Genomic DNA, 288,358 nt, shown 5'->3' with positions numbered 1-288,358 from the left:
GCAAAAATATAAACAACAGAAAATATAAACAACAGAAATTTCAGAAGGATCCACACAGTCAAGGAGGGAGAGATCACTGAAGAGATAACATGAACGCCCCAAATTTGTTTATTCTGGCATAAGTTGTTTCTATTGGAAGGAAAAGGGAAGGAAGGGAGAGGGAGAGGAAAGGAGACAGGGAGGGAGGGAAAGAGACAAGGAACAACTAAAAGTAGAAAAATTCCTCAAACACTCACAAGTGTTTGCCTCTGGATAATAATGATGAGTGCTGAGTATGAATGGGAAAAATAAAACTGGTTTAACATCTGATATATTACTATTTAGTATTTAAATCTATATGTACATCTTATTTCATATTTTAAGTTAAAAATATGCATGTCAAGATAAATCCCTGAAGTCAAAGGATGACATCTGACATAGTTTACTTTCCTATATTCAGAGTTTCAATTTAATCCATGAAGCACATTAGCGGAAGTTAAAAACAACAAAGATTAGACAAAAAAGGAACCAAGTTACCCAGAATCCAACAGCTGCATTCCTCCATCCCGACTGTTCTACTCATTTCCTTCCAGTGTCTCTCGTGTGGTTTTACAGCTGCTGTCATGGCTTGCTTCTGCTCACTTGGCTAGTGACCAGCTAGCTGGCTGAATCACTTTTCAGCAGTTTTTCTCAATGGTTTGGTAAAGCTTTATATGTTCCATTCAACAAGTTAGATCAGCTCCGCATTCATCAGAGAAACAGAACCAATCTGAGGGTGGGAGATAATAATAACTGTATCAGTGTTTATAGCTATCATTGCTATTGCTGTCTTGTATGTGTGTATGCACCCCCCCTCGCCCACACACACAGGAAGATTTCTTTTGAGAATTGGCTCCTGCATTTTTGGGGTGCCCTGAAGCCCTGTGAGCCACCATCTGTAAGCTAGGACCACAGTTGAGCCTGAGGTCCTCAGAGCCAGGGACTGGGTGCATGGCCTGGCGCAAGCAGGCAGCTAAGGAGCGCTGTACCGCCATCTGTGCCTTCTTGTTCTGGCCAGGCTCTCTCTCAGTAGGCTGCGGGATACCAGACACATCACGAGGTCTGTCCACCTGGCCTGCGCACTGATCCAGGTATGGATTTCTTGCTTGCACACCCTCACAGATACACCCAGAATCCGGGTGACAAGCAACACGGATTGTCGGAATGAACCATCCCGTCACTTCTCCCGCACGCTGTCCTTCTGAAATGTTTCTGAGCTGCTCCAGGGGCCTCCTGCACGCACGCTCTCCCCAGCCGCCAACTCCCATCACCACTCAGCTCCCAGAGCCATCCTGGGCCCCAGGCTGCACTAAATGTTTTTCCTTCCTGTCTACCTCCTGGCAGCTTTTGTTCTAATTGTTTATTTCTTGGTTTGCTTATTATGGTCTGTCTGAATTCAGGAAGCACATCTGCCCTCTGGGGTACTCTATACCCAAAAGAGAACAAAGCCTGGCACAGAGAAAGCATCAGTAAACATTTTGGGGTGAATGAATGAACGAATGAATGAGTGACTTACCACCACCTGAAAGAAAGGCCACTGAGGGCAACCCAGAGCTGAGCTGGAAGAGTGGAGAGCTCTTTACAAAGTGGCTTGGGATACCTGTCCTAGTCCCTAGTCCCTCTGCTGACCAGGCATACCATTACCTTAGCTCCTTCTCTACCTGAGAAATGAGAGTGTCGGGTGCCTCCATCTCCTCTTTCCCCAAGTGACGCTGTGTTTTTGCCACAGCTTTTTGTTGAGACTTTTAGAGAATAACATTGGCTTCATTTCCCAGGATGATGGATGAATAGAAATTCCTATCAGATGCATTCTTTCCCTCCATGCATGCCAAGGAGCAATTAGTGTCAGCATCCTTTGCCTCTGCTTTTTCTCTGGGGAGAAAGGGAGATGGACTTGTTGATCAGGTAAACTGCCTGAAACTGGAGGATGCCTGTCTCTCAGAAATGTCCTTGAGAGTTGCTGTGGTTGCGATGGTTTGGCTCTCGAATGTTCTCAGAGGCCTGCATTAAAGGCTTGCCCCTGGTTGATGCTCTTTTAAAAGGTGGGAACTAAGCTGGGTGTGGTGGCACACACCTGTAATCCCAGAACACAGGAGGCAGAGGCAGGAGGATCTCTGTGAGTTTAAAGCCAGCCCGGTCTACAAGGCGAGTTCAGGACAGCCAGAGAAACCCTGCTTCGAGCCCACCCCCCACAAAAAGAAGTGGGAGGGAGCTGGTGGGAATGCCTAAGCCTTCCACTGTTAGGGGAATGCACGTCAGGTCCCATGATATGGGACTGAAGTTTCTGCCTCCTTCTCTTCCTCACTGTTTTCCTCCAGGCTGCTGGGAGGTGAGTGGCTGACCCACCCTACAAGCAAACCCAAGAGCCATGAGACTAATTAATTATGGACTGAAGCCTCTCAAGCTGAACCGCAGTAAACCTTCCTCCTTCTTCTCTTAAAATTACCTTTTATTTATTTATTTTGTATGTGTGGAGTCAGGGGAGCATTTGCCACACGTCTATCAGGCTTTGTGGCAGGACCTTGTCCACTGAGCTGTCTCAGCCAGCTCCCCGGACCACCTATTTCTTTTATCAGCTGACTGCCTCAAGTGTTAACAGACAGCCTGCTAACACATCCAGTGGGAACCGCTATACCGCAGTGCTTGAAAGCACACAGTCTAATGCCATGTTTGTTTCAAATGTCTTTGTATATGAAGTCACCAGGGTGCTCACACAGAAATAGTAGTGTATGCAGCAATGTTAAATCTAAAGCTTCTGTCTTGGGTCTGCCGTGTACAAACTCTGAAACCTTAGGCCACCACCTGAAGCAGAGACAAGGAAGCATTCACTCAGAAGTTGGAATAAGGATGGAGAAATTCCAAAACCACTACTCTGGGCAGTAGCCCCAAGAACCCGCACAGCCACCACTGACTGGGTCCCACTGCTATGGCTGGACAGTGCTTTTGAAATATTTCTCCATCTGTTTCCTCTTTCATTCAATAATGGGGATATTTACCAAGTGAGCTGGCGATCAGAGGGGTCCTGGATGGTGGCTGCTGGATGGAGAACACAGCAACCCCAAAATCAGGGCTTTGCTTCTCTGCAGAATGGCTGGAGTGCTTTAGGGCGGTGCCCGTGTGCTAGGCTGGGGTGTGAAAAGAGTTTTCCACGTAGTGCTACTGTAAGCTCTTTTACAGTGCCGGGGGCAGTGGCAACTCGGGCATTCCACAGATGATGGTGCCACCAAAGTGTTACAGCTCTTGCTTAGGCTGCTGTGCCGAGCTCGGCAGAAGATGTAGGTGAAAGCCTGTGGTCAGCTTGCAGTCGAGACGCAGGCCTGGCGAGGCCCAGGTTCAGTGGCCGAAAGTTAGGTCTAGTGAGGTACAGCCCAGCAGGATCTTTTCTGGAGGTACTGCCGGGAGTCCGGTGGTGAATTTCTGGAGAGAAGGGGAGCCCTCCCTTCCCCAAAATATATGAGGAGGCCCAGGCAGCCGTGGTGGAAGGCTAATGGTATCATGCCGCAGGCACACGCAGCCTCAGACAACAGAAGGGGTTCTAGGGTGAATGTGTTTGATTTGCCGGTTCGGGGGTGCCGGGGATGCTTGATGCATGTGTAGTGGTACCGTGCCTCATTTTACATGCAGTAGCATGATCCCATCGCAAGAAGGAGAACACAGTACCTAATTATCCTATGGTGGAGAAAAATCTCCAAGTCAAAGGTCATTGGAAACCTAAGACACAAAGACATCTTAGGGTGGATAGGTGCACAGGGTGGGCACCTCCAGGAGTCCCCAGGTGCTTGTTTATCAAGAAAGGGTCGGGCCGTGGTCTTCTCTGAGGGCTGTGTGCCACTTCTTACAAGATCCGGGGTCAGCAGATCGGGGGAAAGAGAATTCCGCTGAGAAAAGGGAGTCCACCATCTTAGACAGAGCTGGAGGCTACCTGGAAATGTCAGGCTTCACCCTCATCCAGCAGAATTCCACAAAGAGACAATACGTCACTTCATTACCTTATGGTGGAGCTTCTGAGGCATGGTTGTGATGTTAGTCTCTGACTGGGAGGGTGTAGGCATATCGTTACTGTGTAATTCAAAGGCTGACTTCTGTACCCCCATAACTGGTTATAATCCTTGTTCTAAGTCTCTCCTGCCTCAGCGTTGTGTAAACATTGCTCCCTAATTGTCCCCTGATATGCCAGTAAAGCAGCTTATAGCTGGTCACTGAGCAGGGGAGAGAACAGGGCTGGACTTCCTGCCAGCCAGGGCAGGAGGACTTAGAGGAGGAAGTAGGGGATTCAGCCATGGACAGATATCCAGGAGGGACCAGGAGAGAGGGCCAGGAGACATCAGGAAAGAGGACCTAGAGCAGAAAAGCTACAAAGTGCAAATATCTGTGGGATATATGCTGAAAGGAAGACAAATTAGCTTAGAAAGTTAAGATTATAATAATAACTGTTCAGTAATTGTCACTAAACAGATATAAAAGAGTATTTGTGTGCTAGCAGGGTTAAGATTGCAAACTAAGAAACAAACACAGTCCCATAAAAATAGCTTTAATAGGAGGGGTGTCTGAGTATCTCTTGCTCTGATTCTCAGATATACTTGGCATAGCTTTGGGGGGTGTTGCCTTCCGCATGTGTGCTCATTGACAACACCCCCCCGTCGTGCTATGAGAAGTGAAAGGTGCACCTCACTTCTCAGTGTCCACCTCTGCTGAGTCCCTGTAACAGCAGGGATTGGCAAGAAGATTAACTCAAAGGTGGAAATCGTGGGGGCCTGAGAAAAAAATTATTAGAAGTTGCCTCATCCCAATAGAAAAGGCAATGGGCAGAGATGAATTTGGGATCTGATGGTTCTCTGACTCTGTCATTTCCCTTACTTGCTCTCCTGAGACTATTTTTAAAGTAAGAATTTGGACCAAGGAGAGTAGGCAGAATATGAAGATGTTTTGAAATAAATAATGGCAGCTTGAAGATATTGTCAAAGCTGAGAAGAGCTTATTTATGCACCTATGCTTCTCATTGAAAATTTTAATCTGTGATTAAATGAAGGCAAATCTTGAGGCTATCGCTATTCATTCTTAGACTGATACATGAAGCCTGTTGATGCCTTTGTTCAGCCTGGGTCCTGGAATCCTGAGGAGGGGCACCAAGGGAAGGAAGAAACAGACATGCACACAGAGAAACAGAAAATCTGGGATGGGGTAGTCTGGGCTGTTTATATGGAGAACCTATAATCTCTCAGCAGCCCAGGGAGGCTCAGTTATTGCATATAGCTGAACAAGCAAATGGTGTTATTATATAAACAAGCAGGCAGCTAACTTATAGCGGAACAAAGAGGCAGGTGTAGTTAATAATGTTGGCAGGAGCAGTCTCTGCAGGAAAGCGGCACTATCTAGGAGAAGAAAGCTATAGTGGACATTTTCTCCAAGCTGTTGACATTTGCACTCAGATCTGAGGAAAGCTCTGAGCCTCACCCAGAACAGGCTTTCCCACTCCCATGAGCTGAGGCATCAGGGTTCTTAACATGGCCACGCCCACCAACCTATGCATTCACTCAAGAATTCCTCCCTACAGCCTGTCCTTATAATAGGAAACAGCTCTCTGTTGATCTATACTAAGAATTGTTACAAATGGACAGGCTGTATCCAGTTGCCTCAGCTAGAATTCAGCAGAACTCACAACTTCTCCTTCAAGTACAATCAGCCTCCATATCCCCCATCCCCATCCAAATAAACCATAAAATCTTAAGAGCTGCTCTCATCCCTGTTTCCTCAGTGTCTCTACTTAACCACTTTTAATACACAAATATCTCTCAAGTTGATGACTTGTCTTAGCCAAAATAGTTGTTGAGCATGTTCAAAGAGGTACTAAGAATAAAAGAGAAATAATTAAACAAAAGTAGATAATGCTCCACAAAGAATTAAGAAAATAGGAAAAAGAACCAATTACAAAGATCATAAACAAAAGAATTATTAAAACAAAAGAGTCAGTATATGCAATAAAATCTAGATTGGATGTAGTCACAAGGATAATTAATGAACTGGAGGATAGTATTAACTATGAAAGCCGAGCCAAGGGGCACAGCTTTCTCAAACAATGAACCTCTATTTCTTGTATCCTTTGACACATGTTGCTCCTTGGTCAACAGGTGGCTCTTCCATCTCCCTCGGAATCTGTCCTGGCTTCAGTACTGTGCTTGGTCATGGGATGTGGTAAAGGTGATGTCTTCCATGGCTGTATCTGAAAAGTTCTCAGCAGATTCTGACTGGGTCCCTTCAAGCATTCAGTAGCAGAGCCCAGTAAAGTACTGTGAGAAGCTTGGCCATAGGGAAAGACCATGAAGGCAGGGACCAATGTAACATGCAGAGCCCATATGCAGCTGTGTCCACTTACTGGCCCTGCTGAGCTCCTGCTCTGTCGAGCAGCAACTGTCTGATACTTGGGGCAAGTCTGAATCAGCTTGGATGTCCAAACCAAGGAATTCTCAGATAATTGTGGCTGACCTCCAGCCTCAGCCACACAAGACCAAGCAAGTCCCATCCACCTGTAGAACCATGAGAAAAGACAGTAACACGTCACTGTCACAACATGTTGGCGCTCTACGACACGCAGCACTAGATAATTGGAGCTTATAGAGAATGCACTGAGGAGTTCGGGAGGAAATCTAGAAGTAATTGTAACAGAAAAACAGTAGTTAACAAAGTAATATATAAGAATTTCCCATAACTCAGAAAAGATGTGAGATGCTGAAAGGGTTAGACTAACTTTGTAATCTATATGTCTTCTAAAGCCTATAGTTTTGAGTTTTAGGTTCAGGTTAAGCTAAAGTCTCTTAGTACCTTTCCAGAGAATGGAGAAATGTGACCCTATCTATGAGGACAGATAGAAAAAAAGCAAGCAAGCAATGGCCTTCACTCAGCAAAAAGGACCAGACCCTTGTCTCTGAGATAGTGTTTCTTAGCAATGAACCTAGACTTCTTCTGAGTAGCTTTTGACCTCCAGCCAAAAGTCTGCAGCCCCTAAGCTTCAAGGATGAGCTAACCACCCCTTTAATTGCAGCTGCATCCACACTTGGCAGGACTGGCCAAGCTTGAGCACCTAAGACTAACCAATTATCTTACTTTATAGCTTCCTCATCCAATCCTAAATTGCCAAGACTGCAACTTCAAATCTCCAGCAATTTTTCTTTTAAAAACCTAAGGCCTTTGTCTCCCGGTGCCACTCTTTGCTGACTGGCAGGGGTGACCCCGTTGTGCAATGGTTAATAAACCTCTTGCTTTTGCAATGAGTTTTGTGGTCTGTGAGAGTTTCTGGGAAGGGCGTGATCTTGAACTCCTGAGCTGTGAGACCTCAGGTCTTACGATGTCAGTATGAAAATGTACTCACGGATTCATACAAGAAAGTGGAAGAGCCAGAAATACCCAACAGCATCTTCACATGAAGAGATGATGTTCAACGACATACCAGCAGCTTTTTTTCTATTTTGTGTGTGTGTGCGTGTGTGTGTGTGTGTGCATGCGTGCATGGAAGGGTACATGAATGAATGTGTACATGTTAATGTGTGCATGTGTTCCTCCAAGGAGGTGAGCAACTGAAGTTCACAGAAGCCACCCAGGAATTTCCCCCTCGTATGCATTTTCAAGTTCCCACATCAGTTATTCAGTCAGACAAGCATCACTGCAGCACAAATAGGAAGTAGGGAATGAGAGAGTTTAGTTATAACTGGTTTGTTTTATTATTTACTGTTCTTAATCCTTTACTTGCCTAAAGTAATCAAACTGTAACATAGATAGGCATGGGTAGACAAAACGGTGTATGTAAGAATCAGGCTTCCAGACAGCTGGTGGGCTCGGCACACCTTCCCCAAGGCTAAGGAGACCATTACCTTATGTTTTCCTTGTTCTTGCTCAAGCTGTATCCTAAAATCCAGCCATTGTGCCCTGCAGAGCCCCAGTCTATTTTGTAGACTGAAGCTGCCTGCTTCATGAATCATCAATAAAAGCCCATTAGATCTTAAAGCTCAGTTTGCTGAAATTCTGTTCTTTGACACCCACACACAATATACTTTTTTCTGTAATGCGATGTCTTGGAAATGAGGAGACTTATGGTGGATGATAAAGATGTGACCAGAAACCACTGTGTCACCTGAATGCTTGTGTAAACTCTAGGTAAAAGTGAGAACACACAGATCGGGCCCAGAACCAACCCCCCCCCCCCCCAGCCTCAGGACCTCTGAGCTCAGAAGCCTTCAGGAAGCAAGATGGTCAGATGGAATGTGGAAGGTTTGGTTTCAACAAGCTGAAAGAATCTCTGAGCTGAGTTTGGAGTAAGCAGTGTTGACCAGGGCAAAGGGTTCCAAAATGGGCTGTTGCAGAAGTAGAGGGAAGAACACTCATACACACACACACACACACACATGCCCCCCCACCAGGAGATTTCACCAACACAATCCTTACTTAAAATCTCTTCCTTGTCTGTGGGATTTGGTTTGGCACTTGCCTCTCTGAAGACCGTTTGCCTTTTGTCCAAGCCCAACGAGAGACTGCATTCACCTCCACCCTCATCCTCTTTCTCCCTTTCCATTCTTCTCAGCCTTCCACCTTCCCAAAGTGATTTCATGTGCTTCAGCTCACCAATGCAGATCCAGGTGTGGTGTCTTAAGCCTGCAACCCCAGCACTTAGGACACACAGCAGGAGGATCTGAAATTCAAGGTCTTTCTTAGTTTCATAGCAGTTTTGAGGTCAGTCTGAGCTGTGTGAGATCATGCCTTAGAGAGGAGGTAGACACACACTCGGAGTTGGGGAGAGGCAGGGAGAGAGGGAAGGAAGAAAGGGAAAGGGAGGGAGGAAAATAAATGACCAATACATCCTCTCTCACTTATAGTGGAAACCTGGTGTATTGGTTAGTTTTAAGATTTTGACACAATCTAAAATTAGGAAGAGAATCTTAATGAGGAATTATCTAGATTGGGTTGAGGTGTCCGTAGGAGATGGCTGTAGTTGATCTAGGTCGCTGTGGGCAGCACCATTCCCTATGCCAGGCCCTGAACTGTATGACTGACAAAAGCCAGCAAAGAAAGCAAGTAGACCATTTTTTTGTTTCTCTCTGCCCTTAACCATGAGTGTGCTGAGGCTGTGACTCCCTGCAAAAATGGACTGTAACCTAAATAAACCCTTTTTCCCCAACTGTTTTTTTGTTAGAATATTTATCACAACAACAAAAATAAAACCAGGATACCTAGGTTGAGTTCCAGGTGCTCTTTCCATTCTCATGCTCAGACGACTCACAATGTTTATTTATGAGCCTCTTCCAGGCAGAGCTGGGAGCAGGAGACCACAAGTGAAATACAGAATGATTTTGAAATACTGGTTGCTTCAGTCTCCCTGTCTACATGCATACAGATTCCCCTCACAGACAGCTTGGTCCCTAGTTGGAGATTAGAAGGGCCAGCAGCTATCACAAGGAGGCGGGCTTGCCCGACCTCCAGAGTACGCTACGCCCATCTTGTAGGGAGCTTTAAGGCCTTCCCCCAGGAAGCCATCCCATTACCCTGGAGGAAGAGCATAGAGAGTAGAAATGGCCACTGCCTCGATTTTCATTTCCAAAAGTGAAATGAGCTTGGTTCCAAACTTTACAAGACAATGAAGACCCTCCTATGCACAGATGGACTTGGAGAACCATTTCCTGCTCTCTCTCTCTCTCTCTCTCTCTCTCTCTCTCTCTCTCCATGCCTTAATTCACTGATCTTCACTGTTCCAAGGGCTGAACTGCAGGGCTCAAGCATGCTAAGTGTGCACCTAGCCAGGGCGCTATGCCCCATCCCGGGGTGATCTTCTGACCTGGGAGGGGTGACCCTGATGAAGACAGAGAAATAGATTCAGGTTTGGGATTGGTAGACAAGCAACAAAACCAAGTGATTCCTTGTCTTAGACTGGAACCACAGAGAATTTCATGAGCAGACACACCACTGTCTCCAGCAGCCTGCCTTTCCTGAGCATTTTGTCTCTGTTGCTGTATCTCTGAGCTCTGGCTAGGGAGAGGGCAATAGACTGGCTAGCCCTCACCAGCCCTACCCTGCTCGGAGGACACAAGCAAGCTGCTGCCCCAGGGCCCGGCACTGTTTGCCTCTGGAAATGACAAACCAGTCTACATCACTTTCAGGTCTCAGTCAAGTTTATAATCCCATGGAACTGAGATGCAAACTGGCTTCTGTTCTTAATCCAAGTCCGTTAGCGATCATTAGATCCTGAGCATCAGTATCCACGAGGACAGCAGCCGTTGGTGGCTCCAGGCACAGCACACTTTTATTTAAGGAAAACAGTTGGTCCAGCAAGGTGGGTAAGCAGGAAAAAACTGTGCTGAGCAAGCCAGGCAACCCAAGGTCCGGCTCTAGAACACACGTGGAAAACCTGGATGTGGCTGAAGAGCAGCCCAATCCTGTAACCTAGACATGTGGAGGCTGGGATAGGAGGGGCCAACCTCAGTTCCAGGCCAACCTGAGCTGCAAAGCGAGAGGACTGGAGGTCCCCGTGTGCACCTGTTACTGTAGCAAACTAAGGGGAAGAGAGGAAGAACCGGCTAACAGCTCACGCCTGGCGCACAGCACACGGCCTGGGAGGGACACAAGAGACCCTGCCTTCTGGCCATGGCCACGCATCAATCCTGCCTCAAAGGCAATTTGAAGAGGAGCTTAAGACACGATAAATGAGTAAAGACGCTGCCTTAACGAGGTGGAAGAAGAAACACGGCTCCGGGAGAGAAATAGGTTCCAAAAGTATGTCTGTGGTCTCCACGCACAAGCACACTGTGGCATGCGTGCACCAGCATGAGCATACACTCACGCACATACACACACACACACACACACACACACACACATGCATGCACACTCACACACACTCATACTCACACTCACATGTACTTACACTCCCGCGTACACACACACACACACACACACACACACACACACACACACACACACGCCATGAATAATTTACATTTAAAGAAAGAAAATCCCTGAGACGGACACACAAGCAGTCACGTGACTGTGTGACCGTGTGACTGCAGCGTGGCTGATTCCACACACGGAGCATCCCTGGCTGGTCAGTGTCTTGCTCCTGCCAGTTCTGGGCGGGGCATCGATTAACCATAACAATAACCAGCTGTGACTCTACAGCTAACCTGCCTTCAGCTGCGTCACTTGGCCTTTCACAAACAGTGCACGCCTGCAGTGCAGGGAACAAAGGGAGCAGGGGAGCGGCTTCAGGGTGCCCACGCGGTCGTCGCCACACAGAGGGAGAGGCTGTCAGACACAAGAGGGTTGTGCAGGAGCACAGATGGAAGGGGAAGAGACTTAGCACGTGGCGGCTGTGGTGTGATCCTCCTCCCGCTCACTGGGCATTCCTGCCTCCCCTCAGAAACTCACCTGTCAGTGGGAAAGGACGGCAATTAGACATCATCAACACACCTACACGGACACACATAGCACACACATGCACACAACGAAGTCACAGGAGTCACCAAACGCGCAGCTTCCCTTGGGGAAAAGCAGGTGTGCAGGGCTTCCCACACCAAGCAAACTCACACAAACACCAGAAGCTCCTGGAAACACATGAACCAACCGAGCGTTGAGAGCTGGACAGGAGCCTCGCAGGGAGGAGGAAAGCCGTACAGGCTCCACGTGAACTGTCCACGGTCTCGGGTGCTGAGGGCTTGGTCTCCAGGATTAGAGCCCATCACTGGCAGAGTTTGGACCCTGACGATTCTGACCTAATTAATGGACTTATCGCTTGGTGGATTCACAACGTGATGGCATTGTTGGGAAGTGAGGAGAAAGTAAGTTAGGAGTGGCTTTCCATGGAGAGATATGCCTTGTCCTCTGCCCCTCTTTGTCTTCCTGTTTCCTGGCCACAGTGAAATAAGATGAGCAGCCCTGAGCCACACGGCTTTACCGAGGGCCCCAGCAACGAAGCCAAGTTACCATGAGCTAAAACACTGGAGCCAGGAAGCTGGCATAAGCCCTCCCTCCTTGAAAGCTGTTTCTCTCTGATGTCTGTCACAGTAATGGAAAGCGACCAATACATCAGTCCTCTAATTCAGACTACCTCATTCTCACCCGTCTATGCTACGTCACTCTTGTTTGGAGAGATGTCCCTGTCCCCAGCAATGAGTTAGTTCCACCTAAGTGAACGCTGGGACTCGGTTCATCACTGGGAAGAGATGAGATCTTTGCTGCCTTGATCTGAAGCCTGGGCCTGCCGCAGCCTTTTCACTGCTACGAGCGAAGCCCAGCTGCCTTCCAAGCTAGTGCAAGGGAGGTGGCCAAGTCTGGAAGGCCATGGACACACAGGACCCAAACCCTGATAAAACTGCCTCTAAATCCAAGCCAGGTCTGGCTAGCCAGGAAATCTCCTTTCTTTGACATGGCTAGGGCTCTGTGGGCAATTAATTTGCAACCAAATGTACTCTACACCAGTAGGACCAACAGTCATTAATTTCTCCAACTTCAATTTTCTCTTTTGTAAAGTAGGATTTTTAAAAATTATCTCACCTGGCAGGATTATATGTCATAGCTTACATAAAGTACCTCCCTCTGCTTAACTCCTGATAAACAAGCCCTTGGTAGATGGCTTTCTTCCCCATTTATCTTCTGCCCGAAAGGTTTAGCCTTATGTAAGGAGACAAGAGACACTTATGGACCCAAACACACAGAGAAGGAAGAGGAAGAGAAGGAAATGTGTGTTTCATGTGCACCTCACTGGCAGTGGTGCACTTTCATACGCAGACAGCATGCTCATGCATATAAAAGGCCAGTGAATGAGTATCTTTAAAAGAAAAGACTGTAGAGATGATACAGGCTAGAAAGATGGCAGATAAAGGAACTTCCCTGCCAAAGCTGATGCCTGATGCCCAGGTCCCACATGACAGATTGTGGGGAACTGACTCCCACAGTTCTGAAGTCCAGACACATGCTCTGGCATGTACCTACACTCCCCTCCCAACCACCTGCAGCCACAAGTGCATAAACAGTAAATAAAAAAAGAAGAGCCTCTGTGTATGTGTGTGTGTGTGTGTATGAGAGAGACAGAGATCCTGTATGTGTATGAGCCTGTTTGTGTGTGTGTAAGCATGTGTGTGTGTGAGCCTGTGTGTGTGAGCCTGTGTGGGTGAGCATGTGTGTGTGTGAGCCTGTGTGGGTGAGCATGTGTGTGTGTGAGCCTGTGTGGGTGAGCATGTGTGTGTGTGAGCCTGTTTGTGTGTGTAAGCATGTGTGCGTGTGAGCCTGTGTGGGTGAGCCTGTGTGTGTGTGTGTGTGTGTGTGTGTGTGTGTGTAAGCATGTGTGTGTGTGAGCCTGTGTGAGTGAGCCTGTGTGTGTGTGTGTGTGTGTGAGCATGTGTGTGTGTGAGCCTGTGTGAGTGAGCCTGTGTGTGTGTGTGTGTGAGCATGTATGCGTGTGAGCCTGTGTGAGTGAGCCTGTGTGTGTGTGTGTGTATATGAGCCTGTGTGTGTGTGTGAGCATGTGTGAGCCTGTGTGTGTGTGTAAGCATGTGTGCGTATGAGCCTGTGTGTGTGAGCATGTGTGTGTGAGCTTGTGTGTCTGAGCATGTGTGTGTCTGAGCCTGTGTGTGTGAGCATGTGTGTGTGAGCCTATGTTTGTGAGCGTGTGCGAGCCTGTGTGTACAGACGCACATGTACATACCCAGCGTCACTCCTCAGGTACCATGCACTATGGTGAACATTCTCTCACTCACCTTCAACTCCCGGGTCAGGATAGGACGGCCGACCAGGGATCCACCTGAGCCCTCCTCCTCATGCTAGGATCACACACACATACCACCGCACCCGACTTTTCCCTGGGGTTCTGGGGACTGGACCCAAGTCCTCCTGACAGCACTTCAAGCTCTTCACAGCTGGCTGAGCCCTGCCTCTGTCCCAGAAGGAGACCAGCTTAGCAAACTGGGTGTCCTCGGCCACTTCCCACAGTGGGACCTCAGGGCTGCTCACTGCCCACGCTGTGACCTCAGGGCTGCTCACCTGCCCACACTGTGCTGACCCTTGCAGCAGATGGAAAGCATTGTGCACAGATGAGTGAGTCTCAATGTGTCTCTGAAGAGCTGTGGAGAGCTTCTTGTCTGTCAGGCTGCTTTGTTATCGAGTACTCAGGGAAAACATATCTCACCCTGGCCTTCACCTGGGGACAGGTTAAGCAGGACGTTTAGTCCAGTTCCTTAAACTTGTTTGTGTGGCCTTGGACCATATCTGCTATAGGGAAGTGGTTTAAGAAAACAAGCTTGGCAGTTCCGTGAGCTTCTTTTTTGTATTACTGAGACTTGTTTTGCTTTGCCTGTAGAAAGGAATGAACTTGTGGCTGCAACCTTACTGACAGTCCTCTTGAGCTGATCTGTCTTGTGTTATTTATTTCAATTCTCACTCCCCACTCAGGTACTGTTAGACTGGGCCAGCAGGCTCTGGCAAGACACCTGCTCTTTTTTGATGTATAACTGCATTATCATTATCAAATCTAAAAACTAACAGTCTGAGGAGATAATTTCTATGCTTCAAACAGAGGTTGTTATTCTGTCCACCTGGTCTCCCTGTCCTGCTTTTATAAAGGCCTCATTGTTATTTTAATGTTCATTTCTTAGTCACCTAATGAGTAGGCAATACTGAAAGGGCAGCATAGAATTTTATTAGAAGAAAATAAAGAGAATTCACACACCAAAATGAAGATTATCTCAGTAAATTTACTGCTTCTGAAATAAAATCTTTATGAAAATCTATTATCAAGCTTCATTTTCCCATACTGTGTTTCATATTGCACCAGACTGTTATATTTGGTGTTGGGGATGGAGCTTGGGGCTTACAAGAGCTTCATATACATCATAGCACAGCTGTGTCCCCTGCCCTCGCCACCGAGCTGTAAAATGCAGGAAGTGATGTGTTCAGAGTGTACCTAATGCAGAAGTGGTGGGGGCTGTTGGATGAACTGGCTTTTAAAAAATGGAGTGGGGGAAAATGGCTCAGTGGTTTGCCATGCAAGTGTGAAGGCCAGAGTTCAGATCCCCACAACTTAAATGCTAAGTCGGCATGGCGCTCTTGCCTATAATTCTAGCCTCAAAAGGCAGACCAGGACAGAGGCAGAATCTGCTCAGCAAGCTAGCGAGCATAGCGGTGAGGTCTGGTTTTCACTGACAGACTAACTAGCTCAATGACTATGGTGGACAAGCCTTGGATGGAAGATGATTCCTTGACATCAACCTCAAGCCTGTACATGAGTGCATACACACGTGCAAACAGGCACACAGAGAGACACAGGTGCATACACACACACGCACACACACACACGCACACACGAAAGGGGGCATGGGGAGGAAGAACATATACATATTAAAATGTCCACGTAAGTGCCACCCCCAGTTTTCTCTGGGTACCGTGAGATGTGGCGACAGCTCCTGCGCTCCGTGCATGGCTCCCCCTCATGATGCAGAACTGGGCTTGGGACTGTGCGAACGGTGCATGTTCCCTCCGGGCTCCTAGCCCTGGGCACCTGTGCTCCGAGGTCCATGGGACCACAGTTACACCACCACTCTCCAGGATGAGTCCTTCTTTTAGGGGAAATAATGTTTGCTTTCTTGTGCCTTTTTAAAATATAAAGTTGAAGAGCTGTTCATCTTTATTTCCTATTCCCAGAAAGCCCACTTGATAAACTGGAGGAGGGGTTACATTCATTTCTATTTAAAAATGCATTACTTTGCCTCGGAATAATTTTCTGAAGACATCACTTGGGATTTGGAAACAGCTATGATGTACTGTTCATTTCTTAATTTCCTTCTCCAACATGCACCTGTTTTGATCTCTGATTTTCCTTAAACGTACAGTGAAGCAAATGTATTCTCTCACCATCACCTTTAATGCAACCCAAATTATACCCCTTGGAATTGTTTCAGTATTATTCATTTCAAAATGGTTTCTCAACATTTCTTGAATTTCATTTATCCAGGTAAAGTCTTTAAGCAAAAGGTTATTTGGGGGCCAGCATGCACAGGTTCCAAGCTTGCTCATCCTCCTGAGATTATTTTCTTTGGAACCAGCCCAGGAAAGAATTCAGGTTAAAAGCTACAAAACTCAGCAAAATGGCAGAGAATTAAACACATATCTGAATGTATTTGCACTTAGCAGGAAAACCAGAGTAGAATACTTAGATTTTTTTTTTCAAAGACCTATTAGATGGATATGTTTGTTTATTTCATAATCTAATCTTTCAATTGCAAACTTAATATCCAATTAAATCACCTCTTTAAAACAACACTGGTTTCAGAGACTAATTAGCATGTTAAGAAAAGAAGTGTGCTCATTATTTGAGGTCTGTATAGAGCTGAAGCCACAGCAGTCGACCTCACTAAAAAGATGATTTCCAGGAGCCGAGTAGATGATTGGTGGAGTAATTGTGTTATCAAGGCCCTTCTCCAGCACTGAAAGATGAATCACATTTGCATAGGTGAAAACAAAGACTCAAATGGGAGAAAACAAAGCAAAGTTGTTTCCCAGAAACAGAGAAAAACAATGCCGCCGTGGCTTTCCTCCTCGAGAGAAGCTTCCCAGGGTCTGCCAGTGTGGGCAGCCTGGAAACCAACCCGGGGTGCAGCCTCGCTGCAGCACTGAGCTTGGTAATGTCGGAACCTAGCTAAGGAGACAATGGACTGTCCACCTGCACTCACAGCGGCACAACTCACCATGGGACAAACAGGAAAGCACCCGAATGCCATCCACACAGGAACAGTGTGCAGGAGGGGAGATGAGTATGCAGTTATTAGCCAGCCTCTGAAATGGCGGAGACGTGATCCACGTTAGAACCTTGAGCATGCGTCGCTAAGTGAAATAAGCTCGCTGTAAAAGGGCAAACGTACAGCTGCCCTTAAAGGAGGGTCCTAGAGCAGTCAGGTTCCCAGGGACAGAAAGCAGAAAGGCAGCTGCTGGGGGCAGAAGGGGAAAATAGGATATTGCTGGTTCGTGGGGACAGCTTCAGCTTTATAGGACATGAAGGCTTTTGGAGACGGATGAAGGTCATGGCTAGATGACAGTATGGATTATTTAATAGCATAGAACTGTACCATGAGAGGCAGGACAGAGTCTGAGTCTACATTGTGTGTATTTCCACAATAAAAAGGTGTGTGAGAAGATGACAAAAACCTTCCGGCTTAAACAGATGGAAGGCCAGCTAAGGTGCCACCACACCCTTGCAGGAATCCCCCGGATTCCTCACTCCCCCATCATTTCCCTGAGAGCTGCGGGGTTGAGAGCCGCTTTCAGCACTGCCAACCTTGGTTGAGGTCAGGACGCATGGTAGGCAGTGGCCCAGGGCTCCAGCCTGAAGGTCTTAGGCTGTGACTTGTGACTGGTGTTTGGTGTGACCTCCGACTAGACAACAGCGTATGTTGAGGTGTTAGAACCTCAGTTACAGCAGCTCTGCTGCCTCCTCTGCTGGACATTCTGGCTTGCATCCTGTCTCAGGTATGTAGCTGAACTGGCACAGCGCCTACAACTTCTCTGAAGGCACGTGTGCTTGCATGCTGGCTCGGCGTAACTTTCCTGCCCTGGCCTGGAAAGGCTGCGCTTGTTCGGTGTCTGTGGACTGTTCTCGTTTCATGCCCTGGGCTATGCAGAGGGCTTTGGCCGTCTCTGGAAGTGTGTGCCTGTCCCGGATGTGTCCCTGTCCTTGCGGTGTCGTGCCTTGGGCTGGGGACTGCCCTTCCTTCCCACTGTCCCCGTCCGGCTGTGCTGCTCTCTTTCAAGCAGCTGCACCTACCACACAGAATATGAGTTGTGCGATTGCAGTGATTCTGTATACAAATTAAGTGCTAATATTTACATTTAAAGAGGTTTTGTACAATGCAAGATGAAAGGTAAAATCATGTTAATGGGTGGATTTTAAAATTTTTTCTCTTTATTTCAATGGCACTGAGTGGCCAATTTGAAAAAAGAAAAGAAAAAGAACTGTGACAAACAGAAAGGCATAGAGCAAAGGAGGGAGCTTCTGTATTAGTCCCTTCATTAGTACTACCCTCCCTGGATTTCAAACAGAGCTCAGAGGATGCGCACTGGCTGGCCTGTGGCGTTCTCTCTAGAACATGTTTCAGCGTCCGCGTGTTACAGGAAGGTGAGTAACAACTTCGCTCTGTGAAGGGTCGGAGACAGTACTGGAATAGTTCAGCGTTCAAGCACCTTCACCACAACGACTCTCCCATTACGCCATGAAAGCAGCTGTGGACAACACATAAACACTTGAGCATAACCATAGTTCAATAAAGATTTATTTGCAAATAAATGTGACTGCAGACCACAGGTTACCAATCCCAGCCTTAAGAAGAAGCGAGGTACTGCCTTGGGAAGTTGGTGTAAGACCCTAGGACGAGACAGAAATCCTCATTCAAAGGATTCATAGCAAGAACGGTCTAGAAGACATGCAAAGAGAAAGGTGTGTTTTGGAGCTTCTGTAGTCCCCACAACATGATGTTAGTGATGGTTAGACAGCAACGGTGCAGAGCTGAGCCACTACTTGAAACATAACGTGTGATAGAGGTGTGAAACGTGGACTGGCTGACAAGGGGACCTGGAGTAACTGAGAAGTTGTGGAAAGCAGAAACGTGAGTGTTTTAGCCACCGTCACAACCAGGTGGATTTCATTCCTGCTGAAAAGGCAGGACGCAGCTCGTTCCAGGGAATGTTAGCTCCAGCTCTGGGGTAAGAGATCAACAAAGAGAGTCTTGGTATTTCAGACAGCAAGTGAGTAGCCTCAGACTACAGAGACCAGGTGCCAACTACAGGAGGTGCCTGGGCTAGGGGTCAGACCATGTGGCCATCAACACGACAACAGGCCAGGCATGAGGGCATGTCCCTGGCGTCCCAGCCTGGGAAGGCTGAATTGTAGGCTACATAATGAGACCCAATTAAAAAAAAAAAAAAGCAACAATAATAACTTCAGTAGATTAAAGCAGGTTTAAGTGCAAGAATTGAGAGAGAAGCTCTTCAATGACGTTTAATGGATACTTGAAACCCAACAATGTTGAACCAAATGTTCATCCTGTCTTTCCTGCATAAACTATCCTTTATGGCAACCAAATAATAGATCAAAAGTTAAAACTGCCTCATTTGTGAAGATGGAGTGGTGGAATTAGGCTGATCACAGTGAGCAGCCCTTTCAACTACCTCTGGGCAGAGATCACAGGTAACCATGGGTATCACCCACAGGGAGACAAAAAAAGTGCTTTGCACCTTTGCTGGGCAGGGGCAGGGAAAAAGGGACAGGGAGAAGCCGTAGACTGTTAAAACAGAACTGATCATCCCCCCTTCACTGGGAACTCTTGAGCTTGTTTGAACTTGATCCCAAAACAGAAACTCTAAGAAGGCATTGGTAATCATTGGTAAGACATTGAGGGAGTGTGAACACTGGAGAGTTGGCAACATTAAATAATCATCAAAGTCTTCTCTTGTAACAATGACTTTTTTAAGTTAAAGTGCGTGTGTGTGTGTGTGTGTGTGTGTGTGTGTGTGTGTGTGTGTGTGTTGTGGGGGTAGGGTGGGGGTAAGGATACATATGCACGTGCCACAATGTGTGTGCGGAGGTCAGGACTACTTCCTGGAGTAAGTTCTTCCCTTCCACCATATGGGTCCCAAGGATTGAACTTGGGTGGCTGAGATTGGGAGCAGGGGCCTTTACGTGCTGAGCCATCTCACTGACCTGTAAGATAATTCTTTTTTTAAAGTATACATAATACATCCAAGTATTCCTAAATCAATCCTGTGTGTGGTATCTTGAATTTGTTTCAAATCAGCACAAGGGAAGAAGCAATAAAGGAAATGTGTGAAACAAGATAGGTCCTGAGGTGGTGATTCCGGAATTTGTGTTGTGAGGAGATGGCAGCTTCTCATGCTATTTTCTCTAATTATGTGTATTTATTAAATTTTCCACAGAAAAACACTTTTCTTGAAAAAAAAAATAAATTGTTTCCTTTTGTTTACAAAAGGAGCTTTTACAATTTCAGACCGAAATTTCATCTGTAAGACTGTGTCTTCTGTAAAGGACAAGGAAGCCACACCAATGAAATTGCAACAATGTGATCTCCTAAACAAGACCTTAACAATGACAACACAAGTTCACATGCCAATGTGGGGGGAGGGGTTGTCACAGGGGTTCACCCCTAGATCGAAGCTGAGAGAGGAAGAATTGACCTTCGCCAGGATGAGCCTTGCATTAGTTACTTTTCCGTTGCCGCGAAAAAACACCACTGTAGACTTAGATTTTTCACTGTAGACTTAGATTTTATTTAGAGTTCTTAAACACTGTTTTACCTCTCTTCCACCCCCCACCCTGCCACCGCAACCTTAGGTAGGAGATAGTAGCGAAAAGGCTGTAGACCTCTTTTATCTACTTCCTGCTGATTAGGGTCGATGGGTCATTAGGGGATTACCAGTCAGGATACCAGCAATACAGTCCTAAGGCCAATACCGAGCTGCAACACGAAGTCAGCGAAAGCCAAAAGACTCAGTTGGATTGCCCAGAGAAGCTCTCAAGAAAGCTTCTCTCTGCGGATCCACGTGTTGAAGCATGAAGATCAGTACAGCAATGTCAAACCAAAAGGCCACGCCTCACTATACATGGACCTCTAATATGTCCTCTCCTCACAGTCCACCCACACTGTTCTCAGGTGCCCTCACATGTGAAGGCTCACACCAAGACATCACGTGCCCTCTCACAAGCCAACCTGGGCAAAATATCACATGCCAGCTAGCAGCAAAACATCACCTGACAAGACTGAGTCTGGAAATTTCCACTGCACACCACAACGAAAGCAACTTACAGAGTTTATTTTAAAGATACAGTCGCAGAGCAGTAAGTGTCCAGCTTACTGCGGAGGGGAGCATGGCAGCAGGCAGGCAGGTTGGAGCAGCGGCTGTAAGCTTACATCTCAACCCACAGAGCAGCAGAGAGAGCAAACCAGGGTAGCACGCAGCTTCTGAAAACGCAAAGCCCACCCTCTAGCAACAAACCTCCTTCCACAAGACCACAGCCCCCCAAACAGCTACCAGCTGGGGACATGCAAATTTCCCAGACATGGGGACATTTAATTCAAACCACCACAACCCCCGCGCTGGGTATCCAACAAGTAGTCAGCACATCTGAGCAGCACTCAACAGACACAGCAGGCTGTATATACATATGTGTGTATACATGTAACAACAGTAATTTAAAAGAAACAGTAAATATATAGAAGGGCAAAATGTTTCTAAAATAAACAAAACTTTTGAGTTTTACATGTTAATTTATTTAGTGTGTGTGTGTGTGTGTGTGTGTGTGTGTGTGTGCATATGCATAGGAGAGAGAGAGAGAGAGAGAGCTGTGTGTCTATATGCAGGCATGTGCATGCACAGCATGTGTCTGGAGGTCAGAGGACAACATTTGGGAATAGGTCCTCTGCTCCCACCATGGGTTCCTGGGACTGAACCCAGGTTGTCAGGTTTGTGTGCAAGCACCTCTAACCACCCAGCCATCTCACTGGCACTATTGAGGAGCTGTTAGTTTCGTAATGGCAGAAGCTCTCAGCAAGCATGAGCACCCACTGCGTACAGAGGTTCAGGAAACCACATCAAAGACCTAGAGACACAAATAGATAAATGTAGGACCAGTAAGTCTAGACATCTAATGCACAGCATGAGTTGTGAGTAGATGGTGTTAGGTTGTGCTCAGGATGGTCCCTACTAAGTGGGTTCCCTGCCCTGAACGGAGAAGTTCTTTAGCTGCACTATCATAAACATTTTATATCTATCTGTACCCACATGGCATTGCTTTGTGTATCTTAAACTTACATGATATGTTTTTAAAAGATTGTTCAGGTGAAAGATAATGCAGAATTATCACAACAGCAGTAGGAACTGGAAAAGAGAGGATGTCTCTTTACTAAGGAGAATGCTAGCCACTGTGAAATCTATGCAGACTCCAACAAAGAGACACTGAGATGAGCTGTATTTAATGTCCTTGGGAGAACCAATGAACACGCCAATTGTCTAAACAGACAATGGGATTTTCTATTTGAATGGAAGTTTAAGTTCCTTGAATTCTATTAGAATCAAATACCTTGAGAATTTGCATCTTTTTTACTCATTTGTGTTCAGAAACCAAGCATACCATTGCAATTTACAAGGTCTGCCCTATTATTCATAAAATAAAGGGATGACAAGGTTTCCTGCAGAACAGTTAGTGGCGATTTCCACATGGATGCTTTCGGACCCCACCCCTCACCCTCTACCACCTGACAGCCCTCAGTCTGAACTTGAACGTGTGGGAAGGGCTGCCCAGCTGGTCCAGCTGTCGCAAGGAGAGGGGCCCGAGACCCTGTGTGGAGACTGCAGAACCTCGGTGGCCAGAGCAGAGCCTGAAATTTACCAGTTCACCTCTGCCTCTCTCTCTGACAAAAGCTCCCTGCCCACTGCTGAAGCTCCTTTCTAGGAACTTCTGTCCAGACTTAACTTGTTCATACACTCGTTTGGTCCAGTCCATCTCTTGACTGCAACTACATTACTTTAGTTTTTTAAATTATAAATAAAAGCTATGATTGGTCCAGCCTAGGTTTCCCTGGTAACTAGGCAGCCTATCAATTGACCCTTGTTAAAGGCCTATGTTTGTCATGCTAGCTCATGGCCAAGGGTAGAGTCACATAGTATTAAAACAAAACAAAAAAAGATGGCTGTCATAGTCACTACCACCTCCAACCCCTTTACAAGGGACCACAGGGCGGCCAGTTCTAGACAGACTCTAGTACATTCTCCCAGCTCTTGAGCTACTGTTGTTAATTTTGATATGAGTCTCAAAACCAATTTAAGCTTCTGCTTATTGGGTCCCTAATTCTAGCACAACTCAAGTGAAACAGGATTGATTGAGGGCTTGACAACCTACTTAGGAAAAGCTGCTCAGGAAAAGCCCCTCTACACAGAGAGAGAGAGAGAGACAAACCAGGAAATGAGAAACTTACATCCTTTTCAATGCACACCTCCTCCTTCTTCCTTAGAAGGTCTAAGCCTCCATCCTGGATACCAGGGAGATGCTTGGGAGCTATGAATTTCACCTCTGCTGGTATTTACCAGTGTTTGAAGATATCAATGATTTTTTAACTAGCTACGGCTGGCTGAAAATTTGTTGTGTCCTTGGATTTACTCCTAAAAATGTAGGTACACTGTTCTATTTGATGGCAAGTAAACCGAGGCCTGGAGAGAATGTGTAAGATCACAGTTATGGCTGGTAGCCCAGCCTCCTGCACCGACGGCTTTTGTCACTGCTGCCCCGTGACCCACACCTGCCACTCCACTCCCTGATGTGTCCTCTGCGTCACCAGGACGTCAGTGACGGGACCACACACTCTTATCATTGTACTGTCCTTCTCATCCTGTCTGGACGTGGTTAGAAGCCCAAACAGCAGGCATAAAATGACCTCACTCATTCCAGGAACAAATGCCCCTGATCTAGCAAACTACTTCAAGAAACACAAAATTTTCTGAGAAGGGAGCCTTAGCATGCAACAGGGTGCAAACGTATTTCAGAATGAATTCATTTATGAGCATATTAAAGGAGAATTCCACAATAATGAGTTTCTGTGACCTTGTTTATGGTAGGGACGTTCAGACTTTTCTATTACCTGGAGTGGCCAGGCAGTGGAGAAAACCAGCATGCTAAACAACAGTTGCAAATGGTAAAGAAATGAGTGGTTTATTGAATTTATTAGATATGTGCTGCTGGCATCTTAAGATATAAAGCATTTATCACAAAACGATGACTTCTTCACTTAAGCTCATTAGGAAATCACACATCAATCATGCATAATTACAGAGTAATTCTTGCTGCTCCCCACAAATCATTACCATGTTAGCTAAAGTCAAATGGACTTTTTTTCATTACTTGCAAAGGTGGAGTCTTAACAGAAACCACTGCAGAGAGGAGCTATGCCTCCCTGGGGCCTCGTCTCTAAAACTCAGTCCAAGGAGAGAGAAGGCCGAGTCTGGGACAGAGGACTGCTGCAGGCACCACGGAAGAGCTAAGGGCCCCGAGAGTGCAGGAGGAGAGATCTGCATTTGGTTGGAAGTTGGAAGAAAGTGCTAGGACAGCGGTTCTCAGCCTTCCTGATGCTGTGGCCCCTTAGTGCATCTCCTCATGTTGTGACCCCAACCAGAAAACTGTCTTCATGTTACTTCACCACGGGAACTTTGCCACTGTTAGAGCTCCATGGCTGCTAAAGGGGTCGCGACCCACAGATTGAGAACCACTGTTCTAGAGGTTGGAGCACTAGCATAGTCTTAACGTTTAGGGGTCTCTGGTTCTCACTAGCCAACAACTCCAAAAAAAAAAATTAACCCATGCCTAGCACTGGCTGTTTATTCATTAGTCTCTGGTGTCTAGTTGGCACATTGTTGCCTTTTAGAGGGTTATTCTATTTTGACTCTTTATGTTTGCCAAAGGGGTCACACCCCACAGGTTGAGAACTACAGAGTTAAACAAAAAAATGAACATCACTTTAAGAAGTTTGTTGAGTCTGGACATTCACTAATAGCAAATGAGCAAGGATACAAAGAAACCAAGTGCCCAGCAACCTACCTGAGGAAAACAGTTCAAATAACTGTCAGGTAAAGAGAATTTTATCTACCTACTTTGTTTTGCAAGATTTGTGTCTGCTTTGTTATACACATAGGACAGAATTAATTATTACCAGGAAAGGTTTTGTCAAATTGTGCTGTGCTTAAATATGCCTAAAATAAACACTTGGAGTCAGACTCTGGAAGTTTGAACCAGCAATGGCTACTGATCTATGTTGAACGAAACTGCGCTCTTGACTCCCACAAATCATCTCTCTACAGAACTGTGAAGGTGACAGAGACACGCCTCCCCCCACTGCCACACAGTGCTTTCTCTTTAGGGTTCCTGCATTTATTTGTTTCATCTGGAAGATGAAATAAACCCTTTCTTTCTGAACTGAGTTGCTTTGGGTCAGATGTTTTATCACAGAACCTGATCAGAGATCAAACTAGGGCATGTACCATGCTGTTTCAGAAACACCAGTGGTAAGGGACAGCCAGCTGATGAAAACAGGAGATAGAAATTGACCAAGCACTTCAAGGAAAAGGACCCAAAAGGCAATTTCATTCTTGTCCTTGGCCAGAAGCCAAAAAATGGCTCTGATTTTATCCTCACCAGAAGCCAGGGATGCCAGAAGGGAGTTTGGGTCGGGTCTCTTATCTCTTTTCTCTGAATGAGCACCCCCTTGAGAAGCTTTTTTTCATGAGCCCAGACACTAATCCCTTCTGGTGAACAGCTTTGGAATTGATCTCTGGATGTCCGTGGGAGAAACTGGTTATATCTCCAACTTTGCCCCGTACGATTGTAGAATCTGGGGTCCTGAGAGTAGGCTGTTGCATAGTTACGTAAGGATTAGAAACTTTGGAGGCCATTGAACATGGTCCCTTCCCTCACAGTTATCTTTAACCCCACCTCCTGTTTCCCTGTCAATAGTAAAGAAAAAAAAATGGAAATTTCATTTTGGACCATAAAAGGTGAGGCTACCAGGTGTGGAGACCCTGTTACATTAACTTCTCCTTGGAGGAGAAAGGAAACATCCAATCACTCCACATGGGCATCATCGACAAACCAAAGAATGATTGCCCTGAAGGTCGACACGGTGAGAGCAAATGTGTCAGGACTCCCTTCAGAACATAGATGAGGGGTCATGTACAAGAACGTGAGTGACCCCCAACAGCGGCACCACTGTGAAGCCCCGCCCATGGCGACCTCGTGGACACTGCTTTCCATCAGCCTTCCGCTTTTGATATAGCCTAACATTTCCCAAGATCACCTGCCTCCGGGGAGGGACTGGATTTCCAGTCAAGGGTCTCCTGACTCTCCCTAGGGAAGGCTGCCCTAACATGGCAGGTACTCTAGGTGCCATAGCTATGGGACAAAGCCCAGGGTGGCATCTTGTTCTGACCAGAGGAAAGACTCCACACAACAAACTCATCAAGAGAAAGTTATCCAAAGAATGGAGTCTACCTCTGGCCTTCAGTGGCAACATGACCTTCTGGCTTGCTCCAAAGACTAGTGCATCAAAATCTCCTCTTAAGAGTTAGTCTGGCTGGATCTGTCAGTCACAGGGCCAGGAGACTACCACCAGGAAATCTGGGTCACTTGCTGAGAGGATGGGAGGAGTAAGTGCCTCCTTGATGAGACAGGGTGTTTACCATCTCAGAAGCCCCTTTCCCACGTAGCTGGCTCCTTTCTGAGTTAGTCAGATTCTACCTTCTCCTTGTCTCTTCCTTCCAGACACTGGTCAAAGACGTAAGCATGCTGTCATTGACAGTCCTGGCTTTTTCACTCATTCCCTGAGGCCGTTCCCCCCACCTTCTTCTATCATCCAGCTGCTTGACCCTAACTGGACAGGACAAGCCTTTCTCTCTTCTTGCTCTCCATGTCCCTCCTCCTGGCAGCTGCTGGGCTTTAGAGTCTGCCTGATCTATTGCTTTTTCTCTCAACCTCTAATAAAATTTGTCTTCAGGTTTCCTCCTGAGTCCATTTTTAAATTATTTTATTAACAAGGCTAAGAACTCAAAAGAGAACACAAAATCCTTGGTAACATCGTGTACCTTAGGAAGTGAAATTCATTAATGTATGTCAGACTTAAAAGTGTACATGCCCTTTAACCCAGAAATTCCACCTATACAAAATCATTCCATAACCGTATATACATACACATAGAGAGACAATTTTAATGGAGATACCCACTGTAATATTTGATAGCAAAAGACAGGAACTTCCACATTTTTCAACAGCTAGGAACTAGTGACAAAATATTTTGCTCAATTGCTTAGCATTATGTGGCCCGAATTCTATCCTCATGTAGCAAAATATTGGAAAAAAACAAAAACAACAACAAAAACTATCACAAAAAAGGTGTATAATGTGCTGTTCACAGCAGAGAGGAAATCAAGCATAGACTAATACATTAGTCTATTAAATCTAGCCTGGTGGAGTAATGAGCTTAATTAAAATCAGTTACAGAAGCAGGGTGTGGTGGCACAGGCCTTTAATCCCAGCATGCAGGGACACAGAAGCAGGCAGATCTCTATGAGTTCCAGGCCAGCCTGGTCTACAGGCGAGTCCAGGACAGCCAAGGCTACACAGAGAAAACCTGTCTGGAAAAACCAAAAATTAAAAAAAAAAAAAAGAACTAGTTACAGAATTGTAGATGAAAGGTTCCTTACAGGAGTACAGCAGCTCATAGCCAGCTACAGCACTGAAGGAAGAATTCTCTCTCCTAGTAACAGGTGACTATCTGCTTATTCTTAGCAAAGGGTGTGACCTTACGAGCCCCCCTCCCAACAACTATTAATCTCCTGTACATATCGTGGAGAGGCTGGGCCTCCTTATGCTGTCTAGCCAACTGTCTATAAACTCTTGAGGAAGAACACTCCCCTCCATGCTGGAATGTTAATAGGCCCAATCTTGAAAAGGTCTCCTGCAAGTAGGAATGCTTGTTGGCCGTTCAGCAGGGCACGCCTGGGAGACAGCATTCTCAGCACAGTGCTAACGTTACATCGAAGCATAGCAGTATGTGAATATAAAACACATTGCTACTGTGATGGTTGCTTTTAATTGTCAACTTGGCACAATGTAGACTCACCTGGCGAGAGACAATCAGTGAGAGACTGTACAGATCCGGCTAACCTGTGGCCGTGTCTATGGAGGACATCTTGACTATGAAATTGAGATGGGCAGACTCTCCCGTTACCGGGAGCACCATTCCCTAGATAGCGCTCTGACCTGTGCAGGAGTGAAGAGACTGGGCTGAGAACACGAATGCACGCCTTAACTTGACAGCACATCTCTGCTGTGATGTGACACAAGTTCTTGCTGCCCTGACCTCCCCACAGGATGAAATAGAACCTGGAATTTCAAGCTAAAGTAAACCCTTTCTTCTCTAAGCTGATTTTGTCAGAATATTTTATCAAAGCAACAGGAAACAAAATTAAGACACCATATAGGAAATAATTTTAATTGAAGACTAAGATTATTATTGCCCACCCTAAACCATCCCTAGAAATTATGGAATTTATTCAATATGGAATCTGAAGGCTTTTTCTTTCTTAGAAAAACAGCTTGTGAAATTGAGCTGTGTGTGCATGTGTATGTGTGTGTCACAGGCACATTTATGCACTTCTAAATAGTGTGTTTTTGGACAAACATCAAAGTATGAAAGTCTCCACAAGAAGCAATCTAAGTGGGTTTTTTAATTATTATTATAAACTCATCCATAGTATTGTTAAAAATCCGATCTACAGATTATAATTTTATCAGAAAACAGACTTAGAGGGGAGCTCTTTGCGATACAAATAGAAATGGGGCTGATGAGAATTATTTAAAGCAAGGAAAATAACAAGTTATGTTTTGGAGAACAGGAAAGCCTTCTCCTTCGGAGGAAAGAGGACAAGTTGAGGCTGCAGTCTCAAGAGGACACACTGGATTTCAGCTGGCCCTCTCAAATGGGGAAAGTTCTCTCTCTCATCCTGTGAGGTCCCTCAAACTTCCACAAGTTAGGACTCCTGGGTAGAGCTATTGGAATGAAGGAAAGGTCTGAAGGCGAGGTCTAGTGGGAGGTCTTCAGGTTGTTGGCTGTGATCCCAGAAAGGTTTCAGAAGGGGGTGGTTGAGGATTGCTGGGAAATAGTCTTATTAAGGCCACTGATAGACAGACACAGGGCCTGGCAGAGGCCGTAGAACAGAAGTAGACCCTGGTGGAGTCTCTAAAGAAAGGGGTCAGAGCACAGGACAGAAGTGTAGTCTCCTTTCTTATACCTTTCTGAAGATGGAGGTTTCACAGCACAAGCCTGTGGCCAGGCCCTCTGATTCCCAGCATGAGCAGAGAAGAAGAGCAAGAGGGAGCACGAATCTTTAATGGAAACACGCTTCCTGGGAGAGAGGTCCTGGCACTGGGCCATCTGGGGCCAGGGACGCACAGGCGGCTCTCGGCTGCGGCCTGCCTGTAACATCACAGTCCTGAACAGCTTCAGGGAATGATGGTATCCAGCCCTTCCTCCCCCCTTTGCTCATCCCGCTGCAAGAGAAGCAGTTTCATTCTACTTTATGCTCCCACCGCTACGCACCAACACCAACCCAAAGCAGTGCGGCCAACTGATCACGCCTTGAGGTCCTCGGAACTGTGAGCTAGAGCAGACACTTCTGCTTGCAAGCCCATCATCTCAGATATTTATTGTAACAGCTGACAGCAGCACCCTCCCCGCCCCCACCACGAGATGTGTTAAAGATAAAGGACACTCGGCCCTGAAGTGCTTCCATATGTCGGTGTGCTTAACAGAGATGTGGGAGACAGATGAAGGACCAGGCTCGCCTTCAGAGAGCAAACCACCCCCAGAAGAGACTCTCTTCTAATGGCCTTCCCCAGGAATGAATGCAAGCCAAAAGCCTTCAGGGAAAACTGCTTCCCTCAAAACCTCCAGACCTTCGCTTACAGGTGGCTCCAGGAGCTCGGGCCTCACAGAATATTTATGCGTGTGGACCCACAACTCCACCAGCACAAAGCTCCAAGCCATTGGCACCCCCTAAGTCCTTCCTGGAAGTCACAGGTGGCATTTCACAGCCCCCGTGTCCTGCAATGGCCCCAAAGACCACTGGGACGGTTAATCATGACGGTCAGTGTGGCAGGATCTAGAATCACCTGAGGAACATCCTCTTGGCGTTTCTGTGAGGTATTATCTAGGTCAGATTGGGTTGATTGAGGTGAGAAAAGCCATCCTAACTGTGAAGGGTTCCATTCCCTGCTGCCCCAAACCACATTAAAAGGGGAGAAAACTGACTTTGCACCAACATTGCTCTATCTCTGCTTCCCCGGCTACCTCCAGCTTCTGCCCTCCAGCTATCGGCTGCACCCTTGGGCCACGATAAACCCTCCTTAAGCCACCCGTGCTGGGTGTTCGGGCACAGCTTCGAGGGGAGTTCTGTTACTAAACTCCGCTCGGACAAGAAAGGCCCAGTTGCTGTTTCTTCTTGCTTTCCGGGTAGCAGGGTTGAGTCTCTCTTAGGCTTCTGGTTCTCCTCTCTCCTGTTACCCAGTCTGCAAAGTCCAGGCGCCCACTAGAGCTTTCCGTTCCGAGCTCCAGGAGGCTTATGTAAGGGGACAGAGAAGTGCTTTTGTGAAAACAAACAAAGCTCTGTGCTGAGGCCGGCAGTCCACAGCCCAAGGTGTGTTCCCGCACGGAGGAGCTTTGCGGGAGGGCAGTGTGCCGCTAGCCTGCCTGGCGCAGACCTGACCATCCAGTAAGTACAAACAGAAGCAGGTAGGGTGGCGCCCTGCCGTCTCTTAAAGGATAAGGTGAGCTGACCCCCCTGCCCCCCCTCGCTATGTCTATCTCCTTTTCTCCCTCCTTCCCTCTCAAATTGCCAGAAAAGGGGAGCCAGGAGGAGATTCCAGTGCTAAGAAAGAAAAGTGGAGCAGAACTCCGCCTTTTCCCCAGGGCACAGAAGCAAGCAGTGAGCACAAGAGTGAGCTGGTCTCCTCCTTCGGGTGAAGAATAGTTTTAACCTTCAAGTAACGGCAGAGGTTATTGCAGCTTATTCAGGGAAACTCTTCAGAAAGACAGGGACATGAATCACGGGTCGTTTCATCTCCACTTTAAAGCACTGGAACATTCTCGTCCCCTAAAGAAAAGAGCGGTGGCGGGAGTGATGGGTTTATTAACATCCCCAGGGCCAGCCCCGAGGTGCCTTCCTTTCTGCTGGTCACACCAGCCTGGTGTTTTCCTTCCCCAGGGGCTGAGTCACTGTCTCACTGCCATAGGGCTGAGGCCACGTGAGAGGGGAGGCCAGGCCACTCTGTGTGTGCTTTTTCATTTACTACACTGTGGATACATCTACAGGGGCCAGCTGTGCTGGAGCAGAGCTGCTGGGCTCAGGGAGTCTCTGTTCACAACCAGAGGCTCCGGGGAGCCAACTGGGAAGAAGCAATCCAGCCAAGAGCCTGAAAGAGCCGGTACAGGCTGCCGGGCCAGTGAAGCCCCTCGGTCAGCGAGCGACTGAGGACCTGCACAGGCTGGCTGGCCTGGCTCCCTAACGCATGGAGCTCTGCAGAGCCAGGACCCCATTTCCCAGGGAACGAGCCGATCCATCTCCTCTTCTGTCAGCATCCATCAGGGCTGACATCTACTTGACATTCTTTCGTATATTCATGAGCACAGGGCCTAAGTATAGCGCTGCGGTGGAACAGCGAGGGCAGACAGGATGGATAGGCTCCTGCCCCAGGAGAGCTGGCGGGCCCTGAGGAGATTCGCCAGGGAGGACTGCAGTGGGGAAGACAGACTTGGGGTCTCCTAGCAGGCGCCCTGGAGGTCAGGGGTGAATGGGAGGAGACGTTAGGCTCTAAGGGGCCAGAGGGAAGGCCAGGTGAAAAGAATAGGATGTGCAAAGACCAGCAGGCAGGTAGAGATCCCGGCTCTGTGTTCCCACCTCATCTCAGTCATTCCAGCCCAGGGCCCCAGCACCTCAGTCATCCAGGCCTTCAGCACCTCAGTCATCCAGGCCTTCAGCACCTCAGTCATCCAGCACCTAGTCTTCAGCACCTCAGCCATCTAGGCCTTCAGCACCTCAGTCATCGGCACCTGAGTCTTCAGCACCTCAGTCATCTAGGCCTTCAGCACCTCAGTCATCCAGCACCTGAGTCTTCAGCACCTCAGTCATCCAGCACCTGAGTCTTCAGCACCTCAGTCATCCAGGCACCCAGGCCTTTAGCACCTCAGTCATCCAGGACCCAGGCCTTCAGAGTGCTCAGAACCCACCCAGCCTCACCCACCATGTCCAGCAGCTTCAGCTGATGCCATGCCCACACCAGACCTGACAGCCCCAGCCCAGGCTGCTGCACAAAGGCTTCTCTCGTTTGCCTCCATTTGCCTCCTCCCCAGGAGACAGGCATGGAAGGTAAGAGGCTTGCCAGGAAAAGAGCAGGTGAAATAGAACCTGTGGGTAGTTCATACCAGGATCAAAAACAAACGCCCTTAACATCAAACCACACCTTAACATGCAACACCACACCATACCATACCACACCATGCTATACCATACCATACCACACAACACCACATCACACCACACCACATCACACCACACCACACCATACCACACAATACTACACCACATCACACAACACCACACCACATCATACCATACCACACCATACCATACCATACAACACCACATCACACCACACCACACCACATCACACCACACCATACCACACAATACTACACCACATCACACAACACCACACCACATCATACCATACCACACCATACCATACCATACAACACCACATCACACCACACCACATCACACCACACCACACCACACCATACCACACAATACTACACCACACCATACAATACCATACCACACCATACCACAGCACACCATGCCTCCCCATCCCTGAGGAACCCAGACACAATCCCATTGTGTTCTACCTCAGACGCTGGTGAACCAGGAGAGGAGAAAGTTCCACCTCAAAGCCATTTCTGTCCCCACAGCCAAATACCCTCCAAAAGACTCCCATCAGATTGCCCAGGTATTTCTGTTTTCTGTTTTGGAGTCTTGGAAACGTGTACTATTGTCAATTCAACCACTGTGGTATTTGACAAGGGCTCCATGGTGTTCCGTCTTTTTATCCCACTGTGCCCCACACACCCATCACCTATGCCGAGTGAACAGACGGCGTGAACGGCTCCTCGGTGGAAGTCTGAGCTTGTTCGGAGGCAAAGCTCACCGAGACGCCGCCTCTCGGCAGGGCATGGTGAGAGGACACGCCTCTCACGGGCGCGGTTAATTTAGCCTGTGGGAATCACTGACGCTGCTGCCCGCCCAGGAGACAGAGAAGGGAGCTCTGACCGTCCTAACTCACAGCTAACGCCATCTGTGCCCAGCCGCTCACCGTGAGCACAGCACCTCCACATCACAGCCACAGAGTAAATTCCGCCCAAAGCTGCCTCATCTGTTCAGACTTTCCAGGCTCATGGTCCTGCGTGAGACACGGAAGCGAGGGACGGGGATGCAGAAGCGCTTTGTGGGCGAACATCTAAGCCAGTAACCTAGGAGTGCCCTGATGCCGCCCTGGGACTTCACCACCTCCACACAGCTCCTGCCAGCGTGGCCACCACCTCCACCAATCCGTACACCCACCCCAGGGTCCTCCCCACCACCTGACTTGCTATAATATATACTTGAGGGAATCTGAGTCTTGCGTTCAATCCAAGATAACTGCCAGGAAGTCCAGAGCAACCTCACTAGACCTGTACCCACATCTGTGGTCTCAGCCCATGGCAGCTCTCCCGAGCTGTCCGGGATTGTTTTAGCCTTGAGACTGCATCAGCCTTCTGGCCAGGGTGGGAATCAAGGGGTGCCCTGGCTTGGCTGTGTATTCGACCCCTCTGTGCTTTGTGTAGAAACTGGGCTTTCATGGGTAGCCTCTATGTTGTGAGACTCTTGGGGAGGCCCCAGTTTATAAGTTCCCCCTGAGGACCCTGACACTGACTAGGCAGTACCAAGCAAGCTTGAGGAATGGAAGACTCTTCCTTGTCCAAGGGAACCACTCCCCAGGCTAGCACCTGAGAGGTGGCAGGCACTGGCTCCGAAAGCCAATCATTTCTCTTCTTTCTGTGGCCAAATACCTTAGGAGAGAAAACTGGACAGAAGGAGGGTTTGTTTGGGCTCCCAGTCCGAGGGGATGGTCCATCATGATGGACGTCCTAGTTTGCTATCTACCACTGTGGTAAACACATGACCAAAAGCATCTTGGGAAGAAGAGGGTTTATTTGGCTCACACGTCTCAGTCACAGTGATAACTGAGGAAGTCAGGAGGGGAGCCCCAGCAGGGGCAGAGGCAGGAGCTCTGGAGGATGCTGCTGACTGGCTTGCTCCCTGTGTGTGACTTGCTCCACACACAAGCTTTTGCTTTAAATACCAAACAGGACCAGCTGTCTAGGGGTAGCCCTGCCCACAGTGGGCTGGGCCCTCTCTTGTTACTCAGGAAAAGGCCCCAGAGGCGTGCCTGGAGTCCAACCTGACCAGGACTTAAGATTCCATCTTCCCAGATAGGTCTAGGTTTTGTGTCAAAACTAACCAGCGCATGGCGGGATGGGGGGTGTTTATGGGGAAAGGGAGGAACATGGGGGATGGGGAGGCACATGGGGGATGAGGAGGAACATGGGGGTGGGGAGGTACAGGGCAGGAGAGGTTCCCAGCTGTGCCAGTGGCAGCCCGAGACTGCTTGTTCACATCTCAGTCCACTAGGAAGCAAAGCAGGGGCAGGGCACTAGCTACAGACCTCAGAGCCCACCCGTCCAGTGATTTACTTCCTGCAGCCAAGGGCCTACCTCCCCAAAGCACCACAACCTCTCAAAACAGCAGCAGAATCAAACACCCCAAAGTGAGCAGATTCAGGGCTCTGCTATGAGTCCTAGCTGTAGGTGTTTCCCAGTGCAGACTGACCTCATGCTGTCATCTCTGACAGTGGGGCAGCAAAGTGGTGATGGGCCTCTGGGGGGTGTCAGAAGGGCTTCCACGCATTAGACATGACAGGAAAGAGAAGACCAGACCATCCAGACAGACAGCGGACACCTTTCTCCATGCCCACGAAACCATTTCTGAAGTCAGTAAGTCTCTTTGGTTTTTGCCTACTTGTTTATCGGCTGTATTGGTCTCTTTGAAGGAAGGGAATTATGGTTGTTAGAGAAGGGTAGGGGACCCCGCTAGTGCACCTCTGGGAAACACCTTCACCTTTGCAGAAAAATGGCTGAGCTGCTTTAACTGCCAGAAGAGTGGCTAAGTATCTGTGTGAGTGTCTCCACCAAGCCAAAGGTGTTTCGGGAAGACAGGCTGGTTGGTCTAGGAGACAGAGCAAGCATCCCGAGCCGCTCTGATAGACTCCTAGCTGCTGCCTCTGCTAAAAGGCACCTGGCCCACAGGGAACTCAGAGCAACACTGAGACCTTCTGCCCTCTGCCCTCTGCACTCTGCCCTCAGGAGCACCCATGTACCCACACATAGGCTTGTAAACCACTAAAGGGCCTGGCCCTACTATGTCACCCCTCCAGGGCTCAAGAACAGAAATGAGTGACTGTCCTAAACCAGCACTCACCTGCATTCCCAAGGTGCAAGCTCTCACAGGACAGACCATGCCCAGATGAGCCTGGACACGGGCAGACGACCTGGCCAAGCAGTAACAGCTGTATGGACTCGGGACAACGTCCTCACAGAACCAGAAGTGAGGCAATGGTCAACTGGGTGACACCAAGACAACCAGACAACTTGACCGGGACAGTTTAACCACTCCCATCTCCTGTCCAGCCTCTGCCCCTAATCTTCCTCCGTTTGTGCTTATAGCTCAGGCCAGTGCCTGCGACCATTTGACTCCCTTCCTCTGTTCCTCTTACGTGGCCAAGTGCATTTAATCTCCCCTTTCTGTTTATCACCCCTAAGGGCACACGGGGGCCAGTGGCCAAGCCTTCTCCATGGGGGCTGAAGCGGCTGGGCTTTCACCCAACACTCCAGTCACAGCTCTACTGTTCACCAACACCCTCCTGCTGCCCCAACAATGCTCCGTGCCTCAAGGCTGTGCTCCTTCAGTCCTGTCAGCCAGCAGAGGATTAGGGAGAACGGGAAAGGCAGGATACTTCTGCGGAGGTCATCCTTAGTCCCTACACAGCGACTTCTCTGGGGGTCTCTTGGGACTGCCCAGGTGTTACACAAGATCTAACCTTTTTTAAGGGTCTCAGTCTCCCACATGAGATAGGGCCCCGACAGCAGAGTGTGCACCACCAAGCCCCAAGCTGTCCTGCTGCCAAGGAGTCCTTAGACGTTGTGGCTTGAACTCATCAATTTCAGTGTTAGCACACTTGCTCCCTAGTTGGTAGCAGTGTATGGGAGGCTTTGGCGGTGTGACCTTGATGGGGAAATATGAAAATAAAGTCTCGCCACTTCCGGTTGGCTCTCTCTCTGCCTACTTCTGGTCACCTCTCTGTTTCTTGCTTGCTATTGGGGATGTGAGCTCTCAGCGCCCTGCACTGGCTGCCAGGCCTTCTTCCCATGCTCCGCTATCATGGACTCTAAATCACAAACCAGAATAAGCTGTTTCTTTCATCAGTTGCTCTTTGTCATGGTGTTTTATCAAAAGAAAAGTAACTAATATACCAGCCAAGGTGACCAGAGAAGTCAGGCCAACCTCCAAAAGTATGGAGGGCAAAGGGCACGTGGCCCTCCTCAGCACGCCTGAACCATGGGGTGTGGCTGCAGTTCTCACAACTGCTTCCCTGAGTTCACAGAGCAGCCCTGTCCCCAGACACATTATGAAGAGGTGATACCTCCTCAGCTCAGGACATAGGAACACAACCTTCCTCTGCCAGCTGGGACACAGCAGCCTGAGGACATGAGCCTGTCAGTGAAAACAAATCAGCTGGCAGCGGATCTTGCTGCATCAATGCCGGAGCCAGAGGCCCTCTGCTAAAATAGTAAAGGGCCTCTAGGTGCAGCTGCCAGCAGCTGGATTCCAGCGGCCTCAGCAGAGAGGGAGCCAGGGCCTTGACCTTCCACAGCCCCCATCTGCTTCTCCCTCCTTTCTGAATGAGGAAGAGCCATCAAACAGGCCTGTGGTGGCCTATCCCTTGCGGTGGCACCACATGTGGACTCAGATGTGTCCAGGACAGTCTGATCTTTGTGCTGCCTGCAAATGCTCACCCTGATTCCAGTTGTGGTGAACTCAGAGGGCCTAAAGGAGGACAGTCTCTTCCACACCCCTGCATCTGGGAGCTTACTGTACATAACTCACATCCCTTCAGATGTGAGGAACAGGCTTTTCACAGGAGAACAGAAGCAGAGAGAGGCAGAAGAAAATCAAGAAGAGAAAAAATTTCAACCTCATAAATGTCACAAACATTTGCCAACAGTAAGTCAGTGTGAAAGATAACGGCTAAGTTTGGCGGAGTTTGGCAGATTCCTTCTCGTCCTCAACAATGCCTATTGAGCTTCCTGGGCCAGGTCCTATTCTGTCTCCCAGGTCACCCTGCTGCACCGATCAGGGCCCATTGCACAGACCTCATCAAAGTAAACACCTCTAGGATACTTTGTGACTGTTGTTTCTATAGCAACTTCTAGTCTCTAGAAGACGAAGTCCAGCCAGGCTTCCTGGATGGTCAGCATCTCCACAAAGGTTGCAATGGCCACAATTAGAAAGCAGAGTGATTTTTGCCCAGCTGGAGGCTGAGGGGCATCATGGACGTTCCCCCAGGGTCTTTCCAACTCTGGGAAACCTGCTCAGCTCAGGTTCCTGTACAATTTTGAATGCCCTGAACCCTGAGGGGCAGAGACAAAGAGCTTCCTCCAAGCTAGGGCCTGTGCAGAGAAGAATCTCTTACCAATGTGAGGTAAGAGCAGGGTGTGATGTATTCTGGAGGAAGGAAGGGTTTCATGACTCAGTGTTAGTTTCTGATATATGGAGAAATTATAGCCATAAGTGATGCTAGCCATAAAGGAAATTAACTAATTTTATAGATATTTGAAGTGTAGGCATAAACCAACTGCTAAACCAACATTTTCTTTTATTAACAAAAATAAAATAAGGTCTTAGATGGGTATAATATATTATACTCAACTCTCACAAATACTGTCTCCCAACCCTAGACAACCCCCTTTACTGTGAAGAAGAGAAAGAGAGAGCACGCAGGCAACTCTCCATATGAGATGGGATGGGTCAGGAAAAAACACCTGTCAGAGAGTCATTAGAAAGATGGTGTCAAACTAGTGCCACGGTGATAATTGATGTGATGGAGAAGGTAATAACAACCGTGGAGATGGCGGTGGAGATGGTGGTGGTGATGGTAAAGACCATGGAGATGGTGATGGAGATGGTGGTGATGGAGATGATAAAGACCATGGAGACGGTGGTGGTGGTGATGGTAAAGACCATGGAGATGGCGGTGGAGATGGTGGTGGTGGTAATGATAAAGACCATGGAGACGGTGGTGGTGGTGAAGACCATGGAGATGGCGGTGGAGATGGTGGTGGTGGTGGTAATAATAAAGACCATGGAGACGGTGATGGAGATGGTGGTGGTGGTGACGGTAAAGACTGTGGAGATGGTGATGGTGAGAACAGTAATGGATGTGGTGAGGATAATAACGGCAATGAGGCTAGCAATGGCGGTGGAGCTATGATGATGGAGGTGTGTAGGAAGAGAAGGGAAGTGAATCATGTACAGTAATGGGACATTTCAAAACAAGGGCTCCAAATGCAGTTCAGCTGGAGAGTATGTCCTTAGCACAGAGTTCACCTCCAGCAACAGGAACAGTAAAAATTAGTGTAAGAATTCAGTAAGAGAACCCTTCCATGTCTTCCTTCCCATTACGCCCAGAGAATAAAACCTACAAACGGCAAAATTAAAGATAAATTATTTACATCTCCAGCTGCCAGAGTCATTTCAGGATTCCAGCTAAGACTCAGACAGCTCCAGACAGAGACTGGCCCCCTGGGGCCAGAACTTCCAGCTTGCTGATATGTTTACTCCGTCCTAGCTATTAATAACACTTTTCTAATGATCCTGACACCTTTTCCTCTGGCCCATGGGATGCTAAATCATTAAGACCCAAGGCAAAACTCCTAAACATGAAAGGGAGGAAAATAAACAAATATGAAGAACGTGTCTACTAACTTTACCTTTATTGGTTACATCATTGGTAAGGCTTTCCACAGACATCCAGTCAGCCAGTGAGTCACATACTGAGTCCTCCCTCATTCCTTCACGTAGCTCCTCCCAGCACTGTGTGCAAGGCCTGGTGAGGAATAGGAAGCCAGAGACTCCCAGCTTTCTCCCAGGAACCTAGACCCTGTAACATCTATTTGTCCATTCTTTACCCCGTACAATGCTAGCCTTGTTATTGTAGCTTTACCGTCTTGACAACAGAGAATGCTTGTTTCCCAGCTTTGCTTTTCCTCTCTCGGGATCATGTTGGCTATTCTGAGGCTTTCGATTCTCCATAGAAACTTTAAAATCAGTTTCTTGGTAACCACAATATAACTTTTCAGAGTTTTGATTGAGATCATATTGAGCCCAGAGAGAAATGTGAAAAGAACAGACATCTTAACAATATTGACAATGTTCAAAAATACGGTCTTTGCATTTACTTTACATTTTTGCTTGATTCAATCAATCTTCTATGTATTTTGTTAACTTTCTAGACAGTCATTTCATGCTGATGTAAATAATAGTAAATATTTAATTTAAAATTCCATTTACATTTTAAAATCTTAGTTGATGGTATATAAAAAAGTAGCTGATTTTTACATATCAACCTTGTTTGAATCACACTTTAGTTCCAGAAGTGTTTGTCAATCTTCTAGGTTTTCTTCGTAGATGAGTATGCCATCTGTAAACAAAGATCGTTCTTTTTTTCTTTTCTAATCTCTATACTTTTAACTTAGCATTTTTTTATTCAGTCTGATGGCCTTAGCTAGAGTTTATAGTTCTGTTTTGAAAAAGAACAGTGAGCAAGAGGGAACATCCTTGTAGCGAGTCTTAGTGGAAAAGAAAGTTTCTATTAAGTGTGATGTTAGTGTTAGCTTTTTGCCAATCTTCTTTATTACTAGGGGGTTTCCCTCCATTCCTAGTTTGCTAAGAGTTGTTGCTGTTCTTAGCATGAATGAAAGTTTCATTTTGTCATATTTTTCTCCTACATCTGTTGGTAGATCATGTGGGCTTTTTGGCCTCCTAGTATGATGTATTGTAGTTATTGGCCTTTGAATTGATCATTCTTATATTCCTAGGAACAATCTCATTGGATTATGGCTTATAATTATTGTTTTCATGTTATTGGATTTGATTTGCCAAGATTTAGTTAAGTAATTTTGAAACTATGGTCGTGAGAGACATTAGTCTTCTGTTTTCTTTTTATACATTAATGTAAGGCTGGTTTCAGGGAGCTATTTAGGAAATATACCCTCTGCTGCTATGCTCTAAGGCTGTAGAGAATGTTATAACATCTTCTTTACATGGCTGGTAGGATTCACCAGCAAACCTATTTGGGCCTTCAACTTTTTGATTTGAAAGGTTTTTCACTACTGATTCAATTTTCTCACTTAATATAGACCATTTGTATTATTTGTTTCTTTTTGTTTGTGTTTCTGGTGTGTGTGTCCTTCAAAATATTGGTCCTGATTACATGGACTATCAGGTACTCATATAGAAAGAGTTGCCATGGTGATTTTTTAAATTAACCATTTGTTGATCTGTAATGATGTCCCATCTTTCACTATTGGTATTAGAAATTTATATAATCTCTTTTTAGACTTATTAATTTTATGCATGGAACTTTCTTTAATGATTTCCAATTTTTAATTTGACTGAAGCATACTCTAGTTCTGATAGCTTCTTTCTTCTTCCCGTGTTCTGCTTTTTCTGTAGAACTTCACCCTATTGTTTCTAGTATCTAAAATGGAATAGATAGCTACAGTCACTCCTTAAAAATCTCCCCGTAAGCACTGTTTGGCTGTATCCTGAAACCTTTGACAACTTGTATTTCATTTTTGCTTAGGTCAAAATATTTTTAAATTTCAATTAAGAGTTCTTCCATGCCTTGTGTGCTGCTAAAGAAGTATGCTTAAATTTTATGTACTTTGAAATTTTCTAGTTGTCTTCTTAATATTGATTTCTAATTTAACTCCATTGTAGACTAAAAGTAGAAATTGCATGACTGTTATTTTATCCTGTAAGTGCATGTTTTGTTGCCCAGAATTTGGTCCATCTTGGTGACTATCACATGTGGCCTTGAAGAGAGGGTAAGCCCAGCTGTTACAGGAGCGTGCAGTTCCACTCACAAACAGCTGATTGACACTGTTGGAGTGAATCCTCCAGAGTTAGTGCTAATTTGCATTTTTGCCTTTGTTTTGTGTTTCCAATTGTACTTTCCAGTTTTGTTCTTCTTTTGTTATTTTAATTGAATATTTTATATTATTCCATTTTCTGCTTTTAAAATATTTGTTTTATGTATGTATGTTCTTGTGTGTGTGTGTGCACACTCACACTCTCTGCCCATGGAGGCCAGTTGTATCCCTTAAAGCTGGAGTTGCAGGTGAAAGCCCAGTGTCAGTGCTAGAAACTGAAGCTGGACCCTCTGCAAGAGCAGTGCTGAACTTGTTTTATTTTATTTTTTGGTTTTGTGTTGTTCAAGTCAGGGTTTCTCTATACAGTCCTAGGTGTCCTAGAACTCACTCTGTAGACCAGGCTGGCCTTAAACTCACAGAGATCTGCCTGCCTCTGCCTTCTAGAGTGCTGGGATTACAGGCATGTGCCACTGTGCCTGACATCTCTCCTTTTTTACTATATGATTAGATTTCATTATTTTACTTTGTAGTAACTGTCCTAAAATTAAAAACATGCAATTACAATGTATCCCCTTTAAGCAAGCTATTCCAATCTCAAACAATACCACGTGACCTGACCTCACAGGTTGTATGAGTGCCTGTTGTTTTAACAAAATCTCAAATGTTTGATGCTACCAATAAAGACTCAGGAGCCAGATGCCCCAAAAGAAGGAAGGGCTCCTTCCCTAAACCGTTTCAAAAAACCCTCAAACTGAATGCCCCTTTCTTCTACTTCCTGTCTGTCAGTTTTCCTGACTTCCTCTTACTCTCCATGGTTTTTTCCTGTTCACTGCCTGTCAACTGGTTGCTTGCTCTGCCTCCTGACCTATGGCCAACTTTACTTCATCCTGTTTACAATATTTAAGCAGAAAGCTCTTGGATTAAAGGTATGTGCTAGGGCTGAGCCACACCACAACTAGTAACAGGTTCTTCCAGTAAACAACACCATTTCAGGGTTCAGTGTGATCAAATGTCCTGCAATTGGCTCCTGTGATAACGAGATACTCTTAAGTCTTCTCTCTTCCTTCTTGTATCTTTATCTTTTCCTTCTCCTTGCATGGTTGTTTGGAATTGTAAGTTAGGCATGCAGGTCACCTTCCGTGCTTACCATGTGTCTGGCAGTGTTCATCTAAATGACTCTCTGGCCAATTTTTAGACAGTTTAATGAAAAGTTGACAAGAAGAACCTCTGGCCAGAGCCAGCCAACTTCCAACAGGAAGTTCCACCCTCAAGAGGAGGAAACTACAGAAGAGGAGATGGACTCGGCAGAAGTGGGCCATGGCACAGCCTCAAACACTTTCCAAAACAAATTTGAGAAGTGCTGAGTCACTTAAAATCTTTTCTCAAAGCTGTTATTTACCATCCCAGGGCTTCTGTTAGATCCTTCCTGGACAGTCTTCATACACTGATTGTTTCCTGGGCACTTTAATATTCCTGGCTTAGTGTTTTCAAAGTCAATTTTATTCACATGAAGACATTAATTAAGGATGATATTTGAGTAAAAAGACCTACTCTGATTTTTGTTGCTGTTTTTTACTTACCATGCCTGGAACAAATGTCTGTTTCATGGGCCACTTATGAACTCCAAAATTACTGTGGTTTTTCCTTTTTCTTTGCTTATTTTCACATCCTTGTCAGCCTGCCTCATTGATGTTGGCCCTTCTCCCCCTCTGTCTGGGCCCCGGCTCTCATTATATCCTTCCATTCTCCTGTGACTTCTGCCCCTTCCCTTGTTCTTCCCCCAGCATCCTACCTAGGGTACCTGGGGCCCACCGAGGACTGGGCTCCACTTCTGTGTCTCAAAGCCTTGCCTGTGTGTAAGTGGCACACCAAACCCTCACCACAGCTTGAACCTTCCTCTGAACTCCATATCCCTCTCCATCTGTCTGTTACTTTCATATCTAGTGAGCCTCTCAAACTGAACTGGCCAAGCTAAACCCTTGCTGCTCCCAATGGATTGGCCCCTCCAGAAATGTCCCCTCCTCTGTTCCTTAGGGCTGCACTGTTGCTGTTGTTCAGGACAGACTCCTTCATATCATCTGTGCCTCCTTCTTGACCCCACCTCACTAGCTGGCAGAACCTGCTGGCTGTCCCTCCTACAGAGGAAGAGTCTCAACCACTGTCATCTTCCACTGCCACCATTGTTGTGCAAAACAGACTCTTGGATGCGCTCACACTTCCACACACCTGTCCCCATACAATAGCCAGAGCAAGCCTGTCATAGCACACAGATGATGAATCACACCTCTGCTCACTCACGATGACCTCTGGCTTTGACCTAAATGCCCTGTGAGGAACTCTAGCCTACTGTTTTGTTTTGCTTTTTCTTTACAAAGTATACAACAGATTTGGCATGGCAAATATTTCCTTTACCTTGTATTTCTTTCATCTAGAACATAAGGGTCTTGAAGGTAGAAACTGTTTGGTTCAGTGTCAATTCTCAGCAGTCAGAACAGGGCAGATGATTCTAATAAATAATGAGTAGCAGGTGTTTCATGATGTGAGTCAAAGGACAAGGACCAAGGACAAGCTTTTGGAGAAATCAATTAACACATGGCATGTGCCTGCAAGAAGTTCTGCTTACACCTTGGGAGCCTGGAACATAACCTCTGCTTGCACTAATGTGAAGGAGAGGAGGCATTAATGAAAGAATAGAATAATGTTAACTTCCCTTCTCTTGCCTGTGCATTCCTGTATTCACCCCCATCCACTGACGCTCAGCCCAGAGCACACACTCAGTCTCCCTTGGGCTAGAGTCTATCCAGAAATCATGCAAATATATGACTTTGGAGGTGAATAGGGGTTATCTTAGCTAGGGTTAGTATTGTGATAAAACACCATGACCGAAGCATCTCGGGGTGGAAAATGTTTATTTGGCTTATACTCCATATCACTGTTCATCACGGAAGGAAGTCAGGACAGGAACTCAAATACAGCCAGAACCTGGAAGTCGCAGCTGGTGCAGAAGCCATGAAGGAGTGCTGCTTACTGACTTGCTCCTTAATGACCTGCTCAGCTTCTTTTCTTACAGAACCCAGGACCACCAACCCAGGGGTGGGCCCACTTCCAGTGGGCGGGGCCTGCCTACATCAATCGCAAATTAAGAAAATGCTCTACAGGCCTATCTATAAGACCCTATCTTATGGAGGCATTTTCTCAATGACTCTGGCTTGTATCAAATTGACCTAAAACCAGCCAGCACGGGGAAAGAGGCAGGCAGAAGGGTTTCTCGGCACCATAAAGTGGTCAGAAAGCCGTGAAGACCAAGAAGCGTTTCTCTGTGAGGTTGTGAATGAGATCAGTCTTGGAAGGATAAAGAGAAATTCTTCAAGTGGCGAGGGAAAAACAGCCTGTGAGGAAATGGACTGGAGGAGACAGAAGATAGCAGCCCACTCCTGAAGAACTACCAGGCAGTGACACACCCAGAGTCTAGAACAAAAATCAGAGTTAGTTCTGGGACACAAAGCAGCAAGAGAGGCTCAGTGGGCTTCCCTGCCATGTTAGCACTCAAGCTCATCTTCCCCAGACAATATGAAGGATCAAGTAGATAAACAGGATAAGAAAAGAATGCCACACAGACCCACGAGTGATGTGGGGGAGGGTGTGGTAAGGTGTGTGGGGTCCTATTGGGTCTGCAAGTGGGAGCAGCACCCTCACTGCTAGCTTCTGGGACCAGGAAGGAATCAGAAAATGACACAGCATCCCTTGGGACCCAAGAAGAGAGCCAGGGGGACAGGAAGGATGAGGAGTTCCTGGAGGAGGAACAGGATGTTCAAAGCTAGGGTGTGAAGAAGGGCACAGCTGAGCTCCCACCGCCCACCTTAATACTCTCTCCTGCAACCTAAAAGGGCTGCCCAAATCCTTTTATTGCTCCTTATTGCAGGATCCTCCTTCTACTTGATCTTCTTTGTGAAGCCAAAGAAAAGCTGGAGGGCATCTTTGAGTGTGTCCAATCTGCCTCTTGACTCTCGTCTCAAATATCCTGAACAGGAGGAGAAAGAGCATGAACAATTTTTTTGACATTGCCCTTTATAGCCTTTTATTTTTAAAGCATGCATTTGCATTCTGAGCAAAAATGCCAGCATTTGTTTTAATGTGAAATCACAGGTTTTCTTCAAAAAGCTTCTGTCACGTTGGTCTTCCAGAGAAAGCTGCACCATCTCTGTTCCCTGTCACCTTACTCAGGCCACACCCCACGGCATGACAGGACTTCAGGGAGCCCCTCACAAGCAGCTGAGGACCCAGGGGCCAGTGAGAGGTGATGTTATCTACCCAGATCTTGGCTGGGGTAGAGCAGAGAAGCCTAGACCTGGGCTGCAGCTCTTCCTCGGGCCAGTGCTGCCTAGACCCGAGGCCATAGTTCTCCCTGGACCCAGGGTCTCAGCCTAGATTCAAGCTCCCTGCCCCTCCTTGGCCTACTGGCTCTGTTTGATGCTGCAAATGCCTTCTTCCTTACTGAGCCTTACCTTCCTACTTACCCCCTGGTTCCACTGTCATTGTCCCATCCTGGCATCCTTATTCACCTCATTAAAGCTCCAGGAGCTCAGCGGTAGAGGGGACTGAGGGACGGGCAATCCTACCCAGACAGACAGTCACATAAACAAGAGCAGGGCACAGCCTGCTTGCCTGGCTCCTGCTGGAGCATTTTCATTCCTGCAGGTGAAGACTGGCCCCTGGCAGCCTCAGATCCAAGGGTTCTGAGGGCTTTGGAGGATGCTCTTAATTAATTATGCCATTGCCTCCTGAAAGCACTCACATCATAAGATCTGCTTGCAGCAGAGCAGAGGAACCAACAGGCCTGCCCTGTCCTAGAAAATCCTCCAGCACCTGTCTGTCATCTGTGCCTCCAACAGCGCCACCCCCACCCTGAGTGGACATATCAGACTGCCCTCCCGCAAGGCAGAGAGCTGCTGTTTGGAAAAAGCCAGAGTCACTCTGCAGTCCCCTGAGCCAGGCCACCGCAGTAGGAATGCTTAAGAAGCTTGTAGTCTCTCTTCAAAACAAACCCCATGTAGGCAGTCCACCAGCGAAAATCTGCAGGCAGCTACCATTGTTGCCAGGACAAAAACACCTCCCTGCAAAGAGGATTCCAGCCCCCATCCGTCCTACTCTATCCTTCCAGACTCTCTCTCCCCCCTCTGTCCCTCTGCCCACCCCATCTCTGCACCCACCATCTCTCAGCTTCCATCTTCTGAGAGTCCATATCTTGGCTGTAGGTTCCCAGAGCCCCGGATGTTTCCTCACCGTCACCAAAACCAAAGACTCACACTTACGTAAGCCTTTGTGCTATGTGTCCACACACACACACACACATACACACACACACAAGGCTGTAAGAGGCTCATGGCTGGTGTCCACCCAGGGCTGGCTCACCTTCACAGTCTCCTGGTTGAACACGCTTCTGGAGTATAGTAAATGCTTTTGTTGACTCAAAAACACAATTATCAATTCAAAGAGAGTTTCTTCGGAAGCCAAATTATGAGTGACCATGACAGTTCAGAAATCTAGGAAGACAATTTAAATTTCACAAAATTCTGTGTTCTATCATTGTAACAATCTGATGAAGCTTCACATCAATAGAACAAGAAAGCCATAAAGACAGTTTTAACTACAATGGCAGAAACAAGGTAGGCCGCTCACAACAAAGTGGGGAAATCTCAGCCGTGAGCCTTGGATGGTGTCTTCTGGCATCTTCAGCCTTTTAGCTGGTGGAAACCAGGGTTCTGTTCCTACAGTAAATCCTACAGATTTACCCAATGACTAGTTGCCAAGATGTGAGGTCACATTCAGAGGACTGTGCATGGCTACTAGGGAGCCTAAGGGTTAGCTCAGGTAACTCGGCATCTGCAACACCTCCCTCCCCCTCCACAATACTGAAATCTCACCAGCCAATCAGCCTTGCAGACTCAGTGGAAAGTGTGGTTCTTTCCAGGAATTTTTGTTCACGATTTAAAAGAAAAAAAGTGCTTAAATTAGATAATGAATAAATACATAAGCTGAAGCTTTGGAGCTGGGCGATGATGGTGCTGCCTTTAATCCCAGCACTGGGGAGGCAGAGGCCCCTGTGAGTTCAGGGCCAGCCTGGTCTACAGAGAGAGTTCCAGGACAGCCAGAGCTACATGAAGAAGCTCTATCTCAAAAACAAACAAACAAAAAACCTGATGATGTGGAAAGTTCCTTTGACAAACCTGAGAACTGGGGAATGAATGAACACAGCTGTCATCTGTTTCTGAAGGCCGTTGGACCCAGGCCTGGGTGTGTTCCAGGGAGCATGCACACCAGGTGAGCAATACGGCAGCCTCACCTCATGTTGCTTCCTGTTCTGCCATCCAGGCCTTCTCTCCACCATGGGTGACGCTGCCTGAAACTTCTGTACCCTCCTTGCCCACCCCCACCCCCGCCCCTGTCCCTGTAGCCCTGCGTTCCAATCACCAATAAATCCTATCTATTTCCTTCCAAGACACATCGAATTCCAGCAGATACGTAATAGCTGAGAGAGTTTGTGTCAACAACCTGTCCTAAAGGAACTTCAGAAGTCAGGCTTTGGAGACTGGCGGTGTAGCTCGATTGTCATAGTGCTTGCCTCGTGTGCACAACACCGTGGGTTTGATCCCAGCACCAGATAAGCTAGGTGTGGAGGTGGTACACACCTACGGTCCCAGCTTGTGGGAGGTAGAGGCCGAAGGATGAGAAGTTTAAGGTCTTGGCACGTTGAATGGGACTAGCTGCCATGGGTTAGCAGAGCTCAATGTTTGACTCCCAGTTAGCAGACTGTTTAGTAAGGATTAGGAAGTGTGGCCTTGTTAGAGGAGGTGCGCCATTGCGGGTGGGTTTTAAGGTTTTAAAAGCCCATGCCAGGCTCAATCTCTGTCTCTGTGTCTTTCTGTGTGTCTATCTGTCTCAGTCTCTGTCTCTGTGTCTCTGTGTCTCTCTCTGTTGTCTGTCTCTTTCTCTCTGCCGCTGCCTGCTCTTCAGGATGTAGCTCTCAGCCACTGCTCCAGTGTGATGCCTGTTCTTTGGCAGCCATGCCCCCCACTGTGATAGCTGTGGGCTAAACTCTGGAAGTTTAAGCAAGCCTCCAGTTAGATGCTTCCTTCTGTAAGTTGCTTTGGTCATGGTGTCTCTTCACAGCAAGAGAATAGCAACTAAGATAGACCCTTTCCCAAAAATAAAAAATGCCAAAGCATATGCTTAGGGAAGGAAGAGAATTGTCTCAGAAGAAAAAAATAGTATACTAAAGAAACATGAACCACAGCATTAAAAGGAATGAAGTACTAGGGATAAATTTAGCCAAGGAAATGAAAGATCTAGAAACTGAGAGCTGTAACACTGATGAGAGAGCCTGAAGACACAAACAGGAAGCTATTGCAGACGCTGAGACTGGAGGAAACTGATATTGCCAAAATGCCTGTCTTGCTCAATCTAAAGATCCAGTGTAAACCCGGTCAAATCTCAAAGAGCTCTTGCAAGACATAGAAAAAAGTGATCCTAAAAGGCCAAAGAGTTCACCTGGAACAAAAAGATCCCTGGGAGTCAGAAGTGATTCCATGCAGAAATAAAGCCGGAGGCATCACACTTCCTGGCTTTGAAATATATTACAAAGCTATAGTAATCAAAATGATATGCTATCATAGAAAAGTAGACCAACAGAATGGACTAGAAATACCAGGAGGAAACTATTGTTTACAGTCGACTCATTTTCAATAAAGGTACCAAAAATCACACAGGGGAAAAGTCTACTAAATGGTGTCTGGAAAACCAAATACTCTGTCAAAGATAATTAGATCCTTATGTTACTTCACACATACAGATGAACTCAAAGTGTCTTAATTATTTAATTTTAAGACCTAGAACACAGGAGAGCTGTCACTGGCATTTCTTTTATGATGTGATGATTTTTATAGTATGACCAACACGGGCAAAAATAAACAAGAAGGATTGTGTTGACTAAATCATCTGTCTGTGCAGAAGGATGAATCGACTCTCTGAACACGAAGCCCATGGAGCAGGAGCAGGCACCTGCTAGCCTCAGGGAAGCTAGGACGCTATGAAGGAGCTCATCGGGAAACGCCCGGATGGTCTATGAACACGGCTGGAGTGGGCATTTTCAGCGCAGGTGTGTAAACGGCCAAGGTGCGCCACGCTGAGTCATCGCCTGATTCCTGTGGAAACCATGCCATCAAGCAGAGACTGGACAACCCGGAGGCGGTGGCCGGCCGGCACGGTTGGGGTTGGTCGGTGCAGCCGCTATGGAAACTGTAGAGAGCCAGCCTCAAAACTTGAAAAGCAGGAGAATCGCGTGACCCAAAAGGGGAGCCCCTCCCTCCCAGGTTCACTGCCCGTTTGTTCAGTCATACAATTTAGACAATTTAAGACAATTTAGATTACTCCAAATTCACGTTCTATCGCGGTAACAGCGTAAGAAGGCCGTAAAGACAGCTTTAAAATACAGTGGCGGAAACATCAGGAGGGGGTTACGAGTCTGTGCCCTAGGAGCAAACCATGGCTCCCTGGCTCCAGGGCCTCATCACTACCTTTTGTTCTCTATTTCTGTGAGTTCAGTTGCTTTAGATGCTGCATGGCTGTGAGGCACGTAATGTCCGTGTCTTGGAGAGGAGATTGCTTTTATTAATGAATAGTCTTAAGTGGTCCACAAAGGGCGAGAGAGGCAGAGCTGCCTTGGCCTGTGCCTGCGTTTTTATGTTGGGAACAAAGCATTTTCACTGCTGTTAGGGAATATATGAGGAAGTCGGCTTCCAGCCTTCCCCCTCCTCCCCTCCCCTCCCCAATGAACTCAGAGCATTATTCAGCCTTAAAAAGGAGGAATGAAAGGGCCTTGGAGGTGGTTCAGTGAGTAGAGCAATTACTGCATAAATGTGACGACATGAGTTCAAATCCCCGTCACTCCCTCAAAGCCTGGGACAGGAGGCACACACCAGTGTGATCTAAGCACTGCTTTGGCAGGATGGAATGTGGAGATGCAGGAGCTCTGAGGCCAGCTAGCCTGGCCTATCCAACACAAACTATCAAAGACCCCATCAGACAAGGTCGGCAAAAGCAAGCCCCAAGGCTGTCCTCTGACCTCGAGACACACTCTGTGGCATGTGTGCACACCCACACTCACAAATACCTGGGCACTATGATTAAAAACTATGAAGGATAAAGTCCTTGGAATTCTTGAAAACGTGAATGGGCCCACAGGACATAATATTAACTGGTAAAAGCAATCTCCTCTCCAAGACACGGACATTACGTGCCTCACAGCCATGCAGCATCTAAAGCAACTGAACTCACAGAAATAGAGAACAGAAGGTAGTGATGAGGCCCTGGAGCCAGGGAGCCATGGTTTGCTCCTAGGGCACAGACTCGTAACCCCCTCCTGATGTTTCCGCCACTGTATTTTAAAGCTGTCTTTACGGCCTTCTTACGCTGTTACCGCGATAGAACGTGAATTTGGAGTAATCTAAATTGTCTTCCTAGGTCACGGTCACTCATGCTGAGCTTCGGAATTAGCTGTCACCTTGAGTTGGGAACTGTGTTTTCCAGTCAACAAGTACATCTGTTTGCCAGCAGCCTGTTAGGTGAGGAGGCTGTGAAGACAAGCAAACCCTGCATGGGCTCCACCCACCAGGCTTTCTCAAGTTTTAGGAACTCCATCACTAATAATACAGCATTAAACTGACTAAGCAAAACAGCAATAACTTTGATCTTGAACGACCTGGTAAAGAAGCATCACACACACAGCCAGGTCTGGCAGGGATACGAGGAAGGACTGACGACTTGTTTTGTTTCCCTCATAGTAGTAGAAGTTTTGACGTATTTCTGTGAAACTTACAACATCAAAGAGATTAAAACTTACGAAGGATATAGAAGGTCTGACAGCACAATGACAGCTTGGTGTTTTTGTTTCTGTTTTGTCTCTGTGTATCCCAGGCTGGCCTGGAACTCACTGGGTACCCCAGATTCTTACTCAACTCTCAATTCTCCAGCTTTTCCTCCAAGTACTGCAATTACAGTCAGCAATACCCAAAAACAGCTTTTTTTTTTTTAATGGGTATAGGTGGAGCTCAAGGTTAAAAATAAAAATCAATAACACGTATTAAAAAAATACATGTATGACGTATGAAGTGGCATCTGTAAAACTGACCTTGAAACAGAAGCTAATAAACAAGTCTTGACATATTTCACAGAATCCATGTATTTCTAAGTAATATTTTATTACTAAATGCAACTAGCTTAACAATAAGTCAGGGCTGACGAGCAGCTCGATGGTTAAGAACACTCGTTGCTTTTCCAGAGTCCTCGTTTGATCCACAGCACTCACACCAAGAGGGTCATAACTGCCTGCAGCTCCAGATCCTTCGTTCTCTGTGGGTACCAGTAGTCCATGCAAAATGCTGGCACTCACAGGGGCATAATAAAATAAACACATTTTTAAAAGAATTACAGAGTGTGAGGAGAGGTACACAGAGGCAGTTTTGGAGATGTGGAGCTTGTTGCTACTCTCCTTTCTCCCTTACACAGTTCGCTGATTTATGTTTTTGCTCAATCAGAGTTTACTCTGGTATTGCAGAAGTCAGTGAATGGAGGCCTGTGATGCTCCAGCGCTGTGGATGGCTGTGGTTAGTGGCTGACTGTTCCAAAGTGGGAGTCCTGAGCCAATCGGGTCTGTTTGCAACTGCTGGCAAGCGAGGGCTGCCCAGAACTTAGCCTATCTTGCAGTAGGGACACTACAGGCTATAAATTTCCCATTGATCATTTCAGAAGCACAGACAGTTGTCACTGCTCACAGAGATGGCAGAATGGGATCCTTCAAATCAAAGCTGGTCGCAGCTTTGAAAACTGGATGTTTTCCTGTCTTCTTGGATTTCTGCCTCAAATTGGATTTTTCCAGTCTCTCTTTCAATGGGAAAGGTTCCCACCACATTCTGTCCAATGGAAAATGAGATGTCTCATAGGACCAAACACACACACAAGAAAGAGACAGAGACAGAGAGACAGAGACAGAGCATGACAAAGACAGAGAGAGCTTTGCCAGGATATTTGATCCCATTGTGAACCCTGAGATTGTGAAATGTAAAAACCTGTTTCTCATTGTGGTTTGACTCAGTCTTTAATTCTGAGCTTTCTGTTTGCTGCAATCAAGTACTTGTGGTATGGCTCAGCCCTAGCACACACCTTTAATCTAAGAGCTTTCTGTAAACAGCAGTAAACAAAGTTAATCCTAGGTCAAGAAGCAGAACAGGCAGCCAGATTGACAGGAAGTGAACATGGAAAAAGATAATAATGAGTGAGAGGAAGTCTGGAAAATGGATAGACAGATGAACAGAAAATAGAAAAAAGGATCTTTGAGTTGAAGGGTATATAAGACAGTGTAGAGAAAGAGAATGGGCATTTTCCTTCTGAGACATGAGCTGAGTAGGAAGGTCGGCTGGGTGCCTTTTTTGCCTGTCTGAGCTACTAGGCTTTCATCCCAACATCTTCATTGGTAAAATTGAACGTTTGGGTTTTGCTTTTAATAACAAGAAAGAGGAGGGCGGAAGGGTCAGGTGACTCGGATGTGGGCTGCCCCAGTTGGCAGTTGTTATCAGGTAAGCTGTGTTCTCTACCTCTCACCACCGGGGTCCTTGAAAAGGAAGGCCGTTTCTCCTTTCTCACTTGCAGGGTTGCCATTTCTCCTTTCTCACTTGCTGGGTTGAGTTTTGAGGACGTGAATCAGTGGGTGGATTTTAAATCAGTCCTACATCCTGGCACTTGTTTATCCTGAAATATAACACTTGCTGTCCTTTATTTACTGGACTTCCTGACTATGTAAGACATTTTAATTACAGTGCTATCATAGACTCTTTTTCTGGTTAAAAATAGTGAGCGCAATGTGGCTGGCTTCAGAACGCTGCATCCGGGCAGCTGAGATGTCAGGGAGATGTGACCAGGACAGAGAAGTCCATCTGCTGATCACTGCAGCCCAGTGCACACGCCTTAGAGCTGCATTGCTCAGCTTTGGAGCAGTAGTGATGACTCACCGCTCTCCCTCGGGCTTCAGAAAATGGGCATGTTTGACAAAGAAGAGTTTGCACAGGAGTGTCCATCATGTCGAGGCTGCTGCAGGCCTAACTTGTGAAGATGTTCAGGGCAGAGAGCAGAAAGCAGGAATCCAGGAGAAAGCAGGGCCCCAGCTGTTCCAAAAACCACTTCTCCCCAAAGCTGTTCTCTTATCCATTCTCAGCCAAGGCCCCACAGGCCAGGCTTGGCTCTTGGGGGAGCTTACTAGATGACCAAACTTAAAACATTAACAATTTATAGATCTGGAAAAAGCATATCCTGCCCTCACGTGTGGCTTTTTATAGTCATGCTTTAGGGCACACTCAAGATGCTTGGATCATGCACAAACATGCAATGAAACCTCTGAAGGAAAGACACTCACTATCTGCCTTTTCCTTTTGAGATTAAATTAAGAGCAGCCTTTAAAATGCCTGCTTTACAGACCCAGGCTCCCTACTTTGTATTTTTCCTTTGGATATTTTTTAACGGTGGATTGCCCGGAGCTAGTCTCCAGTGCTAACTTCAGATATAAAACCTCAATTATGGAAGAAACCAGGGGGGACTGCTCTTTAAAATAACATCCATGACACGATTTCTTTTTAGATTAAAAAATGTACTAAATGTTTATTATAAAAATAGTGTTGAAAACAGAAAAACAGAAGAGTAAACATGCCTCCCAGAATCTTTCTATTTCTGTCTTTTTATCTGAGTGTTTACAGTTAAGTTTACATTTTATATATGTATATGTGTTTATGAAACAACCTGCAAATTTTCATTTCATGTATTGTAAACATTTTCTCATATTAGTAAAGATTGTCTGAAATACATTTTTATAGCTATGTAGTAGTGCATCATATAAAGACAGATTAATGTTTAAGATGAACCCCAAATTCATGTTACTCTGCTAGGCACTCCCAGCCATGATAATATCCCTCTCCACAGACCCAAAAGCAATGGGACCAACCCACAAGGGATGAACGAAATGTCTCAAATGATCCACTAGTATAAATCCCCAAACCATAAATGTCGTTGTATAAAGAACCGTCTTTGCATTCTTGGCTACGTGTATTAGTTATTTAATAAACTACTGAATTTAACTTTCTAGCACTGTATTTTATTAACAATGTCTACATCTGTTGATGGTCTGTTCCGAAAGCCCATGAGGAATGCTGCACACAAAATGACTGGGTTCCATGCCAAGGAGAGAGCTGTGTTGGAGAAGGCAATGAAACCAATGGCATTAGATTCTACAGGGAAGCAGTCTTAGTACCACGTGCATTCCTACAGCTTGATGCAGGTCTCCAAAGGATGCAAAACCAAAGTTATTCGATTGGCATTGGGGCTAGGACAACTGTTCCATTATTGTGTGCAAACTCTTGCTATAAATAGCCTGACGGTATCCATCTGCATGGGATGCAGGAAAGCAGGAAACGTGCAAAGTAGAGACCAAAATAGACCTGGGACCCATCTGGTGCACCCTTTCCATGGAGCCCAAACAGATGCTTCAGATTCCCGAGATACACCTGCCTAATGCCATTGTTGGGGAGGGAGGGGCCAGTTCAGAGAGAAAAAATAAAATAAAAGGAAAGCCAGCCAGTGGTTCCTCAAACATCTGACACGTTGCAGACACAGTTCTGGAACCCAGGAATCCAACCGAGAAGTCAAGAAACAACTCCTTGAGTTCTTATCTAGAGGCAGGTGGACGTCTCTTCTCATCCTACCAGTTTTTCTTTCTCCCTGATCTCCTGGCTTTTCTCTGTCTCCTAGTCACATTTCCCAGACAAAAGGGCTTGAGTGTTTCCTCAAAGCTCCAATTATTAAAAGTTTGCAACACTATTAAGTAGTGGCACTAGTAACAGGAGCAATCCAGTGGGAAGAAGTTATATCCCTGGAGGTATGTCCTTGAAGGGCGTTTGCACCCCAGTGGGACGAAGTTAAGTCACTGGTTTGTGTCACTTGAGGGCATTTGGCCCCCAGGTCCTGCTTCTCCTTCCTTTTTAGCTTTTTCCATCATAGCTTGTTGTCCCATCATAGCAAGTGGGCCCTGTTAGGATTGGGCAACAGAGTCACACGGCGGGTTCACAAATCACGCCATGCTGCTGGTTCCACATGCGAGGTTTATAAAGGAAAAGGAGAAGGTAAGGGGGAAGGGGTTACAGAGACCGTGGCTGGGCAGGGCTGAGAGAAAAAGAGAGAGGAGGGGCTTCCAGTTCTCTTCTAAGGTGACCCAGAGCATGCGCAGGTGGTTCCAGGCGGTCCGTAGGTGGCTTCAAAGATGCCTGATATCCTGTTTGTCAGGTCCCTTGGGGTTGGCTGTAGAGATGCCTGCTTACAGATCCCAGCAGGCCCAACGGACAAAGAACTGAAACCTCTGAAACTCTGAGCCAAAATAAACTTTTATCGTAAATTGATAAACTCAAGACAGTCTGTTCCAATGATACAAAGCTGCCTGCCACACACTGATTTTTTTTTTCAGGCCATTCTATAACCTTCCTACAAATTTTGCTAGTCTGCAGTGTCTTCAGCTTGATTCTTCATCCATCAGACTCGTTGGACAATTTTAGAAGTCATAGCCATGACCTTCTCATCCCTGAAACTTCTGGCCACCACTGTGCTGCTAAAAGCTGTGCAGCATTCAGCAACAGCAGTGAAGGATTTCAGCTGCTCAGAAGCCCATCTTCTCTGGAACTCGCTAGAAACTGGCATTGTTTTCTCTCCCAGATCCTTTCCCAGAAGGTTAGAAACCTAATAAAACTCTCTTCAGGAGGTCTGTGGGAGGACAGGATGTGTGTCGCCTCAGGTGTTAGGTGGGCACTGCAGTGCCAGGCAGTACATTAAATCAGAAGGGCTCCTTCCTCCTCGTGAATCTCACTGGCATCTCTTACCTCCGAGCACAGGGAGACGTAGACAGACAGCTGGAAATATAGAGATAAGCTGGGAGATAGAGATGGGTGGTGGCAGAGGGAGTGAAAACTGGCAGGGAATGCCATGTGTCATGGTGAAGAGATGAGGATGAAAAAGCAGAACTGATTATGGCTCAGAGGACCAAACGTGAAGCCATCCTCTCAGAGGGGAGCATCAGCAGCAGACTGGGGAATTAGCACTTTTCTTAGGTGTTGGCAGGGCTGAGAAGGGTTTTGTTGTTGTTTTCTTTAACTATTAATTTTGTAAACACTTAAAACGTAAAATAATTGTGTTACATTTGTTTATTTATTTATTCTTTATGTTTATGTGTGTGCTTGCATGCCACAGTGCATGTGTAAGGGGCAGAGGGAAATTTGACAGAGTCTTTTGACTCCTTCCACCATGTTGATTCAAGGAACCAAAACGAGGGCATCAGGCTTGGGGGCAGATGCCTTACCCACTGAGGCATCTCACTGGGCCTTCCTTCCTTCCTTCCTTCCTTCCTTCTTTCTTTCCTTCTTTCTTTCTTTCTTTCTTTCTTTCTTTCTTTCTTTCCTTCCTTCCTTCCTTCCTTCCTTCCTTCCTTCCTTCTCTCTCTCTCTCTCCCCCTTCCTTCCTTCCTTCCTTCTTTCTTTCTTCCTTCCTTTCTTTCTTCCTTTTGCAAGGATTCCTCATTTTCAGTGCTTGTGACAAGAGAAGCTAAAGAAGGCAGAACGACCCATGAGTGCTTTTGCTGAGCAAAATGCAGACATATGCCCATATGCACAAAGACTTGAGTCACAGACACAGCAAACTAACAGGCGGCATGGGCCATGCTTTTCCACCAAGTCCCAGCTCTGGATGCGCCATGCACATGTGCCCTACAGCAATGTTGTTGTTGATGTGTGTGATTCCTGCCGACACTGAGCAAGCCAGCCTTTTCCAGCAGCTGAAGACCTGGGGTTCTTAGAACGAAGGTTTGGAGAACACAGACGTGAAAGAGAGTAGACTGGTTTACCAGTGCCTACGCGCTGCCCACAGGTGCTGTAGTTTTCAAAGGACACTGGAGTGAAGAGGAAGCCACTGCTTGTCCTCTTAGCAAGACAAAGGCAACACAGAGAGAGACCTGGTCTAGGGCTTCCTGACCAGCCATGACTCATGAGGACACAAATCTAACTCTCAGTGTGGTCCTTAATCCAACCCTGCTTGTGAGTGCCAAGGATAAAAATCAAGAAGAAAAATTACCTGCTCCCAAATTGCAAGAAATATCCAGTTGTTTGTCTCTTATAAAAATGATCTATATGACATTGGCTTCTCTGGTTCTTAGTCCACTTTTCATGAAGTCCATCTCCAGATATTCAGGGTTGCACATGGCAGGTTAAAGACAAAGGAGAGTGCAGAACAGCAACTACACTCAGCGTCTCCTGGATAACGCTGGCTCCTAAGAAACTCATTTGCCAGGCTTTGCGTCCATGGAAAGTTCTCCTTTAGGGCTTGAGACTCCCTTAATTCCATCTTCCATGTCCTTAGGATGAATAGGAGCCATGTCTTGGTAGCGGAAGGATAAGGCAGCAAATGAGGCAGCAAGATGAGCACAAAACAGGCATTAAATGTGATCCATGTGCTGAAGACGTCAGACTCCATTCCCACCCCCTCAGGAAACCTATTTCAACAGGCTTATTGTGGAGAATCACCAAGAGTGTCAATCCTGCTATTTCACCTCAAAATTAACAAAGGTTTCTGGAAGCTGTCTCCACTCACCTATAAAACCGTGGCTGTGGAGCATAGAGCCCTTCACAGGTGGGAAGGCCCCTCAGCCCTGCAAAGCCCATGTCAGGTCTAAATATATCCTTAAAGAAAATGGCACAACTCTTTTTTTTTTTTTTTTTTTTTTTGCAAGGAGCTGCTGTTGGCTGGGTTCTTCATCCATCTAGGGATGTGTATAGATCACAGTAATGCAGTCTTGTCTCGCTCAGAGATGAGTCTGCCAGCAGTGGGAGTCTGTGAGCACAAGCATGGAGAAGGGATCTGATCTACGTCCCGTGGTCTGTTCCACATGAACGTTTGAGTGACTGTCCCATGAGCTTTAGACGCTGGGCCCCCATGGACTATGGAGAGCAGATGAGCAGTCTGAGACTGGCTCTGTGGCTTTCCATCAATTCCCAGCGGCAGGTACCTCATCTGCCTGTGGAACATATGTCTTACAAGAAAAGCAAACGTGAGAAGATGCATGGACCCAGGGCTAACTGTATTCCTTGCAGTGTCCCATCCCTCATGTGGCCATCCAAGGAGGCAGGTGCTTCCACTGCTATTTTTGTAGATGGGAGAACCAACCCTGGGCGAGGAAGGAATGATTGCATGCCTTGTTCGAGAGAGCAGGTGTCATTGCAAGGATTTTAATCTAGCATTCCAGGTCCTATTCTTCCTATTAGTCCAATGACGTAAGCACAGTCCCAGCCACACAATGCTTCTGAAGCTTTGTTGGTGAGAAGGAGCAAACTGATACCAAAGTTGGGACTATCACAAAAAATATGGCTGGAGGATCCCAAGTGGGGAAGGAAGGAGCCAGTGGCACCCTTAGCTGATCTCAGTACAGCTCCCACTGCGTTCAGACTCAGGATTGTGATAGTTCTCCATAACAAGAGGCCATCAAGCCTCTACTCCAGATAAACACAATGGAAACACAAGTCCCCCATGTGTGAGGAGTATGTGGGAACAAGCCAAGGAGAGATGGGGGAACAGTTCTCCCAGGACACCTCTCTTCTCCTTGGACCTTGAACCCTCATTAGATTCTTGCTCTGCAAAGTCTGGCTTTCACCTCCTGTTGTCAGCCACCATTTTAAGCCGGAGTCTTTTTGAAGCAAAAATAGCAAAGGGGGAAATTATCTTCCTGGCCTAGTTTAAAAATATCATTGAAACTGCAGTCAGTGGGAGCATCTACAGGCCCGTGTCCACTGGGAAACTCATGAGGGTTGCCTGACAGGACTTCAGAATAACCAAAGGGGCCTTCTAAGGGCTTCAAATGTCATGCAAGCTGGAGTTCACCATTGTAGCATCAGCCTCAAAGACAAAAGGAGGTGACGAAGTGGGCGTATTTATACGGGGAGTTGGATGGAGCTAGAGTTTGAGGTGAGAAAGTATGGTAGCAAACACTGATTTGTTTTGGTTCAAAATGAAATATTCAAATACTTCTCTGGCTTTATTCTTCTTGGGTCCTTAAGTTGAGGACTTCAGCTAAGTCAAGAAAGCAGATACAATCTCTAGAAGGTGGCGTCTGTACTCCCAGTGAGACAGTCTTCGCTTTCAGACTCTCTTAGATGTATAGAAGCTGCAGAAGCCAGCAAGACCGTCTTAGAAAATTCTGCAGATCCCAAGAACAGAATTACCCTTCCTGGTGATACCGCCCCACCCTGTCTGCAACAGGGCAATGATTATGGAGATCACAAGCAGAGAATGACAGGGAGGCTAAGGCAGCTGGGAGAGGAGCCTCCTGGGGGAAGGACACGGGAGCCCAGAATTTGCTAGCTCTGTGAGCTCCCGTTGCTTCACGCCTGTGTTCCCAACTCTTCTGTTGCTATGATGAATACCATGGCCAAAATCAGCCACAGGAAGGGAAGGTTGATTCGGACTTCCGGTGGGTTCCCAAGGGTTCCAGTGCAGTATAGTGTGGAAGGCATGGTAACAGGAGCCAGGAGCAGCAAAGTCACACTTGAGCAGCAGACAGGAAGCAGAGAACTGAACCTCAAAGCTACCTCCAGTGCCCTGCTTCCTCTGCAAGGCTCCACAACCTCTCCCAAACAGCACCCCCAACTGGGGACAGCATTCAAATCTCTGAGCCTGTGGGGACATTTGCCATCAAAACCATCACAATACCAGACTCCTAAGAACCCCTGGAAACCTCTCTCTTGTTGCTTCCTGGAAAGAAAAAAAGGGGGGTAGAGATTGGGAAAGTCACTTGCCCTGTGACTTCCTGCTTAGATCTTTCTTGTATCCCTACAAGAACTCACCTCCCTGAGCCCTACAGGAAAAAGAGGAGGTCACTGTGCCATGTGAGAAAGAATATTTGCAAAGGAAACAAAGATGCCTTTCAGGGAGCTCATAATTCAGCATTCTGGAATTTTGCTTTATGACATTTCTTTCTAGCATCATTTTATTTTCTAAAATACTTCTGGAGGACCTTAGTTGGTATTGCCTGATGTCTGTAAATTGTTCTTAGGAGGAAGAACGCCCTATCAAAGGACAAGGCTCTGGACCATGCATGCAAGTTCTATCTTCCATGAAGGTTGTGAAGTTTTCTTCTTGAGGAGATCACACCTATTCCTCTGAAACGGAGTTTTTCCAAGTGGTGTTCTAGCTCATGAATTGTCTCCTTTGTCCAAAAGCAGGATTCAGGACACTTGGTAGCTGGCTGTGAGCAGGTGTACTGTGTCCCTGCCCAGAGAAGCTTACAGTCAGGCTTATTACTACGTGGTACTTGGCGATTCCAGTAAACACGGTAAGTGTGGGGTGCACGTGGAGCAGACGGCTACAGCAGTTCAGCAGTGTAAGCGTCTGTGAAGCCTTTCCACTGCTTAGTGTGTCTGGTGACAACATGGTTTCACAGGCGGGGACTGAAGGTCTTCGGGCTGAACACTGCTGTTTGCTCATCCCTATATTTTTGAGTTTTTTGTTTTTTGTTTTGTTCTTGGTTAATTAACCCAAGTACATAGGAATGTTGTTGGGTTTTGTAAAACTTTCTTTTACGTAGACCTTGAGTGAAATTAACACATTAATTCTAATAACTTTTGACTTACTGTCTCCAGGTTTTACAGGTTACCATACTATATGCAAATCTAATCTTTTTTTTTTTTCAATGCAGTTTATTCAGGAACCTTGAACAATCCTCGGACCCTGGGGAAAGCCAGCCCACAGCTTAAATAGCCTCTGGGTAGCCAACCCAGGCGTGCCACGTGGGCAATGCAGATAGGTCCACATACATGGAAGCAAGCCAGATCCTCAGCCTTAGCCAAATGTGGAATTGTTCGTGACAGAGAGCACTCACCATCGGGAAGGTGGAAGGCAGAAACCAGCTCCATCTTTAAGGCATAGCATTCCGCAGCTCTCTACAGTTTCTCCTTTTTGTTTTAGACGCATCAGGCAAGAGTAGAGGTCTGATCTCTGATATTAGAAATAAATTGGGACTTTGTACCGATGTTCATTTAGGTGTCATCCACCCAAAGAGCATCAGACCCGTCCGATACCTTTTTCTCAGAGGCGGGACCTGGGGCATCAACCCGCATGCAATCAGACATGCTCTTCTCTGGGTCCAAAGCGGCTGACCCTGAGTGCAGTGCTTAGCCTCGCATCCTGAGCGTATCATTTTAGCTTTTTATGGTATCCAACCATGCTTGGGGAGAATGTCCTGCTTCAATGGCTGTAAAGGCCTGAATGATCATGGCTGCATCACACTGTTGTGAGACTCTAATCTTGCATATATACCACAGGCAAACCAAGGAGACCAACACCAGAAGGCCTGCTAACGCTCCCATGCCCGCCCATTCCTTCAGATGATTCATGGCTGCAGCAATCCATGTTGATAATCCTGTGGCTAGTCCTGCGTCTTCTCTGGTAGAATTTACTGTGACAATGGCCACTCTCAGCTGCTCCATCGTAGTATCGAATTCTCCAGTCCAATTACCTAAAATATAGCTCGACAATTGTTTAGACAGATTTGCAGCACAGGAAAAATTCTCATGTTGTATGCTGCAAATCTAATCTTTTTAAAGCCTACATATAATTTCCAGTTTTTTCTAATATCTTGAGGCAAAAAAAAAAAAAAAAAAAATGGACAGGTGAGGAAGCGAGAGATAGCGAGGCTAGTGAGATACCTTCTGGACAAGCATGAGGACTGGTGTGCAGAACCCGGTAGCTGTGTAAGAAGCCAGGCATGGTAGCAAGCCCTGGATGCCAGCACAAGGGAGGCAGACCCAGAAGGATTCCTGGGGCTGCCGGGCCAGCCAGTCCAGTCAACTCAGCAAGTCCCAGGTCCCAGTGAGGAGACCTGCCTCAAAAGAGAGAGAGAGAGAGAGAGAGAGAGGAGGTCCATGGGTCTGACACAGCACAAGCAGGGCAGTGTGGCACGTGCCTATAGTACCAGCACTGATCTCTGTGATTCAAACCAGCTGGCTCCACAGGGCAAGTTCCAGGACAGCCAGGGCTACACAGAGAAACCCTGGCTCAAAAACAAAACAAAAAAGAAGAAGGAAGGTGAGGGCTCCTCCTCCAAACCTGATGGCCTGGGCTGGATCCCCAGAACCTGCAAGGCAGAGAGAGAGAACAGACTCCCACTAGTTAACCCCTGACCTCCCAAGTGCAGTGGCACTAGTATACACATGCATGTACCTTTGCAATCACGTGTGCACATGCATGTACATGTGAGCACACACACACATGATTTCATTTACTGCTACATAATCTGGTGTGTCCTTTGTGCACTGAAGGCACCGCAGTCAAATTTCACATGTTACCTGCAAGTTCTCGTATACAGTGATATGTTCTCTGTACTTCTAGCTTATACACACACGTGCAAAATGATGAGCATAAAATAAACTGAAGTCCTCCCTGTCCTTTAATGAGAAGAAGCCATGACAGCACAGTCCAAGTGGAGGCCATCCTCCTGAGTACCATGTGAAAAGCCATTTAATTGTGGCCTGTGGCCTGAGAAATGTCATTCAGCAGCAGATTCACAAGAAAGCCAAGTGGTTCTTCGCACAGTGAGGCTGGAGCTAGTGTGGTGTAAAAGGCAAGAACAAAGCAGTCCCAACAGGAAGGATGGCCGTTCCTATTCCTAGACTGTAGAGTCTCCAGGAGGAGGGAAGTCTTCCCCGTGGTCCGTCTTCCCTCTGAGATGACGCAGCCAGCAGGCAGCCGCTGCAGAGGATGCCAGTCCGCCCCTTGCCATTCTGTCAGCGCCTCCTAGCATCTAGCCCCTTCCTACCGTGGGCAGTGAGTCCCCGAGAAGTGGGGGTCTCTCCAAGAATGGTGCAGATGTGGAACAAAGATCTTGGAAGGGGATATCTGTGCTTGAGGGTATCGACGCACTCGAGAAAGGGTAACAAGAAGAAACGTCTGTGCCAAGTTTGCTTTCCCAGGACTCAGGTTTTGAAGGGCCTTGCCTTGGGAAGAATAAGGGAGCTGACCAACTTCATGAAGTACCCGTTTCTGGGCTTGAACTGCCTAATTTCTGAGGGCTTGCTGAGCCTTTGAGGAAGGCCTCTATTTCCCTCTTCGGTGATACTTGTCTTGCCTGAAGGGAGGTGAAGCAGGGTAGCTTGACCCATGAGCCCTGGCTGCACCATCCCTTGCTGGAGATGCCCTTTAGGGTAGAAAAATAAGAGTCCCTGCTGCAATCCATCCACATGAGCCATGAGGGTATCAGAAAACAACAGACACAGGAGGGGCCCTCGGCAACCAGAAGACTGAGAAGGGCCAGCTTCAGTCCATGTTTAAAGGAACTCTGGCCCTGGATGGGGAAGGGGCCTTCTATTGCTGACTCTTTGGTGCTGTGATACATTACAAAATCAGCTTCAGAAAGGGAGAGACTACTTTGGCTCGCAGTTAGAGGTACACAGTCCATCGAGGTGAGGAAGGCAGGAAAGTAGAAGCTTGAAGTGGACGGTCCACATGGTGTAAAATTAAAAATATGGTGTTTTCCATACTTACTCAAGCTCCCAAATAATGACAAGGAGACCTTTATATTTATTATAATAATTTCAAGCACTGTCGCTGGGCAGATATTCATCTATTCTAACCTGACTAAGCTGGCACTGGCCTACTTCCCAGCCTGTTATCTTCTATCTTAGTCTCACCCTGGTTGGTCCTTTTCCATCCGTGTCCTCATGACAACCCCCAAGTCCCACCTGAGATCCTTTCTGTCTCTCTGGGCCCCAGAGGTCCTGCCTTACCCTCTCCCGCCTGGCTATTGGCTATCGAGCTCTTTATTAACCAATCAGAAGGTGGTGGAGAACAATATTTACACAACATTGAGGCAGGAGATGCTTCATAGAAGCGACAATGCCAATGTCCAGACTACAACCAGATCTCTGGGTGCAGAACTCATTTGAATACACAGTGCACAAAACACTCTCCAGCCTCTGCAGCCAGGAATGGGAATGCCTGTGCTCAGCGAGGCCCCCCTCTCTCTTACCTCGCTAGGACCTAAACCTGGAGAATGATGCCCCCCACCCTCCCTTGGGGTGGGTCTTTCCACCTAACCTCCTGTGGATATTCTCTCACAGAAGCTAAGCTAATCTAATAATCCCTGAACGCTTACCTCCCAGGAGAATCTAGACCTGGTGAAGTTCACAGTCGACACGAACCGTCACAACAGCCTAGCTTGATTATCAACCTGTTCTAGAAAAGTCAGCCATCCTCAAGTCAGCTCCAGCCTACTGACCTGTCTGAGACAGAAAGGTCAGGAAGTAACATGCCTTGCCCATCTCTCTAGGTCCTCATGACATAGAGGCCGGCATTTGTGACTCCCACTGTCACCAAAGAAGACAGAGACTCAAAATGACTGTGGCAGAATCTGTCAGTTGCCAACAATCATTTATGCTCTGTCCCTCTTTCTAATGAAGCCCAGATGTCACCTGGCATCCAGACTTCTCCGAATGAGCTGGTGACCAGCCCAGCAGGGAGGAGTCAGTCATGACGTCCTTGGCCAGGCTGGTGATAGATTTCTAGAAAATGGGAAATGTTGTGGTTTCACCAAAAGAGTTTCCAGAAAAATCTTCTCTTTCTGATAAAAGAAACAAATCTGCTCCCGAGGGACAATGTTGACCCTTCTGTGAATCTAGGCAGCCAGTGTCCACTCATGCGGTCCCCAGATTACAGGTGCAGGCTAACCGGCTGAGGCAGGCAAGCAGAAACACTAGGAGGAAGACTTTCCCTGTACACTGCCGCTGAACTCAGCCTCTCGGGGTCATTTTAAATCACAGGTTTTTAATACAGGATATAAAACATAATCTTGTTTGTTTGGTGACCAGGTTGGATTTCTCTTTGGTGCAGCCTCACCAGCTAGGCAGAGGAGGAAGGTACTTGCCTGAGGTTAACCTGGCAGAGTTAGATAGAATTCAAGTTCCAGCCAGGCAGTGGTGGGGCACGCTGCCAGCCCCAGCACTCAGGAGGCAGAGGCAGACAGCCTGGTCTACAGAGAGAGTAGCCAGGGCTACATGGAAAAGAAAACTGTCTCAAAAAACAAAACACAAAATTCAAGCTGTGTGGAATGCCATCTTACCCTCTCCTCTGCCAGGGTAGATGACAAAGTGAGAGCGACCCTGCAAGCTTCACTGGGCGCCTTCCTCACTGAAGTGCTTCTCCGTTCCAAGCACTCAACTACCTAGTTCTAAGAAAAATAAATAAGTCTCTGTGATAACAATTTTTCAAAGAATACGAAACAGTCTCCTTTCCCCTCTATTTTTCCTCTATGAAACATCGAAAGTGATTCTTATTCTGTCTACGGTGTCAAGATAACAGGATTTAATTACCAAATTTATATACCACCAGCACGACATAAATGCATTGGCCTGAAATAAAATGAATGCAGTTATTTTCAAAAAAGAGAGAAGAAAGGCTGCATCAATATGGTGACAGCGGACACTGAGATGATGCTTTTATTTGCTTTATCTCCTTGCAGGAAGCAGTTAAGCTATTTCAAGGAGATTATTGGGTTTTAATGATCCAGGGCATTAAAGATGTCCTCTCAGCAGTCCTGGCACTGTACCTCAGGTACAGAGGTAATACTTCAAGAAATAATGGCCTCTGTTTTCCTTATGCTTTCCTACTGACCCTCACAGGAGGCCCCCATCATGTCCTCTGCTTCATGCGGGCCATTGGCTGTGGCAGTCAGAGAATGCTCTTCTGGTCTCCTGGGAGATCCTTCTAAGCTGGGACTCAACAGCAGCTTTCAATCTCCCCAGAGAACACCAGCATAGGTGTGGAGCACTGTCCTGAGACCCAGAGAAAGAAGAAAAAAAAAGAGTGTAATGAGCATACTAAAAGTGCCTTTAGATATGTGAAAATAGCCTTGCCGGCATACCCACCACACCCAAGGCTGCTCCTGATAACCAGAATCCAGTGACATCACTCCCTCAAGAAAACCAGACAGTCCTCGAACCCCATGATGCTCAGTGCCCAGCATTTAAGCAGAGACCAAGAGCAATGCTCTGCTCTGCACATCTGGAGAGGCCCCACCTCGAGCTGCCTGTGGCTAGAGAGTCTCCCCCAGGATCCTGACCCTCAGTCGGAGACTTCCATTAAAGACTGGACCTGACCTTCAGCCAAGGTTCGCTGCACAGGGGGGCAGCCTTAGGGAGACAGGCTTAGGGCCACAGTCAGGCGTTGACTTGTGTGGTGAACCTCGGCCTAATAAAGCACAACTGTCGTTATGCTCACTGCTTGTATTTCCCTTTGTGCTCACGGCTAGGAGAAGGGGAACTTGGGGAAAAGGGTGGGAAAATCAGGCAAAGAGACCTCTGAGTTTGTACTGAAGAGTTCCACTAACAATGCCTCACAGCTGCCCTCTGAGGCCTCAGGCTGTCTTCATCCTGATTAGATCCAAGTTTTGAGAATCAAGGTCTCTCTTCACTCTCCCAGCTGCAGAGCTTCTAGAGACCAGGTGGGGAGAGCTGCTAGCTCTGATGAGAACAGAGAACAACTATCTCAGCCAGAGAAGTGCCCGCGATGTTTTAGACTCCAGACTGCCTGCCACACATGATTCCTTTTGAAGAAACAATAGTCATAATGCGTGAGTCAGTGCTGGAGATCCAAAGCAGGCTCTAGGCACTCACTACCCCTGAGCTTCTCCCTCACTCACGATCTATAATTCAAGTTTGAAGTAAAGGACCAAGCAGTGTCTTCGCTTTGTGAAGACCAAGGACCAGAGATGGAGAAGTTAAGGTTGGGAGATGGTGGTGGAAGAGACAAATGAAGCCAAACCCAGTACCCTCCCTGCTGCTCCTGGTTCCTCTTGATGGGAATGTCAGTCAGCCGTAGAAGGCGGGGAACCTTGAACACCAAGCCTCCAGAGCAGCAGCCACGCTGGTCGGCCACTTGCCCTGCTAAGGCATAATTAAATGACCCCCTTTTCCCAGAGGGAGATTCCTCTTGCATCTTTAAAGATTTGGTCTGCATTCCAAACCAAGTCTGAGCTGAGCACCTACCTAGGCCACAAGCTCCTGATGTCGTACACAAGAGTTCCACTCAGAAGACGTTTCCATGGAAACATGAAGGAAATAACAACTCAGTTAACCATTTTCCTGCGATGGCTAGGAAGCATCTTAGCTTTAGTGCACAGTTGAGTTTTGCAGTTCTGAGAAGTGTTAGGAAACAGCTTCTAAGGTCATGACCATTTGGCTAACATGGGCAGGGCTTTGGTTCTTTGTCCTCTGGGACACTTCTGGGCCATGCAGCTGGGAGAGTCCACCCAAAGTCTTGATCTTCTGGAGTTCAGAACACCAGCATCCGGGCTGTTGGATGTGCCTAGCCCAGGGTGGGCCAGAGGCCTAGCAGCTGTGAGCAGGCTGCATGGGAATAGCGTGGAATTAGAAGAAATACAGAGGGAGCCAGTGGGTGAGGGAGCCGAGCCCTTGTCCCAAAGGCAACTTCCTGGGCGCACAGGTCACGGGTAAGAGAACTTCTGCCAAAGTGAAGGTCCCCGCAGACCAGGAAGCTGGGGGGAGGGAGTGCTGTAGCTACTAGATGCACAGAGGCACCGAGACATAGACTGTTGCTTGCTGTGTTACTGCTGTTTGGAACTTTACATCCTCCAAAGGCTCTTGTGTGGGATGAAGGCTTCACACCCAGCTTGATGCTATCAGCAGACAGCAGAAGACTTTAACAGGTGGGGCCTGGGGCTAAGAGCTGGCTCCTCTGTTGAGTGCTCGCTCTTCTCACAGAGGACCCAAGCTGGGATCCAAGGACTCACCATGCCTGCCATAGCCAGCCCCGAGGGATCCAATGCCACCTTCTGGCCTCTTCAGGCACCTGAACACACATGGGCATACTGCCCAACAAACGTGCACATAAACTCTACAAACAATTCAAATCTTTACAACAGAGAGAGTAAGTTGGTCCTGGTGGGAGGGTCTTGAGTTATTCCTTGAGTTACTCCTTGAAAGGTGTTCCTTGAAAAGGTGTGTGGAAGGTGAAGAGATGACCCAGGGGTTAAGAGTGCTTACTCTTGCAGAGGATGTGGGTTTGCTTCCCAGATGGCCACTAACAACCACCCCCTACAACTCAAGTTCTCGAGGATACAAGCAGTTCTTCTGCTATCGGGCAGGCACACGGTACACATGCATACAAGCAGGCAAGGGCTTATACATGCAAAATAAAACCTTTTTAATCTAAAAATAAATAAATGAAAGGAGTTGTGGGACCCTTAGCCTTCCCTTGTTCATACTCTAGCCATATGAAATGAACTGCTTGTCCACCGAACATTACTTACCATGCCAGCTGCCTCCCCACAGGCCTGAACAGGACCCATCATCCATACCCTTAAGTCTCCAAAACTGTGAGCCCAACAAGCCTAGTCAGTTTACATGCTGACTATATCAGGTATTTTGTTACAGTAGCAGAGAGCTGACTAATGTGATTAGTAAGGACACATCCCTAAACTGTGTTTGCCATGCAGCTACAGAAACAGTTCTCAAAAAAGTTACATAGTGAGCCCTCCACTGGAAAGAGAAAGAAAGAAAGAAAGAAAGAAAGAAAGAAAGAAAGAAAGAAAGAAAGAAAGAAAGAAAGAAAGAAAGAAAGAAAGAAGAAACTCAGTTGTAGGGGAAAATCCTTTTAGAGAAGTAAACCATTTCATCCCAGCTCTTTATGTGGAAACTAAGCCACCTGGTACAAACTCTTCAGTCCTCCCAGGCATCAGTTCTCACGGCTGTGAAATAGGGATAACAGTAGACCTTCCCTAGTGGAGAGGAAGGAGGCCTGCATTTAAGGCACCCAGCCTTGTGTCTGCAAAATGAAACTAACGGTCGCTATTGTCGCCATTGCTTTGTTCTTCACATATCTCAGGAGCGCTCTGGACCTAAGAGGAGCTGGAGCAGAAAGCTCCAAAGACACATCCTTCCGTCCATCAGTGTCTCAGCAGAGTCTGCTTTGGTGGCTTCCCCAGGTTCGGGGGCAGGAGCAAGGTTTGGTCTGAGCAGCTTGGAAACAAAAGACCCAGGAAGGGAGCATCACACATAAACCACGACTGGGCCGAAGAGGGAGCTGCAGACTCTGCTGTCCCAGAGGGAAGGCTTGGGTTCACCTAAGCGAGGCCGGGAGCAGCCCCGGGAAGTCTGCCTCCAAAAAGACAGGTCATGAGCAGAAGATGCTTCCCAGAGAGGCTTTGCGCTCCCTTCTCAAAGGTCCTTTTGTTCAGTTACAATGGGGGTGAGGAGTCTCCTCCCTCAGGAGGAGAGCACTACTGAATTTTCACTTCAGGGAACTGGTCAAGCCCACGCTGCTGATCAGATGCTGAGAGACGCTAGCGATGGACAAGGTTAAGACCAGGAAGCCCACACTGGGAATGTAAATATCTACAGCTCAGCCAAGCTCAGTATTTGGGCTTTAACACACAAAAGCTGACTTCAGCCCCCAGACCTGACACAAGGCAGACACTGCTTGCAACTCTGTTTTTCAGAACGCTGAGGCTCATGGATGGGCAGCCAGCCATGGTGGCCTCAATCCTTTTCATGTTGCTGTAATAAAATGCCTGGTGCTAAAGAAAAGACGTTCATTTAGCTCACAGGTTGGGGACTGAATGTGGATTCAGGGTGGATTCAGCTGGTCACCTCATGAGGACCTCTGTCACAATATGGCAGATGGCGTCGCATAGTGAGTGAATGTATGTGAGAGGAAAGCAGATGGTGTGTTCTTCAGAATTTGTTCTCAGAGTAACTAATCTAGACCATTCTGCAACACAAGGAGTGGTCCTTCCATGTAGGTGTAAATCAAATGCTGATTTCTGTACCCTCCCCCAATAGCTGGCTGCAGTCCTTGTTCTGAGACTCTCCTATCTCAACAGTGAGTAGACACTGCTCCCCAATTGTCCCCTGATATGCCAATAAAGCAGCTTACAGCCAATCGATGGGAGGGAATAGAATAGGGCTGCACTTCCTGCCAGGGGAGGGGGAGTGAGAGGAGGATTAAGGGATTCAGCCATGGGCAGAGGTCCAGGCAACAGCAAGAGAAGAGCTGGAGCAGGAGAGCTACAAAGTGCACGTATCTCTGGGATATATGCTAGGAGGAAGCCAAATTAGTTTTGAAGGTTAATAATAGAGTAATAATTGCTTAGTTATTGTGTCATGAAGCTTATTAAAGAAATATAATAAAGTTTTAATTATTTTAATGCTAGCCAGGGTGAGAGAGAAACAGAGAAACAAACACAGTTTTATAAAAATAACTTTAACACTTCCACAAGAGCACTTATAGCATCATCACCTCTTGTCAGACCTGCCACCTTTCACCAGATCCTGACCTTCAATACCCCTACACGGGGACCATGGGTCTAGCATACGGACCTTTAGGGGATACACTCAAACTGTACCCAAACCACAGTAGCCCCTCCCCAAGAGTCATTAGACTACTGAACCAGAATCCTAATTCAGGCAGTGCCCTGAACCTGTGCGCTAACCAGGGGTCTGCATTCCCCTGCCACTTCTTAGCCCTTGCCCTGCATTCATGAAGCTTCTTGTCCTCTAGTGACAAGGATGGGAGCATGGGGACCTGAGAAGCCAGTGGGTGCTGGCTGAGGAGCAGAGCATAGTCACTTCGGTGACATGAGTCGCTCACCACAAGTCTCTGGCTGTGCCGGCTAGCTGCTTGCTTTGCCGGCTAGCTGCTTGCTTTGCTGGCTAGCTGCTTGCTTTGCCTGTCTGCTGCTGTCCGTGTGCAGCAGACACAGATTTCTTCAGCACCTCCCAGCTGCTCCTCCTGTGTGTCTTCCCTGTATATCCAGCCTGTCACTTGGTGGAGTTACACCAGCCACCCACTCCCTATGTCCCCAGTTTCTGGTCCTCAGCTGCCCTTCTCCAGCCTGGCGGGGGCGTCTTCCTCCTCCTCCCCTTCCATACAGGGATCTGAGTCAGTGACAGCCAGTGGGTGAGAAGAAACGGAGAAAGCAAAATCAAAAAATAAAAACTCCCAAGGGCAGTAACAATTAATATTTAACTTGAAATAGTGCAGGCTATTCATGTGCAAATCGTATGCAAATCCTATGCAAACATTCTCCACACTGGCCCCGTTGTTATTCTGCAAACCTGCTGGGCAACTTTGAGGGCATGGGGGGGGGGGAGTCCTCTTGCCCTAAACGTGCTCCAGGTGCACTGGACTCCAAATCATTGAGAGGGGACCAGCTGGCCCCAGAATCCTCAGTCAGAGAATCCCTTCCACCCCTTAAGGCCCTGTGTCTCCTGCCTAGGGCAGCGTTCCTAGCCCCACATCTCTGCTCCTTTGTCCCTTTCCAGAATTCCTGCCTGAGGGTGGCCCTTGCCCTCCTGGTGACTAAGCTCATTCTCTGTGTAAGAGCTTTCACTGCAAAGGTTCTAGGTTTTATCCATACACAGTCCTTGGTTCAGTGTCAGTCTCAGAAAAGACCCCTGTCCCCAGATATATTTGGTCTTTGTGGAGCTCCTGTCCTTTCCATGTCATACTAACTCCCCTTCTGCCGAAGGTTTGGTTATGAGTCTTAGTATCTGTTTTGAAACACTGTTAGGTAGAGTCTTTCAGATGCCTTCTGTGGTAGACTCCTGTCATACATCCGATGCACATCTATAACCTTTGCTCGGATGAAGCCCGTGGTAGCTCAGTAACCAATTGGTTTCCCATAGTAAAGGGAACAGGGACTATTTCTGACAGAAACTCAATGGCAGGCTCTTTGACCTCCCCATCCCCCAAGGGAGGAGCAGTCCTGCTAGGCCACAGAGAAGGACTCTGGAGATACCTGATAAAACAGGGTCAGATGAAAGGGGAGGGGGTCCTCCCCAATCAGTGGACTTAGAAAGGGGCAGGAAAGGAGATCAGGGAGGGAGGGGAGATTGGGAGGGAATAAGGGAGCAGGATATACCTGGGATACAGAGTTAATAAAATGTAACTAATAATAAAAAAAATTAATTTAATTTTCAAAGAAAAGCACTGAGATGATATGAAAAAAAAAAAAAAAAAAAAAGAACTTCCACTGCTGACCCTTGAAGCTGCTCTGTCTACTGGCCTTCCTGTCCTACCCTTCCCACTGACCGACCTCCTCAGGCCCAAAGTCAGGCATAGCTTGTACAGGCCACGGTCAGCCTCGCTGGTACTCACTGGGTAGAAGTGTGGGCAGCCACACATGCGCAGAACATGAGGACAAGCCCCTCCTGCGTTTCCCATTGTTTCCTCTATGACAAGAAAAAAAATTCAGTCTCCCACTTCTCCCCAGGTTACCCCCAAGTCTAGAGGAACTGGGAACTCAGACCCCACAGACCAGGCCCAAGCCCTCGAAGTGAAGGCAGAGCCGCACTCAGATGCTCCTGTCTTCTTCCGGACTGGGAGTTCCCTGAGAGGAAGTCAGCTGCAGGCCCACGTTTCCACCATCTGTTGCCTCTAGCCACATCCGTGCTGGGAAAGTAAGCAAAGGACCCAAAGAGGAGCCTTGTCTTTCTGCATGCCCAGCACCTGCCCCAGCTGGTCAATCACAGAGGAGACTCTGCAGAGGTCAGCACAGCTGTCCCGTCCTCACCGGAGCAGTGACACCTGCCCTCCGAGGTAACTGGGACAGTTGTCCTGAGATCCAAAGGGTTTATGCATTGACCCTTTCTGGAACCCTAGAGCCTGAGTACAGAAGTGGGAAGGCAGGAGCTACCCAAGACGAGGCTCACGTCGTCATCTTGTCCATCAGATGGGAAGGGTTGATAGAGAGCCAGTCCTGCTTGTGTGTCCTGCAAGACTTTAAAGTTCCGAGATTGCTCCATAAGAAACTGAGGGTCATGTGAGTGGTCATGCAGGTGGGTGACATCATGACCAAGCAGAGGGAATGTTGCAGGATTTTTTTTATCACACTGTGAATACTGAGATTGTGTTGTGTTGTTTACTGGAAAAGCAACAACTATTTCTAGTTGTGGTGTGGCTCAGCCCTAGCACACACCTTTAATCCCAAAGCTTTCTGCTTGACTGTTGTGAACAGGATGAAATAAAGTCCCTATATCAGGAGGCAGCGCAAGCAACCAGTTGACAGGGAGTGAGTACAGGAAGAGGAAGTCAAGAGGATGCACAGGAAGAAGAAAAGAAGGACATGAGTGTGAGGGGTTTCTGAGGTGATGTGGGTAAGGAACACGGCTTTTTCTCTGGGGACATTGGTTAAGGAGGAAGGTCGGCTGGGTGCTTTCACCCCAGCCTCTGACTCCTGCATCTTCATTGGTAAAAAAACAACAGAGGAAGAGCGCAGAGCTTGTGGGTGAAGACAACTCTTTAAGAAGGCTGTCTGAAGATGGGCATGAGCTAAGATCGAAGAGTGAGGGTGACCATTTTAAATGGAGGAATTGCAGAGCGCTGGGGTGGAAGCTGTCTGGCCCGAATCTAGGGATCTGAGCCCTGGCATAGTCACTGTGGAGCTCTACACGGTGAATCCCTGATTGTAACTGCAGGCTCATCCCACCATGTCTATCATGAGCATCCCACACCCGGCACTGGTGGGGCATGGGAGCAAAGCCTTCATCCTGGGGCGTCCAGACCAATAGAAGGTGTTCCTGAGATGGATCCAAAACCTAACAACCTCAAGAAGGAAAAATGAGACGTTGACCACATCAAACACTAACCAGAGGTAACTTGTGAGGTTTAAAAGTGCAACCCATTTTCAGAAATATTAAAACAGGGGAAATGGGAACCTGAGATCTGAAAGGCTATAAAAATATTATTTATTGTAGCACAACAATAGGAATTAATAATGTGTAATAATAATATGTAATGTGATAGCATAATAACAAAGGGTGTTCAATTACAACTCCTGTAGGTGCAAAAAACAAACAAGCAAACAGACATAGGCAGCTATGCCATTCTCTAGGCACCTGGCCCCATGAGACTTGGGCTGAGCACCACATCGGCACTGAGGCTGGGGATGCCCACTCTCCTGTGTGTCCCATTTCTTCTCTTTCCTCATTTCACACTAACTTCATGCGTCTCTCCACTAGCCAGTTTACTCCATCACGCCTTCAGCTGGACCAACCCAGTCCCTGATCTCTCCATGATGGGCCAGTTTCCTCACAGCTAACTGCCAGGTTTATGGCTCCAAATTGCAGGGGAAGAATTTCAGTTTGCCCAACTGTCCAGTTACCACATGACTCACTGCACCAAGGAGGCACCTGAGAAACCATTGTCTCAAACAAGACCAACGTTTCTTTTCCCCCTGTGAAATGTCCGGCTGCTGTGCCGTGGGTTCTGCAAGGGCGGGTTTAGGACGTAAGCTCTTCCCAACCTTTATCCGTCGTTCTTCTGGCAAGGACTTTGCTCACAGGGCTCCTAACACATACCACACCCACATCCTCACCACTGCAGAGGCGGGACAGAGGTGCTCAGCAAGAATAGAATCAACCCAGTCAAGAACAATTACATTTATTTGGAGTTAATTAGGATTACAGTGTGGAAGGGTGCTGATTTTCTGATTTTTTAGCTAAGAATTGACGTAGGTGCTGTAAACCTTAAGCTGTTGTATGGAAGAGAACGCAGCAGTCTCTGCCTCCAGGTTCCTCCAGGCATGTAAAGGAAGGGATCCATTGTGCGGGACAGCAGAGGTTAGCAAACAACATGTTAGCAAGCTGTGGTTTGGTCTATCCAAGAGAATGGCTTGGTTCAAAGGTTTAGCTGAAGACTGATCTGAGATTTGCTCAGCAACAGCCCCCTGACTCCATTTCAAGTGCCCAGAATCCATTACTACATTTTTATTGTGATTATTGTCATTGTAATCTGCATTCCCATAGCCAGAATTTATTCCTGGGACTAAGCCTAGTTTCAAAGGAGCCCAGAAAATGACATCCTTGTTTGGTAGACAGCTGGCCTCATCCACTCCCTCTGACCAAAGTGAGCGGGTTGGCTGTGGAGGTAGGAGGGAAGGAGGGACTACTTCAAGCAGGCGTGTGGACAAAGCTCATCAAGTTCACAACGCCCTGGCCGGCTCCGTGCCTCATGTTGCATTATATACCACAGCTTCCATCTCCTAGGGTAGATAGACACTTCCTGTGGGGAGGCCGGGAGGATGGGCTGAAGTATACAGAACCAGCGCAGTTAAGGGAGCGAGCAGCTCACTCCTTAGGTGTGAGCATCCAAAGGGGGCATGGCTCTCCTCCTCTGCCAGCTGAGGTTCTTGAGGAACTTTCCACTCCCGAACATGCCCACCCTGTTTTACCTGGATAGAACCCAGGAACCTGCTTTTTTCATGCCAGGAAGTTTGCCGCCAATGACTGAGGAGCTGCACTCTGAGAGACAGAAGAGATGGGCATGTCTTGGGCTTCTCTAAGTCCAACATCAACCCCGTGCCCTCAGAGACAATTTTTCAGTCTGCCTTTCTCTCTTGTTTTCCAGGGCGATAGAAGATGGGATGGGATCTGTAGGTCAGAGCATTATTGTAGGAGTTGCTTGGTCTGGAAATTTGATGCGGAGTGCCTCTGAGCCCAGCTCAGAGGTGACCTCCTTCTGCTAGAAAGACAGGAGCCGCCGGGGCAGCCTCCACTGTCCTCTCAGTTACCAAAAGATGCAGACCCATAGAGCCACTATTAATAGCAGCGCTGGGCGTGGCCACAACCACACTGTAAAATGCCTCCTCAGGGAGACAGTTATTCCCCAGAGAGCCCAGGTCATCCCAGGCTTGACTTGGTCTTGGCTGATCCCCTCAAACATGACTGCTGGGCTCCAAAGAGTAAGGCAGAGGACTGGACACTGATGGCCCGAGTTTGGTCCTCCGGCCAGTCCCTCAGTCCCTGCACCAGCCCAGAATAGCCTCGGTGCGTGAAGAACCCTGACTGTGTGTTTCGTCATTATAGAAGGAATACAAAATGATCTGAAGTGGGTTTTGAAGATATAGGAAGGCACAAAAGAAAAACAAAAGTCAGCTGTGATCCTGCTATCCAGAAATAACCATTATTAACATTTTGGAGTAACGCACTCCGAGTTTTTCCTGTGCATACATTTGCATAAAACTGGATCCATCAAACCTGGATTCCATCAAATCCCCGGCTCTGGAATTTGCTTGCTCCACTTCACAGTACACACCATTTCCTGCACCAGCAACTGTCCTCTGACAGCCTCATTTTCAGCAGCCTGACCTTCCCCAGGATGTGGGTGACGGTGACAACAACTGGAACCACAAACTATTTCTAGTTTTTGTTTTGTTTTATTTTTGCTTTTTCTATTGTAAATCTCATTGTATGTCAGTATTGGCTTTCTAGAATCAATTCTGAGACATTAAATTCTGAGGTCCTTAAAATACACTTTTAAAAAGTTTTAGCCACAAATTACAGATATCAGTTAACAGGTGGGGTGTGGACCGGGTCAGGGTGAGAGGAGGGTGTTCTGACCTGAGAGCTGTCTGTCCTGGCCTCATCCCTGACACCTCAGAGTATCAGGAGAACCTTGTCTCTCCACCCCCAAGTCCCCCAAGCCCAAGGAGTCCCTTCATAATCCACAGATATTTCTCTTCTGTGGTGATATTCAGCCCATTTTAGGAACCTATGCAAATCTTTATCTGGCCTCCAGCAATTATTTCTGAAAAAAACAGACTTTTGACAGAAGTACATTTAACTTTTTTAAAAATAGCATTTTTTTAGTGCATGGTATTATCATTGTTACTTATTCAAATGTGTTGATGGAGGAGGAGGTGGAAGGGTGATGTTTGCATTGGCATGGCAACCATGACTAACTGAATTCTTCCCAGCCCATGATGGCTTCTATGAATTACGTGGGCCCAGAAATGGATTTTCCTCCCTCTAAGTGTCAGGAGCTTATGGTAGAGGAAAGGTTACCTACGCATGACCAAGGCCTTTCCTATGTTATTTCTATTTTCAGTTTGTGCCTCTTCTCGGGCAAGGGGTTTAGTTAGTGCATTTCTTCTGACTCCGAGCATACAGCTTCTTGGTCTGCAGAGACCTCTTTGGGGCTGTAGATCAGGACTCCTAGTTACTGGAAGGACTAATGCACATTGGGCCTTCCCAATGGCACCAGACTCTTCTCATATCTTTCATTTAATTCTTAACAAGCTGTGTGAGGTAGGTACTGTTCTTGCCACCCCTCTTTTGTTTTAGTTTCATTTGTGGTGCTGAGAACTAAAGCCAGGTGTGTGTGTGTGAGTGTGTGAGTGTGTGAGTGTGTGTGTGTGTGTGTGTGTGTGTGTGTGGCAAATGTTTTCCACTGAACTACATCCCACCGTCTTATAATCCTTTTACAGTGTCTTCATCTGTTTGTTTGTTTGCTTGCTCTTGCTTGGGGCTGCTGTGGGGAGGGTTGAGACAGGATCTCATGTAACTCGGCTGGCCTTGAACTCCTGGCCTCCTACGTGCTGTCACACCTGCCTTATTGTGCTTCCTCACACAGATGAGGAAACGGAAGCGGTCCTTGCATGACTTCCCTGCAGAGGTCACACCATGAGGGAAGGCATGAGCTGTGGGAGCCGAGAGTCCATCCCCGGCTACTCCTGCTGACCTAGGAAGGTGTGGAGAGTCCTTCGCCCACAAGGATGAACAAGCACAGACTTCTCTCACATTTCAGGAAGTTATTCCAGCTCAACTGACGTAATAATGCCTCCCAGCTGTGACCAGGCTTTGTCTCCTGGAGGACTCGGTTGGCCTGTCAAGTTGACAAGATTAACCAGCAGCCATCGTTCTTTCCTCTGGACTCAGAGTTTATCTCTTGCAGGAGAAAAGCATCCTTCTCTACTCTTAGGCCCCACGTGCAGGTGGAACCAGCTCCATTCTAGCTCAGGCCTGACCCGTGGTCAAACAATGAATACACGAACCAAGCCAGCTCCATAGGAACCATGCTGCGCTCTGTGCGCTGTCTCTGCCAAGCTGATAAGTTATAACTCTGGGTCTGAATAGGCAACCGGGTAAGGCAAGCCTTCCTGGCCAGCACCATGAGCAGTAACAGGTAAAGATGCTAACCTGGACCTTGCTGTGCCAGATCTGTCCCTTTTAGCTTTTCCAACCAAACGAGCTAAACAATTCCAACATTTTCTTTTAGCCTTGCTTAGATTTTTTTTTAAAATGGGTTTCTTATTCCTTGTTTCCAAGAGTCAAGTCCTAATTGCTCAAGCAGGGGATTCCTCTAGGCAGGGTACTCTAAATATGGTGTTTCTCCTCCCAGTGTGTAAAAGAAGACAGGTACATACCAACCAACACACACAAATGCACACACACATGTGTGAGAGATATGTGTATGCAGTTTGCCTCCTCAGACCTGGGCCATATTTCCAGACTCAATACTTTCAAATAATTCAGGCAGGCAGCACCAGAAGTGGGAAGAATTCTCTCTTTCTTCTCCCCACCCCCATGTTTGCATTAGAAGTTACAGATCTTGAAAAGAAAGCACAGAGTGCAGGGGGATTCTTCTTCGCTGGATGCTTGTGGCTGTAAGTCTGATTTTACTTGGCAAAATGTGGAACCAGAAACAACAAGGGCTATAGGGAAAGTCACAAAACTGTTCTCTGGGTTTCTTCCCGGGGGTTCCACACAGGGCCAAGCACTGGCACAGCGAACGCAGGTAAAACTGACAAATCGTGCATTTTCCACACAGAGGAGGTAGGGAAATCAATAAAATATGCAAATAAGGTCTCAAACTTGAGGGCAAGGAAGTGTGGGTATTTTAATTTCCCTTGATACAGACAAATGCAGCCAGGAGGAGTTTCTTCAGCAGTTTTCGGCACCTGTCATTTATAGGGAAGAGGAGTTGGGCAGCAGTGAGCAGCGGAGAGACTCATCCAGATGCCAGCAAGCCCCTTGCTCACCTGTGTAGGCCCCGTCCTTCCCAAAGAGCCTAATTGATCCCAGAAGCCACGTGAAACTCACCAAAGTCAGGATGAACTTGTCAAATTGCACCCCGTTCTTCGTGGCTGCCACCGACAGTATTTGCACTACTGCTTCCTTGCCGCCTGTTGGGAAGACCTCTCTCTCTGTGGGAGATCACAGAGCTTCTGAGCCCTGCTCTGACAGGCCTCTGCTTCCCAGAGACGCAGCCTCGGATCCCACAGCAGAGGCTGACTTCAGCCCTGACAGCTTGTCGCCATGGGAGGCGGCTGGGCCTTGTTTCCTTGTGTACAGGCTGTAATAGGAATGCTCTAAGGCTCAGAAGTGAACATGAAAACTATCTAACAGACCAGGCCTGATGAGGTGTACCTTCCAAGCCAGAATGCTGGAAACTGAGGCAGGTGGGCCTCTTTGAGCTCAAGTCCAGACTGTGCTATGTAGCCAATTCTAGACCACCCAGGCACAGTGAGGCTGCCTCTAAAAGGCAAAGCAAAACTAGACAAACAAAAAATCCTAAAAGTCAAAAGCAATTAGGATCCAGGAGTGGTGACATTGTTCTGTGATTCTGTGGTCAGGAAGCTGAGGCAGGGTCATTACAATGAGTTCAAGTTTAGTATAGGGAAATCCTGTGAAGAAAGGAGGGAGGAAAGGAGGAAACAGAGTCAATTTCTTCACCAACAGAAGTAAGCTATGGACAGGTAGGTGCCCTCAGTATGTTCCCTTAAGTTTGTCTAGACACTATACAGCGGTCTCTCTCTGTCTCTGCCTCTCTCTGTCTCTCTTTTTCTCTCTCAGTCTCTCTCTCTCTGTCTTTCTGTCTCTGTCTCTCAGTCTCTCTGCCTCTCTGTCTCTCTTTTTCTCTCTCAGTCTCTCTCTCTCTCTGTCTCTCTGTCTCTGTCTCTCTCTTAGTCTCTCTGTCTCTTCCTCTGTCTTTCTCTCTCTCCAGGCACATGTGATTTTCGATTATTACAGTGAGTTTAGGAGAAAGTAAGATTAGAATAATGACATAATGGGTAGACGTCCTCACTTCAGGGCTTAGCGGCTGAGAAGGAGCAGCAAGGACTTAGCATTGGCATAGGATGAGTCTGCAAAGGATGGAGGCTCTGGGGCACTGGAAGGACAAGAGGAACTTTCTGAAAGTCTCTTGCTCCTGGGTGAGGGCCGCTGTGAAGCCGAGCGTCACCTGGGCCGGAACGGGCAGGCAGCTGGCCCCTCACTAGTGGGAGCCCGTTCCTTCCTGCCTCCGGACAAAGACTGTCAGACAGGGTTAGTGTGGCGTTAGCTGAGCCCACACAGGCAGAGCCTCCCGCCCTGCGCCTGACAAGAAGCAAATGCCAAGAATAGCTATTATCTGAAGAAATTTGGATTCCAGGAGAGTTAAAGAAAAGCAGTTTTTACAAGGCAACAGGGAAAATAGACGCATAAAATCCATCCAAGTCCTGTCAACAGATGAGGCTGCGTCCTTTCTGCCCTCAGGTTAACGGACACTTTTCTCTCTCCTCCATTGTTGCCTCAGCAGTTAGGGCTCTGGTTTTACAGAAATCCTGCAGCTCAGCAGGGAAGCCCCTTGGAAATGAAACCCGTAGTGCTGTAACCAACTTGGAGGATTTCCATGAGGGCGGCAGCTCTGATGTGATGGTCTGCATTAATCAGATAGCTTGGGTGTCTGTTCCCAGTGCCCAGGCTGTGACAGGGCAGGTTTGCACCGAAGAGCAAGCTGGGAGAATGCCCAAAGCCACTGAGTCAGGCCTCTCCACTTCTGCTTCATCATGCTGTCTGAAAGAAACTCCCAGAAATAGTATCTGCCAGATTCAGGAAAAAAAAAAAAAAAAAAAAAAAAGTCCAGACTCCATCTAAATGTTAGCTTCTTTGAGGCTGTTTCCCTCAACATCAGTACCAAAACCTCAGCACTGACTCTTGTTGATGGTTCATTTCAATGGTCAACTTGACACATTTTAAAAGCATACCGGGAAGGGACAGGGGGACATGAGGGATTGTCTAGGTCAGGGAGGCCTGTAGGCAGCATTAACTGAAGTGAGATGACTCAGCCTAAAAAAGTGAGTGGCGCCATTCCCTATATCTGGGTCCTGGAGTGTCTGCCAGAGAAGACGAGCTGAGTGTGAGCACCCCCTGCCTCTGTGGACTGTGGGTGGGGCCAGCTGCTGCAAGCTCCTGACTTGACTTCCCCAAAGTGATGTAGCCTTTCTACCCTACAGTCACGTTTGTCGAGACATCCTCTCACAGCAACAGGAATGAAGGGGCCACACTGAACAGGGAGCTTTGTGAAACAGCGCAACTGCTCCCAGGATCTGGTCCACGCCACAGCTGAGCTGTTGCTCCCTGGCTTGCTCTCTGCGACAGGCCTGTCTGCAGTCATACACACTTCAGGAGTGAACAGTGCTGGCCTGAGGGAAGGACAGACAATAGCATCGCTTACTAAACGTTCTGTGCAGAGCGCCCAGCACAGAGGCCAGACTACAGAGAATTCCACACAAAGAGATGAGTCTTAGATTTCCCAAAAGAACAGCTTTGTGGGCCCACAAGATGGCTCTCTGGGTAAAGCACTTTTGGAGAACCTTGACAGCTGAGTTTGAGGCCTTTGTAAAGATGGAAGGAGAGAAGCAACTCCACAGAGTTGTCCTCTGACCTCTATAAGTATGCTGTGGCATGCATGCACCCCGTACGCATCCTAACACAGCCGGTAACAAGAATATACTAATCTGAAAAACCGGCTTTCCGTGCAACCTAAGTATCAGCTGGTGGAAACAGCTGTATACATTAGGCAAACATACCTGACTAAAGTACGACTCGAGAATCTATGTGGACCACCCTGTGCTAAACGCTAGAGAAACGAAGCCTGAGCACCCCTTCCTGAAGGTCAGTCTGATGGGGGAGAAGCCTGGTTTACAGCTGTAACTCGCAGGTATGCCCAATGGCATCTTGGGGAATGAACTTAGCTTCCGTCAAGGTTCTTGCCTGCAGACAATGCAATCCACTCTAGCTCGCTTAAACTGTAGGGATTAATTGAGGTTTATAAATATCTCAGAAAATCACTGGGAAGAAACGGGCTTTTGCCTGAGCTTCCACAATCCTGCCAAAATAGCCTACCAAAGACATGCTGTGTCTGCCACAGACAGGAGCCTCTGAATCAGGGAGCCATCGCCACCACTGCTGGCTGCATTGCCTCGTCACAGCTACCATCGTCCAAGACAGCGGAGGGAATTGCCCATGTCCTCCTCCTTTTCCCATGAAATTTACATCCACATCCAAGTATCTCACAAGTGTGTCTGGTTGTCAAACTATAAATCACTCTCCACACCCCACATGAGAGGTGGGGGTGCAGGGGTTCTTCCCTGGGAATTTGAGGTGCTCACTGTGGGGAGCTCTCACAGTGTGGAGATAAGGGAGCACTGTCCCTCAGGGGTAAGTCAGCAGCCCCTGTGCCGAGTGGGAGGGAAGCGGCTGACACGCTGTGCGACGGCAGGGACTGTTTCACTACCCAAGCATGGCAGGGGCGTGGTGTTAATTCATCTCTGCCACTCAACCTTGCCTGAGTGGGGGGCTGAGAGTTAAAGGATGACGGGAGAAAAACATTCCAAACATTCAAATAATTTTAGGAACCCACGGGTTTCCTGTCTTACATAGAGGACACAACTGTGAACAAAAAGACCCATGTTTCACCTTGATGGTGCTCAGTTTGGTGTAACCGGAGAAAAGCTATGAGAATTTGCCAGAAAGCCGACGATAGTTAACACAGAACTCACCATGCCGTGACTTGGACAAGGGCTGTTTACAGGACAGTGTCCATTACACACTGTTGGGGGCCAGTAGGACCTGGAAGAGGTGAGGCTTACTGAAGGTTAGGTGACTGGGGGCTCTGAGGTCACTTCCCTCTGTGGCAAGCTCATGCTCTGACATGCCACCTTGCCACAAGCAACAAGCCAACCTGTGTGGATTGAAAGTTCTAAAACTGTGAGTCGAAATGAACCTTGTTTTCTCTCCTAGGTTTATTAACTTGGATATTTGTTGCAATAGTGACATCTGAGAAGCTCTGGGGTGGAGGGTGATAACACAGCTCACTGCCTTCTGCCCTCATCCTAGGTGTTAGGAGGGTGCCTCACCTGCCAGCCAGTGGCTTCTAAGTTGGTAATTAAGCACAACTTGGCCCAAACAGAGACAAGAGCAGCTGCCAACATTTGATCCTCTTCAGGGATTAAGACGGGTATGTGAGAGGACGGATGAGCAAACTGATGGATAAATGTATAGAGTTCATCTGCATACCAGAGTCGGTCGGGAGCTAGGAGGGGCCGCAAGAGAGCTGTGAACAGGCACAGGAGGAGGTGACAGGAGCAGTGACCTGCTGAAAGGGAGGCAGGAGCAGCAGAAGCAAGGCAGAGTGGCTGAGTGTCTGTCAGGGAGGCAGGAGAGCCATGCCGTCCTGCTGCAGAGAGCAGGAGCTGGCCTCCACACTTACTGTGTTGAGCCTCCAGGTTTTGGATTCTGTTGTGCTCTCTGCTCTGTAGCTCCTGGGAGTTCCTGCACTTTCATTCCCACCTTAAGATCCTCCAAGCACCCAAAGGAGCAGCACAGTGTCTCGCTTCAACAAATGGGAATCTGAAAGGTCTAGACTCCACCCAATCACCCACTGTGGAAGGAGAAAACATTTTTTCCTTTGAAATGAAAAATAAAATAAGAGTTAAATGTTGGATGAATAGTTTAAACTTGTTTTTGTTTAATATTTCATTTGTACCTATGTTTTTATCTTAGCAAGACGCCATATTATATTTACTGCGTAAGGCTATGAAAATGCCAACAGCCATGAGTAAAATCACGTATGCTGTCAGTCCCCCCTCCCACTCCAATCCCCCTTGATGCCCACACCTGCTCCTGGAAATGAAGCCAGGAGCGCGAGGGAGCTAAGGTCACCAGAAGCACACCCGCAGGCCCAGACGATTGATTTGATCATATTTAAGGAAGCCTCGTTTACATTCAGACCAGCAGCCTTCCTCCCATGCCCTCAGCGATCAGTAAGTGCTAACCACATCCCTGGAACTCTCTAAAGAGCATATTGACCGGTAACGCTTCAAATCAAAGGCTGTTTAAGGAAAGTTTGCTTCTGTGTGAAGTTTTATTGAGAAAGAAAGACTGCAGGTGCCCTTCTAAGCGGGGTGGCCGGATCCCATTACTGGAGCTTCTTTCTCAGACGTGAGTTTTACTGCGCCTCTGCCCTTCTCTTTCTAACTCCCACCCTTCCAGGATTCCTGTTCCAAGACAGGAAGGGTTGCAGGCCCTGGCATAGGAAAAGGGAGGCTGTTCCCAAGGGGAGCCAGCAGAGAGACCAGATTAAGCAAGATGCATGAAGACATAAGTAGAGCCATAATGGAGGTAGTTTGTACATTTACTCATTCATCCGTTCTTTCAGTCATTCAGCAAAGATGTATCAGGAGTGGGGATACAAGACTGAAGGGTTCAGTCCCTGTTTCCAGTGGTTACAGGGAGAGCCGCCGGGTGGTGCTGTGGAGTGGCATGGGCGCTTAGGAGTCTAGCCTTCTCTAATGTGCGAGTTGGAGGAGCCAGAATCTGGCTCCTGTGTGGGTACAGTTCTGCTGCCAGGAGCTAGTCCGGGGAGACCCGGCCACAAATAACAACAGGACAGGTAGCAGGCACCCGGGCAGAACACCAGCTTGTCCAGCCTAGTCACCATTATGGGCGACTCTACTCCTTTCAGTGTTAACTAATATAACTTGTATTGTACACTTACTGCATGCTAGACCTTGTGTCAGTTGCCCTTCTTGACTTTCCTCATCACATTCCTACAAAAGCCTGCATGGAGCAGATGTTTTACAGGTCAGAGACCCTAAAGCAGAGGGTGGGGAAGGGTGAGGCGATAAGTCAGGGCATCCTGACTCCCGCTGCTGCCCCCCCAAGACTCTTGTTTCTGTCTGGGTGAGGTACGTGGGCCTTCTGGAAGCAGAGCTGGTTCTGAAGGTGCTACAGCAGCAGCAGAGGGCCTGATAGGAAGGGTCAGCCACGCCCGTAGCTGCAGAACGTCAAGGGACTCGAATCCCGAGGCCTCACCTTCCACCTACAGTCTTCGTAAGATGCTGCGGATGTCCTGGAGCAGAGCTGAGTTCAGCAGCTAACCACTAAACAGGGCCCCAGGCAAAGGCTGGAACCAGGAAGGTTGTTCCTGGATCTCAGGACTGAAACGCTCTTTCAACAGCTACAGTGCCAGAGTGGAGGCCACAGTTGTCAAAGGAGGCTGGGAAAGACGAGGCGTCTTGCTGAATGGAGCTCGTTCACGGGGTGGAAAACTGAAGACCTGCTCTTGGCTGATGGCACAGATGAGATACTGGTATGGGAAACAGAAGACAAACGGATGCCTGTCTTTGGACAAGGGAAATGAGGCTTCGGATGCCTTTACAATGCTGTTGGCTTTACTCCAGCAGCGCCCACGTGCCAAGCCCTTGCCCTTCTCTCCTGATGCTCTGCCTACTACAGGCACTTGCCTGAAACCCGCTGAGAAGACACAGCTCACTTGAACACAGGTAATGTTGGGAGAATCCATCTCTAATGGAGACTCTGGGGTCAGTTTATCCTATTGCCTTTGGGATGTTGGTTTCTCTATCTGGCTTCTCTTCCTCCTTCCTTCTAGGCCTTTTGGGCAGTTTGCCTCTTTATGTGGCTAGTGTGTTCATGGGCTCACTTTGTGTTGACACTGGTGGAATGCTAGAGGACCCTGAGTTAGTCTCAAAACTGCTTTGATGCTCATACATGCTGTCAATTGATTTTACAAATCAACTCAGTTATGCAATGCTCAGAACTGAACCCAGGGCCTTGTGTATGCTGAGCAAGTACCACTCAAGCCCTGAGCCACCAATTTCCCAGCCTCCTTTCCATCACTGACAAGCAGGTGCTGCTGGCTGAAGACAAAACTTCAAAAAATGCTGGTTCAGAGCATCCCCAAGAAAACTAAAGGCCAGAGCAAGAATCTGAGGATGCCCCACCCCATCTGTTTGAATCAGGATAACAACCAGATGATTCTTTATAAGGAAATGCCATCGATCCAGGGACATGGTCATTGCAAGGCAAGCACAAGGACCTGAGTTCAGTCCTCAGAGCCCACATAACAAAAAAGCCAGGAATGGCACTCAGGCTTGAAGTCCCAATGCCAGAGACACAAAGACAGGTGAGTCCTGAGAGCTTGCTGGTCAACCCAGCCTAATCGATAGTTGCTGAGCTCCAGGCCAGAAACCCCTGAAGAATAAAAGCCAAGGTCAACCTGTGAACTAGCTCTCTCTCTCTTACATACACACACACGCCTCATCAAATTCAATGAGCTAGTCTGTAGTTCACTGCTCCCTAAAAGATTCCCAGGCTTCAGAGGACGGCGTTGGTAGGCACAGCTCCTGCTAGGCAAACGCCCTGGAGAACCCCATCTGAGACATGTCTGCATAGGCCACAGTCCCCACAACAGTATGCCTGTCCTGGGAACCCCTTTTTCCCAGTACCTGGGCAGGTGGTGCCCGAGAAGTCACTGGAATGAGTTCAGCAACCAGATCCCCTGTTGCTCTGTGGACAGAGGCCTACTGTGCATGTCTGGGAGCTTCCGGCTTGCTTCTGACAGTCGGACACCCTAACTGCCACCACCTGTTGCTCTTTGGGTTACCTAATCATTTCAATCATTTGGGACAGCCCAAATCCTTTTTTCCATTTACAATTGTTTAAAAAAAGAAAAGAAAGAAAAGGATCTCTTTCATAGTCATTTCCTGGAAACTTTAGGAAGCACAGGGCTTCTTGACTGGTCAGATTAAAAACAAACAAACAAAACAAAACAAAATGAAAACCTCTGAAATGCATGTTCAGGTAGTACTTGCTTCCCATTGAGCACAGATTTTCTAAAGCAACCCTTCCGCACTCCCTTTTCTTGATCAGCTCATTAGTGTGCTGCACACATCTTTGTGGGGTGAAGGACTCCAGGATCGGGAGGAGGAAGATGGGGGAGGTTCCTTTCTACATCACATTCTGGAAGAATTACACATTTATCTATGCCAAGGACACCACAAGATACGTAAAACACTGTGGTAATAATAATTATCTGAGGAGGTAGGATCTTGTGCCGTTTTTATTCATTCACTGCTTTTGTGTTTTGTGGTCAGAAACACTCACCTCCTCAGCTCCCACAGCCTTCAGAGTGTGAGTGTGCTGGGAAGGGTGAGGAGAAGCCCAAGTGGAAGGGAGTCTGTGGGCCAGGACAGACGGTCTAAGGAAAATGACTGTGGTGGGGTCCCGTGGGTCTGTCACTAAGACCCGAGATGAAAAATGTTAACACTATTTCACAAACTGAAGCCTGCGTTTCATTGAAGAAAGATTTAAAAAAGGCCCCAAGTTTCAGCTCAGGGGAGTCAGGGCTTCCCCAGAGGCAAGCATGTCTTGTATCCAGGGCTCAAGGCTCACCCACAAGGCCCTCACCTCTGTTCCACTGGAACACTTCTGTCACAGAGCCATAAGGTTAGAGTCTTCATGACTTTGCTGAACAAAATTGTCCATGGCATCCCAGGAAAGGACCTGCCCTTTCTTCCTTGTCCTTCCCTGTGTCTTTCCTTTTTTCCTCCCATGTCATAACAAGAGGCCCTGCAGCTCACAGTGCTCTGCCTCTGGTGTAAGCTCCACCATGCCTCAGGTCCAGGGAGCCATTCTTGCCAGCTTTCCTCAGTCTCCTCTGTGAGTCTTCCTCTTTTCCCTGACTACCCCATGCAGCAGGCAGGACATGTCCCACACAGCAGGCCCTGGAGTTCAGGCTGCTGCCGCCTCCTCCTCCTCCTCCTCCTCCTCCTCCTCCTCCTCCTCCTCCTCCTCCTCCTCTTCTTTTTAACTCTTTCTTCTTCCTCGTCTTCTTATTCCCCTTCATTGTCTTCCTCTTCTTCTTCCTCCTTCTCCTCTTCTTCTTCCTCTTGGTTTCTTTGTGTAGCCTTGGCTGTCCTGGAATTCACTCTGTCAACCAAGCTGGCTTTGAACTCACAGAGATCCTCCTGCCTCTGCCTCCTGAGTGCTGGGATCAAAGGCATGCGCCACCACTGCCCGGTGAATTCCAGCTTCTAATGCACTTGTCTGAGCAGCCTTTTGAGGAACCTTTCTTAGATTCTTACATTCACTAGAAACAACCAGTTAAGAATGAAATAATGATGCATTGAAACTATGTTCTCACTTGCCGCCCTTGGGCCAAGATATTAAAGTGAGTTTGTGTGGTACCACAGGCATTCATGCACTATTATGTGAGACTAAAGCAGTGGTTCTCCACCTGTGGGACCCAACCCCTCTGGGAGTCACATATCAGATACCCTGCCTATCGAACATTTACATTATGATTCATAACCATAGCAAAATTACAGTTATGAAGTAGCAACAACAACAACAAAAAACTATGGCTGGGGGTCTCCACAACATGAGGAACTGTATTAAGGGGTCGCAGTGTCAGGACGGTTGAGAACAGCTGGACTAGGGAGTGTAAGGTGGTGTGACATTGCCTGTGCTTGCAATGGTAGAAGAGCTTTCCAGCGACAGCTTAACACTAGAGCTGGCAATTGCACTTTGAGTAATGAGCTGTAAGGAAAGAGAGAAACCCACAAACAATTTTGTATGCAAAGGTGTTCATTGAGACATTATTTACAGACATTATTTACAAAATAAATGCTTATTTTGTTCTTTTGAGACAGGGTCTCTGGAGCTTAAGACAGTAAAAAGAAGGGACAGACAGGGACAGATTGATTTGGAGATAAACTTGAGAAAGACTCTCATCAAGAGAAGGCAAGAGGGCAGTGGGCAAGAGTGCAAACTTCTCACATGGGCTAGGGTTTCTGTAGGCCCGGGAGGCCTGGTTCAGTCTTGGAGCTGAGGTTTCTGGAAGCAGCAGGAAGCATGTGTGCTCAGAGTATTAGCAACTGGACAGAGGAGGCAGGAGAGGCCAGAATGAGGCTGATTTTGAGCTGAGTCAGTTCTGCCCTTGTTCTTGAAGGACCTCCTGCTTCAGCTTTTGGTGTGGGCTGCCACAGCCAGCTATGTATTAGTTAGAAAAAAAACACAAAACAAAACAAAACAAAATAAAAACCAGTATGGAGGTGGCTGCAGAATGCAGATAGTAGAGACGGCAGAGTAGAGCAGCATGCATATTCTTGATGCATAGGTGGGGACTGGGAAACTGCTGCAGGCACAGCCCCTCCCTGGAGGCCTGCTTGTCAGTGGCGGCTCCCAGGTGCGGGCTGCGACCCTGCCCTGCCCCATTGCTTTGGTCTGTGCTCTAGAAAACAAGACAAAAATCAGTGTTCCTCAAAGCAGTGTTATTTTGTTTTTTTGTTTTTTAATTGCAGTGAAAGAAAGCTCAAAGCAAAAGGGCTTAGGACTCAAAGGCAGCTAACTGGCTACTACGCCACAGGCCGGGGTGGCTGCCCTTGAGAATCCATCTGGCAGGGGCGCTTTGTCACCAAGGACCTGGTTTACCTTCTGGGGAGAAAGAGGTTCCTGCTCCCCACAGCTGTCCCTAAGAGCAGTCTCTGAGCAGTACCTGGCAACAACCATCTGTTGAATGGCGGGACCATTCAAACATCTGTTGAGGCAGGCTGGAGCACTACCTCCCTCCGGCTGCCTTGGAGCACTGCCTCCCTCCAGCTGCCTGTGGGCGGAGCCTGTGTCCCTCCTGCTGCCTGTGGGCGGAGCCTGTGCCAGGTCTTCTCTGCCCTGCAGCTCACTGATGACCCAGTTAGGCTCTTTTCATGGAGCGGGCAGCAACTCTCTCACACCGTCAAGAAGAGAGACAGGAAAGGGTGGGTGCCTTTTGTGTACGCTCTGAAGTGAATGCTTTCAGGAGACTCTCCCTGAGGCAGCCAGTTAAACCAAGGGAGGGATCTCCTTGTGGGCTAGAGCTGGGGACCCTGAAGAGCTATCACAAGACACGAGAGCCTGTCAGTCACAGCCCACAGAAGATGAAGGACAACATACAAATACATACAAATAATCACTCAGATCCTTTTCTCTGACCTTTGTTACCCTGATGTACACACACATGAACCAACAAGAAAGAGGTGGGGAGAGAAAGGACTTACTTTTCAGTATTTCGCACAGGGCACATTTTAAAAAGCACTGTACTAAGGGAAATAGGAGACCTGTAAGCAAAGGGACCGCCTGTCCCAGTCTTTCCAGCCTTAGTCTCTCTCTCTCTCTCCCATCTATTATTAATCCTTCCATTCCCTCTTCAAAAGGTCTGAATTTAAATGACAAATTACCTGCTCACCTGGTGACCTGAATGGAGAACTCCATGTTAGTTAGTGAGTCGTGGACCCAATCAAATCTTCTCTTGGAGAACTGTGAAGTTGAGACTTGGGAAGAGAGGAACATGGGACAATGGAAACACAGGAGCACAATGGAAACCATGACTGAAAGAGAAAGATGAGTCAGACCAGGTGGGTGTGCTTCCCCAGACCAGGGAGGGGAACCTCACCTCCTGGTGTTAATTCAGCTGCTGGGATGCCCACCTTGTCAACCTACGGCTTCGCTCCCAGAGCGCATCCGTGTTGCCCAAGGTGGTTTCGTTTGTTGTTTGTTTGTTTGTGATAGTGTAACGGTTAACATCAATTGTCAACTTGACAGATTTCATAATCACCCAGGAAGCAAACCCTTAGGGCTGTCTGTGAGACCCAGTTCAAAGGCCACTCTGTGGTCTTTTAAAGTCCTGTACTGAATAAAAAAGAGAAACTGAGCTAGGCTCCCGCTTTCATCTCTCATTCCTGACTGGAGGAGCAATGTTCAGACACCTCAAGCTCCTACTGAAATGCCCATGCCCTATTATAGACTGTGCCCTTAAACTGTGTGCTAAAACAGCCCCTCTTTCCTTTCATAGCAATAAGAAATGTAGCTTATACTGGGTGGCTTCCATTAGCCCAGGCTGAATTTGAACTCACTATGCATTTGAGAATAACCCTGAGTTCCTAATCCCTTCTGCCTCTACCTCAGGAGCTGTCAGAACTGCAGGCTACCAGGCTCCCTTGCCCCAGACTTTCTGCTTACAGGGGAAAATATATTTCAAAACTATAGCTTCAAATTGTGATTTGCTCATCTAGATGGTGAGATTAAACATGTTTTAACATTGTCTCCTTTGTTCCTTGCCATAGTTTCCAAAATACCTGCAGTGATATTTTGTAATGTAAAAAAAAAAAAAAAAGCCATGAACAAGGAAATAGAAGTAAATCCTTAGTTGTGGTGAGTTATCAACAATGACAAGGTGATTCAATAGAAAAAAAGAGTAATCATTCAACAAATATGCTAACATGATTATACACTCAAGCAAGAAAATGAAGTTAGATCCCTACCTCAAACCACACACAAGAACAATTCAAAAAGGATCAGAGACACAGGTAACAGTTACCACTATTGAATGCTCAGAAGAAAACTGGACAGTAAGTCTTCATGATTCTGAGTTCTGAGAGAGAAGGAGAGAGTTGGGAAAGAGGGAGCGAGGTGGGAGAGATAGAGGTGTGGGCTAGTTCCTGGGACTGATGACTTTTTTTTTTTAAAGTCAGGCCTGGTCCTAAAATGGAGACAAAATGGAGTTTATGTCATCCTGTCAATTTAAGTTATTGTGCTTCAAAGGGCATGGCTTATAAAAATGAAAAGGCCACCCAGAGAATGGGAAAAGTATTTCCAAGTTGTATGCCCGATAAAGAACTTGTGTCCAGAAGACTTTTGTCAGGCCATAGCAGGGGGTATGACAGGGAGACACAGACTCAGCAAGACATGGAGTGTATGTGATATCAAAGCCACTCCTTTGATAATCCTTTGATACTAATTTGCTAATCTATGAATGAGTTAGTCCATTTATGAGAGCTGTCTTGGAACTCACTATATAGCTCAGGCTGGCCACAAATATTTATGGTGATCCCCCTGCCTCTGCTTCTCAAGTCCTGAGATTGCCTGAGCCCCATACTTGGTTCCTACCAATTTTTTAAGAGCCCAACCTCGTCACATCCCTTAATACTTCACTCTGCAGATTAGATTTCTCCATGTGTTTTGAAGGGACATTGAAACCATAGCAATAGTCAGGTGTGTAGAGCAAGCACATCAGCAGTTGCCAGGGGACACGGATGAGGGGCCTAGCTGCTGAAAGGCGTGGCATTCCTGCTCAGGCTGTTGGCATTCTAAGACTCACTGTGGCAATGTTGTGAAATCTCATGAAAGACAACTGGGTTATGTACTTTTAGGACTGCGCTTTTGGGTGTGTGGATTAGCAAGGGCAAAGCAGCAAGCAGAATCATGTGGGAGGAAATGAGGGCGTGTTCAGCCTTCGGGGGCCGGGGGGGGCAGTCAGGGAGTACTAGGTGACAAAAGCAGGTCCCTCCTCCTCTGGCCAGCCTGCTCATTGGTCCACCAAACTGTTTGAATTCTTTTTGGGGGGTGGGGAAGGTTAGTAATTCTTCTAACCTACCTGTTCTTATTACTTAAGATATATTTTAGAATACTTTTCACCACTCCTGGCCTTTTGTTTATGATCTAGCATTGAATAATTTTCAATTTAATTTTTATGTAAATTTAGATTTATAGAAAATTACAATAACAGCTTCCTCACATATCCTAATAAGTGAGTGCTTGCTCTTAGCAATAACCTCCATTAGTACAGTACATTTGTCACTTCTAATGATCCCAAAATGATGCATTATGATTAGCAAAAATCCATGCTTCATTCAGATTTCCTTAGTTATTATCTTTTTTTTTTTAATCTAATGTGTTTTTCCACCACAGGATTCTAGGCAAAATACCACATTACACGAAGGTGTTTTGTGTATGTAAGCTGTGTCAGTTTCTCAGACTTCCCTTGTCTTTGGTCACCTTGGCCATTTTGAGACATGCTGGCTAGATGTTCCACAGACCCTCTGTTTAAGTGGATCTGACATGCTTCAAGGCACTAGACAGGTTGGAGGAAGATCATAAAGGTAAATACCGTTTCAGTGATTTGTCAAGGGCACATTTTAGCAAGACGGAGTCCCACTGTGGATGGCGGCCTTGGCCGCTGCCCTTAGAGGGAATTAGGTTTCTTTATTTATGAAGTTACTGGGTTTTGTTGTTATTATTTCTTCTTTTTCATACTGGAGTCAGGAAGACTGCCTCTATGAGCAACCCACAGTTTAAGGTAGGGAGGCAAGCTGCAATGTCACAGCTAGAATTTAGATCTAGAACATTCTCCAAAGACCAATGAGTAAAAAAGGCTTGCTGCTGGGGGGAGTGGCAGAAAGGCCGGGAGTCAGGGACTAGCCAGGGTCTTTAGGTCCCTGGGGTACAGCCCTGAGCGTGACTGTGGGGCCCCAGCAGGAGCCTGGACCCTCGGTGAGGATGCTTAAGAGGACAGGAAATGGAGCAGGACGGGCCTGGGACACAGACACACCAAATGCTCGGAATCTCCAGGGCTGCCTGAATTCTCCTTTTTTTTAAATAAATAAAAAAAAATGTATCAGCATTTCTGACCTAATGTCACATTTATTTTGCTAAAAATGGCATGTTAAAAAAATTGCTAGAGCTTATGGTGAAAATAGAGTTTAGGTACCAGCAAAACTCATCACCATCTTCATAACACATACAAACCCAGCTGCCTCTCTCCTGGCACTTCTGTATGGCCTCATGGGGACAGGGATGAACTGCAGGCCACTCTATGTTCAGAGCTCTGTCTTTCTCTGTGCAAGTGGATCCCACCCCACGGCACACACACTTCCTGAGGGAGAGGACCCATCAGAATTACAGTCTGAGGCAGGACATGGGCACCGTGTTAATGCTGTTACTTCTGCAGGTCATGAACTCCTGGATCCGATTGCGGTTTAGAAGGAATGCTGACAGGAGGGCACAGAAGGTCACAGTGAGCCAAGTCCAGGGCAAACCTGATTTGAGCAACGCAAACGTAACAAACAAACAACTAAAATAACATCTTGATAGTCAAGAAAAAATAAGCAGGCTTCCTGTTAAGTGCTGACGCAGAATCCTTGCCCATACAGAGATGAGGGACTTGGGGTGTGCCCTGTCCACTCTGTCACTGCCTTCCAGCCCCAGGCCAAGGGTGAGCCTTCTGCAGACTCTTGCCACGGTCCCCCAGCTTTTAACTCGGAAGGCTAGGAGTGAGAAGATGTGGGCCCCAGGTATGGGAGCTATGGGAACTCAAACCTGCCTCTCTCAGGGCTCGTGGTTCAGCTGCCTACAAATAGTTTTACAACACAGGGGACACTTGGGGATTTGTTCCTTGGGGAAGTGGGGCTGCAGGGTCGCCCTGCAAAAATGGGTGAGGACCATCTTCCTCTGTCAGTTTAGTTTCTTGAGAGATAGTGCACAGGCTTCAGGGAAGGGTGGGCCCGGCCACAGAGAAAGCCTGGCCTTGGACCTGGGGGACAGAGGGCACTTTTCTCCAAATCAGTTTTGCTGAGGGTTGGTGTGCCCTCCCACGCCCTGGACAGCCAGAGAGCTTCTGCCTTGTGAAGTGGCAACTGAACACCCACTTGATAAAAACAACTTTTTAAATTTACCGACTGACAAAATGCTTTATTTATCAAACCAACGATAACATGGAGGCAAAACCCCAAAGGAAAATGAAAGCTTTCGTGCGGGCTGGCAGCCTTCTGCGCCATTTCATTGTAAATGGAGGGCGATAAAGCGCAGCCCGGCTGCGAAGGCAGCAGTGTAATTTTCTTTTGTGCAAGAGCGGAATCGTGAGGTACAGGATTTCCTACCCATGAGAAGCCTGACGGTGGAGGAGGGCTCCCAGGTCCTAACGATGTCTTCCTTTCTTTGGCTGCACTCTAATTTGCTCACAGTTTAATGAACATCAGTTCTCGGCGCCGGGTGTCTACGTGCCTGGGAGACTGACCACTTAGGCCGTCAGAGGCTCTCGCTCCGCACACGAATCTTCAAGCTCTGCCTCCTGAGACTTGCGACGCTCTCCTTCACGCCTCGCGAGCCCCTTCTGCGGAGGAACAGCACGCTCGCGTTAAAGGGGGGATGGCGTGGAGGCCTGCGGGTGCCGCTAGGGCAGAAAGGGCCGCTCGCGTCCAGGCGCAGGGGTGCTGGCGGCCTCACGTGCAGCCCGGGCTGTTTCCTTCCCTGACTTCCGGCTTCCAACGGAAGTCCCAGCTCCCCTCAGGCCTTCTCTTCATCTCTGAGAACTTGGAAGCTGGAGGAGGTGGTGTAGAGGGAGGCAAGGGAAGAGGTTGGCGGCGTGGCCCCTGCCACTCATGCTGAGGTCCCTCGACTTTGCCCCGGGCTACGCTGAGGCAGCTTGACAGACATCTAGACGTAGAAGTCATCTCCAGTGCTCACGATTCTCTTCCCTGCTCGGTCCTAGAGGCGAAGGCCCCACCCACCCCCGTCGGCTTGCTCCTGAGTGCCGCAGCGGGTCCGAGATGGGACCCGGGAAGCCACGGTTCCAGGGAACCCCGGGGGACTCCCGCCGCACTGGCCCACGGACCACTTCTGCAGTGGTCACTAAGCCCTTACCTGGGTGAGCTATGTAGAGTGCTGGGTGCAAACTCACCTTCCTGGCCTCTGAGTGTAGGGGGGGATTTGATCTCACCGTGTCCGACTCCACGGCCTGAGCAGATCTCTGCTGCGTACCCCTGATTCCTAGCAGGGGCTCTTCCCTGTGCAGCCGGCACTCTTCTTGTTAGCGTGACTCAATACCTGACAAGAAAGAGTGTACGGAAGAGAGCTTTATTCTGGATTACAGTTTGAGAGGATACATGCTTTCAAAATTTTTAGTTTATGTATTTGTGGGGTGTGTGTGTCTCTGTGTGTGTGTACACATGGGCATATACGTGTAGGCGCCGAAGGAGACAAGAAGAAAGATCCCCTGCAGCTAGAATTACAGATGGTTGTAAGCAAGCTGACGTGGGTGCTAGGAACTGAATTCTGGTCCTGTGCAAGAGCAAGAGCGCTTTAACTGCTCTCCTATCTCTCCGGAACCCAAAGATAGGCTCTATAATGGCAGGAAGGCTTGGCGGCAGGAGCAGGAGGCCACAGCCCGGAAGCAGAAAGCCAGGCTAGCCTACAACACTTCTAGGCACGGGCTCAGTGACACACTTCCTACGGCAAAGCTCCACCCCCAAGTTCCACAAGCTCACCTAACTGCACCACCACCTGGGGACCAAGTGTTCCAAGTCACAAACTGGGCTGTTGTTCCCGAGCAGGGCTGGAGTTGTGCACCCCTCTGACTCCAGGCTCTTCAGCAACACCCCACCCCGGAAGCTGCTACCTTGCCCTTCAGGGTCACTGGCCAGTCGGGCGTGGCCATGTGGCCACGAGGAGAGCCCGGATTCAGCACACACTCCCTGAGTTCCTGAGGCATCCGGGGCTCCCAGCCAGCCAGAGAGCCTACAGAAGTCAGCTTCCTCTCTGGTCACTTGGGGGGTGTCTCTTTGAAGTGGCTGGAGAGTAAATGTGCACCTCCCTTGAAGATCGCCAACGGCACTTCCCAAGTGCCCTTCTCCACTCTGTTGGGGGAATCCACTGCTCTCCTGCAGCCTGGGCCTAAGGCACCCAGGGTAACTAGGGCAAACCGTGGCTTAGCTGGCTGCTGAGGTGTTAACTTTCAAGCTGCCTATGCCCTAGTCCCCTCAGCTGTAAACAACGGGGAGGCTGGTCGCCGCTAAGATCAATAACACAAGTGACAGCTCATGCTGGAGAGGATGTGGAGGAAGGAGAACCTTCCTCCATTGATGGTGGGAGTGCAAACATGTATCACCACTGTGGAAATCAATCTGGCAGTTTCTCAGAAAGTTGAGAATCGATCTACCTCAAGACCCAACCATTCTTGAGCATATACCCAAAGAATGCTCCACCATACAACAAGGACACTTGCTCAACTATGTTCATAGTGACTTTATTCATAGTAGCCGGAAGCTGGAAACAACCTAGATGTCCCTCAGCAGAAAAGTGGATAAAGAAAATATAGCACACTTACACAATGGAGTATTACTCAGCTGTTTAAAAAACTGACATCATGAAATTTGCAGGCAAATGAATGAAACTAGAAAAAAATCATTGAGTGAGGTAAGCCAGACCTTAAAGATAAATCTGGTATGTATTCATTTATAAGGGGATATTAGCCATAAGGTAAATGATAACTGATCTACAAATCATAGATCCAGAGAGGCTAGGTCAAAAGGAGGGGTCTGGGATGACACAGAGCTCGTCCTGGAAATGAGCAGAAGGGGGCAGCTGGGGATGTGATGAGAGGCGGGAATCAGGAGAGGGAGGACAGGGCAGGAGGAGAGAGCAGGGGGAGAGGTGGTTGGAATGGGTGGGAACCTAGTGCAGTGGAAACTTCCTGGAATCTGTGAAGGTGAGCCTAGTGAGGACTTCCAGGAACAGGGGACATGGGGTCTCAACTGGACATTTGTAGCCAGGCAAGGCTTCCCATGGTGGGTTAAGGTTGTACTCAATTTAGCTGATGTCCAAAGGGGTCCCCTGGAAATCTCCAAACAACCTGGCTGTTGCTAAGACAAAAGGCTGCTCTCCCAAAACTGACAGGGGGGCCCATTGCTGGGAGCAACACCCACACTCACTGAACATGGAGAAAGTGCCCTCACCCCACCTTCTAGTCTTTCTGGTACAGGAAGGTACTCTGCAGGCTACTAAAAGAGAAATGTGAACACCAGCCCAGCCACAAAACCTTTGACCTGCAACCTGTCCTGCCTGCAAAATACGTTAGGGCAACGGTGGCACAAAGTCTGATTTGATCAAATCCATGAGAAGGAGCCCACAACCTACACTTCTTGGGTAGCCAAGAACCAGAGACTAGCTAGCCCAGAGACCTACCGAAAAAAAGCAAACAATACTGGTCTGAAAAAAAAATCAATAAAATGATTCCTTATGATATTTTGCTATAGGCCTAGGTCAGCTCCTTAGGCAGTCTTTATCAGAAAGGCTTTCTCTGGCAGCAGAGGGGAACAGAGGCAGAGAGCCACGGCCAGATATTATGTAGAGACAGAGTCTAAACTGGAGGTCTCCATCAAGTCCTTCTCCTCAGTGCTCAGAGAACTGCACAGCAGAGGAGGTGGGAAGAGCGCGAGGGGCAGAGGGAAGGAGGACACCCCGGAGAGCAAGGCCCTTGCCAGGCCCTCTGCCTGCGCAGTGGGGCTCCTAGCTTAGAGCTTTTGTGTGACTCCTGACTGTGAGTAGTCTCTGACTCTTCCGCCTGCTCTTGGGACTCTCTTCTTCCTTTTTTGGTTGCCGTGTCTGACTTTGATAGGATAGTTTTTGTTTCATCTTATTATATTTTATTTTGTCATATTAAAAAAAATGTGGCTCTCTAGCACTAAAAGTGAGTGGAATAGACAGCAATGCTGAGCACATCCATGAAGCATGGGTGATGTTCTTTTGGGTTTTGTTTGTTTCTCATAAATTTTAGGGTGGAGGACTAATTGTATGGATTCTGATAGGGAACAATTGAAAAAGTCCACAACCTCCGGGAAGCTAACAGATGATGCAAAGCAGAGTCAGTGAGACAGAGCTCAAAGCCAGAGCTAGAGGGAAAGGGAGCTTGCCTCCAAACCTGATCACCTGCATTCAGTTCCTGGAACACTTGTATGTACACGCACGCACTTGTATGTCTCCCCAGTCTTGGCACAGTTTAAGTGAAGACTGTCTTGACTGACACTGGTGACAGTGTGTGCCGAGCCTGACCCCTCAGCTGCTTGGTGGATGTCAGCTGTGGAGGAGCCGTACAGGCTGAGCCTAGCTCCTGGCTCCCACAGACTGAAAGGCAAACACGCCTTTCAAATGGAAACACACTTTTATTTCCTGAGGGCCCTCTAATCAAGGCAAAAGCTATTACTTGATCGCATAATTAACCTTAGGAATAGAAGTGTAAACAGCACAATTCATGAAGCTGTTAATTGGTCTTCCCGCTCCCAATATTAGCCCGAGTTGGTCTGTTGTTCTCCTCCTTTGAGTACTTTAAACAGGAAGTTTTCTCATTTGGATTTCTCCAGCACAACTAAGAGGGCAAAGAGGAAAGCACAGCATGTCCGATGGTCTGAGACGACGTTGTGGGTTAGAGCGATTTGTTTTCCAGGAGGAGGAGGCCGCTGGGTGTGTTTGGCGCTGACTCCAGCCTGCCCTTGTGTGCCCTCGATGGTTGCGGGTCCCTGTGCAGCAGAGCACGGCCCTAGGCAGCGGAGTAAAAAAGCAGCCGGCAGTGCGCGCACACTCACCGGCCCAGAGTCGGAGCCTCATTTAGCAGTGATTGATTTGCGTCACTGCAACAGTTCCTTGGCTGAGCAGGAATAGAAATACCGGGAGTGTGTACACTGGGCCTACAGGTGCGGTGCCTGGCACATGTGTTTGAAAAGGGGACCTGCTTTGGGGTGCGGGCTAGCACCAGAACCACCATAGGCCTTGGGTTGTTGCTGGTTTGTTTGTTTTGTTTTCTTTTTTTTTTTTTTTTTTTGTTAAGGTTTATTTTATTTTTATTGAGGTGTATATGTGTGCGTGTGCACGTGCCATTGGAGGCCAGAAAGCAGCTCAGAACCCTTGGAGCCGAGGTTACGGGGACTTGTGAGCCACCTGACATGGGTTCTGGGATGTGAGCTCTAGTCCTCACGGCAGTGCGAATGCCCCTGACCGCTGAGCCATCCGTCCAGGCCCACAGGCCCTGTTCATTGTCAGGGGCTGCTCTTGATGCAGGTGTGATGGTGTACACTTGTAATCTCAACACCCGAGAGGCAGAGGCCAGAGTTCAAGGGCAACCTGGGAGCTACAGCAAGGACTCAAAAAGAGAAGGGAGGGTCAGAGGGAAAGAAGGGAGGGGAAAGACAAGAGAAGAGAAAGGAAATAGTCATATTCAGCAAAACGGAGATGTGAATTCTAATACAAGACAAGTTTTCACAAGGCACACCCACGTGGGAACTTGGACCAAGGTCCAGAGGTAGCAAACAGCACTTAAGGGCCTCTTATTCAAATCCTGACCCTGGAACGTACTCGTTTAGTAAAACTACACTCTGAGCCGCTACGTCCCATTTTAACTTAACTTTAAAAAGCTGAGGTAGTAGCATGAGACTTAATCCATTCACAGCTACTTTAAGAAGTCTGGAGGCTTGAGTGAGCCATCACCGATACTTCAGAAAATTAAGATGCTCCTGCTTCAGCAAACAGCCAATTTCAGTTGATAAGCATTGGTTACAAGGTTCTACAAGACAGATAAAATTGCTCATGGTCTCTCTTTGCTTTGAAACCTGAACTCATCTTGCTTGCTGTATAAAAATCTAGGCCCCCAACCAGAAAAACACAGTGAAGTATGCACAAGTGGATAGCTTGTGACTGTAGGAGTCACAAAACCACAGTGCCCAGACAGGCTGTGTCTGTGGCTTGGAGGCTTTGGAGCAGTCGAAGGCATGTTCGGAAGGATCAGGTGACAGCTATCGGCCTGTCATTTAGCCTTTGGGATTTGGTCTGGGGAGCTGGGCTGGCAGCGGCTAGCCTTCTTTTGTGTTGGCATCACATTCTGGGCCACAGTGACTTACTGCTTCTAGAACCGGCAAGGAGACCAAGCCAGGGCACATGCATTCACTCAAGAAACAGCTGTGGCTCTACCCTGCAAATGCCAGGTCACCCGTGGCCCGTGGTATCACTGTCCACCCACTCATTTCCCCTGCCACTTTCTGGGGACAGAAGGCCTTTGATGTCAGGGACCTGTGTGTTTACTTTGAGGAGGCCACGTAGTTACTTCGTACCCAGAACGCCTTCCAACACACTGCCTCTACCTTCTACTCCGGCACTGGTGAAATCTTGCTCCAGATACTTTTTTAGGGAACAACAGAGGTATAAAAACTGATCCTCTAAATTTAGCTTTCCAGAAAGATCAGTGATTTACAAGTCGCCAAAAAGTACTTCCCAATGGAGAAACAACAACAACAAAGCCTTAAGACTCTTGGTAAGGAAACTGGGAAAGACATCCCACTGGAAGAAGGTGGAGAAGGAGGAGGAGGAGAAAGGAGGAAAGAAAGGAAGGAAGGAAGGAAGAGAAGAGGAAGAGGAAGAAGTAATGCTGGGGAAATGGGCCAAAGAGGAGAGAGGGATTTTCGTCCTTGAGGTTCCAGGAATGGTGAAATGGTGAGCCCTCTTCAGGAATGGTGAGCCCTCTTCAGGAATGGTGAGCCCTCTTCAGGAAGGGCATACAGGATATTAATCCAGCTGTGTTATTTATTTATTTATTTATTTATTTATTGTGTGCATAGGTATGAAGGTGTCAGATCTCCTGGAATTGGAGCAACAGACAGTTATGAGCTGTCACATCGGTACTGGGAATTGAACCTGTGTCCTCTGGAAGAGCAGCCAGTGCTCTTAACCAGCCCCTCATCTGCCTGTTCTTAATTCAGAAACTGGATCTAAAGCTCCAAGCCCATGAAGACAAAGGATCCCGCTCCTGACTTCTGATATGTACCTCTGTCCTTGTAGAAAGCACACACTTAGAGTTTCATCATTAGATATTAATGAAGAGTGAACTCTCTTCTTCCATTTCTTCCTCCCCCATTTTATCAGAATCATTAGTATTTACATTTTATGGCTTTGTAAATGTTATATATGTTAAGAGTTAAATAAATAGTGCACTGTGACTGTTTCTTTACACTTCCTTGAGTTACCAATTGCCTCATTTTTTCTATCGCATAGCTTTTCATATGTCTAGTCTTTCTGTTTTCTAAATGTATCATTTGAACTTCTGATCTTGGAGAAGTTTCTTTTTTTATCATGGTCTGTTGTTTTCTTTTGAATTCTTGGGATCCTTCTTCAGGGGCCCTTAAGGCTCCCATTTCAACTGATTCTTCTAAGTCCGGCTGCCCATCTGTCGCCTTAGAATGCTGTTTGCTCAGCCTCTGGTTGACATCCTATTTTCTACATGACCCTTTGTCTTAGTCAGCATTATGTTGCTGTGAGGAGACGCCATGCCCGCAGCAATGTTTATAAAGGGAAGCATTTAATCTGGCCTGGCTTACGTCTCAGAGGTTCATCCGTTGTCGTCAGGGCCGGACGCAGGCAGGCATGGGGCTGCAATGGTAGGCTGGGGTTACCACAGGCAGCAGGGAAGTGACCCACTGGGCCTGGCTTGAGCTTCTGGAACCTCAAAGCCCACTCACCAGTGACATGTTTCTCCCTCAGGGCCACACCCAGGCCAGTGAAGCCACTGTCCTAACCCTTTCAAATGATACCACTGCCTCTGAGGCCTGTGGTGGCCACCCACACACATTCCCTGCTCACGCTTTATCTCACTGTTCTGTTGAATAGGAAAGCTTCAGAGCGGTGGCTCTCTGAATCTTTCCATGTCTGAAAATGTCTTTTCTCCATCCCTCTCACTTGAGTGTTTTGGGTAGGTGTTGAAGCCAAAGCTGAAGATAAACCACCTGTTTAAGGATGAAGGCCCCTAGTGTCTGCTGCTGCTACTGAGAAGTCTACGCGTCAATCCTTCCTCCTTTTCTTCGTTTTGCAGTACCGGGAATGTGTAAACAGTGGTCTCAGACATCAGCCGCTTGGTGTCCTGTTCAAAGAACTGAAGCAGCTCACAGAGATGGAGTAATAAAGGGTTTTGTTCAGAAGCATAGTGGAAGCACAGAGTGGATTCACTGCAAGGATGCTGCCTCTCCTGATCAAGCAGCTCAGGACTGCCTTCTTGGCTTCCATGAGGGAGAAGTTAGTTGCTAGGGCCAGGGTCTGGGCAGTTTTCTGTTATGATAGGCTCAGGTTATGTAAGCTTCTGTTCACTGCATGTGTTCTTTCCCATAATTCATCTGCTCTTAATCATATGCACATCCAATCATACATATGTATAAGATGTAAATATGGGTTTATCCCTAAAACCGTAGAAGACACAGTTTGCCTAACCATGCATGGGCCTAACCAGTGTAGGCTGAACTGGTGCGCTGCCACACATTTCAGAATGTGCTTGGTCACAAAAAGGGAGTCACCAGGGCTCACTAAGGGCTGTAGTGACCACTTGCTTTATTTGGAGATGGATGTGTGCGTTGCTTGACACAGGTGTTGGGTAGGGGGTGTGCTGGGTTACTAAGTTAGCCATGCAAACCACCTGCTTCAGCTGGAACCCAGGGCCTCGTGCTTGTCTGCTAATGCCCGGTCACCCATCTAGCCCAGCCTCTCCAGCTCCCTGATCCCCCCCCCTCCGCACTCAGGGCTTAGGAACTTCTCCCCAGCCCTCTTGCTCTCAGATTTTATAACAACGAGCCACGCTATGGCAGGTTTTCTCATTCAGTTTTTTCAAAGGCATCTCAGTGGTCCTTCCAATCAGTCTGTTCACGCTCTTGTATTATTTTTGAATAATTTATTCTATATTCTCTTCTTCCTTTTCTGAAATCCCTGTTATTCAGAGAGTAGGTATTGCAGACCAGTCTTCTAATCTTTTATTTCTTCCCGTTTTTCCCCTGAACTTTGATTTTTTAGTTTTTGTTTTGAATTGAAGGTTTTAAATTTGTATCCTATATTTTCGTTTCCATGAGCTCTTTTTAAAAGTTGCATTTCACTCTCTATTGTACAGTGCATTTTTTCTTCTGTGAGGATAGCATAGTTATGTTGAAGATTTTGTTTTTTTAATTATGAGTATATGTATGCACTTGGGTATGTGCACAGAAGTCTAGGTGCCTCCAGCAGGCAGAGGCATCAGAGCCCCTAGAGCTGCAGTTTCAGGCAGCTGTGAGCCAGTGGGGTGCTGGGAACCAAATTTGGTCCTCTGTGGGAGCAGTATGTGCTCCTAAACACAGAGCCATCTTTCTAGCTCAGTATGATAATCCCTTATCAAGGTTTGTCTCATGGTGTTTTTAGAGGGGGGACTACTCCGAAATAACCTTTTTTCAAATGCTCAGTGACCCTGTCATATTTAAGAGACAGACGCTAAAAGACCAAGAAATCTGGGCGTGGTGGTGCTTGCTTCTGACTCCAGACCGTGGGCTGAGGTGGAAGTGACACCCTTAAGGACAGCCTGGGCTACCTGTTGTCTCGGCAAGAGAGGAGACAGGAAGCGATAACTGCCTGCCAGCAGGAAGCTATGTCGACTGAGGGGCCAGCCTCACTCTGGGGAGTCCCGCACACACCGCTCTTGTCTCAAGCCCTTCGGCAGGGCGCAGCCTCCCTCCCGCGTCGGCGTGCGCGGACGTTTTCTTCCGCCTCTCAGGAGTGAGGCTGTCCGAGTCACACGAGTCACACGCGGGGAGATTGCTCCTGCAGCCCCAGCGCGTCTGGGGAGCTGGTTTGGACATTGCTTCCAGAGGCCTCACGGATGCTTAAGTCTGAAATGGTCACCGAGACCCTGTGGCGGCGGTGATGATGGTCACTGCGGAGCAAACACACCTAGACACACACTCCGGCCTCCACACAGGCAGGATGGCATGTGTGTGCCCCCACAAAGAAGTGTGAAACGCTCAAGCATCTTGTAGAGTCCCAGAGGCGGCTGAGAGGGAACTTGAACTCGTGTCTCTCCCGCCTGACGGTGGAAAGGGGTGGGCGGCTAACACGTGCCGAGGGGCACTGCGCATGCGACTGCCCTCTGCGCCGGCGAGCCGCTTTCACGGGGAGCAGCAGACGCTCGCCGCTCCTGTTTGGATGGCTGGTTTTGGCACACAAGTCGACCAGTAACACCTATTTTTAAAAATTCGGAATAACTGAAGTATCTAACTTCTGTAGCAATAATCCACCCCCAGGGCCCTGCAAACAGACTTTCAGACGTTGTAATTACCCTTCTGACTTGTGCAGGGGGAGGGTGCAGGCGTGGCCTCAAAGGAGCGGTAGTTTTCACTGCCAGCACCTTTCCCGCCCAGCTGTCTCGCCTGCCCTAAGAAGGTGGCTCTACCCACCGCTGCCCCTCTTCCCGAGTTCCTCGTTTGTTTTCGCAGGTGGAGAAAGTGAGGCGATCCCAGCATACATTCACTGGGGAGCTAACTGTGTCCCCAGTTCTCCAGCTGATGGCTTTTTACATCTTCCAAGATGACAGGTCAAGATTGAGCCTCACATTTTCGGGTGTGGCGTGTGTGTGTGTGCGCGCGCGCATTCCATGACATTTTGGGTTGCATAGTGAGAAGTATTCTTTAAAGGGGGGAGGGGTGTCTCTGGAACCCAAATGCTTGTTTCTCATTTTGTCCGCGTGATTTTGATAATAAGATGAGATTACCTGTAGGAACGGTGTTCTATCACACAGGATGATTAATAGTGAGAGTGGAAGCAGCCACTAGCTGAAGTTCCGAGGTAGTTATGTCTCACATCCGAGACAAATGGCTGAGGGGTTATCAACGTGGACCTGGCCGCCAGGTTCCTCCAGCATCCCTCGGTCGGTCCCTACCTGTGCCCTCCTGGCTGGCACACCGCGCCCCTCCCCAGGGCCGGGCTGCCCTCCCCCGCTGCTCTTCCTTACTGTAATCCATTTGGGCTGCTCTGGCCTTTTCGGCCCCTTGGCTGCTGCTCCAGGTTCCCCGCCCTGTCTCCCCTCTCCTCACATGGCCCACATCAGTCGGCGCGTCATGCCCGCTCTGGACACACAGGTGCCCCTCATTGCTCTCCCTCAGAGCTCTGTAAACCTCTCCGCCACACCAGGAGTCACGTCCTCCTTGTATTACTTGTCCTCAGTGGAAACCACAGCCCTTAACGGCCTCTACACATCAGGCCCTATACAAACTTGACCTACACTGTGTTCTCATATTAGCCCACTTACACTTGAGGAGGCAGGCCAGCTCTCCTTGACACGGAGGAAGCTACCTAAGGGATTGTAGTACACCAGATGGGCAGGGGTTGCTGGGAGTTGTAGTCCTGGTGGGCAGGGGCCATGCTACAAGGAGATGCATTTCTAGTTCACAAATCTGATGACCCCCTGGACATCTGAGAAGGAAGAGGTCCACATCCCCAAGCCTTCAGTACCTCATTGTATCCTTCTGATTCTAAATGATCACTTTGGACCCAGTTCTGACAAGTCTTTTTTAAGTTAGTAAGCTTCGGCTCCCCCAAACCCGTGCCCCCATCTTGACCACAGGGGCTCTAAGATGCACCCTAACCTTTGCACACATGTGCATCTTTTTAGGGTGTGTTTAAGCTAATAACCTGACTTTCTTGGCGCGTCACCAGATTAACAGGCTCAACTCTTCTCATTATGATGTAGTATGGTGTGAGGAGGGCTGCAATGGAAGTCTCCTTTGCCACCTCCTTGTACTGAGTGCTGTGCTATTTCTTTTGTAAGCTGTGAACCTCCTAGGGGGAAAAAGAGTAAATTGGTAAGCTGTTTTTGTGGCTCATTATAGTTGAACTTTTGATTTGCAAAAATCACTTCAAAGTAATTGTTCATTGCAGACCACTGCCACTGAAGCAAAACAAAGTCCAAAGACAAACCACAGAAGTAGGTTTTCACCAAGATGTTGAGAAGGAGAGAATCATCAAAATGTCCACTCGGAGGTTCCTTGTCCTTCAGCATCCTGGGAAGTTAGACCTGAAATAGAAACGCCACTTTTTATACTCAAGTGCAAACTGGGGTGCTGCCAGGCATTTGCAGCCACGAGTCTTCCCAGGACTCGGATCTAGAATTCCTTTATACTAACACTGGCAAAGGTAGCTCTGGTGCTTTCCCTGAAAAACCTGTGGAATTACCTTCTGGGTTTTCTGTTGTTTTGCTTCCTCCATCTAGCAAGAGGTAGCAGCTGGCAGGATCTTCCCTCACGTGGCTTAATAGTATTGAGGGCAGACACTCTGGCTAGTTACGGTGCCAGATGGTGCTGTTTGCTTACAGCTCCCAGGAATGACTGAGAGCCGAGCGTGGCCACTCTGGATCTAACTTATGGCTGACAGGAAGTGCCAGTGATAAGTTACATACCAACTTCTCAAATCGCCACATGGCTACTTAGTGCAGGAGTCCAGAACACTGTGTGAACCCCTAGGTCCAGTGGCCATTGATCCAGCCAAGGGCACAGGAGTCCCCTTGCTTACCCAGCCTTTCCCCTTCTGAGGCAGGCCTCGCATGGCCTTGTTCCCCTCCTGATGTGCGTACCTCCTGAGTGCTGGGATTACATCAGTCCTCAAACCCAATTTTCCCCTCTTGTGGGTGAAGCAAAAACAAGGAAATGATGTCAACATAGAAGAAACTCCATTTCCAGCAGTCTTTGTGTGTGTAAAGGTGCTTGTGTACACAATCAAGCTGCAGCCAATGTCAAGCAGACCGCCTCACCCTTAGAGTTGCACAGCCAATGTCAAGCAGACTGCCTCACCCTTAGAGTTGCACAGCCAATGTCAAGCAGACTGCCTCACCCTTAGAGTTGCACAGCCCTGCAGAACAGGATGCTCTCCCGCACTCACCCAGAAGGCATCATGGGTTAGATTCTTCATCAGCTGAGGCCCCCCGAAAGAACAATCCCAGGCTGCAGTCTGGATCTTTCCCAGGCATGAGACAAGACTAACAGAAGAAAAACGAACAAGGCTGTGCCTGTTGGGAACACTGAGAAAGACTTCACAACCTTTCCACTTTGCCAGGGACTGTAGCAGAGGGGTAGGAAATTCAATGGACATCTATCTCAATAAGCAGGCAGTGGGGCTTCATGTTTCCGGCTTCTTTAGAGAACCCGAGTCCCGGGACAAAGCAGCTGGACAGGATGGAGAGCTCTGTTCTTCTGGAACCCTTAGTTCTTGAAGTACAGTGGGTGCTTAGGGAAGTTGCCCGCAGCTCCTCACCTACCGGAGATGGGCTCCAAAGAAGTTTCTCCTGTTGCTGTTTGACTGTATCCTCTAATCCATTCAAGGAAACAGACATACTAAACTAGCGGAGGTTTGAGAAATGGCCTACAACAGCTGACACAAATAGTTAGATGGTAACTGCTTTTTTGAAATTAAACAAATAGGTTGGCACATTCATGCAGCTTTTTGGCAAGCACTTGGCTGTTGCAGGTTAATGGAAGAACTGAGGCAACTGAATCTGCCACAGGGCTTAGGAGTCAACATTATGAACAATTTCAGTACGACAGGATAGCGCAGGTCACAGCATTTGCCACACCGACAACACAGGCGAGTGCCTGCACTGATCACTCCCGTGCCCTAATCCTAGCATTCGGTTTTGTTACGTCATAAAATATATAAAAATGCAGTTACACAACAGCAAATTCCTTAGGCGGAAGTGAAACAGTGGGACCCTCTGTGAGCTTTAACTAGTTAATTCCTTACTTTCTTTAGAGTAAGACTAACATTTTCTCTTTCAGGAACAGATCGCTTTTTTCCTCCTAATTCTCCCTCCTCCCTCCTGCCTTCTGATACAGCGTCTCATGTATCCCAAGCTCCCAAGCTGGAATAGAGGTTGCTAGGGATAAACCTGAACTTCTGATCCTGTTGTCTCAACTTCCTGAATGTTGCGATTACAGCACTCACCTAACTGTTATGTGGTGCCACGGACAGAACCAGGTCCTGTGCGTGGTGGGCAAGCGCTCCACCGACTCAGCCATTCCACATTCTCAAACACTGTACTCCTAGAGCACTTAGCACCTGAGTACACACAATCTCACTGCTGGGTGCTCAGTATTAGTCTGTATTACATTTCTGTAAGGCTGCACAAAGTATGCAACTCGACTTAAGATAATGTAAGTTGATGTAACAATATATACATACTTATAAACTCTACCTCCACACCTATGCCATTTTCATTATATACCTCAATGAAACAAGAACAATTGCTGAACACAGAGCATTACAATGACATGGCTGTATTTGTTGTTCTGAGTGTGATGGGGGCAGGGGTGGAATTCATATGCCACGATGCGTATATGGAAGCCAAGAACAACTTGTAGGAGTGGACTCTCTCCTTCCATCATGGCTGCTGTGAGCAACAGGTGTGGCTCTGGGCTGTGCCCTGTGCCTTGCTTTCCGTCATTAACACTCCAGTCTTCCGGTTGCCTTCCCCATTGTTCTTATCAAGTGGTTTGCTGAGGCACAGTAAAGCTAAGTTTCCTGAGCAGTGTAGTGTGTAAGGCAGTGCCCTCTCCATGCTCAGGGTCGCCAGCCCCCGCTCCGGTCGCCTGACTAGCCTTTGAGCAGCGGGGCTCTGTGAAGAAAGAGTACAGACACACTATGCCAGCCTCATTCTCTGCAAGGAAGGACTCCATGTTTATCTGAGCTTTGTTTCCTAGGGCCTGGCTTGTTGAGATTAGATTCATATTTTCCAAACTCCGGAATGGCAAAAGAAGGATATAAGCCCTAACAGCAAAAAACCAACCAAACAAGAGGCATTCCCCCACAAACGCTGTCTCGGCTTCCTGGAATTCCATGGAGGCAGCGGTGCAGTGTGTGCACACGGGCTGGCCGCTGCATCCCACCGGTTCATCTGAGCATTTCCTAGGCGGCCTACACTGTGCTCTCAGCATCATCTCTGAGGCACAGGTGACAGAGGCCACTTCTCAGGGCCGGGGCAGCCGAGGCAACAATGTGCAGCACTGGATATGTGGAATTTCAGGGTGCACTCACTAGTTACAAGGCTTCTAGCCATAACTATCACACAAGTTTTATGACTGGAGGGACCAGACGCCATCTTTATATGCCTGATGGAAACATATGGAAGTGTGGTGGGTGGCCTCCTTGACTGCTCAGGACGGTGCCTGCTGGGCCTCTCACTGTTGGTTGAGCTTGGAAGCATGATTCCTATGCCACAATTCAGGGGACGCTAAGAAACCAAAACCTGACTATTCAAAGTATCAGACACAAACACTGTGCGTTTATAATGAGACAGTATTATCTGAGTGAAAGAAACAGGCATAATAACATGAAAAAACACATTTTATTGCACTTAAGTTATAAGAAAATAAAATTTCTAAGTGACTCAAACCATAGACACAATCCCTTTAAAGGTTGCTTTCCTCCATCATGTCAGGTTGTTACATAACTAAAATTAACCAACTTGAATCTGATTGTTTTAAATCAGACTATAAATAAAATAAACAAAAAATAAACAGGAGGAGGAAAAAAAGACGGCCTAGGATACAGTGTTAACCACTTTCACAGTTCAGCTTGAGTTACGGCTCCTGGTGAATGAGGCGGACCTTCTGACTCCCGTTCATCGCGCTGGTTCGCGTGTGACGCCGGCACAGAGCGAATGTTGCTCTCATGTCAGTTACTCAGAGCAATGACACTGTAACAGTTGTTTTCCCAAATACTGTAAGATGCGGCGACTGGCCAGCAACTTCCTTTTGTTTTGCATTATATATATCTTTAAAATATCTTGTCAGTTTTACTATTACGTTCAGCCATTCACCACAGCCCTCAAAGAAGTTTCTCCACAGAACAGGCACCTCAGGCTCTGCCCCAAGGAATGTGTTTTAACTTTTGCCCAGATAAAAGAAAATAAGCTTTGCACACACTCTCTATTCTTTATTTGCAGGCAAACTTCACTCTTTATTATCTGAAACTTTTCCATTCTCAGCCTCTTAGAGGCACAGATGGCTCAAGTTTCAGTGGCAAAAAAAAGTCTTTTTTTTTTTTTTTTCTGTAACCAAACTAGAGCAAATTTGGAATTCAGTCTGGGACTAAAACGTCACAGCAGAAAAAAAATAAAAAAAAATAATTTGCTTTTTCTTTCTTTCATTTAGCAGCATAAATAAGTTTGGCCACTGGGAGCACAGTACAGGGTGGGACACGATCCCGCATTGAAGACCCACTTCTAGCACCAGCACCAAGACCTAAATCCATCGCAGGACTCACAACCCAGGATAACTTGCCACCTTTGAGAAACGTATGCGGTGAAGAGTGTATGTGGAAGCAACAGGAAATAGATTCACAGAGGCTAATACTGTGATTGATTGACATTGGCAATGGTTGGCAAAAAAAAAAAAAAAAAAAGAATGAAAAAAGAAAGAAAAAAAGAAAAAACAAAAAAGAAAAAAGCTCCATGATAACTGTACAAAAACAATTCACAGTAATTTTTTAAGCTTGTCCACCTCAGAAAACGACTTTTGTTGCGGATGCTCTCTGATTAGAAGACAACCAGCCTGTTTGGATAGTACTGCCACGCCTTTCTAGGCGACGGTGACAAGGCCTCCTGTAGCTCCGCCCAACGACGCTGGAGAAGAAAATAAAGAATAATTGCACCTGGTTGGATTCAGACAGTCTCGTTTGCAAAGCTGCCCCTCAGTCAGAAGCGAAGCCTTCGGGTGAGCGGCAGCCGCCGCCTCCTGTCAGTCACGGCCTCTGCTCTCTTCTTACCTCCTCTGCCCATAGGTCTTCTCCATCTGTTGTCCCAAGCCGACATCCTGCACCGCTGAGTACAAGGGATTTTTTTCCTTTTCTTTTTTTCTCTTTTTTCTGTTTTTTTTTTTCCTTTTCTTTTTTTTTTCTTTTTTGTTTTTGTTTTTCTTGTTTTGCGCAGGGTAAGGGCAGGGAGTATACTGTCTACACAGTTGGACAAAATTCATTTTGTCTTCATCTTGCTCTTCACTTCATGTCCACATCAAAGTCCAGCACCAGCAGCTTGGTTTCCTCAGTGCCGTTCCGGCTCCCGACGGCACACACCAGCTTCGTGTTGGAGGCCCTGATCCGCCACACGACTCCCCCGCTGCCCCCACTCTCCAATGTGACTAGGTTTCGAATAAATTCACCCGTTTTCAAGTCCCAAAGCTTTACAGTCCCATCGTCTGAGCTGGTGATGACGAAGTTCTTGTTGAACTGTAAACAGGTCACAGCACTCTGATGCTTGTTGGGACCTGGGCAAGAGCACAGGGATTTCATTACTACACAGAAAGGAGGGTTGGGCTACTGTTGAGGGCTTTTCTACTCCTCTACATAAGAGCAGACATGAACACTTAGAAGCTGGAGTTTAGGGCCAGCTCACTGTCTGGGAGCTATCTGTAACTAACATACCCGTCTCCAGAGTTCTGCCTCCGGAACACTGATCAGCTACCAGACACTCGTTTTGTTCTCTGGCTCTGAGAGAGAGCGTTCCCTGAGGTGTCATAGGCAGTGCAGCTTGGAAACATGAGGGTGGCAGATCTGTCACTCTACCACTGAACTGGGCAGTCAAAGAAGAAAACAAAAATTCTGACTACTCCCAAATTCCCAGGAACAGTTAAAATCAATGGGCAAAGGCTGCCATGTGACGCCCTCCATATGGCTCACTAAAAGCAAACAAAACAACCAACTAACCAACCTTCTAAGGGCTGTGACTAAAGAGAACAAGGCGAGACATGAAGAACCTTATGGTGCTGTATCTTCTGAGGTTAAAGCTCCTCACATGTATTCGTACCTCAGAGAGCATCATTTTTCTTCCATTCCAGCTGAAGCAGTTGACTAAGTGGAGTCCAAACTAATTTCCTACCAGAGATGCTTCAATTCAAAATAAAATGATCACTCAAAAAAAGTGCTGCTCTGTGACACAGCCAAGTCTTTCTTCTCATTGTTCAGGTTAAATAGTCAAGTGAACATGCTGGAAATGAGTGACAATCTTCACATTAAAGACACAACTGAAAACCATTTCTCAAGATGGCCTAGTTTTGAAAGCCAAACATTGATAAACCCATCAGGAGCAGGGACTCTGCAGGAAGGGAAATCCCCGCTCTCCCCAGGTCCACTCGTGAATAAAAATGGTATTTTTAAAAGAACATGGCTGAAGGAGGGCCCCGCGTACCTTGCAATGTCTGTAAACACTGTCCTGTTTTGATATCCCAGATTTTAACTGTAGAGTCTGCATTCCCAGAGACGAGGATGTTGTCCTTGAGCTCCATTCCACTCGTTAGCGACTGGTGTCCTGTCAGGGTGTGAATGCAGTTCCCTGTCTCCACATCCCAGACTCGGATTGATGTGTCAAGAGATCCACTCACCACATGGATGCCATCAAACTACAACAGACACGAGGTGTTAGCGCAGAAGCATGTCCTCCTCTCCTCCTACTGCAGACCTTACTCATACGGGGAGGGGGACAGGCAACACGGAAGGCCAGAACAAAAAGCAAACTGGGGTAAGCTTGAAGGTAAGCTGATGTGCATGCCAGCACGTGAGTCTGTGGACCGTGTCTCCAAAACACTTCTTTCAGAAATTCTTAAGAAGAAAGAAACAAAACAAACAGCCCAAGAGTTCAGAGGCAGATACAACTTCATGGGAAACAAAGCACCCAAATGAACAGCGTTAGTTTCCAGTCACTCGGACCCAGCTGGAAGCCACATCCCATTTTTAGTAAGACTGCTGAGCCTGCTTTGCCCATAGGAAGCCAAAGCCAGAGCCTGAGACAAAAGACATGCTTATCAGCACCCAAAGCATGGGAAGAGCCACAGATAACTTTCATGATGCTCAAAAGTAAATTCCATTAAAAATGGTTTGTAAAATAAGGTGTTTACAAGAACCTAATGCTAATTAGCAAATATCCTAAAAGATAACTATATCAGGAATCAGAAGAGGCATTTTAGTAACAAAAGCAAGCCATGTAGGCTCTCTTCTTCAGCTTCCCAAGGGCACTAACCGCCAACAAACATCTCCGGATCCTAGAAGGTGTACCTTGTGTGTGCCTATCAGTTCTGAGCACACCACAAGTGGCAGCATCCCAGCGGCCCTCAACCCCCTTATCGTGCATCAGTATTTCACTACTTGGGCAATAAAATCAGTTAAGAAGCAAATGTCCTGAGAACAGCAACGTCAGCACTGGGACTGCTCTACTATGGCCATCACCAACAGGCTGTAACTTGGAAGGAAATTATGTAACAGGAAATACTTTAAAATGGAAAATGCTGCATTTCTAGAAGTAAAGGTGACTCATGCTTTAGGTCTAGTTACTGAAGATATTAAGTATTACAATCTAACAATAAATATCAAATCCAAAGCTAAAGGAAAACAATAGGTTAGTCAAATTCATCTCTGCCTCGCAGGCAGTGGCCGCGGGCAAGCACGGAGCTCTTTGCAGAAAGGTTCCACAGGCACTTCAAATGGGGGTGGAATCACAATTACATGGTCCATCAACTTTTAGCTAGCAAGGCAAAGGGGCAGCTTTTGGCCAAATTAATCCTCAGCTAAGAAGTTTATTAAAATCCAAGTTATTCTCCTATGAGACTATCTAACTATTAATTAATGTAGCAAAATCTACAGCCCTGAAGTATCAGGTTCCAAGACAAATATTTGCATTTTAAAGAGAAAATGGATCACAGCAACTGAAACCATTAATTCAGGTAAATGACTTTGAAACTGACGTCTCTCCAGGCTAACTAGAAGGTGTACAGAAGCAGCGGCTCGCCGGCGGGAGAGTGGCCTCCTGGGTCACCAGCAGCCTCTCGGGGCTGGGAGAGACGCCTTACCTGTAGCGAGTAGACTCTGTTAGTGTGTCCCTGCAGCGTGTGGAGACAGGTCTCGGTCTCCGGGTCCCACACCTTCACCATAAAGTCATATGCTCCACTGACGACCCTCCTGCCGTCATACTGAACGCAGCGCACCGCTGCCACGTGACCCATCAAGACGTGTAAACACTGGCCGGTCTCAATATCCCAAACCCTGAGGGTGGCATCTCGAGACCCGCTAACAACCCTGCAGAGTGGAACACAACACGAGAACCAGAATTGGAAAGTGCGCACACACGACCCGAAACAGGCCCTTCTCCTCCTGTTCTTCAACAGAAATGTGTTCACAAAAACTCTACCTGATGCCTTCAAATACACACTCTAGGTAGTCCACCTGGAAGGGAAAGCGAAAGATTTAAGGTTCATCTGGTTGGTCCCCACCGACTTAGGGACCGTGGCTCTACCTCAAGGTTCCATGCAGCTTGGAAAGACCTGAATGTATCCAAGCAAGCAGCTCTCCATGGGCACCACATGGCCTCGACTAGAAGGGAAATGGTAACCTGGCACACACAGCAACCCTCAAGGCAGCTCGTGGTGGCAGGACTCAGAACAATGCGCAACTTTCCTTCTTCTTCCTCTGTCATTTCATTATATTTCAATTATGAACTCCTACTGCCTATCTGAGTAAAAATTTCCATACTTTTATTTTCCAACAAAATAGAATTTTAAAATAATTTTGGGACTCAGAAAGCTATGGCTGTTTCCTTATACTTCACATTCGGGGAAAATTGGTTTCAGGCACATGCTCACAGCTGCTGATTCACAGATTCTTAAAGAAATTCCTACAGAAGTAACAGAAATGTTTAAAGAAACTGGCTCAATGTAATAAAAAATTGTACTCTTCTGAAAACCAGAGTGACACCACTATGCAGTTACCTCTAGATTACTGAACAGGCACCTTTATGTCACTGCTGAGAGATAAAAGCCAGTTTCCATGTTTGAAAGAGTGGAATGCTGATGTGTGGGAGAGTGAACACAACCAAAATGGAAATGCAATGTCTTTTGAAACCCATCCCCTAAATTTTAATCACAGAACACACTGTGCAAAGCATGCTCAAATTTACATATCTTGGCTGTGGGGAAAGTCCATTTACAGCAAGAGTTCTTAATAAGAAAGCACCATGGTCAGTTACGGGTCATGGATGCTGTGGATTCAGCGTAAGGACCCTTGTAGGACATGTTTTCTTTTTTTTTTTTTAGGACATGTTTTCTTAGAGGACGGGCCCCCTCTAAAAGCTGTGACCTCCTGTCTCTCCCTTCCCAGTGCGAACATCAGCAGCACGGTTCTGGACCAATGAAGTAGAAAGCACAGCATCTTAGCTGCAATGAAGGTGAATGAACACAAGGACACGATTTTACCGCAAGGGGCACCACAGGTGAGCCCCCTGTTAGCTGTAAGAAGCCAGAGGGCATCTGAGAGCTGAGGAGTTCAACTGACAAGCAGGGGAGAACACTCTAGAGCCCTGGCTCTCTGTCTGTCTATATCTAGGGATGTGATGGAGTGGAGGCCACGTGGCTGGGTCACCCTGGGACACAGGCTAGAAGTCCCAGAGACTGAGTCTGTCACTCTTGCATAACATGACTACGACTTTCAAGACAGAAAACGATTTTTGTTTGAAGACGATGAATCATCCAAACAAAATGGGTTAGAGAGGAGTTTCAAGAGAAACAACTATGCCATCATCAAATGAAGAAGGAAACCTTAAGACAAGCCTTTGATGTTAAGCCGGTCTAGCTTGACCTTCTCATTTCAGCATGTCTGTACTCTAATCATTAGTGCCTGCTTTAAGAGCTCACGAGCACTGTAGGAATCCCAAATTCACGGTCCCAGAAGCGGAAGTCCCAGCCGAGCTTCCCTTTACCTCTTCTCATGGAGATGCATACACCGCACCGTGGAGGTGTGCCCGTACAGAGTGTGTATGCACTCTCCAGTCTCGGCGTTCCACACTTTGAGAGTCCGGTCGGTGGAGCCACTGATGATGATGTTGTCTCTCATCTGTGACGACCACACTCCGCCCGTATGTCCCACCAGCGTTCTCAGACACTGCAAAAACACTTCAGACCATCAGCTTTAGGGAGACATGAAAGCAAGTCAAAGAATATACTAGCATCTCAGTAAAATCTGGATAAAGTTCACTTAGCCAAGAGCACTAGGAAAGCATTTTGCACACCGATGCTACCACTCTGCTTATTGGTATTGGCATATGCTTATAACGCGCAGACAGGACTGAGGAGCAAGTACGGAGAAAGAAAGCGTGGTATGAAACAGAAGGTTCACACGAGGGGCTGGAGAGATGGCTCAGTGGGTAAGAGCACTGGCCGCTCTTTCAGGGACCCAGGCTTGATTCCCAGCATGCACATGGTGCCTAACAGCCACCTGCAACTACAGCGCCAGGAGCCTGACACCATCGTGGTGCACAGACATATGTACACGTAACACTTGTACACATAAAATAATAAAATGAAGCTAAGAAGACTCGTATGAAACAAAGCACGAGACATGGCAGAAAGCAAAAATAATGAGATGCAAGCAAGTTTGACAGCTCTAGCTTGGCCGCCATGGTTAAACAATGCTGAAGCTGCAGCAGGGTGCCTTCCAGGGCCAGAACCAAGGCAAGAATGCCCGGAGTTGGGTGTGGCCACATACCACGGCTCACCAATCCACCCAATCTGCCTGCAGGCAGTAGTTAGGGGCAGGTTGTGCTACTTCTAGACATGTAAAGACAGATACTGGAACTCTGAGATAAGTCCAAAACTAGTATTATACCCTGGAAACATGTAGAAGCTTTGAAAATCTTAGTATCTGCTTTGAGTATTTATAAGGTTCTTGTCCAAGGAACAACATAGCAAAAGATATTTTGTAAATGAGACTTTTCTCATACTTTCTTCTATTTTTAAACAATCAATTACTGATCATGAAATGTTCTTTTTTGGACAGATCAAGTCAATATTCACTAGAGACTCCTTGAGGAATGACTTGTGACGTACAGCCACTGCTTGGCCTCTTTGGCTCTTCAACCCAGTATCTAAGATCTCCTCTGCTTCCTTTCCGGGCATTACCGTGTGAGATGACTAGAGATTAACAGGATTTACTTGACTTCTAAGCCACAGAGAGCTTAGCAACAAAGCAGTTCATAAGGAAATCTCTTATTCACATTGGGATGATTCTAACTCACTTGGGCAAAGAGAAAGGTAAGCTCAGAGAGGGTGTGCAGCTGAAAAATCTTAAGAGTATCTAGAATGACAAACTAGTTAAATGAAGAAAGTGCGGCTGCTGTCCCCAGGCCAAGGTGACATTCCCGAAACATGGAGAGAAGAAGGCCTGATACTTGTTATCAAAACAGCTAAGGATTAAAACATGCCCTTTACTGTGACTCACACAACATGGTGATGCACTGAAGTGTAGAAAGAGGTGGACTTACTTTGCCCGTGACTGCTGACCAAACTTTTAAGGTGTTGTCATCAGAACCACTAACTATGCGGTTACCACAAAACTGCAGACATGTGATCACATGATCATCATGGCCTTTCAGCACCTGTAAGAAAAAGTACACATCACATGTATGTTATTTCATCATTACCTTCTTTAAATACAGAGACAGCCTAGCTCCAGGATCAGTGAGAGGTTCAGCCTAAGTCAGACAGAGAATGAAAGCAGGAAAACTGACATCCTCCTCTGTCCTGTATGTGTGTGTGTGTGTGTGTGTGTGTGTGAGAGAGAGAGAGAGAGAGAGAGAGAGAGAGAGTATATGCAAGGACACACACGTGAGTATATGTCACACACACATACACATGCATACACACTAGTGAAAACAAGAATGCGCCATATGTCAGAATAGTAATCTGTAATCTATTTTTAAAATGAAATTCATATAAAAGAACATAGCACATCTCTTTCCTGGATGGCAAGTTAAATGTGATTTCCATATTCTATTACTTAAACTTGAAATGTCCACTATTAATATTTTACTAAAATTAAAACTTCATAGAGTTGGTTCCAACCCAAATGTCAAATCTGTTTAAGTCAAAAGATAGTTACTTTATTTAGTAAATACCATAGACAAAAAGAAAACCAAGCCTGCTAGTTTGGGCTCCTGACTGTAGCTCTCAAGGAGGACAAGACAGGACCACAGGGTCAAGGCCTGCTTGGACTACCAACATGTGCTCCAGGGCAGCCTGGAGACCTGAGCCAACCCTCAGTTCAAAGTTAAAAAGAAGAAAAGAAGGAGAAAAAGGAGGAAAGGGGGGAGGAGGAGGAAGAGAATTGGGTTCTAGGTTCAACTTTTAGTACTACAAAAATGAAGAAAAATAAAACACCTAGAAACAGAGGAATAACAAATAACAGTTCTATTCAACCAAAAAATTACACCAATGCATGCTGGCATACAAAACAATGCCTCTCACAGCTAGCATTTTATTTTATTTATTTTTTGCTATAAAAGTATATGAATTAAGCATTTCTACCATTTATACACATGAAATACTACTCTAAGACAGAAACTGAGACTTCTGCTTCAAACTATATATATATATATATATATATAAAACACAGAAAAATTCACAAAACCCAAAACTGGTATTTCTCAAACACACACACACACACACACACACACACACACACACACACACCTTATTTGGCCTATGTGGCTAGAGGGCTACAAACTCTTCATGATTAAAGGTACCGGAAATAGAAGAACCCTGCTGATTAGGGTTAACTGGAATTAATTCTGAAACACAGCCAGCCTTCCTCCCCCAGAAAGTCAGCATCAGGTCCCACTGCAGCCAGCAAGTGAGCAGAGGCCAGGCACGGAGATGGACTGAAGGTCTCTGCTGCACATCAAGAGCCTTACCTTGGGAGACTTGAGTTCTCCTCGCCTCCAGTTTGTATCAATTCTGTGCTGTCTGATGTATGCACTCTTCCACGGGCTGTGTATGAAGCCTGGCTTTATTATTTTTCTCCTCTTGATGTGCAACGGTTCATCAATCCCTAAAGTACCAAAGAGTGCAAGAGGAGAACACCCTTCAGCACTGATGAAAAGTACACATTCATAAAGACCTGTGCTTCCTGCTCAGCACCTTGAAACAGAGACTCGTGGACTCTAACTGTGCAGCAGTGCGCCTGTCTTTGCTAGGGTGGCTTTGTGCTCACTACCTCTTTCTTCTCTTTCACACAATGACTGTAGAAAAAAAGGTCCTCCCTTTGATCAATATGGAGAATTCTTACTCCCTAAGAAAGCTTAAAACCACAGCAAAGCAAACTCAGCTTCAGGAATAGAAGGTCCATGACAGGAAGAGCATGATGAGGCAGTACAGTCTCCCCAGCACTACGAATGCTCAGCTCCCAGGAGGGTCCAGTAAGTATTTGCGGGAGGAGTGGACACAGTGCCCACTGTTCTTCCGTTGAGTAAGCAGGACGGCTTGACTGCTGGGATCCAGACAGTGCACTCACTCTGGCAGGCGCCACTGAGCCAGCCTCAACAGGAACACCACTGTGTCAACACGCTTCCAGAATCCTCTGCTTCCTCAGAGTAGAAACACATTCTCTATGTGATTTTGAGCCTTACCCTCTTCTTTACATTTCTCTCTCCAGAGAAGGTTGTCCTCAGCCAGAATTCTCCAGTATCGACAGGTCTGAGCTGCTTGCAGCAGGTCTTTGGGTTCCAGGAATGAAAGTACATAGAGTGCCAGCTATGGAAAAGGAAATAAGGGCAGCATTGCATGCTCACACTTCAAAACATCACAGAAAAAAAGAGGTTACTTTTCACAGGACAAGAATCTCCCCAGGACTGCTGATTCTCAGTGGGCTGAGCCAGTCAAGAAAAGCAGTGTTTGAAGAGCAAAAAACATGCTCAGTAATCTCAGATTAAGAATCTGAGGCTTTATTCTACATGACCTGTGATTTTATTGGTATTTACTTACAAAGTGAGAACAATACGGCACTTCTCATAAGTTTCTTTTGTGAGCCTACTGGTCAAGTTAATCTAAGTAACCTAACTGTTGGTAAAGAGAGACTTGAGATTTGTTCACACCAATTATTAGACAAATACAACAACATTTTATGTCAACATGGTAAGAATGTTTTAATACATGCTCTCTGATAACACATTTCCCTAAGGGTCTATGCTGCTATGCTACTATTCTTCCACATAGGAAATAAAGCATTTTCCAAATTAAGAACCTCCCTCCCCCAAAGTTGGAAACAAAAAACATAGATAATATGCTAAACCAGGGCTCTCTCCTAACTTCGCTTCTTTCTTTCCTCAGGATGTCTTTGAAAGAACATGGAAGCCAAGAGAATCTTTTGGGCTTTATCTTTTATTATTAATCTGTGCTTCCTTCTTAAATTTTAAAATATTTTCAAATTTTGGGGCTTGGCAATGGCTCATTTGGTAATGTTTCATGTTCAGTCATGAAGATAAGGGCTCAGATACCAGTACTCTGCTAAAAGCCAGGCATGTTCTCCTTGGGGAGAACAGACAGGAGCTCCCTGGCCGGCCAATCTAGCTGAGTGGGTCAACTCGAGTCAGTGAGAGATCACGTTTCAAAAAGTAACGTGGGAACAAGTGCATTCCTCTGCCTTCCACAAGCTCCCGTGTGCAGGAGGCCCTGCATGCACATAGGTTCACCACTAAGATTTTTAAATTATATTGATTTGAGGTCAGCAAAGTTTTTGCATGCTAAGAGTTAGTTATAAAAGTTAGAATTAAAGCAAAAACAAAATAGAAAAACTTACTCTCACAGAGGTAAAAACACTAAGCTATGAGAGATTCTGTAAATTAAGATTCTAAAGAAGCGTATCAGGGATGTAAAATATCAAGATGAATACTCACTTCACTTATGAAAAAGCACTCCAAAGGGGAAAAAGTACCAAGAAATTATGTTTTATCCCTTTTGCTTTTCCTCAAAGTTATGCTTCTTTTCATTGATTTCGTTCAAATCTAATGTGAAATCATAACTAGGGCTACGTTTAATGCCACTAGGAAACTGGAGTGGTTATCTAAGAAAAGAGAAAGCATTCCTCTTTCTCTGTTCAAATTTGAGGTTTCAGGATCTTCTGCATGACGTGTTAGTGTTTTGTGCTATCTTATTAGCTGACATTTAATTAGTAGCATGTGTATAGTAATTTGAGAAAATATAGAGGATGGGGATATTATTTAATATTATTCCTTTATGCTGATAAAAATTAAGCTATGAAATCTAAAATGTCAATACATGCAGTATTTAAATAAAACTATAATGCCACAAATGGCTGTGATGAAGTGCCCTAAGACTGTAATTTATATGCGATCTCTCTCTTTCCCACCATCCCTGTCTGCCTGTCTGTCTCTCAGATGGAGGATGATTTAGAAATGCCACAAGAGCATATACATAAAATTCTATGTATTAAAAAAATAATTACATAATGTAAGAACCAGAGAAATACAGCAATCATAAAACTACTGGTCTTGAAGAAACATAAGATAAATAATTAACAGAAGAACAAAAATAGTATTGTTGCTTAATGAATCCAGAATTTTGAAACCACCCATTATAAATAATAACTACAGCCAGGCTTCAGATGACCTAGGGAAACCCTTAAAGAGACTCAGTGACTCCTCGAAGCCTCGCCTTCTCTAGGCAGAAGAAACAAGTGCCTTGGTTATAAGCATACCGTATGTGATAACTGCGTCACTAAACACAGCAGTTTGTCCAAGTGTGAAACCACAATAAGCAATAAGCTTGTGTAACTGGGGGCAGCTGCGTTCTTGGGCAGCACCATGTGGGGGTGCGCCTGGCCGTGCTTACCTCTTTGGGGAGCAGGGAGATGAAGTCTCGCTGGAACTGGGGCTCTATCACCTGCATCATGTGCTTCACTTGGGTTGGCTCGCAGCTATCAATGAGCTCATCTAAAGCCAGCAGCTTCTCTGGTCCACTCCAGCTCTACCAAAGAGGGAGCAGAGACATTACAGACTCACACACATGACCCCATGCACCCAAACGTCCACGTGTGAGCAGTGGTACTGCATGGAAAGGCACCAGGAACGTGCCTCTTGTCTCAGAACACTGACGCAACTCAAGTTCTTAGTTTCAGCAAGTCAACCGAGTACCTTTCTCACAAAGCACTGTCATGACTGGCAGAAAAAAACATGTACATTTATTTTTATTATAATAGTTATGCATTCATCTAACCCCAAGACACTGGTGCAGATACCAAAATCTTCTTCTAGAAACATCAATCTGGGCTACTGAATAAATAAAGAATTTTGATAGATCATTTTTCTTTCTGTATATTCTTTTTTAGTGGACAGCCATAAAATTTTATGGCTTGAATAAGGCTTTCATCTAAGAGCTAAGAGATCTGTAACATCATTTAGAAAGAAAATAATAGCTGGATATTCTGCATATTTGCAAGTGTCTTTTACAAACTTTAAAAAAATGCTGTTTCATAAAAAATATTGATAACAAACAGCGAGCAATAGTAAAGATTAGCTGAGTTAATATTGCATAATTAGAATATAAACAAAGACCAAAAAGATGAAAAAAATGCTATTCTCATGAAAAGCAAAAACATATACTACTCTTCAAAAATAAGTTTGTTTAAAAAAACAACCTGTTTTTGTTTTTCTGTTTTGTTGGGTTTTTTTGTTTCGTTTTTTTTAAATATCTTTCTCCCAGTGAGCATGACTGCTGAGAAAAGCCATGGTTCTTAAAAATGAAAAATTTTAAGTCCATGTGAGTAATTTAAAATGTTGGAATTTTATGATAACCACGTAAAGCATTTAAGTAACTTCATAATTATTAAGTGAAAGCATGTCCAAGCAAGCCTTTGTAAATCTGTGCTGAGGTAAACACCCCTGGGGGTTACTGTGGCCATTCTGGACATGGATGAACAGAGCCTCAGTTCGGGCCTGAGCCTTACTCTAGTACTTGCGGTGGATTCCCTGAGATCTAAGATACATGAGCGCAGAGCTTCCAGGAAGTGCACTGAAGTGCACTCTTTTTTTTTTAAGATTTATTTATTCAGTATTCTGTCAGCATGTGTGCTGCAGGCCAGAAGGCACCAGATCACATTTTGGATGGTTGTGAGGCACAATGCGGTTACTGGGAATTGAACTCAGGATTTGTGGAAGAACAGCCAGTGTTCTCTGAGCCATCTCTCCAGCCCCTGGGAATACTCCTTTAGATTCCATAACGACCTTGCCTCTTCTTAAAAGCCACAGGTGGTGCAAGCACTACGCCCACCTGTCAGTACTGAACTATGTCCGTGGCCTAATCCACGTTGCCAGTGTGAAGAAGAAGCTCTCGTCAGTCACGCTTCTGCTTTTACTTGCACACATAATGCTCAAAACATTCACCTCAAGCATTCATCTTGAATCCTCTGTGCTCAGAATGGATCTACACACAGAGGTTTGAAATACAACATGGAGGCCCCACACATGAGTGAAAGCACTGGATTGTTTGTCTTCTCCCACAGCATTTCAGGTATTGCCTCAGGTTTTACCCATCTGGCAGCATGGTCAATTTAGATTCGTCACTGACCATACAGGATAAATAACTTAAATTTACGTATTTATTGACTCACATTCCTCACAGTATGGCCATTTTGGGAAAGGGACAACTATACAGACTCAACTAAACTGCCATTTTAATTAAGCATTTGCGGGCAGAATAAGAGTGCAGACGCAGGGGCTCAGAGACAGACCCGCAAATCTTAAAACATACCAAAACCTTAGTCATTACTGTACATCTAAGCTAGCAGGACCTCTTCAACATGATGGTTTCAGACCTCCCAATGGTCTTTGGATGGCCTCTCAGCTTCCCATCTTTGTTTTTCTATTCTATTCCCCAGGCAAAGTCCTTTGCCTGCTTACAGCTTGAAGCCTGCAGGAGAAACTTGGTCTGGCACAGAGGTCCCCAAACACTGCCCAGGGGCCCACAATTCACTCCAAGGATACTTTAATTTTTTATACAAGCAATCCATCAAGTGTTGATGCAGGCAACTCATCAACAGCACTTGGGAACACTGGTAGGGTGTGCTTACCATTCCCACAGGCACAAGGCTTCAAGATCTTGGGCAGCACTGAGCAGAAAGCTCACCTCTCTAACCCGAGCGTGGCACTGCAGTCCACCTGACAGCTGTTTTGACACAGGGCCTTGCACTGTAGTCTGGACTGGGTTTAGAGGCACACTCCACCCTTCCTGCTGGGACTACAGGCTTGAGCCAGCATTCCCAGCTTCCCAGTCTCTATTTAAATGGCTCCCATCCTACTGCGGACAGCTCTCCCTGTTAGTCCAGACAGCTTCATGACCCGACACGGGAAACATGAGCAAGGGATAACTTTCTAGAGAACCCGAGACTCAATCTGTCCTTATTTTGATGTAAGGTTTTTGGACTATAAAACAGAGTACTTTTTTCTAGTCTTCCCTGACTACATACATGAATTTCTTCAACTTCATCATACCAGGTTTGATAAGCTTTCTTAATCATGCTGTAACAAATACAATCTCAAAGAAACAAAAACTGCCCTTGTTTTGTCACTCTCTTGTAGATTTTAATTTTTGTTGACTAACAAGATTTAAGTAAAATAAAAAATATAGGTGATTTCAGATCTAGCATGGAATTTCATAAGTCTTTCAATATAGATTTATCATAAATATGAAAACAAGTATTTCTTTCTTGTTTGAGTTTTGTTCTGAGTCTAACAGTCCTTTCCAAGCACGTCTCTAACGCAAATGCTCAATAAGGTGCTCAGACACTGCAGAGTGCTAAGAGCTCTTGCTCGCACTTCACCTCCTCCCTCAGGGTCCTATGTGAAGCTGGCACCGACAGGCCCTTCTAAACCCGCAGTAACTGAGGCTCTAAGCTGTGTTGAGCAGCAGAGCTGCTGGTCGTCAGGGCTCCACTGGGCTCCACGTACAACTGTGTGCCTACCTGCCTCTTTTCCCCGAGGACACTTTTGAGTGTAATAGTTGCTTTATGCAAAATGAAAATGAAGGGAACCCTGACTTCATAACAAATTACCCACTAGTTAAGAGGCAAAGGCAAAATCTGAATTAACAGCTTTTCCATCTAGGTCATACATGCTTCTCTTCCACGATGCCTCTGAACCATAAAGGGCTAATTCCATTAGTGTCCTTATCTACTCCAATTTTTTTTTAAGTGAAAAACCATATGCTAATTCGCAAATTACATAAATAATCAAACAAACCTTGCCTCCTGGCTATGGAAAAAAGCAGAAACAATGGCCACTATAAAGTTGAATCAATTTAAATGGTGCAAAGTTGTTTTTTTGTTTTGTTTTGTTTTGAATTGTTTTTTTTTTTTTTTTTTGGCCTTTGTCTTTGGTTTCCATGTCTGTTTTTCATCAATAGGCTGGTATCTACAGTGGTGTATCATTTGTTCCCATTCAATTGACAAATGAAGTACAGAGCACTTTATCAGAACAGATGAAGCTGGACCGTGTGCTGTTATCACTGCCTTAGGAGCAATAGGAGCACAGTGAGGGGACAAGAACTCCCATTTTGCTTGTTGCCTGGCAGGGAAGTCACCATTAAATGTCCCAGGCACATATTTGTAGAAAGACTGCCAGCTGAATGATCCCTCACAGATGAGCTCACACCAGTCTACTTTGCTGTGAAGCTGTGGCTGTCTATAAGATGGGCACTCAAGCATCAAGAGCCTCCAGGCAAGCAATCCAGTTTTAGTTAGCTTGGCACCAGCCTAGACACAACACAGATAAACCGACGACAACAACAGCAGCAGCAAAAGGCAAACTTGGGAGAGAAAAGTTTATTTGGCTTATACTGCCATATTGCTGTTCATTATTGAAGGAAGTCAGGACAGGAACTCGGGCAGGGCTGGAACCTGAAGGCAGGAGCTGATGCAGAAGACATGGGTGCTGCTGAGTGGCTTGCTCCTCATGGCTTGCTCAGCCTGCTTTCTTATAGAATCCAGGGCCACCAGTTCAGAGACAACACCACCCACAATGGGCTGGCTCCTTCTCCCCCACCCCCACTATTGAAGAAAATGCCTTACAGCTGGATTTCATGGAAAACGTTTCAAATGAAGTCCCTTTCTCTGCAGTGACTGCAGCTGGTCAAGCTGACACACAACCAGCCGGGACAACAATGTGGTGGTTTCAATGGGCCCCTCAGAGACTCCCGTGTTTCAGTGCTTGGCCATGAGACCCCCACTATTAGGGGGTGTGGCCTTGTTGGAGGAGGTGTGGCCTTGTTGGGGTGGACTTTGAGGTCTCATATATTCAAGCTACACCCACTGTGACACACAGTCTCCTGATGCCTTTGGATCAAGATGGAAAGCTCTGAGCTCCTTCTCCAGTACTGTGTCTGCCTACATGATGCCATGTTCCCCACCATAATTGTAATGGACTAAACCTCTGAACTGCAAGCCAGGCCCAATTTAATGTTTTCCTTTATAAGAATTGCTGTGGTCATGGTGTCTCTTCACAGCAACAGAAACCCTAGCTAAGATAAGGGCAGACTACAACAATGAGGCCTGGGTTATGTCAGCGACAAACTTGGAACGCAGAAGGGTAAGGCTGTGTGTCTACCTTATCAGGTTGACCTTTAGTTGCTACAGATTTCTTTGCCTCAGAATGTCTTGAGAAAAAAAAAATAAGTTCTTTAATTCTACACTATTTCTGTGAACTAAAAATGAGCTCTCTCACTACAACTACTCATAGGAAACAGACACACTTTCACAGGACCAAAGCTGCTTTAGCGAATCACAGTTTGGTATTCTGATTTTAACAGTTAACATTTCTGAAACTGAGATGTAGTAAGTATAACATTTGGACATTTTATTAAATAAAGTATGGGGTAGCTAAGCAGCACTGTCTACAGGACTCTTTGCATCAGCCTTATGAAAAGAAAGCATTAAAGCCCCCACTGCAAATCAGTACTAGAAAAAGTTTTCTTAATGAACATCATAAATGGCTTACAGAAAAAAAAATATTTTGGTACATTAAGATGCTGTGGGAAGAATGGGCCTAAGCATATTTAAAAAACTTACTTGGACTAGCCTGCTAATGGGTTTTTTTCCAACCAACATTCTGAAGGCTGTTTGAATGGGAACTGCCTACTGGCCATCAAAAGGAGCCCATCCCTCACTTAGTATTTGGGGAAAAAACCAACTGTTGAGAGCCAGGGCTACACACCTGCCAGCTCCACCTGCCCCAACCCACTTTGCTAGTATTTTAGGAATCAACAGAAGGCACAAAGCAGTGTTCAAACCCATCTGAAAAGCATGTCACTTCACCTAAGTTTTCCAGCTATAGACAAAAGCAAAAGTTTTCTAGGTACGGACAGCACCTAAGTATTTAAAATGTTAGGATTTACATAACAGGACTCCTTAAATATTTGAAATGACAAAAGCAACATCTATTTTAAAATTATAATTTCCTTGTGTATATTACATACCTAACAATTCAAGCAGTCAGAAGTAGTGAAATGTGTTCATTTTATGTTAGCATAGTGGCTAGGATCATATTTTTATTAATAATTGTCTGGAAAGAACTTTTGAGTAGTTCATCTATGACAGTTGTTTTGCTAAGCTCTTGATTTAGTCTTTCATTCAAATAAGAAGAGATAAGACAACCTAACTAACTTAAATTATAAAAATCCATAGTATTCAAGACAACTCATCTTCCCAGTAAATGTTCAAAGAATGTAAAGCGTAGTTAAGACAGCAATTGGCATCTGAGCAGACTGAGGGCATATGCAAGCAAGCATTTCTATTAGGGAAGAAGTGGAGGGTAAGCTACCGCCAGTTCTTAAGTTAACCTCAAATCCTAATTTACAAGGAATGTGTTCGGAAAACAAGAATGATTCAATAACACAGAAACCCAAACCCAAACCAGAAAATAAAGGTCTTACTTAGAAAGTAATAAAGTACGTACATACACACTTCCACAACAAGCACTGTACTTTCACTTTGAAAGATGTATGTATGTCACATAACAGGCTTGCTTATTTAGGGGTACACTTAGGGGATTCCCAGGATGCCTGCCTTTCTGGATGATCACAATGCCTACCCAGTTCCAGAACACCTATCACCCTCCCCAAAAGACACCCTACACACCGCTCAGCAGGTAGTCCAACTCCTCTCTTTCTGCCTCTTTTTATTAATAAACATTGCCTTTTACATCTGGCTTCTTTCACTTAGCACAAAATTTCCAATGCTCATAAATGGCACAGTACAAAACATAACCCTTTTTTTTTAAGTGGCTGAATAATTCTGCACGCCCCCCCGACCCCAAGCCACTGAGGGAAGCATTTCAGCAGTGTGCTCAGTCACCTGAAACATCTTCAGCCACTCCTGGAGGCCTGTGGGCGGCTGCACGGATGTGATCCTGCGCCGCTGCTGCCCTTGCCCGTTGGCTGCTCTCAAGTCCCCGAAGGTGGTTGGTGTTGCTGAACATGGCACAAGCCCAGTGGTACTAAGAATGAATAAGTAAAAAGAATAAGAGTGGGAGCCAAGATAGGTTTCAATGAAGAACTGTGAACTCTGATTTAATCAGATAAATGGTCTGGTGTTCTTCAAACTTGCTGGCTATTCTCAGAGGGCACGGATACACGAAGCCTACTTTGCTATTCTTGTTTTTCTCCTGCTCTGCAGATGCTTTCACTACCTAGTCGAGGCTAGCTTTGAACTCACAATTCTCTTACTTCAAACTCTTCAATGCTAGAAATATAGGCGTGTGCCACCACATCTGGTCTTACTGTAACAACAACAACGTTTCTTCTTTGTCACCCTCCCAGCAACTCTACTGGCGACCAAATGGAAGACTGCCTGACAAACCTCTCCACTGCTGGTAAGATCTTTGTAGGGCTGCAGTGTAATCAGTAGTAGTTCAAAGGCTGAGTGCACAGAGTCCAACCCTAACCTCCAGTGAGTGAGTAAATGACTAACAAACATGGCCTCAGAGCAGACAGCTCCTTCTTCCCTAACTGCTCTTCAAGCAGGTAGTTAAAGGTTAGATTCTCTTTATAAAAAGAAATGTGAAAGTATTAATGTTATCAATACTTCAGATAAAAATATTTTTGGATTTCATGGCTTATACATAAAGCTTACCCCTGATGCATTAAAATTATTTACAATATTTCTCTATCTCTAATTTTAAATTGCCACTTATTAACCTGAGCCTAGGTATCAGGTAGTAGCAGCCTTGAAGAGACATGCAGTTTTTCAAAAGAAGCGTAGAGAACCGTCAGGCAAAATTAAGGGGAAAGAGATTGCTGAAACATTCTTATCCAATAATTTAACTTGAGATAATGACACAAACTAAAGAAATAAATGTGGAGCCGAGTACAGTGATTCTGAGTGAGCCCTGAAACTTTCTCTGCGAACACTCAGCAGGAAGCACACAGCCACATCTGTGGTGTCGTGGGTGGTGGCCCCTCTAAGCCGGCTGGGGCATCTCCTGTTGCGGCAAGGAGAGCACTGCCGACCTACAGGCAGGGCTGAAAGGACAAGACTACATCTGTGAAGGGTCCTCGGTTCGCTGAGCTATGATACTACGGTGCTTTAAATCCAAAGAGCAGGCAGTTCACATCTGCTATCAGAGGACTTGAGGATGAGATAGGAGGACTATCCCAAGTTTGAGGCAAGCCTGGGCTACAGATTGAGTTCCAGGCCAAGCAGAGTTAGAGCGAATTTGTTTCAAGTTAAAAAACAAAAATGAAAAATAATTAAAAGAAACCCAAAGAACACATATAAGCTGTACGATCACAACTGATTATCAACATCTGATAGTGTTAATTTTTTAAAATGATGCCTAAATCAATGCATTTTATAAAAAAATCTTTATGCTTGTACCTTTGAATCTTTCAGTATCTGTTTAAGACACTCTCTGATGTTCAACAAGTAAATCAATCCCTTCCTCCTTTCAAATTAAAAATCAAAATCAAAAAACAAACAAACAAACAAACACCCCAGATGTGTTAATAGTTAGAGTTTCCTAAGGCGGGGGAGACCCGGGACAACAAAATGAGTTTCATCTTACGCCCTGTTAAAGCATTACTGCATATCAAACATGTATGGTGCCGAATGACAGAGCTGACAAAGATGTGGAAGTAGTGCTGGTTCTCAGTCTGTGTTAGTGCGCTTCCTTGGAAAAGGCAGTTGTTCTCTCACCATAAAAATAAGCAACTAAAATTCTATGAAAATGTGTTCTGTTGCCCAAATTCCATTCTGAAATAACTGAACATTTAATACTTTTTTGGTATTAAGTCTTTAATAGAAGATCAAAATAATGTAGACTGACTGAAATCTGTGCATTAAAAAATTACATTTACAATTAGCTTAACAGCCAACTCAGCTTTCTCATCTGAGAAACATATTATCACGGTTAGGAGGAAAAGCAAATGAACATTCTAGCTGTCTCTCTATCTCTCCACACCCTCTGGTGGAAGTGCCCAAAACAGTGAGATCGTCAGACCGCAGAGAGAAAGACGGGGAGAAGAGCTGTTCTGGAGAAGGAAGCTTTCTTCTTTTCTGTACACCATCTCTCCAGAGCTTTCTGTGTGTAAATTTATTTTTTTAAATTTACAAAGGAGCTTTAAAAAAATTTCTACAACTGAATGAAGTAAAAACAAAGGGGGGTTAACAATCTTGTAAAATGTTAAGAAAAATTATGTCTAGGCAATAGAATAAAATAACTAAAAGAAAAAGAAATAGAAAATCATAACCATGATGTCCTTAGAATTTTTCTTGTTCACTTTGACCAGTTATTCAAAAAAAGTGACAATTATACAAAATGGGGGGGGGGGAGGAGACCACAAAGGTTCTTAAGCTACTTTTGTCATTTAAATTTTAAAATACAGCATTCCAAGTGACGTCCAAAGCCATTTTTAATTGGCTGGGAAATGAGATATTGTGCTTAAGTTAGCCTAATTAGCTTGAGCGTGAGCAAAGTTTTATACTGATGAAAATTCAAAAATGAGGGAGTGAAGCAGGCAGGAAACAAGACTACAATTGTATTTAGTTGTTATGGGAACTATTTTACAAGCGCAGAAATGTAGGTGTTAAAACCTTAAACCAATCAAGCCGATAGATGGGGGTTTCCAACACATTCAGTCTATGAAGCAAGACTTAGTAACTGGGAGACAGATTTGCCTAATGCTAATAAATTTATCTTCAACTTGGTGTATGTAAGCATCTACCCTAGAACAGCAGTTGCTATAGTAACTAGAGACATTTCCTCACACTCAGATCTCATGGTTTACTGTTTAGAAATCCCTAAAATTGTGAGTTTAACATCTTGTTCTGCCCGCACCAGTGCGTTAGAGGAAGTGCAGATTGGACCGCACCAGACCCTCTGCTCTGGCTTAGACTGATGCCCTTCCCCATCTCAGTAATGTCAAAATGCGGTACAACAGCAGCAACACTGAACACAGGAGCATCGCTACTCTGTGAGAACAAACCCAAAGAAATGCTTGGAAACGCCCCCCCGCCCCCTCCCCATTCAACGTTACCTGGTATAGTCTGAGACTTTGCACGGTTTCTTTCCCAAAGAAAAGGAACGGACCTCAGAACCATGGTCCAACTTTCTTTTCATCTATAAGGTAAAACAGATGAAATTAAAAAAAAAAATTACCTTGTCCATTATCAGACTCTGAGTCTGCACGTTAATATTTTTCAAGTGTTAAATTTACATGTGTCTACAATGGTGATTACTGGTAGGTTAAATAGAAAATACATTACATAGTTTTTTCTATTTGCTTTAACTCTTACAGACCGGATAGGTAGTGCTTCCTTGGTATTCTGTTGGGAACAACAGTTTTTGGTCAGAGGCTAATATTCATCACATCCTTAGAGTGATACTTTCCACATTTTTTAGTTTAATAACAAGAAAAAAATTATTAGCACACAGAGAAAACAACCATATTTAATATGTCTTTCTTACAAGTCTTCATTTTTCTTTAAAAATATTCTTTAAAATTAAAAATTTTTCTAACTAGAAATACAAGTAACTGAATTTTAAACATTCATATCATTATAGGAAGGTAGAGAGCAATGTAAATAAGCTGATCTTGAAGAGTGATCATAAGGAAAGCAAGTAGCGGGGCAACAGAGACAGTTGGCATCCCTGACAGCAGAGACTGCCTCTGCTCCAGCACAGCTGAAGGAAAAGCCATCAGCGGCTACGTGCAGAGCGCACAGCCCTTGCAGGACAACACTCCTGGCAGCAGCAGGACTTAAGAGAGTGAGTTGTGACCGAGATACATGATGTAGGAGACATGTCCAGCACATTCACCTTAACGGTTCTCACCATGCCATGGTAGCTACCAATACATCCAAAATTGCATTTTGTCAATGTCGATATTGAAAAATCCATTTTTGCAGTTCATTATCAGTCAACGTAGGACATTTGACCATATGATTATGTCAAAACTAGAAAATAAGATCTTTTAAGGTTCAACTTTTTCTCTTTCAACAGCCTCTCTTTGATTTGCGTGTACTCACTAGTTCCTGTGTCACTGTGTGCTATGGGGAGATAACTATCTTCGTCTTTATAATAAGATGGAACCCCTAACTACTGCTTCACACAGGAACACACGGAACACAGCAAATATACTGTAGATACTAAAAAGCACTAAAAAGCCTCTAACTGTGAGATGGGACAGCAAGGGCTTCATCATGGAGAAAGTCCTCCAGTCAACACTGGATGATTTGGGGTGAAGGTTCAAGAAGCTTATGCACGATTTACTGCTTAGTTTATGAAATACCCAGTGGGGGAAATGGAACTGGCTGCTTTCTTCCCTCTGGAAGTTTGTATACTCAAATCATCTAAAGATGATCTCCAAAATATACTATTTTCTTCTCTTTGTACATAATTTTATTGAGAAACAAACATAAATAATATAAACGTTGTCATATGTAGGTAGCCATGTGCTCCTACATGTAGAATTCACAAATATACAGACATGTACATTTTCACAAATGAATCTATCAGGAAGGTCAGTCAGTATAGAACTTGATAACTGACTTTCACGATCGTGGTGAGAATCTCTGACACTCATATGAATTAAGTCAGTGGCACTGGCTTTCAGAACTTCCCAGAACGTCTTGTAAATATGCTGGTACAAATGCCATCTGCCACTGAAAGCAAACTTTATTTCCATCTAGGATCTTTCAATGAATAAAATATTTAAAACATATATCAAGAAAATCACTGAGAAAGGTTTATGTTTAAATTATTTTATAAAACAGAGCACCTTGTGAATGACTATACAAGTCTTTTACATACTGTTAACTGAAAATACTGACTTTACAACCAAAAATTAATCAGTAATTTTTTAAGGTACCACGAGTAGTATAATCTCTTCAAATATAAACCATATACATTTCAGTGACTATACTTCAAGAGTTAACTAATGGACACATATGCTTGTCTATGGTACAGGAAAACTGAACAGAAAGGTTCAGGAAAAGCCAAGAGAGGCTGACTATTTCCAGGTCAGCATTTAACGGAGCCACATTTCTGAAGTCTGGATACATTTTTAGTGAAAAAATTCTCAGATGGAAATATACGTTTTATTTTAAAGCTTCTCCCAGCTCATACTGTCATTCTATAGTTGCTTACAACATTCATGAAATAAAACAGAATAGCAGTCATCCAGCCACCCACCAAAATTAGAGGATACTGCAGCCATCTCTGATGATACAGATTTTCCTTCCCAGGCAGGCAGGCAGGCAGGCAGACACACACACACACACACACACACACACACACACAACCACACACCACAGGAAGAAAACAGAATACTTACTTTGTAAAAAATCATTTTTAATGTGCCGTAGAAACCCATATTTTCTGTATTTTTCCCCTTCAGGGATTCCGTGCCCCCGTGTGTCCGGCTGCTTGGCAGTCTCTGACAATATAACCCCTTTTCAGGTAGGTATGTCACAGATTCTAACGTGGACATGCTCAGGCACGCCAGCAAAGGAAGATTAGGCAGCAGAACCGGCAGCAGAAGTCCCCAGCAGCAGCAGCAGACGCAGCTCAGAACCAGAACGCTGCTCGGGACGCACACACGCATGCAGCTCCACGGAGGAAAACTCGGGGAATAATGAGCGAGAACCCACAAGATTATTGGAGGAGACTGTGCCCTGTCAAAGCCCTGACGGAACAGATTCCTCCCTCAGCAGCAGAGGGATCAGATTACATCTTCCCTTGAACACAGAATGGTGCAGTCCAGGGTTCAGCAATGCAGACTGCACATCAATTATATGGTGATCTGCTCCAGGGAGCCCGTGAGCACACGGCGCACTGAGCAGAGGGCGGACGTGGGCAGCAGGGACCGCCCCCACACCACAGCCCCTCTACCCTTCCAAACTTTCCGGACGTTATTTTTGTGTTTTGTAAAACCCACATTTTTGACGAGTTTTAAATAGCAGTTGGCATTACCACAAATAAGTCCTTCCAGAAACATTCTGAAAATGAAATGTATTTGGGTAATCCCCACCCCCCAACAGAGGCGAAGCAGGCTGTTTTCATTAACTGTCATGCTACTGTATGGACTTGGCAGAGACTGCTCATATTCTTCAAGTAGCTTGGACAGTCCGATACGATTCCAAATCCAAAGGGAAAAATTCAGTATTCTTTGGGGAACTGCCCATAAAGTAAACCAGTTTTGAATATAAAGGTTCTTTTACAGAAATTATGTAATATAAGAAATATTTCAGCTGGCATGTCTCTCATATTGAGATTTAATGAACATATTTATGCCTTACCTTATATATATACACATATATGTAGGTATACATATATATAAAATATAGCTTTCAAAATATAGATTCTTGGGAACAAGGAGGATTATCATCAGAGATGAACCAGTTCTTTCTAATGCATAGCGTTGTCTGACGGCTACTTTTTCTACGTGCCCCCTGCTCACTGGGGACCCTCTGACATTTGTCCACCCTGGGTCAATAAGAGGTAGTGTAATTTACCTAAAAAAATTATTCTGACAATGCACATTGCTTAGCATTAAAAGGACGTTTTATGTAATAATACAGAAACTAACTTTGCCAAAGGCAACATTTTTCTTAGGACATTATTGTACAGATTTAGGTATTCATCTTGCAAGTTGCTACACAACTGCCCTTGGAAGCCACGATAAGACTTTGTTGGATAAGACTGCTATTATCAGGAGCCCAGTTAACGAACTCCTGCCCTCCCCACGGGTGTTCTTATTACAAGTAAGCTATGTACCTATCGTTATTTAGAGTACTTAGTTTCTTCAGAACAAGAACCCCACTATTTGAAGTAATAGATTTTAATCTGCATGGTAAGATCCTACATGAAATATCTGTTTTAAAAACGTCTACCGTTATAACTAAGGCATTCAATACAACAGCAGTTACTTTCAACCGAAAGAAAGGCGGAGAATTTTATGAAGATGCACAGCTTGGATTCTCTGCTAGAAATTATGTTCTACTGTCTATCATCTTCTCAGATACTCCTAGTTCTTACCTCATCCCTGTTAGACACAGTATGTACACACATGCTCAGCAAAAATGATTCTTCCTAGCAATCAATTCCTTCTTTTCAAAGGGAAGCTCTTTAAATTGAAACTTTGCTTTGAGGGGAGAAAAGTCCAATAACTGGGAAATGATACACAGACACTTATTAACTAGTTGATTCAGGATTTAAGGAAAAAAAAAAAAAAACAAAAACAGCAGCAACAGCAGCAGCAGATATAGCTATCTTGTTTGTTTCAGACTACTGAAGAAAACTACTGAGCAGCTGACTCTCCTGCAGAACCGGTGTTGGGTGAGCTTAGTGGGGCGGAGGGCAGAGCAGGCTGGAGTCCTCCTGTTCAGTGTCAGCGAAGACTGTGGCCCATCTCCAACTGTATTAACATTTGCCAAACACTGAGGAGGGCAGAGACTAACATTCATTAGCAGCATGGAATACAGTCTCAAAATGTATGCTATTTAAAGAAGAAACACCTTAATTTTATATATTCAAAGGAAATGTTCTCAGGCTTACATGGCTGCAACTTACGGCCAGGAAGCTACAAGAAAACTTGCTGACAAAAGCTCATCAAAATAGTACATTGGCAAGTCTAACCCTCCCTGATTCCTTCATCTATCAAGGTTATCAGTTGGGAGTAATACCTATTAATGCATTCCTTTAAGTGAAAAGTATGGACGGGTATAATCCCTAACGATGACCTCCATTTACCAACTGTTTCAACAACTCTCCCAATACTTACTGTACAATACTAATTTAGCTGTAAAGAACTGGTCAAGCAAAATTAGTTAACCAATTTTCTAATAAAACTTCAGAGTGACGAAGTAAAGCTAAATTTTTTCCAACATCCTTGTAAGTACTATCAGTGAAACTCACGCTGTGCCTTCTTACCGCGAGACTCCACACATGAGCACTGCGAATCAAGCCATCCGTGTGGCTGCCGACTGTCTTAGCTTAAGAGGCCTCAAGTACTCACCTGATGCAGGTTTTAGTAAGGTGTTTTTAAAAGGCATGAGAACTTTAATCTATGCTCTTACGTAATTCTAAGCATATTCTGTATTTTTGCCTTACGCTATAACACCAAGTAGTAAGTTTATCAAAAAGATTAGCTGGTGAGTTACTACTACAGCTACGTAAATACTGATATGAGTTGTACACAATTTTAGAATATCTCAACACGGTAAAAATGTTTTCATTACAATAAAGTAAATTTTCATGTAGTTTCACCCAGGCAACAATTTTCTCATCCCGTAAAACACATTCCTTGCACTAACAACCTATAAGCATTATTTTAAAGTCTATTAGCAAGGCAAACAATTTCTGAGCTGGAGGCATACAAGTGGATGGCAGCAGTAACTCCGAAATAGGCAGCACAGAGATGTTCCGACCCAGAGCCTAAGCCTATGAGGAAGGCTTACCCACAGCTAGTCCAAGAGAAGAAGCTCTCTGTTGCGGTTACAGACAAGAACAAGCAAAACTAAGCATAGTGAGAAAACACACACAGTTGCCTGTGGAGGATGCCAGTGGAGAGAGCACACGGTGTCAACACAAGGCAGAGCGAACACTCATCCTCCGCCTCTGCCCTTCAGGCCCTCCACTTCCCTTCCAGCACACAGCTCCACCGCTGCTCCACGTCATCCTAACCAGTCCTGGGAGTCTTCTGTCACAGCACTCTGGCATTATTTCTGCACGACTTTCTAATAATTACTCCTTGAAGGTTCATAAAAAAAAATCTGTAGCAAACAACAACATACAAGCAAGCAGTAGTAATCATAAGCATGATTTAGTAATGTGCACTTATGTATATACATGTAAAGTGTATGTTTCTTAGTATCTATTATACTTAGTAGTTACAAGTTTACTGTAATATGATTAGTTGGCTGTACTATCAGCACTATTTTCTTAGTTACGTTGCTAACATAAAAATAATTTCTACCCTATAGTAGTAAGGGGATGTGTTCGTATTCTGATGTCTTCATGACATCACAGCATTCCAGGAAGGAACAGGAAACTACCTACCACCTAGCTGTCTTGCCCTGAGCACAGAATTGAGATTAGGGACAGTTCAAACCTTCTATATCAAAGAAAGGACTGCCAGGCATGTTGAGGCTGTAACCAAGCTTCAAAACCTTACTAACGCACTGCTCTTAACGGGGTTATTACAGGCTAACCCATGTCCCATCTCCTGACTCGGTCACCCCATGGTGAAGCTACATCGTTCTTTAACTACCAATCTACCTTGCCTCATTTAAGAGCCCCACACCTTTCTGTACGAGGAGAACTTACAGGAATGTACAAGCAGGCGTGAAGACTGCATTTTTTCACTTCAACTGGAAACTGACTGATAAGAGGTCTGTTTCAAGATATACTCAGCCTGGAGTAAGCTGTGTTCTTGAATACAGTATAGTGGGGGAATAGTGCAGAAAGATTTCTTTTTTATTAATTTACTGAGTTTACATGAGCTTTCTTAACTATTATTAAAATGCTCTATTCCTCAGTGCACTTCAGGGAGGTAGGGGCCACTATGACTCATTGCTCCTACTAACAGGACCCTTACTATTCAAAAATGGACACTTTGTTTAGAATTTTTCATCCTGTTCTACCATCAGCCCTTTACCCCATACTTCTCCCTCCTATGACCCTGGACACAAACGTTTCCTTCTAAAATGTGTGCCTCACTTCTGTTCACTGCACACCGAACTGGGGAACGGCTACTCTGAAGTTCAAAAATGGCCCCTTGAGGAGAAGGAAGAAAAGCCTAAATACAAAAATGTTAATGGTGGCCACGCTAACGGCTCTGTATGCTTTCTCCTTCTTTCCTTACCTGTCAATAAGCAAGCAAGCTTGACCTTCAAGCACCTGTTTGTGTACACATGAGCACAGTACTTGAATGGAGTGTGTATGTTCTGTGGGAAGAGAGAGACAAACATCCTTGGAAATGAACATAAGATGCTCATATCAGCTCCAAGATGGTGCTATGAAACAAGTAAGCAACTACAAGGATAGAGTAATTTTGGAATGGCAGCACCTAGGAGACAACTTTTCAGCCAAAATGATAGGGTTGGGAGCCCAGGTTCAGGTTCAGCAAGGACATGGCCAGTCTGTCTACGCTGAAGCGATGGTAAAAGGTCAAAGTCAAAGAGGTAAGAACAGGCCAGAACATGAAGGATCTTCAGACTATGATCAGGAGTTTGAAAGTGCAATATGAATCATTAGAAGACTTCTAAAATGGAATGATTCAATACAACGTGCCTGCAAGAAATGTCTGTCCATATTCTTCTGTGTATTCTCAGCAATGAAATGTTGAAGGTCACTCACAAAGTGATCATGACTTTTTGAAAGAAGAGATGCAATACGGTCTCTGGCACGCAAGCACAGGCTGAGTTTGGATCACTGGCACCTATATAAAAGTCAGGCAAGCTGAGGCTGCGCCTGTCTGTAATGCTAGCTCTGGGGGAGGGGGAGAAGATTGGAAGATCCCTAGAGCTCGCAGCCCAGATTACCCAGACAAATCAGCATCAGACTCAGTGAGAGTCTGCATCTCAAAAATCAAGGAGCAGAGACAGAAGGGACCACAGCCTGCATTGAGTTGTGGCCTTCACACTCACCTGCAGGCACATGTGCACATACACACTTAAACATGAGCACACACCCACATGAAAAGACATGGTAGAAAGTACAACTGTATTCAATAGTTCCATATAATAATTACTCCTTCCTGTTGTCATGACTTACTCCACAAAACAGGTCTCAAATCTAGCAGCTATTTCAAAGCCCACTGAACTTGCACCAAGAAGAGAACTTGAGATCAGGGGACCCCCTCAACCACAGCTACCATTTGTGAACCATTTGTAAAGCACCATTTGGGGTTTCTTTACCTCTACTAATTTAATTCTGTGAGAACCACAGAGCTGCCATCCCAGCCCTACCTCCTGCTCTCCTGCTTTCTCTATTCTCATTTGACAATTCACTTCTCTAGAGAGCGGCAGGGCTCAGATAACCAATGACTCTATGGTATCTGCCAGTGTGTTGTCTTAGCAAATGTCTACTGCAATAAAACCTGTGCTTAGTTTCCGTTATTGGAGCTGAAAGGACATTTCATTGTAAACTATTCTCTGTGACCATAAAAGAACACAGAGCATAATCACAGCACCTGAGCTAAAGAGACCTTCAACCAAAGTGTTCTTACCCTGTCCTGGCCGCAGCTCTGTGATTTGCTATGGTCGGCTCACTGACTTTGACAACTGTGTTCAGTTGCCAACATCTGGTGGGTAGATACTGAACTTTTAGAAATAGGCGTATCTTCTCATCAACTCGGTAATTTTCTAGAATTTAAAATAATAGTTTTATTCAATTTCCTTTTTTTGAAACAGAGTCTCACTACATAGCCCCAGCTGGCCTGTTAAGCAAAATTTTGAAATTCTAATCATGAATAATGCCTGTGAATAGAGCCTTACTCCACTTACTAAGAGAAACACTGAATACTTCCTCTGCATTGGCTACAGGCTACTAAACAAACAGCACCAGCTTCTTGCTTCATGGACACTGAGCCATCTTCTGCTGCCGCTCACTCTTAAGTACTCAAACAGTTGATGTTCTGTCCAGTGAGCAGGAGATAGCTCAGTGACTACCAAAGTTGACTACATTGCTGGAGATAGACAAGCCATCAGCAGAGCTTGACATAATGCTTTATTTATAAATTCATTTTGTTTACTCACTTAAAAAAATCAGCACATGTACCATAATTTGTGCATCCATTCTTCAGTTGAGGGGCATCTGGGCTGTTTCCAGCTTCTGGCTATTACAAATAAAGCTGCTACAAACATGGTTGAGCAACTGTCCTTATTGTGTACTTGAGCCTCCTTTGGATATATGCTTAGGAGTGGTATGGCTGGATCTTGAGGAAGCGCTATTCCTAGTTGTCTGAGAAAGCGCCAGATTGCTTTCCAGAGTGGTTGCACAAGTTTACATTCCCACCAGCAGTGGAGGAGGGTTCCCCTTTCTCCGCAACCTCTCCAGCATGTGTTGTCACTTGAGTTTTTCATCTTGGCCATTCTGATGGGTGTCAAGTGAAATCTCAGGGTCATTTTGATTTGCATTTTCCTAATGGCTAATGACGTTGAGCATTTCTTTAAGTAGGGAGGGGCTTATGGGGGGATACAAAGTGAAAAAAAGTGTATTTAATAAAAGTTAAAAAAATTTTTAAAAAAGTGATTGATATTTAAACATCATCTAATGAAGAGCTCAATTTCAATGAATGAATCAATGTATCTGATCCAAATGTATTAGATTGGAATAATGAAAGTAGTTTATCAAATAAAAAATTATTGAAAAAAAAAAATCAGCACATGATCTAAAATGTCGACTAAGAAATCCTAGAGACGCCCAAGTGTCTAAGACTCCCCACTCCCCTTTAACTGCCGTCACAGGTGAACCCTAACTGGAAAGGGCTCTTTCTGGGGAAAGGTGTCTTGAGCTCTCCAGTAGTCACATTGAGCCGTGGATGGAAGGACGGGGATGGGCAGACGCTGCAGATGATCTGGGATCAGCTCTGCCCTGGGATGAGGAAGGTGGCTAGAACCACCACATTAGGTTTAAGAGCACCTTTGAAAACTACATTTTAAATGCTTACAAATCAGCATATACACAAATTTTCCAAATAAATTAACACTATTAAGAATATAGTTGAAATACAAATTTAGAATTATCAAAAAGATGTCCAACTTCAACATCATCTTAAAATCATGGTATTTGTTAGGTTCTTGAGATGAAGACATACACTCACAGATAAATAATTTCTTCATGTTTTAAGCCTCTCTTTTAAAAATTATAAAAAAAAAAACCCAGCACATTAAAACATCTTAAAGATATTTCAAGAGATAATAAGTGAAGGTTTGATCATCAACATGATCACAACACCATCAACAAAGGCGAAATTAAATGGTTCTTTCTAAAACATTTTCACTCACCTGGCTTTTATCAAACAATTGCAATGAACAGATTTTGCCAGGCCAAGTTACAATTTACCTCTGGTAATCTATTCCTTTTAAAACTTGTGTTTTGTAGAATCGCTATACTGTTTATACACAGGTAGCCCAGCAAAGGTGATTGCTGGGAATCACTGCCCCTCTAAACCCCACTCCACTGCAATGTGGTCAAGTTCAGCTGAACACAATCTGGGTTCCCATTTTCTAAACAATGAAGGAGAAGGTGGAAAATTACATAAGGGTTAAATTAATTATTAGTTTTTTTAATTTACATTACCACATGTGAGAAGCAGTGAGCCAAGGTTAGCAAAATCTAGACATTAAGCAAAAAAGGATGTAAAGCTGAGCAAGATGTAATAGTCTCTACCCTAGAAGACCTCCCAGTTCTCAAGGAAGAGCAGACAGCTCAATAAAGAGACAGACAAGAATAATTAATAAATGATACTTCTAAAGTCATGTGACAACACATTCAGTTAAAAAGATAAATTTATGAGAAATTTATGGGAAATGCATGTGATATTATTTCACCCTGAAACAATAAAAGGGAAACAGTCACCAGACTTTAAGATGACTGTGTGTCCTGTCAGTGGCCACAATCAAAGAGGCAACACATGTATGTTATTCTTTTTTAATTTGAATAAGCAACTCCTTTAATCAAAGATGCCCTTTTAGGAAAATGTACATTGGGAAAGGAGCTCACTACGTCAGGCTCCTCTGGGAGCTTTTGTTCACCAACTCATGAAAACTGTACTACAGCCTTAAGAAGATGGTATGATAAGAACCCCTATTTAATATAAGGAAAGAGGTCTAGAGTTCACACAATTCCCTAGGGCCAGAAAAATACTGTAGTAGAACCCACCTCATGGCTTCCAATTATAGAATGAAAGAAGAGTTCTCTAAATTAAGGCAAGAGATACTGGGAGTTCAGATATTCTAGGATGTTTTCTGAGCTGTGTTGGCATGCAAAGATATCACATTGGATGAAATCTGCACCAGAGCCACGGCAGACATAGAGCAGAGACAAACTAGTCAGCTGGTGGCTGCATGTGCTTACGGACATGCATACATCCTACATGTATGGATTTACCAACACCCCCTTGCTAAGAACAACTTCCTTTATTCTTGGCATTCCATACATTGACTGGGCGAGTTAGCAGTAGGCAGAGGAAGAAGTCTAAAATTGTTCACAACACATGAAGTTTGCTTCCTTTTTAATTCCTTAACATGTAAAAAATGAAAATCTCATTTATTTTTACGTGTGTATGCACATACATAGCACACACCTGCTCGTTCCTACGCACATCACATGTACACAAGTTTGTGAGGGTGGAAAAGCAGGTGTTCCATCCCTTAGTGCTGGAGTTGCAGGTGATGGGGAGGCACCAGAAGAACTGCTGAGAGCCGAACCCAGGTCCTCTGCAGGAGCAGCAGCGCTCTCATCTGTTGAGCCGACTTGCCAGTGCATTGAAGAACTTATGTCTTACTTCATTCCTTCATGGTACTGTGATTTATTTTCTAAGGAAATACTTAACAAGAGTGGGGACCAGGATACACTGAAGGATCTCCAGTGACATACCTTTTCAAAGAAGCTACAAGGTTTCTATCCTTACTAAAACGATCTGAATGCCAAGAGCAACTAATGGGAATGACAAATCCTAGCATTTAACCAAAGAAAACAGATGTAAGTGCTATTTGTTGAATCCTCCAATCCAAATATACTTGAAGAAGATTGCAGCTTTCATCTGATTCTAAATATTTTTAGTTTCATATAAAATCTAACAATATTGGATGTAGAAGCAGAATGTGCAGATCCACAGGGCCTGGCATGGGACGTTTCGATACAAGCACAGTGAATAAATTCGGCTATCTCTCTGTGTTCCTTTCCCTCCTCCCCCGCACTTACTCTCCTCCAACGTTTCACTATGCAGCCTAGGCTGGCTTGGAGCATGCTATGTAGCTTGGGCTGGCATGGAACTCATGATCCTTCTACTTCTGACCCTTTCTCTCCATTACTGGGCATCCTCACACCTGGTTCTGGCCCTGCTTCTTGATTTTATCACACAAATTCTTTTTTCTAAGAGTCAATCCAGATTTAATAAGTGTCAATTTGACCCAGGCAGAGTTTACCCCTTCCAATGACAGCAAACATCACTGCCAGTAAATGTGCATCTCTGTAAGTTTATGCAATACTTTACTATCTTGGGCTTCATCCCGCCTGACTGTACAATTCTGAGAAACAGATTTATTTGTCGCGGACACAGTCATCCATTCACTAGTACTTGTTGTGCTACCTAGTCTGTGTTAGCTAGGGTAAGTGTGAACTCAACTTCATGGCTCGAGATTATGCTGTAGGAGGGTAAGAAAGACAATAAAGCAAACACAGAGGCCCTAAGACTGCTGTATGCCCCTGAATGCTAGAAGTGTGGTAATGCTAAGGGCTCGTTCCAGTCTAGGGGTTCAGAGATGGCTATTCTCTGAACACGGGTGGATAATGGGATGGGACGCCCTGCACGATTAGTGGCACAGAATAAGGGTAGAAAAATAAGCAAGGACTGGATAATGCAAAACTTTCTAAAGAATTTTTATGTTACATAAAAGCAATAAAAGGTTATTACTGGATGTCAGTAAAGGATATACTCAGATATCCTTCCCTGATCAAGGATTCTGAATGCAAGGTTGAAGGAATGGCTGAAAGAGGATACGGGCACACCCCGGGCAGGACGTGTCACTGGACGGTCAAGAAGCAGCAGTGGTTGGCCTAGCTGGGTAGTAACATATACACAGGGATGAACAGTTGGGGTGTTTGGATACAAAACTGACAGGACATATTGATGGCAGATGACAGAAATAAAGGAGAGGGAAGTATCAAAGATAGCATCAAATTTCTTATTTGCTTGACCGCATAGAAGCCAACAAATGACACAACAAGGATCCTTTTTTGTTGCTGTTTGATTGTATCTGCTTTCTGGAGACAGGAGAGGAGGAACAGGAGGTAGGAAGTGTCTCTGGGACACCCAAACAAGGATGTTTCACGTCCCAACTGGCTCTGAAGCTCAGATGCTCAGGCCTGCAGAGGAAATAGTGAAAATCACCTACATAAAGGCTACTTCTAAGGTTTTCCCTACCAGCTCCCCATGCAAATGCTCTTAATCACAGTGAAGTTGGAACCTAGTCACAGTGTAAACTGTGACTTCATTATTTGTCCATCTTCCCAATGAGAAGTTTGTTTCATGGCAGCAGTAAGCATTTCCATTTTGATGCTTCTGCTATCTGAGTTTTTCCCAAACTTCTTGTACAAGTAGCATATCAACAAATAAAACTTTTAAGAAATCATTGGCAATGTAAGATATACTCTACCAAATAAACACAGACCTACAAAAATTTTAAATGTTAGCTATTAATCTATACTATTATATATTATTTATAATATTATTTGTTTACATATTTTCTCACTAGGAAAAAGTTTTATGTCTTGGAAATACAATTTGATATGTGATGAAAAGGCAATGGAATGGTTTGGAACTTCCTGTACCTTTAAAAGTGCCAGTTGAATATAAACTTTCACTATAAATGGACCATACATTAACAGTGTTTATTACTGTACAAAATTTCCTGAAAATCTCATTTAGTTTTATTTAATTATTTATAGGCACTAACAGAATTTTGTGCCTCTACTCTAAGCATAAAAGTTTATAAGCAAACATGTACTACAAACCTTGAAATTAGCTATCTATATTTTATATGTAATGTGTATTTATATAGTTTAATTTCCACTAACAAAATTAGAATTCTATTTACACTAAAATTAAAGTGGATACTGCACGCTTTACCTACAACTGCCTAGCTGGATTTTGCTTTAGCTGTTCTTTTTAGTCATCTTCCACTGAGACGGAATATATAAAAAACTCCAGTTGATAAAAAGAAGTCAGAAGGAGTAAGCAGCCGCTGAAGAACCTTTTGTCTTCTTTTTCTCTGTAGTCTGGGTGCACAGCCCCGGCCAGCCTGGTGCTCACTGTGCAGACAGAGACACATCAAGCTGCTTGAGCCTCCCAAGTCCTGATGCTGCAGGTATCTGCTACCTTGCCTGGCTGATACTTTTTAAAAGTAAGTGATGACAGTTATTTCAACCCGACCTGATATGATTTTATGGGTATGAAAAATAAGCACACGATATTTTAACAAAAGACAACCCTCTCTCCATACCATTTCTGTTTAACTTTTCAAGTATCTATCAAACACTTCATTTGAATCTTTAGTATACTCAACACCCTACACACGTATTTCCAATTTTTCTGCCACTTCATTGTCTAATATTTTAACATTATATAGCAAAACTGAATGTTACTGAATTTTTCAAAGCATATACTTCTGTATATAGCTTAAAATTTTTAATATATTTAAGATTATGACAGCACAAACTGGTAAGAGACGTTAATAGGCTCAATGCTTCTCAAATCATGTTAGCGAAAGGTAAAATATATTAAGAAAAAGCTCATCAGATGTTGTTGGAGTGGTGGCTTGCCATGTATCACATTTGGATTAATTAGGTCTCTAAAAAGGTCTGTTCTGTACAAAGCTGAACAACCCAAAAACTCTAAATTCATAACCATGACCTTGGACTTTCTCAGAATGATTTTTAGCACCCTCCATCACTAGTAAAACCTGCTCAAACACATGCCCCATCTGCCAGCACCCCATCTGCAAAAGAGCTTCTTATTCTTGTAGCCAGCACAACTTCTGCCTGCTCCCTCCTCATCTCTACACACCAGCTGTATGGTAATGAGTGTGAGCAGCTGAGAGATACTGCAGGATAACAAAGCTAATACGAGAACAGCAGAGCAGCACCTCCCCTCCGGGGAGCAGTTGCAGCAGGAACATAGCTGATAAGCTGTTAAACAGGGGTGCAGACTAGAATAATGTCTGGGCATCTGACACAGAAGACGTTAAAGCCTGGTCCCTTATAGGACTCAAACAGAATGAAGAAAGCACAGTGCACCACAGAAAGGTCTCAATGTTAAGTCCATTTGCTAATATCTGAACTCAGCTCTCCAAAAGCTTTAGTCTCTTCCTACATAGTAATGAGCACCACTTTGATCATCTTCAAAGATGCTCACAAGTGTGCTCCGCTTCTTAATTACCGAATCTGAGGGGCTTTAGGAAAAGACAGGGTTTCAAAACTTAAAATCATGAACGGAAGGCACTGACTAGGCACTGACTAGTGGCAGTGAAGGAAAGGACAGGACACATGAACCAACAAACTGTTCTCAATTCTTTTATAGCACTTGTGAAAATGCTATTTAATGGTATTTCAAGCAGACACACTTACTCTGAACACGTGGGAATCCCTAAACAAAACACAAAGATGTCACATATCATTTTCTCATTGACATAGACATAAGGGGTTAATTTTTATACATGGCTGTCACACTGAATGAATCTACATAATGTAAGTAGAACCAAGTCACATTCACTTTCTATAGGCAGTGATTACCAGTCACTCAGCAAACTAAAAAATGCCTGACTATTCAAAATGGATGCTATACATTTTCTCTCACAATTTTAAAAATATTCAAAGTACTAACTCTAAAAATAGTAAAAAGTATTAATATATCGGAAGTAAAAGTAAGACACTGATATTGAGAGCTGATCCCACTGTTTAGCCACATGGGCTTGAGGACAGTGGCTCTGGTTACAAAGCCGCACTTCTTGTGGATTCTTTTGTTTAGCCTTGACTACCCAATGAGGCTGCTTTCCCCCGCCCCCCCCGCCCCCATTTACTAGGCCCACTTAGTAAACAGGAGGAACTTATCCACAGGTCTGGAGAGCATCACATCCACTTGTGCCCTCTGCTACTCTGACAGGAATCTTAGGAAGCACTGCAAACAACAAGGGAGGGGACGGAAATACAACTGCTCATAGTGAGAGTCAGAAGAAAAAAAGAACTAAAAAATTTCTAACAAAGTTTGTAATAATTTTACTATTGAAAAATAGTACATAACAAAGAATCTTAAAGTAAGACTATATATTAATCTAAGTTTTGTTTGCTTGACAAACTGACAAAACAGTTCCCTCACATTCTTCAAAGGCTCTTAGAAAACAAGAACAAACTGCACTGACTTTAGTAGTTTGCAAATTTTCTTGTGTTAATTTAGTAACATTTATTAACACACATTCCTTGACTTCAAATGCACATTAAGGATGGGTTTTGTAAAAGAAGAGTTTTGCATAGTACATGTAAGAAGCTGCATTCAAGCGACACGGCAGCTCAGCTGGGCGTTCACAGTGAGATGCACCATTACTGCCCATCCAAGAACACGCCTGTGACAGTGTAAAATCCCACAAATGCAGACGGATTCCCAAAAGCAGTGCAACACTGCCCCTCCCTGTTCACAGAGAGGAGACACACAGCTTAGCTCTCACTGGTAGATGCCCGTGGACGACTGCTCACAAGTGAAGCAGTTTATTATGTGGGAATTACCCCCACGTAGAATGTCAAGAAGGCGGGAATAAAGAATAAAGATTTCCATCTCAAGACTAGGAAAGCAGAAACTGAAGGCAATGGAGTGTTAGTTAACATTATTATGTATCTTTTCTTCTCAAGGTCATCATGTGAAGACATCCCAACTCCAAACTAGTATGTTAAGCGGCCATGTAGTCTTAGCATCAGCATTCGACATTTTCTCTCCTGGGTTTCTGTAGACTTACACTTATTTATCTCAGGGGAGTGGTTGCTACTACCTCACCAAACAGTTTATGCCACATTTCAAAAACTCTTATATTGTTTTTTGTGATTTAGCTGGTTGGTGTGTTAGATGCCGATATTTTATGTAACATTTCACAGAAAGTCGGAAAGAGGGCAGAGAAGTCAATTGTGACCCAGGAATAATTCAGAAGCAAATCACTGGGATGCGAATGACAGGCTATTAGAGACTCTCAAGCAAAAGTCCTGTTCAGACATGAGCAAGATGAGATCATGTACAATGTTTAAGGGAATTCAAACTGTATCTGCTGTACCGGAGTATCTGAGAACAGATTTACACTTTAATAAGGGCCACAACAGTGCAAACAGGTAAACTGTGTATTTCCATGTGTGTGTGTACTTCTAAGCACATAGATGTAAAGAGACTATCACATAAATTATTGCAAACTAATTTTAAAACAGAAGTGTATAGTAAAGGAGGTGGCTCAGCAGTTAAGTGTGTCCTGGTCTTTTAGAGGACCTGAGTTTGGTGGCTCACCACAGGCTGTGACTCCAGTTCCAGGAGATTCAAAACCTCTGTAGAGACCTGCATGCATGCACAGAAACACACACACACTTTTAAGTGCATAATGAAAGAGTCTGCAGGCTGAAGAGATGGCTCAGCAGTCAGGGGCACTGGCTGCTCTTTCAGAGGACCCCGGTCCAATGCCCCGTACCCACACGGCGGCAGCAGCTCACAGCTGTCTGTAATCCAGCTCCAAGTATCTTGGCACCCTCACATAGACATACATGCAGCCAAAATTACCAATGCACATAAAATAAAAATATATAAATCAGTAAAAAAATAAAAATAAAAGTGTCTGCTGACACTGTGTTTGGCCCAATCCAAATCCAAATGCATCCCGTGACTACAACCATGCCTGGTTACCTAACACCTACTTGATGAATGAACGAAATCAAGCACCTTTGGGTTTTGTTCTTGTTTGAGACAGGGTCCCACTAGGCGGCCCAGGTGGACCTGAGCTCACAGCCTCCAGGCTGCCTTCCTTCTGCATGAAGCACTGTAGGCGCGCACATCTTGTCTAGCCTGCTCTTCTGGATTTCTGACATGACTACAGAGCGAGAGCAGAAGACATATCTCTCAAGAGGAAGAAAGGCATCAGCGGTCTTCTTATGGAAAGCCGCTCTGCCTCATCCATCTACAATCCTAGCAAAGAACACAGAGGCCAGACATAACCTGTAATGGAAGGTTAAAGCTTTCCTTTTATTTTAATGTACACAGACCTTCAAATGTGGTCAGGGTTTTCCCCCATCATTTAATGTATACATCTGCTGTACCTTAATCACTGAAGAGAAACAGTATTTAAACTCCAAACTATCATTATAGTATACTGACCTAGGGTAATAAAATTTGCATGTTAATTTATATAATGCATACTTTAAATACCTATTACAGTGACTTAAGATAACGCTTAGACAGTCCTGACATTTCCAAGTGTTCCATTTTTACATGTAGATGATAGTTCTGAATGTTACAGATTTAGCTCTCTAACTTTGAAGACAGCTGCATTGTGCATGTTGGGCTTTAGAAACGTAATATGGTGCATGAACTACAATTACAAAAGCTTCTAGCACACTACATTAGTATTTCTGCTTGAAATAAATAACCGCTTAGGTAAGTAGTAAAGAAGTCTTTGCAGTCTTAGGTCCTGGGACTTGTTAGGTTTCTGGTGTGCAAGCAAGGGACTGTGCAGATTTACTTCAAACTAATTACTTTGCCAGGAACTTACTTCCAAGTTTATTTTTAGCATTTTTTTTATTTGTTGCTCACTCTACAAGTCTCACTATTTAATGCATTTCTTTTGTTTGTTTGTTTGCTTTTCAAGACAGGGTTTCTCTTGGTAGCCCTGGCTGTCCTGGAACTCTCTCTGTAGACCAGGCTGGAAGCCCCCCACCCCCACCCAACTCAGAGATCCGCCTGCCTCTGCCTCCAGAGTGCTAGGATTAAAGCTTTGTTATGAGTGAGTAGCCCCGCCCTCTGATATTAAGGTTACCAGCATTTGTACAGCTTGCTTTGGATACCACGAGATGAGTCAATAGGATTGCAGATCTGTGTATCACATGCCAACTTAATCTGCCCTATGCTTAGATTTAACAATGGACGTAAAACCCAATACTGGTAAGATCTGATGACAAAAATGTCTAGAAAGCGATGTCATAATTGCATATTGAGATCACTACATGTGAAGAATGCAAGGATGAATTACGTGTAATGAAACCCAGCCCACCATAATCAGGCAGATCAGTGCACAGTGGCCTGCAGCCTGACGACTTGATTCAGAAGGAGCTACGGAGCACCTAGTTATTACACAAGTTACGAGAACTCTCGATGCCTCTAATCTCTTATACGTGCATGCAGGAATGACAGACTTCAGCCTACTTCATGATTCTGTGAGGTTTTGGGGAGAAATACTTAAAGTAGTGTCCCATCTCCATACCCAATTAGATGCTTCATTACCTCATTTTATTGTCAACGAAACATCAGCATGTGTTAAGAGTAATAATCTTTGGCCTCCTCCAACTAGATTTGAAGCTCCATAAGAGCACAACATTTTTCTCTCTAGTCCTGTGTTATCCAAAAGTTGGAAAAAAGCTCTGAATTTGGTTCTGGTTGGTTACCCTGTGTTTACTGTCACAACACAGGAGGATAATCCGCAGCAGCAGGATTCACATGAGGAAAAGATGTAAACACAAGCCAAGGTGGTCTGCATTTCCTGTCAGCCTCTGGTCAGCTGCTTAGCAAATACCATGTTTGAAAACAAAGCTATTTGAAGTCTTAACTGCTGGGGGCCCCTCCTTGTACAGAGGCCCATTTAGGCACTTTCCCTTTTGTATTACAATAGCTTGATGTTTTCCCACAGATGTAAGATGTTTAAAAGGTTGAGTTTTTGTTTGCTTGTTTTTTAACTTTGAAAATTTGTGCATGGCCCTGTACAGGAGCTTCTATTTATGTCCAGTGCCTTGCCTTCTGGGGATTACAGCTCCCCGGGGAAACTCCGGGTTTCTACTCTGTTCCTCCTGTCTGTGCAGAGTGCTTAGGGGAAGCAGTCTAAGAGGATCTTACATTGATGATGTTACATGGTAACCAACTTGAGGCCTTACAGGAAGTGGAGAATCTGAAAATGGCAGCCCTTGTGGTTCCAGTGCAGCTGTGTGCGCAGGGTACACTTGGGAACAACATCCTACCTCCTCACTCTCAAACTCTCCTGCCCGGCTCCTACCACAGCACGGGGCTGCCCCTTCTTCCAAGAGCCATGCTTTTGTTCAGCCTCTTCTGATGCTTCCAAGCCCTTGCCTCCAAGATGACTACATTTGTATTTGTTTCGCCCTTCGCTTTCAAAATTGGTAAGTAGTAATTACTTTTAAAATTAAGTGTCAAACTGTATCTGAGTTTGGTTAAATTTAGAAAATGAAATATTCAAAATCACAGCTGCACAGTCACTTTAAAACACAGTAAACAAAAACACGCCATGTTCAAACAGTACAAAAACTCCTAGAAGAAATTTCCAACCTTCACAGCTCTCTCAGCAGACCAGCCGTGCAAATGTTTGTGCTAACTTCCTCCTGAGCATCACTTGCAGCATAAAAGCTCCTGGTCAGTCTGTATGGTCTACGAGCTGACCGCCTGACAGAAGCCACCGGCCGTTTCTACACAGTGTCACACAGCACCCTGGCAGCCCAAATCATGTCAAGGCAGAAACCAGCACACAACGCCTGGAGAATGCTTAGCCAGCCAGCCAGGCTTCCTAGGAGGCCTTGGAAGAACCTAGAGACAAAGATCCACAGGTAACAGGAGGCTGATGCATGTGGAGACACTTTATATGTCTCTCTGTTACAGAGAGAGCCCTGTATGACTACATAGACAGCTGAAGGTTCTGGACGCAGATGCTGAATTGCGTGGAAACCAGGCTGAATTACATTTGGCCACCGAGGTATCTTGGATGAGAAGAGCTAATCAGATTACAATGACCGGAAGTTAATCATGGGCAAGGATGGAACTTAAAAGAAAAAAAAAAAAAAAAAAAAAAAACAGAAAAAGAAGGCAAGCCTAGAAAGTGGCTAATTGGCAAAGCTATGACAAAAATCTAGACCTCAGTAACAATGTAGAAAAAACAGGCAAGCCTCTGGCAGCTGCTGCTGCTAGCATGAGAAGGACTCTGGTAGCGGAGATTATTAATAGCAGTACACTTTGGGAGAGGCCACCACTAATACTGTAAAAATACCTCACCAAAATCCAGGAGTGTAAGAGTATAATGTGACAGAAAAACCAAGACACCTATCCAAAGACAGCAATAAAAAGACAACTTTGAATCAGAAATACGTTTCCAAAATCACACATGTGGGCAATCTACTTGATCAAAAACACAAAACACAGTTGTTTAAAGGCGATGAGAAGAGTAAAAAATACTTGTAGGTGAAAAGGATACAGGCAACTAGTTTATGGCTAGTGTCCTTTTCCACAATAAAGAAGACAATCACCATGAACAAATAATTTTGGATTTATTTTCATGTTCTCTTCATGAAGTATGATGATATGTACTTAATGGAAATACTAGAACAGATATCACCTAAGTAATGTCCATTAAATGTTTAACTAAGAATAATTAGGCTTGGGGTTACCTTTGTATTATAATAATACTAGAAGGCCCCTGTAGTATTTTATAATTGCTACAATTTTCTGGAACACGATTTATTACTGTCCACAAAGAACAGAATAAAGTTAATTCTTCACCAAATAATTCTACCTCTATAAATCTGTGTCCAATGATGATTAAAATTCCCTGTATATACATGGCCAAATCCTGGGACATTCATGTGGCAGATGAGACACTTTCCAGCAGTCATGGCCTTGGAGAAACACTAACAGTGGTTAGTATATTAATAATTCTTAATATATTAAGAATGGATCCAGCTGCCAATTTTGTTTAAAAATAATTAAATATTTAAAACCATTGTCTTTGAGTAGTAGACAGTAACAGTTTAGGAAATTGTAAAGAAAAGCCTTTTATTTTGCATAACTAAGCATGTCCTATTTTTGAGATGTAAGAGGTATTAAACATTAGAGGAAAATACAATTTTACTAAATAAGCTATTCAATTCAGCTAATTTGGGGAAATACTACATTTCTAAATTCAAAATGGTAGTATTTGTCCATTTGCTTTGCCAAGAAAGGACATTTGTCATATTTTTTAGGAACTATACTTAGGAAGGTTTTACTACAAACGGGATAATTAGAGATATTCTTCCTAGAAAACGAACAAAACAAAAAAACACTGCTTGATAATTCTGGTAAACTTTTACTGAAAAATTCTAACTAACTGGTCTAAAGCCCACTAAAAGAACAAGATTAAAATTACATACAGCCTAGACTAACTGAAGTCTATGCACACAAAACGGCCCATTAGGTTACGTCTGAAAGAACACGAAGAATTTGAATACAATGATGAAGAAAAAATGCAAACCCAAAACACTGCTGCCGAGGAGGTGCTACGCTGCTTTTGTCCATGTCCAAACACTGGCCTGAGGCCGTGGACAGGAAGCACACTGCAACAGTGTGAGGGAGACCTGTCTCGGTGGCTGCCAGCCGACCTCAGCCCTTTAGCTATGACCTCTGACTAACACAGTGACAAAGAACAAACCAGCAAGTGACATAAACATTTCAAGATAATGAGTAAAATGGTTTCATAATGTGTGGCTGAAGATAAGAATTGTGAAGGTGATTAACAAGACATTTTAAGATTACAAACGGACTGTGTTACAAAAATTTACTTTTAACAGTAATATGCTCCCAGACTTATCTTCCAAATCTAGTCACCACAGTGGTTGAAAAGTGTCAAGTGTGTAAGGAAAGGTCTCTCTGGGCCACATGATGGTGGTACCGAGAGCAGGTACCTGTGAGATCCGCGTGCAGAGACTGAATTAGCACCTCTCCTAGGCACTATGACCTGGCAGAGTTTACTTGTTTGAGTCTTCACTCCCTTCTCCACTAACTTCTTGATCTACAGTATTTAGCGCTCATTTAAGTGATTTGAGGACTAAATCAGCTCCAAAAAAAAAAAAATCAGAAAAGCATTAGCTGGACTATATATTGGGCTCTTTACAAATCAAGTGTGGTGCATACCTATAAGCCTGGTACTAGGAAGATTGGGGCAGAAGAATTTTCTAGTTCAAGGCCAGCCTGAATTATACAGTAAAACTGAAGAGTCAAACGCAGTGAATAATGAAAAAGAAGCCACTCGACCTTTCCCATACTCATACTGCCTGGACCAGGCTCTACCCCACTGGTCATCCACGCTGCTGAAACTGATACTGCACAACCAAACATCCAAGCCACTCTGAAGTAATCCCTTGGCCACAAACTAGCACAACCAGATGCTTAGGAATCTTATCTACACCAACAACTGCGCATCATTCCAAAACTTCTGACACAATAGTAACTTAAGAATATTCTACATTGGGCACAATGGTGCACGCCTATAACCCCAGCACTCGGGGAGGCAGAGGCAGGTGGATCTCTGTGGGTTCGAGGCCAGCCTGGTCTACAAAGTGAGCCCAGGACAGCCAAGGCTACACAGAGAAACCCTATACAGAAAACAAAAACAAAACAGAAAAAGAGTAATTCTACAATAGTCTAGATGCTTAAGTGTTCCAAAGCTGAAATGAGTAAATGAGATTTATAAAGTGCTTTTTTTCAAATATACTGATTCACCAATATTTTTTAGTAAAAAGAAAAACAATTTTAAATTCTTGTTTTAGATATGCTCAATACAGAAAATAATGAAACTGGGATTTTGGAAATATATGACTATCATAATTAAAAGCATTCCAATTTCAAAGAAAAAACAATAAAGCAACTCATGTAATATTCTGTTCTCCTAAAGGATAATCAGAGCTTCTTAAAATCACACATTACACCCCTAACCATCCTTTACACTAAGAGTTACCTGTAGAACTTATGTTTTAAGGTTACTTTTGTGGATGTGTACTGTGTGTATGGGGGAGGGGCATCTGTGCATGTGAGTGCAGGTGCCTGGGAAGTCCAGGAGAGGGTGCCAGGGTTTCCTGCAACAGGAACTACAAAGGCGGGCTGTGAGCCATCTGGTGTGCAGGGACCAAACTTGCGCCCTCTATAATAGCAGTATGCACTAGTAAGAACTGAGCCATCTCTCCAGGCCCCTGCAGAACTGATTTTTAACAAATATTCTAGCTGATGGGTTCCTCAAAGCTAAAGAACTTTAAGTCAAATTACTAATTAGCAGCTAGTTTGTTATTTATTTATTTACTGTTACAAAAAACTTCATGCTCATAATCTCTGGGTGAGAGCCTAGAAAAAGTGATAAACTAGACTTCAGATACTGGCATGAAACTTGTAAGAAATACACATTTTTTCTTATAGCTGTAAGCCATAACTATAGTTTTAAACAATTTTCCACAGTTTTCATACTGTAATACTTTCAATTTTGTTCAAAACATTAACCCTGCAAACATTAGCTTACTCCGCACCTATGGAAGGACAATGTTCTCCTAAACATCTGGCATAAAATATGATCAACTATATGGTACTTCCTATGAATTCTCTCATAAACACTTGAAATCTCTGTCACAGCTGTAGCAGGGGGAAAAGTCAGTAAACTAACAAAGATAACATAAATCCACTCAAAGTAACCAGATGTGGGAAGAGGTCTCCTAACTGATGTTTCCAGGAGTCAGGGCTAATAAGTCATGCAACAGCCAGCTACTAGCAGGCACACAAAAGCTGAATGTATATTGATTTTTTAAAAGGCTCTTTCAAGCCTTTAGACATTTTCTTTACTTCTAATTTTCTAGTACAACTTTTATTTCCATAGTTGGTTTTATTGTGGCATTGTGGCTGTACATCTATAACTTAGCACGTTAACCTACGAACATCAGCGCAGGGACGGAAGAAAACCCGGCGACCCCGCGGACAGCCTCAAGGACCTCAGTAATTGTTCCTACAGGATCCGATTCCGCGCAGTCTCCAAACCAACGCACCGTGACAGTCTCCCACACACTAAAACTCCATAAGTTTGTACAATATAAGAACAAGATAAGAGAATAATACTAATTTGATTATTACTTTTTTAAATAAAGACCTTGTGTTTTTATGTTTGGTAAGTTTTGTCTTTTAAACTTGTGTTGGTATTTTCTTTTACAGAAGCAGTAAATTAATCACTTATTTTACAAATGACTTTACAGCTGTTAGAGGCCTCCTATAAAATCTCAAATGCGAGCAGTGACTTCACTCCGCAGAAGCTTTCAAACTGACAGGTGAAAGACAAGGAAACCAAAGACAGACCAGACAGGAGAGGAAGGAGACAGGACAAGAGAAGTGCTTGTATTCTGTTTTCAAGAAATTGTTTTAACGTTGTTTTCTAACATGGCTGCCACTTACTTCAGATAGAAGTTGAAATCATTCAAAAGGAATTAAGCTAATTAGAAAAAAAAAATTATAAGGCTTACTTAAATCTCAGTAAAGAAAGTGTCTCTACATAGACAAAACTGTTTTTCTAGTGTCATGGGTTATTCAACTTGTCCCCTTCAGAAAAAAAAAAAAGTAACTATAAGAGATATAACACACTAACAACATTGATCAAACAAGTTCTCATTTACTTCCAAGGACAGACAGACAAAGACCCACACACACAGACACACATACACACGGACACAAACACGTGCACACACAGACACACACTTGTGTGTTTTGGGCCTACTGTGATCATAAACATATTTCAGATCTATAAATATGTCACTCTACTAAATAACTCAAAATGGCAACACCAGCTAAGTCAGAAGAAACATGTATTATTAAATTAACAGCTTTAGTAAGTAATACTGAAAAACATCCTTAAATTGATTATACACTAACACTAATTCTGAAAATCCAAGTTCGTTTAAGGTGCCTATATATAAACTAAATAAAACAGCAGCATGCTACTTCTGTTTCAGCAAAAAAGTGATATCTCTCTTAACTTATTAAGCTTTAATTCATGAAACAGCTTTTTTTTAAAAACCCAGCTTTAAGGGACAAAGAAGTCTAAGGACCTGGAATGTTCTTTGAACTTGATGCCATGTTTCCTACACGTAAGGAATACACCACCAGCAGCTTTTGGCTTACCACCAAAAGAAGAGCTACAAAAGTGAGGTTTTAATATTTATCAGCATATTTCAAGATGTAATTTTTTTCATATTTACTAGTCTGAAATAAGTGTACAGGATTCTGGTCTAATGAAAAACAGATGAGACAAAAAGTCACAGTGGGGCCTTGCCAGGCCCCAGGTCATCTGTGCAGTCATCACTGTGTGAGCTCTCCCCGGCTGCACAGCGCACTGTCAGCTCTCCTCACAAATAGGCACATGAAGTCTGAAGCTCTGCTTCACCAGAAGAGGAACGGCATTTAAAGAACATGTGACAGACTTACCCGTCTTCGACAAAAGGGCAGGCCCTGGGCAATGATGCTAATGCTAAATATCTTCATCACAGTCTGGTGTGGCAGAGGCTCTTTCGCACTTTTAAAGTCAGCAGGAACCAAGCCATGGCTCACAGGAGCTTTTCCTGGTTTTGACATTTTAAACTCCTCTCGGTTGACGAACACTCTCTACATGTAATACAGACACATTACTAACACACTAACCACCAAATGAAGCAAATTAGTAGCATTAAAGGCTGAGAACCAAGGCCTGCTGCTGCTTCTGTCTTTCAACCTTCTCTCTGTGAGTGTCCTGACCTGTCTGAGGCTTGGTGCAGTGCAAACTGTCCTAGAATAGCCAGGAATTATAAACTCCTCAAGTGAGCGCTCCTGCTCCTGCCAGTCAAACAGCTGGTGAGCTCCCACAGCAAGTGAACAGTGCAGACAGGAGCAGAGCAGGGCTGGGCTGCGGGGCCCTGGGAGCATTCCTCCAAAACTAAATAACCACGGCGCTCCCTAGGAAGTGAAAAGCAAGATTTTCTTCAGAAAACTCAGTTACATACAACTCTCTTTTCTCTCGTCTTCTTTTCTCAAATGGCACCATAAATATCTGAAGAATGCTTTGAGTTGATTCAAACTTACGGAGTGTTTAAGCATGTTAAGAACAACATGCTTGTTCAGCCTCCTCTGTGGGAGTGGGTGTTCTTGTCAAGTGTCTGGCGCTGTGCTTGTGTCCTTCCCCAAAGAAGCCATTCTTTATCCATGCTCAGCGAGACAGTGAACACCCCCTACCTCTCTCTAGCTATTAATAACCTTGAATCATCTTACCAGAGGTTATCAGTCTCAGCGCCTCTGTAATTCCGAAGAAGTCCCTGATTCTATTATAACAGCCACATGACTGACTGGAGGCACGTAAATTGCTTATTATTTATAAAATAACTCATGACAGGCAGTGACTAACAGCCACGTTAATAAGAACATGCTCTAAGAACCCACAGCAGTGTGCTCATAGCATCAAGTACACCGACCCAGCTTACACTAAGGTGACTAAAGTTCCTGATGCTTAATTTCTCCAGCGTACCAGTTAGACGAATCCCCCTAAAACTCACAGAAGGACAGGACTGTAGCATTTACTTTCAAAGAGCTCCGACAGCTCGCTAATGGCCAGGGTAGGCTCTGGGGGCAAAGACCCACCTGAAAGTATCGCCAAACGAGCTGTTGCAGCATAATCTCAAATATTTCTTTAAACCACCCACTCAGGCCGGCCTCAGCCCTGCCAGGCAGGCAGCCAGGGATGCCTTGCCATCCTGGTCCCTGCCTCTCACTCCTGAGTGCTACAACTACAACGTGAACCTCCCTGCTCCCACTCCGGAAAGATCAAATTTACTCCATATGTGATCTATAACTGATGAAACGATAGTTTACACACGAGAAATACTCCTCACCCTACCCTGATGTTACATTCCTAAACCAGATCTTTCTCTCTGATATCAAAATTTGAAATGTACTTTAAGGAGCAAGCTCACTGGCAGTATGTGTGGAAATTGGAATTCAGTGGAAAACTGTAGCTGCTATGAAAAGTAGTATGACAGTTCCCCAAAACTATACTCAAAGTTACCATGTCACTCAGCATTTCCACATGTGCCAAGACTGTAGCAGCATTATTCACAGCAACCACAGAGCGGAGGTAACCCGAGTACACAAGTACTCCACACACACAACTGAACGCTGTTTGCCTTAGAACAGAAAATCCCAGCCTCGCCACACTACTCAACACTGAGGCTATCATACCTGGCGAAGCGAGGGCATTACAAAGAGACAGGCGTAGCATGGCTCCAAATACGTAAGGAGCATGCACAGGGGAAAAGCTCACTCAGAGACAGAAAGCAGAAGATGCTCTGAAAAACTGTGGAAATAAACATGTTTAACTGCTAGAGTTTCAGCCCGAAAAAAATGAGAGTCCCAGAGAGGAAAAGTGGTAACTAACTGCTAGCAATACTGTGAATGTTCTTAATGCCACTGAAGATACACTGCTGTGTATCCGAAGCACTGAGTGGGAGCATTCTAAACTCGTTTCATTTAGTCAACAGCTGCCCTCAACCGGACACTGTGAGCACTGCAACTCTAGCAAATGACACTGGAAGTGTCAAGTCTCAGGGCTTCCTTACACTGCCCAGGCTACATTCCTGGTCCCACGCAATCTTCTCTCAAGGGATCCTTTTGGCTCAGCTTCTAAGTAGCCGGGCCTACATGCATATGCCATTGCACCAGCTTTAAGAAACTGATCTTCTATCATGAGTTTCCTTTTTTTTTTTCCCCAATAGGGAGAATATTAACACATGCGACTAGATCTCAGGATTATTCAATGCTTCTGTGAATTTAAGCCAAAATAACTTACTTTCAGAGAAGCAGAAAATTCTAGACATTAAAATACCACTACTAGAAGTGAAATAGGTCAGAATAACTTTCCTTCCAGTAGAGAACACTGCATTGCCCACCACACTCTGGAATCTGTGGTAAGAACTTTTTGTGCGGTTCTAAGCTTTCATAGCACAGTACCAAAGAGGTGAGACTCTTACATTATTGTCCACTAGGCAATTTATGCATGAAGATGGAGAAACTCAATCAAACAGAAAATAGTCCCAAACCAACAAGCTGTCTTGCATTAGTAATACCTCAACATAGAACGACAACCCAGTATAAATAAAGAGTTAACTTTAGGTGTGCCCCATACCCTTAGTGTTCATGAAACAAATTAAACTCAAGAACTGTTTTATTAAAAATTAAAGGCAGTGGTGGCACATGCCTTTAATCCCAGCACTCCAAAGGGTCAGAGGCAGGAGGATCTCTCTGAGTTCGAGGCCAGCCTGGTCTACAGAGTAAGTGCCAGGACAGCCAGAGTTACAGAGTGACAACCTGTCTTAATACACACACACACACACACACACACACACACACACACACACACACACACGGAAAGAAAAGTTAAAGACCTATCCGGAACAATTTCTAGAAGTTCACCACAGCACTACAATTCTCAGAGTATCAGGAAGTTGCAAGACCCAGCTCTCATTCCTGGGCATCCAGCCTGTGGGTCACAAGTTATCTTCCAGCTTCCCTGCTAAGGTTCCGTATCTAAGCACAGAGGACAACCCCTACCCAATGACCACGTGAGCAGACGGCAGCCTAGGTTCTGAAACAGCACAGAGTGTGTTCAGGGATTCTATGAATAGAGCTCGTAGCTACACATTCATAGACTGAAAGTGACATGTACACGTGTGCATAAGCCCCCAAATACTGAATCATGTAAGGTATTGTAGCTATTGTGCTTTGTGTAGTCAAGGCTGCTGCTCCAAATTCCACTTGAAATACCCAGTTATGTCCAAGTGACTGGCTAAAAATAGTTATAAATTAAATGCAAAACACCAGAAAGTACCTCCAAAATGATCAGCTGAAAGGTGACAGAAAACTCATCAGAGAAAACAGACATTCTTTCAAGGTAATACCTCTTAATGTCCTTACAGCTAAACTATTCTTGAACTGTTATTCCAGTGAACAGCCTGTAGGCCAGTTGTTCTCAGCCTGAGGGTCGTGATCCCTTTCGGGGTCAAGTGACACTTCCACAGGGGTCACCTAAGACCACCAGGAAAACACAGACATTTATTACAAACCATAACAGTAGCCAATTTTCAGTTGAGAGGTTATTTTATGACTGGGGTCAGCACAGCATGAGGAGCTGTATTAAAGGGCTGCAGCATTAGGAAGGTTGAGGACGGCTGCTCTGGTCTGAGTTATCCAAAGCTGGCAGGCAACTGTGCAGCACATGTCAAACCAGGTGGGTTTTAAAGTCTAGTGTCAGTGCCAGCAGGAACTGGGATGCTCAGGCTGGCTGCTTACCCCACACTTCAGAGTCCTAACAAGGAGGGTGGGACAGAAGACTCGGGTGAACACTCTATAATCTCATGCAGATGGATGGCCTTCTGGATTATCGATTTGGTGAGCCTTCTTTTATTCTAAGTGAATGACTAGTAAAGTTAGCTTCACAAAAAACATCCAAGGGCTAGTAAGCACCTTTCTGCACTCTTTCTTAGTGGAGAAAGGTGCTTGCTGCCAAGCCTGATGACCTGAGTTCGATCCCCAGAACCAACTGCTATAGGTTGTCCTATAACCTTCACGCACACCCTCCCTCCATAAATAAATGTGATTAAAAAAAAACTTTAAAATAAAATACATCTAAAAAACTCACTGCTTCAATTCACTTACGTATGCTCTTTAAAAACAGGAAGCTGTGACTGTGTCGTAGTGTAGCTGAGTTGTATTCAAAGAAAATATTTTAACTGGAAAGAAGGCACAGATAGAATGAAAAATTTTTAATGGACAAAAAAAGGATGAAATTAACATTACAATAAATTATATATTTGTTTTCTTCTCCTCTCTACCATGATGATCTAGGCAGTGGCATGCAAAGCATACAGATAGGTGGCGGACACAGATGAATGATAGTTTTTTTTAAATATAAGCTTTGAATTTTAATCCTGTATTTGTATGTATGAGGTGTTAACTTCAAAAGAAACTTCTCATTCTCTTACCAGGTATTTCAGGAAGTATTTTACATTAAGAGCTTTCAGATGCGGTTTTTTAAGTATCTCCACATGCTCAGTATGAAGTCCTGTATGTCTGTAACAGAATCACCTCATGACTAAGTTTAACTCTGATGCTCATCCCGGGTACCCCAGCTGTTAAACTGGCCTACACAGCTGCTCACCAGGAATGCAGCTGGTGGTTAATATAGCTGTACCTTTAAGTCAACTATGACAAAAATGGCATTGTAATTGCAGGTATTTCAATCATGCAAGAATCCCAACTCTATGTGAAGAATGAAAGAGACTGAAACAACTTTATCTTCCACAGTTTTCAAAATAAATTTGAACATTTAAAGTCTGTCATTTTAATTACTTTAGTGGGGCTGTTCGTTTATTTTTTGTTTTGCTTTTTCAAGACAGGGTTTCTCTGTGTAGCCCTGGCTGTCCCGTACTTGCTCTGTATAGAGCAGGATGGCCTCGAACTCACAGAGATTTGCCTCCCTCTGCCTCCGCAAGTGCTGAGATTAAAGGTGTATGCCACTGTGCTGGCTAAGATTAATTTTATAAACAAGCTTAAGCATAACCTTTCAGCTAAAATAGATTGACTATTACCTATAAATCACGTATATCTCCTGCAAAAGTTCTAAAGACTTGTGTGCAGGCCTGGAAGTCACACTGCTTTCTGTGCCTACAGGGAGTGTGAATGTGTGTGTGTATGTATGTACACCTTTAAAATGTAAATAATTTAAGTATAGGAATATTTACTCTAAATAAAGTAGTTAAAATATACAAACAAGCTGAAGAAAATAATTTAAGGTTTCATTTCTATATAAACTGATAGTCTCATAAATCTCAACACTAATTTTACAGCAGATGTCTGAGTTTTCATTTCTTCAATAAATAAAACACTAATTACCTATCAAAGAGATAAATTAATTCAATTTCTATAATCCCGAGTGTGCCTTGCAGACAGATCTTGGGAGTTAAAGAGTCAGAGGCGTGTAGAGCATAGATAGCATAGACAGGCCAGCTGGATAAGTGCTTGCTATACAAACTGGGGGCCCTTGAATTCAATCCCCAACCCTCATGTTTACATTTAAATGCTTGGTGGGCCCACGCATCTAACATCCTGGTGTCCATTAGGAGAGAGAGAGGGGGATAAGGAGCCCCCAGGCTAGTTAGTCCAGCAAACTCCAAGTTGAGTGAGACCTACGGTGGGAGGGTGAGTAAGACCCCTGCCGTCCATCTCTAGCCTGTACATGAGAAAGGGCAAGCAGCCCAGGGAGCAACGCTCTCACAACATCTTGCGCACATGCATTCCCAAAGATGCCCACTGGTCACTAGTTCCTGTCTTCACACTCTTTTTGTAGCAGGACCCTAACGCTGCTTACTCTGAAAGTGGAGAGCACATCCTCTTCACTTTAGAATATGCGCAGACTTTTGCCGTGACCATGTGGGCTATCATAAAGACTCAGCTTGCTTTTCACACTGATGTGCTGTGTGCAAGTGATCTGAGGCCACAGAATAAAAGCCAAGGCAGCTCGGGCAAGAAGAGCACGTCTGGATAAGGCGCGAGGCTGCATGACGGGAAGATGACTGTCTGGCCTCTGGCTGACTCAGACCTACTGTTTCACCTCCAGCCACAGCCTAACTCGTACAAACAGCCTGAGTGTGCAATGCCAGCGGCTAACAGAGCACACTGAGGGACACCAAGTAGACAGCGTCACTGTGACACAGCACCTACAAAGGAAAGCCTGCACAGACTTCACTATCATGTGGTGTATGCACAGTCTTTCCAACATTTGATAATGTCTACTGAAAATGACCCATTTAGCAAGTCTCTGGCTATTTTCAAAACAAAACCATAGAAAATGTTATATAATGCTTTGGCTTGAATTTCATCTGAGCTATGTTACTATATGTAAAAGAAAAGAAAATTAACTCACTTTTAAATTTCCTATCAACACACTTTTATCTCTTTTTCACTGAGTAGTAGACAGGTAGAAATAACACAACTCAAATTTGAGGTCTGGAAATCTCAATCAAAGGCATAACTGATTGTCACTTCAGCATGAGATCCTATGAGAGCCACAAGACCCACAGTTCCAAAGGGATGTGAGAACTCCATGTTTTTATCTGTAAAGTTTCCAAATGTTTTAAATGCTGACAATAAATGTAAATGTGCTAAAACACTTTATGAGACAACAGTTTATAATCTCTGTTGTTTCTGTCTGAAATAAAGAAAAGCAAAATAATTTAAAAGAAGCAAAAACATTATTGATAAATAATTCACAGAACAATAAGTTCTCCTTGACACTTTAATCTTTTCAAGTCCCCTGCCCCCTTTCCAGACAGGGTCTCACTAAGTAGCCCTGAACAGTCTGGAATTTACTAGGTAGGCAAGGCTGGCCTAAAAATCACAGCGATCTGCCTGGCTCTGCTACAAGTAACTTTGCACAACTAACTTTAACACTACAGACATACCTCGGCTTATTCAAAACTGTCCCCATTATACTCTAAGAGGGCTGTCAGCACAGCTGTAAGCCACAAGCATTTCACTGTCGGAAAACTTTGGTATAATGTAGACCAACTGAATCAGCACATACAGCAACTGAGTAACTTCCAGCACTCCCCAAACTCATTAGCCCCTTCCTCGAACACTGGTTCTTACTGGCATCTTACTTCAACCAGAAACCCATAAAATTAAAGCATTTTCACTTTGAAAGTAGAACATCTCCTAAAAGGAGCTGCTATCTGCAAAGCGGTGAAGCCACTGTTAATAACTGCATCAGCCTGGGCCACCTGAGAGGAGGGCAAGGCACATCTGTCTAAAGTGGGCTCTTTTCGGAGAAAAATAGATTTTAAAACTGTTTGCATTATTTTCAGCCTTGATGATGACTGAGAAGAAACACTCAGTCCTCTGCTCCCATTTCACAGTGAAAGCCTGGCTTCCAGCCGCTCGCTGTCCCAACTCCAACACTTACTGTCAGGAGCAAGCCACAGGGCTCCAGGTCAGGCAGCGGGGAGGGCACCAACAGTTTATAGAGCACAATCTCCCAACTGTGCGCAAGGACGGGGGGACTTAACCTGTCTGCAGCCACCATCTCCTGTTTACACTCACGTCTTCAGTGTGAACACCGAGGCATTTTCTCTAGCAGGAGCATGTGTAGCAGAATGACCTGCCCTCCCAGGGACCCAGTCACACAGTCCACAGCACCCAACAGCTCAGGAAAATACAACCTGTTTCCATCTCTTCCAAACATTTTCAGTTGGCTCAGGTTTATCAACATTGTCTTTTAACTCCCAAGTTCCTTCTAGTTTCAGCATGAAGCAATGAATTACAGAAAGTTCTTCATAGTTAGTGCCAACTAAACTTACATGGCCTACAGTTCAACTCCATGCTAAATGCCACAATCATTGAGGCAGAAGTCAGTAGAATAGTTTCAATCCTCCAGACAATCTCTTAGCAAGTAAAAATGCTTTGCATGACACGCCATCAAGCTAACTTTAGCACAGACTTGTAACTTTAAAATAACTGACATTGTGAAATTTAACCAGCTAACGTTTACGGAAAACTCACAGTCCCTGTCCTCTCGGGCCTAAGTGAACCCTCTCAGTGACACTGCGGCTGGTACTTCCGCCATTCTTCCCCCTACCTCCCCGAGACAGGGTTTGTCAGCCTTGGCTGTCCTGGACTCACTCTGTAGACCAGGCTGGCCTTGAACTCACAGAGATCTACCTGCCTCTGAGTGCTGGGATTACGAGCATGCGCCACCACACCTGGCTACTAGCACTATTCTTAGTATCACCAGAGAGTTAACGGTTGGTTTGACTTTGTGAACCTTAATGGACTTGTTAAACATGTGCTATTCAGGGTACAATCTGCTAAGGTGCTCATGAGATCCAGTGAGTGAGATGGGTAGACAGACAGAACGTGCTCTTCCTCAGGAGGACTGCGCACACTGGCCGTGCTGGCACCACTCTGTGGGCTACTTCAGGACAGAGCTCACCTAAGATGCACGCTCCAGCCGTAGAGTTTGCCCAAATAGCTCTAGTGACCTCACTGACCTGCACTCCTAATTAGCACTCCAGATGTGTCCCGTGTTTTTAGCTCAGGATCACACTTTGAAGAGCACTGGACTCGACTTCAGGAGTGCCCAACCTGCATCCTATTCTCAGCTTACCCCAACTCACCTGACTTGTTGCATCTGCCATCTTCTGGCCTTCGCTTCATTTTGACTCCAGTATTTTCACTGGCAGTGATTTCTACATATGCTACTATTTTATGATGTGTTACTCCTAAATACAGACCACCCCAAATTCCTTGGAGAAGCTGGGACACATATTTCCTTTAAATGAGATTTCTGGGGGTGGTAGCGAGGACTTACTGGTTAAGAGCACTGCTTGCCCTTCTAGGGGACCAGCTTGAGTCCCAACACACATGATGGCTCATGACCACCTATAACTGCAGTTTCAGGGGATGTGACACCGTCTTCTGGCCTTTTCGGGCACTAAGCACACATGTGGTACACAGGCATAAGGACAGCAATACACTTACCACGCAAAGATGGAATACCAAGAACACTAATGCTGAGACGTGATGATGTTAGATCACTTGGCAGTTTAACCTATAAAAGTCATCTCTTTCAGAAGGACACAGGCCAGACAACACAGATGTGGCTCTCAACACTGTGTCTCTACCCAATTTTTATTAGCGCTTATTTTGCTTTGTTTTTTGTTTGTTTGTTTTGTTTTGTGTTTTGTTTTGTTTTTGAGACAGGGTTTCTCTGTGTCCTAGACTTGCTTTGTAGACTGGCCTCAAACTCACAGTGATCTGCCTGCATCTGCCTCCCTGGGTGCTGGGATTACAAGCACGCAACACCATGCCCAGCTTCTTTGGGTTTGGTTTGGTTTATTCTGATTTTGCAATGAGTAACATCCACTTTTTTCTGTCTATGATTTAGACTAAAGGTGGCCCACTGGGATACAAAGGCACAAAAAGGCTTTATTAAAACTGGAACATGCAGCCTGCAATTTAAGAAATTGCAAAATACCATCTAAAAACATATGCTTAGAAGGACAAGGCTGGCGCATGCAGCAGAGCGAGCACTCCTCGCACAGATCCCATCCCTTTCCTCACATGCCTCACAGTTCTAGTCCCTAGGAACTTTCACCAACATAATAGACTATTCGTTACCTGAGCAAAAGGTGTTTCACTACTCTGTGAGAACGTAAGAACGTCTGCGCTCTGCAGAGAGGCCGCGAGTGCACAGTGAAAGCACGCCTGCTAAGATCACCATCCCCAACAGCGGGAATTTAATAGCCATGGAGATGCAAAGGGATCAACTTGCCCATAAACTTTAGATTTCCAAACCAGAGTTTTGGTCTTGTTCTAGCGAATAAACTAAGAAAGTGGCTTAATAGTAAAACAACTCAAGGAGATGGTCATGACATGCAGCAGTTTTCATCTTTGACGCTGTTGGAATCCCCAAGTTCACAGCTACAGACAAGGCACGTCCCCTGTGTTCACCACCTTTGCCCACTTCCTAAACACGGTGTGAACACTTGACTAGTGAGAATGTCCCATGTTCCCCAAAACATAATACAAAGATTACAAGTGAGCCATGCTGTCAGATAAAGATGAGCAAGACTATTTAACCAGGACACTCCTGAGATTCTGAGCTTTATCGACAGCAGTTAGTGCACAGCTCAGTCTAAGCAAACGCTCATGGTCCTCTTCACAGTCACCACCAGCAAACGAGGAGAAAGCAGGCAAGTCAACTGGCCCTGCATTCTTTCCCCCAGGATGACTGGGTGTTTACAGCCCACATTAGTGCTAACACACGAGAGACCTTCTTTTTCCACACAGATGCTGAGGAAGCCCAGAGCAATCGGTCACGGAAGGTCTTCTGATTGAAGACTAAAAGTAAAGTCTTGAGAAGGTACAAAAATACACTCATCCTTCCAAAGAAATTGAACTTGTCGCATGTACACGATACACTGTTTCTTTTTGTTACAAAACAACGAAATAGAATATGCTAGTTGCTTGATTTAAAAAAATACAGAAATAGTATATGACAACATATACAATTTCCTTTAATACTTACTCCAAATCGGGGCAAGAACTGACAGACAAGCAGAGCCTACATACCCGACTACAGGAGAGCAGCATCACCAACGAGGCCCTCCGGGGCCCTCTAGTGTTCAATGCCTACCTACGCGTCACTGCCAACGTTACTAAGCACACTGCCACACACGCCAGGTCGGACTCCCTAAAAACTGGACAGCCCCACATCGTTTATACTTTTTCATTACTGTACTTTTGAATTACTATCCATATGCAAGTATATAATAAAAGAATTCTAAAATTCTAAATTGGGAAGGCAAGGCAGAAGCAAAAATGCTTCAACACAGTTCCAACCAAAATGCCAGCAGTTACTTTGCAGACATTGACAAACTGCTCCAACATTTAAACAGAAAGACTTGAAAAAGCCAATAAAGTACTGAAGAACAAAATGGGAGGATTGACAGTATCCAGCCTAAACTCTTTTCATGATGCTACAGCCATCAGGAGGGCAGCACTGGGAAACAGATGAGTGTAACAGGACTGAGAGCTCAGAAATGGCCCAGTGTAAATGCGGTCAATAGACCCCTAACGGATGAAAAGGGAATTTAACGGAGAAATCAGTCTCCTGTGGATGGCACCACAGCACCTGGGTCTCTACACACAGATGATTAGCATCAACATCAGCATCCACAGGCCTTACACTCTTTTCGAAACCTGGAGTAGATTGCAAGCATCCGCCAGGAGAAACGTTTTAGTTATGCCACGAAAGGCATCACCTCCTCAGGAAGTCATCGATAAGATGGTCATCACTGAAATTAATCAGTGCCTCAAAGTCACTGTGGTCGGAAAAAGAAAACACACCACAAAAAAGCCAAAAGTACTCTTGTAAAACACATCTAATGAGTAACTCTTTATTAAAATGCATAAAACTCTAAAAACAGCACTGCTAAGCAAATAGTCTAACTTAAAAAAAAATTTAAAAGACCTAGACACCTCACCAAAGAAGATGTGCTTGTGTGCTTGTGTGAGATGCACGTGAAATGCTCACTCTTACGCAACTGGAGAAATTGCTGACAATAACAATGAACTACAACAACCTCAGAAGAGCCCCATCCAGAACACTGCTGATGACCAGCACCAGTGAGGGCAGAGGGCTCACTACCAGTGAGAACACAGAAACAACAGTCAACACAAGACACTCTGGCAGTTGCTTACAAAGCAAACCCACTATTACAACTCTCCTGTCTGCAGCTTTGCTCATGGCTGCCAAAATCTGGAAAACCAAAATATTCTCCGTTAGGTGAGTGGATAAATAAGCAGCAGCCCATCCACACAAAGGAATATTATTCAACAATAAAAAGCGAACTTTCAGGCCTTAAAAATAGACTCAAGAAACCACAGACACTATTTAAAAGGCGAGCTAAGAGGACTACATACCTAGGATTCCAGGTAGACGGCACTCAGGAAAAAGGGTACAGTGGAAACAGTGGAAAGACTGCTGGTGGCCGGGGAGCGGGATGGAGACACAACAGGCTGCTTTGGAGGGACTGTTTTATAAAACCTACACTGGTAAATACGTCATTACACATTTGTGCAGACTCACAGAATACATAACAGCAGGAGTGAAGCCTGATGCAAATGTGGCTTCTGGTTTATCACTTGTAAAACAGGGACCATTCTCATGGGTGGCTTATTGTGGAGCAAGACGTGTGTGGTTGGGGCCTGTGTTCCCACTCAATTTCGCTATTAACTTGAAAATAAGAAGTTTATTAATTTTAAAAAATAACAAAAAATGGCCATCATAGGACACCACTGCCCCAAAGCAAACAAAAACCAAAAAAACCATTTTCACAAGTCTGGAGGACAGATTTCCTTTCAAGTGTTCAGCATTTCTTTCTATCAGAGTAAAGGAATGAAGGGGCAGGTGGCTACACAGATGAAACATGAGGTGAAAGTAGGAAGAACTCATGTAACAGAGCATAACTTCAGTTGTGTAGATGGGGCGGGGGGAGATTTCTCTCCTAAGAGGCCAATTGTTTAAACAATGAACTGTTTAAACAGGAACCATATTAACTAAGTCTGTTACCACCACAGTAACTCAAGGTTCTTCAGAGATCTTCAGTTCTGAGATATGAAAATCATACATGTATGTGGTCAAATTAACATTATAAAAATTAATCTACTAACTATGCAATAGCTAATATTTTGGTCAGAGTATGCCTGAGAGGTGGTAACTTCTATTAGACAAAGCTGGCAGAAAAGCAATTTTCACATCAGCCCTAATAAACTTGCCATAGGAGCAGAGATGTAGTTGCTTATGGTCACCCCACGGTCTGTAATCCCAAAGTTGGGCATAATGCTTCACCAGTAAAATATTTCTATTTTAAAGGGAGTACAACCTGGACTGAAAGGGAGATCTTCGCTCCAGTGTCATGCTGATTTAAGGGCATAAGATTTCAAGAGCAACTTATCTAGAAAAAAACAACTAAGACATTGCTACAGGGACACAGCAAATACATTAAATATGCCAGCAGTCTTCTCCTGATAGGGCTGTCGGTATTCTGGACGGACACACATGAGCGAAAGAGAGGGAGGCTAACATAAACAACTGTCTGAAACTCTAAAGCTGGAAGCCATCAGCCCTAACGACGGCCTTACACTGGGAGCTGATGATCCCAACCCTCCCCTCCACGTCGGTTTCTACCACAGACTACTTCAGAACTAGGATAGAAAGCTAAACAGATTACAGCATTAACAGGTATAAGTAAATGTGGGTCAGGAGCTGGACGGAAGGACAGTGCTGTTGCCTTCCTGGTACAGCACTGGCACTTCAGAATTATTTTAAAAGATAAGTTCTCCAAGTGTCCTCATAAATATCTTAAATGAAAGAGATTTATGCTTCATGATGGCTGGAACGAGAATTAGCCCCATCAGCGCATACATTTGGACGCTTGGTCACAGTTCTTCAATTGTTTAGGAGGTCGAGTTTCAAAGGCCCACACCAGACCGGTCCCTTGTGCATGTGGGTCAGACGCGAGCTCTCAGCTACTTCTCCAAGGTCATGCCTGCCTACCTGCCACCACACTCCCCACATGGTGGTCATGGACTAGCTCTCTGAACTGTAAGCAAGCCCCCGAGTGAATGCTTTCATTTGTAGGTTGCCTTGATTACAATATCTCTTCATAACAAGAGAAACAGAGGACAAAAGCTTCCTTAATCCAGGGAGCCTAGTAGGTCTTGGTACCTGGGCTTGGGTTCTGACTGTGTCCCTTACTGTGGGACCATCTCTGGATATAGCCTTGTCAAACTCCTTTCCTTGTCTGTACGGTAAGGCCCATTTTCAGAAGTCTGCTACAGGCATGTGTGACTAGACCCTGCTTATCCGCTATTGTTTTGAGCCTAATGACACACTTCAGTCAACATCTAGTTTGCATGTGTAGTTCTTACTGGAGGCAAATGGATAAAAACCATCACTGGAAAGAATCTAATAATCAAGATGGGTAAAACAATCAGAGATAAGGAATGGGTTTCCTTCAGAAATGACATTCCAAACATGCTTGTTTCCATGAAGATGAAGATCAGGAGGATAAAGCCCCGACCTCCAGCAGTCTCATTTACTGCTTTTTATATTAGCTGAAAGCAAGCTGATAAAAACAAGACAGTAACAAAAGTTAATAATGTGCATTTTAAAAACTTACATGCCAAACATTCAACATGAGCAATAATCTCTTGAGAAGAAAAGATGTAGTAAGCCAGCTGTTGACACGGCTGAGCTGCAGACAGACACTGCTAACTGGGGAAGCAGGCTGACTTAGGCCTTGAAGATAACTAGTCACACTGAGACACAGCCACACAGAATGGGCTCCAGAGCCTCCAGTTCCTTCTTTACGACCCCTTCTTCTTACAACTTCAGCCTCGTGACTGCACACCTTCAATAACATCTTGCTAAACACAGGAGAAGCGGTTCTCGGGGTTCTAAAAGCAGCTTAGATTGCTCCAGGATTAACCCACCACACCAGGAAACACTGCTGTGCTGTGTCTTATGTCCTCCTATAGGGGGCAGCACAACACATGGAAAGAGAGCGGGTGCTCAGAAACTGGGCAGACGGAGAATAGTATCTGTTGCTTAGAACTTGCACAGGACCTGCACAGGTCTGTGCCAGATAGGGTCCCAGCACTGAGAGGGAAAGTGGACACAGCCTTCTTCCCGAACACAGAAGCCATCTGCGTTGACAACCACTTGCGAATGAAAAATGTTTGTTTTCTCCAACAGAGTCTAACTGGGGAAACAAGCTGGTCCTCAGGGTTGGTCCTGTGCCCAGCAGCAGATGACCAATACAAACTCAAGGGCATCTCATAAGGTTTTTTTCCCCCTTTTTACCTTACAGATTCTATGCACATATATTATGGCTTCCAATTCTGTTTTTATGGGACTCCTGTGTGTATGAATGTGTGTGGCTCCATCTGTATGTGCTTCTTGTCCTCTGGTGCTTTTTCTTCTGTTTGTCTGTTTTGTCCTAATGTGGTTAATTTATTTTTGTTCTATGGTGTTTTATTTTACTATTTTTCTTTAGGTGCCAGAGAAGGTGTGGATTTAGATGGGAGAGAGATGGGGAGGGATCTTGGAGAAATTGGGGAGGGAAAGCATAATTAAAATATATTGTACAATATTTTTAAAGTACACTGAGGAAGACTTGAAGAAGGGGTGATGTTTCCTTTCTTCCAAAGACAGTGTCTTGCTATAGCCCGTCCCAGACTCACAATCACTAGAGAAGCCAGGCTGGCCTGAACTCTGCCAACAATCCTCCTACCTGAAGTGCTGAGACACGGATGTGTGCCGGCACGCCTGACTCTAAAGGAGGGTTTTCATTTCACGCCCCTACTCTTTTCAAAGGCCAAACTTTTAGGACTTGAATTAAACTGCAGCCCAGGATAGAGCACAGTTTTTTTCTTTTTCTTTTTTATACTGGCAAAGGATGTAAAGGTCATCAAAATAAAGTACTGAATTAGTACAAATTTCTCCTTATTCCCTTATTTAAAAACTCAGATATGTGAGGTCTTCTTAATATAGCCACAGTGACTTTAAAAACATCTTTGCAGTATTTGAGACAACATCTTGCTATCTTGAACTCATAATCTTCCTGCCATGCCCTCCACAGTGCTAGAGGATTTTTCTAAATTGCTGTTACAAAAACAAAAAGAATGGGGAAAACATTTCGAGTCAGTCCAGACCAAAATCCTCCATCTTAAGATGGAGAGAGTTGAAAGGAAGAAAACCATTACCTGATGCCATTTCCTTCCTACGTCATGCTAACAACTAAAAAAATAATGTGACTGGGCTATACAACTTAGAGAGGCACATTCTCTGAATTTATTTTACAACCTAAAACAAAACTGATTCAGCAAATTGAATTTTAAGCCAAATGTGTCCAACACTTTCTTTCCAGTCAAACTGTACTGAAGGAGATACTGTTAAGTTTGCAAGTATTTATGGGCAAAATCCAATGATCCATCATTAAAATTAAACATCAGCAAATAAAGAGTAAAAGGATGCCTGCTATAGACAGTGCTTGTTTTCGTGCCTGTGAAACAGTGGGCTCTCACTAACACAATCCCCATGACAGGTTACCTCCTGAGGCTATCTATTCTTCAGGGACATCCAGGAGTCACGGTTAACTCCTGAGCAGCGAAGCACAACTATTTGCAGTGACTTCCAATAGCTTACAAATTAGAGTAAGTCTGGCGAAAACATAGCTATTTTGCAAATAACAAGATTCTTTATTACTTGATTTACATACATTTCACGCCAACCCTGCACACTCACATAAACCACTTTGGCAGCAAATGTAAAACTGGTGATTTTTTTTTTTTTTTTTTTTTTTTTTTTTGTGGTGAACAAGATCAATTTTGCAATCAGGCTGCCCTCTTCTCAGTATTTCTATTTGTAACACTGGTGCCTTTGACAAACTAAAACTTACGCACTCACCTTTGTGGTCTTTGTGTAGAATGGGGAGGAGAGCTGGTGAATGGGCAGGCCTGCGATGCTACTACAGTTTGTGACATTGCTATTGTGCGTGTGTTCCTCTTCTCTGCTACTGTCATCAGACTGATCAAAGTCATCACTCTCCTGGTCCATCTCCTCTTCCTCCTCCTCCTCTTCCTCTTCCTCCTGCTCCCCAGCATGCTCTTCATCGTGCTCCTGCTCTTCCTGGTTTCCCGAAGAGTCCTCGTCTACTGAAATGAAGCGGTTATTGTTTTCTTCCACCTGTCCTTGTTGGGCATCATTCTGGTCTCGAGGCCTAGGGTCTGGACCCACAAGTTCACCGTTGCGCGCAGTGCGCTCCTCCTCTAGTCGTCTCAGCTGCTGCTGCTCCTCGGCCACGCGGTTCATCTGCTCCTCATCCCCCTGGCCTGAGGAAGCATTCCCTCTCAGAGAGCCCCCGGTCCGTCGTCTTTTGCTGCCCCCAGAGAGCAGTTCCTGATTCATTTCCAAAAGCCAGCTTGCTGCTTCTTGAACCTTGGCTAGACTATCAGAAGATGCAAAGCTTTTCACATTCTGCAGGAGGAAATGGGGGACAAAGAAGATTTGTACAATCTGTGCTGTTGTCTCTACTTTTGTGTCACATGCCTACAGTCTAAGAGCAGTTAAAGATTGTGGAAAGCAGTCACACACTCTTTAGTAATAACTAAGTCTTAAATAAGCCATAAGACTTTCAAAGACTCATAGTAAAGACCTTTAACAACTGTATAGACATATACAGACATACATGGTTTTTTCATAAACCTCTAACAGCTTGGTAGTTTAGTCGCTTTGATCAACATGATACAACTTAGCTAATAACACAATTTTAAATTTTAAATCATTAATTCAGAAACCATATCCTGTATAAGTCATACACTGAGTAGTAAACATACACAAACAAACAAAAAAACAAAAGAAAACTACTATAAAGGACCAGCCTGGTTCAGGAAACTATCCTGGCAATTTCCCAAGCTTCTGAGGTCACAAAACTCGCCCTCACATAAAAACAGTCACTGTGCCTTTCAACATCCACAATGAACATGAATCAGCTGAACAACAAATTTTAAAATTGTAGGTAAAAAACAGAAAAGCAAATGTTCGTGAATCTATACACTCTGACCCAGCAACTCCACTTCTGGTAATGTATCCTATGAAAGCAATCCTGAAACAGGAAAGGAAATTATACAGAAGATGCTCATTTATGCAGAGAGGAGGTGGGGTGGAGGAATGAGAATAAAATCCAGATGTTCAAGATACAAGAGTCAAGAGTGGGCTGGAGAGATGGCTCAGCAGTTAAGAGCACTGGCTTCTGCCAGAAAACACAAGTGTAGTTCCTAGTGTCTGCACACTGGCTCACAACTCCAGCTCCAGGTGACCTGACACCTTCTTCTGGTTAGGCACACACAGACATATATAGACACAAAACACCCATACACATAAAATAAGTAATTTAAAAGAAAAGAGTCCATGAGCTAGAATTTGTAGCTGAGCCATGATGTTCCTATGAAGATAGGGTGTTTGTAGGTGCTCTAAACTTATTTCTCAAGTCTTACAATACTAAGTATGCTTTCCTTTGAGTCTTAGCATTCACTCTAATATTTCATGTTACAGTTTTCAGTGATCACGCAGAAATTCTTTGCTGATATTTATCACATTCAAGTTTACCTAAAATTTTTTTTTCAACACATTAAAAGAAAAAAGTACCTAGAACCTGAACCTTGAAGTTTTTATAGAGAAAAGGTTAACAAATTAAGCTGCCAAAAATGTATATTTTGGTTTACAAACTAATTCTGAATGTTTTAGAGAAAGCTTTAGATGAATCATAACACTCATATAAAACACAAACAGCAACAGACGGGCTCCTATTGTGTTTAAATTGAAATTTTCAAGTTCAAACTTTTAAAATGCTCTCCTATTTCATAGCAGTAGACATACATAATGGCAACATGCATCAAAGATAGAACTTATGTTTATCAGTACTAGTGAGGCTTACCTGACCTTCAGAATAATGACGTCTCAGGGCTAGCTTATTTTTCCACTGCACAGTTTAAAAATACGGCACTAGTTCCTTCACAACTAACTGGACATGATGAAAATGTAAATGACAGTGACAGAACCACATAACTTCTAAACTGAAACTGTTACCAGCTAAACATAGACAACTGAGACTCAAACAGCGTACACTTCTCAAGGCTGCTGGCTTCAAAACACAAGCTCCCACAAAGAGCACACAAGCAAACAAAAGCCCCAGATTTAAGAACTTTTAACTGCATCTTCTTCGTGTGCCTTAGTCTACAAGAGCACATGATAAAAGCCTAAGAACAGTATGCTCTAACGCTGACACTGCCTTCTCTCACCAGAATCCATGCTGTGTTCACACATTATTAGTCTAAAACAAGCACCCACTTCAGACCCAATTAATATCCTGAAGAAACAGATTTACAATTGTTTCTTTACCCAATCCCAAGTACTACCAAGAATAAATTATAAAACAACAAATTCTAGCAGGGCAGTGGTGACACAAACCTTTAATCCCAGGACTTGGGAGGTAGAGGTAGGGGATCTCTGAGTTAAAGGCCAGCCTAGGCTACAGAATGAGTTCTAGGACAGCCAGGGCTACATACATACAAGCACCCACCTCTTAAAAAAAACAACAAAACACTAAAACAAAGACCAAAAATAATCTAAGACATGTTTCTGCTTGTGTCATTCAGCCTTTTTTACTAGAACTCACAGGAACATAAGATTTCACATTACAATGCTACAAGGAAATATTAAAAATACCCGAAACAATAGTTTCAGCTGGAGTGGGGATAATGAAACATTCACAATAACGGAAGTCTCTATAGGTTATCACTGCTAATTAAATATAGTTAATTCTCTTCATTCGTGGCCATTATGTTTGCTGAAATTGCTTTAGTCATTGAGTCAGTAAATCCTGAGGCACTGTTCTTGGGGAAAAATGGTTCCCATCAAACTCTAGATCACAACATTGTTATCTGCCAGCCAACTCAGACTCGCTTCCAATTAAAGACACTTCATTTAATGCATATTACTGACTTAACACTGACCTCATGCCCACCTATATAACTTGTGTCTGAATGAGGCTTCTCTAACCCTGCATTATTTTCTTCATAAGGTAGCATCACAGCCTTTCTGAGCTTACAAACAGTAGCAGGTAACTTGGTTTTATGGCTGGGGGTCATTTTAAGCAATATAATCAACAAGAAAAGGAACAGAAACGAGAAAAATACTTCAGTACAGGCCATGGACAGGACATGTTTGTGGTGTGGACTGAAACAAGAAGGTAAAGCATTGTCTGGTTGACACATGCGTGTCCACTGGGTCCGTGGGGGTGGGGTCCTGTGCATGTCCACATGCAGGCTGACCCCTGGCTCAATGGGTAAAGCGCCCACCACGTGAAGACCGGAGATCAGATCTCCAGCGTCCACGCAAAACCCTAGCACATCCGTGCAAGTCTACCATCCCAGTGCTGGCCAGGGGAGCAACAGCCAGGTCCCAGACATCTGCCAGCCTGTCAGTCCGGAGCAAATTGTAAGCTTGACTCCCAGGTTGACTCCCTGTCCCAAAATAGAAGCTGGAGAGCAATAGAGAAAGACAGCCAGCATCAACTACTGGCCTCTACATGGCACGCACACTCACACATCCATACGCACACTCTCTCACTAATCCACTAAAAACAGTAACAAGCCCATACAGCAAGCCCCTCCCTTGACCTGCCGTCCCCATGGTACTATATACAGAGAAGCACTAGAACACGCCTGCTCCGCAGGAGGCGCCTATGCTCACCCACGCACTCACGCACACGGCCTCCCACTAGATCTGAGACCGTATCAGAAAGGAGTTGTCCTTTCTTACTAATGTTGTCCCAGTGCCTCACAGAGGTATTAGCTCAATAGGTGCGCAAAGCATTTGCTTAACGAGGAAGAAATTACCCAATCTCTTTCAGGCCAGCCATAAATTACACATGCATTCTTTAAGAATCTCAGGCTATGTCACACACACAATGCCAAGAATGTTTAGCATACTTTTAAAAGTCTATACTCGACACTGAACATACTTGTTAAACCTTCTAAACTCAGAATTTATTTATAAATTATATTTCAATTTTTATAAAGTCATGAAGTAGTTTTCTTTCCTAGCAAATAGCTTAATAGCTCACACCTGTAATCCCAGAACTTAGGCGGCTGAGGCAAGAAATTGGTAAAATTGAGACCGTCCTAGTCTTGATAATGATATCCTGTCTCAAAAACTAAACAAACAGAAAGGAAAAAAAAAATATTGTGTCATCTCTAGTATAGACCATTAATATAGTGTAACTAAAAAAATTAGTATTTCAAAATGTTATTGTTGTTGTTTTGCATTTTAGTTATTCTGGTCCTTTATCTCCCAAGGTGGGAAGTCAAACAATTTAAGGGGAAAATCAGGTACCACAAAAATTACTGAAATGATCCTCAATGATAGATAGTTGTCATTTGAGTAAGAATGCCCTACAGGCTCATGTATTCGAATGCTTAGTCATCACAGAGTAGTATTACCAAGGATTAGGTATGACCTTGCTGAAGTAGGTGTGGCCTTGTGCAGAAAGTGTGCACTGGGGATGAGCTTTCCTGTTTCAGAAGCCCAAGCCAGGCCATGTCTGTATATGTAAAAGAGAGACTCTCTCTCTGTCTCTGTCTCTCTGCCTTAGATCCAGATGTAGACCTCTATGGCTCCAGCATCGTGTCTGCCTGCCTGCCTGCCGCCATGCTCGGATGACGATAATGCCACCATGACGATAATGAACTGAGCCTCTGAAACTGTGAGCCAGCCTCAGTTAAATGCTTTCCTTTATAAGAGTTACCATGGTCATGGTGTCTCTTCACAGCAACACAACACTGACTTAAATATATTGACAGAAATAAAATGGGTGTTCCAGAGGAGTGTGATAATTAACCTTCAGTGCTCCAACTTGACTGGCTTTAGAATCACTATGGAAGGCTGTCTCCAGGTGAGTCTCTGAAGTTGCTTCCAGAAACTGTAACTAAAGAGGAAAACCTCACCTTAAACACCAGCACCAGACCATGGGCTGGCTTCTAGGCAACACAAAGGAGAAGGGGGCTGAGGACCAGCCCTCGTCCACGTTCTGCTTCCTGACTGAGGTCCACCTGCCTTGAACTCCTGACTCCAAACTTCCTTGCCATAATGGCCATACCCCAGAACTGTGAGTCAAAAAGAGCCTTTTTTTTTTTGTTCCAGAAGTTCCTTTTGTTGGATATTTTGCCACAATATGAAAAGTAGTGTCATCATACAAGCAGGAAATCTAGAGTTGCATGACTCCAACTGAACAACTGAAGCCCAGCTTCTGCTGTCACATGGAGCTTGTACTGCGCAGGCCCACCACCGCCAGTTAGACGCTTGTACTGTATCCCAGTCACCTCGACTAGCTACATTAAGACCCAAACTTCCACTCTTACTCTTTCCTGTCACATTCTCTTACTCTTTCCTCTGTTCATTGAGAAAATACATACCTACATTCCAGGCAGTTTAGACAAAGGACACTGACTCTTAATCTTCTCCCTCAACTGAGACAAAAAGTCCACAAACTACAAAAGAGTCAAGGGAGTCAGGTGTGTATGTGTGGTAGGCAGGATGGTAGTACAAAACCGGGGAGTTGGCCTAAGAGGGCACAAAGAACTTGACTGGAAAGAGGAGACAGAACAGTAAGTGGCATCAAAGCCTGACTCTGAGGATGAAGGGGCCACATTGTGAAGTCAAAGACAGAGAACCCTCCCAGGGGAGGGAGGGTGGTAAATGTGTGCAGGATAAGAAAGATGTCTGCATTAGGAAAGAGTGTCATGCTGGGAATGCAATAAACGCATGTGGTGAGCAGAGTGGTACCCAGACAAGGTATACCTCCAACCTAACTGAAGCCTTAACTACCGGCCTTCGGGCAACAGCCACCCCTGCCCAAGCATCTACTGTGCATGCTGAGACAGCAGAAAAAGAACTCCTCCAATCAACAACCTGGGGGAGAGGTGAGGGACCTTTGCACATTAAATCTTTCCTTGACAATTATTTTCAGAGAACACATACTAACATAAAAGATATCTATCTCGAGGGATTACAGTCAAAACTCCTATAATAAAATTATTCAGCTCTAGAAGGTGCTACAAAAATCATTAACTTCATTCAAAGAAATCCAATGGGTTAGCAAAGGAAAAACTCATAGGGCAGCAGCGAGAGAGAGTCCTTTTAAGATATCCATAAGCAGGTTTTTCTGAGTAGTTTAAAGATGAAAGCTGCAGAAGCTAGCCTACAGCACACTCTGTCCGCTTTCATTCCGTCAGTCAAGAGTCTGGGGTGTAAAGGAAATAGAAGCTTTTGGGAAGCACCGTGTTCTGACAAGTGGTGGCTGACACCACCACTGCTGGGACTCAAGAGCAAAGAAGGGAAACAGCAAGTCTGTGATCTTCCCAGACATCCTCAGGGAAAGCTTCTCTGTCAAGGGAACTGGGGAAGAGGCTGTTCGCAAAGCTACCAACTGGAACCTGACAGGACAAAGTGATGGCAAGCTGCAGTCCTGCAGTAAACTCTCAACGGCTCTGACTAATTTCCCTGCACATTCTGGACTTCTGTAGAGAGAAGAATATCCCTGCTATCTACAGGGAAACATAAGCATTCTGGCAGGAGCCTTTCTAACTCAGCAGCTGTGACAGACAAGCTTGGCCATGGCCTCCTGTCACCTGAAGGGGAGATTTCCTGACTAACCCATCTGCCATGTGACCCAGACTATTTGTGCAGCAGGAAATAAGGACAAGTGAAACAGTTTCTATAGCAAGGCTCAAAAGCACACCAGAGCCTGGGAGCACAGGAACTGTCCAGCTGCTGAGCCAGAACAGGGACAGCTGACAGCACTGAGTGGGGAAATACCGAGTTTTACTCTCCCCGAGACCGATGAAATCACACTGGTGCACACCATCTGGATCTGTTACACAGAAATCTATGCTAAGCTTTGATGATGCCATAAAGGTGACGCATCAAGCTTAAAAGAGGAAAAGCAGAGTGTCCACCACCTACTCCAGTGACTTGAGTACCGGTGGATGTTGTCTGTGGGGAGAGGGCAGACAGAACAAGGGATTAAGCACCGGACACCCTGGGAGAGCAGCAGCCTCTGAGCAGAAGAGCTCTGAGGACAGTGAGCCACTGGATCTACCCCTCAGGGCCAAGCTCAGTGCCCAGGAGCTGTGGAGAACCAGCTCATGCATGTCAATATATGGTATGCCTGTGCACATGTGCATGCTACAAAGGACATGTGGGGTCAGAGGGCAACTGTGGAGTAAGCTCCCTCTACCTTTCTGTGGTCTCTGAGGATCAAACTCCAACCATCAGACTCGCAAGGCAAGCACATGAAGAGCGGAGCTGCCCCAGATGTTCTTGAGCTGTGAGTGTTTTTACTCCATGTACACAGACTGACGATTGGAAGTCCACCCTGGGGAAGGAGCTACCGAAGCCATAAGGCGAAGACATCATTTCTTCAGTATTTCTGCTACTGACACACAACTTGAACCTCTAGTGAGGAAACACCAGGCAAGAGTTACTGTACGAGTCGGCAGCATCTAAATGACTCCAGAAACAAACCAAATGCAACACAAAATCTTACACTCACTCTGCTGAGACACAGGCACTGGTGCACCCGTTAACTGAGGAGACCTGAGAAGTGCTGTATGGGTGCCCACATCGTCACTGTCACAGCTGTACTGTCCCTGTGCATGAAAATGTCCCATATATAAAAAAATGTATACTGGGCTGGGTAGACATGATTCAGCAGGGAAAGCACAAGCCAAGCATGAGGAAACAGAGTCTGGTGCCCAGGGCATATCAAAAGTTGGGTGTGGGGTTGTGAGCGTGTGATGCCAGGGCAAGTGAAGCAGACAGGCTGGTCCCTAAAGCTCTGGACAGCCCAGCCCAAACAGGAAGCCAAGTGTTAATAAGAGACTGTCTCAAAAAACATATGAACGACTCCTGAGGCTTGACACCCAGGGACTGCCTTCTGGTCCCCATGCTCACACACACACACACACACACACAAATGGTCAGAGCAAACAAGCCCTCAGTGCTCGTGGTACTTCGCATGAGAACAGTCCCATGGGCTCCTGTGCTTGCACACTTGGTCCTGTTATGGAACTGTTAGGAGGTGTGGCCTCATCTGGAAGAGGCCCCAGCACTTCCAGGTCTCCCTGTCCTCCCCGCCTGAGGCTTGTGGATCACACGTGTGCTCACAGCTACTCCTCTAGTGCCAGCCTGTCTGCAACCACTCTCCTTGCCATGACGGCCACGGGCTCTAATGCTCTAGAAGTAAATGTTTCCTTCTAGACGCTGCCTTGCTCATGGTGTTTCATCATAACAATAACAGTGATATACCCAGTGCTTTGAGGGCGTTAAAGTGGACACTTTAACACTGAGCGCTATTCTGGTCCCCCTCGGTTTTCACAAACTACTTTGCTGTGTCCCCACACCTTTGTATCTTCAGCTCTCATATAACCAACTCCAGCTAAGCCTACCATAGGTCTCTTCACAACCCTCTCAGATTTGTCATCCTGCTTGATAACGCAGAGAGGTCAGACACCGGAACGCAATTCAAATCGCATCACTACTCATTTCTCCCATGTGTCTCTGTTAGTCTCCTTCCTCCCTGAGTCACGGCAAAACTTGAAATTTCAATGCCTTGGTGGCAGATTACAGACATTTACGCCCTACCTTTTCCTCACAAATGAAAGTCCAGATAGATGAACTCCTGTGGTGCAGGCTAGCTAGCCTAACAGTCACCAAGTTCATGGAGGGATGCGGGGAGACAGGCGATCACTTGGGTTTTCTAGCCTAGCTCTAAATTGGGAAAGACAGCACGTGTCAAGGGGACTCGGTGGGAAACGGTAGGACAGGACACTCAAAGGCCTCCCTTGGCCTCTGTGCAAGCACAGGAAGGCGTATGTGCATGCATTCAGACACAAGAGACAAAAGAAATAGTGCAAAATTCTACTGACACTTTTTATGTCAAACTATTTACAGTGGAATAGAACAATACAGGAGTTTTCTGAGTGTGATGGAAATTGACTGACATGGGGCTGAAAAAAAATTGGGGGGGGACTTAGAAAGATGATACAGAGGGTAACAGCACTTGCTACTCTTCCAGAGGACCAGAGGTCAGTTCCCAGGGCCCACACTGGGCAGTTCACAACTGCCTGTCACTCCAGCTCCAGAGGCAACAACACCTTCTTCTCCTCAGACACCGTACACATGTGCACAATTCCACATACAGATACACAGGATACACATACACACTTAGAGAATTTTCTGGAGTGACAGTCTCTATTCTGACTGATGTGTTAGGTGTGTAAGTGTATGTGCTGTTCAGAACTCAGCTGTGCTTTAAATTTTAACTTAGAGCACCTCAATTTATACATAAAAGAGTATGAGTGTGGGGGTGTGTACATGTATGTGTAAAATTGAAGACAATACAAACCTCTCTATCTGCTTTGACTCTTGTACTGTAAGATGCTCAGGAAGCTTTGACCTTGGATTCCATGCCCTCATTAGTAAGGATTTCCCTACAATAACACCAGATAAAATCTCATCAGGGAACCAAGATAAAGACCCGTATTTTTCCAATTCTATAGGCAAAGAGACCCAAATGCACAGCTGCTATAATGCAGAAGTCAGACCACAGTTCACTGACAAGTTTCCCTAGCAGGTGGATTTTGACAGAGAATATAATAGGGTCATATAAGCAGCTGTCCCATGGGAAACATATGTAGCCTCTATCTAAAGAGCCAGTGACTACAGGACCAGTGAGACCCAGGCTAGAAAGAAAGAGAAAGAAAAGGAAAAAGGAAAAGGGGAGAGGGGGAGAGAGGGGAGGGGAGGGGAGAAGAGGAAAGGGAAGGGAAGAAAAACAGAAGAGAAGAGAAGAGAAGAGAAGAGAAGAGAAGAGAAGAGAAGAGAAGAGAAGAGAAGAGAAGAGAAGAGAAGAGAAGAGAAGAGAAAAAAGCCAGGTGTGGTGGCCTTTAATCCCAAGTACTCAAGGGAGACAGAGATGGGTGGATCTCTGAGTTTGAGGCCAGCCCTGTCTACAGACAACCAAGGCTACACAGAGAAACCCTGTCTGGAGGGTTTCTAGCTCAAGTGGGGGGAGCCTAGCTCAAGGAAGGAAGGGAGGGAGGCAGGCAGGGAGGGAAGCAGGCAGGCTGTCGGAGTTGCTCAGCAGCATAACAAGGAACTAAAAAGTAACCATGTGGATTCAAATCCTTATAGAGTTTCCCTCCTCTCTTCTTACTATTGTTTCGAAAAGATAAACATATTTGTAAAATAAGTTTTGAACTAAATCTATCACTGTAGTTTGAAAACAGGTATTTGCAGAGACCAGGGAGGAGTCTGTCTCCTTAACATAGTTACCAGCTTAGCCATCATTTTAATGTACCGACTATTTGTTGTGAAACAGAAAAGGGAAAATGTCTTTCTGTAACTTGCTGTGTAAAACCGAACAAAACAAGCCTACTCCTCTTGTATCACTTCCTGAGACTCTTCATTTGCTAAGTATGCAGTACAACCTGGCTAAATCCATGCTGTCCTTGCTTCATCTACTTTTTAAAACTCCTGTCTGGATTTCTATCCTTATTCTCTATACTGGCTGGTTTTGTGTTAACTTGACACAAGCTAGAGAGGAAGGAGCCTCAGTTGAGGAAATTCCTCCATGTGATCCAGCTGTAAGGCATTTTCTCAATTAGTGATCCTGTGGGGAAGGCCCAGCCCATTGTGGGTGGAGCCATCCCTGGGCTGTTGGTCCTGCTTCTGTAAGGAAGCAGGCAGAGCAAGCCATGGGGAAGAAGCCAGTCACAGCGCCCCTCCATGGCCTCTGCATCAGCTCCTGCCTCCAGGACGAGTTCCTGTCCTGACTTTCTCTGATAAACCATAAGCCAAATAAACCCACTCCTCCCCAGCTTGCTTTTTGGTCATGGTATTTCATCACAGCAACAGAACGCCTAACTAAGACACTCTGAGGCAAAAGATGACCCGTTTAAATGAAAATGCCACACAATTACTACTCATAGACAGGGTCTCAGAAACAATCATTTTATCTGCCCTTCAGATCCTTGGCAAGAAGGCTTCATGGACATACTAAGAAAGACACAGTTTGGGTACCCTGCACGTGAGTATTTTCATATATTTGAAACATACATATATTTGAAAAAGAGATGTAAAAGTTATAAGCCAGCACTGGGGGTAAAATATTGACAAAAGGCATAAAGTAAACTAAAACTTCATCTACTGACAACGACGTAAAAGTTAGGAAAAACTAGGTTTCCTCGTTCGTTGGACTTTCAGGGTTATGAACATGAGATGTCTGGAAAGGCAACCCACCGACGGTAGAATCGGGTTATCTGCACTTTATTCTAGTCTGGCTGCTCTCATCTGCCAACACTATGGTGGCCAAACCAGCATCAGCATAAAAGTCCTCCAAACGAGGGCCACTCAGAACATCAGCTGTAATTCCAATGTATAAATTGTTCTTTCTCTAACAGACTATGAACTATTTTCTAGACGGAAAGAATTACTGTAATTCTCCTACAAAGATCTCCGTTTGTGCAGAAATAAAGCAAGTGTCTTAATGATGAATCATTAAAATAGGTCCTGTCAGTAATAATCTGTATTTTTCACACAAGAAATGTTTCAGGTCTTTCAGGTCACAGAGCGGCGCTTCTGCGGCGCCCTAACAAGGCAGCAGTTGTGAGCGTGCTCCAACTTTGGTACAAACAGTGCTGTGTTGTACACTCACCCTAAAGCTAAGCGGCGGCCTTTCGGGCTGGTCAGAGATTGGATTCCTCCTCACAGTGGAGGCCACGAAGGACTTGACCGCTACTCTCAGCCACCCACATACTAAGAGGACAATGAGAGTGGTTCCTGCCCTCCGAAACCACGGCTCTTCACGTCTGTTCACAGGGTCAGTGGCAGATCTTCAAGTCTCTAAGTCCTTAATTTCAACTTAGTCCTTTTGCCTAGACAAAACCCTAGTGCTAATGCAAAATAAGAAGAGGAAAGAAACAAAAAGACAACACTGTTCCTTTCCTAATGACCTACTAAGGAACCATGTTGCAGAAAATACTGTAGACTCATTTCCTACTCTGCCAAGAAAGACACTAAGGATACAAAAGACCAGAATGTCAGCGGTACAGAGCTGGTTTTGTGTGCCAGTCGATAAACTGGCTAAAGAGGCGTCCATTTAACCAGCAAGCACTCTGAGTGCCCACTCTAACACTAGGGGCACACTCGTCTAACCAGTGTTGGGAAGACTGTGCAACAGGAAACGGTTCTTACTACACTGTGTGCTGCAGATCCCTCGCTCCAAACTCTCAAGAAGCCCAACTGTTCCCAATCAGAAACTTTCTGTACGCCAACATGACAGGCATCAGTTTTCGATTCTAATGCATTTCTCATTTCAGTTTTTTTTTTTTAATTAGGACAATCAATCAACAATGGCCATGGAAATAAAAAAAACCTCAAAACATGCAAAATCTGCAAGTCTTCTTCTGATAAATTTTGGCAAGCAATATAAACCATGATGAAGCAGCTTACTTTAAAAGCCTTCTTAAAAATGATAACTGAAGTTACTTAATAGCTAACACTATCAAAAAGTTCCACAGAGCACTGCAGCAGTGTCTGTGCTTCTGGCTCTCCGGAGAGAAGGATGCCACTACTTGCAGCCAGGCTGCGCTGCACAGTGAGATTTTTGTCACAAGAAGAAAGGGGAGAGGGGGTTCGAGTTTCAAATATCAGGAATTAAAAACAAAACAAAAACCTCGGGATCTAACATATGCAGAGGGGCACACTGAAAAGCCCCTTCATTCTGAGCTCCACTATTTCAAGGGACGCCCATCTGAGGCCTTTGACCACAGAGGGCGGAAAGCAGCGGCTAGGTTGGAGGATCTTCCTAGGTCCGACCCTGCTTGAAAACACCAAACACCCACTGCCTCTTCGTTCCAATTCTCAGTGCACTAATAGTGCCCATTTTGTCTCTGAGCACGCTGACAATAATTCAGTGGTAATGACTTATTGTTGGTACTGCAGTAGGCTATTGTGACTGTATTTTTAATTTTTCCATTTTAATACTAATAGACTAGACAAAACACACAGTGTTAGGTGGCCTCATGCTCAGTAATCTCTAGCGCCATAAAGGGTTCTTTCTCAGTCTGAAGTCTGGTCAGAAGAAATGGCACACAGCACACCACCCCTCTCAAGTGAACTTCGGAGGTTCTCACTTGTCCTTCTGAGTTTACCGGCTTTCCAAGTGACCCCAGAACTTACTCTAGAGACTTAAATGCTTGGGCAAGATTACAACAGCTAACAAATGCAGAGCAAAACGAGAAGCCAGGTCATTAGATGGCCAAGTTCTCTTAACCAAGTCTTGAATAGAGGCGAGTGTATGTGAAGAATGTACGTTGCAAACACTGTAAACACTAACCTAATGTAGCTCGAATAATTGTATTAACTGTCCACACAGGAAGTGACCAATAACCGCTAGCCATTCTTATGAACAAACAAAACACCATCCAAGCAATGCCCTGTGCTTCTTTTTTTTTTTTTTAAGTTTTATTTTTCAAAATAATGTATTTAAATTTTTTATGTTCTGTGCATTAGTGTGAAGGTGTCTGACCCCTTGGAATCAGTATTACCGACAGTTGTGAGCTGCCATGTGGGTGCTGGGAATTGAACCCCAGTCCTTTGGAAGAGTAAACAGTGCTCTTCACCACTAAGCCACCTCTCCAGCCCTACACTGCGTTTCTTAAGTCAATTTTAAACATACCAAGTTCTTCCTTTATTCCAGTTAAAATCTCCTCCCTAGAAAGTTCTCCTTGGTATGGCCTCTCTGGCTGACACAGAATCAAAGTCCAACCGTGATATTATCTAACTTACTTTCCCAACACAACTCCCCAATTTCATTAGCGTATTTCTCACATGTAACTTTAAACTCCAGCATTCCATTTGCCTTTCTTTGACCCAAAAGTTCCAAGAGATTTTGCCTATGAGGGTATAAAGCTCTAAATCGGGGAGACTTCTGGGGTGTTCTCAGCACACGTTAGATTTGCATTTACTCGGCTCCAGATACTAGTGGTCTGTGAACGGATCTCACAGAGGCCCTGTTACTGTGGACAAAGATCTAGCAGCAGCCGCTGTTGGGGGCAAAAGGAAAGAGTGCTGTAAGTGACTCTGGGATTTGGAGAGTCTGCCGTACCCACCTCCCACTGCTTCCCTCTACTTTTTGCTGCTAAGACACAAATCCTACATGGACCATATGGCTTTGGGTACTTTGCCTTTACCGAAATTGTGTTCTGGAGTTCTAGGAATAAATGCTTGGATCCTTACAAAACTCCCTCTGAGTGTTACGTCTTGGGATCTTGCTGCTTTGTAGGCACAGATCAGGGAAGACCAAAACCTTCCTCCATCTCTCCAGACTTCCAAGGTCATGTAAAATTAACAAAGTGGAAGTTTTAAGCTAATTTTCAAAATAAGTTAACTGTCCTTTTAACACAGGGTTAATACTTAACATTTTTGGATGATACAACAATGCATTGTACTGAGAAATTTCCTGACAAAAGCAACCACAACTTATAGTGTGTACAGTGACACTTTTTAATTGAACATGAACTGCCACAAAACTAGACCGGCACACACACTATAAAAAGGCAACGCTCTCTGAAGACACTGCCATCTCTGCAGTGTTGTAAGCTAGCAGAAAGACTCCTCTTTGACACCTCTGGTATGGTAGGCAGTGATCACATGACTGGTAAAAGCAAACATGAATAGAATCCTTACATCTCAGACTCGTGCCTCCACAGTGGGTCTCCATGCCTTCTTTTTATCAGCAAACAAAAGTTACCACCATCAGGTATTTCTACTCACAATGCAGTGAAATACCTAATTCTTTTTAGGTAAATTACTTTTGCTCTCCAGTTGTATTTTAAACACTTCTTTAGGCTGACTGTTTTACGGTTACTATGTCTGGGTCTGAATGTGAATTTATTTTTATTATCCTGACTGACATGCTCTGAGCTTTCATGGATAACAAGTATAACTGTACAGTTTCAGAAAACGTGTTGTCTTTTTATAACAGAGTCTTCTGGAGTGCAAATGAGATGCATGCTATAACAGGAATTTGACCCTATGCTTCTCCACCATCTTTTCAATTCTCCTGTCTGTTGAAGCTTCATGGGATTTTATCCCATGGGATTTTATCTTGAAACCTTGTCTGTGAGAATTCTCTGTACTTTTGGTAGAGTTTATACTACTTCAGAGAAATTTGCCTCTGATAAGCTGCCCAGGAATATTACCACCTCGTCCTCACTTTAAAGCCACTGCTTGTGAAAAGGTGACAGGTAAGTGGAAAAGATAAGATCTGTCAATCTGATAGGAACTTCCCCACAGCTGGCCAGTGTCATTTAAGTTATCGCAGCCTGGTTGAAGTCATTCAGCAGCAGAGGGGTGTCGGGGTAAGGGTGCACTGTTTAAGCTAGCTCTATAGCAACAGGGTATCAGAGCTGACAGATGTCAAGTGACCCTATCATCAGGCTAGGCAGATCACAAGCAGGTTAGCAGTGGGTGCATACACTGGGAGACAATTAAAACAGCCTGTTTTATAAGACCACAGATCAAAAGTTCGGAGTAAGAGACTTAAGAGGACACAGAAAACAAATTAAAAACAAACCTGCCAGCATTTACATAGCACTTTTTTTCTTTTTTTATTTGCGAAACTAAACACAGAACCTTTAGGTTTCTTAATTCCACTGAAATATAACAATCATGAAAAGAAGAACAGTATATAACTTAATCTCACTGGAACATAACAACTATGAAAAGAAACACAGCATAGAATTTTTCAGCTCTTCACTGCCTAGTATGGATATGCAATCTAAATTATTACAAGACAGTTTAAAACTTATAGAAGTGAGACATTTTGCCATGTCAAAACCTATGAACTCTGATTCTTAAATTTGAAAAACATAAAAGAAAATAATTACCTCTAAAAAGTCATACACTTTCATAAACCTACCAGGCATAATCTCCGGCATAGCAAGCAACAGGGCTGTAAGGTAAATGATGGCAGACAATGTGAACAAATTGCAATAATAGAAGTACTTCCTTCTTCTAGCGGAAGACAAGTGGAGGGGGGGGATTAATTTTCGTTACTGTATTTTTATTAATAAACAATAAAATAATGATTTTAGGGATTGAGTTTATAATAAGTAGCTTAATTTTATATTAATTTACAAACTGCCATACAGATGGTATAATGAGAATAGGGTAAAGCAAGCAACTCAGTGTGTTGCACTTAGACTGGGAGAAATGCCGTGTTCCTTTAAAGTAAACAATGAATTGGCCAACGTCTAAGTACTACAGCTTAGCTAAAAAAATATTCTTATGTGCTACTGGAACTGAGCAAGCGGCTATGAATGAACCTGCTGGCACAAGCCTGTATGCAGCATCCTACAGTCTAACCAGAGCAAGGATTCACACTAAAAACTTCCTATCATCACCACCCTCATGACCACCAAATCAGAAAGAGTGTGAATAAATGAACATCTATCAATTAAGGTAAAGCCTTAATATGTGAATGTGACAGCCTGTGTGCATACATGTATGCGTGTTTACTCCACTTCTGAACTGACAGCTAAATTTGGCCTTATTTTTCTCTAAAAAGAAGTAAGGACAGAAGTAGAGTGGTTTTCCAATTAGAGTCCTGTCACACAGACAAAAGATGTTTGCTGAGTACTAGCTGTACTCCAAGCATCACTCTGTTTTAAGTAAACTGTTTCAATATTCAGAGGATGCTGTTAATAAGCAGTACAAAACAAACCACACCTCAGTATACTGAGCTTGCCTGGATCCTGAGCGTTTGCTACATTTACAGAAGACCCAGGTACTGTTCCTGGCTCCCACACACAGCTCACGAGTTTACCTAACAGCAAACATCTTTTATTCTACCACCATGAAATGATTATGTCTAAGTTAACATGTACACAATGTGAAATACACAATAATTCTAACAAAAAGATGAGATAATCTAGACACCCTACCGCTATACAAAGAGATTTCTCTTTACTCATGTGCTGGAGTGTTTGATGAATGTATGTGTCTGGTGCCCTCAAACATAGAGGAGGGTTTTAGATGCCCTGGAACTGAGGTACAGACAGGTGTAAGCTGCCATCTGGGTGTTGAGAATCCTTTGCAAAAGCATCAAGTGCTTGTAACTGCTGAGCCATCCCTCTCGCCCCTATGTGAGCGAATTTTAAGGGTTGAGTTATATTCCATCAACTACTTCCCTCTTGCATGAGAGAAAAGCTTGGCACTTACTAACAAGACAAAAGAAAAAGATAAATAAGAATGTATCTAAATCCATGTTAATACATGAACAATGGGACTAGAAAGCACAGCTTCTCTCTCCATAGAAGGTTTCTGTCGTGTGGATTAGCTTGTGCACTCATCACCGAGGGAAGAAGCTGGTATACTGTGAGGTCATTCTTGTCCACCACATTTTTCAGTAATGTAAATACATCTATTTCAGGCTTCCTCTGGCTGTGATAAAACACCAGGACAAATACCACTCAAAGAGGAAAGGGTTTGTTCCAGCTTAGAGTTTCACATCACAGTCCATCGCTGAGGGAAACCAGGAAAGGGGCTCAAGCGAAGTGGGATGGTGGAGGCAGGAGCTGAGGCAGTGGGATGGTGGAGGCAGGAGCTGAGGCAGTGGGATGGTGGAGGCAGGAGCTGAGGCAGTGGCGTGGAAAAGGGCGACAGTGTTACTGGCTTCCTTCCCAGGGCTTACTTGGCCTGCTTTCTTACACCACCCAAGCCACCTGCACAGGGTGCTATCAGCAGCAGTAAGGCAGGCCCTGTCACATCAATCAAGAAACTGCCCTATAGACTTGCCTACAAGTAAATCCTTTGACAGCAAAGATTGCTTCTCTGACAACGGACTACCGTAGCTTATGTCAAATTGACATGAAAATTAGCCAAAATACCATCAAGAACAAGTTTTTTCACTAAGAAGGTATTATCAGTATATTAAGGATAAAACTGAAAAGCTTGAGAGGCACCTGCTGCTGTGCCGGATTACCTGAGTTCACTTTCCAGAATTCACATGATAGGAAGAAAATGAGTCTTTCAAATTGTTGTCTGACCTCCACACAGGCACCATGGCATGCACACACATGCACACATTCGTTAAATGAGCAATCTGAAACAGACAGTTCTACAGAAAAGGGAAGCTTACAGGTTTGCTAATGGCTTCAACCACTAGGATTTCCATGTGCACCTCTCTAGCAATGTCGTGGATACAGGTAAAGACATTTTTATTTCGACAGGGATGTGACAATGATAAAAAGACTACATCTGGATCCCTTTGCTAATTTCAACAATTTTACCACAAGCAGAAATGTGCCCTAAATTGTACGACCTAGAACTGACACTGGATGGCCATGTTTCCCTGGCATTTTATTAGAGTGGTTCCTGGATGCTGGTGGTACAGAATTCAAGACTGTAAAAACTTCTGAATGACACACCCCTATTTTCAGATCCTGATTTTGCAGAACTTCACTCTCTTTCAGAGAAGTATAGACCGTTTCTTGTCTGCACGGCTGTGGAGCATAGGTGTGCTTATCTCTGCACGCGCATGCACAGTTCTGTCGCACGCGTACAATGTTTGTACACTGTGCACACTAAGGGTTAGGTCAGCACTGAGTCTCTTTCTCAATCTGTCTCTCCCTTATATTCTCAGATTCCCTCCCTCCCTCCCTCCCTCCCTCCCTCCCTCCCTCCCTCCCTCCCTCCCTCCCTTCCTTTTTCTCTCTCTATTTGTTTTGGTCTTTCTTTTAAGAGAAGGTCTCTCTATTAGGTAGCTCTGGCTGTCCTGGAACTTGCTTTGTAGAACAGGCTGGCCTCAGACTCAAAGAGATCCACCCACTTCTGCCTCCCAAGTACTGGGATTAAAGGTGTGCACCAGCACACTCCTGGCTCGAGACAGTATTTTCAGCTGAGCCTAGAACTTTGCAATTTAGCTACACTGTTTGGCCATTGAGCCCCAGGGATCCTCCTATCCCCATCTTTCCAGTCCTGGGGTCACAGGTACATACCACCAAGCCTGACTTTACCTAGGTGCTGGGGACAGAAGGCCAGGTCCTCATGCATTGGGCAAGCACTTTATACCCAATGAGCATCCCTGCAGCACTGTATGTAGCAGAGCTGCTTGTGTTACAGCTTTCAAGGATGCCCAGAGCTACCAAGTGCTTTACTTCTTCAGTGTTTGCGGCCATTCGATAAGGCCATCTGCACTGAACTGGTCTTATTCCTGCTGCACACTTCAATCATGTTCACTCAACCTCAAATAATCTCACTTCAGCTTTCGGTCTAAGAAACACTAGTAAGAGATGGTTACAATGAAATATTCATAAAACATAAAATAAAAATTAGAAATGCAGATTGCAATTACAGAGCTAGAATCCATGGTCCTTTGTACCAAATTAAATTTAAATTCTGGTATATGCTATTTTTAGAAAAAAAATCTAAGTCAGTTCCATCGATTTTATAATAATGCTACATGACAAACCACCATCCATTAAAATGACATTTCTCCTAGGGTCATCTTTTCAACCTTTAGCAGAGCAAAATTAAAATTATTTTCTTCACAAAATTCCAAATTGTCAAGGATAGAGGAGTGTACACCTTGATACAGTAACTCTTTTCTTTAACCAAGCTGAACAATAACAAAGTTGACTTCAGCATTTCAATGTGTGGATAACATGTAATAAACCTCCTCCAATCTAAATCATAATTTTGGCAACACAAATTATTAAGTCAAAACTACCATTTGTGATGCTGTGAACTATGAATCACGCAAGCAGGAAATAAGAGGAGTGTGTGGCACTTTGGGGCACAGGCGGGCAGCAGCTTTCCAAGAAGTCCGCCACTTTAGTAAAGCCACGCGCTGCCACCCACAGCTGCCATGGACTGCGTCCTAGGCACGGCATAGACAACAGTCCTCGGAACTGTCAGGCACACCATTCTTAGTTTTTCTGTCAATTTAATCTCCCTGTTTTAACATTCTGAATCAGCTCCTGGCTTGGGTTTAAGGTGCATAACTACTCCGAAACTCCATTTTTCTTTTCTCACTGCCTAAATGTGCATGACTTGATTACCAAGAGCCTCACTATAAAGCATATCTCTTCTCTGTGGGAATTTGATCTTACAGTTTTGTTTTGCTGAGATCTCACCGTGTGACCCTGTATAATCCTAGAACTGTTATATACACCAACTGGCCTTGAACTCACAGAGATCCACTTGTGTTTGTCTCCCAACTACTGGCATTAGTGACATGTGACACACGATGTCTGGCCCCTGCAAAAAGCTTAATATGGAACAACCAAACATGTCTTTCTTACAGAAAAATAATTACAAGCAGTAAATTACGAGCAACTCGACTCTTGATAAAGCACTAACAAGTAAGAATCAAAACTACAATCCGACAGAACAAAGTGTTTATAACAACTAGAACTGACGCTGCTAAACTACCATTTTACCCTTAACAGAGATGACTGGAGCTTTCAGAACTGGGTACTTGCCAATGTGGGTAATGTGCCAATTTCAAAACCAGAGGGATTTTTTTTAATACCTCCTTCCTTTCCCTTGCCCTTTCCCATATCGCTTCCAAACTAGCGACATCAGTTCTTCTGAATGTCTTCCCTGCTTCAGAATCTAGATCATTAACCACGCCCCTTCAGCATCCTCACGTCTTCCATCTGTGAACACACACAAGCCTCTGCCCATACAAGACCTAGGTGAGCGGTGAAGGCTCACAAAGAGGAAGGGACCTGCTCCAACCAACTGATCAGGTTTAATTTGTTTTAATTTGATTTTCTTTTCAACTTACTCTTAATAAAACTCAGTACTGAAGTCTGCAGCAAGCAGAAGCTATACTGTCCTGCCGCCCGATTTTCAAACTGTTCCTGAAGTTAAGCCAGACATGGGACCAAGGAGCACAGGTTGAGGGTGTGCTTTAGGTGGTATGGCCTATAGCTAAACTCACAGCACACACATGGAAGCCCATTCCCAATTACTCTTGGCAAGTTCTGAACAACCCCTGCGAAGCTCTGTCTCAGAGGAAACCGGCATAACCATCTGAACTGAACAGCCCCGCCAAGCACAGGCACACCGACAGTAGTAGACCCTCAAGCTGGAGGTGACACCTGCGGCTTTCCACTTCACGCACTACCATAGCCCATCGCTCCCTTTCAAACACACCTTCTCTAGACTCACTGCCCAGGCCACGGACCCTCCTCAGCCACACTGAGCTTCTTCTCCTCCTGAACTCACCCCTGTAATGCTGCCCTGTCTACATGCTCTTCTTGGGCTATCACATCCTTCTCTCACCAAATCAGCACCCACCAACATGGCTGGTCCTTAAAACGAGAACAGATAAAGCATCCCATCGGAGCAAGGGCACAGCTTCCAGGGAAGACTCCTGCAACTTGTAACAAAAATGAGATTGATGGCACCTTCTCCCTTGCTCTCTTCCGAGATGCCTCTCATACAGCTCCCCCGCCGGCACACTTGCCATGGCACTAGAAGCAGCAGAGCCTTCCCAACACTGATCACTGAAACTAAAACTGAGCAAACACGAGGGAGGGAGCTATAGCTGCAATACCAAGTAAATAATCTGAGATAGATAGATAGATAGATAGATAGATAGATAGATAGATAGATTTATTTTCTTATTTTTTTAAAAAGCTGCGCAAATGGCCTAATAACACTATCATCACTAGAGTGCCTATGAAAAAAAATCACCAGTGTCAGAATTTAACCCCAGGTCTGATCTTTTATATGGTATTACACATTATAGGACAAATAACCCATTTAGAGAATATCAAAAAAACATCAGAAAGATAAAATAGTCCTTTTAGTTAAAAAAAAAAAAAAGACATGAGTAGGAAAAAGAGGTATCAATACTGCCTACAACTGATTCTTTCAGAAATCCAAACTCCTTCCGCTTACCTCCACCTTGCACAGCCACACGCCCCAGAACTACAGGGGCCTCTCCCAGACAGGGCACACAGATTGCTTTCTAATGAGTATTTTAAGGGACCTTAAAGTGCTCACACAGGTGAAACTTCATCAAGATCATCAAATGAACTGGTAACAAAGTCAGACAAAATTCAGGTCTTCTACGCTTGATCTGGCTCTTCGGAGCAGGAAGCACTTGCAGACCGATCCTGGTGTCCTGCACTTCCATAACCACTGCTGTAAGCAAGCAGCCAACACACTGGTACTCGTTTCTCTTCCCACTGACTCAATCAACTGCACAAGCTGGGGGAGGGAGCTTCCAGTACAACACCACAGTGAAACATTTATCAGTAATTGATTTGTTGATGACATCATCTAACATTTCCAATAAGTATTGAATCTAGACATGCCCTTGAGCAAATCTCAAATAGTAATAACGTCCTTATGTGCATATTACCAGTGTACGCAGAGGATTTAGGCTGTGGCAGGAGGAGGTGAAGAAGAAAGTTACCCAAGGGGGAGAAGACTGCAGACTCCGATGTTGATATTGCATTGTCTACATTACCTTTTACGCATCTGATGTGGACAAAGTGTGGGTGCTAGTACTTTCACCTTTGAAGAAACACTACGGCAGTAGGGATGAACCTCTGGGCTTGTGAGAACAGGAAGCTCCTCAGGTGGCATTTTGGATATCATATACAATGGCAGCACTAGGCTTGATTCTGCAGCAGCTAACTTCAACACTATTAATTGTTTTAAGTATGAAATGTGGTAGGAGAACAGCAAGGACACACCTAAGGCATGACAGCAAAGTCATCATCCCTGTGCATGTGGCTCTGCACGAACAGGGAGGCCGCGGTTCTGGCAAGGAGAGAGGTGAGAGGAAAGAGACTGCACTTCTTCACTGATACAAAGCCCCAAGCAGAAGCTCAGTGCATCAAGCCTCAGCAGCCGGGATCTCAGCATGGCCCTCACTTTCCTAAGCAGCAGGTGCATTCCGCACGAAGAGTAAGTTCTGTGCACACATACTTGTAACCAATTTCTGCTTTAAAGGCACAGAAAAACAGAACAAAAATTATTAAAACATAGCCATTTTGTAAATTTTGGATATTAACATTGGATATAAAGTTATTAATTTGTAGTATCCTTAAGCATTACAATGGCCCTGTTTTTCCTGATGCTCCTAAGAAATGATGCAGTTCAGACTTCCTAAGTAAACCACTGAGAAGACACAAAACACTTTTCTAAGAACTCTTTGGGTCAGTAACTTCCTGTAGTCCCAGTGTCCTCGTTCACCTGGAGTCAGGGCCTGAGAGGATTTCCAGGTGTTAAGCATCTTCTACTCCACCCAGATACTGTGCAATTGTTAACAAAAGCTCGTGTGTCTGATGTGTGTCCTCGTGCTCACTGCCGCAGTCTGCTGGTGCTGAGCTCAGAAGTGGAGAGAAGACTGTTCTGTTAGGGCCAGTCACTCCGATAAACTTTTTATGAGCTGGTGGGTAAAGAGGAAAACTATAACTCCAAGATTGCACAGGGGCACTCAGCTAAAACTGACAGCAAGGAAAACAAACAAGAGAAGCCTATGACCCTTCTGATTTTTAAAATAACTGCTGCTACTGTGGGTGGCCAGCAGTCTCGAATCAACCCTAGGCTGCAATCACAACATCCATTAGAGCGCTGCACAGAGCCAGCAAGTGGTTTTCAGCGCCGCCGGTAAATCACCTGATCCTATTACAAAATCAATTACTGCAGTACATTTCCACTGCCACAATCTGACGATGACAAAATGATATTGGATAGCTACTGCAAGGTCAAGAAAACTGCTAAGAACATCTTAATTGGTCTTCTATGTTTAATCATTTGGTCCCACTTATAATGCAGCCATTTTAACTGTATATTTTTATTTGGAATAAGTCTACGTAGTCACCTTTGGTTGCCTGGGACATTCGATGGAAATCTCTGCAGCGGGTCTGACGTGTGCTGCAAGCGAACAGCTCGGAGCAGCAAGTGACCGGCTCAACGCCTTCGTTAAAAAGAAGCGATGGAGCAGCCACAGCCACACACTGACTTGATCATTAAAAGAGAATCTGACTTAAAAAAATCACAACTAGCAATGTCCCATATATATATCATATACTAAAACCGGCTAACTGACTCATTCTGCAGCTCTCTGGCTAAAAGAAACTGCTAAAATAGAAGACAGCAGCCACAAACTCATCACCAAGAAACTCTGAAAAGCGTAGTTCTCCTGGCTACTACAAAAATTGTAAGGTGCTTTAATATTTCAACATGTTTATATCAAAGCTCAAGAACTTAGCAAAGAAGCAAACTCAAGACACCCCAGACATACTAACCACTCTTTCTGTCTTCCATCAGTTTGCATCTGTTTGCCCATGCCTTCAGCTCAGCCTATCCAACCTGTTCCCTCTGTAAATGGACACTATTTCAACAGCCAACCGGAAAGAGCCCCACCCCTTGCTGTCCCGGCACTCTGTTCAAGAAAGGCTCTGAATCTGGAAAGAACTGCTGCAGCCCTGCTCCCAGAAACAGCAGCAGCTCACCATCAGAACCCATGACCTCAGGCTCTACACTTCATGCCTGGAAACACGCTCAGCGAGGACCACCACCACCTTACTTCTCCACTCCAGATTAATTTACAGAGCTGTTCTCAATCTCAAACTGTCCAACCCAAAGTTCGAAAAGAAACAGAAAACATGGGCCTAGATATTTTTTAAAGTAATAAAATTTAGACAGTAGCTAGTCTAAATCTTTGAATAGTAGTGGGACAGGGCAGGAGGATGCCTGAACACGATATACAAGGTAAAAAAAAAAAAAAAAAAAAAAAATTCCTCCTAATACTGTTCTTGGACCCGAGAGGTAATGAAAATAAAATTCTGCTGCAAAATAAGCAGCAAGGTAAGCCATGGAGTCCCTGCTGTCATAAATGTTCAGGGTTTCACTGAGAAGAAAAGGATGTGGCTATGTATATAATTATTTGCAATAACTAAAAGCCATCAAGAACCTCTCCTGACACTGCATTCTTTTCCTGTGGTCATCTGCACCTGAGTAGGCAGGGAAATTTCAAAACCTGACAAGCACTTTGAAAACATAAGCAAACAGTATTAAAGATGTCAGCCATTCCCTAAAATTTTGATATTTAAAATGTTCTATTTTTTTTCTGATAAGTTACTTGAATCCAGTAATTATAATTTTTCTAAATTCTCAGAATAAGAGTCATATTAATGCAAATGTGTTAATCTTCTTAAACAATCATACTCAAAATAACTTAATGAACACTCAGATACCAATGAAGTCAATCCTTTTTAAGACACCTTTTAAAAAAGGAAGTAATAATAACAAAAATACCTTCTAGTAAAAGATCCTATGTTCTGAGGCATTGGAAGGCTCTGTGTTTGTGTATGTCTTGGGCAAAATTCCTTCTCTGCCTTAGAGTTAGGAAGAGCTGGTACTGTGTCTGCCTTCACCTTGCACTGTCCTCTTGATAGTCATGTTATACTTAAATCACTTCTCCAGAATACTTATAAACAAGCATGTATTTCACAGGCAAAAACAAACAAACAAACAAACAAACAAACCAAGCTTCTGTGAAAAGACTGCAGGGAGAAACAAATGCACTAATTCAGTGCCCTCTCACTCGCCTGCTGGAGGCACCATCTGCTGACAGAGCTTACAGCCTCTTCTGCAGATGCAACTGAGCTGAGCTGCCACGAAGGCTACCTTCCTGTGCGCTGCTGCTATACAAACCAGTGAGCCAACAACACACAACACGCAAAACGCAAAGGAAAACCAGGCTAAGTTGCTAAGATGATTTAGCAACAGAACTGCCAACACCCAGCTTTAGCCATGCTGCCGCCTTGAGATGCATGGCAGAGACATTAGGGGAAGGGGTGGTAACTGATGTTGACAGCAGATAGAGGAGGTAAGGAAGCTAAGGGAGGTAGAGTGCTCGCGTAAGAATAGGAGCCAAGCATTAACACCTGACGTAGTCTACACTGCCAATAAACACACAATATGCTCAGAACAGAGAAATACAATATCGTGTGTAAAATAAAGCAAGCATAAATTTAAAGTCCCAGCAAATGTATGCTGCTCTCAATAAAAGCAAGGCTTCTGACTAGCCCTCAGCATTACTATTAGACAAGGCCTAAAATAAAAGACCCAAACGCATAAAATGCTTCTGAAACACCCAGCCACAAAATGCTTTATCAGCCCCACTCCCTCTACTACCCCCAGGATCCCTTGGCTCTTAAATTAGTTCTAACAAAAATAGAATGTAAGCAATAATGGTTATTTTCATTATTTATCATTTTTCTTCCCTGTCAGCTAATTCAACGTAATATTGATCCTTAGGCTGCATATAGACAGAATGTGAAAACTTAACCAACAGAAATAAACATTTTTAAAATGTCAGAAAAATGAGCATAATATTATTCTGACAAAAGACAGTGAATATTTAATCAAGTCTACCTACAGGCCTGTTTAAAAAGTAGAGGAGGCATTACATATTAATAGTTGATCAATATTAAGTTAGAAGTATGATTACTTTTTTTCTTTCCAGTGCTAGGGATGGAACCTAGGGCTTTAAGTGTGTGAGCAAGTGAACTGCCACTGTCTAGTTACTGCTCTACTGCAGTGAGGCCACACAGTGACCAGGAAGACTTTCCGAAGAAAGCACTTAATGGGGCGTGCTTACTATTGTTTCAGATGGTGAAGTCATGGGCATCATGATGCCCAACATGGCAGCAGGCAGGCCTGACACTGGAAAAACAGCTGACAGCTTACATCTTGTCAGCAGGTTGGAGGCAAAGAAGCACAGGACCTGATCTTGGCTTCAGAAACCTCAGAACCCAACATCCTCCAACAAGGACACAACTCCTAACCTTCCTAAACAGTTTCACCCACTAAGGACCAAGCCCCTATGCCACATTCCCAGCCCTCAGGATTAGTGCAAGAAAGTTAACTAGTTTCCTTCTTAATTATAAGTAACCCAATGTCAAATTCTTACTTTGAAAAGTTAAATACTGTATGCATACTGAATTAATTTTGAATTCTTAAGGAAATAAAAGGATCCATCTATCTGTTAAGTAGTAGTCTTGAGTATCAGCCTAGCACACACAATGACCTGGGTTAAATCTCCAGATTGCTCCATCTGCCTGTCCATCCATTCATCCATCAATCCATCTGTCCACCCATCCACAGAAACCTACAAACACACCTCTACAACAGGACATCCTTTGGCACATTTTAATCTGTGTAAGTAAAACAAGCTACTGTCAGTGGTCCTCAAGAAAACGCATGCAATAAAAACTCACAAAACTAGTTCTTTTATATCTTTAAACAATTAATTCTTTCATTTTAAAACATGGTGTGTTGCTCATAAGCAGTATACCCATAACAAATTATTCACTCTGGTAATATGGGCTCTGAGGATCCCCATGATGCTTGCATGGGATCTATGAGACCAAAACTGTTTTTTAATACCAGTAGGATGTTGCTTAGTCTGTTCCCTCAATCTATGTTACAGGAAGACACCTGCACTGACTTAATTGAGAGGTTTCCTTATTTTAGCCTCTGGCTCACTTGTCTAAACACAAAAGCTAGTACAAGAATTGAAAATTTCCTTTGAAGCAGACCTTAAATACATTTACAAAAGTGAAGCACAATGCCATCCTTCTTACTTTATCATTTAAGGAAAACACGGTTATTTTAATTAAATCTGTGCATGTATGTATGTGTGTGTGTGTTAGTTATCTGGGGCTAGAGATGGCTCCAAGGCTAAAACCAGTGGCTATTCTTTCAGAGGACCCAGGTACAATTCCAGACACCCACATGGCAGCTCACAACCATCTGTAACTAATCCTTTCTCCTGGCCTTCACAGACAATGGACACATATGCGGTACAAAGGCAACACACACACATAAAATTAAAAATATATAATATAATAAATAATAATAATAAAATTCTCTTAAAAGTGAGAGTAAAGAGCTATGACAGCAGCACAGGCATCAAGTCCTGGAGAGGCGAGAGGCTGAAGAGGAGGATAGCTACCATGTAAGTTAGAAATCAGAATGAGATTTTATCTCAAAAAACCAGATAACATTCTGAAGATAATCAGAAAATACCGGTACAATGACTTAGAGCAGTTCCTGTTGCTGAGACTGCGGGAGTATCTGAAACATCAAGGTTTTCCAGTGTGAACCAGGAGATGGTAACTCAATCTTGCAAATCTGTACATGTTCCCCACAGGCTAAGGCTCCCACAGCCCGCCAGAGTCACCTTCCAAACCATTATTCTCTTTGGCTCTTTCCCTGAGCAAACTCCATGTCCTCGGTCTTCTAGAATTAATTCCCATTCAATTACTCACTCAAGTATTTATTAGGCAGCTAATGGCCTAGGCAGGTAAGAGTAACGAAGATGCTGCAAAAAAGACAGAAATCTCTTCCACCAGAAGTAAATTTAAATTCCAAGAACAAAACCAAAATGAAGTTAAAAAAAAAAAAAACATAACAAAACAATTCCTACAATCAACGATAATAGGTGCCAAAGAGAAAATACAGGTGGGAAGCTGCAACAGTTTGCAAGATACTCTGCAACAAAAATATCTAAAACTCAGGTACAGTATCCCAGAACACTCTCAAATGTCAGGAGAGGAGGGGCCCAGAAAAGACAGTCAGCAGGTAAAGATGGGAGAATTTTAAACAAAAAGTTTCCAATAGACATGAGAACAGTATATTTATATTTATACACCCACATTCAACTCAAAATGTTGCCAATATTGCTGTCTTTTATTCTTTCTTGGAGATATGTCACAGACACCTTGCCTACACATAACACTCTCACACACATACACACCCAATTTCACATGTGCCTCTCGTGTCCACAAATCACACATGATCTCATCATATTAACCACATTTCCACAACAGTTAACACCAGTCAAGATTCAAAGTTTCAATATTGTCTCACAAACGTCTTTTAGTTGACAAGTTCTAAGCCAACGGAAAAGAGTAGCTCTGCTGCCAGCAGCTTCCTCCATCGCTTCCACTCTCAGGAACTCTCTGGGCGCCTGGTTCCCTGCCACTGTCCAGCAGACACACTAGATGTCTTCAGTTGTGCAATGCCTGTGTTTTTTTCACTGTGTTCATTACCTTGTTACCCAACCTCCTGTAATAACCACAAATAACTGTTGGCAATGCGTGTTCTAGGTTCAGCTAATGAGGGCACATGAGCAACACAGCTGGTGCCCAGTTTGCGGTAGTTCCCAGGCAGTTCACAGCAGGGATCCGAAAGGTGTGCGCAGTCACTGTCAGTGACAGAAAGTGGAGATATTTAAAGTAGTAACACTGAAGCAGCATTACATTTTCCTTTAAACGCAGACCTGAATTTCAACTTGGCGCTTGTTAAAAACACGGCAGTCACACTCTTCCGGATGCCTCCAAGAAAACAAGCAAACAGGAATGCACTGTAGAACAAAGGTCTTAAAGGTACCGACTGACCGCATGAGGTTTGTAATTCAGATGTTCTCATTAGCCATTATCAAAAGTTACCACTTAAAATTATTCTAAGAGCAATTCACTTCCACTTTCCAAGTAATTTTCTTCAGTAAGTAAGCTTATCTAAATGGGCTAATGTATTCTGTTAAATAACATTTCATCCTAATTCAATTTCTAACTTTTAAAGGAGGAAGCTCTGAGTTTTGAATCATATTGTTACATGCCCATGTGTTTAAAAAAAAAAAAAAAGTCTTTAAGGTAACTCCTAAACACAGGGGGTTAGGGCCTTAGCTCAGCGGTACAGCTTGCCCCCAGCTCAAGAGGGTGTCAGCTCCAAGCAATAGTGGTGTTTTATGAAAACGTAAGCTCGGGGCCGAGAGGGTGGCTAGGGAGCAAAGTGCTCGCTGTGTCCAGCCCCATGTAAGAAAGTGGAAGCAGGAGGGTGCAGGGGCTCGCTGGCCAGCCCGTCTAACCCACTGGAAATTCCACATGCCCTGAGAGCTGCGTTGGCAAATGAAATGGACAATGAAATGAAGTCACCCAACATCAGCTCCTGGCCCCACGTGTGCGGCAGTACTTTTAACACTTACATTTCCATCAGTGTTCTAGTTACAAGAATTTTATTGATTCCTTAAGAAAGCAGACTGTCTTTCGTTTAAGTATTTTTATTTGCTCATTTGTGTGAGAACACGCTAGCGCTTGTGCACGTATGTATTAGTGTGTACCTGCAGAGGCAGTGACAGGGGTCAGATCTGCTGGAGTTGCAATGTGGGTGCAGAAACTGAACCCAGGCCCTGACAGAGAACAGGTGTCCTCAGCCCTCCACCACCTCTCTAGCCCCAGTCCCAGTCTGCTTTACCACATTCCTCCACCTCCTTCTGAGGCCTCGTCAGCGAAGCTTTTGTGTTTCTACCATACTCAGGGCACGCCAGGTTTGTTCCCTTCATGTTCTTCAAAATCCTGCCAGTTGTTATACACTCTCCAAGTTCTCCACAACATCTGCAGGGATTTTCTTTTTAATGGAAACACTCCATGAATAGGTACCAAAGTCTGCTTCAGCTTCTGTGGCTAATGCAACTATCACAAACTCAGAGGCAGAAAATAACTCAAAGTTCTTGAGATCAGTCGTTCAAAACTAGTTTCACTGAACTAAACCCAAAGTGCTGGCAGGCCAGGTGAATTCATTCCCCTTTACTTTTGTGGCCTGCGGAAAGCTTACTCAGCTCCCCAGACTGCCGCTCCCTCCCTCCTTGTCCAAAGCACACCGCCACCGCCACACCTTTCCCTCATCTCTTCCTCTTCCCTAACCTTTTCATTTTAACATCTTCACCACAGCTGTAGAGCTCCTTCAGTACAAGGCACAGCATAACTTGAAGATTAGGATGTGGACATAATTGGGGGCCACTATTCAGCTTTCATAAATACAATATAAAACAGAAAACATAACAAGCCCAGCATAGCGACAATGCTGGCGACGCAGCCCTCAGGAGCCTAGGGCAGCAGATCCAATGCAAATTTGAAGGCAGCTTTGTCTGTGCAATCAGCTTGGGACCACTGGGGTTTATACAGAGATGCTAAAAGAATTACTAAACTAAAAAGTATGAAAAGTAAAAGCAAAAGTATAAAATGGCCTTCGAACTGATAAATGACTTTTGAAAATCAGTCTGAACTGAGAAGAGTGCAAACAGCTGTGAGCAGCTCACACTGCCTGAGGCTCAGACAGCAATAAGGAGAGGAATGGCAGGGTCCTTGCTGGCTGAGTACAGTTTCTGGCAGGAGTAAGGGGAAAGTTCTGAATACAGGCAATGGGAGGCATATGTCACTGAGTGGACTACAGTTAGAATGCTGGGTTTATGTTATAAAATTTTCCCAATTTAAAAAGTGACAATATGCCACTAAACAGCTTGAATAGAACCTAAAGACCCACACAGATTTTATATATCAAAAGACTAAATATCATTTAATGTCAGCTTGTCCTAGCATGTCCTTTTAGAGTCAGACAGGTCATTTCTCAGGTATTTTACAGGAGATAGACTCAAATAAACAAGAAACACAATAAAGATCTTCAACAATTCCATTAACAAAACCCAAATTTACTCAAAAAGAAATAGCACAATTTGGTAAATGTTCCCATGTATATGTTATGTAGTCAACAATACAGTATTATAGATCGATGTTTTTACAGTAAGGAAAAGGAATACAGCCTTTTCATAATTAGAAAAAGGATAGCAAACTACAAATTTAATAGCTTTGGTGTGATTTCTAGAGCTATTTCCCCTCAAACTGATGGATTTCTTTTCAAATTACTCATGACTGCGGTGAGACGACAGAAAACCCGGGTGTTTCTCTAGCTGAACACATGTTTAGTTCACTTTCAAACTACGATGGCCGCAGAATTTGCACTGGATAACTTCACTCGCAGCTCACTGAGTAGCAGTTCCTCATTGAGCTAACACTGTCCCCGATAAGCTCTTTTCTATTACTGCTTTCAAGATTTTCTCCTCATTTGCAGCAACTAAGCAGCCCGAAGACTTAAGTGGCTAAGTGTGGATTCTTTCCTAAGGGTTCTGCGTGAACTTCCCAGCGTCTCATTGCTCATCCTCATGTAACTGCATACAGCCGGCGATCCTCTCGCAGGTCTCTCACTGCCGTCTCTGCTCTTCATCTTCCCCATCCTCCTGGTTGATGACTTTATCACTCTAAGTTAACTGATGCTCCTCACTGTTAAACAGTTCTTTTGCTTATTTAATTAACTCTCCTTCCGGAAAGCTCTAAAACTCTCCTGCATCTTTAAAGCTTCTCTGCAGATACTCTCTATGCTCTATCTATTGGCTCCTAATTATTCTTCTCGAGTCCTTTGAACACAGGATTCCTTGGTTTTTCTGATGATACTTAGTTATTTTAAGATCTTAATTAATCATTATTTAGCCCTACTCAAGAGTCGGCTTGTATTTGTTGGTTTTGTGTCTGAAAACAAATCACACCTACTTTCCGTAGATGTCTAGCAACTCCTGGGTGAGAATGGAGAATGCGAACACAGAGCAAGCGCACCTGGACTTCGCCCTCTCAGAGGGGCTTCTGGCTTTAGTGTGTGCATGGGCGCTCCAAACTGCTTCCTGTGCAGTGGGCAGCTACTGCCTGTGTCTCGATTCCCTCACCTTGGAATCGCCACAGCCTCTTTATCAGCCTGGTGCCCAGGACATTACCCTGGCCTTTGCGGAGAAGTTCATGGTGGTCATTAAAGACATGAGGCAGAAACTGTTCTCAGCTATATGGCTCACATCCTCTGATGTCATCTGGCCGCAGACTGTCTTCCCAGCATTTCAGCTCTTCTATTAGCCTGTGTTGTTTGTGAGCCCTAAGACAGCTTTGGCCACCCAGGCCACATGCCAAGTCCAAGAACATTCTCAGTCAAAGAGTAAACAAAGATCTATCTTGTATGGACCCATTTTCTTTCAAGATTGGAAATCATAGGCAGGCATGTAAACTGTCACAATCCCAATGCTTTGGAAACTAGGATACTCAAGACCTGCCAGAAATACACAGCAAGACCCTGTCTCTTCTCAGGGGTGGGGACTAACATACACAACATAAACAAATATAAACAAAGCAACCACACACAAATAGCATTCTGTGTAACTCATAGAGTCAAACATAAGGTTAGAGGAAACGAACACACGAGGAGCTGAAACTCAAATACAATACTGACTCTTTTCTTTGGGCTCTGGCCATCAGACACAGAAACTCTAGTATTTTGTATAGACTAGTGATAAAGCCTGTCACTATCGATAAGTACTTATTTTAAAATAACTTCAAACTAACTTCAAAACAAAAGGTAAACTCTATAAATATTAAAATGTTTTATTCTGCTGGGCAATGGTAGTAGTACATGCCTTTTATCCCAGCATTCAGAGGCAATCAGATCTGAGTCTATAGCCAGCCTGGTCTACAGAGTGAGATCTAGGGCAGACAGAGCTACACAGAGAAACCCTGTCTCAAAAAACAAAATCTTTCGTTCTTCCAATGACATTTTTCTAAAAGTAAAAAGACAATCCACAGGATATGAGAATATACTTGCAAATCATTTATTTAATAAAGGTCTAGTAGTCACAATTTATAAAAAACACTTACAATTTCACAATTCAACACTGAAAGTGTTTGCTCTGAAAAATGAACAAAAAAACTTAGAGAGCTCTTTCTTATATTTTTGGTTGTGAGCCTAGCCTTTAACGGCTGAGCCATCTCTCCAGCCTGAGCTCTTTCTTCTGAAATAGCAGATAGTCAATAAGTACATGTGTTGGGGGTTGTTCTAATACTGGCCCTCAAGATCTGGTTACAGCTATCCTTGTTTTGTAAGCCTGCCTAAGATATACCTGATTGGTTGATTAAACAACCTATCCCTGACCAGGGCAGAATGGGGTAGGTATAGCTAGGGTTCCCGGGCTTTTTGGTTCAAGAGACATGAGAATCAGACAGATGGGAAGAGAGGAGTAAAGAGGATGCTACCTTGAGCTACCAGGGAGAAGAAACTGCATGAGCCCAACAAAAGAAAGGTGTGGAAAGGCCCAGATGAAGAATAAAAACAAGCACCATGGAATTCTGCAGGGAAGGTAGACCAGATGAGGATTAACGTGGATGGCACTGGATAGGCATGGGAAGAACAAGAGTGAGGCTATTCAAACAGTGTAGGTGAAATATTTGCCCAGCCCCAGGCAATTATAAATATAACAGGTGTCTATGTCTTATTATTTGCGATGGAGGGTTAAATAATACTGCCATGATAATCATAGGGCAAATAATAAAATTATATAGACCAACACACTTTATTTATTACAACACACATGAAACCACCCACAATGAAACATCCTTTTACACCAAGATTAAAATATAGACATTAACTATCCGTGAGGATGCAGAAAAACTAGAACCCTTGTGTACTGCTCTCTTGACAGCTACTTGAAGAGGTACACAAACGACTAATTATCAATTCCACCCCATTCACACACGTTCAAAAGAAATTAAACTATATATCCACACAAGAATGTACACAAGAAAGTTCACAGCACACACATTCCTACCAACCAGACAAGCAGGTCAACAGATGAAGGAATAACGTGTAGCTTACAAAGGACTGACAATAACTCACAAAGATGAGTTAAGATACTAACATGACACACACAATGCTGAAACTACTGTGCCTAGTGAATGAAGCCAGGCAGAGAAGAACACATACTATGTGGGGCCATTTTTAGAAATATCCAAAACAGGCAAACTCTCACAAGCAGAGAGCCCAGCACTGCTTGCCTAGAGACAGGAGACAGTGGGAAGATGGGTGAGGAAGGCATGCCGACAGTGAATGGCTGTGAGAGTGTGTGCACTGATACCCTCAACAGTCACTGGCAGTATGTGAGTTTGAGGTTTTCTGGCACATGAACAGTGACATAAGCCTACACACCACTGACAACTGGTTCTAACTGAAATTTAGGAGATGGGCCAACCTCCCCCTTGTGTGTAAAACACAAGAAAGCCACCACATGATAAAGTAGTAGAAATCTGGGCATCTTTTGCTCTATTATTTGCTGCTGACTGTGCTACGAACCTCACCGCTGCTCGTGTAAGCATCTGCTGGAAGTGCTATGGAAATACATTCCGCTTTCACATACAGTTCACAGGTTAGTACAAAAACCATGTTTTTTCACTCCATATATCTTCATGTATCCAGGGACTCTCCTTTAGCTAATAAATATTTTTGATGATTATATTGAAAACAAGCACAAACTGATGTCTTACATTTTATCCCATTTTGTTGAACACTTAATCTCTTTAATTTTTTTCACTATTAAGAAGGAATGCTTTGCACACTGCTAGTATGAATATAAGCAGTGTAACCTTTATGGAAATCAGTATAGACAGTCCTACAAAAAGAACTCCATGTGATCCTGCTATCCCACTCCTAGGCACACACCTAAAAGAATCTAAATCAGCACAACAAAGTGTTATGCAGCAAAGTTTACTGCAGCACTGTTCCCAACAGCCACAGAACAAATGAATGAACACACAGAAAACTGTAGCACATATGCATGGGGGGGGGCTTTCCCCTCAGCTATAAAGAAGAATAAAAACACAGTAAGAAAATGGATAGAAATGAGATCACCATGTGAATCAATGATTATGCCAGACTCAGGGAAAAGAAACTTCTCACCTGTTTCCTCCTACACGTGGAATATAGAATGAGAATGACTAATGGAGAAAAGGATGGAAAGGACCAAGCCTAAAGGACCCAGGAACAAGCGATGGGCTGAGGAGATGTCTGGTGACTAAGAAGGCTTGCTGTGTCGGCATGAGAATCCCAGTGTTGATTCCCAGCACTCACACAAGAGCTGAGCATGGTCAGGTGGCCCTGTAACTCCACCCCTAGGTTCAGGGGACACAAAAGACTGTTAGGGCTTGCTGGCCAGACAGCCTGGCCTAAAGACAGTGAAATTCTGTTTCAGAGAGACGCTGTGACTAATAAAGCAAGACGCCTGACCTCTTCCTCTGGCTTCAGCACGACTGCACACATACCTGTGCTCACATGTGTGCCCATACACACACCACACACATGTACTATACATACACAAGGAGGGGAGTTGATAGCTTGCCCTGGTAAAATGGTAACTTATCAGATTCTTCATTAGAGGCAATTACAAAAGTTATCACTTTTATCTCAGAACAAAGAAACTAAGGTAATCCAGGCTAGAACCAGCACAGACGCTGACCCACAGGAACAGCATTTATGCTGACAAACTGGAGAAACAAGACTCTAAACATTAAGCAACAGTCAACCATCATCATCATCTGCATAAATGCTGGCAATTAATAGATAATTATAAAATCTCAGGTAGACAAAAGTCTTATTTATTTCATAAATTACCATTCCTGCTTATTAACCTGATTTTCCAGACACAATGTATAGAGGGATTAAAAAGATATTAAGAGAAGAAATTTTTGTACCTAGGTAAAATTGAAAACAAATATAATTCGTATTGCACTTTAACTTATTGCTGTCAGGGGAGTTTGTGTAGCATATACATAAATTTAAGAAACATGCAAAAATACATGGAAAGGAAGCACTTACCAAGTATTTAGAGAGCCTTTTAAAAGTCTCGTTGATGGCTGAGATTTCCTAAATAATGAAAATAAAAACAAGTATTCAATGTCAGAATCAAATATACTCTGCCTAACTTAAAACAAAGGTTTCATGATCTTAAACATAACTATTATACACAATACATGGAAGAGATAATAAACTACAAGAACACTGACAAAGTTTAAAATATTAAAATATTTTATCCATAGCAAAAAGATATAGATAAACTAGCAAACTGATTTTACTATTTATAAAAGTCAGATTTAAGTCATTTTATTTAATAAAAACAGCTACAGAATAAATCCTCTCAGTCAGGTCTCAAGTTTAATTAGGTTCAAAAATTCAGGAAGAAGAGTACTAAATAATATTTAGGGAACTTATTATTTGCAGTTACTTCACTCTGCAAAAAGCAGACATTTATTTGTTTGTTGTTAATTACTTCACCCTTAATAATGACTAAGACATCTGCTTACACACAGTAGCTGCACTGAGCCCACGGCTCGTGTTTTATCTATCATTCTAAGCTGGGTATGGGGGTCCTGCTGTTTGGGAAGTTGACAGAAGGATCTAAATGTCAATGGGAAACTCAAGGCCAGCCTGGGCTGGAGACACTACCTCAAAGGAAAACACACATCTTCTACCACAAGACTCAAAAAGTATACTATTGTATAAGAATCGACTGCCTTTTATTTTAGTCAAGGTGGAAAAACTTAAAATTCCTTTTACAGACTCACCAGATCTAGTTAACACAAACTGTTACCATCTAGAAATTATACTACCACTTGGCAAAAATAAAATGTTTCCTGAGCTGGGAGATGAGTCAGCAGGTGAAAGCCCCAGACGCCAAGTCTGGTGAGCTCAGTTCCATCTCCAGATCTCATGAGGATGAAGGAAACTATCCTACAAGCTATCCTCTGACCTCTACATGTATGTACTTAGCACACACAAGCATGCACAGCAAACTATATAAATGTAACTTTAGTGTAAGTCATACCAATAGATTTTCTGTATTTACTTGTGCTAAAATCAAGAACAATCAAATTGATATCATCCAGCCCCAGAAGATAGGAAATACAGAGATAAAGGGGCATATTAGAGACTTGAACAGAAAACTTAGGACAATAAGGTTTTTATAAGATGACCAGAAATGGTTCAAACTGGGCAAAAGATTTCTTAGCTAGCACACAAAGAAAAAAACCTGGATTGTTATCAGATACTCTTAATGGAAAACTGAAATTGCAGGTTACAGACTACAGAACTCTAGCAAGGCACATATGCAACCAAGATTCATACCCAATTCACATGCTGAAAACAATGTCAATTCATCAAAAAAATGACAAGCGACGCTGGAGGGATGTGTCTGCAGTTAGGGCGTTCTGCTCTTCAGAGGACCGCAGCTCACTTCCCAGCACTCCCAGTGCCTCAGATACCTGGTGACCTTGCTGACACAGGGCTCCATGGCCTCCTGGCCGCCACAGGCTCCTACACTCACATGCACAGAACCCACGTACTGAGATCTGTACTTCTCAGGAAGGAGAGAGGGAGGGAAGGAGGGAGAAAGGGAGGGAGAAAGAGAAGGAGGAAAGAAGAGAGGGAGAGAAGGAGGGAGGGAGGGAAAAGAGGGGGGTTGTCTACTTGAGGGTAAGAGTCTACAATGGCCAAAGACAAGAGATCGTGCCTTATCTGAAGAGCCAACAGAAGCAGCCTATGGGTTTGTAAGGGAAGTACCCCATTTTATGGGCTCTGCTAACACAGATATCTCAGAAAGCCTGTAGGAATGCAAGTCTCCTCTAAACACAAGTACAGCTACCTCAGTGGCTGACACTCTTCAGCAACAGTACAGTCCCCAAGCTTCTTCCTGGATCCTAACCAGCAAACATTGACTCTTAGCAACCCAGCACTTCCCCAGGCACTAGGTCAGAGCCACAAGTTCTGTTTTGTTCACAGCAGCCTAACCACTACAGACAACAACAACAGAACATATTTTTCAAAAAGCTGGACTTTGAATGTTTTCACTGCAAAGAAATGGTAACTGTTTGAAGAGGTGCTAACTGGCTTAAAATATTACACGGGGACCTGGAAAGTTGGCTCAGTGGTTAAGAGCACAGGCTGCTTTTCCAGAGGTCCTGAGTTCAATTTCCAGCAACCACATTGTGGCTCACAGCCAGCTGTACTGAGATCTGCTGCCCTCTTCTGGCGTGCAGGTGTATATGCAGATAGAGCACTCATAAAATTTAAAAAATCTAAAACAAAAAGAATAAAATAAAATATTACATGGTACATATATGTATCACAACATTACATGGGACCCCATAAACATACATGCTTTTTAAATTAAAATGTCTTCTAAATTAAAATAGAAACCCTTACTTGTACAAAAAAAGTTTTAGTGTATCACATTTGAACGGTGCTCTTACCTGAGCACGCACACTGGAACGGGGCGACATGGAAGGAGGAGAGCGTGTCGGTCTTCTGACAACGGGGTCATAGGCTGTCCTGAGCAACCTGACGCGGGTCCTAGCAAAATCAATTCTAGTGCTACCACTTAAAAATGGCTAAAACGAGCAACAGAGATAGCTCAGAGGTTGAGAGTACTGGCTGCTCTTACAGAGGTCCTGAGTTCAATTCCCAGCAACCACATGGTGGCTCACAACCATCTATAGTGAGATCTGGTGCCCTCTTCTGGTGTGCAGGGACACATGCAGGCAGAACACAATATGCAAGATAAATAAATAAATCATTAAAAAAGAAATGGCTAAAACAAAAGGGCCCTGGAAATTTACTTAAAATCTTAGCACAAGGCAGCCTAGAAGCAAATGAAGTCACGCACTGCATAGTGCTGATGTCATCGCTTTGTACTTTGACTTGATGCTGGTTCCACAGATTAAAATGGAGAAGCTTTCCTACCACTAGCAGCAAGACACAACACTCCTTGTGTGCATGTGTGAGGACACAGGTGGACTAGCATATGACAGTATAGAGTACAATTACATCGGTGAATGCTGCTTGGCACCGATACATAATTATGCTCCTTTACATACTGGCATATTGTTTGTCATTATTTTAATGTATTCTCTAGTTATAAAAAGCATTTACTTATGAGGTTGGTGGTGCAGGCCTCTGTGTCAGCACTTAGTAGGCAGAGGCAGGCAGACTTCTGTGAGTCTGAGGCCAGGCTGGCATATATACCATGTTTCAGGGCAGACAGGGCTATATAATAAGATCCTGTCTCAAAAAAAAAAAAAACAAAAAAACAAACAAAAACAAAAACAAAAAACAAAAGACATTATAACAGTGTGCTGCGATGTAGCTCAGGTTTACCATCTCTTGTCATGCAGCAAGAAGTTACGCAGAGTAACTTGCCTATAGCCATCTAGGACTGTGTGAGCGCCTGCTGTCATACAAGGAGACTGCCTACCAGCACATTTCAGGGTATCCTGTGTTAGGCAATGTAGCACTGTGCTAAAAGTACCAGGATCATCTTCTACCAACCAATTGTCTACAAAGCAAGTAAGATTTAAGAATAACCTTATAACAAGATTAAAGCATTTCTCTCATTTCTCTTTCCATTCAAAAAACAAATGATCCCAGGAAAGCAGTCTAAAAAGAATCTTAAAAACAGTTTGAACTAAACGAATATAAAATACAATAAATCAAAATGTGCATGATGTAGTCCAAGCAAAGCTTAGGAAAAATTTTACAGCATTAGTTGCCTATATTTGAAAGGAAACAGCACATATCTGTAATCTGGAAGATTTCATGCTCAAGACCAGCATGTGCTACGGACAGAAATTCTGTCTCACAAAAAGAAAGGAAGGAAAAGAAATAAATGAGAAGAGAGGGCTAGGGAAAAAGGACAGAAAGGAGGAAAGGAAAATGGAGGAATGAAGAAACTGGATAAAGACCAAGGCAAACTCAAAGGGGCGGCAAGATGACTATAATACAGAGCTGAAATCAACTGATACACTGGAGGAGAAAGAAGGAAAAACTGTAAACCCAAAAGGTGGCTCTCTGGAAAATTTTTTTTTTTTTTTTTTTTTGCTTTTGTAAGAGTATTTTATTTCTTTTTTTTAAAATTCTTTATTAATTACACTTTATTCACTTTGTACCCTCCCGCCCCCCACCGTGGTTCCTTCCCTCCTCCCGTCCCAATCCCTCCCTTCCTCCACCCTCTGCATGCATGCCCCTCCCCAAGTCCACTGATAGGGGAGGTCTTCTTTTCCTTCCTTCTGATCCTAGTCAATTAGGTCTCATCAGGAGTGGCTGCATCGTCCTATTCTGTGGCCTGGTAATGCTGCTTCCCCCTCAGGGGGAGGTAATTAAAGAACAGGCCAATCAGTTCATGTCAGAGACAGTCCTGTTTCTATTACAATGGAACCCACTTGGATACTGAACTGCCATGGACTATATCTGTGCAGGGATCTTAGGTTATCTCCATGCATAGTCCTTGGTTGGAGTATCTTTCTCAGGAAAGACCTCTGTGCTCAGGTTTTTTGGTTCTGTTGCTCTCCTTGTGGAGTTCCTGTCCTCTCCAGCTATACCACTCCTAGGCATATACCCAAAAGAGGCTCAAGTACACAATAAGGACATTTACTCAACCATGTTTGTAGCACCCTTATTTGTAATAGCCAGAAGCTGGAACAGCCCAGATGCCCGTCAGTGGAGGAATGGATACAGAAATTGTGGTTACATCTACACAATGGAATATTACTCAGCAATAAAAAACAAGGAAATCATGAAATTTGCAGGGAAATGGTGGGATCTAGAAAAGATCATCCGGAGCGAACTATCCCAGAAGCAGAAAGACGCATACGGTATATACTCACTCATATAGACATGTAATATAGGATAAACCTACTAAAATCTGTACACCTAAAGAAACTAATCAAGAAGGAGGCCTCTTGCTAAAATGCTCAATTCCTGTCTAGAAAGGCAAAGAGGATAGACATCAGAAGGAGAAAAGAGGGAACAAGTCAGAAGCCTGACACAGAGGACCTCTGAAAGGCTCTGCCCTGCAGACTATCAGAGCAGATGCTGAGACTTATGGGGAACCTTTGGGCAGAGTGCAGGGAATCTTAGGAAAGAAGTGGGAAAGAGTAAGATCTGAAATTTTTAATACAGCTAAGAAGGGCTCCAGCTAAAGCTGCAACAGGAGGGTGAAAGCACGCTTACCGCCCTTACAAACTGCCACCAATCAGCTAAGAAGGGCTCCAGCTAAAGCTGCAACAGGAGGGGTGAAAGCACGCTTACCGCCCTTACAAACTGCCACCAATCAGGAAACACTTACGCCTACAAATTCTGCAGCTGGGAGAGAATGATTACTTCATTCTGAAAGATACACATGCTAAAATCTACGTAAGAGAAGTCAAACCTGAGTTCTCCTAAACAAAGAAATTCAACTTGCAACTACAACAGTTCCTAAAAGGAAGCAACATGCTTTGCTGGGCACATAACAAAGGCAACAAGCATTGACATGTACACAATAGCAAAACACCCACATGTAGTCTCTCCTAGACAACTGGCAACCACGTGTTCCAATGGAAAATGCCAAAGGACATTATTACAATGAAAATTATAACACACAAATCCTCAACAAGGTATAAGAAAATGCAATCCAAAAATACATAACTGAGTAAGAAATAGCTTACAGTGGTTTCATCAGAGGAACATTCACCCGGCTCAGTTTTTTTTTTTTTTTTTTTTCTTTTCTTTATTTTTTGACAAGGTTTCTTTCTATAGTCTTGGCTGTCCTGGACTTGCTTTGTAGACCTTGAACTCACATTGATCCACCTGCCTCTGCCTCCCTCCGTGTTGGGTTTAAAGGCGTGTGCCCACCATGCCTGGCTCTGGCTCAGTATTTTTAAAAATCCAACAAAGTCAGCAAGATAGCGTAGCAGGTAAACATGCTGCTGACTACCTGAGTCTGAGCCTCAGAGCTCATCTAACGGAATGAGAACTGCTAAAAGTTGTTCTCTGCACTCAGAAAGAAGTGCTAGCACAGGCCTGTGTGCACACATGTGCACACGAATACTAAATATATACGCATATGTGTGTACATATAATATATATAATATATATACAATATATATACACACACATACATATTATCCATATGCATATGGATCTCACAGCAGAAAGGGAGGACCAGCTCCTAAAAGCTGTCCTCTGGTCCACAGCACGCACATGCATACACACAGCGATAAGAAGTTTAAAGAGAGAAGCAGGTCTACAAAATATGTGAAAGTCTGTAAGTTGAAGAAGGTAAAATGGAGAAAAGGAGAAATATATTCATGGGCCAAGAAAAGCTTGGTATTAAGATGCCAATCCTCCTAATGTACACACATTGCCTGTAATGTACATTCCAGGAGAAACTGTATGGCAAGGCCACGCAACGGTGCATGGGAGCACACGCCTTTAGTCTTAGCACTTAGGAGCTGCTGGCAGAAGGATGAGGCTGGAGCCAGCTGGGTCACACAGCAAGGCCCTATCAGAGCAAAGGACAACCTCTCGGAGCCTATGAAAAACGTGGGTATTTTTAGAACCAGTCAAACTGACAGCAAACTTTCCTTACAAAAGGGTCATAAAGATTAAAAAAAAATGTAATACAATGAAAAGAAACCCACCAACCAACGTAAACAAGACTGTGGTAAAAAAAAAAAAACAACAAAACAAAACAAAAACAAAAACACTGCAGTATTAGGGAAGGAGGCAATGAAACAATACCATGTCAAAATTCTCACAGGTGACAAACGTACCATTACATTGGAGGCTGGGGTGGGGGGGCAGGTAGGAGCCACCATTGGCAGAATGGGTCAAGAATATTCAACCTATCTCTCTGGGTCATTCTGTTCCAGTCACAATTCTCTATGCCTAAACATGAAAATCAAAACTTAAAATAATAATAATAATAACTTAAATAGACAGGAAAATAAGAAATGTTCAAGAGTGAAAAGTACCCAAACACGGTGGTGAATGCCTTCAATCCCAGCACTTGGATGGCAGAGGTAGGGTGGATCTAGGCAGGTGGCCAGCCTGGTTAACACGGTGAGTTCCAGAACAGCTGGGACTATACAGAGACACCCTGGCTTGATAAACAAAACAAGTAAAATTCAAACAGTAAAGTTAAAAGTCAAAAGATGGTTCTCCTAGGATTATAACAGCTGTGCCTTTTAAATCCAAACCTTTCACATGTCCTCCCTTACACCCTACAAAAAGGCTTCAACACTGAAAATGAGTAAGCCACTTACTAGAACTCTACTCGTAACCAAACCGGCACAGTCTCACATCAAGCGGGAAAACACCACCCTGAGACTGAAGAAAACAAAGGAAGACTTCAACAGGCAACAGGTTCAAGTCCCAGAAGCCCAAGGCTCCATGTGGCAGGACCTTAGATGGACCTCTGAGATTCATAAGTGAAGGGATAGCTAGAATTCACAGGTAGAAATAACGTGTTCTTTAGGGGAAAAAAAGGAGGAATACCAAAAACCAAAGGCAACACCAACCTCTCCTGACTTTTCCAATCTCTTGCACCAGAGAAAAGCCCACGTAGATTAGGAAAACTGCATTTCAACAAGGGAGTGCTCTTAAATAAGAACCATTTGGAGGAACCAAGCAAAGCCCCTCACTTCTGCCAACAAACAACTACAGATCTGAACCAGGAAAGGAACACAAGTTACCTACCATAAGCACTCAGCTAATCCCAGTTAGAGTATTTAGCTAATGAAAGTTTAAAACCCCAAATCTCCACCAAAAAGCAGAGAACACAGTAAAGTAAGGTCAACTGAAGTAACTGCAGCAGACATTTACAAGCTTTTTCTTTTAATCTTTAACTAAAAATACCAAAGACCATTAATAGAAATGGACAGAACAAAGCAAGAAATGAATTAAGAACTGACCATTGTCCTGGCCAGTTTTATGGCACCTTGACACAGGCTACAGTCATCTAAGAAAAGGAAAGCTCAACAGAGGAAGTGCCTCTGGAAAACTGCTGTAGGCAAGCACTGACAGCGGTCTGAATTACTAGGAGAGCCCAGCTCATGGTAGATGCCATCACCCTGGGTTCTGTAAGAAAGCAGACTGAGCTAGCCATGGGAGCAAGCCAGTAAGCAGCACTCCTCCACGACCTCTGTCTGCATCAGCTCCTGCCTCCAGATTCCTGTCCTGTTTGAGTTCCTGCCTTGGCTTCCCCCAGTCAACTGTAACTCAGGACATTTAAGCCAAACAAATTTTTCCTCCAAGTTGTTTTTGGTCACGGTGCTTCATCATAACAATGATAACCCTTGCTAGGACAGCCTTCTCCAGGAAAGCAAAACTAAGAAAAATATAATGGACTAAAAATTTAAAAATGAGAGAACTGAAGACAAAAAAAGCACAGCCAAGAGAATAAAAAGAAATGAAGAAAAAAATAGCACTGACAATCTAGAAAAACATCCATAATATGAACAATTGAAATTTATGAATAAAAGTAAAAATTAAAAAAAAAAAAGGACTTAACAGTTAAGTTATAGTTCAAGGAGCAGCAAGATGGCTCAGTGTAGATGAGGAAGCTTGCTGCCAAGCCTGATAGCCTGAGTTCAATCCCCTGGGCCTGCATAATGGAAAAAGTGAAGCAACTTCTGCATGTGTTGTCCCCTGGCTGCACACACACATGCCCACAGACACACAAATAAACAGGAAGACGTGCATCCTAGCGGCAGTACATTTTTCTCTTTTTACTAAACCCTGTACGCCATATTACTCTTGGTATGTAACAGCACTCAGGGATGTGCAAACAATTCAGCTGTTATCCTACCTCCATTAAACCATCCCATTAAAGCATACTGTTTTTGAATCAACTAGGAAGTAATGGAAGGCCAACTATATTAAGACTGGACAAGAGATGGGCGTGGTGGCGTATGCTTTAATCCCAGCACTTGGAAGGCAGAGGCAGGTGGAGCTCTACAAGTGCAAGGCCATCCTGGTCTACAAAGAGAATTCAAAGACAGCCAAGACTACACAGAGAGACCCGGCCTGGAAAAAACACAAGGACTGGACGAGAAAAGATGAAACTCCTAATGTTTTAACCCTAGGAGCTGGGGGCCCCCCGGCTCCTCACATCTTTCTATGTGCTTTTTTGTGTAAAAACGCTCTATTATCTGCTCACGAGCAGGCCAACGGCTCTCCCTCACCCCTCCAGCACAGTCATGAACTGAAACAGGAACTCTCAGCTCCTCTCACTGACAGAGCTACTAGGATGTCTCAGCCAATGAAGCGACCCCACCATTGCTGCTGCTGGTGCTGCTACTGCTGTTGCCAAAGCATCCTCTCGTTCAACGTAAAGCATCAGAAGCTTCAGGGGCTCCAATTTTGTAATTTTTCCTTATTTTATCGTATGAACATTAAGTTTTCTTTAAAACACACAACAGTCAAACTTCTCTCTACAGTATATCCCAACTGTAAGAGATGCTGAAAATTAAATATTTACACTATTCTGCTGTTTCCCCATAAGAACAAAGCATAAAATTCATGCTACCTGCTCAATGTCTCAAAACACCACTTATAACACTCAAAACCTTAAGCATAACTGACCACCTATCCAACTTCAGTCTACTAGTTTAAATTTAGCATTTTCTAAAACATTTGCTACTAAAAGATAAAAATCAATTAATGCATAAAATGATTACAATATCAGGTAATTCCAAATCCTTCAAGGATTCCAGACCATGTGCATACCCAATGAGAAGTGTAAGATACACTGCTGCTACTTCTAACCTCAGTAAGAAGAACTGGGAATTCTTACTTTGTTTTGTTGTGAGGGGCACACAATGGCAAGCAATCTGAGGAGCTAGGTTCTGTCCTGACACTAAGTGGGTTTCAAGAGTCAAAGGTTACCAGGCTTGCCAGCAGGTACTTTCACCTCTGAATCATCTTGCCAGCCCAGCATGGGTAAACCTTATAGTTTCACTGTGAACATCCATGGTCCTGTCTTGGCTGGTGCTCCTGTTTGTCCCAGGGCTCTCTCCTACTCTACTAACCACTTCCTCAGGGTTCCATCCCTATACGCCATAGCTACCCTCACCCACATTCTTACATAAACCAGCTACAGTAGATTTGACCAACTGACCCAGCTATATCAGCCCCTAGCTGTTAGCTATTTTGAATAAATCTACTATAAATACTCTTGGAAAAACTGTGGACACGGTTTCACCTCTGCTGTGAAAGTATCTTCTCCAAAGAATGAAGTTGTAAATCAAAGCGACAACACATGCTACAATGTGAATTATCCATGAAAACATTACTCGAAATGGCAATAAGCCAGTCACGAAGAGATAACCACTATATGACTACATTTATCATAAAGTTCATAGAGACAGTATCGCAGAAGTTACAAGCAGCTGTGGAGGATGAGATGAGGGGTTCTGTTAAGAAGAATGATTATAAAAATGAATAGTGATCGTTGCAAAATATCCCTGTCACTACACTATGAACATTTTAAAAAGTTTAAGATCATAGTTCTTGTCTGCCACCCCCGTTCAGCCATCCCTCTTAACCCACCTTCCACTCTTTTTGGGTTCCCAGCTGACCCCAACAACTCTCTACCAGGAACCCATGGCCAACACATGTAGCTTGGGAGTCAGGCTCAGAGATCTATGTGTAAGAGAAGGTGGAAAGACTGACGAGGCAGAGGTAGAGGATAACTCCAAGGAAGCAGCATCTTTCAGATGCAAGGCTGCTACACATGTGAACACACAGAGCTGTAACACACAGAGACCCACAAAAGGTTGGAACCAGATAAATCTGGAGCAAAGAGCAGAGGAGCAAAGTCCCACCCCTAACCAAGAAGATAATCACAAGTGATATCTGCTGAGAAGGGGAAGTCCCAAGACCAGGAGTAGTCAACACAATGGTTTTGGTTTGGTTTGGGGGGCAAGTGTATGCGTTTGTTTTGTTTTGTTTTGTTTTGTTTTGTTTTGTCTTGCCATTTTTGTCCTAGTGGATTTCTGTTTGTTTGTTTGTTTTGACCTTTTTTTAAAGCTTTGTGTTTTTTGAGAGACAGGGAAAGAGAGAGAGCATGAAGTGAGGTGGGTAGGGAGGTGAGATGTATCTCAGAGGAACTGAAGAAGGGAGAAGAAATATATAAAAAATGTGTAGAAATGTTAAAAGAAGCAAAATGGCTAGTTCTGCCAACACCCATTCACTACGACCTGGACACTTAAACTGGGAATTTTGCCTCTTTAACTAATAACACTCCTAAGCCCCCCCAGGCCTTACACAATAGAAACTATTAGGCTTCACATTTCATAGATGAAAAGTGATCTGGCAAAGCTACTGTTTTGCTTTTCAATTATGTGCAGGTACGCATCTGTGTGTATGTTATGCAGAAGCTGAAAAGGCTGAAAGAGAACACTCGATCCCTGGAACTGGAGTTAGACTGCAATGCTCTGCACACTGAGCCATCTCACCAGCCTGAGGTGAGTTATGAAGGTAGATAGAGGAGATCTGGAGCTATTCCTGGGGGAGCTCGGCTATCGCGATTACCATGTTATTTCATTAACTGACAAAAGTAAGCGGGAGCCATAGATAGGCAAGGCAGGGTTTCTGGGGGAAGAGAGTTCTAACCCAAGCAGTGTCTGCCTACAAATTGCCCTTGCTCCTGTAAATAGTCAATACCCCATCACCTAAGCTCATGCAGGGAATCCTACGAAAATGCAGTGGGCCATAGACAAAGACATTAAAATAACATGGAGACCTTCTGGGAAGAAGGAGGCTAATGGGAAAGGGATAAGAAGAAAATTGGCAAGAATATATAACCAAAGTATATTATATATGTGCATCTAATGAAATTATAAGAGAAAATATTAAAAGATGTAGAGCAAAGCAAAAATATTTGAAATGTTATATATTCTATACTTTGTGTATTTTGTCACAATTCAAAGAAAAGATATGGGAAATGGCTACCACATAAATATGGATACTCATACACACATGCCTCAGTGAAGAGAGTTATTGCTGAGTTCCTCAGAACCCAAAAGGCACTGACTCTTCATTCCCTAATCACAGGAGATGCAGGGAAGATGATCTGACTCCCCAGGGCACACTACTGACCACTACAATTTGCTCTGTCTTAAAGTGCACCGAGAATAAAAAGATACACACTATGCTAGTTGCCAGGTACTCTGTGGATGTGTAGACAGCAAAACTCAAGACACTGCCTTTAGCGCTTAGCATGTATGTGGAGATAACATGTCCAACGGCAGGGTCATAGCACAGTGCTTGTTTACCGTATAACCCACGAGTTCAGAACTGCACTTGGCAATGAAAAGTCCAAGGTCTTAATGTGATAGCTGCTTAAGATGGGAAAGGTACGCAATGGATTCATTTATTCTATGTATGTTTTCATTTTTCCATACAAATTTATTTTCTTAGCTATCAGTATTAAAAAAATAAACAATGACATGCAAGAGCTTTTGGGAATCAGCTGCAGGGCCTTTCTTACATAGTTCTAAATCTAATGTATATCATTAATTCTCCCTTTTTAAAAATTCCAAGTGCCAATAAGGTCACAGCAAAGTATCTCTCACTACTATTTCTTATCTACCACATTTTATAATATAAGCACAACAATAAAAGTCAACAAAACAGAACAGCTCTTAAACTTGGCCGTTGAACTTTTAAAGGCTACACAATTGTTCAATAAGCATGTGAAAACACACTGTAGCTGACTGTTGAATGTCTCCCCTTCCCTCCTCTCCCGTCCCCTCCCCTCCTGGTCTACTGTATTAGGCCTGCTTGCCTGCTGGTAGATTTCAGAAGTGACTGGACACTGAGGGCCCTGACCTGATCAACGTATGAACCCTTGACACAGCAATCCTGTGGCTGCAGTACTGGAAGGAGACAATGAGGAGGATGCAGGGTCTATTTGAATAAGGAAATCACTAGAGAATGACTTGGCCTTGGCCTCGTGTACCTCCTGTTTACTTCCAGGCTGTCTGCCCTGGTGTGCCACGCTGTGCGCCATGCCCTCTCACCACAATGAGCTGGTACATCTAAAATCATAAGCCAAAAGAAAGCTTCCCAAGGCTCGGGAGAGAGCTCAGTCTATACAATGCCTGCCTAGTAAACAAGGGACAAGAGTTCAATCCCCAGAGCCTACATAAAAAGCTGGGTATGGTAAAGCATGTGTGTCCCAGAGTTCAGGTGGTAAGTGAAAGGAGAATCTACAGGCAGACTCTCCAAAGTGTCAAGCCACAGATCCCCCACACACACACACATACACACACAAGCGTGTGCACACATACACACACACACACACACACACACACACACGTACACACACGCACACACACGACACAAGTTCTCTTTGGTTGCTTTTCTCAAGTACTGCTCACAATGATGCAAAAAGCCTGAGTAATAAGAACACTAGAATGCCAAAAATAATTACACTTGCCCCTGCAAACTTAAGTCTTCTGAAGAGAGTAAGTAATTTTGGTAATTACGTGTCTCATCGCTATGACAAAATACGTGACAGAAACAACAAAGGCCTTACTGAGGTGTACAACTTAAGTGGTGTGCACGAACCAGTGCAGGAAGGCCACAGATGAGTTCCTCAAGACAGAATCCTGTGCCAGACGCCTCACATTACAACAGACAAGGAAGAAGAGTGACAGGGCCAGAGCCCACGCTGCAACCCTCAGGACCACTTCTAGTGACCTGCGTCTAATATTAACTCCCGAACAGCACCAGCCTGTGAACAACAATGCAAAACACGAGCCTGCAAGGAGCACTGAATTCCAAACAATGATTGTGATAAAAGCTGTGAATGGGCATACCCTATTGAATGTTAAACAAGGACAGCTTCCCCCCGTGGACGGGACCTTTCAACAAACATTCAGAATAAAGAAAAGCTGTTTGCGCATATGTGCACATGTATATGTGTGTGTGAGTGCGTGTGCATGCCTGTGCATGTGAACATGTGTGCAGAGGCCAGAGCCTGACCTCTGCTTGGTTCCTCAGGACAGCCATGTAACTTGTTTTTTGAGTAAGGTTTTAAAGCAAAGTAAGGTGGGACACACATGTGTCCCCAGCACTGGGGACGCTAAAGCAGAAGGACTCTGACTTCAGAGCCAGAGCCTGAGCTACACAGTGAAACTCTGCCTCAAAAAAAAAAAAAAAAAAAAAAAGAAAGAAAGAAAGAAAAAGAAAAAGAAAGAAAGAAAATCAAAAGCAAGTAATAAGGAACTCAAGAGAGTATGGAATCAGTGTAGAATTGTAAGAGAAGGGTAATAATTATTGAACAAATACAGAGCATGCACAGGTGTTTGGGGTTTGTGTCTTCATAACATCTGACTTTCAAAAATTTTATGTGGCAATTTCAGGCACACTTAAAATGCAGAGAATAAGCAGAATAAATGGCTATGGACCCATTGCCCTGCTTCATCAGCAGAATAAATGGCTGTGGACCCACTGCCCTGCTTCATCAATCAATTCCTATGCTTCTTTACCTCTCATTCCCAGCCACTCAACTATTTTCTAATTAAGAGCTAAGTCTTCCACTTCTGGAAATAAAAATTCCTTAGCTGTGCAACAAATACACATACCCTGGTAGCACACACGTGTATCAGACAAACACTTCTATGTCTCTAGGAAGCATGTCCAGTCACCGTCTACCATCAGCGCTCCTCACACCCAAGGCAGTCAGTGATCAGTGTTTTTACTTCTGACACCACACACTGCCTCTGTCTTACCTAAAACTTAATATAAATGAAATCACAGAATCCTATATCCAGTTCCTTCTGCTAAGTGTATCTGTGCAATTCATCCATGCCTTTTTTTACACCGAGAGTTCATTTTTATTAGTGCAGGAAGCTTTCTTTAGCCATTAGCCACTGGCTGAGGTCTGGGTTGCCTCCAGTTGTCAGCTATTCGGAATAAACCTGGTATGTCTTCTTTTCTTCAAAGAGCTTCTTCTGAATGAGTGTTTATACTTCTCTTTGCAACACACGGGAGGACAATGTTAGATCCAGAAGGACCACAAGTTTCCATTCCTAAGAGGCCGCATCTGGGAGGGTCCTGGGTATCCTCTTCAGGAAACCTGCGGGCAGGCCTTGGAAGGTCAGCCCTTCTGGCTGGTTTTGACGGCTCTTTCGTGCTTACCTTGCACTTCCCGAATGACTGACAGTGACTTTCGTCTGCACTAAGAACACACTGAGCACACAGGCCAGGACAACTACAGTAAAGAGATAAAGAGAGATGTCTCACGAGAAATGGCTGGGAAGGTGGGCTACGTGTCTGTCAAACTCTGGTAGTTCAGATTTAGACTGGTTTGATTTGAGCGACTTCTAGAACAGCTACATGGAATCATAATATAGGTTGGGAACACAGACAGGTTAGTGCAGAGTAGAAAGCATGATGTTGAAAATGCCTGGACAAAGAGCCAAAGAAAGGTCAGGAGAGAGGAGTCTAAAGCAAGAATCAGAAAAAATTTATTTAATAATTCAATCAAAGGGAAAAGGCAGGTAAAATAAATTGTGCTTAAAGGTGAACAAAAATGCAGAGCAACAGAACACGTAAGGGGTCCCCAGAGGAAAGAGCCTGCAGCCCAGTAAGAGGGAGGACTCTCCGGAATGCCACCAGGGTTCCTGTCGTCCCTGGAAAGTGAGGGGAAAGTTTTCTGTGGAAAGAGACACTGGTAGAAGCCTACAGAGAACAGAAGACTGAAATGGTATTGGGATGATGAGTAAAGCGATTAACAAAAGTATTGCAAAAGGGTAACCAAGCAATATTAACATTTCCCTGGTTGATGGCCATGAATTAATAATAACTTTTCTGTTCTTACACTGACGAATATATACAATTGCATATTTATAATTTAAATTATCTATAGACATATGTGTGTGCATACATACACCCTTTGGGGTGGCTTTCTACTGTAGCATTTAGGTGGTACAGGAATGAAGAAAACAGGTAACTGATTTAATCTAGAAGAGGGACTCTGCCCGTCAAATGGGACAAATATCTTCAAGTAAGGAGGAATTAAAGCCTGACCAAGCAGTACACAAGACTCAGTTACCAAGAGCAGAACAAAATTGTTAAGAAAAGACGAAACAATCAAGTACAGTAGCTACAGTGGTGACAGCTAACAGTGTAACAATCATTAACATAATTTCCATGCCAATCAGAACAGGCAGCAGAGAAACGAATCACAGTAAGTAAACCTAGAACTCTAGGTAGGCATCCAAGTCCGTACTAAGCCAAGGAGAGTTACTGTGGGCTCAGAAATGCTGCTATACCAGTGTCTTTAACACAATCTCCAGAAAGGCAGTTAGTGGCAGCCGACGGAAGGCTGTTCCCAATGACTAAGGTGCTTCTTCTGCGTGCTCCATGGGCGGATGGACTGCTCCTAGCAGTCTTTGCATGGTGAGGTCTGATGGCACCCCTACTGATGAGGCAAACAGCATGAAGAAGTGTACCGGGTTTATCCAAGTTATTCTCTTGAGCCATGCCCTAAGGAAGTGTAGGACGCCCAAATGCTAAGAAGGACTCAGGTTACAGTAGGTGTAAAAACAGAGTGAGGTTTCAGTTACAGAAGTGTACTGACCACTGTGCTTCCAGTTCTGAACAGCCTCCCTCAGACGCTTCACTGAGGATACAGCAAAGCCATTCTGATAAATCAATCTTTCAGCCAGTATGAAAGTGATCTTCACGTGTCAGCATAACTAACAAGGTCACAAAGAGACAAAGTTTTTTCCGTATAAAAAGTTGCTAGCTGGAACTATGTATTTAGCCTTTATAAGGACTGCAGTTAAGACTTTTGGTCCTTAAAATTCAAATCTCCCTCCCCTCCACATACTAGCATAAAAACAACAAAGAACAAGAAAGGACTGCAGTGTTGTTAATACAAGAAAAATTAAAATTGAACAGGCTCAGGCAGCAGTAACAATCAATATTTGCTAGCTATAGGCTTATCAACACAGGACACCCGAAAGAATCTATTATTTGAATTAAGAGTTGGGGGAGAGGATGGAAGAGTTGAGGGAGAGGGTGGAAATAGGGATGATGGGTCCATTGGGTATGGTGGCAACTTTTTTAAGCCAAACAACTGAAAGGCAGAGGCAGGCGAATGTCTGAGTTTGAGTCCAGCCTGGTCTACATAGCGAGTTCCAGGCCATCCAGGGCTAAAGTATTAAATCAAAAACTGATGCCTATGAAAGCAATCAACTGTACTAGAAGACATTAAACAGTCCATAAGGAGACAGATGGTCATTTCCCAACTGAAAGCTTGTAAATTTAGTGCAGTTCTAATCATAACTCCAATAGCTGTTGGGGTTTGCTTGTTATTAGAGTACTTTGGGAGGAGGTTTTGAATTTGATAAGCTGCCCTAAGTTTCAAGAAGGATAACTTTATTAGTTCTCAAAACACATTAACATTGTTCTAATTTTAACAGTGTGGTGATGAGATGAAAGTAGAGAAACGGTGTCAATCCAGAGAACAGAAACAATGCAAATACAACTCACTGTGTCAGCAAGGCTTTTCCCACTGTTAAAAGGACATGGCAGAGTCTTTCTAAAGAAGGGATTCCTCTGACTTGGGCTGTAGTCCACCGTGGCAGCAGAGCATGACACAGGACAGTAGCTCTTATCACGGGGTCATATCACAGTGGTCAGGAAGCAGAAAGACAGCATGTCTGTCTGTGCCAACAGGCTTCTTCCTCCTTCCCCAGAACCTCCACCCTCAGGTTTCCGCCCCTCCTCAAGGGTGGGATGAGGTCCAATTCTGTGGATCTAACCTAGGGCCTTGCAGATGTTCCGCCAACATTCCAGCACGGATGATATTCTCAGTCCCTGGCCTTTGAGAAAGCCCCGACCTCCGGAGTACTGGGATTATAGCTGGCTTTCCTTCCCACCTCACCTGCCTCTCCTTCTCTGACCAGTACAATCAGGGCAGCTCCTCCCTCAATTAATCCCCTCTGGAAACACCCACAAGTGCTCTTTACTAAAGTCCCAGGCATGGCTCCATCTATCAGGCTGGCACTCGCATTAACTACACACTCAAGCAACAAACTAAAACACTGACAGAGCTGAATGTAGGAGAGACTAGAAAAATATTTGCAATGCGTATGTGCAAATTATAAAAAGTGACAGAAATCAATACAGAGCCAAAATACAATGAATAAATGTAAAACATGCAAATAAAAGATTTAAAGAACAGGGAACCAGAGTGTGAAGATGTTCAGCTTCACTAGAACTTAAAGTAATAAAATTAAATAAATTTTTATATCAAAGTTAAAAAAAACTATGAAAGTTCAACTCATCTTCCACGCAGACCAACAGGAGTGTAGATAAAATCAAGGGAAACATGGTGGCAGGTATCAAGCTGTAACTACCTTTTGGACCCACAAGCAATACCTGAACCTACACCCGCAGGTCCCTACAGTCTGGTGCTTCTCCCAGATCAAGCCACCACTTACAGAAACACCACGTGCAAGCATGACAGTCTCACTGACCAAAGGACACAACCTACCTATTTCTCAGCAAAACTGTAATTCAACATGGAAACGTCAACAAGGGCTTTAAGAAACAAACTGCTTGAATGCATCTAGAAAGCAATGTGAAATAAACTTTTCAGGTCATTTTATGTGCATGTCTCAGACATACAAAACCCAGAGTAGAATGACCACAGAACCTTAAGACACCGGGTACCTAGTAAAAGAGGAAAGACAGATGAGAAGGAAAACAAATTCAAAGAAAAAGCACCTAGAAGTCAAGGAAGCTAAGGCAGGAAGGTCATGAGTTCAAAGTTAGCCTATGCTACAAAAACAGGTGAGGGATATGTAGGAAGCCAAAAGGTATTGTCTCCTTGACCTTGAACTGGGCTCAAAAAGCTATGTTACCACTCCTTCTGAACTTCCATGGTGTGTCTGATTCACTTCATTATTTATTCTATTTTTTATTATTACAAAATTTTAAGGTATTTAAAACGGTATGCTTGCTGATGATGAACACCAATTCCAAAAGGTACAATGAAAGGAACTAGGCAAGAAGTGGGAGATAAATAGAGGCTTTTGTCAAGGCAAAAATCATAAACCATTACAAAGACAATAATTCAGATGGGGAAGCCATGACCTACTATTGAGAGCAAGCCTGAGCCTCAGTAAGGAAGAAGGAAATTAGGCCTCCCGACCAGAGGAAGGTAAATCAAGTCTAACTCGTTTGTTATCTCGGCTCATTCAGCCTGGCCTCATTGTGATGTTCCAGGTGACCTTGAATGGAAGAGGCACATTCTGCAGGAAATGCAGGAGACAGAGGCCTGTTCCAGCTCACAAGTTTATCGCAGCACAATCACTCGTAGAGAAACAAACAGCAATACTCCACACCTAGAGAACCGCGCTGGCATTGGGGAGAAAAAGAAGCCAGCTGCAGAAAGCCTTCCTAATCACACTAGGACTGAAGCCAAGCAGCTGAAGGACAAAACCCAAAACAACCCAAAGCTGAAACACACACTAGGCAAGAAAAATGGTGGCAAAAAATGTAACCCTCTGGGAGAGAGACACTGGGAGTAAAGTGCTTGGCAATTTTCAGGTCTTAGAAAAGTAAAATACTTAAAGCCAGGGATCTAAGTTGCAAAAAAAAAAAAAAAAAAAAAAAAACTTGTTAAAACATATTGGATGAGTCAAAGGATTCTCCTCAGAGAGCTAAAGCAAGTGTGCAGGCAGGATAAACCGCCAGATCCACAAAGGATCCCCACAACAGCACTCTAGCACCACAAAAGCTCTATGAGGACAAGGTCCCTCTGCCACTAGGCACTGTCTCACACCCCATTCCATATGAAGTCGCCATTCCAAGCAAGAGCTGTCACCTTGCACGTCTCTTCTGAATTTGTTTCTTATGGATGCATGTGACACACAAGGCCTAGACCACATGTCTGTATCTTATCATGTATTACAGCCTAACATGCACATATCCCAGCACCTATGCATATCTGAAGTAAACAATCCAAAACATGGCAACTGAGATTCTCGAAATGACAGATTCTAATTAAGACTTATATAAAATAAATCCCTTTTCCTCACAGGAACCTAAAAGCAGTCCCATCAGCTGCTCAACCAGCTAGAACAGAAGAGATTCTATATGATGGCAATTTCCTATTTTGCTATAACCTAAACTGCAAAGGGGAGTAGGACCGCAAAGAATGAGGCACAAGAACTTAGCCACTCTCCTAGAAGAGGCCTGAATCAGACCCCAGAGGCCAAGGGAAAGGTCCCAACTCAAGGCAACCCTTTGTAAGTTACTATCCTGAAATATAAGTAGCAGGGCACTTGTCTATCGAGGCCTAGGTTCAACCCCCACTATTAGGAGAGTGGGGAGTAGGGCAGGGATGAACAGACCCTAATGGGTTGCCCTAGAAAAGGAGAACCCAGGCACGGCATCTCTGACCACCGCAGTTAAGGTGAGTCCTTATAGAAGTAAGGCCTATCTTTTTAAGAGCCTCCTAGACCATCCTAGCAGTCCTCCCTGAAGACAGGGAAAAGACACCCACAGCAACAGTCACAGGGCCCTGAAGCTTTGTCTTCCCACGGTAAACACAGTGTACTCATGATCGTTAGTGGAGAATTCTGGACAGAGAATCAGGAAGATAGCTGAATGGACTCCGTCAACCCTGTTTCCGTTAACTCCTTCACTTGCTTTAAACGGTACCAAGAGCTTTAGTTAGTGGACAGCAACACCAACATCAAAAGAGCAAACAATCAGAACCATCTGAGCTAAAACACTGAATCTACACCATGTTAACTAATTCAGCAAAACTACAAAAGCACGTTGTCTATGTGAGAACATGGCTGTTCTCCCTCTTCTTCCTCTCCCCTCCCATTTTTAGAAACAAGCTGTTCTAGAATACATATAATATTTTTGCTATCTTAGCAACAGTCTTAAAAAGTATACTCTACACAATCCTTTTCTTCCCAGTCTGACTAGACAGGGGCGTAGCAGGATATAATCTTGGCTCTGTTTATAGGCCTAGAAACGTAAGGACTGTGGGAACGATTGGTCACTCTCTTAGGCAAGACTGTATTAGGTCTTTGAGAAAGCCAGCAAGGCTGGGTGTGGTGGGAGGAGGCAAGAGGTTCATCAGGAGTTGAAGGCCAGTCTGGACTACAGAGTGAGTTTACTGGCTAGAGAATGAAAGCCTGACTTCAAGGAATACAACACACACTCGCACGGACGCCGCGTGCGCGCGCACACACACACACAAACAGAATAATTTCTGCCACCAAGCAATACTCATATATAATAGGGGGAAAATAAAGACTTATATGTCAATAGCTCACTATATGAGGGCCAACAAGATGGTTCAGCAGGTTAAGGATCAGGCAAGAACGGAACTCTATGTACACGTTCACAAAATCACAATGTGACAAAAAATTAAACAGTGACAATTTCTTCTATTAATAAAACACACTCAGAATAATAAAATGCACTAAATGCAAACACAGCATACCGGCAGAAGGCCCATGGAGGACATGCAAGGCCCCAGATTCCATCCCAAGCACCATCAGAGAGAGCGGATTAAAAGGATGACTGGCAGAAAACGTAACGCGCCGATTCAGAGCCCGCATTTTCCTAGGTTAGCAGTTAGCCATCTTTTCTGCTGGACCACCTGCCACACTGTGCGCTCAGGCTACCACATGCTTACGATGCACAAGCTGAAAAGCCAGCGAATTTAGGCCTCTAGAGGGCAGCATTCATCACAGGACAGACAAGTTTGACTAAAAGAATGTCATCCTCCAAGACACTTAAGAAGTACAGCATAAAGCAAGCTTAATAGGTTTCTTTTTCCAAGAGCTGGCTCAGAGCCCTTAGCGCATCACTGTGCAGTGTGACTCCCAATGGCTACAGTTACAGTAGATGGTGTTTCTTCAACTTAGTCGCACAATTCCCTCTTCAGGACCCAGGGTCCTACACTTTCTGTCACAGAATGCTCTGTGGAAACAAAGTGCTGGACAAATTCTCAAGAGAAAAGCTGGCAAGTTATTCCGGTGTCTCTTCCTCCTCTCGTGGCTTATTCCTCTGTAAGGCCTCTAGACAGCACCACGTGTTGTGCAGTACAGGAGGCTTGTGGGATAAACACCAGATACACACCTTACTCCTGTCATGATCGGACAGGAGAAACTTACTGCCCGGCTGTAAAACCACAAGACACACCGACCTCCAGCTTTAAAAGCACCTTGCAGAAGCACGCTTAAGAAAACAGTGTGCATCTAGCCAAATTCAAAATGTTAAACATTTGAGGTCTTTGAACAATCTTCCCATAGTGTAAGTCAACTGGATTTAATACGTAACCTACAGACTTGTTCTAAACTTGAGACCTTTGTGTGGATACACAGAGACGTGTATACAAGTATATACAAGTTTTTACTTGTGGAAAGAGCTACTAACTGAGATTGGTCCTGGTTTGGTTTGATTACTGTCTTTTCTAAAATATGTGTGTATGCGGTGTCTGTGTGTGTGCTGTGTGCGCTGTGTGTATGCGGTTTGTGTACACGCACACACAAGCCACACCATGTGTGTAAAGGTGGGGGATATCTCAAGTCCGTTCTCTTGCTATCATTTGAGGAATGGGAACCACACTCGGGTCAGGCTTGGTGGCAATCACTGTCCTGAGCCATCCTGCCAGCCCACTGTGAGGACCTCTACCCATGGATGGTGTTTGAATTTTTCTTTTCTTTTAATCCTTCGTGGCACTAAGGCATGTTACGAAGAAAATTTTGGTACTGAGCAGCTCTTTCCAGGGCTCTTGATTAAAAAGTCCCCCGGTACTTACTACTCCTATGACCTATGCCTTTTCAAAGTTATACATAACGAGTCTTGTCAGCAACCTTTACCTGCTTCGGTCGGACTGCATGTTTTTCAACATTCAGTGTAAAGTATAACGTATGTACTGTAAGATTTTTACAAATGATACAGACTGTGAGGCTGCCTGCGTGAGTTACACAAATCTCAAGTGATAATAAAGTGAAATGTCCTATCTCAATCATTCTAAAATCTCCTGTATATAACTTAAAGTTGCACTTTTTAGTAAATGGATACAAAAAGAAAGTAGCACAAGTGGGGCTGCGGCTCAGTTGGTAGACTACGTGCCTGGCGCACACCACGACCTGCTTCTACCCTCAGCATCCCCTAAGCAGGAGTACTTAGGGGAATCCCAGCGCTGGGGAAGCAGGGCAAGAGGTCACAAAGCCAAGGTCATGTGCAGCTACCTGGAAGATATCTGTAACAATACCTCAATAAACTCAAATTTTGAAAAATTTACTGTCTTTCAGTTTTAAATAAGTCAAATGACAAGGAGCACTACCAATCAGCACTTCAGACAAGCTCTGAAAGAACTTCCAAATGAAAAAAAAATACTGTTAAAAAGGAGCTGCTTGTTTAAAAACTGAAATGATAAGCCAGTCATGGTGGCACTGTACTGTGATCCCAGCACTCTTCAAGCTGAAGCAGGATTGTGAGTTGGATGCCAACATGAGCTACATAACTGTGTCCAAAAAAAAAAAAAAAAGGTAACAGCCAAGTAATAACTATTAATCATGGTCTGGACCTTACGAACCGTTCACAAGTCAAAAAAAACGGCAAACAGGTACTAAAAATGAGTCTTATCAAACCAGCTGCACCCATGCTACAAACACGGAAGAAGAAGCGGTGTCTCCTCACTGCTTTGCCAGTGTGTAGGAAAGAAGACGAAGCAGAAGTCACCTAAAGACCTTGTACTCCTTGCTCACTGGATGAAAAAGAATTTCACAAAAATTAGATCCACCGTTACCTCCAACAACAATAAAAAAAAGTTTTTCAAATTCAACAACAACAAAAAGAACAGGGTTTGCTTTCTCATAGCTCATTGCAAATGACACACTGAACGGAAGAGCCAACAAGGAGAGCTGAGCATGACCTAGCCACTCAACAGACAACAACACGACCAAAACTCAAGATTTCATACTTTCTCCTAATATAAATCCACACACAAAAGTTTAATTAGAATCGTTAAGCAAATCACCTGCAAAAATGACAAGAACACTTGAAGAACACCTGGCTGACATGGAAACTTAAGAGCGGCTTTTCCCCAGACAGATGGGTGAGCTGGCTGCTCTGGCTCTGGCTGGCACGGTCTGAAGCAGGCCCAAGGAAGCGCATCAGGGTTTCTCCAGCTTCTCCACACGTAAAGAGCATCTGTGGGAGGGAGCAAATACAATGCTCTCCGCTGGGGCCAGGGAAGTCTGTGTCTGCAGATTCGGAATTGAGGCTGATGCCCACTTGAGAACCAGGGGAAACAGAACTTAGAAATAAAACTGGGATAAATTAATGGCAAGTATGGGTGAACTCTGTGACAAAATGGTACAGCCCAGCCCAAGGCGTGGCACTGCCTTGCTTGTCCAGCTAGACGCACAGTGCCAGGGAGCAGCAGCTCCTAGACGATGCATCACCATGGTCTCCTCTTCTCCAACTCCCCAAGACACTGCAAATTCCAAGCTCCCGCTTACAACAGAGCTAAGAAATAAACTGAGAGCAAACACTTGCTTTAAAACCCAGAGCAGTGGGGAGGGGGGGTGTGTGTGTGAAATCTACAGCAAGCAGTGTGAGGCTGCTCTAAGGTACTGTGGTGCTGGGGAGGAGGAACAGGGACAGAGCACCTGCTGTGCAAACATCAGGCCCTGAGCCAGAGCGCTGGGAGGGAGCAGGGGCTTGCTGGCCAGCCAGCCTAGCTGGAATGCCAAAAGGCAGCAAAAAGCCATAAAGGGAGACACAGGATGAATTCCTCCAATCTCCACATGTCCATGCATGGACGTGTACACATGCATACACGTGTGCATGCATCATACACACACATATAGCACACACGATACCAACCCACACACAGAGACAGACAGACAGACATATTCTAGAGAGTAACCCACCTCTGACATGGAAGTGAAGTAGGAGAACCTAGAAACAGTCTAGACTTCTTTATGGAAAAACTTAAACTATTACAACATAACAAATAACAGAACTAAATATGTTTACACCATATACTATTAGAAGAAAACTTTTAGAAGAGTTTTTTTAACAAAACCAAAATAAACTATCTGTTCTTTCCCACGTAGGAACGCGTGAGGCCATGACAAATGTCAGACAGCCCCACGATTGAATGACTGAACCTGCTGGGAAAGCAAGCCCATCATAAGGACAGTCACCGGCTACGGACCAGTGCGCACGGCAGGGTCGTGTGTCTAGGTCACCCAAAGCCATTTTTAGAAGATGATAGCATGGAGAACGACCCGCAGTAAAGTAGCACCAGCCTCCTTGGTGAGGCGGCTGATGTCGGGGCAGGATAGGATGACCCTGGAGCATCCTGTGCTGCCGCTGCTGGAATCTATCCTCAGAAAGCCATGGGAACAAGAGGAAAGGATCCAGTGCCTTGAGGGGCTCCTGAGGACCGAATCTAAGATGACCACAATCTAAGATGAAATCCAGAGAATCAGAATCTGAGTCTCCTTGATAGAGAAAATAGTCATGAGCCTATTTTGATACACTCAGAGAAAAGTACATACATCAGAAGAGAGAGCTCTTCCTCACAGGAGAAAGGACAGACACAGAAAATAACACTGGGAAAACACTACAGTAATATGAACACTCAGGTACAAACTATCAACAGAATTTGAAATGCAAAGTAGAAGCATGATGAAAATAAGGCACTTAACTAAATCACAAGGTACTTTCCCATAGGACAATTAAGGGCAAGGTTAACCCGCAACTAGAGCACAATGCTAACATCCGAGTAAGCAGGTAACAATGCTGACATCACCAGACAGGACCACAAACCAGCACTGCGTGCCATCCAGTCAGACTCACAGTACACTTCTGTAGTCCTCTTGGCCGACAATGGTCACAATCACTGCAACATCAGACAAACAAAAACCAGAGGCATTCAATAAAATCCTGACCAGTACTCCCCCAAAGTCTAGTAGTGACAACAGGCGAGAGTTTTGGAATTGTTTCAGGTTGGAGGAGATGAAGGCCATGTGGCAAGTGTGGTGGTTTGAAAGAGATGTCCCCACAGTCTTGGCCATTTGGACACTTGAGCCCAGGTTTGCTGGTACTGTTTGGGAAGGTAAGGGATGGTTTATTAGAAGAAATGCGTCACTGTAGGTGGATTTCTGAGGCTTAAAAACTCAGCCATTCCCAGTTCACTCTCCCTGCCTTATGCTTGCAGTCCCACATGTAAGTTCTAAGCTTCCTCAGTGGTGGTGGTGAACGCCTTCTGCCTCGGGCACTGGGAGGCCAAACAAGCACTTTCCTCACCAGCTGCTCTTGGTATTTTCTCACAGCAGCAGCAAAGTAGCTAATACTGCAGCAAGAAAATGTGACTCACCAGTGACTCTGTTAGATCCTGGCCCACAGAAAACACGGTGACAATAAATAGGTAATGTGTTTTAAAGAACATGTTAAGGTAATGAACTTGGGCAACTATTGCTTCCTGGATAAAGAAGGAATAGAGAAGTCAAAGGTCAGATACTAAGGCTGAGCAGATGACTCTGCAGTTAGGATAACTTCTGCTCTTCCACAGGACCTGAGTTCAGATCCTACCACTTCCATCAGGTAGCTCACAACCTCCTGCTCATTCCAGTAGGTAGGTAGGTAGGTAGGCGTGTGTGTATGTATGTGCACACAAGCGCACACACACACAAACAAGTAATAAATCATAAAAAAAAATTTAGCAAGACACACAGTTATCCAAGCCCTGCCTGCCACTCTCACAGCAACTGGGAGTACGCCTTCAATGACTGCTGAGTCAGCAACTTCACACACGATGGCACTTCATCAGCAATGGAAGAGGAGGAAGGAAACCAGCATACATCGTGCGCGAACACAGCCCTTTGGGACAGCAAAGGTGACAGTGTTCAGCAGCAACACAGTCTGCCTGTACCCTAGGAAACAGGCAGGCAGGCCCAGACATGCAGAACCCTAGATAGCTCTGTCTAATGAGACACCTCAAGTTCCTGCTGCCATGCCTTCTCCGCACTTGTAAGCCTTCTTACATCACGAACCAAAATAAATCTTCCCTTCCTTTCCCAGTTTTTGGTGAGCATTTGTCACAGCAGTGGGGAAAGCACATCTTCCCCCACTCACTTCCCTAGACGCACTATGAGTTGAATAGACAGGGAGGCCAGGTGTGGTGGTGCAGGCCTGTAGTCCCAGCACTCAGGAGGCAGAGGCAGACGGAGCTGTGACACTGTACATCCCAGACAGCCAGGGCCGCCCAGAGACGGGACAGCAACACCTGGGGACAGCAACAGACTCAACGGACACTCTCACACATTCTTTTCATTCTATACACAAAGTAAAAACTTTTGGGTTCTGTTTTGTCGTTTGTTCTGCTGTACCTGTCCTGGGCCTGCGAAGCTTAGGTGAGACAGGAGATAGCTTCCCTTAGACAGTTAGGGCAGCCCTCCACACAGACCCTGGCTGAGGACTTTACTCACATACAGAGTAAACTCCAGGTCAGCCTGAGCTATGAGATTGCATTCTAGTTCTATCCTGGAAACACCAGACTATCATGAGAATACCACACACACACAGACCCTGCAGAAAATGCAACCGGGGGAGGCACAAAACTGTAAAGATAAAGTAGTAAAACAGGTGTTAATAATAGATGTCTCAATATGAAGAATTACGACGAAAGAGGAATCTATTTCTCTCTTTGATTTATAAAACAATATTTACAAGAAGAAAACAATACAAGCTTACCACTAGCCAACTCTGGATTGAGGAGACAAGTCTCTTCCCCAAACTCCACCACCTCCTCAATAATGCCCTCATCTGTATAATAAAAATGCATTACAACATATTTACCTTCATAAAATCAACCAGAGAAAGCTTCTGAGCCACCACCCTAACCTACAAGCAGACACTTGCTCAAAGGCAGTTTGGTGGGGAGTCCCCAGGATATTGCAGAACTGAAGACGGAGTCCGTTCTGCAGCTGAAGCGGTGTTCTGTAGTAGCCAGCGAGCACCCTCAACAACAGTACTCATCTCCGGGCACCTGGGATGGCGCAACTGTCTACGACCCCAGCAGAGGCCAGAGGATGAAGAACCAAGGGTCTGACACCAGGTTTTGTCACACAGGGAACTCGGGACCAATCTAAGCTATATACCCAGGAGGGAGGGCAAAGAGAAGGGAGGGAGGGAGATAGGAAGGGAGGGAAGTAACACTAAAATTGAACGTGTAAAGATCTCAAAGATTTAATATTAAGATAACATTTTAATACCTCAATAAGTGTTCTTACTTAAATGCAGAAGTAATAACAGATGGGTAAGTTATACAAATACATAGTAAATACATAATAAAATACACTAAAATTACAACTGTCTGTTGCAATACCACTAGGAGAAAGCTTGGCGTTCAGGTGTGTGGCTTCGTGCAACACTGCCTCAGATGGAAGTTAACAGTGTTTAGGGGATCTCCCAGAGTCCTCTGAGCTCCCGTTCTCTTCTGCTGCAGGAAGCAAGGATTCCGAGGGACCTTCCTGCACTAGACAACACTGCATAACACAAGAGGCAGGGAAACGGGACTGCAGGGGAAACTGTTCGAGTCACACTGTGACATGAACTGAAACAAGACACAGTTTGAGATGAGGACATTCTGGACTTTGCTAGAAGAGAGGGGCAGTGAGTAACCAGTGAAAAGATTCAGTAATACTAGAATTTCGAGTGGGAAATTTCCTGGTTTGGCCGTTATAAGACAGTAAATAGAAAAGTGGATGAGGAAACCATCTATTCAGATCTTTCCTAGCTTAGGAGACCTAACAGAGGTCAAGAGCATGCTGGAACTATCGAGAAAAATGCAACGAGAATCATGTTACCACATCCTAAAACAATAAAGCAACACCTAGTAAAGAAATCCTTTGTTGAGAAGGAATCTGAGGAATCAGAAGGTTAGAGTGATCGGTGTCAGGGCTGCAGCATGGGTCAGCAGACACCCAGGTTTAACTCCACATGGTGGCTCACAAGGCTGTACTCCAGTTCCAGATCTTTACACGTTCAGATATAGTGTTACTTCACTCCCTTCCTTTCTCCCTCCCTTCCTTCTCTTTGTCCTCCCTCCTTCTGGCCTCTGTGGGCCTGCAATACACAGACACCACAGACATTATGTAAAATAAGATCGTTTTAAATTATTGTTTTAAACAAAGAAATAACCTGTCTCCATCCCCTCTTTGTTTCTTTGCACTATTTAAAATATCAGAATTTAAAACTAGTCTAGAGAAAACAGAAAATGAGTAATTGTCAGAAATGAAGTTACTTCCAGGAGGGACTGACAGGCACGAGGAGCTATCTTTAAAAGAAGATGCAATTTCCTCCCTGGTGGTGGTGTTTCCATGGTATATAAATTTGTCAAAACTCTTTCAGTCATAAATTTTAAATAGACGAGCTTATTTCAGAGACTGAAAGTGCAAAGGGAACAGCAAACAAGCAAACATGCCAGGGGCCGTTTGCCATCCCAGTGCACACACACAGGTGTTCCCACCACTAAGCTTTGCCTGAGCTTACGCTGGTGAGCGGGCCCTGTGCCGAGAACACGACCAGGACTCTGAGGACCTCAGAAAGGCCCCTGGGTGGCAGCTGGCAAGAAAACAGGGACATCTGTCCTACAACCATAACTCTGCCAACCAGGGAGCATCAGGGACAGGAACAACTGGCAGTGCTCTAACTGAGCACTGAGCTGTCCTCCAGCTTGACTTCATTCAGCCTGAATGCTCCCTGAGGGAGCACCAGCCAAAGCAGATCCAGATTCCTAGCCAGGCTGTTGGGTGCTGAGTTCGTAAACATTATTTGTGCAGAGTGATGAGCAGGTGACTTCTCAGATGTGAGAAAATATGCCTTATTTCTCTTTAATGATATTAATCTTCATCACTAACTCAAATTCCAATATACCACATTAGCATGAGTGACTAATTCAATCTCCCAGTCAGGAAAATAAGGTAACATACTCTACTCCACAGATTAAAAAATCTGTAACTTGTAAGGCTGTGTTTCCTCCATCAACTGTGTGCACAAGCATTATAATTTAGTGTGCATCTGTCTGTCTTCCTAAGCAGCTGGAAATGAGGGAGGAAAAACAAAACGAGAAATACAGAGAAGGAAAAGGAAGGGAAGAGGGTGGAGAAAGCAGCAGCCTGAGTCCTCACGCACTCCTGTGAGGCTCAGTGAGTGGTGAGAAAAGCTCACTCTGAGGCTGACATGACCAATCCAAGAACTTTAGGAAGCTGTTACTTAAGGGGAGGCAAACAAACAAAAAGTGTATATATATATATATATACACACACACATATACCCATGGTGTGTGTGTGTGTGAATAAAGTCTGAAATCTGATTAACAGGAAAAACAGGGCTGGCCAAGATGGCAGTTATGTCCAAGCCTGGCAGCCTGAGCTTGACCACCGGGACTCACCTGGTAAAAAGAGAAATGACCCCCACAGGCTGGCCTCTGACCTCCATGCCCACACTGTGGGCACGGACCCACAGGCCTGATAACACGCCCAGGCACCAACTCACATGTGCACACATGCGCGCACACACACAAAGAAATAAATCAATGCTCAAATGGTGACAATCAGTCAAAGAATAATACATGCTCTGCCAGACTTAGAGAAGACATAACTGTCGCTGAAAAGAGCCAACACCGCGACAGTTCCTGTGTGCACTGGCCTCTGCTCTACTAAAAGCACGTCAGAAATAAGCCAGCAAGCAGTACAGGGGACCAACCACTGATGTCCGCTACACTCGAGCCTCAGCGGACTGCTGAGTCAAGGCGGAACCGTGAGCACAGCTACAGCTACACACATCTTTCAGTGAGGCAGGGCTGTGTGAGGGGCGGACACGCTGGTGCTGCAGGGCCTGAGGTAAGCACTCGGCCTTCTTTCCAGCAGTTTCTTTCTAAAAACCAGCATTAGCAGCCACGCTAAGAAAGCAAGCTGAGGGAGAAAGGTCTACGCACAGAAGAGCTGAAGACTTCTCCCTCACTCTGCCCCAATCCTTTGCTCCCATTAGCAGAACTGAGCCCTGCTGAGGCGGTTTTCAGGGGGGTAGGGTACCTTTGTTGCTGTATGTATGTGTACACCTGCGTGTTGTTACACGTGTCGCAGCATGCATGTGGAGGTCAGAGGACAACCTGTGGGTCAACTCTCTCTTTCCAGTTCCAGTCATTCCATGACAGTTCCAGGGATTAAACAAGACTGTCAGACCTGGAAGCAACTGAGAATCTTAGGCCCGATGTCAGGCGCTCTTTCCCACAAATATTTATTTTATTTTTAAATGTAGAAGGGGGCATGTCCACAGCAGTGCTGGCCCCCAGAAGCCAGTTACAGGAGGCTATGAGCTGGGGGGTGGAGTGCTGAGCCTGGTCATCTGGAAGAGCGGTACATACAAGCTCTCACTTGTGGAGTCATCTCTCCAGCCAGCCCATTTCAGTATTTTTTAAGCTTTAATAGAAATTAATAGGTATTCTACTCTTACGTGTAGCCATTGATAAAATTTTACAAAAGCACAGAATTTGAAGTTCTCAAATACGCAAGGTTTAAACACATGTGCGCTATTCACTAAGAAGTAGTAGGTTGCCGGCCTAGCGTGCACAGGCCCTGGGCTTGATCTCACCACTGCAACAAACAAACAAACCAACCACTTAAAAATCAACCCTCAGGCTTAGCTTTGTGGAAGGTAATAAAATAAAAATGTGAAACTTTTAAATCTCCCAATAAATATATAAAAATAGAAGTACAGACATAAAAAGTACTTCTGAAATTCAGTATTAATAACATGCTGAGTATAGACTCATGGTAGACAAAAATATAGCAAAGAAAAAAATGACATTTTTTAAATGACGAAAAAGCAGTAAGAGTCCACAGAACCACTAACTTAAATAACATACTCAAGACATTAACAGGTATTAATTCTTAAATTTCTGCTATGCTACACAAACATATCCAACCATAATTTCAAATTAAGTGATATTTCAAAGTCTTATCTTCTTCTAGAGTGCCAGGGCATGCCTGTAATCCCAGCAGTATGAAACTAGAGACAGAAGATCAGGTCAAGGCCAGCCCAGACTCCCTGTGACCCTGTCCTAATTAAATAAAATGTTAACCATTCTTAAATGAATATAAAGTAGACAGAAGCCCTTCTCCCTCCCCTGTATTCTGGCAGGGCTAGGGATGGAGCTCAGGGTCCTGCACACATGCACACATAAGCAAGCACACACCACTGCACCCGCCCCAGCCTACTTCATGTTTTAAAGACATTTTATCTTAATAAACTTCTGCAAGCGAAGTGACAATGCCTTGGACACCTGGTCTAAAAGTAACACTAAAAACAAAACTAAGAACTGAGGTTCATGCAAATCATTCTAATACAGGTTAAATTTCACAATTACTTTGGAAACAGACATACCTGGGAACTGCTCTTCTTTTCTCCTGTAATCTGCTTCTAATAATGAATCCTACACTTTCTAAGGATGTAAAGCACAAAGCACAGCTTCCATGAGTTCAAATTTCTAGTCCTGTGTTCAAATCTCTCAATCTGTATCCTCTACCTACAGCATGCGAGCATGAGGCACAAAGCGTAAACAGCACATGTGGAGGTCCTCAGCACGCTGACACACAGCAACATCCACTAAGTGCTAATGATGGCCATGATGCCATTACTAATTCACCAGACGAGGCATTGTGGACCTCCTGGATTCACAGAGTTCTCCGTCTACCCTCACACAAGTCTACCTGTAGGCTACCAGGCCAAGGCTGAGGCTGAACTCAATCATCAAAAGAAAAGAGATGTGGTGGCGACCTCCTCCCTTCCACCTGAGCACACCTTGTTCAAGCCCCAAACGCCTCAGCTACGGGCAATACGTGACAATACATATTCATCTGCTTTGGCTCCAAGTTTTCCTTAGCATTATCATTTAATAACAGCTCTATGTAAGCCTAATAAGAAAACATTCTTTTTTTTTTTTTTTTTTTTTTAAACAAACATGATACCGGAAGAGGCCCGTGGACAAAAAGAGAAATCAACCAAGTCATCGTTCAGATCCATTTTAGATAGTTTCTTAAAACTGTAGGTCATTATTCCATCAGGGGTCACAGAGCTCAGGGTGGAGGTCATGAAAACTTTGTCAATGGTAAAAGTTTCTGAGCACACAGTGTCTGAACGTTAACTCAAAATCAAAAGCAAAATGAATTTGAGTCGCCTGTGCCTGTTGGGTCATGTGCCTTCACTGCAGCCCTGCCTCTGAACACAGAACCAAGCACTTTGCCCTCTCAGGCCATGCAGCACAAATGCACACGGACTGAGACAGCTGTGTCAGACACGAGTGCTGTCACATGTGCTGCAGTGTGTCTGCTGTCCATACAAGGCTCCTGACAGACACACCGCCATTTAGTTACGGAGAATAGTGCTGAAAACAAAGACGCTCAAAGCACTCCTCCTGTCACTGCTCAGAATGTTGTAGCAAATTCCTGTATCTTTGGATTATACTGTATTAGAATGTTCGGTTTTTTAATATTTATGTATTTATTGTTATGTATCGGAGTGAGGAGGGAATCAGATCCTTTTACAGGTGGTTGCGAGCCACTATGAGGGTGCTGGGATTTCAGCTCAGGACATCTGGAAGAGCAGCCAACCGCTAAGCCACCTTCCCAACCCTAGAATGCTTGGTGTTAAAAACAAGTTCCTGGCTCAAGTTTCATTTCAGAAAATTACTCAGTAAATTTTGGCTTAAGTCTAGAACAAAATTTCGAACAATTTCTGAAATTGCCCTAAACATATTCCTGACATTTATTACTAACAATGAAGCAAAGCAGCATGCTCAGCACTGACAATTATAGAATCAAAATGTCAATCAACTCTGGAAAAATGCTGAAAATGTCTGTACCCTGAAGATCATATATTCAACTAAGATTTAATTCTTTACAACCAAAGAATTGTAAAAGTTTTAAATATTTTATCTACTGTCAGTAAATGTTTAATTTGTGTATCTATACCCAGGGTTGAATATAAACCTTTTAGGTAAAAGACAAGTTTTTTTGTTTGTTTTTTAAAGATTTATTTATTTATTTATTTATTTATTTAATGTGCATTGGCATATTGTCTGTATGTACGTTTGTATACGGTGTAGGATCCTCTGAAACTAGAATTATAAGTAATTGTGAGCTGCCATGTGGGTGCTACGAATTGAACCTGGGTCCTCTGGAACAGCAGCCAGAGCTCTTAACCATTGAGCATCTCTACAGCCCCCAAAAAGCAGACAAGTTTAAGGAAAAGTTTAAATGGACTGCGTAGAATCTACTCCTGAATCAAGAGAAACCAGCATGAGCCACAGTTGTCCCAGGGTAGGAAGCTGTCTTAGGACTAGATGGCTTCCTTGAAATGAGCAAAGAAAGTCACATGAGGGTTATCCACTACGAAAATCTCCTCTCGGGCTGCAGGGATGGTTTAGTGGTTAGAAGGGCGGGATGCTCTGGCAGAGGACCCAAGTTCAGTTCCCAGTCCCCACTGGGTGCCTTTCAAGCATCTGTAACTCTAGCTCCACAGGACTGGATGCCCTCTTCTCGCCTTCACGGGCACTTACAAACGTGTGATACACACAGACATACACATAGTGAAAAATAAAAAATATAAAATTTACTAATTCATTTAATGAATACTTACAGATCCCCCCTGAAGAAGGCACTACTAAGCACCTGAATACACAGGTAACAAGACAAAGCTTACAGTTCAGAGATTACTGAAAAGATTTCCTGCTTTGTTCTCTTCCAGTCTTTGCTCACGTGCCATACACCTACCAGCTTACTACGTAGCAGGAACGTTAAGGCATCTGGGGGAGGAGAAATTCACAAAAAAGTGAATACGATGTGACCCCTACACTCAAAGAGAAAAAAAACAAACAAACAAACAGATCACTGCAGCTGCTGTAAAAGTGACAGACACTGTAAGTAAAAATAACTCATTCAGCTTACATTAATCAGGACATGTTTCCTAGTAAGATCTTTAAAAAAAAAAACAAAAAACTATTTATTAGTTATACAGAATTCTGCCTGCGTGTGGTGCCGGAAGAGGGCACTAGATGTCATTATAGATGGTTTTGAGCCAGCATGTGGTTGCTGGCTCAACCACTCAGAATTGAACTCAGGAAATGAACTTTGGAAGAAAAGCCAGCGCTCTTTAACCTCTGAGCCATCCCTTCAGCCCTTAAATGGGGTCTTAAAGGAAGAAAGAATCCTCTAGGCAAAGGAACAGGAAGATGCAGAAGACAAATATACATGACAGTACAGTTGGCCTTCTGCATCTATGCACTCCAAATCCACAGACTCAACATCCTCAGCTTAACTCAAGACCAAAAACATTAAACAGAAACAAAATTTTAGCCTTCAGTACCAGCACTCAGAAGGCAGAGGGGCAGGTGGATCTCTATGAGTTCAAAGCTAGCCTGGTCTACAGAGCAAGTTCCCAGACAGCCAAGGAAGGCCTGTCTCAGAAAAAAGAAAAGAAACAAGAAACAAGAATGTTGAAAGTGCTTGTTGGAGCTGAGGAAACAGCTCAATTAGTAAACAGTCTGCTCTGCACGCATGAAGATCTGAATTCAGATGAACGTTAGCTTGTTAAAAACCAGTCATTAGGCCCAACAACACTAGGAGGCCAGAGACAGCCGGATCCCTAGAGCACACTGGCGAGCCAGCCTTACACAGCAACTGAATCCCAGGTTCAGTGACAGACTTGTCCCAAAAAATAAGGAAGAGAACAACGTAGGCCAGGCCTACACCCACACCTATGCCAACACACAGGTACGCAAGATCACAGGAGCAAAGGACACACACAGAAAAGCTGCTTAGTGTGAGTGAACACACACATTTCTCTGGTCTACCATGGAGTTAACAATTCTTTATCTCACCTTTACACAGTGTTAGCTAGAAGTAACCCAGACAAGGCATTCAAGTTGATGAACTTGGTGATAAGCAGTGCTACAGTTTCTGGCAGCCTTGGGGGGTTCTGGAACTAACAGTGAGCCACGATATACACACATATGTGTGCACACACACGTAAAGTACGCATATGTCTTATATTCCTAAAACACAGCCAGTTTTTTGGATAAAAATGATAAGTCATGTGAACAACAAAAAGCTGAAAAGTATGTGACTACCTTCTTGGCACACACGCGATACCGAAGAAGTCTGCTCTTCTGGACTCCCACCTGAAGGCTGCTGTCTCCCAGGAACTTGGGAAGTAAAAGGAAGTTTACTTATAGATAAGATCTGTACTAGAAAGGCCACGAGCCAAGGGTCGACTGAGGTGAGAAATGCAAAAGACAAAAGCAAAGCAATAGAAAGGCTTAGCAGAGAAAAGCAACATAAAAGAGAAGACAGATAGGAAAGTCCTTAGGAGAGAAAGAACACACAAGACCCCAAGCTTCCCCATCTGATTACTTCTTTAACCTGTATGTGTGCTTTTTCTTTTAATGTACATTATCACTTTACAAAATATACATTCTGGCACTCGTATCTAATAAGCCCTCAGTTCTAAATATACTTTTACAGGAGTAGTTTACCAAATTAAAAAAAAAAATAGTAAATTCTGCCAGAAAGAGGGAATTTTTCCTCAGTTTCTGAAAAAGCATATACACTTTTAAATTATTTTTAAAGTAACTTTCACCTTAAAAATAAAAAGTTCTATCGACTGACTTCTCTATAAGTCTTTCAATAACAGTCAGTTCTTAAACAGAATCTAACTGGTAAAGTACCTTATACAAAAAAAGATATCCAAATAAAATATATAAATCCAAATAAGAGTGGGGGCTTAATTACAAAACAGCCTTCCCAACACTGGCACTACTGCTATTTTAGGCCAGATAATAATTTGCTTTGAGTACCGCCCTGTTTATCATCTAAACCAGTTCCTAGCCATTAGATAGCAGTTAGTTAGTTGATTGGTTAGCTAGCTAGCTCGCTCGTTTGCTCGCTCCCCCTCCTCCTGTCCTCCACTGCTCACTCTGCTGCTGCTCCTCTCGGCTCTCTCTGTATCACTGTGTCCATCAGAAACCCCTCCCACTGTCCCAGGCTAGCTACTACATGTCAGAAACAGGGCTGTGATCCTTATTTCTCCTAAAAGCACAGCATCTGCAAGACCCCATCATGTGGATAAACGGCTATGTTGTTGTGCAAGCAATTCAACTGGCCTCTCAGGTGCCTTTAGGGTCCTCACAATGTTCTCCGTCATCCCCTGGGCCAGGTGGCTGAGAGAGAACCTGTCTGCCACTCCCACCAGCTTTCTGCCCATTTCTCCCTCACTCCCTGCTTTCTCTGTCCTTCTCTCTGGGGGAGGGGACAGCATGCTCCTCTATTATCTTCTCCTATACGCTCCCATTGTCTCTCTCTCCTTCCTTTCCCCAAATCTCTTCATTCCAGATCTGTTGTGTGTGGCATTTTTATTATCGCAGACTGAACAGAGAGATGGAAGAACATGCCAACAGCCCTATTGCCAGTAAGCGTGAGCTCTTGTTTGTGCCCACAGGAGGGTGCCTTGAGTTCCTGCTCTATAATCATTGTTACACCATCACAGTTTTCATATGACTTTTGAAAAGTAACACTGCAACACTAAAAAACAAACAAACAAACAAAAACCCAAAACTGTAACTATTAACAAAATGGAAGTGAAACTGTCAAACCTCGCCAACTGGCCCAAGATAAACAGCACTTTCAGCACTAAGGTCAGAGTATTTGCATCTCCTCTCACAAAGCTCACAACACCCCTGGAACAAGTAGTAGCCTCTTCTCCTAAGCAAGGAATGGACACGTGGCCTGTAACCCTAACCCTAAAAGGTTCAAAATTCAGTTGAAGACAGATGAAAAGTGGGGATTTTTAAAAAGAGACTAAACAAACTATCTCAATTAAAGATAATGAAAAGGAGGAAACTCAAGATGGGAAAATGCCACATAAACAGGGTGTATTTGAAACGAGGATTTCTGAGCACTGTCTCTTGAGAAGGACTGAGATGAAAGGCAAAGGGGAGGATGCCAGGGAGAGGCAAAATCAGGAGGAAAACAGAGTCTGGGGACTAAGAGGAAAACTTAAGTGCTCTGACAAGGCAAAGACGACAACCTTGAGGCGGCCTTCAAAGGAAGACAGACTACAGCTGGGGACAGAGGAGCCAGCTGTGTCCTGTGCTCAGAGTGCACCCAAACTAGACTACAGCAACAGAAACGAGGAAGACTGCAGGTTTGGTTAACGGCAGTTTCCAGCACACAAAAATCCACGAACCCAATTCCGTAATTTCTATGTTGCTTTTAATTTGTGTGTCTTGTCTCCTCCAACCAGAGGTAAGTTTCTAGCACACAGGTATTTTTATGCTTTGTTCCCTTAGATCAAGGCCTGGCACAGTAGGTGTTCAGTAAATATCTTCTGCTGAATAAAGGCAGTATTCAAAATAGAGATTTATTCAAGGGCAAAGATCACAAATGACATCAGGGTTTGAAAACAGAGCAACCTTACAGAAACAATAACTTAACCCTGCACTATGCAATATTACAGCGGCCACTTACTGAGCACTGAGCCCAGTGCCAACGCGTGCATGCATGAGGCCAGTCTTCCTAATTACCCCACTGGAGCTGTAGGCACTAGCACAGCTTACAGGTCACACTTACAGGAAACACACTGAACTTGGGCCACCGACTCAACGCCTGACTCTTAACTATTCATATAGAATTACTAGCATCTCTCTTACAGCTGAGTTAGAAATGCAGGCTAGATCAGACTCTCTGTGCAGACCTCCTATCAGGGAAGGTGGAAATTTTCCCCAGCCTGGGACACACTGATTACACATACAGATTATAATTTCAATAGTTTAAGGAATCCAGCTGTTGAAAAGCTAGGAACAAAATCAATCACCTAATCAACATTTCAAACAGTAGCAGATAACAACCCAAAGAAATAACAGGGTGTGACCTCGGAGTAAGACTGACCTCAGAGCTTCCGGAGACAGGCTCCCCACGTAGGCCTTTCAACCCTCCCTCTTCTTCGGTGCTGCCTCTCCCCTCCCCCGCACTCTCAACCTCTCCTCTCCTACTGGATGACTTTTATAACAAATTTAAATATGTTTCCTGCTCCAAATTTCTCAATCCAGAAATTAAAATCTTCTTTTTCTTGATGGAAACAATCCCATCGGTGGAATGCTGGACAGAGAGAGGTGCCCTGCTGTCCCACCAGACTCACAGTGAGTACTGCCCACACCTGCGGAGGCAGATGACTGAGTGCTTAGAGCAGTCAGGATGTGCTCACCCCCTAAGCCTAAGATCCTTCTTGAAAATAGCTGAGGTGGAAAGCTACAGACACCTAACTCCAATTGCTACCAACAAGAAAAAGTTCAAATGTTCACATTTTAAAAGTTGGAGCTTCATCAAATTAGCCATCTAATATAGCTCCATCTGCAGATAAACCACCCTACTTTCTCATTTACATCAAAATCTAAAGGAATTTGCCTTAAAAAGAGGGGGACAAAAAAAAAAAAAAGAAAGGCCAGAGATAATAAAGTCATCACTGCTGAGAAATGTCTCAATCCTTTACCTGCAGGTTTTTATATACTTATATAATGCTGTTGAGTAAAAGCATAACCAAATGGTTCACAAACCAGAAAAACCTTCCAAAAACATAAAAGGAAAAAAAAAGAACCGGTTGGATTAGAAGTTAAAGGAAGACACTGCTCCTCAGAAGACCCCAGTGGGGTCCCAGCACCCACACGCGTGGTCCACCACCCCCAGGGACACCAGCTGCAAGGGGTCTGCCACCGCCAGCCTTGCCAGGCACCTGCACATAAACGCACAGAACCCACACAGACATGCACACATGCACACAGGATGACAATACAAACCGGTATTAAAACCATCAAGAAGTATTTGCTTCTTTCATTTATTCCTTATATATGCTGATAACACCAACTATTCCAGACTTGTAGAAAAAGTATTTTTGAAAGCTATCTTGTATTTAAGGAATATTACACACACACATTTTATGGAAAAAAAAAAGATATCTAGTGTTCATCTAAATAAAGATTATTTCAATCTTAGTCTGAAATGTAACTGATACAGATAAATCTTCTATTTAGCTACAAGATTTTCTAAAGCTTTTTATTTTCAGGGTTAAAGGGAAAGTAAAGAAGCTGGGCATGGTGGCTCACACCTTTAATCCCAGAACTCTGGAGACAGGAAGGTGGATCGCAGTGAGTTCAAGGCCTACAAATCGGGTCTAGGACAGCCAAGGACACACAGAGAAACCCTGTCTCTGGAAAAACAGACAAGAAAAAAGAGAGAGAGAGAGAGAGAGAGAGAGGTAGTAAAGAGTGAGAACTAATAACTAAATTACATTCCAGGATTTTTTGATAGTCAACTTGAATTGTAATCATTATCAGAAAAAAAATCACTAATTACTCAAGAATAAAGAGGAAACCTTTCTGTTCCATGCACTACTCAGATCTTTCGCAATGAACTACAAGTTCAGTAAGGTTCAAATAAATCTTCCCTGTCTAAAATAGTCCTGTCATTTCTCTTGTCTTTGGGTCTTTTTAATAAAATGTTAATGAAATATATTCATTTTTATGCTTATGAAACAGAACTACAAACTCAAGTGTTCATTTAAATGTTGGGCAAAATTAGTCAGGCAGTGTTGGCACACTCCTTTAACCCCGGCAGAAGTAGGCAAGTCTCTGTGAGGTCTTCAGAGCTAGTTCCAGGACAGCCAAGACTACACTGAGAAGCCCTGTCTAAGGGGACAGGAGGGATGGGTATGATTAGAATGGCCCACATAGACTCACATTTGACTGCTTGGCCACCGTAAAGAGCGGCTCTTTTAGGAGGTGCGGCCTTGTTGGAGTAGGTGTGGCCTCTTTGGCAGAAGTGTGTCACTGTGAGGCTCAATCGCTCAAGGTTGGCCAAGCATTCACCTCTGCTGCCCAAGAATGGAGACATAGAACTCAGCAACTTGTCCAGCACCATGTCTGCCTGCACACCACTTCCTGTCATGGTGACATGGACTAAAGCGCTGAGCTGTGAGCCAGCCCCAGTTACATGCAGTCCTTGGTAGGAGTTCCTGTGGTCACCGTGTCTCTTCACAGCCTAGAAACCCTGACAACGAAGAAAGTGCTGGCAAAATTAAGCCTGACTTTAGCCTTCTACTTACATCACACATTAAAAGGCATGTAACTTAATAAATCACCATTGGTGACAATCACAGGAGCTCCGCACAGTTCTCAGTCGCCTCATTACGCACAGCAAACCTTGGAAGAACGTGCTCACCCGGCAACCTGGTGCTGAGGAAGTAACTTGGCCAAGGCCATGAAGGCCATTTAACTGACTTCTGTGTATGAGTATTCCTAGACAGATGAGACAGGAGCTAGCAACTCCTTGTTGGTTCCAGGAATGTGTTTTCAACCACTGGTTGTAGTTAGTTACAGATTACTCAATACTGTTGGTGAAGCAAATTCTCAGACTGTGGACACTATGCCAAGTTCTGTCACTCCTTAGGCTCTCCTAAAAACCTGACATCCTAAAGCATCAACCAATTTTATACATTCTTACAACAGACAATGTGCCTTACAGTTTCACTGACTGGTGTTATGAGTTTCAGCAAATAGAGTTTGGTGGCATAGGCACCTCTCAGCACTTGGGAAGCTGAGACAAACGGCTAGCCTGGGATAAGAAAGCCCAAGGTACACATAGTGTGTTCACTGGTGACCTCTCAAAGGTGGGGAAAGCGAAGGGTACATGGTGTTCGCCTTATTTTGCACTAGCTTTTAGGATTTATAAGTCTCAGTGGTCCTTTAATATAGAAAAGCGCATTTATCACAGTCTACCAGCACACAAACACACAAGCAGGGAGGGAGTAGTAGCTCCCTTCTTCCAAAGCCTGCAGGTGTCTAGCAGCTACTCTTCAGGAGGAAGGAAAGGGCAGAGGTGGCAAGCTTAGCAAGAGACTACACAGGACCTGAATGATGCACAGCTGTGCTTTAGCTCTGATGGAGAAAGCGCCCGCGCATGACAGCTGAGCTCCTGTGCATCTCCACTCCATGCAGAGAAGATAACAGCGCACATCACAGACACTGCTCCTCCTCTCCCCTTGTGAAGCTCACTGTTAGAAAAATTGAGTGTACTCACAAAATTCAAACATTGTTAGAAATCTTTTCTTTTAATCATTCTCCTGTCCCAGAGCTCAGTGAGAATCGCAAATGTTTCTTTAGGATTTCACAATGCCAAAATGTTTTAGCAATAATTTTAAGTATATTTATATGTAAACTTGTAATTATAAGAATATGGATAAATATCACATGCATTTAGGATATATACTCCATTTGCATATATGAAAGGTGTTAAAGAAACTATCAATGAGGTAACATCAGAAAATAGCATATATCTAATTGTATATTTTCAGGCCTGCCTGAAGATAATCTTACACTAGATGAGAAAAGTCTCAAAAGAGAAAGATATAATGGCAAGAGTTCACCATTTGAAATAAATTACTCCTCTATTTGCAATGGTAATAAACACCACACACATACACACACTCAAAAAGCTCACCATTCCTGGTCTACTAAGTTTTGCCAAAGTAAAATGTTTCTATTTGAAATCCTTGCAGAGGTGAAAACACACTTGTGTCCTGTAACTTTGTCACCCATCCTTTGATAAAATTACTTTGAAAAGCAAAATGTTTCAGGTATGAGTTTTATAAGATCAAAATAATCCAGGCATGGTTGTAGATCCCTATAATCTCAGCACCCCAGACGCTGACGTACTAGTATCTCAAATTCAAAAGCAGCCTGGAATGTGACAAGAGAGACTGTCTCAGAAAACCGAGAGCTGGAGCACACACTAAAGTAACAACCCACCCACACCCTCCACCCCAACCAACAATACTAAATATAAAGTGACCCTCTCAAAGACATTAAAATTATCAGACTATATACTCCTTTATTCAAAGAGTAAAACAGAAACCACACTATCAACTATGTATAAAGAATAAACAGTTGGCACCCTTATCTGTAAGTTCCACATCTACAGACTCAACCAATCACAAATCAAAAATACCCAGAAAATAAAGAGTATAATAAATTTGTAGACTTACGCTGTTGCTATTCCTACACAAAACAGTAGAACAACTGTTAATGTGCTGTTTGCATTGTATTACGTATTTCAGGTAATCTAGAGGTGAACTTTAGAGTATACAGGGAGATACATATATAGATATCCATATGCATGAATATGTTTATATATATATATGTAAATACTTTCATTACATACTTAGGGAGGAGGCACACACTACCCTGTGGAGGCCAGATGAGAGCTTCCAAGGGTAAGTTGTCTCCTTCCATCATGCCAGTTCTAGGGCTGAAGCTCAAGCCCGCACACATGGTGGCAAACCACTTCACTGGGCCCCTTAGGCATTTCTTTATTTTCTGCGAAAAACGTTAAGCACCCTCAGATTCTGGCATCTGCAGGAGTCCTGTGATACAGAGGGACACTGCAGTAAGTGCAGCTTTCAAGGGACCTGAAAAGGAACACTACTGCACTGTACTGCACAAAAAACAGGAGCATGTTCAAACAAAGTCCTAAAACCAGGGAAAGACACTGTCATCTAATGCAGGTATTTGTTGACATGTTTTAACAAATGTTTTAGCATTGACTGTAACATTAAAAACGACACTAAATGAATAGCTGTCCTTTCCAGGCACCATATTTGCAATATATTTACTCTTAAAGATAGCAACATTGTTTAAAGTATACATTCAAATGATTTAGGTAATGTAAGATTGAATAACACTTAAAAAACAAAATGAAAATAATTTTGTGCTAAATTCTTTACACTGATTTAGTAAGGGATCATGACTTTGGAAGTGGGAAAGCATTAAACCTTAACATTCCTAGGATCTGACTTAACTAATCTTTGATTTAAAACTGAAATGCTTTTAAAAGCACATGCTTCACAATTTGTTTTCAGAACCTGTGAAATGGAAGCTTCTACCACAGGGGATGTAGCTCAGTGGCAGAACCTTGACTAGCATGCACTGTGCTTCTGGGTTCCAATCCACAGTGGCAGGAGGAAAAAGTTAACTTCTCTCTTAACAAGATTCTGTTAGTACAAAATACAAATTTTTAATACAAAACAGAATTCTTTTAGTACAAAATACAAATTTTTAACACAAAAACAAGCATATTCCCACGCATCACTTGTGGTGGTTTGAATGAGAACGGCCCTCACTGGCTCACAGATTTGAGCCCTCGGTCTCCAGTTGGTGAACTGCTTTGAGAAGACTAAGAGGTGTGTCACTGAGTCTCCTGTGCTTGTGGGTCGGTTGCCAGCTTTCAGCTACTGCTCATGTGCCATGCCTGACTGCCTGCTACCATGTTCACCCACCATGCTGACCATGGACTCATCCTCTAAAATTGTAATTTTTTTAAGTAAGTTTCCTCAATCATATTTTGTCACAGAAATAGAAAAGTAACTAAGACATCAATTATGGCATATTTTGGTAAGACAAAGATCTCTACTTTTCAGGTCCATCTACAGAGCATCATTTCTGCTTCTTGGTCCAGAACTCTCATCAATATAAACGCAAACCATCATTATAATGCAGCCCAGAGGACCACATCTCATCTAGAAAACAGAACCCACCTGAACTGGCCAATCTGGCTTCGTAGTGTAATGCTGCTCACACTTTATATGCTGGTAGGTTTAGATGCCCTCTGCCGGGTCTATAAACTTCCATGTAGAGGCTAAATTCCATCGACTTCTTGTCGATGAGATCCTATTGGAGCAGTTATAGCACACTTCCATTTTTCTACAGCTGCATTCACACGGCACAAACAGCTGAAAGTTGTGACAGGGCATGCTGACCCACACTGAGGTGTTGCCAGTCTTTCCTTTTCATCCACCAAGACTTCAAGAACCATTTTCAAAGTGGATCTACATGCGCTGCTGCTAACCCCCCAGACTCCAGTACTGAGACACACATAGACACAAAACTTCAAGGCTCTCCTCTTAACAGCAAAACGGCCAGGGAAGAGTGCAAATGTTACCATTCTCCATCAAGGAGTCCCATCATACGACTAAATCACATTAATTCTAATGCCTTTTAAATAGACTTAAGCATGTCTTACCCATGTGAGAAACAATGAAAGTAGAAGGATCTCTACATAGCAAATATTCCAAAGCTATGTCCTCATCCTAAAATCACTGTAGACCTACCTCCTTATTTAAAAATATTTATTGGTGGCTCAAGAGATGGCTCAGAAGTTAAGAGCACTGGCTATTCTTCCAAAGGTCCTGAGTTTGATTCCCAGAAACCACATGGTGGCTCACAACCATCTAATGCCCTCTTCTGGCACCCAACAGTACATGCGGGCAGAACACTGCATACATAATAAATAAATAAACCTATTCCAAGAGATTTCTGCCAACTGAATACTCTCTTTAGAAGCCAAAGAAGCTTTAGAAGGCACTGAATTCAAACAGAGAAACATAAAGTGGATGATTGTGTATTCTTTGTTTGATTTTCAAAACAAGGTTTTTCTGTGTACCCCTGGATATCCTGGAACTCCTCTGTAAACTAGGCTGGCCTGGAACTCAGAGAGGCTTCTGCCTCCTGAGCGATGAGATTACAGGCATGCAGCACCACCATTTGGCTTGGGTTTTTTGTTTGTTTGTTTTGTTTAAACATCCATAAGTACTAAACTATTTTTAACTTTACACACAAAAAAGAATCCCTAATATATGTGTAGCTAACACAGGAATGGCCCTCCATTGTAAGGGACACAAAGAAGCACATATCTACACATAAGAGAGGCAGCCTTCTCTGCCACCAATTTTCAGAATTGCTTTATTAGGACTGAGACCGAACTTAAGATTATAACAATGCAAGGAAACTTTAAAAATCTGAGTTTTATTCATAAGCTCCCTAACACAGTCCCGCTTTCTGAAACTGCATCTCAGGATCTAAGCATGATATTGGAAACATGTGACTTTCTAAAACAGGATTACCTACCCTGGGACTGAGCTGGCAGCAATGTTTAAAGGCTACTTCTCTTTTCAGCTGTCACTCTTGCTCACTTAGGAAGCATCTCTTTTGGGGAGTGTCTCTTCTTTACTATGCCTATGCTTATGCCAACACAAATCTGCCCAATCCCCCATATTTAAAACTCATTTTCAGCTCTTTTGCCGCATCAGCAATCTCAAAAACCTAAGGCTGTGAGAATGACTCCCATCTCTACCTTCACTGTCAGCAGCATATTTCCCCAGCTACTTTGCTGCCCTGAAAGCTACATGGGGTGGGGTCCTGAGGATGTTACTTGGGTGATAAAGTACCTGCCAAGCATGCACGGAGCCCTAGGTTCTATCCCCAGCACTACAAAACCAGAAAAGGTGGCACACACCAGTAAGTTCAGCATTCAGGAAGTCCTCACAGGGTGATAACAAGTTAAAAGGTCACCGTTAGCTACACAGCAAGTTCAAGGTGAGCCTGGGACAAGAAACAGAGTGAAGAGAGAGAAACAAAGAAAAACAGAATGAACCAACACATGAACTATACGAACCAGCTCCTAATGCAAACTCCACCATCGAGAGCAAAGTCGGCTGCCCCAGTTCTGATTTCTTGCTCATCAGAAACTACTAGCACCATACAAGCATTTAAAGCATTTCCTTTACTCCCCTCCTCCAGTGTGGCCCCCAGGTAACTAACCATGGTGGTCTCCTAATGAAACAAAAGCCAGCACAATGTCTCTAAAATACAGCTTCTCCATCACCTGAAACTACCCTCTATGGAGCACTGTTTTCAAATTCCTTTATGAACTGTAGCCATGCAGATGCACAAGCACACAGACCTTAACCAGTAGAGAACCCCCCTCAGCAGGCATTCCTACCAAGCTAACTTCCTAATGAGAGCCACCTTTTGCATGTTCTGACTCTAAGTCTGTAATATTTTGTTTGCATGTGTTCTTTTCTTTTGAAAACTTGCAAGATTTGGTTCAGACACTCCAATTCCTGGGTAGTCCAAAAATCAGCATTTCCCTAATGAAAATGTGCAGTGACAGCGCCTGGCATATGGTGATCTCAGAGGAACAATGGTAATACATTTGCCCCTTTCCCACACTTTTTAAAAGGTTTGTTTATTTTTATTACTATCGCACGTGTTTGTGCCGCCAGTCAGAGGACGACTCTGCACAGTTAGTTTCCTCCTTCCACCTTTGGTTCTGGGAACTGGACTCCAGGGCCCCAGCCAGCAGCTTCACCCACTGGGCCATAGAACCAGCCCAGCCTTTCCCACAGCTTTGTGCAATTTGTATTGGATTGCCTCTGTCACTGGTCAGAAAGAAGACTCAGCGTGTCAAATGTTTTGTCACCTCCACATTCACTAAATCACCCTCATGATTTAAACCAGTCACAAACCGAGCACAGCCTGCACTTAGTGTGCAGCCCTGACCAAACGTGATACACACTCAAAGTGTCATCTCTTGGTTTGCCTTCCCCTTCTTTCCAAAAAGCAAAAACTATGGAAGACTAAGTTTCTCAATCACCATCTTTTTAAAAAAATGGAATTTGTGACTTTTCAGGGTCACAAATTAAGATTAAGAGATCCAAAAACATATTCCATTCTAGACCTACAGTTACATTCACCATTCAATATTTTAATGCCAATTCTCATCTAAGTAGAATTTAAGGTCTCATAAAAGTGTATGAAGAACAAAGCATCTAAAGAATAAAAGAGCTGGAAGACCCAAAAGAGAGCAAAATGATCAAAGAAATGAGGAAAAAAGTAAAAGTACTCTTAAAATGTTCAGACATAGCTGTCAGTCACGGTGTACACCTGTGATCCTCTCAGAAGGCAGAGGCAGGCGGATCTCTGTGAGATCAAGGCCAGCCTGGTCTACTACAGAGTGAGTTCCAGAACAGCCAAGGTAACAAAAGAAACTCTGTCTGGAAGAAGGAGAATGAGGAAGCAGCAGCAGAAGCAGCAGGGGGAGTAACAGGGGTGACAGATGACAAGAGACAACCAAAATCTATAAAAGCAAGAAAGGTAAACTCATGGTGTTTGATCATTCCTCAAACTGTATCCTGGAAGACTGAGGAGGCAAACTGAAGATAACGGAATTGTCACTTATTTCAGAAACTAATAAAGTTACAGGCTCATTACTTTAAAAGGAGAAGGGGGGAACAGGACCCAAACACTGTGAAATATGAGGAACTTTCAAACAAATTTAATCATGATCCTAAATGGAGAAATCAAGCTGCACAGACATACGGATGAGGCAGATAAGCACAGGCTTCCTTTCACTTCCACACAGGGTCTCTACTCTGCCCACGTGTAGCTGTCTGGATGGGCAAAAAGCTAGGCTACCCTTACATATGTGAAGCATTACTTTTCTGTACCACTAATTTAGCACTCTTAAGATATCTCAAATACTTTCTTCAAAGCGTACGAAGTTTCTCCTTCAGCTGACAAGTGAAGCCAAATAAAAGAAGCCGCACGTAAGCCCTTTCAGTCTCTAGCAAAAATGTGCAATCACATAAAATATGTTACTCTACCTCCCAAAAGAAAAAAAAAAAATAGAAAAGAGCACTATGAACAAGAAGGTGCAGCAACTTTCAGGAGGTGGTAGTTTAGTAAGCGCACTCCCTGAAATTAGTTAGTTGTGCATCCTTGGAACTCTAATTCTCCTGAGCAACTGAAATGTGCTGACATCCTCCTTACACATCACAACCTGTGCACTTGTGAAATAGGTGTTGGAGGCACCAAACTTCACTATGTACTAACACGAAAATTGCTCTTCCTTTCAAGGGCAACTTCAAATGCAATGTTAAAAAAGAAAAAATATTAAGAATTGATTTAAGTGATTCCCACGTGGGAATCCATGGGAGTTTCCCTGAAACAAAAACCACTGTGGTGTATCACAGCCGGTGAGGCAGGAAAACCTACATGACAGAGCTGTCTATGAGCTCTCTCAGCTTCCCCTTGCCAGTGTCCAGAAAGGTGCAAGCATCCACTCTGGAGACACAGCTCCCCTAAGAAAAACCCGGTGTACTTGCATTACTCCTGCAATCCGATGCTTTCTCCCATCAGCAGGAAGGAAAGGTCTCCGCTGCTAACCCTCCGGAGAAACAACGGCCAAACTCCAGCACCAAGCACCCATCCGCTCCCACTTGCCACCCTAGAACGTCCCCCTCCCCCGGGTCCACTCACGCGTCAGAGAAGAGCGGTGGCGCTGACAATGTGGGCTGGCTCCCTTCCTCCTTCGGGCTGAGGCGGCAGCTGCGGAAGGCTCGGCGCGGAACTGAGGAAGAAGCGGTTCTAGCGTCGCTCCACCAGGCAGCCACCCGGGTCTCTTCCGCGCTGCCGGGACCAAGGCGGCAGCGGCCCCGCTCACCGCTTTTCCTCTTCCTGGGTCTCTGCAGGCTTCGGCTTCTGCCCGTCCTGAGCCACTTCTCCCGGGACAGTCACGATCGCAAAGCTCGGTGATTTTGTTTGGGTAAAGTTTCCTCTGGGCGGAGGCTGCGGCTGGCCCCCCGGGTCCCCCCCGGCCCCGCCGCCCTTGGGGGCTGGGGCGGGGAGGGGGCACCGAGAACTCCCGGAGTCCCGCCGAGGAGCCGGGAGGGGGGTGGCGGCGGGCCAGAGGAGAACCCCCCCCCCAAGAGGGGGAGAAGGGGAGGGGAGGGGAAGGGAAGGAGAGGACCGCGGCGCCGGGGCCGCTCACCACGCCGTCGCGGCCGCTTCACATCGGGGTCCCCGCCCCCCGGCCCGGGGGTGGCTCCTGGGCTGGGGGCTCCGGCTCATACACTCCGCGACGGGATGCTACGGCCCCGGGCGGCCGGACAGGACGGTGGCTGGGCTGGGGACCCGGCGGGCTCGGATCGGCGCCGCCCCCGCTCCCGGCTCCCGCATGTGTCGCGGCGGCCGGGACCCCCTCCCTACACCTCGGGGGGTCCTTCGCCCCACGCCCCGGGCCGAGGCAGAAAGCCCGGCCCCTCGCGGGCGTCCTCTCCCGGCTGAGCAGCTAGCAGTCCCGACCCGCGGCGGCCGCCTCCCTGCCCCCCGGCCGCGGGCTCCGGCTCCGGCTGGGGCTCCGGCTCCGGCGTGTGCAGCAGCAGCCGCCGCCGGCCGGGAAGGCAAGGGGGGGAGCAGACGGCGGCCGCGGCTCCCGCTGGCCCGGGCTGCGGCGCAGGTCTCGGCGGCGGCCAGTGCACGGGCGCCGGCTCGCTCGGATGCTCGCTCACTCACTCGCTCTCACGCTCTCGGCGGCGGCGGTGGCGGCGGCGGCGGCGCCCGGAGCACAGCTCGCTGTCTCCCTCGCTCTGTGCGGGGCTCTCGCCTCACTCCACAGAGGGGCGGGAGGAGAGCGGCGCCCTGTGATGACGCAAGTCGCCTAGCAACCGCTCTCCTCCCCCTCCCGTCCCTCTCCGCCGTGCGCCTTCCCGGGCTGGCCTTTCCTCCTCCCCTCCAGCCGCCCCGCCCTGGGAGGCTGCGGCGCTCCCTGATGACGCACTACGGGAACAGGAAGTCGAGGTCTGAGAGCGGGTGGGTGCGCCTCGGGCTGCGGGACTGCTGCCGCCGCCGCCGCCGCTGCCGCCGCCGCCGCCTCCACGGCCGCGTCAGAACTGAAGAGAGGAAGGGGAGGAGCCCAGGCGAGCCTAAGCCACCGCCTGGCCTTACCCCTGACCCGAGGGCGGCGCGGAGGGCGAGCTCCGCGGCCGTTCCCTCCGGGGCAGGTGCGCACCGCCCCTGTGGGAGCGTGGAGGAGGCGCAGGCCCCGGGGCCGGGCCGGGGAGCGCACCACCGAAGGTGAGGCGTTTGGCCCGGAGCCGGTCCACGAACAGCGGGACGGGTGGAGACGTTAACCTACGGCCCGGTTGCTGCACCTGCTCCCGGGAGCGAGCGCCCCACCCTTCCCACGGCGTGGGGTGAAACCTTTCGCCACTTGCCGTGGAGTGGTGCGGTGCGAAGGTTTGACGGGCGAATGAATGAATGAAGGAACGAACGCCTCTAGCTCTGCGGCAGCGGAACTCGGTGGTGGCCGTGGAAGCGCAGCGTTTTGTGAATTGAAGCGTAGAAACCTGAGAGTTGTAATGCATCTCCTTCTTCACGTTCCCACCGTGAAAGGAAAGGGATGCGGCTTGTTGGCAGTCGCAGCTTCAGGCTTGTGTGGGCAAAGAGAATTGCCCACACAAGAGGAGAATTGGGGAGCAGAGGACCGACAGAGAGCCAGCCTCTTGGATGTTAGAGAGGGGATTTCCATGTTTTCAAGGGGCGAATGTAATCGAGCCTCACTTTTAAGGGTCATTCTTGCTTGTCGTTTGGACTTTTTGGAGATTTTTAGGGAACTGATCTTGCTCATCAGAGTGCCCCTTACAATTTTCGAAAAATTTTGGTGCATCTCATGTCTTCCTCAAGCGCTGGCTCTCTAGATCTTTCTCACTAACTCGCTCTGTGGTGTGTGTGTGTGTGTCGCCGGGGGTTGGGTGAGGGGAGGAATCCATTTGTCCTACAGATTCTGTTGAAGAAAATAAAGTTTAAGAAAAAAACTTGTTAAATTTAAGCTGTGGTTCTCTAGCAAAGGAATTTCGAGATAAAAGGACCACAATCCTCCGAAATCTGTCTTGAATCTGCCCTTCTAAGTGCTGTGAGAAAGAGATTACAGCAGCAGCACAGATGGAGGGGAACAGATTCCACAGCTGTGGCTCCACCCCTGCACCCCGACCCTAGAAGCAGCAGTGGCAGCTGTCGTCAGTGCTTCAGGTCTTTCGACCGTGCACACATTTAGGACACCCGCCCAGCGTTTATGCCACTGCTTGCCACCACTGCATGCGAACAGTAGATCGAGGAAATGCTACGTTGATAAATCAAGAGGTCATTTTTGTCCAAAGGTTGAAAAAAATAAGTGAGGGGAGGGTGTCACCGAAGTAAGGAGTGATATAGCTTGCCCGAATCACCCTGGGTTTGACTGTCTACAGAGTGGTCCTTCCCCACTGGTGGCATTCAAGTAAGATTTGCAGGAAATCCTATCAATAAGCAATAGCCCAACATGGCTACAGCATAGTCCTTTTTGTTGAACTCTTCCTTACAGCAGAAATTAAAGAAGTAAAATATAGGTTTACACGAGTTTTTTGAAGCTGGACACCTCAGAGTTTAATTTTGTGGACTTTGAACACAGAGTACAAACATCAGAGCTCTGCAACTGAGAAATACTTTCTGAAAAGTGTGCACCATGCATCGTGTTCAGAGGCCTGATCGCTTCACTGCCAAACCTCACTTTAAAATCTCAGGGACCAAAAGGCACTCAAGAGCCCAGAGCCACCCACTTAGGAATAGCAGTTCCAGTGAGCTAATTGAGTAAGGTCCATTCTACTCCCCACCCAGCCTGATAGCAGGAAAAACAGCTGTTACACCACTGGCTGCTGGTAGGAGGGAATTACACATTTCTAACTTGTTCTGTAAGCTTTTAGTTCCTTGAATTGCCTGTTAATCCAGAGGAGAAATATGTCAGTTAAATCAGACTTCCGAAGAAGTAGACCAGGATAAAACTTATTTCAGCTAACAAGGTTTCTTTTCCTGCTCATCGGTTTATCATGAAGATCCACATACTTTTGTTAAAATGTTACAAAGGGTTGTCTGTGTGGGGTTCATACTTTTTGCTTGAAAGTAACCTCGTGTGAAAAACTAATCAATGTGTTATTATTCCACATCGTTTCTTCTGTCAAAGATATAACCTAGATTATCCAGCAAAGTTTCTAAAAATGCCACTATAGCATATCAGCTAATTTTTAGCATTTTTGTGAAATAGGCTTTAAATAAATGCCAGTTGTGTACTATGAGTAATTATTAAAAAAAAAAAAAAAAAAAGGCTAATGTGTAAGAGTCAGCCAAGCCAATGAAGGGAGTTTTGCTAATCCTCCAAAAGCCCTCTTGACCTCCGTAAACACAGCTCTCCTTCCTGGAGGGTTCTATTATTCTGACTTTTGTAGTAATCATTTCCTTGCTTTTCTTTATTGTTTTATCCCAGGTGTTGATCCCTAAGCATGACATTGTTTAGTTTGTCCCTTTCTTGTGAATGTTATATAAATGAGATAATATGTAATCTGTTATCCTTACCATATGGCTCAACCTTGCTGTAATCTGTACGTTGTTCAGGTCGTTCCTATAGGAGTAATTTGTTTCCTTTACTTGCTGAATATACAGTGTTCCATTGTAACAATATAGAACAGTTCTGTTAGCCATTTTGTTGTTACTGGAAGTCTGGGTTCAGTTTTAGGCTGTTGCGAAGGCTGCTGCAGATGTTCCATAAGTATGGATTCTATCTCGTCTACATAAGTTTCTCTGTAATCTCTACTTGAGAGTGTATGTCATAAACTTGAATAAATAATGCCACATGGTCTTCCAACATGATACATGGAGCCGCATTAGCTACATATGAGTGCCATTGCTCCAAACCTCACAACTCTTGACAAAAACTCTTATTTTCCCATCCTGGTCAATGTGGAGAGTATCTCATTTCAGTTTTAACTTACATTTCCCTAACTACTGACTGTTGAGGACCTTTCAGATGCCCAGTATTGTATTAGCCAGGGTTCTTTCTAGAGGAACAGAACTTAGAAAAAGGGAATTTATTAGAATGCCATATAGGCTGTGGTCCAGCTAGTCCAGCAGTGGCTCTCTACCAAAGAAAGGTCTAAGAATTCAGTAGTTGTTCAGTCCATGAGGCTGATGCCTCAGCTGGTTTTCAGATACGCCAGAATCCCAAAGAAGTAGGCTCTAATGCCAGTGAAGTAATGGACTTGCCAGTGAGAGCAAGAGCAAGCAGGCAGAGAGAAGCTTCCTTCTATATCATGTATATAGGCTGCCAGGAGAAGCGGTGGCCCAGATTAAAAGTAGATTTTCCCACCAAAGAAGATCTGTTTAAAAGTGGGTCTTCTCACTTCAAATTATTTAATTAAGAAAAAAAAAACCCTCATAGGTGTACCCAGCCAATTGGGTTTTAGTTAATCCCAGATGTGGTCAAGTTGACAACCAAGAATAGCCATCACAACTATATTGATAGAAATTCTCTGAAATGCCCACAATTCCAGTGTCTTTCTGTAGTCTATATTTGAACACTAATACTGGGGTACAGTAATGTCACCAAATGAGTTATAGTCAGGACAGTTTTTTTCTAAAATAAGAAAATAGCTTACCTAACTATGAGTTGATCATAAACTTTTTAAAGTAGGGTGTGTGTGTGTGTGTGTGTTTTCAACTATTAAAAGTATAACATCTTATTTCCTGCAGTTCATAAGTGCAGTGTTTACCCTCAAAGCTATAAGAATAAAATCTCTTTTGTTTTATATTTTTCTCATAGACAATTATAAGAAATTGTTTTCCCACCAGATCTTTGTCTTTCATTTCCTTGGTTCATTGATTTTGCAAAGTCACAATGGCTTATTCTTTCCTCCTACAGTCCCTACTAAAGTATATGGAATTATTTTTATAATATTTTTCAGTAATTCCACATATACTGTGACGTAGCACCCAATATACTACATTTGACTGTTATTATTTCTTATCGCCGCTCTTTGTTTAGGCTCGGTGATATTTTAAAACTGGAGAGAGCTGGGGCTCTGAGAAAAGGTGAGTGACCCAGAGTCAGGAAATCGAGTGAATAGGAAAGCTGAGCTCCACCCCAGGTCTTGAGAAAGAGCTGGTTCTGTCCCATTGCCTCAGTCTCCTGGAGCAGTAACGAAGAGTGACTCCGGGGCTCTGTAGAGTGGTGTTCAGCTCCTCGGAGAAGGCCCAAGAGGCTTAAGACCTGTGACAGAGGAGGACTTACAGGGAAGAGAGTGAGAAAAGATAGTGGGAGGAGCATGTGATCAAAGTGCATTGAGTATGAAATTGTGCAAGATTACTTTTTAAATGTCAGTTTTAAGATTAATAATGCTTAAAAGGGATTTAAAAGAAGGAAAGTTGCTTTTAAAATCAAATGTTCTCTTCCCTTTACACTTCAACTTAAAACCAATATTCTCTGATACTTGTGCAAAGAAATTGATAGAAAGCAGTAGGCAGTTGAGTTTCAGGTGTTGCAGGAAAGTTCATTGATTTGGTGAGCAAGTCCCTAATAATTTCACAGTGCTGTTACAGGCAATGGAGAATGTCGGAATTGACATTTTAAAAGACTGAAATCAACCCAGGGTACCTGCAGCCCGATAGGACTCTCTAGGTTACTCTTCTCATTTGAGTTTGCAAAAGAACTTGATTCTGAAAAGTAAGTGATAGATGATTATTGGATTCAATTTTTAAAAAGCGTAAAATTGCTGAGTCATTTGTAATCATTCATAATCTAGCCTTAAAGCCTCAGAGGCATCTTTCAAGATATAAGCACTTGGTTTTATGCTGGTCAGGAAATATGTAATAAAATCTAGCCATTGCTTTTAAAATATTGAGTAAAACCATCTTAATAAGTGTACAAGAAGGGAAGGCTGGCTCCAATGTTACTTTGTGGCCCAAAGGCGTTGGAACATGTGGCTGGCAGTTCAGAACTTAGGTTACTGATAACAGGAAGTTGTGAGAACGCTAGCTGTGCGAATGTTGCTAGTGTGCACTTGGTCTCACTTCCAAGCTATCATGATATGTAGAAAGCAGAAGAGAATATTGTAAACAGAATTTTCACAGTTACGTCATCACTCATTTGACAAAGTCACACTTTTCCCCTATTTCCTAGCAGTTGGCTAAGTGCAAGAGAGGGAGAAAAACAGGGCCAAGGAGATGGCTCCGCTGACAGATGCCTGCTGCCAAGCCTGACAGCCTGACCTCAGTCCCTGGCACCCACACAGTGGAAGGAGACAGTCCAAAGCTGCCCTCTCTAACCTCTGCACACACCAAAAAACAACAGTAAATTTTAACTTTTGTATAAAAAAAAAAGCATTCTCTACCCCTCCGTAGAGTTTATAGCCCAGTGCCTAGAATATGCCAGAGTGAATAGTTTACCCTAGATACTACCATTTAAAACTGTCGATTAAGGTGGCTCGCACCTGTAATCCCAGCACACAGGAGGCAGAAGCAGACAGATATCCAAGTTTGAGGCCAGCCTGCTCTTCAGAGTGAGTTCCAGGAGAGCCAGTGCCAAGCAAAAACCCCGAGCAGGTTGGGATTGTTGGGGAGAGACTTGCTGATTAACATCATGTGATGTGTTTTCTCAGTAAATGAGTGTTAGCTTGTTCTCTCTCATTATTTTGATTTTATGTGTATTGGTGTGAGGGTGTCCAGTCCTCTAGAACTGGAGTTACAGACAGTTGTGAGCTGCCATGTGGGTGTTGGGAATTGAACCCAGGTCCTCTGCAAGAGCAGCCAGTGTTCTTACCCCTAAACCATCTTCCCAGCCCAACTTTTATTCTCTTGATAAGCAAAGACGTAGCAAAAAATGTTGCTTGTTATTTTTGAAATGTATGTCAATTCTTAAAGCTACAAAGAGCGGGATAATATGTCTTCATACACTCTACCTTAATTCAGCCATTAACGTTTTACTGTATTTGCTTTCTGGAAAATTTGAAATAAGTTTTCAGGCACTCTGACACTTGGAGTCTTGCAGTGCTTCAGTAGGAAGTGCTCAGGAAGAGGGTACACCTGTACCTAACCCTAACTTTTGATCCTCCTAAGAAAAATAACAAAAAAGAAGCTGTGTCCAACTTCATATTTAATTTCTCCTGCCCTGACATTGTTCCCTGTGGCCTACCACCCAGCCTGGATCCAGTCGGGTTTCACACACGGCGCTCTCCCCGTGTCCTCCTAGAGAAACTAACACTGTCTCCTCCACTAGTGTAGAGAATTGCTTTCTGCCTTCTCATCCTCTTTTTATAACTAGTCATTCAGGTCTATTAGCATCTTGAGCTTTTAGTGAAGATTACCTATTTTCAGTGGATTTGTCCTATCTCTGACATCAGTTAAAGCAGCTATAGATGCTGAGAGGAGTCACTGAGTTACTGAGCACCCTATTTCCTGAAGGGAATCTGTCCGTTTCTTGGACTCTGCTTCCATCTACCTCTTTCCAACATGCTTTCCCTGGAAGAACCTAGATTGTTCCTCAGACAGACCCTTATTAATTCTTCATCCCTGAATTGTGCTAGGGTCCTCTCAAGAGCACCTCCTAACTTCATACTTTTCACCTTTTGTGTGAACAGGGCAAAATCTACAACTGATTCCCTCTGACTGTTTCTCTCTATCCTTTACCAGGAAGCTTGTCACCGCAGCCCACTGCCACCATCTGCCACTGCTGCTTCATCACACTGAGTTACTGTGCTTCCCGCGACCCTAGGAAAGGAGAGGAAATAGCGTTTGTCAAAGCTATGTTGCCTAACTTGCAAACGTCTCAAGGCAGGTGAAAAGCCCACATTCCTTCAGCCAATTTCAGGCCACGTGGGAAGGCTCCATTCCCAGCCTCCTTTTCCGTCAGACTGGGTCCTGAGGCCAGCCTTGCAGATAAGGTGTGGGCAGAAGCCATCACTAACGGCTGCTTCGCTGAGTCTTCTCATGAAGTAGTTGGTGATTTCTTCCTGCCTATGATGCTAGAAACAAAAGACATTCAGATAGTGCACCACTTGATGGCAGGAATCCAGATTCTACCATCACTACCCTTGACCTCAGACGGTGGTCTGAGCAAGTTTCTAGCAGGCTTGAAGACATAAAGAATGTCAAGTGTGTGGGTACCCCAGCCTGCTGAGGTTGAGTTACCTCGCCTTTGTGACCTATACTGCCCACTTCTGTAACGCGAGGTTTACACAACCATGGGTTTGAAACTCTAAGCAACTGTAAAAGAGCCTGTAGCTAAGCCTCAGGAGGTGAGCCTGTAGAATCGAGAGTTTGAAGCCAGCCTGGGGTATAGAGCGAGACCCTGCCTTTTAAAACTGTAAGAAGGCTGCCACTTCCACATTAGATCAGCCCCCTTATTTCATGAAGGTGACAGCTTTGAGCTCTTCCAGCCCTGCTCTCCAGGGTTGGCATCTCCCTTAAAAGCCAACTAAAAGTCATGGCCTACCACAATCTATGAAGACGTTTCATGCCAGCTGTCTGTACCATGCTGGCATCCCCGAGCTGTTCCAATGCCTGCACATGAGCCAGATACTGTTGTTCTTTCATTTCATAACCAGAGACTGCTCTGCCTAGCGGCTTTTAGGTCTGGAGTTAAGGATGGCATTTATAGTAGAAGAACCTACTTAGAACATAGGAAACATCTTCTAAGCCCACATCAGAGAGATAGATGGTTCAGTGGTTTAAATGGTTGCTGTGCAGTCCTGAGGGCCAGAGATCAAACTCCCAAAACCTGGTAAGAAGGCCATGTGGGTATGTCAGCCCACCTGCAGTTCTAATGTTCAGAAGACAGAGTGGGTTCCTGGACCACGCTAATTAGCTATACTAATGATATTGGCAAGCATACTGGGTTCAGTTGAGAGGCAATGCCTCCTTGAATATAGTGAGTGATCAAAGAAGGCTGAAGGACCACCGCAACCATGTACACACACCCACACTCACAAACATGCAAACACACAAATGAGGGGGAAATGTACATCAGCTACAATTCTCCTGTTACTGTTTGCCAACTCGAATTTAGGGACTTTCTCATCAACTCTATCTGGTGTCTGCTTCCGATGGCACTACATTTGTTGCTCTAACCCTCACATACTCCTCAAATCTTTCCAAAAGTGGTCTTAAACACAGATTCCTTTCACTGTATTAACTAAATAAATATCCAACTCTCCTGGGTCTCTACCTCTCTCTCACACACAGCCTATCAAACTTGTAAGTAATGAATGGTGCAAATGATAACACAACTGGCATAAGTATATTGAAGGGTTTCTGTCTCTCTTCATAACAGCTCAGTTGAGAGCTGGCTAGTTCTGCAGTCCTGTAATAAACCAGCATTCAGGAGTTGGAAGCCAGAGGATCAGGAGGCAGGGCCAGCATGGACTGACTAGATGAAGCTTAAAGAAGAGCTGGGGCTGGGTAGATGAGGAAGCAGCAGCAGTATTTGCCTGAGAGGGATTCCAAAGTTGATGCAGATGCTCACCAGTGCCATCAGGGACCCAGGTGTATCAGATTCTTTTCTCCTCAGTGTAGCCTTCCACCAGAAAGAAACACCTTAAAGGAAGAATGATGGCAAGAAAGGCACAATAGTTGGGATCTTCTTCTTGCAATTGGAGCTTCCAGTGTGGCTTGTTCACATTTTGAGAACATGCTGAAAAAAGCGCTTGATGTGAACCAGAACCTTCAAGGCCCCACCCCCATTGACCCACCTCAAGGTAGCCAGGTGTCACCTCCTAAGGGCTCCATAGCATCCCAAAACAGCACTGCCAGTTGGGGACCACAGGTTCGAGGGAACCTGGAGCAGGAGGGACAGCATTTCACATTCACACCTAAGCGCAGGCTATTTCTTTTCCTTTGCATTTGTTTCCTGTTGACTTTATCATCTAGCTGACAAGCAACAAAAGACTGCTAACCTCAGAAGTCACATCCATGATGATTTTTTTCCCTAGTATTTTCAGAACACTTTCACTGTCATAATGTCTTGAGGTGATGCCCTACTCCACATATAGCTGAGGAGTGTTTTGCCTGAGCCCTGGTTGGAGTGGGGCTGGAGGTTTGTAAATGAGGAAAGTGGAAAGGAGAGATGGGTAGAAAATTACCAGGTTCACAAAGGACCAAGCTCGTCCCTAAAGATGAAATGCGATTGTCTACGCCCTAGAAATAAATGCTTTTGTTCCAGATAGCAGTTTTCTTCCTGTGCTTTCCACTGTATTAAGTAAGAGTGGAGAAGCCTCTCTGTTTTCTTGTAGTTTCAGAAAGGAAATTTTAATTTTAGAATCATCTTTTAATAAATGAACTTGTGATCTCCAGATGGCTGACTTCTAGTTTTTGTATTGTTATTGAAAAACACATCTTATTCACTGGCATTTTAAGCTCTTTTTTTTTTTTTTTTTTTTTGGCTCAAGCAAAAAAAAAAGCATTTTTGCTTATTTTAAAGCAAGTTGAAACTTAGAGTTACAAGTGCAGCACAAACAGGTTTATCTTGAACAGTTTGGGAACAAGTTGCCAACCTTTCACCCTCTTGCCCCAAATCCTTAAAGGGACTTATGTATGATAGTCTCATTAATAATCACAATTAACAATGAAACTTTTGCTAATATAAACCTAGAACCTTGTTAAATACAACGATTCTCATCTTATCATATGCCTTATGGCAAGATAAGGAGCCACTTCAAAATGTGTTACATTTAACTGTCCCATCTCTTCACCCTGCCATCTAAAACACCTTTGGCTTTCGTGACCTTGAGCTTTTCATGAGCTTTAACAACCAATAACTTTGGTAAGTGTCCCTTAACTTCATTTCTGTATGTATAGCACTGAATAGCACTGAAGTAACACCATATTCCTTGTGCATCAGGTGACATTTTTAATTCGTCCTTGTCTCTTGGTTGAGGCTTTCCACAAGGAAGTGAAGCTGCCAAGCTTTTCACTTGAAAAATTTTTTATATAATTTATTTTTATTTTTTAATATTAATTACAGTTTATTTACTTTGTGTCCCAGCTGTAGCCCCCTCCCTCATCCCTTCCCAATCCCACCCTCCCTTCCTCATCTCCCATGCCCCTCTCTAAGTCCATTTATAGGGGAGGTCCTTCTCCCCTTCCATCTAACCCTAGCTTATCAGGTCTCACCAGGACTGGCTGCAGTGTCCTCCTCTGTGGCCTAGCTAGGCTGTTCACTTGAAATTAGTAACTAACTTTTAAAGATGTTTTAAAGATATATTTTAGTTCTCTGTCTATATCATATTCATCATCAAACTTACTTTCAGTCTTTTCATTTTATCAGTGTTCAATGATACTGATTTCATACTCAAATTAGCCCAAATTTAGCTAGCAGAATTGCCTTTCTATAGATTCTGTCACTTGAACCCATTATTCCCAGAATACTTATTGTTTTCTACATTGTTAAAGACTTATTTCTTATTTATGTGTATGAGGTTGGGAGCATATGTACATGCATGCGTTGTGCCTGAAGAGGCCAGAAGAGGAGACGGGATCACCTGAAGCTGAAATTAGAGTTGGTTTTGAGCCACCTCATATGGGCGCTGAAAACCAAACTCTAGTCCTCTGCAAGAGCTTAACCACCAAGCCATCTTCTCTGGCTTCTTTTTATATATTTTTTTATATTTCTGTGTGTATGGATGCTAGAGTATATGTGCAGGCCAGAGGGACATTTATAGGGCCTGGTTCCCTCGCCAACCATGCAGGTTTCCGAGACTGAATTCAGGACATCAGTCTTGACAGCAAATGCCTTTACCCTCTGAGCCATCTTGCCAGCTCTGAATATTATTTACTTCCCTTATAACAACAAAATGTTCCCGGCTCATCTTGTACTTTTGTCCCAGTGATGGAATCAGTCATTTCTCCAAGGAGTATTTTAGGATAATCAGATAAATTTGAATTTCAGATAAATAGTGAATACATGTTTGATATAGCTATGTCTCATGCAGTAAGTTTTATGCAAGGGATGTTTGTTATTTACTGGTATTATTTTCAGCTAGATCTGACATTCAGTCAAGGATACTGGTTCCTCTCAAGAGACAGTTGGTGCTTGGAAGCCAACGTCTCAGCAGGGCTGGTTACAGTTTGCATACACAACTCTCGACTCCTGGATGGCAGAGACATCACCCATGCATGCTGTAGTGAACAGGTGTCACAGACACATGGCAACCATAAGCTCACGGTGGCAGCGCTTCGGTTGAGCCGTGCCTTGTTGTCCAGTTCCTGCTCTTTCCGTGTTTGGCTCCAGTCTCCTGTAGTGAGACGTCTGGCTGTAGTTATCCCCCATACGTTAGTTATTTACCTGATTCTTCCTTTGGCTGCCACTACCCTCCGCAGCCTGACCCCTGTGTCAGGCCGTCCCCACATGAAGACACCTTCTTAATCCCAGTTTGGGCCTTCCTGCTCACCCAGCTCACCCCCAGAGCGTAGGTGCCTCTTCAGCTCATTGGGACTTGGTCCTTCATGTCAGATGTCCCCCGCATAGGTCCCCTCCTCTTTCCATCTCTGCCACCCCACACTAAGCCATGCTCACGCAGAAGCCTCTTCACCCTCCTCCAGATCCACAAAACAGCACCGGAGTGGCCGGCCCACACCTGCTCCCCGCTCTCTAACACAGTCCTCTGAGTGACACCTCAGTGTGTGCTGTTCTGTTGCCCTGCACACCTGAGCCATCGAAGCGGCAGCTGGAAGGGGGCTACTTAGGAAATTCTGATTCATTTGCACTGAACTGAAAGGAGTCAATATTTATTGACTAATAACAAAATTCAAGAGAAGTCACAATGAAAAAAGTAGGGCCCTGGCTAGCAATCTGTCTGTTTACACTTCCTCCCAAAACCCCCAAAGGAAACAAAAGAGGAATTTTTTTTTAAGCTACAAGAAGTAAAAAGATAACAGGAAAGGTGAGGGCTGCAGAGAGTGAGTGTTAGAAAATTCTAGGAGATGGAGCACAGTAGACATCAGGAGTGTTTGATTTGAGAGAAAGAAGCCATGGCCTGAGCTCCCACGAATGTCCCACAACAAGAAACCAGCCCAATAGAGCACAAGCAAATGTCAGAAGCCGAAGCACCAGCAGCCCGTAATTTGCGTAGAGAGCATTGCTCCCCAGTACGTTGCCGCTAAGGTCTGCTAGGTGCGCTTTCGCCCACCGAGCACTATGTTATCACAGACAAGGCTACAGATTGCCCCATTTCTTGATAGAACTGGGGCGTCCTAGTGTCTGGTCTCTGTTAACAACCGGTGATCCAGTTCTAGAGCCTCGTTCTGAGAGTGTCCTTCCTTGGACATACAGATCTAGGCTGGGCTCCTTTGATGGTAAACATTGGCATATAAGTAGCGTATGTCACCCCTGTAAAATGTGGCACCAGGGAGGAATGGAGGAGGAGAAAAGGCTGAGGTAGTGAAGGACAAGGCCAATACTGAGGTCTGCAACAGTCTGCATACCACTGAAAGCAGCTGAGGATCAATACAGCCCACAAGCAGCCTTCCTGGAGACGCATGCTGCACAGCTCAGAGTCCTCACCAGAGGGAGGGATGATAGGGTGTTTGCCCTGAAACCCTCATTTGTTTTCAGCACAGCCCTACCTCAGGAACAGACAGAGGCCTATGGCCCCAGATAAGAGAGAGCACCTAGTGAAGCTAACTTATACCAAGTCATTCCAGCATGCCTGGGACTCTAAAGGCTGGCACCTGTGGACTTACTGCTGTAAATAGCACAAGCTGTCACTGTGCTGTTGCTGTGAAGAGACACCATGGCCAAGGCAATACTCACAAAAGAAATCATTTAATTGAGGCTGGGTCCAGTTTCAGAGGGTCATCATCACAGCAGGTTTATGCTGGCATGCACTTAGACATGGTGCTGGAAAAGAAACTAAGAGCTACATCCTGATCCACTGGAGGAGAGAGAAAGACCCAGAAAGGGAGACTGGGCCAGGCATGGGCTTTTGAAACCTCAAAGCCCACCCCGGTGACACACTTCCTCCAACAAGGCCACACCTCCTAATCCTTCTAATCCTTTCAAATAGTTCCATTCCCTGGTGACTAGGTATTTAGCAATATGAGCCCATGGGACCATTCTCATTCAAACCAGCACAGCCGCCCTCACCCTTTCCTCCTCAGCAGCTTTCATATTCTCTGAAGTAGTACTGCCACTTGACATTCTATTGTGTTTATTTACTCGAGCTTTGCAGCTCCACTAGAATATAGGCCAGAGACTTCATCTGGCTTATTATTCCTACCATAAGAAAAAAAAAATCAGACAAGTGTTTTCTCTTTTCCTGGCATATATCACTTAGCACAATTATTTTGAGGGGATTTTGCTCCTCCAGTGCCAGCCACTTGTTCTTCATTACTGAGTTCAACTGTGTGACTAAACCACAATTTATCTATGTGTCTATTGGCGGATATTTGAGTTGTTATCAGGCAGGACCTCTCACAAATCAAACTACTGTGCACATTTACAGATGAGCTTTTGATTTCTTATTTGCTTCCAATTCGCCTGGGAGGTCCACAGAGGTTGAGTGGCTGAGTCATCTGGAGGGTGTATGTTTAAGTTTGTTGAAAGCTGGTTCATCTGCCAAGCACCATTTCTTGTCCCATCTTGTGACCCCAACAGCCATCCATAACAGTCTCAGGTCCTCCGTATTCTCACCAAGCACCAATATGCTCTTGTCTTTTTAATATTATCTATCCCATCAGGGATCTCATTTTGATTTTAATTTAAAGCCCAGCTTATTGATTTCTTTTCTAGCCCATGCTTTTTTGTGTTATATCTGAGAAATCTTTGCCAAAGCCCGTCACTAAGATAGCCCCCCTTCCTCCCACAAATGTTTTGCTTTAGCTTTAATATTTAGGCTTATAATCAAATGTAAGTTCATTTTTTCATGCATGATAAAAGGAAAAAATCAAGATTCGTTGCTGTTCTTTTTTTCTTTTGAATCAAAGTTGGGGTTTATTAAGAAAACTAACGCATATTTAAGTGCAAGCTTCACACACACACAGAAAACACCAATTGTATACATCCAAGGCTTTGTGAAACTTCCTAAGAAAAAGAGTCATCATTTACAGGCGCATGCCACTGCCCTGGCAAGAAGCATGAATCTTAAACATCAGCAACAATACATTCTACATTTTAAATGCCTTCCTGTGGAAGAGCTTAAAACATGTTTTAATGCACCTTAGAAACAAAAGGAATAAAAGAAAGGATGCTCAGGAGCGTCCCTTGTCTCCTGTGCCTCACGCAGGGCCTGCTCACCTCTTTGCGTCATTCTCTCCCAGCACTGCCTTATGCGCACTGCCCCATCCGTGGGCCTGCCCAGGCTCTGCAGAGCAGCCCGGCCTAGCCCATCCAAATCGTACTCTGTAAAATAATGACTCCAGCTCTCTTCTGCCTTAGCTGCAAGTCCTGCCGACCACTCCCCAGTACCAGGTCCCTCTCACCCCCTAAGTCCTCACTGTGGACGCCTTTTCTGCATTTATACTGTCCTCACCAAGAGGAGTCAAGTGAGGCACTTGCCTGAGGTGGAGGTCGAGGTGTGGAGCTAGGGGCAATGGCACGGCCTGCAGACCTAGCCTCTGAGGAAGCCGTGACAGAAGGATCACCTGAGCCCAGCCGCCTGCTCATCCTGAGCAAGGACCGTGGTGACACTCCTCCCCAAGTAAACGGCCTATTAAACAGTTTAAAAACTGAGACACTATACCCCTATGTAATCCAGGCTGGCCCAGAACTTGCTGTGTAGGCCAGGCTGGTCTTAAACGCACAGAGATTTGCCTGCCTCTGCCTTTCTCGTGCTGGGATTGAAGGCGTGAGCCACCACGTCTGGATAAATAAACATTTTTAAAGGGGGGGGGGGGGGCCCTCACCAGTCAGATATTTTCAAGTCAGTATCCAAGCAAGTATCAGTTTAGCTGCTTTTTATCTGTAATACTCCCAACCTTTCAGAACTGCAGCTTATAGAATGTCCCATGTCCAGGACCTATATTGAATGGTTCCTAATTTTCTAATTTTAAAAAACAGAGTATATTCTGAATAAGTGTTATTAAAAAATATTGAAAAGAACAATTTATAAAAAGGAGCCCATGAATTTCATGGAAAGAGGGAGAGGTGTCTGGGAGGGGTTGGTGGGAGGAAAGGAGGTAAGGAGGAAATGTTGTAATTAAAGTATAACCTTAAAAATTAAAAATAACTAAAAACTTAAATAAATATAAAACAACTGGAAGCAAAATACCAAAACTTTAAAGTTAGATGATTCAGCTCATTTTATGACCTTATGTTGTAACACAGTTCCTGTAGCTCTTTCAGTAACTGTTGGGATGCAAAAATCCTCTCACCCAGTGTGCTCTCACTGCACCCTCCTCTCACCCAGTGTGTTCTCTCTCTGCACCCTCCTCTCACCCAGTGTGCTCTCTCTCTGCACCCTCCTCTCACCCAGTGCTCTCTCTGCACCCTCCTCTCACCCAGTGTGCTCTCTCTCTGCACCCTCCTCTCACCCAGTGTGCTCTCACTGCACCCTCCTCTCACCCAGTGCTCTCTCTCTGCACCCTCCTCTCACCCAGTGTGCTCTCACTGCACCCTCCTCTCACCCAGTGTGCTCTCTCTCTGCACCCTCCTCTCACCCAGTGTGCTCTCTCTGCACCCTCCTCTCACCCAGTGTGCTCTCACTGCACCCTCCTCTCACCCAGTGCTCTCTCTCTGCACCCTCCTCTCACCCAGTGTGCTCTCACTGCACCCTCCTCTCACCCAGTGTGCTCTCTCTCTGCACCCTCCTCTCACCCAGTGCTCTCTCTCTGCACCCTCCTCTCACCCAGTGTGCTCTCACTGCACCCTCCTCTCACCCAGTGCTCTCTCTCTGCACCCTCCTCTCACCCAGTGTGCTCTCTCTCTGCACCCTCCTCTCACCCAGTGTGCTCTCTCTCTGCACCCTCCTCTCACCCAGTGTGCTCTCTCTCTGCACCCTCCTCTCACCCAGTGTGCTCTCTCTGCACCCTCCTCTCATCCAGTGCTCTCTCTGCACCCTCCTCTCACCCAGTGTGCTCTCACTGCACCCTCCTCTCACCCAGTGTGCTCTCACTGCACCCTCCTCTCACCCAGTGCTCTCTCTCTGCACCCTCCTCTCACCCAGTGTGCTCTCACTGCACCCTCCTCTCACCCAGTGTGCTCTCACTGCACCCTCCTCTCACCCAGTGCTCTCTCTGCACCCTCCTCTCACCCAGTGTGCTCTCTCTCTGCACCCTCCTCTCACCCAGTGTGCTCTCTCTGCACCCTCCTCTCATCCAGTGCTCTCTCTGCACCCTCCTCTCACCCAGTGTGCTCTCACTGCACCCTCCTCTCACCCAGTGTGTTCTCTCTCTGCACCCTCCTCTCACCCAGTGCTCTCTCTGCACCCTCCTCTCACCCAGTGTGCTCTCTCTCTGCACCCTCCTCTCACCCAGTGCTCTCTCTCTGCACCCTCCTCTCACCCAGTGCTCTCTCACTGCACCCTCCTCTCACCCAGTGCTCTCTCTCTGCACCCTCCTCTCACCCAGTGTGCTCTCACTGCACCCTCCTCTCACCCAGTGTGCTCTCTCTCTGCACCCTCCTCTCACCCAGTGTGCTCTCTCTCTGCACCCTCCTCTCATCCAGTGTGCTCTCACTGCACCCTCCTCTCACCCAGTGTGTTCTCTCTCTGCACCCTCCTCTCACCCAGTGTGCTCTCTCTCTGCACCCTCCTCTCACCCAGTGTGCTCTCTCACTGCACCCTCCTCTCACCCAGTGTGCTCTCTCACTGCACCCTCCTCTCACCCAGTGTGCTCTCTCTCTGCACCCTCCTCTCACCCAGTGTGCTCTCTCTCTGCACCCTCCTCTCACCCAGTGCTCTCTCTGCACCCTCCTCTCACCCAGTGTGCACTGCACCCTCCTCTCACCCAGTGTGCACTGCACCCTCCTCTCACCCAGCGTGCACTGGGCACCTGTCAGAGACAAGCTCTGTCACCCACTCTGTGGCCTGGATTTTCTTCTTCCGTGTTTTGCTTCTCTCCTTAAAAGGTGAAAATAGCACTGTGACTAAGACATCCGACAGAGCAGACTGATGAGGGAAAGCATGCACCACAGGCTGCTCACTAAGGACGAAGGTGACTGCGTTTGAGACAAAGATTTCAGATGACAAAGAGGGAAAGAAGTATGAGAGTAAATAGTTCTCACGTTAAAATGCACCCTTTGCATATTCATAATAATCATCTTAAATAATTGAATTCACGTTGCTTATTTCTCATCCTCATGTAGAATTTTGTCATAAATAGATTCACATTCTAGATATAAAATTTAATATATCATATATAAGCCCTTTCCAGATTTTCCTTATCACTCAATTATAGGTTTCTTTCTTGTAGTTTAGATGAAAAGAATTGTCTGTTTGTGAGCGTTCACATTCTCCGATTTAATAACCACTTTTACAGTCCTTCTTTGTGGAACTAAGACTTTAAAATAAAATCTGTGAAAGTGTGCAGTGGCGCCAGGGTCTCAGTATTTCTTTTTTGTTCCTGTACTAATCAAAGATTTAATTATTCAGTTCATTTCTCTGCTATCATGATAGCATCCTATGTAGTCAGTTTGGTTATCAAGACTGTAAATACATGTAATAGTACATTTAAACCAATGCCTCAGTGTTTGAAGAGAAAACACAAAGCCTGGAGTAATACTGCATTGTTTTCAACTGTATGTGTACAGTTAGACTGCTTTGTTTTGTAATATATTTTATTTTTACCATTATCTAGTCTTGCTGCAAGATAAATGTAAGCAGACTCAAATGGTTTAAGTACTCCCTACATAAGAGGAAAAAAATGCCTTTTAAATTAGCAAAATTATGCTTCGTATTCACTGCGAAGTTAAAACCACCATTAACTAGAATAGTGGCCCATCGCCTTAGTCCCATGTAAAAGTGAATAGAAGTGGAAAAAAGAGTATAAAACCTGAACTGTCATTAACTGCCATAGAAGTGGCTGCAGCCACGGTGTAGGCAGCGGTGTCTCTCACACATCCTTAGGACTCTAACACGTGTAGGCTGTAGCATGCCTGTTGTGTAGGAAGAGCACATCAATAATGGGAAAGATACCGTGTGTGTTTCTTCCCATCGCCACTGTTGGCATCTCAGAAATTTCCTTTTGAAAACTTAAGTGCAGTTATAGAATGTATTGCTACAGTAGGCAGAAATGAATTGAAATGTATTAGTTACTTGCTAGGAAGAAAGATCATATATGTGAAAAAAAAATCCAGAGTGAAAATAAAAAAGAGGTAGAGCTTTCCTTTTGTTCTCTCTCTCTCTTTCACACACACATAGAGAGAGAGGGAGGAAGGGAAGCTTTAATTTTATTTGTTGGTTGGTTGGTTTTTTTGAAACAGTCCTTCACTGGTCTGGAGCTTGCCAGGCAGGCTAAGCTGGCTGACTCTTTTTTCCTTTTTTTTTTTAATATAATTTTTTATTTATTATAATTTATTCACTTTGATCCCAGCTGTAGCTCTCTCTCCTCCCAATCCTTGTCCCTTCCCAATCTTCCCCTCCCAATCCCACCTGCCCTCCCTTTTCTTCTCCCATGCCTCTTCCCCAGTCCACTGATAGGGGAAGTCCTCCTCCCCTTCCATCTGACCCAAGCCTATCAGGTCTCATCAGGATTGTCTGCATTGTCCTCTTCTGTGGCCTGGCAAGGCTGCTCCCCCCTCAGAGGAAGGTGATCAAAGAGCCAGCCACTGAGTTCATGTCAGAGACAGCCCCTGTTCCCCTTACTAGGAAGCCCATTTGGAGACAGAGCTACCATGAGCTACCTCTGTGCAGGGGGTCCAGATTATCTCCATGAATGGTCCTTGGTTGGAGTATCAGTCTTGGAAAACTTCCCTGGGCCCAGATTTTGTGGTTCTGTTGTTCTCCTTGTGGAGATCCAGACCCTTCCAGGTCTTTCCATCCCCCTTCTTTCATAAGATTCCCTGCACTCTGCCCGAAGTATATGCTCAAGTATCCAACAAGGACATTTGCTCAACTATGTTCGTACCAACTTTATTCATAATAGCCAGAAGCTGGAAACAGCCCAGATGTCCCTCAGTTGAGGAATGGATACAGAAATTGTGGTACATTTACACAATGGAAAACTAGGTAGCAATTAAAAACAAGGAAATCATGGCATTTGCAGGCAAATGGTGGGATCTAGAAAGGATGATCCGGAGTGAGGTATCTCAGAAGCAGAAAGACACACTTGATATATACTCACTTATAAGTGGATATTAGACATATAATATAGGATAAACATACTAAAATCTGTACACCTAAAGAAGCTAAGCAAGAAGGAGGACCCTGGGTAAGATGCTCAGTCTTCATTCAGAAAGGTAGACAGGGTAGACATCAGAAGAAGGTGAAAACAAGGAACAAGACAGGAGCCTACCACAGAGAGCCTCCAAAAGACTTTTCCCAGAAGGGTATTAAAGCAGATACTGAGACTTATGGCTGGCTGACTCTTAAGGGTCACAGATCTGCCTGTCTTCCCCTTTCCTGCTCTGGTTGCTCTTACAAGCATTCGCCACTCTAGTAGGCTTGTTAATGTGCTATTAACAAGGTATTGAACTCAGGGCCTTATGCTTGAAAGGCAAGAGCCTTACAGGCTGAGCCATCAGGTTCCCCACCCTAGACAAAGCCGAATAATGTGAAGCTAATGCTTTAGGGTCCAGTGCTTAACCGTACTGTTTAACATCCAGGAAGGTCATATGATCTATCATGTTTTCTCATTTCTAATACAGTCCAAGTCTGTGGGCTGTAATAATTCCCATTCCTCGTAGAAAACAGATATAATGAAGATCAAATGAGATATGGAGAAGCAAAAGTAATTTGGAACATCCATTCTCATCTGTATTCCTTCCTTCCCCAGAAAACACAGGTTCCTCCACAGGCACGAGGGAAGTGCATCGGTACTTTCAGCATATCTCACCTGCAGATGCAGCCTTGGACGACTGTAACTACGTGGAGTTGCTTTCAGCCTCAGCATACAAATGTTGCAATGACAGGGCTCAGCCTTCAAGGACAGGATTAATAGGTAGAGAATGTAGATCTTATATAATAATGATGCACATACAGAATATATTTATTAATGCACAGTAAGATTGTAAATGGCAATTGATTTAGAGAAATAACTATCCAACCACAGTGGCTGCTCATTTTCAAATGAATATATTCCATAAACAAAAGAGATCTCCACAAAAAAACATTGAGAAACCCTTTGTTAATTGATAAAAGGGCCTTACAGCTCCTAAAGAGTGTAGGACTTTGAGCCCCACCCATCACTTATTCTGAAATGTGTGCATTTATGCTTCGGAGAAAGCACTGAAAACATAATTGAGTTGTATATCCAAGTGTAAGATTAGCCACAACACAAACGTCTCATAAGTACACCTCTGGACAACAGCGCTGGGAGAGTCTTCTTAAGCATCACTGTGCCGATGGACGCCATTCTCAACAAGGAGAGGACCGACAAGGGGAGAGTGAGGCACCACAGGCTGAGTGACCCTGTGGCAGGAAGCTCTGGTCCTAGCACTGGGGCAGTTTCCTCTCATAGAGCATGTGCACTTCCAATCAGTCAACAGGTCAAAGGGACTTTTTCTTTAATTTGGAAGTTATCCTGACTGTCCTCTGAAAGAACAAGTAAATGAAAACACCTATCTAAAGACTAGGTGGGGAGCCAGCTGTTTCAGGTACTAGAACATTCTGCCAGGGTATTAATAAAAACCCAGGGGCAGCAGAAGAAAACTGAGGTTACAAACCTTTCAATGGAACAGAACAGCCTGGGACTGGATTCTTGTACGACTAAGAAGCATGTTCAAACTAAAATCATGAGAGCTGGGGCCGTAGTAGCGTTTGTTTCATGTCTGCCAGGCTAGGTTTGGGGGGTGGGTCAGTGGAGAAGAGCATCTGCTGCACAATGGTGTAGATCAGGCATCCATGCAAAAAGCCAGGGACGGCCACACCCTCCTATAGCCCCAGCTCTGTGGGAAGTAGAAACAGAGGCTTGCTGGGACATGCCAGATGCAAGACTTAGCTCCAGGCCGGGTGTGGTGGCGCATGCCTATAATCCCTGCACTCAGGGAGGCAGAGGCAGGAGGATTAGTTCAAGGCCAGCTTGGTCCAGGACAGCCAGGACTACACAGAGAAACCCTGTCTAGAAAAACGAAAACAAACGAAAGGCTTAGCTCCAGGTTCAGTGTCCTGTCTCAGGGGAAAATGGAACTTAATAGGGTAGGGCATCTGACATTATCCTCCCGCCTTCAGGTACACTCACAGGCACACACACACCTCTCAGTCTCCTGCCCTCTCACACACATTTCTGAATACTGGGTTTTGTATCTTATTCTCAGCACCTACATCAGGTGGCTCACAACCCACTGCTACTCTAGTTGCAGGGGACCCGACTCCTCTGGCCTCCACAGGCACCTGTAGACATAAACATACTCAGATTCACATACAGACACACAAACAAATAATAAAAATAAGGCCTGCATTAAATCCCTTCCCCCAAAATAGTCATGTCATAGATCACTGAGAAGGATTGTACACATAATATGCAATAATATTACATCTAAAAAAAAAAAAATTACATCTAATAGACGTAGGTCACATTTTCTTTCTAACTGACTTGATATATATTCGCTTGATAGATATATGTGTGTAAACAAATAGTGATGCACAGACATGTATTATAGACACTAAATCTGTTTTTGTCTTGCTCTTAGGCTTCCCGGGCCCCAGAACAATGAGAAATAAAGTTCTGCTGTTCACTAATTCCCCGGTTTATGGTGTTTTACTCTGGGAATGGACTAAGGCAGTCCACGCGTCTCAGAAAGCCTAAGGTAATCATGTTTCTTCAGTTGTCTCATCTCCACTGGATAGATGGCTATATTTAATCTTTAAAACCATTTTAATGTGTGTGTGTGAGTGTGTGAGTATGTGTGCATGTGCATGCATGTAGTTATCCACAAATGCCAGAGGCGTCAGAAACCCCAGAGCTAGTGCTATGGGAGACTGTGAGCTTCCTGATGAGGGTGTGGAGAGTCCAATTCTTGTCCCTAGGAAGAGCAGCAAGTTCTTCTAACAGCTAAGCCACTCTCCAGCCCCTCAAGTTTTAAATTTGTTTTGTTTTTGTTTTTGTTTTTGTTTTCACAAATAGTTACTGGGTACCTGAAAGCAATGCATCCTGGATATAAACCAAACATATTTCCTGTTTTGGAATTTACAGTTGACTGAGAGAAACAATGGAAAATAAGTGAACAAAATAAACATTATTCAGATAAGCCATAATAAGAAAACAAATGGGATTTCTTGCTGCAGTGGTCAGGCAAGAGCACTGTATAAGTTAAGTTCTGAAGAATGAAGATAAATGCACGGGAACAGGAAACACCTCATTTGATGCCTTATACCCTGGGATATCACAAGCAGAGGCTCTGTGGTGTGAAGGAAGACGTTTATTGGTTAGAAGATGCTAGGTCAGGGCTGGTAGGATAGCTGCTTGGGTTGAGACACTTGCCACCAAGCCTGAGAGCCTAAGTTTGCTCCCCGGGCCTTGCATGGTGGAAGGAGAATCACTTTTTCTTTTCTGTCTTTTGCTGTTGTTGTTGTGTTTTGGTTTTTGTTTTCTTCCAGACAGGTATTCTCTTTGTAGCTCTGGCTGTCCTGGAACTTGCTCTATAGACCAGGCTGGTTTCAAACTCACAGAGACCCACCTGTTCCAGGTGGAGAGATGAGATTATATAGGGAAAACATGGCCTCTGGGGATTTACCCTGGGATGGAGAGAGAGAGAGAGGGGGGATCCCTGAAGAAGAGGGGCTGGATTACGATCTTAAAAGGTGATACATTTTGAAGGAGGCCGCTCTAGGCAGGTGTGCAGATAGTGTCTCTTTTCTTTGTCCTAGAACACACTCTCCCTGGCGGACTTAGTTATAGTTTCATGACTTGGTTCTCAGACCGTGAGCTGGGCGTGCTGAGGACATGAGCGGAAGTACGGGTGCTAGGAAATACTGGTCTGGCAAGTCTCGGGAGGCTCTTATCTCCCTGATGTAATTTAAATTGTTGCTTCTACACTCGGTGAGTACTAGGAGCAGTATGCTCTCTCTACATATTTTATATTCCAATAATATTTATTAGACAGAGGAAATGAGAGAGCAATCCAAACCAATGTTTATGCAATAATAACATATTTTTTTCCTAAAGAGAATTGAGAGGGGGGTGTTGTTGTTGCTAGGGGGAAAAGTGTTTAGGAACCACATTTTAAAAGGCAGACTATTTTATTTTTGTCCGAATTCACATGTGTGTGTGTGCATATGTGTGTGTGTGTGTGTGTGCCTTAGGAGACCAGAAGAGGGTGCTGGATCTGCCAGAGCCGGAGGCACAGGTAGTCGTGACCCACCTGACACAGCATAGGAACTCAGGTCCTCTGTGAGAGCAGCACCTCTGAACCACTGGGCCACTCTCCAGCCCCAGGACCACAGTCCTTTTCCTTGTTTTTATTTTAAAATAGACCTATTTACTATTTTGATGTTATGTGTGTGGGCATTTTGTCTGCTTGTATGTAAGTGTGCCATGTGTGGGCCTGGTGCGCATGGAGGGTAGGAGAGGATGTTGAATGCCCTAGAGCTGGCCTTGCACATGACTGTGAGCCTCTGTGAAGGCACTGGGCATCAAACCCGTGTCTTCGGGAAGAGCAGCAAGTGCTCTTAACCACTGAGCCATCTCTCCAGCCCCACCCCACACTCTTAAAGAGAGTTATGAGGTTACATATTAATTTGTTCTCATAATCAAATACTCTGTTTATCATTCTTATCATTCCCTCTTTCCGACACTTCTAGATGTTTTCCTGGCCTGTGCCACATTCTTTCTAGTTTATTTCCTCACAGGAATTCCCTCTTGAATATAAAGAGTTCTCTCTTGACTCTAAAACAAAGAAGAGCCATCAGCAGGAACTATTAATTCCTTCAAGTATGACTGTCAATGATATTGATCATCTAAATATTTTACACTCTTTATAATAGTACATTGAGTTTCTCTTTTTTAAGTCAGATCTAGAACGTTTTGTTTGGTTTCTGAGGCAGAATTTTACCATGGCTCAGGCTGGCCTTGAACTTGGTGTCTTCCTGCCTCAAACTCCAGAATTCTGAGATTACAGATATCTACCAACATGCCTGACTCAGGTTTGAATTTATATGTATCTTTGAATTTCTTAATCCATGAATTCAAAAGTTGAACAGAAGTCTGGTACAAGATTTCAGGGAAAAGCAGAAAGAGTCAGAGCCAAAAACATCCCAGATGGAAGCCTTCAGGCTGGTATAGGTTAGGGGCATGTGAGAGAGGCCACGTGAAAGACAGACAGAAAGTGAGGTTCCAGCAACAGGAAAGTCAGAGCTATTCAACCAACCTAGAAGAAATGTCAAAGCAGGCCTCTGAGCAGGCAAGCATGCCTGAGAACTCGGACTCCTGACAAAGCAAACATGGGGGCTGGGACAGCGTGGGGCCGGGGTCAAGTGTGTCAACGGATCCCAGGGGTACCTACAAACAGCCCAGGGGACCAGAAATAGCGGAGAGGACTGGTCCCACTCTCAGAGGGAAGCATTTAACATGTGTTTCTAATGCGTTATGCTGCCAGAAAACTGTCCTGTCTTTGCTCTATTGTAATGTCGCATATTGCTTTATTTAAAATTGTGTAATTCACGGAGGCCCCGTCAGAACAAGGCTGTTGCTTCTCAGTCAGAAGTCTCATTTTTCTGTCTTGTTTCTAAATGTAAGCACGAAGGGACACCCTAGCCTGGTAGGTGTGTGCTGTCCACCTCAAGTAAGAAGTCTTCAGGTGGCCAGGCTGCTGCCCAGGCAGGTCTGAGGTTCCTAGAGGGTTCCACAGATCCCCAAAATAGTTCCTCCACACACCTAAAGGAGGGGAGAAATCTCCTCATGCCTTCCATTGTTTCTGTTGACCTCATTTAAGGGTCACAAAAGAAATGGTCATTGGTTTCTGAGTGCCAGCAATGAATAAACAGCAAATTGTCCTGATGCTTACGGAACAAACGAGGTATTCACTGGCAATAGAGGGACTTCTCCCTGTTCTGGGAATACTCGTCCAGAGCCTTGGAGAGACGGCTGGCCACTTGTTTAAAGAATTCAAAGACGAGCCAAGAGTGCTAGCTGTGTTAGGGGAATAATTGTGGACAGACATCATGAAGGGGCGGGGGGCAGGTGGATGAGGACCAGCTGTCTGCTGGGAGACAATTCAAACTAAGATAACTACCCACTGCGCTGGAAAACAAGTATGTCTGCAGAATTCTTGTTCCTACCTCCTTAATCTAGCTGTTTTCGGTCTTTGAGGCTAGGGTTCAAAACAACACAAAGCTCGTATAGACTACAGTTTGACCCCTTTGCGAAATCTGGAGAAGTGTTTGGCATGTGTTTTCAATACATTCAATTTTTTTTTCCAAATGAATTTTTTCTTCTTCTCTCTATAATGATTAGCTCCATGTTGCTTTATTTAAAACTGTACATTTCACAAAAAAGATTAAGGCTTGTTCCAAAGTATGGGCCAAGTTTCCCGTGTCACGGAGGCCTCCATGTTTGCTGGTGACTCCCTCCCTGTGCGAACTTAGTTCTTAAGAAGTATTAAGCGATGGGGTTGCTTTTGTGTTCTTGGCTTCAGGTTCCATGCCCAGGCAGACTCTGAAATTTTGTCCTTTGTGCCTCATGTGCTGTCAGTTGTGATGAAGCAAAGTGGACTTACATCCCGGTGCCTTCTTGAAGCTGAAATACAGAGGGAGAGGTCCTAGGTTGTCAAGTGTTACAGAAGTAGGCCGCCTCAATGGGGCTGGATCAGATGAAATCTCCAGGGCAAACCGAAAAATGCTCTTACCATGGTCTTCAGCAGTGGTGGTATCTGTCTATCTGTTTGTTTGTTTGCTTAAAGAGAAATATTTTTTAAAAGGCTATGATTCACAACTTTAACAAAAATTTCAATTATTCTAACTAGTCCAAGATAACCTGAATCCAGCAAAATGAGCATACTGGGTTAAAAATTTAACTCCACAGAGCCATAATTTTTCAAAGCAGCAAACTCCAACTCATATTTAGTAAGATTATTTTTTACTAGGTTGCTGACCTAGTTTCAGACACAGACTTGCAAGCTCCAGGTCCCTAGAAGAGTAAGAAGAAAAGCTGCTTACTTATATTCTGCAGTTTATTACACTAATTTATGGTTCTTCAAGTCTGGGCAAGGGATGGGATGTTCTTGTTTTATTGAAGAACCTTTTTGTCCTTTGTTGGGGACATTTCCAGCTGTTTAACAATCGACTCTAATAGAACCTTATGAATAAAACTAATGAAAACATGAAGAAATGAACTCTAGAGACCAAACATACAGTAGCCTA

The 288,358-nt window shown here is 44.6% G+C and overlaps 1 protein-coding gene and 1 long non-coding RNA gene across 4 annotated transcripts; both read right to left on the bottom strand.

The window, feature by feature from the left end:
• Positions 1 to 43,854: 43,854 nt before the first annotated feature.
• LOC132652234 (uncharacterized) lies at positions 43,855 to 46,250 on the bottom strand. 2 transcript variants are annotated; one of them, XR_009589715.1, is made up of 3 exons: positions 46,166 to 46,250; positions 44,815 to 44,976; positions 43,855 to 44,423 (listed from the first exon to the last, which is right to left on the bottom strand). It is a non-coding gene; the product is annotated as an uncharacterized LOC132652234 (long non-coding RNA). The 2 variants fall into 2 exon arrangements; XR_009589716.1 differs by lacking the exon at positions 46,166 to 46,250 and adding an exon at positions 45,473 to 45,774.
• Positions 46,251 to 109,717: 63,467 nt separating this feature from the next.
• Fbxw7 (F-box and WD repeat domain containing 7) lies at positions 109,718 to 261,539 on the bottom strand. Of its 2 annotated transcripts, XM_021643880.2 has the most exons (13): positions 260,598 to 261,539; positions 211,328 to 211,375; positions 174,557 to 175,126; positions 131,743 to 131,825; positions 128,564 to 128,705; positions 122,053 to 122,187; positions 119,832 to 119,955; positions 119,118 to 119,254; positions 117,690 to 117,803; positions 116,130 to 116,311; positions 114,229 to 114,454; positions 112,575 to 112,785; positions 109,718 to 111,654 (listed from the first exon to the last, which is right to left on the bottom strand). In XM_021643880.2, exons 3-13 carry the CDS (start codon positions 175,055 to 175,057, stop codon positions 111,386 to 111,388), a joined length of 2,124 nt encoding a protein of 707 aa, XP_021499555.1. In that variant the 5' UTR covers positions 175,058 to 175,126; positions 211,328 to 211,375; positions 260,598 to 261,539; the 3' UTR covers positions 109,718 to 111,385. The 2 variants fall into 2 exon arrangements, with proteins under 2 accessions (XP_021499555.1, XP_021499556.1); XM_021643881.2 differs by lacking the exons at positions 174,557 to 175,126; positions 211,328 to 211,375; positions 260,598 to 261,539 and adding an exon at positions 134,041 to 134,489.
• Positions 261,540 to 288,358: the final 26,819 nt, after the last annotated feature.

This window comes from Meriones unguiculatus, chromosome 2 (assembly GCF_030254825.1).
Source record: "Meriones unguiculatus strain TT.TT164.6M chromosome 2, Bangor_MerUng_6.1, whole genome shotgun sequence".
NCBI classification, from domain to species: Eukaryota; Metazoa; Chordata; class Mammalia; order Rodentia; family Muridae; genus Meriones; species Meriones unguiculatus.
This window is presented reverse-complemented; position numbering and strand designations above follow the sequence as displayed.

Excerpts from the sequence above, each read along its gene's own strand:
- Fbxw7 (XM_021643880.2), bottom strand. The coding sequence starts at position 175,057 with ATGAATCAGGAACTGCTCTCTGGGGGCAGCAAAAGACGACGGACCGGG. Across the intron at positions 112,786-114,228 it reads ACAGAGTCTACTCGCTACAG|TTTGATGGCATCCATGTGGT; the intron begins GTAAGGCGTCTC and ends TGTCTGTTGTAG. Across the intron at positions 111,655-112,574 it reads GTGTTTACAGACATTGCAAG|GTCCCAACAAGCATCAGAGT; the intron begins GTACGCGGGGCC and ends GCTCTTGCCCAG.